The sequence below is a fragment of the Pseudorca crassidens genome, chromosome X (genome assembly GCF_039906515.1).
Source record: "Pseudorca crassidens isolate mPseCra1 chromosome X, mPseCra1.hap1, whole genome shotgun sequence".
In the NCBI taxonomy this organism is placed as follows: domain Eukaryota; kingdom Metazoa; phylum Chordata; class Mammalia; order Artiodactyla; family Delphinidae; genus Pseudorca; species Pseudorca crassidens.
Window position 1 is genome coordinate 34,802,158 of NC_090317.1, and position 247,096 is coordinate 35,049,253.

Genomic DNA, 247,096 nt, shown 5'->3' on the forward strand with positions numbered 1-247,096 from the left:
TCAGACATTTTGCCTATGGTCTTGTTTAGACTCTGGGTCCTGGGACTTGTGGTCTTTTGGAGAATGTTGATGCTTTTGTTTTACCAGGTAATCATTCTGTGAGGTTCAGACCATAAATTCTGTCTTGCCTTAAATGGGTGGCAGTTCAAATTTTAGTTTAGAATGTGAAATAGCCATACAATGGAACACTTTTCATCCTTAAAAAAGAACAAAATACTCGTATATAATACGATATGGACAGACTTCAAAAACATTATGCTAAGTGAAATAAACCAGATGCAAAGACCGCATATTGTATGATTCCATTCATGTGAAATGTCCAGAAAACACAAATCTATAGAGACAAGAAGTTGATTAGTGGTTTCCAGGGGTGAGAACAAAGGTTAACTGTAAACAGAAACAAGTGATCTTATTGAGCTGATGGAAATGATCAAAACAGAAGTGTAGTGATGTTTGTACAACTCAGTAAATTTCCCCCAAATCATTGAATTATAAAATTAAAGTGGATGAATTTTACAGTATGTAAAGTATACCTCAGTAAAGTTGCTAAAATATTAAATCTTATTTTATTTCTCAAAGAATTTGCTCTGCTTATTCCAAAATTATTTGGACCTGTCTCATGCAGGTTTTATTCAGGGTTAATCTGAAACTTGCACATAGAAGATTCTAACCTCACTTCAGTTCTAAAAGCCTTTGTTCTTTTCATTAGGGTCTATCCTATGCAGGAATAGCTGAGGGGTTCAGCAGAGACTTGTACAGAATTAGAGGACCCCTTCTCCAGCTTTCTCCCCTCTGTGATCCCTCCCACACTATCCAGTATTGTGGCACTTCTTTTCCTTGTTCTTCTGGCCAGAAAGTTGATGAATTTTCTATCCAAGTTTTAGCCTCCAACATCACCACACCACTGTGTGACTGGGACCCACTCTAGACACAAAGCCGCACAGGAACAAAAATGGGAAACTCACCCCCATGCTGGTCCCTTCTCCAAGGTTTGACTTCTCTCCATAATATTACTGCTTTTGTTAACTTTTTAGAGTCCTCAAGTAGCATTTTTTATATTTTTCAGTTTTAATCAGCCAGAAAGATGGGCTGTAGTCACCTTACATAGCCATAATGGAACTACAACTATGACAGACCTGGTTTTGAAGCCTAGCTCTGCCACTCACTAGCTGTATGACATTGAATAAATTACCTAACTTTTCTGAATCTATTTTATTTTTGTCTGTAAACTGAAAGCCATTTTTTTACTCAAAAAATGATAGAAAAATGGGCAAGAGCAGGCCTCCTAAAAATAATACCATTATCATTAGCTACCAGAGAGGACAGACACTCTCTGTCTAAGTCTATTACTTTATTATAACTATTTGTTTAGCTGTCTATCTTCTCTACTAGAACAGAAGTTCTATGAAGCCAGGAACTGTGTCTTCCTTATTTATGGCTGTCTCTCTACAATACTTTCCACAGAATAGGCACTCCCTATTCATTCAATAAGTAAAGATCCTTATGGATCTTTGAGTTGGTCCACTCAGTGCCCTACATTTTTAGTTCCTAAACCTTTAACTCCTGTGACATTCACCTTCACTTCATTCTACCCACTCACTGCCATTGAAGCCTTCCAGACCTTGCCATCTCCTAGGACTGCTCTACATCAGAAAGCCTTAACTGCAGTATCCCACTCTCTGGCCTCAATTCCTTATGCTTTCAGCAATCCCTTACCTTTCCCCTCAGTCTCAATATACATACTCCTGACTCATAGCGACTTGTTCTTTCTCTCCCAGTCTTTTGGTAAAAGGCTTGTAGCACCTTTGAGGCTATAAAACATTCTCGGAGAAATTTCTCAGGTTGTTTCTATTTCCTCTGGGCTCCATTTGATGAACGATGTGTGTTCAGTAACACATCTTTATAGTAATTTTATGTAATATTAAAGATACAAAATGTAACTAGAGATATATAAATGTAATCCATTTTAGATACTTAATCTCTTAGCTTGAAGTCCTATATACTCAATGTGCTGCACAATGTGCCAAGCTCTAAAAAAACCACGTTAGGTTACCGTTACATGACAAAACTACATTTCTTCAAAAACTGATTCTCATTATGGAAGATCTCTAATACTATATATTTTATCTTTATATTGATTTGTGCCTTGAAATGATTTCTATTGTCACGAAAAGCACAACTGAGGAATAATATAAACTTGTTGCTTTTTTAAAAAAAATGCAGAGCCTCTCAGCAGGGGAGTAAGGGTGACCCACTCCACTCAATCTTGATTCCTCCTTTCCCCTCCCAAGGAGGAGTGCTCAGCTTCCTCTCTAGGACTGTTATACCCTGAGGGTTGTGAGGAAAATACGAAAAATGCAGGTTCTTTGCCTGTTCACCCTTATCCATGTGTTGACCTAAGGAATTCAGGATATCTCCCAAACATGTCACTGTCTGACCATTCCCATGAGGCTGTTTAAATATGGTGTTACTTTAGGACCCAAATTTCCCTAGATGTGGATGTCTTAATGAGGGGCTGCTGGGAGGAAGCAAGGGGATCATGTACCCGTTCTGCAGATAGAAAACCTCATGATCTTCTCCAAACTTCTCAGAGCCCATGAACTCACATAAGTTGTCAGGAGTCTACCAAGAAGAGGTCTCTGGCCTCCACGTGTCCCCTCTCCTCCAGCTAAATGAATATTCTCTTTTTGTTCTTATGGTGGAGGCAACATCTCCATGGGACTGCTCTACTTTGAATGAGTTTCTAGAAGCAAGAGAGAGTTGAGCCTTCTCAATGTTTCACAAGATCTGGAGCAGAGTCAAGAATGGATTGTGAACTGATACATGAAGGTTCATAGCAGCATTATTCACAATAGCCCTAAAGTGGAAACAACCCGAATGCCCATCAACGGATGAATGGATAAATAAAATAAAAGCAGAAAAAGGAATGAAGTACTGACACATGCTACAACATGGAGGAACCTTGAGGACATTATGCTAAGTGAAAGAAACTAACACAAAAGACCACACATTATATGATTCCGCTTATATGAAATGTCCAGAGAAGGTCAATTTGTAGAGACAGAAGTAGATTAATGGTTGCTTAGGGCTGGGGGAGGGGAGTGGGAGCAGTGGTGAGTGATTGCTAATGGGTAGGGGGTTTCTTTTTGGGGTGATGAGAATATTCTAATATTGATTGTGATGATGGTTATACAACTCTGTGAATATATTAAAAACCATTGAATTGTACACTTTAAATATGTGAATTGTATCTCAATAAAGAGATTCCTCAATACAATTCCTTTTCTGTTCAAAGGAAAAAAATGCATGGTGGGGAGGTGCTTTTGAAGAAGTAATCTTCATTCATTCATTAGAAATGAATGTTTTTATAAAATTAGACAAATCAATATAGTCTGTCTTTTAATTCTGGTTTGGTGATCAGGGAATAAATTCCTCATCAGTGTCTTATGGTTCCTTAATATCATTAACCTAGGGCACTGGCAGATTTGCAAGTAATTTATATTACTTGGTATACATTTACATGTCTTTCTACTTTCATGTGTTAATAAAATTTTTCCTTGTTTTTTTTTAAATAGCCAAGTCTCTATGCTTAAGAGTAGCAATTTTTTATGATGACTTTGAATCATGAATTGTAATTGGTGATAAATTCCTTTTTTGGGAGGGTGTTTCCCTGGCATTTAGGGAAGTATACGGGAGAGAAAGAATGAGGAAAGATACCTACTTCTGCTTATTGATAAATGCTGGTCCTGTTTTACCTAAGTCTTAATTTATTCCTGAACTAAAAATTCTTTCTTTAGTTTCTCTTTCCCTCATCATCCTTAGCCTGCTAGAATATACTGAATCTTGTTTATCCTAACCTAGAAACTTTTGGTTTCTCAAGGCAAAGATCACAAACGTCGAATACCCGAGACGGAAGCTACATATATTTAATATGTCTAGCCACCCTCAAAAGGAACCAGTTATGACTACTAAGATATCATATATTTAAAAGTCACATCATATACACACAGCCACACTACCAACTTAGGCTGAAGTATGTGATCTAAAAACCATAAAATAACAGAACTGAGAGCAGACAGAGATAATATAATCCAACCCCTCGTTTATTTTATAGATGGGGAAACTTAGCTCCTGAGAGGTTAAGTGACATGACCAGGGTCACACCCAAGCTATATCATTCTTTTAAATTGTACACTCACTCTCTAACAGTAGAATATTTCATAATGCTATACATGCTACACTATCGCCATTGTAGTCACACAATGATGCATTTTCCTCCTCCATCCTCATTTCATAAAATATAAAAATAATCACAGGGACTTCCCTGGTGGTGCAGTGGTTAAGAATCCTGCCAATGCAGGGGACACGGGTTCGATCCCTGGTCCAGAAAGATCCCACATGCTGCGGAGCAACTAAGCCCATGCACCACAACTACTGAGCCTGCGCTCTAGAGCCCACAAGCTACAACTACTGAAGCCCGTGCGCCTAGAGCCCGTGCTCTGCAGCAAGAGAAGCCACCACAGTGAGAAGTCTGTGCATCACAACGAAGAGTAGCCCCAGCTCGCCGCACCCAGAGAAAGTCCGCGCGCAGCAATGAGGACCCAGAGCAGCCATAAATAAATAAATAAATAAATAAATAATCACAAATACCAGTTCATTGTCAGAACACCTGGTCTGCTGTTTTAGATCACAAGCATGAAATTGCCTCCATTTAATGTTTTGCTTTTCATTGCTGCAAAATGCAATTTCATTAAATATCATTAATTCATTTTTTTCAGCAAGCATTTGAAACCATGTTCTTGAGGCTAGATGCCAAAGGTGATATGGGAAGGGTGTTAACAAAGTAAGAGATGCATGTCTCAGTGCCACTGAAGAGCTTTGCAACTAGCTGGAGGAGGGAGATAAATATACATAAAATGACTTAAGCACCATGCAAAGCTAGATATCTGCAGGTGCAGAGGATTACGCAAACAATTATGTGTATGCTGAGAAGATGAACCAGAATAATGGTGAGACCTAAGTCAAATGGGGTTAATTAAGCAATTTCCTGGAAAATGTGAGTTTTGTGCAAGATTATGAAACAAATTGAAATATTGTGGCATTGAAGAGTAAATAGCACTCTGTGGGGTAAGGACAACAGTGACAACATGGGACTTAGAAGCTGAATAGTGCTTAGGGGCAAAAAGGAAATTAGTTTGGCTGTAACAAAGGGACAAATCCTAACTAGACTATAACAAACTAACAGTATTGGTGCCTGGGTTAAATACAGGAGCCAATTCCTGAATGATAGGATAAAGGATTTACATGGTACCTTCCAAACACTAGATATCCATCCATTCATTAAATCAATATTTATTGAGTGCCTATGCACTCTGTACTCTGTACTATGTACATACTAAGGCTTACCTCATGCCAGGCACTATGCTAAGAGCTTTAAACATTGTCTCATTTATCCCTCACAACAATACTATCAGTACTGTTGTACACATTCCCCTGCTTTGTTTATAAGGAAACTGAGCCTCAGAGGAAATAAATGACATTCCCAAAGTCACACAGCTAGCAAAAGGTAGAGACTCAGACCCAGAACTTCTGTCCCTAGAGCTCCCACTTGTACCCACTAAAGCTATAGGCATTCTTTTTTCTTTTCTTTTCTTTTCTTTTTTTTTGTGGTACACGGGCGTCTCACTGTTGCAGCCCCTCCCGTTGCGGAGCACAGGCTCCGGACGCGCAGGCCCAGCGGCCACGGCTCACAGGCCCAGCCGCTCCGCGGCACGTGGGATCCTCCCAGACCAGGGCACGAACCCGCGCCCCCTGCATCGGCAGGCGGACTCCCAACCACTGCGCCACCAGGGAAGCCCTAGAGGCATTCTTAATAGTATTTTGAGCAAGAGAAGAATGTAATGAAAATACTATTCATAAGAGATTATACCAACAGGTATGTGAAGGATGAACATAAAAGCAAAGTTCATAATTTTTAAATGGCTCATATGAAATATTAACCATTCGTTTAGTCACAATTAATATTAAAGTGTGTACAATTTCCCCACTGAATTTTTAAAAATCATATATATGAAGATTCTGATGTGAAAAGAGAAAGATTAAAATTTAATACCACCTGTTTCCTATTCCCAGCTGTCCTGAACAATGAGAACAATACACACAAATTTCATTCTCTTCCCTGCAGGCTAGCATGCAAGGAGGTTTGATTTATGTACTTTTATGTATTTATTTAATCTTGTAGGACATAAAATCCCAGGCAAAGAATTATTTTTTCTTTTCATATATCTACCAAAATTATCTAGAAGTCAAATATCCCTTGTGCAGCAGTTTTATGATAAAAATAAAAACTACCAAAATGAATTGTTCAATTAGTTTCTGTCTCAAGGAAGAGTTATAGGCTTGGGTCAAAGACATCTAGATTAGAAACATGAAAAAATAAATAAAAATCTATTTAATCTAAAAAATTTTAAAAATCAACATGTATGTGTTGAGTGCCTGCAATGAGCCAGGCACTGAGCTAGGTGCTTTTGTTTAATTGGTTTGCTTCTTTCCACATTAGATACCCAAGATATATTAGAATTTGTTTAAGATTAAAGAAAAACATATGCTAGAAAATGTTATTTCTAGAATCTCAAGTACTAGATCAATTCTGTCCCCTTTATTTGAAATGCCACAAAAATTGTTGCCAATTTTTCATTATCTGAACTCATTTTGGTATTTTAATAGTCAACTCCCTTTTCCCTGAGAGACTGAGCCACAGTAAATACAAACTTTGACCCTAGGCCTCAGCTGCCTCATTTGACAAATGAGCTATGATGGGTCTTGGAGATAACTAGTCTAACTCCCTAAGAGTGCAGGACAACAGCTAAGGAACTGCTAAAGTCCCTTCAAGCTCCAACATTCTCTAGCCTACAGAATGTCAGTTGGACTGTATTCTTTTCTCTTCCTGTGGTCATTCTTCTGGCTAATATATAACCATCTCTATTTACTTTGAGCTAAAAATGCAGCCTGGAAGAAACTCCAAAAGAAGGAAGTTTGAAGTTATTTCCTCTTAAGAAAACACTCTTACCCCCGAAGAAGTTGTAACATAGAGCATCAACAAAGTTAGAAAGAAAATGAGCATCTCTTAGATTAATGTCTAGCCTATTCATAAAGCCAATCCAGGAAGGAAATTCCTAAATTCTCCTGAGTAATCTTCTTGAGAAGCTAACAAATAGTGCCAAATATTTACATTCTTGCTTGAGACTGACTAAACCTTGGTTCCTTGAAAATGTTACCTGTCTTCAATATCCCTACAGTACTTCATGCTGTGCCATATCCATGGTGAGAGCTCTTTACACCTATTTTTAGATGTTGATCGAGACTGTTGTTCAGTATAAGGCTCTGGTGACCTGGAAAACCAAAGCTCTTGAATAGAACTTGAAAAGTTTATCGTTTGCATGTGCTGGAGGTGACTGATCTAGTTCATTTTCATTCTTGTCAACATGTAGCTTCTCAAAAATATTCTTAGCTTACAGGATATGACTGAAAGAGTTTAAACAGTCATTTCAAATTCTATCACAGGCAGAAACATTTTTAAGCTGCTCATTTTCCAAGGTCTGGCTAGTTTAGGGAATTAGATTATCAAAGCAATAAGATCACTGTCCAGTTTTCAAACTTTTTAAGCTAAAATTGAATCTGACCTTTTAATTTTTCAAAATTCTCTAACATAAATTTACATATTCTATAAATTCAAATGCAAATTTGTGTAAATGTGAAATATAGTGTAAATCTGTAAATTCTGGATATAAAGTAAATATACACATATTCAATGATATATATATGCAAATTACATATACATCTATGCTTATAAATATACACACAGATAATTATAGAACAGGGGTCTTAGATTATTTATTTTAAATATGTTTGTCCTTCCAGAATAGTAGTAAAACCTTGGTGGCTTGATATTTCTTCTCCCTCTTTCTTCCCATTCTCAGTCATTATAGAAGATACTACTGATAATAGCAGTGATTTCTAGAACAAATTTGATAAGAATTAGAATATTCATTTGTATACAATCATTATTCTGCATAACAAGAGCTTAAAGGAAGAGTAAAAAGAAAATCTACAAGTCATTGGTCCAGATCTAGTCCACATAGGTCTAGTCTGTGTTTTAATTGATCCAACATTTAAAAAGCAAGGGATACCACTTTTTTAAAAATCCAGATTTCTGACTTCTCTTGAAAAATCAAAAGCTCTGGCAATACCAGGCATAACACTCCAGTGTGACTACAATCGGTAGGAACCAAGTAGCTGCGGCTCTCTTCAGATAGGACTATATTCTTCAGTACATCACAGCCAAACAGGCTATCTCAATTATTTGTTACATGCTTGGTCCCTATACTCATTGAAGCTTTCAACCACTGACTGGTCCGACCTTCTCACATAATAGAGGTTGACTAATTCAGAAGTTAGGTGACTATCCTAAAGTTATTCAAGGGAAGAACACAATGAATAGATATAGTCTTTGCCCTCAAAGAGTTTATAATCTGCTGCAGGAGAATAGACATATTCATAATAAAGTACAGAATATGATCATCATCATAATAGAAGCATAAACAAAATGCAGAGAAAGCTACAAAAAGAGATCACATCTTGCTGGCCTACCAAGAAAGTCTTCACGAAAGAAGGAGCATCTCACAAAGCAGAAGATATCATCAGAAACCAGTTTTTCAGTTTTCTCAGCACAAATTCTAGTTCTGACACTTAGCATTGTGACTGATGCTGTTACTTAACTTAAGAGGGCCTCAGTTTTCTCATCTATAAAATGGAGATAATAACAGAATGTACCGAACAGGATTGTGAGAATTAAACGGGAAAATAGAGGTAACAAACATTACACATAGTAAGCAACTACCAAAATATTCTTCTTATTATTATTCTTATGGATAAAGTAGACTATTTACATATGAAAAAGGAAGAGATGATTCTACTCTGCAGAGTGAACATCTAGTTGGAAAAATATAGGGTATAGTCAAGGAATAGCAAGTACAAATTGGCTTGAATTATAAATAAAGGTGAAAGCTAGGCACCTCCCCAAAGTGAGGGTAACGTCCTCCCAGAGACAGTGTGAGGACATGAAGGGAGAGCAAAAGCTGGTCAATCCATCCAGCTGACACAGCACCTTTCATCCTGTCACCTCTCTGGCTGACTGGGAGCTCCCACCCTCCCCAGCCACACACCCATGTGATAAGCATAATAAAGAGATGTACAATGGAATATGAGAATGTTAGGGACAGTGGATCAAGTCGAGGAAGTTATAAATGTCTTTCCTGAAGGAAAATAAGCTAAGATTTGAACGATGAATGTGAGTTGACCAGAGAAAGTGGGGTAAGTGCATTCTTAGCTAAGAAAAGAGCATGTTCAAAGGCGCTGTGGCAAGGAGCAGAGAGAATAGGAATCAAAGGAAGGCCAGTGCAGCTGGAGCACAAAGAGTAAGGTAAATGCAGGGTGAGATAACACTGGAGAGGGTGAGGAGGGTTCAAATCATTCAAAACTTTGTAGGTCTTGTTAAGACATAAACTTTCCTCAAGATCAGTGGCAAGGAGAATTATGTGTTCATATCTATGTCTTGAAATGGCAGCACTGTGGAAACGGAATTGAACATGACTTAGAAGATTTCTGAAGTAGTCTTGGTGATAAAGAATAAACTGCACTAGACTAATGGTGGTGGAACTAGAGAAAAAAAACTGAGAGATATTTAGGAGAAGAAATGGAGAAAGCTAGTGAGGATTGAATGTAGCAAAGAAAGGAGAAGAAAGCAGCATAAGAGATGACTTTGGCTTGCATACCAGAATGCATGGTGGCATTTTTGGTAGAGACCATTATATGGAGAGATAAATTATAATTTTTATTTTTGAGCATGGTGAGTTTGAGTGCCTTTAGGATAAAAAGATATATTATGTAGGCAAGTTCTAAGAGGCTGGAAGTAGACGAATAACCTATGCTAGAGATAAAATGTTGAGTCACCTGAACAAGGTGCTAATTCAAATGGTGGACATGAATGCGATCTCTTAAGGAAAGAGTACAGATTGAAAAAATAAGTGGTCCTAACACTGGCTAGGTAGTTTAAGATGAACCTGTACACAAGAGAGAAAGAAGGAAACCAAAGATATAGATGGAAAACCTCAAGAGTCTTAGGAAAATTAAGACAATAGAGCATTTCAAGGAGTCAAAGTTTTAAACTACAGAATGCTGGCAACCAGAGTCAAAAAAACAAAACAAAACAAAAAAAGACGGCATAGTTTTTCTTTTGGCTTTTAAATCATGCAAGCCCATTTCTAATTGTTGCATGAAGTTCTCTTCTTGTGTCTTGTTTTACAACAGTGAAAGTGTCTTGTTGGTTTACAATGGTGAAAGTTTTAGTATGGAAACTCTTCCATTGCTCCTTCTTTATATAAAGAAGAGAATTCTGAAGTACAGGGGGGAAAAGTAGGAACCAAGAGGATAAACAAAAAGTACTGCAAGTTCCCCCATGTACACTTGAACATGGTTTCTATATCCAAGTTTGCTATGAAAACAGCAACAACAACAACCTTAAGAAGCTGTATTCTTATGCAACTTGTTGGGAGCATTTTCACTTCTCCCATTTCTGTCATTGTGATTGCCTGTCCTCCAAATGGAGCCAACTAATCAAATGGCTGCATCTTAGAAAAAGTAAAAGCTGCTGTGCACATTACAATAATCACCAATTAATGCTAATGCAAGCTTTGTGACTGGTTGATGTTCTCCCTTCTCCTTTTGTGACGTAGATTGAGATAAAGATATTAGTTAAAATCACCATCTATTTACAAATCAGTCTGATTTCTAGTTATGCCATTACATTCCAAAAAAAGAAAAGAAGAATACAAAGAAACAACTGCTATCAGATGGCTTCAGATTTTGCACTTGTTGTTAAATAAATTAAAAGTAACAATAATTTTTTAAAATAACTTCATGTTCTGCCAGCAATCCACACTTCACTCCTTTTGTTTTGTAGGCTATCAGTTTTAGCAAATGTAACCATTGGTTCCCCAGACAATACCAGTCACAGGAAGCAATTAAGGGCCCAGATTATACTTAGGGCAATAGTGGTCTCAAATCTTCCATTCAATTTCATTCTACTTTCATCTATTATTAATTGAGCATCTACTATGTGCCAGGTATTCTTCTGGGTGGTAACAATAAAGCAATGAAACAGACATAAATCCTCACCATAATGGGGCTTATCTTTTCCTTTATTTTGATTTTGTGAGGCTTTCACTAATACCCCTTGCTAACTAGTTTACCTCTTTGCTTATATGAGATTTGGAAGAAAAACATTCCTGAAAGACCCTTCCCTTTCCCTTTTCCTTTATTGATCCTGCTGCCAGGAAATATATCTTGAGTCCTTTAGGAATTGTGGCAGAAAATTATTTGTGTGGCTTGGCATTCTACATTTCTGCACTTTTATCCTCTTCCTCTATCCTTACTCTGTATACTCAGTATACTTGTCTTGTAATTCCCCAACATGACAAGGTGAGTGCCTTGACTGCCCCAAAGGGTTTTGGTTTTTTTAGCATTTTTAGTTTTTTAGTTTTTTTTGTTTTTGGTTTCATGGAGGAAAAGCAGACTTCAGCTCCCTTTCTTTATTTGAAAGTCGTCAACCTCTCCAGCCCACAATTCTCTTCAGTCTTTTCTAAGCCTGTGGTGGCGTGTCCTCCAGCAGATGAGACTCCTGATAACCTGGCTTGACATTCCAGCACTCCCAAAATTAACTCTTTACTCCACTATAAAAAAACAAAATAGGGCTTCCCTGGTGGCACAGTGGTTAAGAATCCACCTGCCAATGCAGGGGACATGGGTTCGAGCCCTGGTCCGGGAGGATCCCACATGCCGTGGAGCAACTAAGCCTGTGCACCACAACTACTGAACCTGCGCTCTAGAGCCCGTGAGCCACAACTACTGAGCCCGCATTCCACAACTACTGAAGCCCACACACCTAGAGCCCGTGCTCCACAACAAGAGAAGCCACCACAATGAGAAGGCCACGCACCACAACGAAGAGTAGCCCCCGCTCGCCGCAACTAGAGAAAGTCCACACACAGCAAGGAAGAGCCAGTGCAGATTAAAAAAAAAAACAGATTATTAAAAAAAATGAAATAAATAACAGCAATAACAACAACAAAAATGTAGAACAAGAAAAATTTCCCCCTTTGGCACTCTTCTTGGTATTCTCAACTCCAAACAGCTATTATGTGGTGATAGTAGAGAACACAAAAACAAAAAGACATAATGAGGAACATGTTTTCCCCTCTCTGCCAAGGAGGAAATAGAATTGTAATATTAAAGGTATGCACATTTTAAAAACTTTCTGATATTGCCTAATTGCCTTCAAAAATTATGTAAAGTGACACACCAATAGTTTGTGAACGGCAATGTATTAATTTTGTCTTTGCAAAATTGCCTAACTAAAAATAGGTATTTTATTTTGTATTTCTTTATTACTAATGAGATAGAACATCTTTGTTTCTTGACCCTTTGTTATTTCTTGTTTTGTAAATTGTGTGTTAATGTTCTTTTGCTTGATTCCTGTTATCATTTCACTTTCTACCCACTGGCAGACACCTTAGATGTCTCATCCAACACTCCATTCAAATTGCTCTCCACAAGGTCACTGTCAACCACCTTTTACTAAATCTAATAGATGCTCTTCAGTGCTATCTTACACGGCCTCTCAGCAACATTTGATACAGTAAACCATTTCCTTTTTCTTGAACAGTATCTACCCTTAGTTTCTACGGCACAAAACTACCCTGGCTTTCCTCTTACCTACCTCCAGGCCCTTCCTTCTCATCTTGAGGACTTTTCTTCCTTGGTACATGGCAGAGTTCTACCTCAGAGTTCCATCCTAATCTTCTCTTCTCTTCATACAGTACTCACTGTCTCTAGATGACCTCATGACATAGATTATCATGTATATACTGATGATTCCCAAATCTCTATCTCCACAAGTTCTTTCTCCTGAGTTCCAGACTCATACAACTAATTGCCTTCCAGAAATTTCCATTTTTATGTCCTTTAGACCCCTACAACTCAACATGTCCAGAAAAGCATTCATCATCTTTCTCTTCAAAGCTGTTCTTACCTCTTTAAGCCACCACTACTGGTATATCCTAATAGTCACCAAGGTCTGCCAATTCTACTTCCTAATTAAATTTCAAATCCATACACTTTTCTCTTACTCCCACTGATGCCCACCATCTTTCTTCTAGGTAACATAAAAATCCTCTTAAATAGACTTCTTGCCCACTCCAATCTATTCTCTACACTACAGTCATATTAGCTAAAGCTCAAATCTAATCATAGTTTTTCTTCCCTGCTTAGAACATCTTAATGGCTTCCTTAAGAAAATCCAATCTTCTTAACATAGTTTCCAAGGCTTACATGATCTGACTTCTCCCCTTGTACCCTGTGCTTCAGACACACTTAAATGTCTTCCTTTCCCACAAATTCCAGGCCTTCACATACATTATTCACTATGACTAGACTACTCACCAACCCCTTCATCCTCTTCTATCCTCATCCTCTCACCAACCTACTCCTAGCTGTGTCTGTCTACATTCTACCCATTTTTCACCTTTAACATTAGAAGCTGCTTTCTCAGGCAGATTTCTCTCACTCCCTAACTATTATTTAAGTGCTTCTCCCATATGTTCTGAGCATGGCTTCATCACACTAAATTGTGATTAGTCTAGTTACTTATCTGCAACTCCCACTAGCTTGCAAGTTCCATGAGGACAGGGAGTATATTGTTGTTGTTTTCATTGTTTCTATTTTGTAAATATAATAAGTGTTCAATAAATATTTATATTAATATTTTCCCATTTTTCTACTGAGGTGTTCATCTTTTCTCATTGAATTATAAAAGCTCTTTATATATGAAGGGTTTCAATCCTGTGTCATTTTGTTGTAAATATCTTCCTACCAAAGAAACTACTTTTATGTTTCCTGAGCAAATTATTCCCTTTACTAACACCTTTCCTCTATATGTGCTATTCTCTCTGTTAGGAATGTACTCACTCCCTATGTATCATTTAATACCCACTCAAATGGCATTTCATCTGTGAAGGCTTTTCTGATTCCCTAATAATTCACTCCTTCCTCTGTATTCCCATAGGAACTTGTACATGTGTCAACTTCAAGAAATTAATGTTTTTATTTCTAGTGTAATTGTATTTTTGCATGACTTTATCCTCCATTAGACTGTCAATTTAAAACCAAGGATTTTCTTATTCATGTTTGTATTTCCTATGTCTATCATAATGCCTGAAATATAGTAGTATCTTTAAAATATTTTGCTAAAAGAATTAATTTGGGCTCACAAGTGAACAATGTTTAATAATAAAATATAAAGACAAAATATTTTCTGCCAATAATCATAAATTCAGAACTTCAGGAAAGTCCTGCCTGACTACTAACATCTCAGTTAATAGAAGCCTTAACAATTGTAAACTGGAAAGTCAGTTGGCAGCTAATGATAAGTCAAGGAAAGACCCTAATTATATACACTGTTTGCACTTGTGTATGAAACATTCAGAAAAAACCGTAAATCCGGGTTGCAGGTTAAGCAAAGATAATCCATATGTCCAATAGCTTTACCTGTAGCCCTCTAATACTTCTAGAATTTACTGCTTTTAACTTCTGTGGTTTTGAATGAAAGGAGAAAAATAATTGACAGAGATTTATCCTTGGCTACTAAATTGTACAAGGCAAAAACTTGAGATTTAAATTGTTTTGCTAATTACGTTTAAAAGCACTTTCTAATTGCCCCTTTTTAAGAAATTGTTTTTGCATTTGTTTTGGGTTCTTTTTAGAATCACTTCTAGTTTCTTACATTTCTAATTAGGCTTTACTGTTCAAAACCTGCCACTTCTAATTGACTTTAGAAACTTTTTAGCTATGTAACTCTTAAGAAGAAGAGTTTATTTTACTTTTCACTCTAAGGACGTTTTTCTGCTTAAAGCCAAAGAGCATTTGAACTTGGCATTTTAGAACCAGAATGCAGAGCTAGATAAGACCAGTCACAGTTAAGGTTGTCCAACTGCCTTATTTCATAAGAGAAAAATAGATTAGGAAGGATGCTAAGTATCTTGATCAAGGTCAAACACCAAATAGCACAACCAGGGCTAGAACCAGGTTTCCTGCCTTGAATTTTCCATTAAATAATAAGTGTCTTTTTAAAAGTTTGATCAACCATGTAACCAATGATTCAGTAATCAGTAAAGACTGATTCATGATTCAACAAATATATAATGAAGGCTTACAATGTGCCAGGTACTATGCAAAGAGCATGCATTAATTTTTAAAACTTTGCAATAGCTCTTGTTGTATGCCTGGACAACACAATGGGGAAATAAGACAGACAAGATTCCTGGCCTAAAACTCTGATGGAGGTGGAGATATATCTTTTTCCTCCCCCTACCCCACCCCTAGCTCTCACTTTCAGTAACCTCTCTTTCCACTAACACATTCCATTCTCCCCACTGGAGGAGGAATGAATAATCTGATTGGTCAGATTCAATCACTCACTGAATGATGTTACCCTATTGGCTGAGGTCCCTTTGCCTCCAAAAGCAGGAAAGAGACTCCACTTTGGCTCTGCCACAGTTTCCCTCACCCACAGGTAAGAAAGGCAGCACCAACACCACTTCTGGACTTCACAGTGTCAACAGACTCTGCTCTCTTTTCCTGCTTCTCACCAGGGTGGGTAGATTGGCCTGAATGGTACTAGAGCCTAGGAACCTTCAATCCAAGAGGCAAGGGAAAAGAAGGCCCATTTTAGCCTCAGGCCTAATGTGTGTCCTCTAACAATTGTCCCTGTACTTCAGAGTTATTGGCCCCTACTCTTCATCCTTTGTGTGCATATTCAATTGGTTAGAACCCAGGAGGGAAGGTAGTGAATGATGAGCATATCTCACAAGCCAGTTTAGTAGGAAAGACAGAATCAAACTAATAACTCAAAAATAATTAACCACAATTATACTAAGTGCTACAAAGACAAGTTTGGAATGCTACATGGACATATATATCAGAGAAGACTTCCTGAGGTAGTGACATTTAACTAGGACCTAAAAGATAATTAGGAGTTAAGATAAGCAAAGAGAAGGGGGAGGAGAAGAAAGAAGAACTACAGTCCCGAAGCCTGTGGAACAAAAACCACATTCACAGAATGATGGACAAGATGAAAGGGCAGAGGGCTATGTACCAGATGAAGGAAAAAGATAAAATACCAGAAAAACAACTAAATGAAGTTGAGATAAGAAACTGTCCAGAAAAAGAATTAAGAATAATGACAGTGAAGATGATCCAGGACCACAGAAAAAGAATGGAGGCAAATATCGAGAAGATACAAGAAATGTTTAACAAAGACTTAGAAGAATTAAAGAACAAACAGCTAGAAGAATTAAAGAACAAACAAATATACATGAACAATACAATAGCTGCAATGAAAAATACACTAGAAGGAATGAATAGCAGAATAACTGAGGCAGAAGAATGGATAAGTGACCAGGAAGACAGAATGGTGGAATTCACTGCCGTGGAACAGAATAAAGAAAAAAGAATGAAAAGAAATGAAGACAGCCTAAGAGACCTCTGGGACAACACTAAATGCAACAACATTCGAATTGTAGGGGTCCCAGAAGGAGAAGAGAGACAGAAAAGACCCGAGAAAATATTTGAAGAGATTATAGTCGAAAACTTCCCTAACATGGGAAAGGAAATAGCCACCCAAGTACAGGAAGCGCAGAGAGTCCCAGACAGGATAAACCCAAGGAGAAACACACCAAGACACATAGTAATCAAATTGACAAAAATTAAAGACAAAGAAAAATTATTGAAAGCAACAAGGGAAAAACAACAAATAACATACAAGGGAACTCCCATAAGGTTAACAGCTGATTACTCAGCAGAAACACTACAAGTCAGAAGAGAGGGGCATGATATACTTAAAGTGATGAAAGGGAAGAACCTGCAACCAACATTACTCTACCTGGCAAGGATCTCATTCAGATTCGATGGAGAAATCAAAAGCTTTACAGACAAGCAAAAGTTAAGAGAATTCAGCACCACCAAACCAGCTTTACAACAAATGCTAAAGGATCTTCTGTAGGCAAGAAACACAAGATAGGGAGAAGATCTAAATAATATTTAGGTCTTTAATCCATTTTGATACTAGCAATCAGAATCCAACAGCACATAAAAAGGATCATACACCATGATCAAGTGGGGTTTATTCCAGGAATGCAAGGATTCTTCAATATACGCAAATCAATCAATGTGATAAACCATATTAACAAATTGAAGGAGAAAAACAATATGATCATCTCAATAGATGCAGAGAAAGCTTTCAACAAAATTCAACACCCATTTATGATAAAAACCCTGCAGAAAGTAGGCATAGAGGGAACTTTTCTCAACATAATAAAGGCCATATATGACAAACCCACAGCCAGCATCATCCTCAGTGGTGAAAAACTGAAAGCATTTCCACTAAGATCAGGAACAAGACAAGGTTGCCCATGCTCACCACTCTTATTCAACATAGTTTTGGAATTTTTAGCCACAGCAATCAGAGAAGAAAAGGAAATAAAAGGAATCCAAATAGGAAAAGAAGTAAAGCTGTCACTGTTTGGAGATGACATGATACTATACATAGAGAATCCTAAAGATGCTACCAGAAAACTACTAGAGCTAATCAATGAATCTGGTAAAGTAGCAGGATAAAAAATTAATGCACAGAAATCTCTTGCATTCCTATACACTAATGATGAAAAATCTGAAAGTGAAATTAAGAAAACACAATACCTAGGAATAAACCTACCTAAGGAGACAAAAGACCTGTAGGCAGAATATTATAAGACATTGATGAAAGAAATGAAAGATGATATAAAAAGATGGAGAGATATACCATGTTCTTGGATTGGAAGAATCAACATTGTGAAAATGACTATACTACACAAAGCAATCTACAGATTCAATGCAATCGCTATCAAACTATCACTGGAATTTTTCACAGAACTAGAACAAAAAATTTCATAATTTGTATGGAAACACAAAAGACCCCGAATAGCCAAATCAATCTTGAGAAAGAAAAGCAGAGCTGGAGGAATCAGGCTCCCTGACTTCAGACTACACTACAAAGCTACAGTCATCAAGACAGTATGGTACTGGCACAAAAACAGAAATATAGATCAATGGAACAGGATACAAAGCCCAGAGATAAACCCAGGCACATATGGTCACCTTATCTTTGATAAAGGAGGCAAGAATGTACAGTGGAGAAAAGGCAGCCTCTTCAGTAAGTGGTGCTGGGAAAACTGGACAGCTCCATGGAAAAGAATGAAATTAGAACACTTCCTATCACCACACACAAAAATAAACTCAAAATGGATTAAAGACCTAAATGTAAGGCCAGACACTATCAAACTCTTGGAGGAAAACGTAGGCAGAACACTCTATGACATACATCACAGCAAGATCCTTTTTGACCCACCTCCTAGAGAAATGGAAATTAAACCAAAAATAAACAAATGGGACCTAATGAAACTTAAAAGTTTTTGCACATCAAAGGAAACCATAAACAAGACCAAAAGACAACCCTCAGAATGGGAGAAAATATTTGCAAATGAAGCAACTGACAAAGGATTAATCTCCAAAATTTACAAGCAGCTCATGCCGCTCAATATCAAAACAACAAACAACCCAATCCAAAAATGGGCAGAAGACCTAAATAAACATTTCTCCAAAGCAGACATACAGATGACCAAGAAGCACATGAAAAGCTGCTCAACATCACTAATTATTACAGAAATGCAAATCAAAACTACTATGAGGTATCACCTCACACCAGTTAGAATGGCCATCATCAGAAAATCTACAAACAACAAATGCTGGAGAGGGTGTGGAGAAAAGGGAACACTCTTGCACTGTTCGTAGGAAGTAAATTGATACGGCCACTATGGAGAACAGTATGGAGGTTCCTTCAAAAACTAAAAATAGAATTACCATATGACCCAGCAATCCCAGTACTGGGCATATACCCTGAGAAAATCATATTCCAAAAAGAGACATGTACCACAATGTTCACTGCAGCTTTATTTACAATAGCCAGGACATGGAAGCAGACTAAATGCCCATCAACAGACGAATGGATAAAGAAGATGTGGTACATATATACAATGGAATATTACTCAGCCATGAAAGAATGAGATTGCGTCATTTGTAGAGACGTGGATGGATCTAGAGACTGTCATACAGAGTGAAGTAAGTCAGGAAGAGAAAAACAAATATCATATATTAACATATACATGTGGAACCTAGAAAAATGGTACAGATGAACCGGTTTGCAGGGAAGAAATAGAGACATAGATGTTGAGAACAAATGTATGAACACCAAGGGGGGAAAGTGGCGGGGTGGTGGTGGTGGTGGTGTGATGAACTGGGAGATTGGGATTGACATATATGCACCAATATGTATAAAATGGATAAGTAATAAGAACCTGCTGTATAAAAAAATAAATAAAATAAAATAAAAGAGAAGGAGGAAGAGGCAGAGCATCCAAGAAGAAGGACCAGCGTGTCTGAAGTCTTTGTGGCATAAAAGAGGAAGATACATTCCAAGAACTGAAAGGAGACCAATGGGTCTGGAGCAGAGAGTGTAGAAAAGTCCTGTATCATTCACTATTTTAAAAATAACACTTTATTATTACTGCTTCTTAACGATACATAATCTTGAGTTGCACTAATACACTTACACACACATCAGTGAAAATGGAGAACTACTCTGCTTGTAGTGGTGTCCATATGTCAGGAGGCTTTGCTGCATAGATGAGTTAATAACACTCAATTAAAACAACAGTAACAAATCCAGGTAACCAAAATGCCCTAATCTCCAAACAAGCCAGCCAAGTGAGGTATGGGTGTAAGGTATCTGTAAAATACCCATAGAAAACATATTGATTTCATTATCACACAGCTAGAGTTACTAAAAGTTCTTTCCCAGCCCCATGTTTAACCAGCCCCATCTTCAAACATGAGCATCAGTGTTCAATTTATTAACTTCTTAAGATTTGTTTTGACAGCCATTGGTTTTTCTTTCTTCAGCAAGACAAACCAAAATATCAAAAATAATATACCCTTTTTCTCACTTACTAACCCTTGGAAACAGTGTCACCATGCAATTCTTTTTGCCTAGCAATATGCTCTTCTCAGAGGCCTAGTAACAGCCTATCCGTTTGACTGCACTGGCCAGCCCTCATCCCTGAAGTGCTTGCTGAATTTCCATTTTTATTAGTAGCTTCTGTTTCTTTAGAAGCTCTATCATCATTCAGCTTTCGTTTATCTGAAACAACCTGTATTATGGTAGAATTTTAAATTAAGCCATTGCTCAGTCATCTACTTGTTTATCTGCACTGTTTGTCCCACATACCGTTTTCTTTCTTTTAGAAGTTTAAATTTTCACTCAAGACTCTCTTAATTTATTCTCCAGATAGTTGAGAAAGCTGGGGAAAGGGAAAATACACTTTTTGTTTCATTCCCCACAGCAACAAAGCACAGATTCATAGAATTTTTTGCTGAATGGTACCTTGGTGACTAGACTTTCTCTTTCCTCTAAACCCCAATTCCCCCTCCTACCCCTACATTCTTGCTCTCAGGAAATGATCTATCTTCTTAAAGTGAAATCCCCCTAAAACGTTCTGCCTGATCTACTCTTAACATCTCATGTTTATTGCTATAGTTATTCTTTCTCTCTTCCTATAAATCTCAAAGGAATAGGCACTACTTTACTTTTTCTACTGCTAAAACATCTCTGATTCTAAATTTTATATATTTCCATCTTCCTGTGGTTGTTAATTAAGATGATGATGATAGTGATGAGGAGGATTAAAACTAAAATTTATTAAACACTTTCTCTGTACCCAGCATCACCTTATTTTATCCTCACACCAGCCATATGATATAAGCACTATTATAATCCCCATTTTACAAATGCACAGACCATAATCCTCATAAATACCTGGACTTTAGGTGATTCATACTTTCTTCTTTGTATTTTCTGTACTGTTTGGGTTGCTTACAGTGAACTACATACAACTTTTAATATAAAACACAACAGATAAAATAGAGCTTTTTTTTTAATAGAAGGGAGTAAATAGAGTCATCAGGGCAGTTTACCTCCACTCTTTGATTCTTTTTCCACTACAATCACAAATGTGCCATTCCATCCATCAAAAAGTATTCCAGTGATTAAGAGGAACAAATTCCTATGTGTAAAATATGCTACAGGGATATATTGTACATCAGGGAATATAGCTAATATTTTATAACTTTAAATGGAATATAATCTATAAAAATATTGAATCACTATATTGTATACCTGAAACTAATATAATATGTTAAATCAACTATACTTGAATTTAAAAAGAAATATTTGAGTGCCTACCATATGCAAAGCAGTGTGAGGGAAACAAAGCAACATAAGCAGCAGTCGAAGACAGTTTGTTTCAAAATGAGTGGTGTTCATTTGTACCCTTTTATTAGATTCCACATATAAGTGATACGATATGATGTAGAAAACAAACTTATGGTTACCAGGGGGTAAGGGGGGGGGAAATTGGGGGTTGGGATTGACATATACACACTACTATATATAAAATAGATAACTAATAAGGACCTACTGTATAGCACAGGGAACTCTACTCAGTATTCTATAATAACCTATATGGGAAAAGAATCTAAAAAAGAATGGATATATGTATATGTATAACTGATTCACTTTGCTGTACACCTGAAACTAACACAACATTGTAAATCAAATATACTCCAATAAAATTTTTTTGAAAAAAAGAGTGGTGTTCATGCTGCCAAGAGTTTAGAGGAAAAGGAATTCACTGTGATCAGAATGTGAGTAGAACTATAGTCCTAGTCTAAGCTAGTCCTAAGATAGGCCTTAAATGTGAAAGGTGCTCAGACATCAGGAAAGAGAAAGCAATTTTCAGAAAGAAAGGAAGGCATGTCCCTATCCTGAGTCCCATTACCCTCTCTAGCCTTTCTCCTGCCATGATACTTTAATCTCCTGAAAAAGCTAGTACTGAGGTATGAACATAATCAGGAGGAAGTCTGAGCCCTGGCTTGATTATTCTTCCCATCTCTGGCTTTCCTCAAAGTTTCTAAGTCATGAAACTAAACCTTGTGATATTTCACAGTAAGCAAATGTCTAGCTCACTTTCAGACATGCCTTTATTCACCTGCTTTAGGTTCAACTAAGAGCAAAATCTTTGAAGACACCTATACAATAATGTATAACAGGAGATATAAAGTGACATCTCCCTCAATCTTGTCTCCTCCAAATAAATTGCAAACTACATTTAGTACAACTGAAAGTACAGTGCTGGGCACATTAAAGACACTTAATCACTTATAAGGTGATTGATAGCTAACTTCTGTACTTTAATTACCTTTGCTCCAACATTTCACAATAAATTACCAACTCCCACAAGAGTAGGGTTTCACAAAACTAAGGCAATTTATCTCCATTAAGATTTAGAGATTAAAAAAATAACATTTAAGCCCTTTTCAGTACCAAAATAAATTTCAAACCATAAATAAAGCCCATCAAGAAGCTGAGAACCTCACTGTACTGATCCCTTGATATATATCTCTACAAAATCTAGATCAATTTACTAGATCAGAACATAAAAGTTTATTCTCTTTTTTCATCAACTATATAAACTCTACAGTGTTAGTTGCCATAGCAAAAGACATCTCAGAAATCCTTAGTTAGACTCTATGACATAAATCACAGCAAGATCCTTTTTGACCCACCTCCTAGAGAAATGGAAATAAACCCAAAAATAAACAAATGGGACCTAATGAAACTTAAAAGCTTTTACACAGCAAAGGAAACCATAAACAAGACAACCCTCAGAATGGGAGAAAATATTTGCAAATGAAGCAATTGACAAAGGATTAATCTCCAAAATTTACAAGCAGCTCATGCAGCTCAATATCAAAAAAAAGAAACAACCCAATCCAAAAATGGGCAGAAGACCTAAATAGACATTTCTCCAAAGAAGATATACAGATTGCCAACAAACACATGAAAGGATGATCAACATCATTAATCATTAGAGAAATGCAAATCAAAACTACAATGAGATAACATCTCACACCGGTCAGAATGGCCATCACCAAAAAATCTACAAACAATAAATGCTGGAGAGGGTGTGGAGAAAAGGGAACACTCTTGCACTGTTGGTGGGAATGTAAATTGATACAGCCACTATGGAGAACAGTATGGAGGTTCCTTAAAAAACTACAAATAGAACTATCCTATGACCCAGCAATCCCACTACTGGGCATATACCCTGAGAAAACCATAGTTCAAAAAGAGTCATGTACCAAAATGTTCATTGCAGCTCTATTTACAATAGCCAGGACATGGAAGCAACCTAAGTATCCATCAACAGATGAATGGATAAAGAAGATGTGGCATATATATACAATGGAATATTACGCAGCCATAAAAGGAACGAAACTGAGTTATTTGTAGTGAGGTGGATGGAGCTAGAGTCTGTCATACAGAGTGAAGTAAGTCAGAAAGAGAAAAGCAAATATCGTATGCTAACACATATATATGGAATCTAAAAAAATGGTTCTGATGAACCTAGGGGCAGGACAGGAATAAAGACGCAGATGGAGAGAATGGACTTGAGGATACGGGGAGGGGGAAGGGTAAGCTGGGACGAAGTGAGAGAGTGGCATGGACATATATACACTACCAAATGTAAAACAGATGGCTGGTGGGAAGCAGTCGCATAGCACAGGGAGATCAGCTCGGTGTTTTGTGACCACCTAGGGGGGTGCGATAGAGATGGTGGAAGGGAGATGCAAGAGGGAGGAAATATGGGGATATATGTATACATATAGCTGATTCACTTTGTTATAAAGCAGAAACTAACACACCATTGTAAAGCAATTATACTCCAATAAAGATGTTAAAAAAAAGAAAGAAAGAAAGAAAGAAATCCTTAGAGTTAGAAGTTACTTCAATTCCATCATATCCAAAGACCAAAAGATGGCTTCAGTCTTTCTTCAGTATTGATCTTCTGTCTCATTTTTCCTTCAAAACCGGCACTCTCTTCTATTTTGGAGCACTGATATCTGAAGTGAACTTGCCTGGAATGTCAACATCTAACTGTATCTTTTGCATTAGGTAAGTTAATTTTCTTCACAAAGACCATAATTTACAGGAGAGAACAGTAAAGTTTGTTCTTATAAGAAGATCTTTCTAAAAATAAAAAGGCATACAATTACTTATTACACCAGCCGTAGGATTTGCTTTTATTTTTAAGCCCCCCCACCCCACACCAGATAGATGCAAGTCTAAAAGGAAAGTGGCTCTAGTTTTAACATATCAATTTATTTATTGAAAAATTTGGAAGGAAAGATGCATGATGTATAGGATTAGGATCCTGATATTACAAAATTATTATTAATTTGAGCAAAGTCATTTTTTCACATTGGCAAATAAAGAGTGCCATATGATGCTTTTCCAGATTGTATTGTACAGTTAATAAGTAGAGAAATGTATAGTGAAGTTTAAAAGACTCAAGGAAGAGCCTTAGCCAAAGAAGATTCATCCACACAGACTGAAATTATCCTTTTCTTATTCACTGTGGGTTAGGCATAAAGCCTGATGGGATCATATCAGCACAGGCGCAAGAGGAGTGTGAGGAATAAACACCAGGACAGGGTGTGGATACCTCATACTCATTCCAACTGGCCTCATTAGCCAGGAGAGTAAATCTTCTGTGTGAAGCATACCAGCAGGAAGTTCCAATCAGGTGACACTTGAAACCAGAAAGGTAGAAACACCATAGTCTAGGGTGAGTGATTTACTCAGAACAGACCTCTTGAGCCAGTAAATGGTGAGTCTAAGGACTAGGGAAGAGACTATCAGGGAACATCCACAGCCAAGCAGAGCATCAAAGCCTCAGGATAATATAGTTTGGATGTAGAACAGAGACCCAGGACTAGTAGGAATTGGGGTGCCTAGAGACAGAGGCTCAGCTTTGCTGATCAGGGGAGGTTACAATTCAGCAGGTATATCAAATGATGTTAGATATGCCTCTCTGAGCTTCAGTTTTCCTCATCTGTAAAAGAGATATATAAATGTTCCTGTTTAATTGGGGTAAGGGGACTTACCCCACCCAAGGGCAGAGGCAAATAGCTATGTCTCTAATGGAGTCCATGCAGTTATGGAGACAGTTATATACCAGGGAAGCAAGGTGTTGAGGGGAGAGAACATAAGAGCAATAAATTTTCAATGATAATCAAAAGGAATGGGGATCCCTAGTATAACCAGTAAGCAGCATCACTGAGAATTGAAGTCAAGTCCATATCCATATGATTCAGATGTTCATAATTATGTATTCCTATATATCAATGTCTATATAGCTGCCATTTAGTGAGTGCTTACCATGAGTCAGGCACTGTGCTAAACACTGTCCCTGAATTTCTTATTTAATTTCACCAATACCCTGTGACTTAGGTACAGTCATCATTCTCATTTTACCAATGGGGAAACCAAGGCGAATGTAGAGCAAACTAAAGGGAAAAATGGATCAAACTAACAGTATTAGATTAATTACTATTGAATAGCATTTGCATTGAATATGTATTTGTTCCCTGAAAACTAAATTGATTATGACATAAATTATAAATTGAATCTAGGGACTTCCCTGGTGGTGCAGTGGCTAAGAATCTGCCTGCCAATGCAGGGGACACGAGTTCGAGCCCTGGTCCAGGAAGATTCCATATGCCTCGGAGCAACTAAGCCCGTGCGCCACAACTACTGAGCCTGTGCTCCAGAGCCTGCAAGCCACAAGTACTGAAGCCTGCATGCCTAGAGCCCGTGCTCCGCAACAAGAGAAGCCACCACAATGAGAAGCCAGCGCACTGCAAGAAGTGTAGCCCCCGCTCACCGCAACTAGAGAAAGCCCGCGCGCAACAAAGACCCAACGCAGCCAAAAATAAATTATAAATAAATAAATAAATAAATAGAATCTAGATCAAGGTGGCACTACAATGGGAATGCCAAATATCAAGTAATTCAGCATAACTAGTGGCCATTCAAAGGCAACAAATTGCCAAGAACTACTAAAGAATGGATATAAGGTTGGTGACTTGAGAGGGGCAGCTCAGCTGGCCAGAAGGCCAGGCTGGAGGAGAGAGCCTGTTTTGAGCATCATACTCCAAGAAGAATCCTCATTTTCCTTACAGATAACACAACCAGGTTGGGGTAGCACGAAAACACTGATAAAGGAAGATTTGAATTTATTGAGCCTTTACTATATGTCATGCTCTTTGTTAGCTGTACATATACTTTCCCAGTCAATCTACCCAACAGTGAAAGACAATAAGTGAAAACAATTATTCCTGTTTTACTAAAAAGGACACTGAGATTGGAGAAAGTGACCCCTATTCCAACGTTACAGAGCTAGTAAATGTCAGAGTTAAGACTTAAACTCAGGTCTGCACAACCTCCTTCCAAGAGTTGCCACAGGAATTGATGCAAAAGAAGTAAATAGAATAAAAAGCAGTTAAGAAACTCTAACACTGAATCTGAGAATAGACATTGCAAGGCTGTCATACTGAAGTGGTACAAAGGAGGTATAGAACCTGAAGCTCATGCCCAAAATATAATATAATAGTAATAATAGTAGCTAACATTTATTGAACACTTTCTATGTGACAGGCATTGTTCAAAGCATTTTATATGTTTAACTCATTAAATCCTCACAACCACTCTGAGATAGATATTATTGTCTCCATTATATAGTTGAGTAAATGGACACAGAGAGGTTAAAATCTTTATCCAAGGTAGTAAATGGCTGAGCTAGTATGGGATACTGGAATTCAAGATATGGTTCAAGAAAACCCTCAAAAAGACAATTTGAACTATACAATTGTAAATTATACTGATGTAACAGAAAAAAATAGAAGTGAGTACCTAAATAAACCAGAGAGCTGTCCAGGGTGATGGATAACGTAAGGAAAGTAGACGCCTTTAAATCCTATTTTGTTTCTATCTCCTGTGTCAAAGAGAATTATTTTCAGGCTGAAAAGTGTAAAAAACAACCATTGCTAAGAAATAACTTAAGCCTAAAATGGTTGAAAAGATTGTAAAATGCACACACACACACACACACACATACACACACACACACACACGCAAAAACCTACTGTTCTAGTGTTTTAAATGCCTTTCAGTTTCCTGGGATGTATGAATTAAATCCAAGAATGTATACAATTGGTCAAGCTATATTCATTATCTTTGAGGAATCACAGAGAAGAGATGAAATCATGGATGAGTGCTGGAGATGCATTCCTTATTTTTTTTAAGACGAGAAGGACGGTAGATTCCAAAATTAAATATAGGCAAATTGTCTCCATTCTCTCCTTGCTCCCTTAAAATTCATTCTCTGCACACAGCAGTTAGACTCTTTGAATAATGTAAATCAGACCATGAAACACTGCTCCTTCCTACAATCCTCCTTGCGCTTAGAACAAAGTCTACACTCTACCATTACTCTTACCATGTTGTCTCCTCCTTAAACTCCATTACTTATTATTGCTCCATTGTTAACTCTGCTTCAGCCACTTTGATCTTCTGTCCCTTGAACACTCCAAGATTGTTCTTGCCCCAGGGCTTTTGCATTGCTGTTATCTTTGCCTCAAGGATTCTCCCCCTACATATTTGCAAACTAAATCCTTGTCAACCAGATCTCAGCTAAAATACCATTCTCTAATAGATGCCTTCCCTAACCTATCTAGTGTTACTGCCCTGCCCCTACTCCAGTCACTTTCTATCCCATTTCCTTATTTTATTTTCCTCGCAGTATTCACCAGTACCTGAAATGATCTTATTTGTGTGTTTGTTTATTGCCTGACTCCCTCACTAGTATGCAATCTCCATGGGAGACAAGATCTTGTCCGTCCTGCTCTCTGTTTTAGCCCCAGTGCTTAGAATAGTTCCTGACACAGAGCAGGAGCTGAACAACTACTTGTTGAATGAATGATTGACTACTTGAGTCATGGGAAAGATTCTAGAGCAGATTGTTAAAATAATTGTTCATGAGCAAATAAGAATGCAAGTGATGGTCAGCTTAGACTAAGTTCATTTCATTCTATGACATGGCCAATAGCCTTGTAAATCAGAGATGTATGGTATGCAGAATATCCATATACAAAGATATTTAACAGTGTCTTTCATGACACCCATGCATTGAAGATGGATAACCATTGCCTGGAAACCATTTCAAATTTTTTTTTTTTTTTTAAAGATTGAATGACTTCAGCCAGAGTGTTTTGATGCCATTCCAGAACATGAGTTCCTAATTTCTTTGGACTGTGAATAGCTTTAAGAATATGATGAAAGCTATGGAGTTTTGTTGCAGAAAATAATACATATATGCACACATTTTGCATAAAATTCATCAAGCTCCTATTGATTCATGGATCCCAAGTTAAGAAGTGCTCTACTAGAATATTTCCAATGGAAAACTTCCTGGGTTTTTCTTTCATTTTTCCTTCTTTCTTTCCTTCATCTATCTATCTTTCTTTCTTTCTCAGAGAAGGTTGATCTGTCATGTTTGGAGATGGCAGAAGATGGTAGATATATAAGATACATTAGAAAACATGACCAAAATTTTTAAAAGAGTATGAAGGACTGGTTACGATGGATGGCATATAACAGGAAATTTACATTAGAGTTTTAATCAATTGTAAGTTTGATACAGAATAATATTGATGTGGCCACCAAAAGCAGCTAATCTGATTTTATGTTGCATTAATAGAACAAGATAGGTGATAACTTAGACTATTCTGCATGCGTTGCAGCATACTGTGAGTATACACAGCATTCTGGGTGCTAACCTTTAAGAAGTATATGGACAGGTATATACAAATGCACTTGATAGGGATTGTAAAGAAACATGAAATCAGTTCTTATAGGCAACCACTGATTGAATGGAAATGTGCTGAGAGTAAAGAAGATTCTGGTGGGGGAGGGAATTTGTCAAATGTTAGTTGGTTCCAAACATTTGAGAGGTCTAGAGGTGAAAAAAGTGATAGGACTTATTCAATATGACTATAAGTCATAAATCTGGAACCAAAGGTTATAAAAAGATATTTTAGTTTAATATCAAGAATCATCTTCTAAATAGTAGAAGCAGTCCAAAGATGGAACGTGCTGCCTTAAGCAAGAAAGGATGTCCATCACATCACTGAATCTGGTAAAGCAGAAGTTCCATAATTAATTGGCAACAATGCTATAGAGGGGACTCAAGCGTAAAACAGAAGGTTGGAAACTAGATAACTGATCTACTTTCTTCTTACTCTAGGAACCAAGCAAGTTAGTTGATTGTGAAGAATAATGCCCCAGAGTCATCTATGTGAACGCCACACCCAACCTATCGAGGAGCAGTGAGAATCTAATAACTCTAGTTCAGAATATTATGGAAACTCATTCTCTTTAAGCCTTTTAAGCTCCTTAGCTTCTTGAGGGTTTTTTTTAACCCAAACACAGTATATTGGAAATGACCTTTTCTTTTAAACATATGAAATTGTTCAGATATCTTCATAGCACAAGCAGAAGAACTGCATATGGTAACACTGGGGAAAAACATACAGCAAAACAATGTCTAGTTTTTTCCAAAAGGCAGGCTGCTGACAGTTTGATAGGTTTGGGGAGAGAGGGAGTGTAAGAATGAATTCAATCCTACCACAGCTGCAACAGTTTTGTTAGGTAAAGTTCTGATTACAAATTGAGAAACTGCTTTATGTTTCATGTCTATGACAGGATTATTTAAATATGTCACCCAGCAACAGCAAGCAGATCCAATCAATGGTGGACATTGCAGTGGTCTGGTACATTTACTACTATGAGAACAAAGCTTGCACAAAATTGTTTTCTAAATGTCATCCACTTAATGAACAAGGATGTGAAGCCACACAAGACACCCACCATTTCTGTAAACCCAGCAAATCTCCAGATGGAGAGAAGGAAGGAAGGATTAGTCAGGATGCAAATGGAAGAAGGTAAAGAAGAAATGGAGGGAGAATAAAAGATGAACATCCACTGATTATCTGCTAGTTCTATGCTTGGCAATTTCACATATACTATTAACTCTTCTCCACAAACGAAGCAGAAATAATCATCCTCACTTTTAAAGGTAAAGCAGCATGCTTAAAGCAGTTAAGTAATTTGCCCAAGGTTCACACTTTATAAATGATTGCATATAGATCTGTCTGACTCCAAAGACCATGATTTTTTCACTCAGCACACTGCCCACTACAATGTGTTGAGTTTAAGAATATTTTGAAGGTATAATATTTAGTAGCCTTCACTGATTTTCAACCATCTTCAGCATACAAAGCCCTTGCCCCTGCTTACTTCTCCAGATTCTTCTTTCACTACCCCACCCTTCAAACCCTACAGGCCAGACAGACTGAATACCTTGTGGGAACCCAGAATTTGTCAGGCTATCTCAGCTTACTTCTCTCTGTACATTCTGTTCTCTCTGATTTCTTCCTTCACCTACTGCCCAGCTCCTACTTTTCTTTCAAGATTAACTCAAGCCTAACCTTTCCAGAAAGCCTTTCTTGTCCATCTCAGACAGATAATTGCCATTCCATAGTACCTTGAGTATATTTATACCACATCCTTTTTCAGACTCTATTTATTGTTTTTACTTATCTCTCTCCACACTAGACTGAAGCCTCTCCAAAGCAAGAAATTGGACTTGTTTTCACATTGTATCTTTGACATCTGGAATAGTGCTTAGGATGTAGTAAGCACTTATAAATACTGAAAGAAAGGAAGAAAGAAAGAAAGAAAGAAAGAAAGAAAGAAAGAAAGAAAGAAAGAAAGAAAGAAAGAAAGAAAGAAAGAAAGAAAGAAAGAAAGAAAGAAAGAAAGAAAGAAAGAAAGAAAGAAAGAAAGAAAGAAAGAAAGAAAGAAAGAAAGAAAGAAAGAAAGAAAGAAAGAAAGAAAGAAAGAAAGAAAGAAAGAAAGAAAGAAAGAAAGAAAGAAAGAAAGAAAGAAAGAAAGAAAGAAAGAAAGAAAGAAAGAAAGAAAGAAAGAAAGAAAGAAAGAAAGAAAGAAAGAAAGAAAGAAAGAGAACAACAGCAAAATGAAAAAAATGAGGTTGGCCGGTCCAATTTAGTAATAGGCAGACTGATTGCATGTGATCCCAAGCAAAAGATCTCAGATGAACAATTTCGCAACAAATCAGGGAACATTCCATTAAACCATGAATTAGCATTTTCCCTTTGTTAAAAGAAGAGCTGTATCCTCCAACTAGACTTGGATGTCTTCCAAGTTGTCCTTCTTTCTTAGTACCTAGGTTGGTTCACTTAATAAGGAGTGGTTCACTCCCTTTAGAGTCAGCAACCATATCTTCTAGAAATTTAGAAGCAGAGATCCTGAGAGCTACAATGTTGGTTCATCTCTCTACTGAGACAGGTAGATGTGATTGTCTGTTTTCACTCCAACGATGAGCAGATGTTTGTTTGCTTTCCCTAGTGTATGTGCCCTCTGCTCCATGGAAGCATTTGGATTACCTTGTCTTGCTTCCAACTGTTCTCCTAGCTTCCTTTGCCTCTTGATCCAGAGACAAAAACAGGAAGGAACAAAGAAATAAGTCACATATATCATTTTTCAATTTTCTTGTGTAAAAACCTGTGACTGCCTCATTTCAATCAGAAGGAAATTAGTTCTATGCCCTTTGAAGTGAGCTGAGTCACTCATAATTTGAAAACAATGCAACTGTGGAGAGACAGAGTAGTGCCTAAAAAGGAATGCATGTAAGATGACCTGGGTTCTTTCTAGTCCTAGCTGTACCACTAGCCAATTATGTGACCTTGGACAAGCCACTTAACCTCTCCAGGCTTTGGTTTCTTCATCTGTAAAATTAGGAGATTGGGCTATATGATCCCTAAAGTCCCTTTTTGCTCTTAAATTATGTCTTGAACACACAAGCATGGATGTAAAGTGGTTTCACCATAGCACAGAACCCTACATTTTAAGGAATTACTGACTCACTCTAAATACAAACCTATAAGCCTACTTCCACTATTCCATCTGTGTTTTTCTGGTTGAATGCATGTTTGATACATGTGATTCATGTTCAAATATGATATTTTTAGCCTGCCAAAAGGACATTGCTGGAGACTACAGCCTTGCTACTCTGGTCTAAATGCCTCAGACTGGCTTCTGAAGACCCTGATTTCTTCGGTAGATGCCATCATGTTGACTCTAAGGGACAGGCCACGTCCATCATTCACCTGACCCCATACCCACCTCCTAATTCACCTGACTGGGGTTTTTGTCAACATTGGGCAACTGTGCGTTACGGAGAGAGGGTGGGGAACTGGAACTAAGGGTTTTCACAAGATGTGAAAATCACAGTCTATAACAACTAATGGGTTAAAGGCTGCATGAGGCAATGAGTCATAAGTGAGGAATTTATAGTTATCAGTAGAGAGCAGTGGGCCAGAAACTAAGTAGATATAGAAGTAAAAACCTGGAGAGCATATATATCAATGCTTAAGGAAAGAAAATGGAGAGCAAAGGCTGAATACGTAACAAGAATTTGACGTGGTCAAATTCCAAAAGACAGGGCAGCTGGTAAAGCTTTGGTCCAGTGGTTCGGGCCTAAGAGATCCACCAGAATCAAAAGTATAGGACAAGGTGGACAGGAAACAGATACGAGTCTTTGGCCACCAAAGAGATCAATTCCGATCTAAGCAGATGCTTGCTGCTAGGAAAAGAATCATTCCAAAGCGCATTCAAAGCAAGTAAATGAGTGAGGACATCTGACTAATCTGGGGAGTTAATTTTTTTTTTTTTTTTTGCGGTACGCGGGCCTCTCACTGCTGTGGCCTCTCCTACTGCGGAGCACAGGCTCCGGACGCGCAAGCTCAGCGGCCATGGCACACAGGCCCAGCCGGTCAGCGGCACGTGGGATCCTCCCGGACCGGGGCACAAACCTGCGTCCCCTGCATCGGCAGGCGGACTCTCAACCACTGCGCCACCAGGGAAGCCCTGGGGAGTTAAATTTAACTGACAGTTAAAGATAGAGACTGACTATCCACCTGGCTCATAGAAGGTTGTGGCACCCTGGTGTCAGAAGCTAGTCTCACAATACAGTGAACCTCAGAAAAAAAGGACAATGTGACCACATTCCCATATAACTTTCAAGGGGTGACCCCATCATCAAGCAGAAAAGCAGGTACACCAGTTTCAAAGGCCAGATTCCCCTCAAAGTCTTCATAAATTTGATGGGAAAAAATGACCCTGGTCATAGCTTACTAAGGTGAGGGAACTTTGTTAAACATCGGTGAGGAACTGGCTAGGCAAGATAGGACTGAGCCTAAGAGACAGCAGCAACTCCCAGTCCAGGAATGGCAATCACTTGGCAAATATGCACCCACTTCTTCCTCTCAGGTTTACGGCACACGTTGCTACCTGATCTCAACACTCCTTCCACATAAGCCTGGGAATCCTTCTCAACACAAAGCTCTTGATAGCCATTATTAATTGACAGATCAACGTTTGGCACATTAGATTTAAGTGTATTTTTCATCTATTTTGCAATTAATTGTAAGAGCAACTATAGTCCCAGACTTCGTGAGGCCTGAGAGAACTTTTTCTGTGTTGACTTTACAACCTCAATCCTCAATGTCAATCTATAGTCCACCGATGCTACCCAGAGCCCTGAGATTAATGACAAAAATCATCTTACTCCTGTTAAGACTGCTACATAGATTCACAGTGATTGACAGAGCCTACCCAACCATGCTTCTGCCTTGCATTTTGTGGTTAACCCCTCATGACCCGTAACAATGACCTTAAGGTAATGTCACACAGAGCCAGCACCACTGCCCTGCTGACCCAGGCACAGTGGATAGAGTCTTAGGTTTTAATTTTGCAGAACCAGTCCACATGCCATTCATAATATTTTCCATTTTTCTAAAGTGATCCAATTTCCTGGAGAAATCATTCTTGAAAAAGTTATTACCTTCTTAGTAATTCTTCAGATAAAATAATTCCAGAGGCTGGTTGCAATGGCACCTTTCCAATTGAATGTATAAATCAGGATTGCCTTACTTTAAAAGATTTCCTCCTGTGGAGGAAAGCGAAGGGGGGCAGTGCGTGGTGGGATGAATTGGGAGGTTGGGATTGACATATATACACTAATTTGTATAAAAGAGATAACTAATAAGAACCTGCTGTATAAAAAATAAAATAAAATAAAAGTTTTAAAAAAAAGATTTTCTCCTATCAAATAAAACTCTTCCTTCGGAGAAGATTTGTTTCTGATCACCTGGCCTGATTTGCAAGCAATGTAAATGGACTGGAATATACCCCCTTTCTCATTTGAGGATCCTTGAACAAATGAAAACAGCTTGTTAAATAGAGCAGTGATTGGGCCATTTCGCATGATTGTTCTGATGAAAATCCATTAGTGATAAAGCAGTCTTATATTTTCTAATAAATTTTAAAGCACAAAAAGAACCTACTTTTTCCCACCTTTAACTTAGATGGACCTCGATAATGTTTCTCAGGTCCTCAGAAAGATATCATATATATTTCTTTTTAATCTAAGAAAAAAAGATTATGAATTTTAGTATTTGAAAGCAAGTTTTAAAGGGGAATAATTTTATTAAGAACTATTTTCATCTATAAATGTAAGCAGTTTTACTTTAGGGAAAGAAACTTCTGTTTCAAAGAATCAGAGTTAGTGTTTCATTTTGTTATTTTGCTTTTAAACAAAGTCCTACTACTTCTCAAATAGATCCTGAGTGCTACAAGACTCTCTTCAAAAGTTAATGGTCCTTTTACAATGATGTGTTAGTTTCAGGTAAATCAACTCCAATAAAAAAGTTTGTTAAAAAAGTTAATGGGGCTTCCCTGGTGGCGCAGAGGTTGAGAATCTGCCTGCTAATGCAGGGGACACAGGTTCGAGCCCTGGTCTGGGAAAATCCCATATGCCGCGGAGCAACTAGGCCTGTGAGCCAAAACTACTGAGCCTGTGCTCCGTAACAAGAGAGGCCACGACAGTGAGAGGCCCATGCACCGCGATGAAGAGTGGCCCCCACTTGCCACAACTAGAGAAAGCCCTTGCACAGAAACGAAGACCTGACACAGCCAAAAATAAAAAAATAAATTAATTAAAAAAGAAGGCTCAACATTTTAAAAAAAAAAGTTAATGGTCCTTACAGATTTACCTCTGTATTAGCTTGAGAATGATTCAAAAATTTTCTAAAGAAGTATATCAAGCATTAACTGAAGCCCATTAAATTATTTTTTAAAAATGCTGTTTTAAATTTCTAGAGTGACTGTAACAACAATTTAAAAAATAATATCATCTGACAATCAAGGACTTACATAATTTTTATTAAGACTTTATGTGGGAGTTTACTTCTGGGCTCTCTATTCTGTTCCATTGGTGTATGTGTCTATTTTTATACCAGTGTTATACTGTTTTAATTACTATAGCTTTGAGTATAGTTTGAAATCAGGAAGTGTGATGCCTCTAGCTTTGTTCTTCTTTTTCAGGATTGCTTTGGCTATTCTGGATCCTTTGTGGTTCCATATGCATTTTAGAATTGCTTTTTCTTTTTGTGAAAAATGCCATCAGAATTTTGATAAAAATTGCATTGAATCTATAGATGCAGTCAACTAATATCTGACAAGGGAGACAAGAATACTCAATGTAAAAAGGATAATCTCTTCAATAATAATGTTGGGAAAACTATCTTACTGCATGTAAGATAATTAAATTGGACCTGTATCTTATACCTCACACAAAAATTAACTCAAAGCAGATCAAAAATGTAAACATACAACATGAAACCATGAAACTCCTAGAAGAAAACATTAAGAAAAAGAACCTTGACATTGGTCTTGGCAACGTTTTTTTTTTTATATATATGACACCAAAAGCACAATCAACAAAAGCAAAACAAATAAGTGGGAAAACATCGAACTAAAAATCTTCTGCACAGCAAATAAACAATCAATAAAATGAAAAAGTAACCTACAGAATGGGAGAAAATATTTGTAAACCATATATCTGAAAAGGAGTTAATATAAAAAATAGTTATAAAACTCATACAATTCAATAATAAAAAATCCAATTAAGAAATGGGCAGAGGGGGCTTCCCTGGTGGCACAGTGGTTGGGAGTCCGCCTGCTGATGCAGGGGACACGGGTTCGTGCCCTGGTCCGGGAGGATCCCACATGCCGCAGAGCGGCTGGGCCCGTGAGCCATGGCCGCTGAGCCTGCGCGTCCGGAGCCTGTGCTCTGCAACGGGAGAGGCCACAACAGTGAGAGGCCCGCGTACCACAAAAAACAAAACAAACAAACAAAAGAAATGGGCAGAGGAACTTAATAGACATTTCTCCAAAGAAGACCTACGAATGCCTAACACGTACATGAAAACATGTACAATGTCACTAATCATCAGGAAAATGTAAATCAAAACCACATGGCTGAATGGATAAAAGAAGATGTGATCTGTAGATACAATGGAATATTATTCAGCCATCAGAAAGAAGGAAATCTCGCCATTTGTGATAACATGGATGGACCCTGAGGGCATTATGCTAAGTGAGATAAGTGAGAAAGAAAAAGAGATATACTGTATGATCTCACTTGTATGTAGAATCTAAAATAGCCAAACTCATAGAAACAGAGTAGAATGAAGGCTACCAGGGGCTGAAGGTGGGGGAATCGAGGCGATGTTGGTCAAAGGGTACAGACTCGCAGTTAGATGATGAATAAGTTCTGGAGATCTAATGCACAATGTTGTGATTGTGGTCAGCAATACTGTATTATGAACTTCAAAGTTTTTAAATGACTAGATATTAAATGTTCTAACCACAAAAGGAAATAATAATTACGTGACATGATGGAGGTATTGGCTAACACTAAGATGGTAATCATATTGCAGTATATAAATGTGTCAAATCAACACATTGTACACCTTAAACTTACAGTATGTTATATGTCAATTATATCTCAATTAAAAAAAAATACTTCGTTTTAAAGTGATTTTAGGTTCACAGCGAAACTGAGGGGAAGACACACACACACACACACACACACACACACACAAAGATTCTGCATATACTCTCTGACCCCACACATGCATAGCCTCCCCCAATATCAACACCACCTCACCAGAGTACTACATTTGTTACAATTGATGAACCTATATCAACACATTCTTATCATTCAAAGTACATACTTTACATTAGGGCTCAGACCTGGTGTTATATAATCTATGGGTTTGGACAAATGTATAATGACATGTACCCATCATTATGGTATCATACCTAGTATTTTCACTGCCCTAAAAATCACCTTTGCTCCACCTACTGGAGGAGCTCCAACTACTGATCTCCATAGTTTTGCCTTTTCCAGAATGTCACATAGTTGGAATTGTACAGTATGCAGCCTTTTCAGATTGGCTTCTTTCACTTAGTAATATGCATTTAAAGTTCCTCCATGTCTTTTCATGGCTTGATAGGTCATTTCTTTCTCACACTGAATGATATTGTCAGTGTCTGGATGTACCACAGTTTATTTACCCAGTCATCTACTGAAGGCTATCTTGGTTGCTTTTAAGTTTTAGCAATTATGAATAAAGCTGATATAAACATCCATGTGCAGATTTTTTTTTTGGGGGGGGGGATAGAAATTTTCAGAACTTACATATTTTTAAAATGGAAAATAGTTGAAAGACTAGATTATTTAACATATAAACATTTGGTATGTTAGGTTGCTATTATATGTCTATTGCAATAATTAAGTTTAAAAGTATCACAACTTAGACTTTTCAAAGTTAAATGCCTGAATTAAGCTTTCTATTCTAGAAATAAAATAGAGCTGAGGTTTTCCAGATTTAGATATCTAGTAATCTCAGCTATTCAAAGCAAATAAGAATCCCCAAATAAGAGAAATTATGAAAATAGCTAAGAAGTAAAAGTGCATAGTTTATAGGTCTTGTCGTTAATATTTTCACTGGCCAGAGAAAAGGAGTAAAATTTTACACAAGGCCCCCTCTCCTCCACCTTGCCCAGGGAAAAGGAATAGTTGATGGATTAGCCTAGATAGCAAAATCCCGTCCCATTACAGCAAAACAGAGAAGAATAGGAAGGGAGGAGAGAGATCATTGAAAAACAATGGAAAGAAAGAAAATCAGAGGGGAAAGAGGATCTATGTTATAAAAAACAAGAAGAGCAGCAAGCAAGAGACCTCTGACATCTGTGATCAGAGACAGCAGATCACAAGGAAGGAGACAAGAAGCACGTACTAATGGTCTGGGGGCTTAAGGACAAAGGAGAAGCTAAGCCCTCACTAACAATTGAGAGAATCACTGAGTTGGGGAGTGAGGAAGAAAGAAAGAGAAAGAAAGAAAGAAAGAAAGAAAGAAAGAAAGAAAGAAAGAAAGAAAGAAAGAAAGAAAGAAAGAAAGAAAGAAAGAAAGAAAGAAAGGGAAAGAAAGAAGTGAGGGAGGGAGGGAGGGAAGGAGGGAAGAAAGAAAGAAAGAAAGAGAAAGAAAGGGAAAGAGAAAGAGAGAAAGAAAGGGAAAGAGAAAGAGAGAAAGAAAGGGAGAAGAGAAGAAAGTGAAAGAGAAAGGAAGAAAGAAAGAAATCACTATAGGTTCATATTGTACTCCAAATCTTAATAGTTTCTGAAGGTCTAGTTTCCAAAGTAAAAGAATTGACATTTATAAAATCCCTGAATCGATCATATTCAAGAAAACTCTTTACAAAAGCAGTGAAGCTTACAGTATATTTTAGTAAGTTTCCACTATAAATGATCTTTTTAAACAAATGCTTGAGGGATAGATCTTCAGTTCTCTGAAAAATAAATCACAAATTCAAGACATTTAATACCCAAATCATGTAAGACAACTGAATGATTATCCTACATAGAAAATCCCCAAATTGTCAAATATTCTTTGAAGTGATGCTAATGGGTGAATATGGATGGCACTTTGAGGAGTTGTTGACTGACATTAGAGACAGTACACTACAGTATTTAAGCATGAGGGTTCTGGAGTCAGACAGTCTGGGCCAAATCCTGGCTCTGCCACTTACTCAGCTCTTCGTTGGTGAGCTCATACTAAGTAACGGCTTAAGTAAATTTTTAAATTGCTCTGTGCCTCAATTTCTTCATCTGTAAAATGTAGACAACAAATATTACCTACTTCATAGAGTGGCTGAAGGAATTAAATGAGATGAGACAAAAAAAGGATTAGCACAGTGCCCAGCATATAGAAAACACTCAATAAATGTTAGCAATTTTTATCATAACACATCATTTGGGCAGGTCAAATAATCTGCCCACATTTAGTTTCTCCTGCTACCCGCTACCATCATACCAATTTTCTTTAAACTAACCTGCTAAAAAAGTCTGATGGAGCCCTGTTGTATAACAAATAAAGCCTACATTTCTTTTCTTGAAATTGAAGACAATTAAGGTCCTCCCACAACTTGATATCTTTCTCCAATAATTAATACTAATTATGTATTAGTATTATCATCCCCATTTCATAGACCAAGAAACTGAGGCTTATTCAGTTAAGAAAAAATATTGCCCTGTGAAAAAGTTTTACAGCTTTACTTCTGGCTCAGCAACCTGTAATAAACCTTAAAGTTAAATGTAGACAGTAACTTTATTTTTGTCCCCAGATACTACTGCTTCTTTTCAGTCTGCAGTAACTTCAAGTCATGGAGATGAATGTGAAAAAAGTCTAAAGACCCAAGTAATTCTATATTTTCCATTATCTCTGTTTTCTTGGTGGGAAGTGGGAAAGACTTTTCAAATCTTTCATAACCAATTTCACACTTCTATATATTTATTAAGATAGAGGAGGAGAACGATTTGAGGTAGAGAAGGGAGAGTGCGTGGAGAGGAAATGAAAAGGGACACCAAATTAAAACAAAAAGGAAAAGGAAGAAGGAGAAAGGGATGGGCCAAAGATGCTTCAATCACTGTCTGATCTATGTTTTCTCTTGTTTTTCTGAGAAGAAACAGGCGAAATGGATACAAGTGTGGACCCATAACAGTATCTTTCACAAGAGGGCACTGGTACACAGGATGACAAGATGAATATTAGTGAATGTACCTCAGAGCAAAAGAAAAAAGGTAATCTCACTGTTTGGTGCTTGCTATGGAGTGATTCTCTTTATGCTGCAGGGCACTTGGAGAGTAAAAAGCCTTATTTGTCACTATATCGAGATGAAGATCAGGTCTTTTTAGCCCCAAATAGAAAATAAAACAAAAAACATAAATATTGCATCATCCAAAAAGCTGGGCACCCTAAACTATTGGTGAAATGAGTGATGTTTTAGACCAATTTTACAAAACCCTTTCTTTTCTTTCTATGTTTTATGTTAGGCAAGAGCTTCACAGATACCTAACCAAACCCCCGTGAAAATTATACTCATTGCTAGATCTAACTGAGGTCCTTTCTGAGCATTTTTAACATAAATCAATTCAATAGGCCTATAAAAAATATTAGTGGTTGTTTTCTTAAGTCTGTTCCTTCCTTAGGCTTGAAGGTCGCTGGACAGACCATCAGCCAGATTTGAGTGAGATTCTAAAATGGTAATCAACTCTGATGGCAAACAAACACCACACCTAAATTGGGAAACTCTCAAAAACATAATTCTGCACGTGAAACTGCAAATGATCCTAACAGAAAGGAGGGAGGTTGTGGTGTCTAAATGAACTAATGCGTTCCACAAACAGCTTTCTGATGAATTATTTTAGAAGGACATTTTTTAAATAGGGAGAAAGAGAGGCTACTATAGAATACTTACATATTTGAAGCATCAATAACATTCTACAAACTATAGTTTTCCCTGCTGAGTACTGTCTGATTGCAGATTTCTAGTTAGTAATATGTATCCAGGGATTAACTAAGCAAAGCAAAGCGTAACGTTTGTCTCATCAGAAATAGAAATAATAAACAGTGTAGATAGTATTTAACAATTTGCATAGTACTTTCCTTTCTTTAAAAAAATTTATTTATTTATTTATTTATTTATTTATTTATTTATTTATTTTTGGCTGCATTGGGTTTTCATTTCTGTGCTGGGGCTTTTCTCTAGTTGCGGTGAGCCGGGGCTACACTTCGTTGCGGTGCACGGGCTTCTCATAGCAGTGGCTTCTCTTGTTGCGGAGCACAGGCTCTAGGCACACGGGCTTCAGTAGTTGTGGCACGTGGGCTCAGTAGTTGTGGCTCGTGGGCTCTAGAGCGCAGGCTCAGTAGTTGTGGTGTGCAGGCTTAGTTGCTCCACAGCATGTGGGATCTTCCCAGACCAGGGCTCAAATCCGTGTCCCCTGCATTGGCAGGCAGATTCTTAACCACTGTGCCACCAGGGAAGTCCCTGCATAGTACTTTCATTCGTACTATTTAATTTGATCCACATGAGAAGCCTTAAAGAAAAAATTATTAATTTTTCTATTTTATAAGAGAAAGTGAGTGGTCAGAAAAAAAAAAATTGACCTGAGTCACAGTGCTCATATGTGGTGGCCCAGGGACTAGAAGCCATGGCTTCTTGCTCCAAAGTTCATGTTTATTGCTCTTTGCTGCCTCCTTTTAGAATGAATGTATGGTCATATAGTTGAGAAAAGTGAGGCTGATTGTATTCGTTTGTATTTCACAGAAATTGATGTATTTAAAATATATAACTATTAGAACTCTATTCATTCTAAGACATAACAGGTTATGACTACAATTGTGTATCATTTCTACTTTAACAACAATGTCAAGGAATTCTGTTTGATTATTTTCCATTAGTATGAAAAGTATAATTTTCTGAATAATTGAATTATTGGAGGCTTTAATTATACAGAAGCCTTCATCATTTTTAACCTAAATTAGAATTCTTTTTAAAACAGGGTTTTTAAAAATTTTTGAATAGTTTTTTTCTATTTATAGAAGTCATACATTATTATCATATAAAATTTGGATAAGACAGAATTTTAGTGTTTTAAGAAATATATTTCAGTCATGCCTAAGTAATTATATTCACATATTGGTTTTACAAAATTGTGATCATGTTTTATTATATGATATTATAACAATTTTTGTTAACAATATATAATGATCATTACCCACATTGTATAAAATATTCTTTGAAAATATGGCTTTTTGTGGTTGCAAATTATTCATCAAAAAATGTTTCCTAATTTATTTAACCAAATCCTGCTTTTTGGAAGTGGATTTTTCCAGTGTTTCGTATGTTAAATTGTGGTATTCTAAACATACCTGTGTATAAATATTTATGCAGAAAGGGAACTTTACTTGGAGCAGTTGGAACCACTGAATCTCCTCAAAGAGAACAATGCCATTGCTCTTTGCAAGTTGAGTAAACAAAAATACATTATTTTAGATTGTCTACCTACTACTAACAAAATCTACTTGGGGGTGATTTTTTTTAATTAGACTTTTTATTTTGAGATAATTGTAGATTCACATATAGTTGCAAGAAATAGTACAGAAAGATCCCATGTACCATTCACCCAGTTTCTCCCAATGATAGCATCTAGCAAGCTATAGCATAATATCACAACCAAGATATTGTCAGTGATACAGTCAAGATGCAGAACAGTTCCATCACCACAAGGATCCTCCATGTTGCCATTTTATATAGCCAAACCCACTTCCCTCTCCACCAACTCCCTTCTTAAATACTGGCAACCACTACTCTCTTCTCCATTTCCACAATTTTGCCATTTCAGAAATATTACATAAATGGAATCACATAGTATATAAGCTTTTGGAGTTGGCTTTTTTCATTCAGCATAATCTTCTGGAGATTCATGCAGATTGTTGCATGTATCAGTAGTTAATTCATTTTTATTGCTAAGTAATATTCCATGGTGTGGATGTACCACTGTTTGTTTAACTATTTGCCTATTAAAGGACTGTTGTTTCAAGTTTTTGGCTATTACACATGAAGTTGCTGGAGACATTCATGCATGTGTTTCTGAATCAGCATAAGTTTTCATTTCCCTGGGATAAATGCCAGGAGTGCAATTGCTGGGTCATGTTGTAGTTTTTATTTGGTTTTATAAGAAACTGCTAAACTATTTTCCAGAGTAACTATACCATTTTACATTCCCATCAGCAATGCAAGTGTGATCCAGTTTCTTTGTCCTTACTAGCATTTGGTGTTGTCACTTTTTTAAAATACATTGTGATAGGTGTTTCATAATAGCTCATTGTGGTTTTATTTGCATTCTCTAATGGCTAATGATGTTGAATATTTTTTTGTGTGCTTATTTGTCATCTGTATATCCTCTTTGGTGAAATGTCTTTTCATGTCTTTTGCTCATTTTCTAGTTGGATTTTTTTACCATTGAGTTTTGAGGGTTCTTTATATATATAGTAGATATTAGTTTTTTGCAAATATGTGGTCTACAAATATTTCTTCAGTGTCTATAGTTTTCCTTTTTATACTCTTAACAGGGTCTTTTCCAAAACAAAAGTTTTAAATTTTGATGAAGTCCAATTTATCAATATTTCCTTTTATGGATTGTGGCTTTGGTATCAATTCTAAGAAGTCTGTCTATCCCTAGATACCTAAGATTTTCTTCTTTATTTTTTTCTGAAACTTTTAAAGTTTATATTTTACACTTAAGTCCATGATCCTTTTTTTTTTTTTTTTTTTTTGCTGTATGCGGGCCTCTCACTGTTGTGGCCTCTCCCGTTGCAGAGCACAGGCTCCGGACACACAGGCTCAGCGGCCATGGCTCACGGTCCCAGCTGCTCCACGGCATGTGGGATCTTCCTGGACCGGGGCACGAACCCGTGTCCCCTGCATCGGCAGGTGGACTCTCAACCACTGCGCCACCAGGGAAGCCCCCATGATCTATTTTGATTTAACTTTTTAATAAGGTGTTAGAGTTAGGTTAAGGCTTTTGTCCTGGTTTTGTTTTGTTTTGTTTTGTTTTGTTTTGCCTATGGATGTTCAAGGGCCCCTGCACCATTTGTTGAAAAGGCTACCTTTTCTCATTTTAATTGTTTCAGGATCTTTGTCAGACATCAGTTGGGCATTTATGTGGGTCTATTTCTTGGTTCTCTATTCTGTTCCATTGGTCTATGCATCTCTCTACCAATACAACACAGCTTTAACTGTGATAGCTATATAATGTCTTAAAATTGGGTAGACTGATTTTTCTCACTATTTTCTTTTCAAAATTGTTTTAGTTATTCTAGTTCCTTTCCTTTTCCATGTACATGTTTAAATAATCTGGTCTATATCTATAAAAAAACTTACTGGAATTTTGATGAGAATCAAGTTCAAACTGAATATTAATTTGGAAAGAATCGACACCTTTATATATTGCCTTTCAGTCCATGAAAAAGGTTATGTCTCTCTATTTATTTAGATCACCTTTGATTTCTTTCAATGTTTTGTAGTTTTCAGCATATAAGTACTATATGTGTTGTGTTAGATTTCCACCTAAGTATTTCACTTTTTTGAGCAATGGTAAATGTTAGATTTTTAATTTTGGTTTCTATGTGTTTGTTGCTAGTATATAGGAATATAATTAATTTTTGTATGTTTATCTTGTATCCTGAGACTTTGCTGACCTCACTTATTGATTCTAGGGTTATTTTGTGGATTTCCTGAGATTTTCAACATAGACAAACATGTCATCTTCAACTAGGGAAAGTTGCATTTCTTCCTTTGTGGTCCGTATGACTTTTATTTCCTTGCCTTGACTTATTGCACTGGCTACAATTTCCAGAACAATGTTGAATAAGCATGGTGAGAGTGACCGTCCTAGTTTTGTTTCTGATCTTAGAATACAAGCATTCAGTCTTTCACCATTAAGTATAATGTTAGCTGTAGGACTTTTGTAGATTCTCTTCATAAAGTTGAGGAAGTGCCCCTTCTGTTCCTATTTTTCTGAGAGTTTTTATCCTGAATAGGTGTTGAATTTTATCAAATGCTTTTTTGGTGTCTATTTCGATGATCATGTTGTTTTTGTCCTTTATTCTAATAATGCAGTTTATTATATTGATTATTTTTGTATATTGAACCAACTTGCATTCCTGGAATGAAACTTATTTGGTCATGGTGTATAGTCCTTTTTAAATGTTGCTGGATTTGGTTACTAGTATTTTGCTGAGGATTTTTGCATCTATATTCATTGGGATATTGGTCTCTGGTTTTCTTTTCCTATAATGTCTTTGTCAAGTTTGGTATCAGGGAAATACTAACTTCATAACATGAATAGGGAAGTGTTCTGTCCTCTGTTTTCTGGAAAGGATAGTGTAGAATTGGCCTTAATTCTTTAAATATTTAATAAAATTCTCCAGTCAAACCATCTAGAACTGGAGCTTTCCTTTTGGAGAGGTGTTTTTTTCTGTTTTTTTTTTTTTCATGAATGTAGTACCTTTAAAGGTTGTAGGACAATTTAAATTATCTGTTTTGTCTTGGTTGAGATTTGTAGCTTGTGGTTTTCAAGGAATGGGTCTATTTTCTAATTTGTCAAATTTATGAGTGAGCACAAAGTTGTTCATAACACTCTCTTATTATCCTTTGAATGGCTGAAGAATCTTTAGTGATATCCCCAGCTCATTTCTGATATTGATGATTTGTGTATTTTCTCTTTTTATTTTTGTCAGTCTTGCTAGACAGTTATCAATTGTTTTGATTTTTTTCAAGAACCAGCTTTTCATTTCATTGCTTTTTCTCTATTGCTTTTCTCTTTTCAATTTCATTGATTTCTGCTCTTATATTTACCAGTTTCTTCCTTCTTCTTGCTGTAGGATAGTTTGCTCTTCTAGTTTCTTGAGGTAGGAACTTAGATTATTAATTTTAAATCTTGCCTCTTTTTGTTTAGTTCTATACCTTTTTTTTAAAATAAATTTATTTATTTATTTTTGGCTGCATTGGGTCTTGGTTGCTGTGCGCAGGCTTTCTCTAGTTGCGGTGAGCAGTGGCTACTCTTTGTTGCGGTGTGCGGGCTTCTCATTGCGGTGGCTTCTCTTGTTGTGGAGCATGGGCTCTAGGCGTGTGGGCTTCAGTAGTTGTGGAACTCAGGCTCAGTAGTTGTGGCTCGTGGGCTCTAGAGCACAGGCTCAGTAGTGGTGCATGGGCTTAGTTGCTCTGCAGCATGTGGGATCTTCCAGGACCAGGGATCGAAACCATGTCTTCTGCATTGGCAGGTGGATTCTTAACCACTGTGCCACCAGGGAAGCCCCAGTTTTATACCTTTAAAAAAAATTCCATTTGAGATTTCCTCTATGGTCCATGGATTATTTATATTTGTGCTGCTTAATTTCTAAGTGTTTAATGATTTTATTTTGTTTTTCTGTTATTGATTTTTTATTTAAATTTCTTGTGGTCAGAGAACATACTCTGTATAATTACAATTCTTTTACATTTCTTGAGATGGGTTTTATGACCCAGGATATCATGCATCTTGATGAATGTTCCATGGGTGCTTGAAAAGAATGCATTTTCTGATGTTTTGAGGTAGAGTACTCTATATATATCAATTAGATTCTCTTGGTTGATTGTCTTGTTTAGTTCTTCTATATCCTTGCTGATTTTCTGTTTAGTATTTCTATTAGTTGCTGAGACTTGGGTTTTGAATTTCACAACTACAATTGTGGATCGGTCCATGTTTTCTTTCAGCTCTATCAGCTATTGTGTCATGTACTTTGAGGTGCTGTTGTTTGGTTCATACACATTTAGGATCATTATATCTTCCTGGCATATTGATCTTTTTGTTATTATGCAATGCCCCTTTTTGTTTTATATATAATTTTAGCTGTTCTTAGCAGGAGGTATAGGGAAAATTATGTCTAACAATTGTCCTTGGAGCAAAAATTCTCAGAACTTACTTTTAAACATGAATAGGTTAAATTAACTTAAATTATAGTTTATCTAAAAAAAATCAGGAACTGTTTAATTTCCATTAGTTGCTTTCAAGATAATGGGTGAAGGAAATCTACTACTACAAAAAGCAGTGCTACAGGAATATTCCCAAAGGTGCAGAAAGAGGTATGTCCAAGGTTGTCATGCACACATTGTTGTAAAGTTCTACAAAAATGAGAAATAATCTAAATGTCCATCAATAAAGGATTGATTAAATAGTTTATGGCACATTCATGGTTGATATTTAGCCAGCACGCACAAATGAAGATAAAATGCTTGGTGAGATATTAAAATATATCCAGAACAGCTTGTTAATAGTTTCTACCTTGACTCCCACACAAGTATACCCCTCCAGCACTTTGGCCATCTTGGTCCTTTCCCCAGGACACCTCGAAGCTCTACACAATCTAACAACTAAAGGGTTAACACTTGCATAGCAGGGAGCTTCAGTGCTATGCTTTAATGCTATGATTGGTGCCTATTCTGACTGATTTTGTCTCATGTCCTACCAGATATTAAATATTTTTTCCCTTACTCTTTGGCCCATACATATCACAGAATACCATACAGCTATTAAAAATGAACAAGGGGAGCTCCAGATAAGCATGGAAGATTTAGTGAATACACTTATCTTCACTCACTTTTGAAAACTCAGTAAAATGACAGCAAAGAATTCCAAAAGGACAAAGAGAACATGAGAGGATATGACAGCAGAAGAGAAATGTCAATGCAAGTTTTGTATGCTGGAAAGCAGATGGACAGGTGGTAACTGACTTAGCAGAGTAGATAATACTGAAACCTAAGCCTGAAACTGGGGAGAAGCCAAAAAACAAAACAAAACAGGGCAATCCATGCTCATAAAATCTTAGAATTTGGAGGCACCAAGGACCTCTAGAGGCAGGGGTGTGGGTAGGACTGAAAACAGAAAGATAATTTGGCAGTTGGTATAAAGAGCATAAAAAAAATGAGTATACAGCCCCTCCTCCTAAGTTCACTCATGCACTCCATGGAGTAATTTCCCTTTGACAATGCATGCAGAAGACTTGAGGTATTTTTCTTGCTGGAAAAGTTTACATGGCTATGAACTGGAGTGAGCTGCCACACTGAAAGCAACGATGTAAAGTCTACACATTAAATAATGCAACCTTCAGTCTCTACCCACTCCTTTCATATATCCCAGAACATCAACAGCCAGGCTTATAACACCTTATAGGAAATTGGAATATTCCTCTCTGTGGAAACTAAATCGTCCAATACAAAACACCTAAAACTACTGAAATTTTGGAGAACCCTAGTGGAAAAGCTGAATTGCGGCCTTCTCAACTTAAAGGGAAATGTACCACATAACAGTGGCCATTCATATACAAAGAACTTCTAATCAGCTTCTTAGTCTCTTGTTATTGTATGTAAATGAGCCATCAAAAACAAGACTTTAAGGAAAGAGAGATAGAAACAACAAAACAGAAAATGTGACCATGTAGGAAACAGATACAACGCAGGGAACAGGGAATGGAAGAAAACTTTAAAAATATTTATCTTTCAGAGAGATGAGAATATACAGCATTCAGAACATTCAGAGAACAATGAAAATGTTTGGGGGATTAAAAATAAGATAAAATATGTAAGTGTTGGAATATAAATTGGAGGAAATCTCCTGGAAACTAGAAAAAAGAAAATAGGGAGAAGAGATGATTTGGGGATCAATCTAGGATGTCCAACATATGGATAATAATATTTACAGAAAGGATAGAAAAATAAAAAATGGAAATTACCAAGAAATCATGCAAGAAGATTTATGAAAACTGAAGGATATGAGTTTCCCCATCTGAAAGGACCTATTAAGTACCTCATATAACAAATACAAATAGATCACACAAGGGCACATCATAGTGAAATTTCAGAACACCATGGAATGAAAGTGGCAATGTTAACTCAACAGCAGCACTGGAATCTGTAAAGCAATGAACCAATGTTTTCAAAAGTTGGCAGGAAAATTATTTGCAACCTAGAACTCTATACCCTGCCAAACTTAATGGTAGAATAAAGGGATTTTCAGATATGAAAGTTCTTAATGAACAATTTCTCTCTCAAATAGTCTTGTACAGAAAGCTCTCGGAGGTTGTATTCAATCAAAATAAAGGAGTAAACCAAACAAGAGGATGAATGTGTAGAAAATAGTATTGAGAAGGGTTCTCAGGGCTTTCCCCAAGAAACTGTAGAACCTGTACAAGGCTCCCTCCCACCAGTGGTTCAACAGGTAAATGCTATTTTAAAGAGAACATTTGGTGGGAAATGTTGAATAGGGTTGCCTTGATTAAGGGGTAAAGCACCAAGAATGCTAGGCAACAATAAGTTTTTCAAGGAAAGCTTTTCCAAAAATAGCCAGAAGACACCTAAGGAAGTTGTAAAAGGAGGAAGATGCTACAGAATTGTATTTTTGCCACCTGCATAGGGAATATCCCATCCAAGGTAGTCTTGAAAGTTACACTGGTAGATAGATGGTAGAGTGGCAACCAAGCAGTCTAACCTTATCTAGAAGTCACAGGTAAAGGCTGACTTTCAGGAAAATGGAGAATCAGGTAAAGTTGGTGTAAGCATTCTGCTATTTCTTTTTCCTGCCTGCCCTCAGATGCCTTATGCCAACATGCTTCCCTTACCTAGCTAAAACTTACCATTACTTTAAGCAGACTTGCCCCCCACTTAAACCAATATCAAATCTGGCAGACCTGCCATTGACTTTTACCAATGTCAAATCTTGGTCTTGCTAGTCCCTTTCAGCTAATTATCAAAGGTCTGCTAAATAAATCTGTACTAAGTTGCTAATGACAGGTAATAGATTCATATGCTACCCATCCAGAGGTATTTAAATTTCAACAGACTACTCATAGAGTCCAAAAACCTTCTAATTTCAAATGATATCTTGAGGGGAATAATTTTTAAATGTAGGAGCCCTCAAATCTCACAACATACACAACTACCTAATTAACCTATGGGCAAAACTAGCTGGAAATCTGTGTCTGAGATGATGTCAATGTATTTTCTGGTACCTGGTTATTCACATAGTCATGATGAGCCATAAATTGTCCCCCTAAAATAATAAGTAGATTTAAAAAAATAGAATTGATTTTCAGATTATCACATGGTTGTTCTGGCTTGGGGTAAGCCTTGAAATAATTGTAAACATGATCCAAGAGATGTTAGAGGTTAATGAATTTGCCACTAAAACATGCTTCAAATTTAAAATCCGATATGTTTAGGATGAAAGCACTGACAGATGATCAAGTCCACTTAAAATTGCCTTATATCAAGATGCTATATTGTAGTCTAGGACAATAAAATGTCTGAAAAGACACATAATGTTATTACAATAGAAGATACAAAGGAATTGTATGCAATCAACTCATTTATATTAGTAACCCAAATCACATAAACATGTAGACCAAGGTAATTGGCCACAGAATCATGCCCAGAATAACACTTGAGTCATATCAGGTCATTCTGAGCAAACATACTGGACAATTCCATAACTTTGAAATCTAAGGAAAGTGATAGGGGACTGAGGGCTTTCAGTAAACGCAGCAAGTACATATCTCATGTTTAGAGCTATCAAATTTGCATTGTGAACTTTAGCACAAATCTCACTGCAACTCAGGGGGCATGTTCTAATTCTGGTAGTAGCATTTACCAAAGTGTTCTACGGACTTCAACTAAATCATATCTAAGTCAAAGTATAAAATCTAAGTTAGGGCATAAGGAAGAACATGAAAATCAATACATTTGGATATATAAGGTAGGGATATTATTTAAATATTTTGCAATGTATGATGAGGCCAGGAACTCACTTTGGTATGCTGGGTACAGTGGCAAGAGCCCAATAGTCAATGCCACATTCTCTAAGGGGCAGGAGGCAACGATGCCATAACATTCCACAAATGTCCTTTCACACAGTAAAAATATTTCTGACAGTCACTCTGCCCAAACCTTCCTATTCATAACACTGTCAGCTGGCATGTCACTCAGAGTGACAGGAAAGGAGAGGGAAAGATGATTATGGCGAAGATGGTAGGAGTTAAAGCACTGCATGATGAACAAGCAAGATGCACCTTAACTGCTCTCTGTCACACAGATAGCTGACACGATCCTGATCGAAAGAGATAAGGGTGAAAATATTTCACTTGCCTCATGATTGCAGTTCAAATGAAAGGCATGAAAACCAGTTGAGTTAGTGTCAAAAAAATGGTAAATCCTGAAGGGATCTTGCTGAAGGGGTACTTCATCCAGTGATTTTTTTTTTTTTTTGGCCATGATAGCCTAGCTTCAAATTGAATCTTACACAGAAGTTCGATATGTTGTTAAACAAGTCAAAAAGACCTATTTCGATGGCAGCGGTGGTCTAGAACTCTCCTCTCATTTCCCATAACCACTACAGTCATCATCCCTAAGGAATTCCAGGACTCTTCACCCTACCTTTGGATAATGACATTTCCAAGCCCCAAATTATACTGCCCAAGATCTCCTGTGGTAAGTTAGTGTTAATCCAGATTTTTCCCAATTATCCTGACTTCCAAGCCTATACAAAATTCCCAGCAATACATCACCTGCCTCATGTCATGTGGCCCTGTTAGTTTCCTCAAATGAGCACTTGGCATTGCTTTCTCTAATTTACTGAGCAGATTTAGCAAATCAGAAAAGTTTTACTCTAATAGAATATAGATTATACATAAATGTAAGTGATGTTTATTTCTTCTTTTATTGAAGTAGAGTTAATTTACAATGTTGTGTTAGTTTCAAGTATACAGCAAAGTGATTCAGTTATACAAACGTATATATATGTATATGTGTGTATGTATATATGTGTGTGTATATATATTCTTTTTAAGATACTTTTTCATTATAAGTTATTACAAGATATTGAGTATAGTGATATTGATTTCAAAGAAGTGTTCACAGTGATAGAAACCAACTATAGTCAGTGTTAAGTATAAGACATTTGCTACAGTATTTGTTTTTATGTCCTGGCTAAATTGGTTACCTGATCCAATGCAAGCTCTCAGAAAAAAATATTCTTGCTTTTTTTGATTAGCATACAAGCTGACATTCTGTGGCATTTTCAGAAAGTATCTATGATGTGCAAACTGAAACATTGCCTTTGTTGGGTATGCATAAAATAGATGCTTTTTAGGAACTTAATTGTCTTCGTAGAAAAATATATTACCAAAATATTTGTTGTGTATTTGGTGATACTAAGCTCTGAACCATGTAAAACTATAAGTGTGACTAGCTGTGAAGTTTATAGTTTTTATTTACAGCAAACCCCAGAGTCTTGCATTAAGTACCTTTGTTTCAAGAGAAAAAAAATGAATAGGTTTGCCTTAGGGCATCTTAAGACCAAAACAAGCTCATTGCTTCATTTCAAACTCTGTTCATAAAACGTGGCAATAGATCAAATCCAGAGAGATTTTTTTCCCTTGCCATGACCATATAATAGTGGTCTCTTAAGACACAGAATCGATTTGACAGATTTTGCCTTTGCTGCTACTCTCATGTCTTCCTTCTGAATGACACTTGCTTGGCCTGTGGTCTGGAGTATCACAACGACAGGAATTACTTTTCTCTGGAAGCTGAACTATCTTTTCTTGAGATTTGTTTTTAAGCAGCCCAAGAGAAGTTTGTGGCCCTTCTGCTCTGGGTTCTTTTCTTTCATTTTTTAAAGCAGCCTTGATTTTCTGCTTTAAGTCTGTTTGGTTTTGAAGCAAGATGACAAAGGACCCAGGAGGATATTCACATCCACAGTTGTCGGAGAGTTTTTGTTAATTCTATGATCTCCATCTATCCCAGCTCCACTACTTCATTCTGGATGGTTTCTGCTACTTGTACGTGTCATGCAGGGTGCTTAGTTCTCTTCCCATCTATACTCCTGATGTCTGGAAAATCCTTTTACTTTGATTCAGTCCAGATAAGATTGACTCATTGTAATCAAAGCCTTTATAAGGAAAACTGAAGGAAAATAGAGCAAAATCAGAAATAGAGCAAGAAATAATATCTCAGAGCAAACATGTTATTTTTAATTAAAGTCCACTTCAGCATAGTTTGGCTAGCGCAATTTTTTAAAAAAATCTCACTTTCTTTCACCTCACTCTAGGAAAAAACGAGTATGCTGGAATAAATTATTCAGACTTTTAATCTGGAGTAGATTTGAGTTGACACCACTGTCAGATGAGCAGGATCCTTGGCTTCTCTTAGGACTTATGTCCCATTCCTTTCTGGACAGCAGTCCCCTCATCAACTCTGACCCTTACTCATGCTAGACTTCCACTTGGCAGATGTCCGAACTCTCTTGAGACTTACCTCACTCAGGCTTTACCTAGTTCTTGGTGCTCTTCAAAGGAAAGTGAATTCATATTAGGTCGCAAAGATTTCTTCTTCAGCTGCATGTTGTCAATCATTGACCTTACAGTGACCTCTTCCACAGATCTCCTTAGAGATCTCTCTGTCTATAGTCTTCTGACTCATTTCTCTTCATTTAAGATGGACTCATCAACCACTTGACTTCTTCACTTAATGGTCTAGTTGTGGTACCACCTTCAAATTATCAGATACTATTTACCTCCCTTTTTTTTTTGGATGGAGCTCTGTGCTCTTTTCAGGAATACCCACCAAGTTCCATTTGTCCTCAACTCATTTGCAGAGTAGAGATCACTACCGTGCCCTTGGCCCAGTAGATGGTCAGGACATTCCAGGTTAACTGGTTTCTCCATGTCCCTGGGGGCAATTTTCCAGAAACTATGACCACAATTTTATAATGCCATGTATTCTTCCCGCACTCATTAAATATAACAATTTCTAACAAAGCGAATGTTTCTTCATGACTATATTTTTCATTCTACTGAAATAAGAAGTCATCTAAGCATTTGTTCATTCAAACTGTTTTGATAACACATAAATAGCTGGATTGCAAAAAGAAGCTGGTGGAGAAAATCCACCAAGAGAGAGTTGGTTACTGTGGTTGGGGAATCACAGAAATTCCTTCTAAACTCTTTGATCCATCCTTTCCTTAAATAAGCGCTACAGAACTGAATCCAGAATGAATTGGTTAAAAAAAAAAGTACTTATTTACAAATATGCCTAACCAAAATATTAATAATATGTGAACTTAGCCTTCAAAATAGAAGCTAGATAGTTAAGAAATACAACTTTCAGTAGAGTATTATGTTTAACATGTTTCATAGGCAAAAATAAGAAGCATGTTGTCACCGTTTATTAACTCGTGTAATACTATAAAAACATGTACACAAAGTCTTCAAAGAGAATGACTATGAGTGTAGTGTACGTAAAATACAACAAAACATGGTAGTTTGAGAACAATTTTTTGTTTTTTGCCTTTCAAGGATGAATTTAGTTATTTGGGCATACTTCTCACAAGCCAGAAATTATTAGCCAACTTCTCCCAATATCCATTCTTCCCCAACTCCATCCACTGTTCACACTAAAGTCAAAATGATCATTTAAAAAATGTAAATCTGATCATATTACTCCTCTAAAAACCTTTAATGGCTTTCCTTTGAATTTACAATAAAATGCGAGTTCTACAATACAGCCCTACACACTCTGGTCCCTGCCTACCTTTCTCACCTCACCTCGTGCTACTGTCCTGCTCTCTCTCCAAGCTTCAGCCACACCGACCTTTCAGTTACTTCAGCATGCTTTACACCTTCAAAGAGATGTTCTTTATTCATAGAACACTCTTCCACCCACCTTCTCCATGTCTGGGTACTTCTCATTCTTCAGATCTCAGTTTAAATATTGCCTCCTCAGAGAGAGCTTCCTTTATGCTCAAACTAAATAACAAAATTAAAGTATGTAACTCCAGCTATTTTCTCTCTTTGTGTACTCTGTTTGTTTCTGTCATAGAATTTATTAACATTTGTAATTATATATCTATCTGGCCATTTAAATGCCGATTGTCTGTCTTCCCTAGACTGAAAACTTCATGAGGGCAGAGAATGTGTCTATTTTGTTCTAACAATGTAATATCTTGTATAAAACCTAGAAAATTCAATCAATAAATATTTCTCCATTAAATAAATAATAAGCAGATAATTTGTTGCCAAATTATAGTTTTCTTTACATAGGAAAAAATCAGACAAAATTATCCAGCATAAAGTAAGGACCTGATTCATCCATAGTTATAAACTTGAGTGCAACTGTAGAATGTTTTTGAAAAAATATATATAATTTTAGATAGCATCAACATCAAATATTTCTTGATACATTTCACTTACAAAAAGAAATATAACGTAAGGCTTTTTAAAATGCTTTCTCTTCAATTTAGTGCTTATTGTTCGGGAATAATTGCCTTTTCTTATACAGACATAATTTCATATATTGTTAATCAATTTTTTTCAAAGGCACATATTTGGTTCTATACACATTGTAGATTAAAGCAAAGGATCTGGAATTGGGATCCATTTGTGTACTTTACTTCTAAAATGAAGCCTGCCAAAAGATGACTATGATGCTACGTTGTGCTGATTGGGGTGACTAATCCAAGGAAATAGAATCTTAAAATTACACTTTAAAAGATTACTTAGATCAGAGGGTAGGAATGTGAAATACTTCTGTTTTAACCTGAAACCTACAAAAAAATCAAGAGGTAGTGCTAACCTTCTAAATATTTAAGGCTGTCTGCCAAAATAAGCAATTCAACCCTTGTTGCATATACATTCACTAAAGAAGGAGAAGGAAGCATTAGAAGAAATCCTTGACCATGAAAACTATGCCCACTAACTTCCCCTAAGAGCTTACAGACTGTCAAGGACTCTGCCTTTCTGGCAGTGTTCCTTTCAAAATAATCCAGGAGCCCAACATGAAAGCAACAGCTGCCACAACACAAATCCTTTCATCACTGTGTTAAAACAGGTCCAAAATAACACATACCTGAACTTGTGGTGAAACATACTAAGCTTTATTTCACTCTTTTGGGGCTCTACAGTCTGTTACATTTATTTGTTGTTTTTTAAAAAATATCTGTGTACCAGTACCATACTGTTTTATTTATTGTAGTTTTTGAACCAGTTTCTATTATTTGTTAGAGCAAGTCCTCCTCATTAGTCTTCTTTTTCAGAATATACAATTGACCCTTGAACAAAGAGGGTATTAGGGACCCCCATTCTCCCCACAGTCAAATATTCATGTATAATTTATAGTTGGCCCTCTGTATCCAGTGTTCCTCTGTATCCACTGTTTGGCCTTCTCATATTCAACCAACCATAGATCATGTAGCACTGTAGTGTGTACTACTGAAAAACATCCACTTGTAAGTTATTCAAACCTGTGTTGTTCAAGGGTCAACTGTACTTATTATTCTTGACTGTATATTCTTTAGGATGGAACTAGAGTCACTTCATCAAGACATGAAAATAGGGACTTCTCTGGTGGTCCAGTGGTTGGGACTTCACCTTCTAATGCAGGGGGTGTGGGTTCAATCCCTGGTTGGGGAGCTAAGATCCACATGCCTCACGGCCAAGAAACCAAAACATAGAACAGAAGCAATATTGTAACAAATTCAATAAAGACTTTAAAAAGTCTCGGAAATTAAAAATTTAAATCATAATGGTGATAGCAGTTATTTTTATCTTGTTTCTGATTTTAATAGGAATATATCTGTGGTTTTACCGTTGCATATGATGTTAGTTGTCGATTTAAGATAGATATTTACTATCCCAGTAAGGAAAATATATGATAGCCTTTGTAAATTGACGTCATCCTTCCTCTTCTAATCTTCTCCAGATTTTTTCCAAATTTAGCACATGTGTGGCATAAGAGAGAACTGTTTTACTCTTTAAATAAATCTGGCTTGTCATATTTAAATATCTTTTAAAACATTTTGAGGGGAAAGGTCAAAGCATGGTTTTTAAAAGCAGTCTTCATTAAACATAGGGCTAGTGAGGGTCTATAGCAGATTGGGAAATAGTAAACCTGAAGCATTATGATAATGAGCCCTCTTCTTATGGACATGAGCCATTCATCTAGAAGAAGGGGAAGTCAATCCAATGAGTTGGTAACTTGGTTTCCACAGGGAGCTTTACTCTGATTAGAGGCAAGACATTTAGGAGGAAAATAAACACAAATGGGAGAGGACCAAAAAAAACTTCTTGCCATGAATATTAGAGAAAAGAAGGCAAAGAACTGCCATTGCACTCCAAATCTAATTAGCAGCACTAAAAAAGTGAATTGTTTCCAGAAAGGATAGAAAAGATAGTTGCCAGCTTTTGACACCTGTAGGACAGAGAGTGGGGCAGAGCTTGGAGATTTGACCATTGTTAGTTTGAGGATTGTTAGAATACTAGCTTAAGAAAACTGCCAGCCCTTGTCAGGATGCTGTGAAAATAGAGTGCCGGAACTTTTCAATGCCTGGAAGCACTGTAGCTGAGAATAGTGAAAGGTTTCCTTGAACGTGGACAGAAACACCAAGCTTTATTTAACAGCAGTTGAGGCTGGTGAAAAAAGAAGCTAGCCTAAGTAGTGGTAGCATTTCTTTTTGGTTTTTTTTTCTTTTTAAGTAAATAAATTTATTTATTTATTTTTGGCTGTATCGGGTCTTTGTTGCTGTGCGGGGGGTCTCACTGTGGTGGCTTCTCTTGTTGCAGAACACAGGCTCTAGGTGCACAGGTTTCAGTAGTTGTGGCACGTGGGCTCAGTAGTTGTGGCGCACAGGCTTAGTTGCTCCGCAGCACGTGGGGTCTTCCTGGACCAGGGCTCAAACCTGTGTCCCCTGCATTGGCAGGTGGATTCTTAACCACTGCACCACCAGGGAAGCCCCAGGATTTCTTTTTATTTCATACTTATTATATATCTCGGTTTATACCTACTTGTTACAATGAGTGTTAAATGTTTACCCTGCTTTTTTTTCCCCTTCTTGTGTACAAGATCTTTATTCATTCTAACTTAAGATATATTTCCATAAAACATAGTGGTATTTAGAAGCATCCTCTCACTCTGTATATGAACTATTGTCACTTGTAAAAGAAATAGGCATTTAAAAATATTTAACTTTAAAAGTTTAAGAACATTTATTAACATTGCCTACACTTGTATACTATTTGAATTATCACATGGGTATTATTTTTCAATTTAAAAAATGGGTCCGGGGCTTCCCTGGTGGGGCAGTGGTTGAGAGTCCACCTGTCGATGCAGGGGACATGGGTTCGTGCCCTGGTCCGGGAAGATCCCACATGCTGCGGAGCGGCTAGGCCTGTGAGCCATGACCGCTGAGCCTGCGCGTCCGGAGCCTGTGCTCCACAACGGGAGAGGCCAGAACAGTGAGAGGCCCGCGAACCAAAAAAAAAAAAAGGGTCCATGGGAGGGAGATGCAAGAGGGAGGAGATATGGGGATATATGTATATGTATAGCTGATTAACTTCGTTATAAAGCAGAAACTAACACACCATTGTAAAGCAATTATACTCCAATAAAGATGTTAAAAAAATTTTATTAAAAAACGGGTCCATTTTAAAATATATTTTAGAAATAATTTATATTCATTGTGACAAATTTAAAAGTAGAAATGTGTATAAAATGAAATTTAAAAGTAGCTACTATACCCTACCCAACTATCCCCAGGTAGCCACTGTTAAGGGTTTGCTGTGAATTCTTTTTCCTATACATATGCAAACATACATACACAAGAATTTTTTTTATTTTTAATGTAGCCATATGATACAGATTTTCTGCAATTTGCTTTTTTTCCCCACGTAATTGGTATCTTTCCATACTACACATTAATTTTAAAAACATTCATGGTTTTGTAGAGTAAGCAAAGGAACCTAAATTCCTACTTTTTTTTCTGTTTTAAGTTAGTTCTGTCTGGGTAAACTTCACAATTGTACCAAACCTATAAACCTAATCTACTACCATCACAGCTACTGGAATAGTTAGCTAAAGTGTTACAGTAGTGATTCTCAAATTTTAGCATATATCAGGGTTATACCACATAACTGTCTTCTCATTCAGTCCTGGAAGGAAGATTTATAAGTTTCTTGAGAGCAGGATTGTGAAATTGAGAGAATAGACTCTTTCTCTTCTGAGGACTGCTGTATCTCCCAATTACACACTACAAATTGTCTATTGACAATTCACTAACACAATACAGCTGTCCTTATAAGCAGACTAGGGAGAGAACACATAAACCCTTGTCCCAAGGATAGCTCTACCAGTGGCTCTCAAACTGTAGTGTACATCAAAAGTCACCTGGAGGGCTTGTTAAAACAGACTGCTGGGCTCCACATCCAGAGTCTTTGATTCTCAGACCGAAGCCCAAGAATTTGCATATCTAACAAGTTCTCAGATGCTGCTGCTCTTCCTGGTTCCAAGATCACATTTTGAGAACCACTGTCTCAAAGGAAATAATCAACTTCTGTAGTGAGCATCCATTTCCCAACATATTTAACTTAAGACAGACTTCACAGACCAGAATTCACCCAAAATCAGAAAAGTAGATCCAAACTAGAATTTCCCTATTAAGTGCTCCTTACTCTCCAGCTGTTAAAACCTAACTGCAGTAAGAGATGCTGAAGCCCTCATCTCTATTCACTGGGTTGAAAATACAGTCTTTTTTTTCAGATCTTCTTACCTCCAACTTAGCTAGGTTCCCCAGTTAAGGTTGAACATATTCCATCTGAGATCCATCACGTTTTTGAAACCTATTGTAACCCCAGAGTGAACAATTTGAGCCTAAGAATGGTTAATAGAATATTTTTGTTCAGACAAAGTAGAAGATCCTGGTAAGAAATTGAGTCTTTCAAAGGAAGCCCTGCTTCACTCCCAACATTAACCCAGGCTCTGCTTCTACCCTACTGTCCAACATTCACCTGAGGAAGTGTAATGAAGGGATAAAGAGTACTGGGCCCCAGTCTTAGCATCATATTTCTTTCCTGTGTTATCTGACCTCTCTATCTCCAGTTTTCTCATCTACAAAATGGATATAATAACACCTACTTGAAAGGTTGTAAGGATTCAATGAGACAATATATGTAAATCACTTAGCCTAGTATCCGGCACATAACAAATGGTCAGTAAATAGATGTTACTACTAATACTCTACTTCATAGTAAATAATTGGAATAGAGAATTGGATTCCTGGCTATATTTCTTTCTTTCAACACAAACATAACTAACAATGTGCCATTAAAATTCTTTTAGCTTCACAGCACTATTTACAATAGCCAAGACATGGAAACAACCTAAATGTCCATCGACAGGTGAATGGATAAAGAAGATGTGGCATACACACACACACACACACACACACACAGTGGAATATTACTCAGCCATAAAACAGAATGAAATAATGCCATTGGCAGCAACACGGATGGACCTAGAGATTGTCACATTAAACAAAGTAAGTTAGAAAGAGAAAAATACCATATGATATCACCTATATGTGGAATCTAAAACATGACACAAATTAACATATCTACTAAACAGAAACAGACTCACAGACATAGAGAACAGATTTGTGGTTGCCAAGGGGGAGGGGGCGTGGGGGAGGGAAGTCTTGGGAGTTTGGGATTAGCAGATGCAAACTATAATATATAGGATAGATAAACAACACGGTCTTTTTTTTTTTTTTTTTTTTTTGCGGTATGCGGGCCTCTCCCACTGCGGAGCACAGGCTCCGGACGCGCAGGCTCAGTGGCCATGGCTCACGGGCCCAGCCGCTCCGCGGCATGTGGGATCTTCCCAGACCGGGGCACGAACCAGTGTCCCCTGCATCGGCAGGCGGACTCTCAACCACTGCACCACCAGGGAAGCCCCAAGGTCCTATTGTATAGCATAGGGAACTATACTCAGTGTCCTGTGATAAACCATAATGGAAAAGAATATGAAAAAAGAATATATATATGTATAACTGAATCACTTTGCTATACAGCAGAAATTGATACATTTTAAATCAATTATACTTTAATAAAACTTTTTAAAAAAGAAAAAATATTCTTTTATCTTCAGTGTTACATGATCAGATTTGCTTGTTAAATGATCTAATACCATTGTACTGGGAACTAAGTTTCAACATTTGAATGTTGGGGGATAAAATATCCAGTCTATAGCACCAGACATTCTGAATTTTTCATCACACTTATAAATAGGCCTTAAAATAAATGATATTCCAATTTATAGAGCACGCTACTCTTTCCTCACACTATTACTGAGAGATCGATAGTTTGGCAAAGGATGTGTCCACACATGACATCAACATCCACAAGAAAACAATGTCATCAGTAGTTCCAGCATTCAAGAAAGACAAAATGAAACATCACTTACAAGTAAATATCCTACAATTCCGTGACAAACTCAACATTCATCATGTGTAGGTTCCCCAACACTTTCTGAAGCAGAGATACTTTTTTGGTTGTTGTTTTCTTTTGTTTTGTTATTTTCTTAATAGGCAACATTGCCTAAGTTTTTCCACTGCTAGGTAGGTCATGTGTGAAACGTCTCAAACTCAGAGGCAGAGGGCCAGATCTTAGGGGCTTTTCCCCACTTTTGAGCAGTGGAATGGCAGTATCCCTTTGCAAATTGAAAAAGACTACTTCTGAATGTCCCATTTGGACTGGTAAAAGACTCAACAACTTTTTATGTCTGAGCACTTACAGAAACTGTTTTACTTTAGATTCTTTCAATTGCTTAGTTTCCATTAAACTTGCCATGCCAAATGAGGTGATTGCTTTCAGAGGCAGCCCCAGAAGATAAGTAACCCTCCATGTCATTCTACCTTTATCCCCAGAATTGCTTCAGGTGCATCACAGCAGACATGTTTTTTTTTTTTTTTCCCAGCTAACTCATGGGAGCACTTCCTTTTGAGCCAGATGCTGTATTATTAATTTGTTGGAAGACATACTATTATTAGCAAGATTGGCCTTACACAGAGATGGGGTAGGCAGCCTCTCAGTGCTATTTCAGGGACAACAGGGAGGTGTCCTTTGCCAAAAATATCTCTCCAGTCTGTTCTCTGAGGTTTAAAATCATTTAATGAGGACTATGCTTTCTGTTTCAAAATTGGAGATAAAGATGATAAATCAGATACCCTTGGGAAAGAGAACTGGGCTCCCGCAGCATTTGGCTCATATCTTGGTAATAGCACTTAACTATGTTACTTTATAATTCATCCGTTTGCATGTCTGTCTATGCCCACGAGGTTGTGAATTCCTTGAAGGCAGTGAATATGCCTCACTCATCTCTGACCCCTCAGGATTTTTACCAGTGTCTGACAGAAAGCAAACACACAGTAAACAAAATGATAAAGGAATGAATTAATGAATGAGCAATTTTATATTTACCATTATGTCTAAAGGACTGAAAAGAAATCATTTCCTGGAAATAGGCATAGAGGAGAAAACAAAAACACTATCAGGGCCCCAAAAGAGGTGTAGGGAGAGAATAATGAGTCATGACTATAGAATGTCCATTGTTAAAGAGACTGTTATCTTTTCCTAATTCAGTGTTGCTTCATCCATTTATTTTTCAAGGAACTACATCTGTGCTGTTTGATTTTTTTTTAAGTTAAACCATTGTGTAACTGTTTCATTTCTCAAGAAGCCAGAAAGAGCTAGCTGAGTTTGCCCGCAAGGCTTGAGCCTTGCTGCTCCTTTAGAAAATTAGCTCTCACTGCAGGAAGTGATTTGTGAGCAGTTTGAGAGAAGACTAACATTAAAGTCAAATCCTGTATGAAATGAAAGCTTGTCTGAAGTCCAGGTCTGTGTTGGGAAAATTAAAAACCCCAGCCTGGCTGGTTCATTTTTATGTTCTGTCTTTAGAACAAGATGTGTACTGCTCAAAATGATCCAACTGTAAAAATCAGGTAGGTTCATGATACTAAAAATAAAAGAAAGAAAAAACCCTAACCATTAAATTGTCACCTCTTAAACATTACCAAACAACTCATGCATTTTGCAAGTATTTATTGAGCCCCTACCATGTGACAGGTTTTGTTCTAAGTGCTGGATGGACATATAATAGTGAACAAGACCAATAAGGTTGTGTCTGGACCCAGACCATATTGCCACACTTCTGACTCCCAGTCCATGAGCCTGGGTGGCAAGGTTGAGGTGGTGGATGGAATAAGTGCCAGGTGTGTCTGCATCATACATTGCTTGTTGATAAAAAACAGTGTTTTTAACCCTGTTCCTTTAATAAATAGCTGCCACAAATTAGCTGTGTCATTAGGAATCAGCCTTGGTTGGGAAGAGCATAGAGGTCTTTGAGAGACTCTTTAATCCAGGCAGAAGAACCTCTGGCTCTGTGCTGGAGGCCTAGATTCTAGTACTGGCTCTACCATTACCTTCCTGGGAGATGTAAGACAAATCGATTAAACTCTATGTACCTATTTCTTCAAAGGCAAAGTAAGAATCATCTTCATGGCTATTTCTATACCATAAGATGATTTTGATGATAATATTTATCTCAATAAATAACAATAATAATAGTGAACGTTTGGGCAAACTTAGCATGTGCCAGACAAGTGCTAAACCCTTTGATATAGTCTCATTTAATGTTTTCAATTCTATGAGATTATTGTTACTATTTTCAATTAGTTTACAGGTGGATAACCTGCCCAGAGAGGCTACATAATTTGGTAACAATCACACACTAAGTGAGAGATGGGATTCAAGCTCAAATCTGTCTGATTCCACAGTCTGCCTAGATGTGAAAGTCTACATATGACTAGGCTATGTAACACATTAGATTGGAGTTAGATATTAACACCTTAGTATGAACTAAATTATTATATCATGAGCTCTGGAACCTGAAAGAAGAAAATGAGTCAATTATATTCTATTTGGTGCTCTAGACCTATACCTTATCCTTCAACTTACTCTAAGTTATCATTGGAAAAGCTCTGATCATATAATTCACACCAAGACACTACTGCCTAATAGTTTGTAAGGGTCATTGAAATATAACAGGAGAAATGAGCAACAGGAATTGTGAAGAGAGTATTTTTAAACTTGGGAGCCTGTTTCCACACTCCATGTATACAGTCATAGGCAATCACTTATTCAGCTCATACATATAACCCACATTGAAAAGCTCCACTATAAGTATTTGTATAAGCTGGGACAAAGACTACAGATCAGAATCCAGAAACATGGTTACAGGTCTCCTGTTCTAGAGCCATGCCTAATCTGTTTATACAGGAAACATTTCTTAAGCACCTACTATGTGATTAAGAAATGTGTGAGGCATTTTTACAAGCAGCATTTCATTTGATGCCCATAGCCACCCTGTGAGATAGGTATTACTATGCCCAATTTTGCAGATGCATTAACTGAGCATTAGAAAGGCTAGCTAATTTGTCCAAGGTAACACAGCTAATAAATGTACAAATCAAAATTATAAAAACTCTGGTATATGAGGTTGGTTTCCTAGCCAACAGCAATTTCTCACTCTTTCTCTCCTAACAGATTCCCAGTATTGTTCTGGCAGCAATGTGTCCAGACCTAGGGGCTGAATCCTAAATAATTTAAGCCAGCAATGGAAATCCTGTTGCCCTTTGCCAGTGACAAAAAATTGTCTGGGTCTCCTGAAAAAGGCACAGAAGGAGGAAGCTTTTTCAGTGCCACTGTTGCCCTCTTGCCTCCTGCTTTGGACACTGTAATGCAATGATGTAATACTTGGAGTTACAGCAGCCATTTTTAAACCATGAGGGAAAATATCACTGACTCACTGAGGAAAGCAGAGTGGAAGGATCAAAGCAGCTTGGCTCCTGAATGACATTGTTATAAGATGCCAGATCAACTCTAGGGCCACCTTCTTCCTGACTGCCTTGTGGTTCAGCTTCTGTTAATTAGGTATTCTATTATTTGCAGCCCAAAGCACTTTAAACAATTGCTATAGAGTATATGATAAGAGTCAAATGAATGATGTACCAATTAAATGCTAGTTGAGAACAAGAAGAGCTCCTGTAGGCTGAGTTTATCAGGGAGAGGTACATATAATAGGATGACTTGAGGTGGGTCTTGAAGGATGGTGGATATTTTTAAAGATAAAGAGGAAGAAAAATGTATTTCAAGCCAGAATCACATTTGTTTTATTCACCACTGTAATTCTAATTCCTAGCACAGTTCAAAGCACACAGCAGGTGTTCAATAAACGTTTGTGAAATGACTTAATTAATAAGCAAGACACAGGGGTAAGAAATCATGAAGCATTTTACACAGACATGGGACAAGGAAAAGCGTATAAGATATGGGAATGGTAAAAGCTAATGTAGGTTCCAGGCTGAGGATGGAGGATTGAGGCTGTGTGTCTTGGGAGATTTGCCTCTTCTCTTAACCATCCCTTACCTCCCCAATCGTACAATCATAACAAAATCAAACAGGAGATTTGACACTGTGACCTACAGTATATCAAGTGTACACCTGATTGACAAAACAAACAAATTAAAAGTCATGAGTCAGAAGCATTGCTGGGTGGCCTGAGAAACCCAAATATCACAGACAGTATTAAAATAATACATTCAGCACCTGGAAAGTGACTAATTCTGCCTCTCAGCCTATATACCCAAGCCTCCACCTGAGCAACTTTTCCAAGAGACAAGAAATATGCCAGCCTTGAGAAAGGCTCTCTTTCTGCTAAGTGATTGCTTCTCTTCTGATAGCAATTTCTTGGAAAATGGAGCTCTGACACCCTTAACAGTATTCTTTTGCAGCTGCCATATCAAGTGCGCTGTTCTAAAAGACAAAATAATTTACTAGGAGCCATCACTTGCATAAATATTATAATTAACATATTAAGAATATTTTCCTCTCCAGTGCAGCCAAGAGAGCTAATTTTATAGTGTAACATGACATATAGATGTAGTATAATAAACATCGTCTGGAATGAGATTTGTCCAAACTGCGGAAAAGAAAAAGTTAAGATTGAATTGGAATGCCATGAGACAGATCTAATCCTCAGAAAGTAAATTTTGTCCCTCACCATTTTCTGACCCCCAACTCTACCACACACCCTACACTGTCCTACACTATCCCTAGAATCCTAGCTCAGGAAACAGTCTGAAACTTGCCTATGGCAAGAAATCAGTGACTGATAATAATAACATTTATTGAGTGATTTTCATGGGTCAGGTACTATTCTGAGTGCTTCGTACACATTATCTTATTTAATACCCTATGAGATAGATGTAATTATAATCTCACATTTTACAGTTGAGAAAGAGAAGCTGAGAGAGGCAAAACAACTTAGCCAGTGTCACTCAGTAAGTGGCAGGGCTTATATTTGAACACAGGCACTCCAACTGGAGACCTATTAGCTCACCTACCATCATATGCTACCTCACTCCTACATTCGTTTTGTTTTGCTTTGTTTTGCTTTTTAATGTCAGAGATGAAACCTTAGAATAAAGAAATAAAATCCCTTAGGGTGAGTTTCCAGTATCAGGTGTTGGGGAGGGTATAATTGACTTGGCATCCTAGCACCTTTCAGCTCACGTTGAGGATGCATTAACTAAAAATCCCCAGACTGAGCCCACTATTTCAGTTTTTGTTGAGTTATTTTTTTCAGAAAGATCATTTAGCTCTTTAAGTCAACCACATAATTTGATTGGTATTGCTGTGATCCATCTTCTCACACAACCTATCAAATCGCTTACGTGTTAATTGGGTTTGAGTTTATGCTGATTTAACATGTGGTCTTCATTATCTGAGTCTCCATTATCCATGTCCCCAAAGTTAGGAGGATATGAATGAAAGCAAAATGCAAATTATTCACTATGGAACTGACTCCCTATAAAATTATTCTCTACTCAAACATCTCTTCCTGCTTAGTATGAGCCTATGTTGATCAGTATGTGGCAGATTTTCTGATATTGTCAGACAATACAATGCAAACCAGTTTCATAGTGAAATTGCAAATCTTGCAAAATGTTCAGGATTGGATGCAGTTGATGAAAGTGATGCTGAAGAAGTACTCTGATCACACACAATGCCATTGACAACTGAAGATCTGGTAGAGTAAAACCAGTGAACAAATAAAGAAAAGAAAAATAACGAGGATAATACCAAGGTAGACACAGCAAGAGAAAATGATTTGAATATCAAAGGTTTAAGAGAAGTCCTTGGAAAATTGGTCCTTGACTATTTCAGCCTTTTAAGCATTTTGTTCTAAATACAGTGAGAAACTACAAGTTTTGCCCAAGTTTTGGTACAGTTTGGTGAAAATAAACTTTATTTTTATATTTTTGTTTCCATTTCATGAAAATTGTAATACGTTGTCACTATCAAGGTTTGACTTGCACAGCCATCATTACTAGTCAAACAGAACAGTCCTTTATTCTGCTTGGAAAATTAGCCAAACACATTGCATCTTCTAAGCCATTTTGGGAAAGAATGGTTGCATTTTGGAGGCTTCTTTGTTTATTTCAGTTTGCAAATGTTCTGGCCATTTGCAGGTGCTAAATATCTGAGCTCTAAATAAGTAGGGCTGCATTCTACTTCATTTATCTCCCTCTCCAGATGCAGTACCTGGTATAATTAACTGAACATTTAGTCGGTGCTCAAAAAAAAAAAAAGATCAACTTAATTTGAGCCCTTTCCCTGAAGATTTGCAATCGAGAAAGTGTAGCCACTTTGATTTCCCAAGCTTGAAAAATATGTCCCAATGCACTTACAACTGGATACTTGTTCAACAAAGGATAGCTAGGCTCTCTCTCAAGATGCAGTCATTCTGAAGACTTTGTGGAGGCTACAACCTGTAAGGATGGTAAGGATGGAATGAGTGATTCCTGAACAAGATAACAGTTTGAGTATGTAAATGGGGATACTCTTTAGTTTCCTCAGAGAGATTCATCAAGGACCAAAGCATGTAATTTGTTAATTAAGGTCAACATTATGTAGACATGGGGACTTCCCTGGTGGTGCAGTGATTAAGAATACGCCTGCCAACGCAGGAGACACAGGTTGGATCCCTGGTCTGGGAAGATCCCACATGCCACGGAGCAACTAAGCCCATGCGCCACAACTACTGAGCCTGTGCCCTAGGGCCCACGAGCCACAACTACTGAGCCCACGTGCCACAACTACTGAAACCCATGCACCTACAGCCCGTGCTCCACAACAAGAGAAGCCACTGCGATGAGAAGCCCGCGCACCACAATGAAGAGTAGCCCCTGCTCAACACAACTAGAGAAAGCCCGCACACAGCAATGAAGACCCAACGCAGCCAAAAATAAATAAATAAATTTATTTATTTTTAAAAGACAGAATGAACGTCCTTATACATTAAAAAAAAAACATTATGTAGACATGATCTGAATTGAAAAGAACTGAAGTGTTATAACTTCCTTTCTATCTTTCCAGGACAGTCACGTTTTTACAAATACATTGTATTTATGTTTTGTTTTGTTTTTTGTTTGCGGTACGCAGGCCTCTCACTGTTGTGGCCTCTCCCGTTGCGGAGCACAGGCTCCGGACGCGCAGGCTCAGCGGCCTTCTCCTGTCTTCTTGATGATAGCCATTCTAACAGGTGTGAGGTGATATCTCACTGTGGTTTTGAGTTGCATTTCCCTGATAATTAGTGGTATTGAGCATCTTTTCAAGAACGTGTTGGATATTTTGATGTCCTTTTTGGAAAAGCAACTACTTAGTTCTTCTTCCCATTTTTTAATCGGATTATTGTATGTCCATCAACAGATGAGTGCATGAAAAAGATGTAAATATATGCAGTAGAATATTATTAAGCCATGATAAAGGATATGCTGCCATCTGTGACAACACTGATGGACCTTGAGCACATTACGCTAAGTGAGATAAGTCATACAGAGAGAGACAAGTACCGTATAATATCACTTACATGTGAAATCTAAAAATTTAAACCCCTAAAAAACAGAGTATAATGGTGGTTACCAGGGGATGGGGGGTGGTGGGGGATAAGATTGATGTTGTTTAAGAATACATACTTGCAATGAGTAGTGAATAAGCCATAGAGATCTAATGCACAGCATAATGAATACAGACAACAATACTGAACTATAATTATGTAATGTAATAAATATTGCTACAATGGCAATCATATTACAATATATAAATGTATCAAAGTAACCTGTTGTATGCTTTCAATTTACACAGTTATATGTCAAATTTATTCAATCAAAAAAGAACAAGGGAGGTCAGAAGTACAGGCTAAACCTGTCCCCAGTAGAAAGTTCAGCTTTCTACTGTCCCCAGTAGAAAGTTCAGCTTTCTACTGTCCCCAGTAGAAAGTTCAACTTGATGTATTGCCCCATCAGCCTACTTCTCTTCTTGAGCCTTACATCTCAAATCTAGACTGCCAGATAAATAGAAAGTTTCAGCTTGTACCCTTCAGAGGCTACTAAATTTCCTCTTCCAGGAAGCAAGTTGATGTTTCCTATGAGGTGTGTGTGTTGGGGGGGAAGGGAAGGCACTCTGGTTAGTATTGTCTCTTTGCACACTCAGTGAAGTCACGTGTGCCAAGATATTCTATTTTACCATGAAATAGAGCTTTAAAATGCTAGGCAGACTCATGCAGTGTCCTTGACCATTGGTAGATCGCAAACATATGCCATTTTAATACCTTTCATCTTACTAACTTCACCTGAGATCAGTATATTGTGTAAAATTCTCAAAGTACTAAGGAATCATATTTCCACCCTGAGTTCAGAAATGTACATATCAAAATCCTAATAAACAGCTCTCAGTGCTTACAACCCCAGTTGCACCATCTGATTCAATATTGCTTGATGATTTCTTAAATAATATTCTGTGGAATGACCTTGTATATGGAGGACATAGTGAAACTTTGGACTAGATTCAATTTGACATTTGTAATGGCCCAGAAAAAGCATCTAGACAGTGAAACAGCATTGCTAAATGTCTCCTAAATCAAAAAGGCAGTTACCAATATTAATCCTGCTCAAAATATGCAAACAGAGAGTTCTGACCAACTGAGTCAACATAACACAGGTGGCAGCTGTCCCCCACAATCTACAAGTCATTTCAGATATACTAACCTTCATTCTGGCTCTGGAGAATTATATTAACACTGTGCTTACTGACTCAAGGTTATAGAGTGCAGATTCTCAAAGAGGATGGACCATTCCTGGAGTTTGCCATTCAAAATCCATTTTTAAAATGTCTTAGCAGTATCACATAATCTCACATTCCCTTACTCCAGGTAAGCATTTATGCTTCAAGATGACAAAAGACAGAAGTTGGAGCATATTCAGAGAGTTCACAGCAAGACACCTCTGATTACTGCAATGCTTGCAGCGGACATGAGTGTAAGATGGCGTGCCTCTAACTTGTTAAGATACTTTCCACAGCTAGGTTTCAAATAACCAGCCTCCAAGGCTATTGACCCTTCAGGAGTAAAATAATAATAGAGTCAACGTGGCTGGAAGCTTCCCCAGATATATGTAGTGTGGCTCTTCCAGAGAGATGCTTGCACCTGTAACAGTAAGGGGGTGGTACAGAAACCTCTAGGAAGTGAGTAGGAAAACACTCATATCCTGAGAAGTGCTGGTTATAGGAGGTGATAACAAATTTCCTAAAGTGTCCTCCAGAAAACTGGGAGATTAAAGGAAGTCCATGCTATGGACACCGTTTGTATATATTTACTTATCACCCACCTCCTTCTGCCAAGGATGTGAAGTCATAAGCATGTATAAGAGAAGGAGAAAAAACACAAATAGTGTAAAGAAACAGGGAAAATGGAAAAATAATAAAAACCAAGGGGAAGATCAGCCACCAGAAAAGTATACCTACAGTCATATGTAGTTACTGAAAGTGAGCTTCAAATTTGGTTTTTAGCTACCTACTGGCTAAAGTGAAGAAGGAAACTTGGTCAGTTATAAAACTCACAGGATATAACTATCTGATTGCAGCCTTTGCATCTATGAGCTTGAAGGTTAAAATCGTATCTTTACACGAATAAAATGTGGTAGCATCTGAGCTTCAGGAATTCATACCCAAAGGGTTAAAATAATAATGTCCATCCTAAATGTACTGAACACAAAGGACAAATACATTAAAAAGAAATTCAAAATCCATGAAAAATAAGCTTGATAGTTGATGAATGAATTCTTAAAAATCAAAGCATCTTGCCTTAAAAAAGCAAAACACCTTGAAACTCTCAGCAATCGAAGTTCAGATTTTAAACCACACATTGAAGTTTTCAAAGAATTCCACTGCTGCCAAAGAACAGAAGGTAAGGGAAAGATCACGAGGAGCTGCAAGGGGAAAAAATTAGCTTTTGTTATAAACTGACCAATACAAAAGCTACACACCAACCCAGAATGGAAAGAGGAACCAACTATTAAATTTGATCCAGACCGAAAATGGCAGGATTCACAAAAATCGCTCCAAAGGAAAGAGAAGTAAAAGGAAAGAGGTCCTGAGGATGAACTATAGATGTTAAAAGCCATTGAACTCTCTATTACACTTCCTGAAAACCCTCCGAAGCCACAAAGAAAAGAAAGTCATATTTCTCATGTGGCTGCTACAGCTGCAGAAGTAGAAACAACTAGGAATTCTTGTAACAACCTCTTGTAATAAACATCCTCCTCCACCCTTGTACTCCTCCTCCCCATTCCACACACATACCCCCTTGCTGTTGTCGGATTGCATATTTTAGAAGCCTAGTATAATTTATTTGCATGATAGAGGAGATGGGGAATACATGATTGAGCGGTTCTTAGCTGTAGTAGGGTTCAATTACTGAAATCAGCTTAGCTATTATAAAAATCCCAAAACTCTAAGGAAAATGGACCAAATCAAGTTGAAATATCTGGCTCAGATTCAGTCCTGTTGCTCCTATGCAGGCATAGAGTAAACCCTTTTCTTCTGAAACAAACAAACAAAATGATGAGGCAAAAAAGTGAAAGCACAAAAACAAAGCAAAACAAAAGTTACCAAAAAACTGTTTAACAAAAGGCTGATTACACTCAAACCCTGGAATCCGTAGGGCTACAAATGTGATATGACATTTGCAAGGTGTGTGGCTATGAAACAGTAATTTACACATTTGAATTATTTTCATGAAAACACTAAACCATCTCTCTGCTAGATTTAAAATGCTATCGTCTTCGTGTTTAGAAAGTACATGAAATAAAATTAATTACGCTCTGCCAAGGTGGCTATTGACAATAACAAAATTCTTAGAACCCGACATGATGGTACGCCATTTTTTTTTTAAGTGCTGCTTGGTTCTTAAAAGACTTATCTAAATTTCTTCAAGCTTTAGCATTAGTGACTTAAACGAAATTATTACGAGTGTACAAAATTTTTTAGGAAATAATGTCAGAACCCAAGGAATACATGAAACCCTTAACCAAAGGCTAAGGCCAATTGGCCTACTCCTTCACCCCATAGATGAGAGATGGAATGTTCTGTAGAGTTGTTTTCAATCTTTCCTGTTCAAATCCCTAGGCCCACCCATCTTCTCCAACACCAAGGATACTTAAACCATCTGAAGTGATATCTCTTATGTCCCCTCTTTTCTATCTTCACATCTCACCTTTGCCACATTTTCCTAAATCACAGTATTTGTATATGGCAACCCATCCTCTCTTCCTCCCACTAGAGGATGAGGTGCCTCAATTGTACTCTCTTCTTTCATCTTATTTCTCCATCCATCCTTATTCCATCATTCACACCTTCTCCTGGGGCCGATTCAATCTCTTTCTCTTTCATCTCTCCACCTAAAAACATGCCCCGTTCCCCCATCACCTCCACATTTTTTTAAAAGGCCCTTTGTTTACCCTGTGACTTCTTTCAGTTACCATCCTAATCTCCAACCTGTGTTATAACCATTTTCTCAATTGGCACCTCTCATCTTCTCATCATCCAATTTACTCTTTACCTTTTGCAACCTGATTTCTGTCATGAAAACTCCATGGCAATTCCTCCTTTGGATGTCCCTTTCACTGACTCATTTAACAAGTATACATTGACCACCTACCATGAGCCAGGCAGTATGCTGGGGAAATGAATGTAAACATCAATAAAACTCAGTACTTGCTATCAAAAAGCAATCTAACAAAAATGAATAGAATTCTCAACCTAATCATCCTTGATTTCTCTGCAGAAGTATTTGAAACTCTTGACTATCCTTCTAAAAAATATCTCCTCCCTTGAGTTTTGTGGAGGTATTCCAGCTGTACTTCTATTGGCTTTGCTAGCTCCTTCTCTGATTCCATAAATGTGAGTTTCCTCCAAGGTTGAGGCCTGAGGTCCTTTTCTCTTTCTACACTTTCCCCCAAGGTATTCTCTTTCCTCTTTTAGGTTCAGCTCTCACCTCTGTACAGCTTTTTCCTTAGTCTATTTCTCAACAATTCAATTACTACCCTAAGACACCATTGTATATTTAAAACAAATTGCTGGATGGCACTACAGAATATTTGACCAGCACATTAAACTCAGTCTGCCAAAAACAGACCCACATCTTTCCTGAAAAACCAGCAGGTCTTCTTTGAGACTTCCATCTATCTGCTGATAAAATCTTTAAGATAATAATAACGGAAAAATAATAACAGAAAACATTTATTGAGTGCTTTCTGTGTGCCAAGCACTATTACAAAATGATTTACATTTAACATCATAATACCTCATAATAACCCTACAGAATAGATACTGTTATCATAATTTTACAGAGAAGGAAACTGAGAGATTAGAGATTAAATAACTTGCACTAAGTTAATAGCAAATAACAGAGGTAGGCAGACTACAAGCTCAAACACAGGCTAAACTATTAAGGACCAGTAATCCAAGCAGCAGGAATTTGGATTTTTTAAAAAATTAATGCTCTGAAATAATTAATTTTCAAACAGTCCATTTTGTTGAATGCCAAGGACATCATGACCTAGCAGCTGGGGTTATAAGAAGTTGACTGGAGAAAGGAAGGTTATGATACTGTTTTCTTTCTTTAATGGGTACCAGTGAGGCATTCAAACATCTCCTTTATTGTACTATATAATTGCCTCTGAGTTCATCTGTTCATTCATTTATTTACTACACATTTGTTAAGTAGCTTCGTTGAGCCTAAATTAAACTAGAATTTGAAGTCAATTTGCAATTTTCCATGAAAACATGGAGAAACAAACAAGTGAGGAGGTGGGAGACTCTTTTATGAACAGGGTGCTTTTGAATTTTCATGACCAATAAATACTTTGGCATGGTAACTCAGTGACTCTGCTTGTACTCTTTGATCATAAGGGCATTAAAGACTCCCTTTTTATGTCAATACAAGTAGTGACATACGAGCCTAACAAGAAATGTCTTCATATTTAGCCCTTTTCATACAAGGAGGAGAAGAAATACATTGAGATTTATCAAATCTATGTATATATCCCACACCCATTCTGTACTCACAAAAGCCCCAAGGGAATGGATCAGAAAGAACAAACATATCTTGACTCAGCTAAGGTGCACAATGATGATAATAATTTATATTTACATTGACACTGCAAACTTCAAAGTATGCTCACAAAGGGACATCATCTCATTTTATATAAAAGGAAATCCAAAGTCTGCCTTCAGCAAAATAATAATCTCTAGTAAGTCTATCTTTTAGGCATCTGTCCAGGCCCCCCAAGTTACACCTTCAAACTCTACCCTCACACCCTTCAGTTATGTTCTTCTCATTCGACGTATGCTTTGGATTTTTTTTTCTGTCCCTATGGACATTCACCCAATTCAGAAGAATAGGTCTTTAAGAGAGAACCTGTTTCAATAATTCATTCATTCAACAAACATTTATCAAATTCCTACTTTGTGCCAGGCACTATGCTAGATGTTGGAAATAAAATTGTTTGCAGAAACATACAGTACTTTCCTTACTTGGGGCTTGCTCTACCACCAACACAGAACACTACAAATTGGCCAGTGAACTGGCTCCACTTTATTGGTTCTTATCAGATCTGTCCCTTCCAACTCTGGTTTCTGTTTGTTTTTGCTCAGACTTGGAGACAGTTTCTTGACTTGGGTATCAGAGTTTGGCTCATCAGCAGCTCTACTTTTACACTACATCCAGTCTTGATATCCTGTATCCTGTCTATAATATTCATAGAACCTGCCAATCTGGCTTTGCTATTTCTACCTCAGCAGTAAAAGTTCAACCGCCCTGCAAACCCATTATTGAAACTAAGATAGGATCCCTGCCTCCTTTCTTTGAATTCCTCCTCTTACATCTCTCTTTTGCTTTATTATTCTCTCATCCATAGCGGTCTCGTTTTCCCCTTCCATCCTTCTTGCCTCACCCTCTTTGTCCTCTGGCCTGAACCCTTAAAAACCCTGGTAATCTCCCAAGTCACGCTATAGAAAGGCCTGAAAACCCATAACACATTTCTTAATGGACTGTGTATATTTTTCAGACTTCCTGGAACCCAAGGCTAACATAGCTATGATGGAATCCAGCTTGCCCAACCAAAGAAACCTAATTCAGTGAAGTCATCAGTCTCTCAAAGCCAACTGGTCTTCTCTGGAATGTAGGAATCTTCTTCTGTAATCAGCTTTCCTAAAAACATCATCATTTGGATCATTTGCTCTTCATGGTCACCATTGTAGTTGGGCAAATATCCAAGCTTCCTGAATTTGTAGAAGTAAGGCTTTGGATTCTGGCCCTCTCCAAGAGGTTTTGAAAACCTTCAAAATTTCATGGCATAAGAAGATGCCCTTATTGCCTCTCTGAAATGTTGGGGACCCTAGTGCTCACACATCTCTTGGAAACAGTGTAATGTAGTAGAATGAATACAGATTGGATGGCAGAAAATCTGGGTTCTCCTCCTAGCTATGCCACTGATTTACTTAGAGACTTTGGACAAGTCCTTTGCTTCAGGCTTCTGGTAACTCACATGCAGAATGTAGAGGCCATTCGAGGTCATACTATGGTTGTTTTCAGCTCATCATGTCCACAAATCTATTTCTGCAGCAGCTGTAATCAATAAGAATTTCTGTAACCATTTTATTCCATTTGAAAAGCCACATGATGGTTATGTTTCCTAGACCGTTGCGGCTGTGCTGGGTAGAGATACATAAAAACAAACAGACAAAACAAAACAGGATAAAATGCTGGCTGCAGGTGCTTCTGTTTTTCACTCAGACACAACTGAATTCCAGAATAGCAGAGTTCCCAGTGGTCAGTGTCATGGAAACGGCCGCTTGGGAGTGTTAAAAGAATACCAGTAAACTGAAAGCACCGTTGCTGGTTGACGAGCTAGAAGTGGAAAGGCCTCTGCACAGATGAGTTTCTTCTTTTAACTGATCCACCCCTGTAGCAGGAACCAAACTGCAACTCCCTTAGACATTTAAATGATGTTCATATTTTAGCGCTTGAACATTAGCTCTGTGAATACCTAAAATGAGGCTAAGTGAAAACTGGATAAACATTTGCCCGACATTGTCATTGGCCTTTCTCTAATGTCAAAGATGGATTTGCATAATTATGCGGAAAGCTAAGAAACTGTACACATCAGGAGGTTTCCTGGCTAGTGTTAGGTTTTAGTCATGCTCCAGTGTGACGCTCAAGAGGAAGAAAATCTCCTTTCAGGAATGAATAGACAGGGACTTCCCTGGTGGTCCAGTGGTCAAGACTCTGTGCTCCCAATGCAGGAGGCCCAGGTTCAATCCCTGGTCAGGGAACTAGATCCCACGTGCCGCAACTAAGATCGAGTGCAGCCAAATAAATAAATAAATATTTTTTAAAAAAGATAAATTTACTTAAAAAAAGAAATGAACAGAGTGCACACTTTCTAAGACAGCGTAGTAACAGCTTAACAATTTAACTTGCATACTGATTTCCAAGGTATAATTAAGATAGGCCCGATAAGCAACTGATCGACCGAACAACCTTTTGCTTGGTATCAAAGGGGCTTCAGAGGGGAGAGTACAAGCAATGTTACATCGTAAACCTCTTCTCGATTAAAATTCTTTCAAGCTGGCCAGATGCCTGATACAAGCAAACTTCTGAAGACTTCCATTGTAACAGGTGTGTGTAATTGTGCAATCCTGTCTTTCCAAGGTCACGGCAACCATAAAATGTCTCTTTTGCAAGTGTCTACAAGGGGAAAATGCTGAAGTAGGTGAGGCCTCTTTAGTTCCCAAATTTCACCCCTTCCCTGGGTGAAGTAACCTCAGGCTCTCTTTCGCCAAATGCTTTTTCATGATCCAACCCCCGCTCTCACAAAAGGATTTACAGCCTCGTAGTCTAGAGGATCACTCCTTTTATACTGTCAGGAGATCATTTTTTTTTTAACTTTCAATTGTAAATAACAGTTCCGTTTTTTATAATCTTGAATAAGACACAAGTACTTGAAATACATTAATAAGGAAAATTTATTAGAAGAGTAAAATTCTTAAGGTCCTGGAATGAAGTGCCAACTAAAAGGGAACAGGCAGATTTTGGGTCAACTAGTGGACAGACACATTTCTAAGGGCAGCAGACTCACTTGGCACCTGGGAAATCATAGCATCTGGGTAAGCAGTAAGATCGGCTTTCCAAAGGAATATTTTCATGCAGACCTAACAATATGTTGCACATTGAGATTTCACAGGTTACAAAGTCTTATGTGCTCTTTATATAACACAATCTATATTTTTCATTATCCCATTGACTAACAGGATTTCTATGATACGTGGGTTTCACTATGGAATCGATAAATATCTAGGATTATTTCATGGGGAAAAGCAAAGGTGACAAGTAACCCTTTTTCATTCACTCGCACTACTTATTAGGTTCAAAATGTGATTGTTTCTTTGTTTGGTTTTCCTGCTTATATGGCATATTGAGCAGAATCTTTATATGCAGTTCTGCCCTGACCACATTATCCCATCCTGTGCACAAAAAACTTTTACTAGACTTCAAATGCCGCAGAGCACACCTTCTAGCTTATTTCTGGTTTGAACTGGAGGTTGCAGCTTGTGCAATTTGCTAAACGGCAATTCACCTTGGAACAACTTCATAAACAGAGTAGGCAGATAGATTGATTCAGAATTTCTGATTTTTTAAAGGGCAAGAAGGCACATGTCTAGCTTCTCGAAGGCACAAAGGTAGCAGCAGAAACAAAAGCCACATCCATTTTTTAGCAGATTATTATTATTAAAACATTGCACTTTCACAACACTTTATGATTTACAGAGCCCTTTTATGACCATTCTCTCTTTTGATATTCACGCCAACCCTGTGGAACAGGTGTTCATTAATATAGGCTTTTGAAAGATGAAGAAATTCAGGCACAAAAGGGTTCAGTGACTTACCCAAGGTTGCACTGTGAGTTGGTATGCATAAGAATGAGTTGCCTTTTGTGCAAGGTAAATGAGGAATGGAGGTATCTGAAGAACTCATAATTCTATCTCCTAAGAGTCCTGATTGTGAAGAAAATCTCACAGCAGTGTGTGCCATGCTCATCTTTATTTCGACTCGTGTTTTCAGTATGTTAAACATTGTGCAGAAGCAGCAGACAGGCAGGTCGCTCAGTGAAACTGGCATGATGCAGATGTGACAGCTCATGTTCAATAATGAGCTAGTGCTCAACATTATGTGTGAAATAATCCATGTGCAGTGTGACCTAAACACCACGAAACATCCTGATTAAGGTGTGACTTCGTTTGGACTTCATGATTGTTTATTTACTGATAAACTTGGTAAATTAAAATCTACCCCTCAAGCATGTCAGGAAGTAATTTTCTTATGGCTTGATTTTTATTAACCATCAGCCAACCCACCTAACAAATGTCAAAAATTAGCCTGTTGTTGAATACTCACTCTGAGAGACACATGTCAAAACCGAGATACTCTGTGAGATCTTTGGGGACTAATTTCCAACACCTAAAATAGCCATGTTCCCCAAGCTCTCTGGAGTCTCACAACAAATGCCAGTTAACGAAAATACAGGGATACCTCTTGCTCCTCTTCCTGATGAATTTTTTTCTAAAAAGGAAAAAAAAATGAAATGGAGGTTCTAGCATATTCTACAAATGCAAGCTTTTAAAAATAAGAAATGGGAAGTTTGCAGCACTTGTAGCAAACTCCTCTTTCCTTAGAGATGTTTTGAAGGTAACGTGATATTCTGTATTTTAAAGGCTATTTCTACAAGAGAAAATGAGGTTTATTTACCAAATTTTATTGTTGAAAGTTACTAAACCTGCCAGCTGAAATGCGTTTATGTGAAAAGCTGCACTTTGAGGAAGGTAATTACTACTTGTATATGTTTCCATTGCCACTGCTCATTCTCATTTTCATAGATTAAAAAGAACGGATTTAGGGCTTCCCTGGTGGCGCAGTGGTTGAGAATCTGCCTGCCAATGAAGGGGACACGGGTTCGAGACCTGGTCTGCGAGGATCCCACATGCCACGGCGCAACTGGGGCCGTGAGCCACAATTACTGAGCCTGCGCGTCTGGAGCCTGTGCTCCGCAACAACAGAGGCCGCGACAGTGAGAGGCCCGTGCACCACGATGAAGAGTGGCCCCTGCTCGCCGCAACTAGAGAAAGCCCTCGCACAGAAACGAAGACCCAACACAGCCAAAAATAAATAAATTTATAAAAAAAAAAAAGAACGGGTTTAAATAATGCAATGCTTATTAGCGTATGAATATGGACCTAAGTGCTCCTTTTTGACTCTCAGAAGTAATTGGTAATGTCTTCTATGCAAGTGGGTTAAGGAATGTGCTACATATGCAATTATAACTAAAAACTTTCATTTGGAAAACTGCAACCTTATCTTCATTGTCTTTTAGTAGCACAATAGCTGCCTGTCACTCTGCACTTTCCTTAGAAGATCTGTTATAAGAATATGTTCAGAACTGTAAAAACAAGTATACCCAGTATACTGAATTATAGCCGAGTCAAACAGTGCCCTATAGCCCTGTAATCCCTCACATACTCAGGTTGCATCGAACAAAGCCAAAAGGATAGTTGAAACATAAAAGCAAAATGGTTATTTGGCATGAAGTAGACCTTGAGATAACCCCCAGTTTTGTTTCTTTTGGGTTCAGTTTCCTTTTCAACTGGACATACCGATTCAGGAAGTGGCATAGCCTGAATGTTCTAGAAGTTTCTCAGAAATCTTTTCAGTGACTTTTTCTAAGACTCAACGAAAAACGTTTCCGCCTAACACTGCAAATTTCTCTTTCCTACCAGCTTAGAAAATGCCTGTCACATTTCAAAACATGTGCTAGAAATTGATGAGATTTTAGTTAAATTTGCTTGAAGACTATAAACACTCATTTTAAAAACACTAAGCTCATTTTCTATATATGATTGCTCAACTTGTAAAAGTGAAAAAGTCTCAAATAAGCAGATTTCTTTTTGGTTGCATGTTGCCAAATATTAGTTAGGCTAATTGTGCTTGTTTGTTTGGTTGGTTGGATTTTTATCCAGAATGACTAATCACAAGTGCAATTTCATAGACCCCCATATACATGAATTTCAAAATAGCTTTGCTACGTACGCTTTATACTCCATGAAGCCAGTTTTCAGTATATTTGTTTTATGTTATACTGACATCTATGGACTCCATAAAAGAAATTCAGCTATTTAGAAAAATTATGTTGGCTACTTACAAGCAACTTAAAACGTGACTCAGCTATGTAGAATAAGGGTCTCCAAGTCCACTGTGAGTAAGCAACTGGTTGATCTTTGAACCTCATCACTTAGATCGAAATCTTTACAAATCTCTTCTACCTACCTGCACTACCTACCTACAATCAAAACTTAAGGGAGGGGCTTCCCTGGTGGCGCAGTGGTTGAGAATCTGCCTGCTAATGCAGGGGACAGGGGTTCGAGCCCTGGTCTGGGAAGATCCCACATGCCACGGAGCAACTAGGCCCTTGAGCCACAACTACTGAGCCTGCGCGTCTCGAGCCTGTGCTCCACAACAAGAAAGGCCGTGATAGTGAGAGGCCCACGCACCGTGATGCAACTAGAGAAAGCCCTTGCACAGAAATGAAGACCCAACACAGCAAAAATAAATAAATTAATTAATAAACTCCTACCCCCAACATCTTAAAAAAATAAATAAATAAAAAATGAAAACAGCACTAAATTAAACAAAAAACAACTTAAAGGAGAAGCACTGAGTCTCCATTAGTAAAGAATTAGCATCTCCTCTTTAATTAAGAGTGATCCTTATTAGTGAGACAATAAGGGGGATGCTGTCAGTGCATATAAATTTGTTTATTATATCCTTACAATAATATCCATTGCTGTACTTATTAACACTGCACTAAATACTAGGGATAAAATAATGACTAAATAGACACTGGCCCTGACATCAAGGAACTCACAGTCTTAATGGAGGAGACAGAGAAACAAAACAGGCAATTTATAATAGAATATGATAAGTACTATGATAGGATGAATTTGTCAGCATAGGCTAAATACTGTAACAAACCTCAAGGTATCAGTGGCTTAACTCAGTAAAGTACTTTTGTTCATTCAAGTCAAAGTCCAATGTGATCAGGAAGAAGCAGAGGGGCCTCTACTCCAACCAGTCATTCAGGGACCTAGATTCCTTCAATCTTATAACACCGTCATCTTCAACACATGGTCTCTAAGATCATCACGGAGGGAAAAGAGAGTGTGGAGAAAACACATCCACTCTTACCACTTCTGCCCAGAAAAAACATCACTTCTGCCCACACTGCATGGGGGAGAACCAGTCAGGTGTCTCCATTTAGACAAAGGAAGACTGGGAAAGATAGTTCAGCTGTGTCCCTAAGAAAAGTAAACAAGCTTGGTGAACAAATATTGATAAGTAAATGTAACTAGTGGCAACTTGGTAATGTTAGCTAGAGGTAACTAGAGATAACTAGATGAAAACAAGAAACTAAGAAAAAAAAGCCCTCTCAAATCTAATGTCTTATTTCTTACTAGAATAAGTGAGAACTATAGAAAACTAGAAAAAATAGAGGAGAAAATTAGCCAATAACTAGATAACCAGAATAACTGGAGTAAGCCAAGAGGCTCAGAATGATACATTTCTTGCTGGAATAACTATTGGTAACTAGAAGTAACTAGTGTTGATTAGCAATAACTAGAGTAACTAGAGTAAGCCAAGAGGCTCAAAAACTCATTCCTCTCCAATCTACCTTTTTATTTCTTGTTAGAACAGTGAGTGAGAACTTTAGAAAACTAGAGCCAAATAGAAACATTATATAATTAGTTAACTAGTAACAAGCTAACTAATAGCTACATACTACAGACAACCAGAATAACTAGAGTGAGCCAAAGGGATCAGAAATACACATTCCACTCAATTCTAATTTCTCATTTGAATAACTATGGGTTACTAGATACAACCAGAGTAATTAGGTAAATAGTTAACTAGAGATAGCTAGAATAACTAGAGGACACAAAAAAAACTGAAAATCACATTTCTCTCAACTTTAACTTCTTATCTTCGTGTTCTGAGTATTGCCCATGTCTGAATTTCCTCATTATCGTAATATGTTCTCTATTAGGATGCATCACTGTTTCATTGTAAACACTATTTGCTCCTACTTCACACTGCCCTGATGTTGAAGAGCAATTTCTTGACTAGATGGCTACTTCCAAAATGTCTGCTCGATTACCAGTGGAGTCTAATACTGCTGGATTGGTACTCAGTGGTAAAGTCAGGTATGGAGTGGGGTCCTGTTTACACAAAAGGAGAAGGAGTTGCGGGAACACAAAATATATCTGAGGTATGGAGAGAGCCAGGCAACCAGATAGACGATGGAAGTTATGAGAAAGTACATTTGCAAACGACATAAACCCAAATCAAAGTCACTTGAAGAGAAAAAGAAAATTATTGGCTCATATAACTGGGGAATCTTAGATAGATCTAGACTATCTGGACCAGACACTCAAATGATGCCATCAGGGATATCTCTGTCCATCTTTTGTCTTTGTTTCCATTTGTTTGTTGGCCTCATTCTCCTCTAATGAGGTAGGTTTTTCCTTATGGCAGGGATGATAACTGCTTGTAGCTCCTTTCTTCTTCTAGATTTATGACTTAAAAAGCGAGACCAGGGCTTCCCTGGTGGCGCAGTGGTTGAGAGTCCGCCTGCCGATGCAGGGGACACGGGTTTGTGCCCCGGTCCAGGAGGATCCCACATGCCGCGGAGCGGCTGGGCCCGTGAGCCATGGCCGCTGAACCTGCGTGTCCGGAGCCTGTGCTCCGCAACCGGAGAGGCCACAACAGTGAGAGGCCCACGTACAGCAAAAAAAAAAAAAAAAAAAAAAAAGCGAGACCATTTTTCTCTAGCTCAAAATTGAAAACCTCGAGGAAGGATTCGAAATGACTAAGCGTGGTCACATGCTCAACCCAGAACAATCGGTATGGTTAGAGGAATTGAGTTTTGTTTGGAAGGGCCTGGATCAGAAGCTAACCTTGGGGCCAGTGAGATAGGGCACTACGCTTAGCAGCTCCCTCACAAAAGTCACATGATTGGAGAGGAGGAGGAACAGTTCCTCAAAGGGACAGAAAAACCCAGATAAAACCACTACAGCGTCCAATCACTTAAAATCTAATTTTCTGAGCAAAAGAGTCCAGATTCAGACCTCTGTTCAGATGCTCTCCAGGAATTTGATACAGATTGGGACTGTTTGTCCTAGGATGTTGCTTGCTGAAGAATATTTGTGCTGTTACAATCTTTGTCAGTTAGTCATGTCTAATGAAGACAGCAGTGGGCATGGTTTGGAAGATACAAAGGTGAAAACCACATCTGGTATAGAATAGAGTATTCTTGATAGATACATAATCTATGAAATATGTAATCTTTCGAGAAGTCCAGTGAAGGTAGTAAGGCAACCTTACTACCTAGTATATTTTGCTATGACAGGTATAGAAATGGAGTCATTGCTCAAAGATCTGGGGATAATGTACAGGAGAGAAGTGTAATGTAATCAGTAAGGTGTCAAAGATGAACCCTCCAGATCCAGAAGATGAATTCAGGTTGTAGTTGGAGTTTTAATAGTCAAGGAAAGACAGGGAGCAGGATATTTGCCTAAGGGTGCATGTATTTGTGGATATTTTTGAGAGAATCCAGTTTCAAAACAATGAATGGCATCACAGCTCCAAAGTTGTGATACATCCATGTTCAAACCCAGAATTATGAAGGACCATGAACAAAATGGTATTGGATATATTAATTTATACAACGCATATAAAGCGCTTAGTACAATGAGCCCATATTAAGTATTCAGTCAATGGTTCTATTATTATTATTACTATGTGCACTATTATTATTATTACTATGTGCATGGCATTATGCCAGGTATTTTATATACATTATGTGGCAATAGCCCTATTGAGATAGGTATTGTTATTCTATTTTAAACAATTGGTTAAGATAACAGAAGTGTTCATTTTCAGAGTTGGTATTTAAATCTAGTTTATCCAACTCCAAGGTTTGTGTTCTTACCATTATGCCATAGATTTCCCATGGAATGCTGGTGATCTACCATGAAACCTGAAAAGAATAGGCAATTTATGGTATATTTTTGATACTTAGAGAATGATGTGGACCTTGGTAGGTAGTATCTTCATTCCTTATAGGATGAGAAACCTGATGCTTAGAGGGTTGAATTGACATTTCTGGAGTTTTTTAAGTAGAATTCATGCTGTCATTAAGTCTGTCCTGAATGAGGTATTCTAGTCACTCAAGCAAGGACATTAGGGTAGATCACATTTTTGCTAAAGTAGACTGATAATCCCACGCTGTTCTAGTCCATGATGAAATACAATGTTCATAAATTTCTGGGAGACTTCAGAACCGTTACACAGAGGAAAGTGAGCTGGTAGTCACATTGACTGTATTCAGTTGGAAGGTGGTTTTCTCTTCATCCTCCTTCCAAATTTGTATCAATTTGTATGCCTTTCAGAGACCTAGGTAAGAGAAAATGTAGCCTAGGAAGTCATGGATTATTGACAGTTACAGTTATGGAATTGGAGCGGGAAGTAGGAAGTGGTAGGCTGCCTCTGTGTAAGAGGTTTAAAGAACTTGAACTTATGGATTTGAAATTTAGTTAAACCTTTTGGAAGAAATCATCACCCTAGGCATTTTGGAGGTAGTCTAATCAAATTTGAAGTTGAGGACATCTCCTTGACATTTTGCTTATTGAGCTCAGTTCTGAATCCTGTATATCTAGGATGCTGCCTCAGGGCAGCCTTTGTCAATTCCTGAATGGTTGATATAGCCTAGCTGAGATGCTACCTAATTACTGTGCTTCTGGGCTCCATAGAATACTAGTGTCACACCAAATGTATATTCATGTCGCTAAGGAGAAAAGAAAAAAAAAGTATGGTGGTCAAAATGTTTGGAAAATAGTGGTTTAAAAGTTTAACAGATCTATTATTTATTACAGGACTTCCCAGAGGTCTTAATAAGCTCATTATGTGCTATCACTCTTTAGGAGAAGCATCTAGTATGAACTGTTTTCCAAATGTATTTGACTAGGGTTTTTTTTGTTTGTTTCTTTTTGATAACTATATATTAACATCTTAGAAAAACCAGTATGTTTCCATGAAATACACTTAAAAGAATGCTAGTCTAGGCTAGTGTAGCAATAGGTATGACATATATTAATTGATATCTATACTGGAGGACCAAGACACTGTCAGAAGCTTCTGGCAGCCAAGCTAAAAGTTCTTAAGTCAACCCAGAGAAAGCTTGATAATAACATCAACCCCACCAGGGAGCATGTCTGACAAGTCTTTCAAGCTCAGGAACCAGTGAGTCTGAGAAGGGTCCTGTGAACTCCAGGCCCACCTGGGCAAATAACCTCCTCCTGCCTTGCTCTGCCCCGTTCAGTGTTGAAGGCTGGGCTTCCTTGGTTCCCAGAGTATATTCTAGTGCTCTTACTGGCACAGAAGTTCTTCTCTACATTCTAGTCTTTATGGCACTAACACTGACTGCTTGTCTAGTTCCTGTCAGACCCCTCTCCCTAGGGACTGAAGATGATGAAATGATAACGTACGATGAGTAAATGAAATCACATATGGTTTAAGAGGCAACTTAAATTACATACATAAAGCATTCAACATAGTGTCACATGGCATACATTCGGCAAATGTTAGTTCCCAAATGGGCATGGAAAATCTCCTTAACAAAATCTACCAGCCATTCCATGCTTTTCCTTTTCATTTTACACATTATGGTGTTATTTGGAATTTTTTTAAACACAAACATGCATTTCCCTTATTTTAAAATAACTAAATAAGCCAGTTATGAAAGGACCAAGATTTTATGATTCCACTTATATGAGGTCCCTAGAGTAGTCAAATTCACAGACAGAAAGTAAAATGGTGGTTTCCAGGGGCTGGGGGGAGAAGGGGAATGGGGAGTTAGTGTTTAATGGGTAAGGAGTTTCAGTTTGAGAAGATAAAAGATTTCTGGAGATCAATGGTGTTGACAGTTGCACCACCACATAAATGTACTTAATGTCACTGAACTGTATACTTAAAAATGGTTAAGATTTTGTATTACATGTATTTTACCACAATTTAAAAATTTTTTCATTAAAATTAAATAAAATAGCTAAATGAAAATGTTTCTCTCCCCTCCTCTTGTCCTTCTTAAAAGGCCTGTCTCCCTTTATCTCCCATTCAATCTATTTTCCATATTGTCACTAGAATGGTGAATCTGACCACAACACTCCCCATTAACCACTATAGGATAAAATGCAGTTTTCAGCCTGACATGTAAGGCTCTTCACCTGAAGCCCCTGCCTAGTCCCATCTCCTAACGCTGCCCTATTTTGTATCTCTGGTCAAACCATACCAGGTTGCTCTTACTTTCCCAAACATGGGGAAAAGTCACAAGACTTCTTGTCTCTGCTTAAAATGCCTTCTCAGAGTCCCTTATCTGCCTGATGAACACCTCATCCTTCAAGACTAGCCTTAGTGTTTGCCCTGTAGAGTTTTCTTTGACAACCTTCCCCACTCCTCAGGCCAAGCAGAACACTGCCTCTTTTGTCCCACCACCCTACCTAGTATAGCCCTCTATCACTGCAGGTAGCACGCTGCATGGCAATGGTTTGTTTATTGGTCTGTGTCCCTTACTAGACTGGGGGAACCTCAAGGGCTCATTCATGTTTGTATCCCCAGGGTTTAGATTGAAGTGGAAAGCTACCTAGGAATTGATTAATGCATTGTTGAGTGAGTGAATGAATATAGAGAAGGGGAAGCACAGATCTGTTCATTTTTATCCCTGTTTCCACCACTACTATCAATAAAAGTCCTATATGTACATGTATAACTGATTCACTTTGTTACACATAAAAAAAGTTTAATTAAAAAAATTAAAGTCCTAAAAAAAATTCTTAAACAGACTGTGTTGTCAGGGCAGCAGGCAGTCCAATACCTGATGATGGAAAAGAAAGGGGGTAGTGAGCCTCAATTGCCTAAAAGTCTCTGCCTTCCTTTTTCTTTCCTGCCACTAAGGAAATCATATCAGTCTTGGAGCCAAGGATGTTTCCCCTTCACTTGGCCTGACTGATAAAGGATTCAGAGTTGGGGTCGGAGGCAGCACTAGATGGGGGGGCGGTCACTGAAGAAAAGGTAAATTTATTCTGGTCTTCTCATGTTGGAACTGAACTTTTTTTTTCATAGAAATGTTATTATATATGATATACACACTACTTTACTTCAAGCACATTATGGGTTAAGTAGCTTCGGGTAGACTGGTTTGGGAATATGGCCCTAATTTATAACGTTGTTCATATGGGAAAATTGTTTCTGAGTTCAAAAAAACAAACCTTTGGAACTTAACTTTGGGACTTCCTGAATTCTTTTTGGAAGTACAGTGAGTGTATCAATGGGAGTCTAGAGATATATGAAAATGAAGAGTCTTAATCAGGGAGAAAATGATCATGGCCAAATTAAACTGTAACATTATAGGTATTGTGATTAGATTATACCAATCCTATTCTGTAGTTCTCAAATTACCCATTATTGCAACTAGTATTATATTCAATAACAAAGTAATTGAAATAAAGTTGAAAAATGCAAGTTTCCATTTTAACCCAGTCTCATAAAGGTCCTCCATCCAACATAACCTATGTGTGTCATGCACAATGCCTACGACTTTGCTTCAGGACACAAGCAAGCCTGTAAAAGTGATGTACCCTCTCTCAAGCACTTTTACAACAAAATGTCAGACCATGAGAATGACTCACTGACTTAAAGTTTGTCATCAGGTTAAATTATTCCCTGAAATAAAAGTCTTCTGTAGGGACCCTCTGTGTGTAAACAGATGCATTTGAAAGCCCATATGACCTAAATGGTTATTTCTGGCCATTCCCCTGCCCACATCCAAATGTTTGTGATATATTACTACGCAGTTGAAGGCTGCAAGGCAACATGCGTGATTTGAGAGGAAACTGTTCATTTACTGACACTACACAGAAAAGTTGAGGCTTTCTTCTTTATACAAAAATAGAAGCAGGAATCTAAAACTGCTTTTAAAAATCACCATTTTCCTGTTAGAAAAAACAATCATGGATATCTGTCAAATACTAATGACAGTCTGTCAATCACACCCTAACCCTGCCCCTCCCTGTTTTCAAGAGCTTGTCTTCTTATTGTAAAACTAGCTTTTAACTCTTTCCAAAGCAACAGAATTATATTGCTGCTTATGTGTGACTGAAATGTGTGACAGGTTGTTTGGATTGTAATTCCAAGGCCCCAATTTTGACCCTACCAATGAGCACACTCTCCTCATTCAATAGAGCCTTGTGTCTACATAATGTCAAACAACTGGTAGGGCACTGAACAAATAATAAGCTGATTCAGTAACCTGGGGAGCATCTCAGGTCATGCCTACACTGTAGGTTGGCAACTTGAAATTATTCTGAGAGGCACAGTCAAGCCTGCCCCACGGCAACACTGTGAAGTTGGGGAATTGTCTGGGCCACCCTCCCACGTTTCGTCTTGATAAACCATCCTGAACACGTAGAACACATTCATTCACTAAATACTTAAAATGAATGAACCTTAAGGAAAAACTCATGTCGTTCTGAAATGGACTAAAGTCACCCATGCAGTATTTTCTTAAATGTTCCCCCCGGGGACATCTTAGGCTAAGGCAAATTAAGGGGATTGCTCCAGTTGTCTAGTGACTCAGGGCACAGCTCGATTGAGAGGCAGTGATACATTAAGGGTGGGGTCTGTGGAGGGTAGAAGATGTAGGCAATGGGCTGAAGTGTTCAGGGAAGGCGACAGAGAAGATATGGGCCATGGACCCTGCTATTTAAGAGGTAAACTTCTCCTGTCTACCTCTACTTTAATTTATGAATTCATCTTTTCATCCTGCCTGCCAATCTCAAAACCACAGTGCACCAATCACTGTTCAAGCTCAGTCTTCCTGCCTTTCATGTGATCATTTCAAGCACTTATTGTCACATTTGGTATGGACAGCTCTACTGACTTATACAGCCAGCACTGTGGCTTGTCTATACAACTGGATTATAATCTACCCGAAGAGAGGGACCTTGACTTCTACTTCTCAGGATAGCTATAGAATGCTGGGCATCTCTTCGCTCTCTGCTCCAGCTAGATGTTTTAACTTGCTCTTCTTCGCTTACTTACATGCACAGGACCTTCTGACTGTTAAAAACAACAATAGAGACATGATTCTGCCTTCCCTCAACTTTTATCACCAAACTGTTTTTCTTCTTACTCTATTATTTTCCCTAGGTGATACCATCACTCTCAGGATTTCAACGATCAACTATGAAGATGGTTTCTAAGTGGCGGTCTCCAGCTGTGATTTTGCCTCAGAATCCCAGTTCTACCTCTCAAAAGTGACTGATGACTTTGATAACTTACTGCCATCTCATACTTGGCCGAGGAACAAAATCCCCCCCTTCCTCCCAAGCTGACTTTTTCCTCCCTGATTTCTGCTAATGGAGCATGAGTCTCCGGACTACTCTATAAGTTCATTTCAACAAATATTAATTGGATGCTTACCACGAAGAAGACACTGAGCCCAGAAATCGTGCTGGCACCTTTAAATCTTCCTTCTTTTTCTCTGTCTTCAGTCTATCCCGAAGCTAAGTAAGCTTTTCCTTTGAAATGTCGCCCATATCCAAACCTTCTTCTCTTTTCTCTTTGTCACGCACTTTAGCAGCCCAGAACTCATGATCTTAAGCTTGCCTTATAATAGCCTTCTATCTGGTCTCCTTGCTCGTATCTCTCCTTCCTCCATGACAGTGTTCCCAAACTTTGCTGCATATTAGGAATACCTGGAGATCTATTTAAAAATCCTAAGGCCCAGGCTACATCCCATACCATTAAATCAGAATTTCGGGGTTAGGATTGAGGCATCAGTATTTTGTAAAGCCCCCAGTTAATTTTACTGTACATCCAAGGTTGCGAACCAATGCTTATTCCATGCTACTCACTACTGCCAGGACTTATATAATGCAAGCACTGCTCTCATTATATAATTTACTGGCTCAAAACCTTTAATAAGCCTCCAATGACCAACTTCAAGGCTCCTTAAAATCTGACCCAATTCTATCCCATGAAACCTAGGCCCTCCCACCTCCATGACCATATGCTGAAATGCCTTTCTTCTGCCTATCCAAATCTTACTCGTCCTTCAAGCTCCAGTTCATCCAAGAAGCTTTCCCTAAGGAATTCAGACCATAGTGATTATCTACCCTTGGGGCACCTGTAGCACTTTTGGCCTATGTAGTCATTACCTAAGCATTGCCTTGTATTATAATAATTTCTGTTTCCATGTCTCACTTTCCTAATTAGTTTCTAAGTCCTGGGGACATAGTCTATATCTACCATACATTCCCCACTGTACTTAGTTCAGTGCTATGAATATTGTAGGCATTCAATAAATATGTTGATTGGTTTATGTCCATCCCATCATAAAGGATGTTTCAATCAACCTGTAACTAACTTTATATGTTTGTGCCATGTTGTAATATTAGAAAATTAATCAGTATGTTTAACCTCTATTCTTGTCAGTAGACTGACAGAAAACAGGACAGCATTACTTTCAGGTGGCAGCACTTGTCTTGAATACCTCCTGGGTATAGCTAAGGCATGTAGTTATAGATATACTATATATATAATAAACCCAAGGGAGGCTATTAACAATTCAACATTTCCTGTTCGTGTGGGAAGGCTAATTCCATTTATCAAACAAGGACAGAAACATTGTTCCTTTAGACTGATCCTCCCTTTCTGGCTCCTCAGGGCTCAAGGCTATAATCACTTGCAGCCAGAGAAGGGAGAAAACCCTCCCAATGACATTCTGACCACTGGGTCAGAAAGTCAGGCTGAAAATAGTTAAAGATGTCTATATTCAGAAATGTTGAAATCGGCCGTTTGTAATTGGAGGTAGTTGTAGCATAGTGTAAAAAGCACTAGACCTGGGGTCAGAGAAGCTGACTTCAAATCCCAGCTCTGTCACATAATTGTCCTGAACTTTAAGCAAATCACTGGGACTCTATTGATCTTAGTTTCTTCATCAGTAAAATGGGATTAGAAATAAATAGCATAGTGTTTGGGGGAATCATTAAATAAGATAATATATGTAACTGTTCCTAGCACATAGTAGGCACTCAATAATGTTAGCATCTTTGAATTATAAACCTAAAATATGTTATTTGTTTATTTAGCATAAAATGCAAATATTTTAACATAGGGGAGCCATCCAGTTCCCCATACATTATGTTCTATACATAAATGTTCCATACATTAAAAAATAGCTTTTTATTTAGAAATAATTTCAAACTTAGAAAAGTTGCAAGAATAAAATGGCACAGGGAATTCCCTGGCGGTCCAGTTGTTAGGACACTGAACTTTCTCTGATGTGGCCGGGGTTTGATCCTTGGTCAGGGAACTAAGATCCTGCAAGCCACGCCGCACAGTCAAAAAAAAAAAAAAAAAGGCACAAAGAATATCCACATACCCTTCATCCAGATGCACCTATTGTTAGCATTTTACCGCATTTTATTTTATCTACCTATCTATCTAATGTAACTATATTCCTGAAACATTTGAGAGTAAGTTGCATGCATCATGACCCTTTGCCCCTAAATGCTTTGGTGTATATTTCCTAGGTATAAGGATATTCTCTTACACACCATGGTACAGTTAACAACTTCAGTGATATTAACATTGGTACAATATTTTATCCAATCTACCATCTGTTTTCTAGTTTTGTCAATTGGCCCAATAATGTCCTCTGTAGCATACTGTCCCCCTCACATACAGGACCCAGTCTAGGTGCAGTATTTAAATTAGCTGTCATGTCTTTCTGGCCTCATTTAATCTGGAATATTTCCACAGCTGTTCTTTATCTTTTATGACACCGGATGCTCCATAAATCTTAAAATGCAAACAGGGTTCTTTCACAAAACATAGTAGTTAAAAACATAGGCTCTGAAGCCAGACTGGCTAAAATAGAGTCTGAGGTCTGCCAACAATTAACTGTGCAACCTTAAGCAAGTACTTAATGTCTCTGTGTCTCAGCTTCCTCATATGAAAAATAGGGTTGAGTATGGTACTTCATAAGGTTTTTGTGAGGATTAAATGAGTTGATACACATATAACACTTAGAATAGCACCTAATACATGGCACCTAGTACATGGTAAGTGCTCGATAATGTCAGGTACATCAATATTTCTATAACTCCAATGTCAAATCAAATGTACAAAAATTTACTGAGCATCTCTTACAAGTAAGGTCTTTTTCTAAGGCCAGGTAACATTTATCTCATCAGTTACAGAACAGCAGAATGTTGGGCTTCAAAAGGCTTTAAAGAGAATTGGTTCTTTTGTTTTAAATAAATTTCTTTATTTTATTTATTTATTTTTGGCTGCGTTGGGTCTTTGTCGCTGCGTGTGGGCGCGGGCTTTCTCTAGTTGCGGCGAGCGGGAGGTACTCTTGGCTACAGTGCGTGGGCTTCTCATTGCGATGGTTTCTCTTGTTGCAGAGCATGGGCTCTAGGCCCCTGGGCTTCAGTAGTTATGGCACATGGGCTCAGTAGTTGTGGCGCACGGACTTAGTTGCTCTGCAGCATGTGGGATCTTCCCAGACCAGGGCTCGAACACATGTCCCCTGCATTGGCAGGCAGGTTCTTAACCACTGCGCCACCAGGGAAGCCCAAAGTTCACTGGTTCTTAAGGTTTCTCTGTATCACAGACACTTGAGAATCTGGTAAATTTTGTGGAACTGCCCCCCCAAACAACAACAACAACGCTGTAGTGGGTTGAATGGTGGCTCCCTAAAAGATATATTCATGTCCTAATCTCCAGAACCTGTGACTGTGACTTGATTTTGAAAAAGAGTCTTTGTAGATACAATTAAATTAAGGATTTTGAGATGAGGAATTTATCCTGGATTATACACGTGGGCCCTAAATCCATTGACAAGTATCCTTATAAGAAATGCACAGAGGAGACAGAAGAGGAGGAAGCAGTGTGAAGATGGAGAAAGAGATGTGGCCAGAATGGAAGCGGCAAGGAACAGAATCTCCCCTAGAGCCTTTGGAGGGAGCACGGCCCTGTTGACACCTTGATTTTGGATTTCTGGCCTCCAGAACTGTGAGAGAATAAACTTCTGTTATTTTAAGTCACCAAGTTTGTGGTAATTTGTTACATCAGCCACAGGAGACTAGTAGAAACGCATATATTCACTCACAGTCTTGTAGATTTTAGTTAGTCCGTGAACCCCCGATTGAGAAACCCTGCTCTTATCCTCCTTTCTCATTTACTGATCGGGAACCAGGGACTCAGGTAAGCCCCAAGCTAGGTATTCAACTAGGAGGAGGGAGGGCTGATTACAGCAACCCGGAGGCCCTGATATGAGATAGGATATGGAAGAATATATGGGACAGCCATGCTAACCAGGCCTGGCAAATCAAAGGGTAGGACAGGAACTTTTTCTGTGTATTTCATCAGCATCTCGATACTTCCTGCTTCCTCAAGAGCCCTCCTTTCCCCACCCCAATATTTGCAAACCAGAGAAAATAAACACATTGTCACACTGAAAGAATTTGAACAAAGAGCACTTAAAAAAAAAAGTAAGCAAACCTAACACAATGGGGATGGACGTACCATTTGTCCAAGTGAATTAAGATATTAAAAATGTGGCCATTCAAAAAAGATTGTACCTATATTTTTCCCCTTAAAAAAATCTTTGGGAGAGGAAGTGAGAGCTTCACTGTAGTAGAGATCAAACCTGAAGCTAGATTCAGAGAAAGATTGTGCTCTCCAAACTTAATAACCAGGAAATGCAATCAGGGACCTGGGTTCATTTGGGCCCTGTTGTGACATGAATTATGTTCCCAAAAAGATATGTTGAAATCCTGACCCCAAGTACTTGTGAATATGACCTTAGAAATAGGGTCTTTGCAGATATAATCAAGTTAAGATGAGGTCATTAGGGTGGGTCCTAATCCAACATGACTGGTATTTTTATAAGGAGAGGAGAAGAGACAGAGAGGAAAATACTGTGTAGAGACACAGTGATACACAGAAGGAAGATGGCCATGTGAACACAAAGGCAGAGATTGGAGTTGTGCTGCCAGACGTGAAAGAATGCCAGAAGCTAGAAGAGGCAAGAAAAGATCCTCCCCTAGAAGCTTCAGAGGGAGTGTGGCCCTGTCAACACCTTGATTTTGGACTTCTGGTCTCCAGAACTGTGAGAAAATAAATTTCTGTTCTTTTAAGCCATTTAATTTGTGGCACTTTGCTGCAGTAGCCTTAGGAAACTAAAGCACACCCTTATTTGGGTATCCATGAGACATTTACTGAATTTACTCTGTGCCAGGCACTATGCTAGGAACCGGGGAAAGACAAAGATAAGACAGGTTCTATTCTTGCTTTAAAGCAGACTTGTCTTCTGTGATGGATTAGGACATTTCCAGGGCCCCACAGGTGACCTGGCAAACACATATTTTTTTGTCTTATTTGCTCATATATAGAGGGTATATAGTTGCTCTAAAGACTAGATTTCTCCTGGCATTTCTGACGATTCCATTTATCCAATGACACATTCACATAGCTCTCTGTCCCTCTGAAGTGGCCATGGGAAGAAAGTAGGGAAGTGGAAAGGGGGAAGGTTCTAGGATAGCTTTACATTTGGTTTTCTGCCCATATCTTTCCCAATGAATCCATATTCCCAATGATCTATCTCCTGCTCTAAAATGAGGAACTTCTCACACATTTTATGAAACACTATGCAGGGACCACACTGTGGCACTGTTTCATTCCCAAAATTTAATAAAATACACAGTTCATTTAGTGCACACTATGAGGCCTTCACCTCAGGGTTTATGGTGCAAATCTAAGGCCAATTAAATGTCATCCTCAGTAATAGAGCCCAAGCCAGACCTTGCTGCCTCCATGGCAAGCCTTTGACAAACTGATGAAATAGGCAGTATTTGTCTTTATTTCACTCCCATATACATAGTTAGGGACCCCCATTTTTTTATCATGCTCCACCTTCTCCCCTCTGCCTACCCCCAGGAAGGTGCCCTTACTTGTGTCCCTGTCATGTTCTTGCTCTGCCTGGCTTTGGTAATTTTGCCCACTAAGGTACTAACTGATAACAAGTGTCAGGTTGAGTTATGACCCCCTCAGAGAAGTATTTTATTTTTAAACAGGGCTATCTTAGAGATCAAAACGCACTCAAAACCAAAAGGAATATAGCTCTAATGATGCATTGACATGCGGTGGATGAATCCTTTGGGGCAGGGGTTCTGTAACCTCTCATATTCATGTATTCAGTTCCAACTGACATGAATTGAGCATGTGTTCTTTGCCTAATCGGACCAGGTATTTTCTTTCACTCACTCAGCTCACTGTATTCTTCACAACAACCTTGTGAAGTAGATACTGACATCTTAATTTTAAGGAAGAGGAAACTGCAGGACAGAGGATTGAAGTGACTTCTCACGGTCAGAATGTATAAAAGTTAGAACTAGTTCCCAATGTCTCTCTGACTCCCAGTCCAATACTCTTTCTTCTATACCCCACTGCCTCATTAAACATGTTATAAATTGAAAGAATACCTCCTTATGTTCAAGACTCTGCCTTGAGCCTTATGGGATGAGGCAGAAACGAGTAGAGCATGTCTATGCCCTTCAAATCATATCATGTAGTCAGTGCCTCAAGGCCAGTCCTGGCATCCCTTTAATATCTCATGGATTGTCTTACACAGGTCTAAGGAACTCTCATTCTAGAGAATCACTCAGGGGTGGGGGAGAAGGAGGAGGTCGTTGATGATGCATTCATTCAGATGCTTTCTTGTGACCAGAATCTGAAAGTCTTCTTCCTTCTATAGCCTCCTGCTAAATCTCCCAGGAAGTCAGCTGGCTCTCCTAATGAGGCTGCACTCTTTCTCTGTTGTAACAGAAATTCCTAGATTGCCAAGCCTTGCCCTCTCCAGTGATGGGCAGTTTCTATGGACCGTTGAGTATGATTTTTTTCTCTGCTCATAGCATCCCCTAATACTCCACATACCAACATTCCCCCCATATTTTCAATCCTCTGTCACCATCATGATTTCCCGCTCTACCTATCAAAACTGCTCTCCAGAGGGATCAGGTATTGAACCTTTACATATCACTGTGAATATGGTCAAATTCATTTATTCATCCATTCCAATAATAAATACTTTGAAGGATGTACTATGTGAAGACATCATTGATAGAAAAAATTCATGGACATTTTCCTTCAAGAAACTCATTTTCTAGAGGGAAAGACAAACAGACCATTACAATAGAGTTGAATGTCATTATTTTATATTCAAACTGTAACCAGAATACTGCAGAGGCCACAGAGGAACATCTAACACACACTAGGAGAATTGAGGGAGTGTTTCCCAGGGAGGCAATAATTTCTGGAGAGAGAGAGAACGAAAGAGAGAGAGAGAGAGAGAGAGAGAGAGAGAGAGAGATTTTTGTAGGTCTCCTGTGATTCTGTCTTGGGTAATTAGGCAATAAGGTAGATGGTGGTGTCATTCAAGGAGATGGGTAATATAGGAAGAAGCAAATGAGAATTACGTGTAGGGATGGAGGCAGATGATATGTTTGGATTTACACATGTTAATTTTGAGATGCCTAGGAGACATTCAGGGGATTTCAGCATGCAGTTTGATACCTGGATCTTATAAGAGATATGACAGACGGTATTGATTTTGGAATCAGTCAACATGTCCCCTTGTTGTCTGTGAGATCATAAAAAGTCTGACTTCTGAAGGCTCAGTAGCAGGTGGAAGAGACATTGTTAAGGGGGGAAAAACTTGCAGGTATCTTTGAAATACTTTTATGATCTTGGCCACCGGTTGGCCTTGTGCACCCTGCCCCACCGCCGGCCCAACTGAATCTGCTCTTGTCCCAGGATAGGTGGATAGGTGTGTGGACTTTGGTTGTGAAATGTGATGTACGCAGTAATTAATGTATTCTTCAAAGGGTGGTAAATGATCCAAGAAAATCAAACTTGGTACCTGTCAGTCTTGGTCCCTCACTAAATAGCATTTATGCATCAAGGAGAACTTGACAGAATGAATAAGAGGTTGTATACTCCTGCTTTTGGCCTTCATTGTTCTTAATGCTCTGTAAAGTCTTCCTGACCCCAGTTTACAGACCTTCTAAACCATTCTGTACCATAACCAGGTTACTCTTCATAAAATACCATTTTTATTAGTCTCCCAAACCTCCAAAAGAACAAGTTCCAATTGTTCTAGTTGTCATTCAAGTTCCTGAAAAATCTGGTCCAAGCTTACACATCTGAACTGAAGTATTCCTAGCCTCTACACAAACTGACAACTCACTTGTACTGAAAACAAACCAGAGTTTTTCAAATTGTAAACTCTTCTAATGCAAGAGTTAAATAGTTATTCCATGAGCTTGAAATGCCCTCTACTAACTTCTCTACGTAGCTACAGTCATTCAAGGAATCTTCATTGAACACATACAATATACCTTCTTTGCCATTCAAAGTTCATACAGCTCTCTCCCTTCTCTTCCTTGCTATATTATATAGCAAGCATGGTTACAGCAACCACATATTCAAGATAAAATGACAGTTTGACAAATAAATTTGTGTTATGAGACAATCAGGAGAGATTATCTAAAATTGAGGATATTCATTCATCTGAATTATATCAGAGAACTCTTTACATATTTATCTTAGCATTTTATCTTTCTAGCTACACTGGAGTTTCTGGAGGCTGAGTCCAAGTTTAGACTTCTTTGTACGCCACATGGCACCAATCACATGCTAGGTATCTAATAGTTGTTCATTGTTCGGTAAGTATTTGTGTTTGGACTAAGTACTGATGTTCTTTGTTTGAGTCTGGCAACATTCTTTAGGTGTGGCCCACCCTCAATAACTAGGAAGGTAGTGCACAAGGAAAACCAATGAAAGGAAGATTAAATTCGGCAGAAAAATACATTTTAACAGAGGAGATTAGCCCTTCTGCTGAGTAAGCTGAGCCTTGGTAAACTGATCCTGTCTTCTTCCAAAGAGCAATGGAAATAAATCACCTTGTGGGTGAAACAGAGTTAGTCTCCATAGCAGGGGGATTTTAAGTGTCTCCATGGTTTAGTCCTCCACAGAAATCTCCCCATATTAACATCTGCTCCGTCTTCAAATTACCTTGGGCATTTTTCTAAGATTCTGTGCAAATGAGCAAAGAGCTCTCACTTTCCAAAATGTCCACCAAAGTCAAAGGAATATTAATTAGAGGCAGAAGAGGAGGGAGCAGGGAGCTGGCCTCACCAAAGGAAGTTCATTTATTCCCTGGGAAAGAAATGAAATGTGAGTTCAGGAGGTAGAAGAGAAACCTTTTCAACTCTTCATGGCCAGTCTAGAAATTGAATGGAAGAGAGAGATGAGATGGTTAAATGTGGCAATAAATAAGTCAGAAATTTCCTGTAGCCTTGGAAGAGAAGGTGATAGGGTCAAAACTGCTTCAAACTCTGTTTTTGGATATTGAGGAAAAGTCTAAGAGTCAGCAAACTTTTTTGTAAAGGGCCAGCTAGTAAATATTTTAGGCTTTGCAAGCTATAGACCTATAGTCTTGGTTGCAGTGCATTCTCCTTTGTTTCTTTTAACAACTCTTTAAAAATGCTTTTAGAAGAATTCTTAGCAGCAGTTTGTCCACTCTTGCTCTAGAAGGTGGTGTGTGTGTAAATTTCAATTCCATTTTAGCTTGAAGAATGCTTATGGTGAAGAGGATTCTGAATGAGGGAAAGACTAAACTCAAAGCTAACTACCCAGTGATCCTCAGACCCTAAATAGGGCAACACTCCCAGCACGAAGAACTAGCTGGAGGAGGGAACCAGATTTGAGTGAATCTAACGGTCTGTGCAAAAGCTGTTCAAAGTGGAAAAAAAATCGGTGAGTGTGATTTGAGCAGGACACTGAGCATCTGGCCAAATTAAAGCTGGGGAACTCCCCCAGGAGCTTTCAGAGCAGGCCCAAACGTAGTCTGGAAGCTGGGGTCAAGGAGAGGCAAACGCTCAGGGTGTTTTTTGACCACAAAGCAGGGGAAGTCCTGGGCTTTGTAATTACCAAGCAGCTGAGACTGCACTTTGGGAATAAGTAAAATCTCTGCAAAATGTAACTCACCTGCCTGGGATCAGTCTAAAATACCTTATGGGGTAGACCCTGATGGACATAAAGAAATTATGCCTGAAAAATTGGAGTCTGGGGACCCTGGGAGTTCTGGTGCCGGAGAGGAAGAGGTTAGAAATGTTCCCTTCCCATTCCCCCACAGGAACCACTTTTCACTAGGGAGGACAAAGCAGGCCTGAAGGTAGAAAGTACAGAGTATCTAAGGAACACCTGACAAATATGCTTCTGAGAAACCAAGGGAGGGGCTCCCCCCAGATGCTGACTGAGAAGACCTGAGGGCAACAAGTCTTAAGCTGAGATCAACTTGTCAAGAAGATAGGAAGAACAATGCTTCCCCCACCCAGCTATAGCCTGGGGCTAGAGCATTTAAGACTAAATAAATGTTCGGTGCCTAATTGCCAGGAGGAAGGGTTAGTGTGGGTGGTAACCACAGTAACCACAGGTGTCCTGAAAATAACCATATATTTCAGTTTCCAAGGTGTTTTCCCCACCGTTTGATCTGAAGTTCACAACAAGTCAGTGTGGTCCTAAAACATGACAGAGATTATTCTCCCAAGTTTTACAGATGAGGAAATTGAGGCTCAAAAGGGTTGAGCTACTTGCCCCAGTTCTCACAGCTTGTAAACAGCAGTGCCACACTCAAATCTCTCAAGAGTTCATATCCAGTGCTACTTACACTACTGCCAGTGTTCTTAGTGACAAAACACCGAGGTGGGAAATGGCCGGCAAAGAAGTACATCCACGGGGAGAGGTGACCCACTTGGGAGCTGGAGAGGCTGGGGACAGAAATGAAGTTAGAAGGTCAGGATGGTAGGGATTTCCCTGGTGGTGCAGTGGCTAAGAATCCGCCTACCAATGCACGGTTCGAGCCCTGGTCTAGGAAGATCCCACATGCCGCGGAGCAACTAAGCCCAGGTGCCACGACTACGGAGCCCGCATGCCACAACTACTGAAGCCCATGTGCCTAGAACCTGTGCTCCGCAACAAGAGAAGCCACCGCAGTAAGAAGCCCGCACACCGCAACAAAGAGTAGCCCCCACTCGCCACAACTAGAGAAAGCCCACGTGCAGCAACGAAGACCTAACGCAGCCAAAAGTAAATAATTTATATATATATAAAAAAAGGTCAGGATGGTAGAGCTGTGAAAAAACTTCAGGCTTTCAGAAGGCTGGGAATTGAAAAAGTTTTTACTTTGAAATAGTTCTGAATCCAGATTCTGCATTCCAAGGAAACAGGGAGATGAGTTTTTAAAATATTGAGGGTATTCTGGGAAAGCCACCAAGATAGGGTTGGAATGGCTTCAGGGTTTTTTTTACCTGGGGCAGAGGGGTACACCGAAGCAATGACTTTGCCTGCTCGGTTCATCACAGATGCTGAGAAAAATAGCTTTGATTTTGGTTTTAAACACAAAGTGAGATGGGGAATTGGAAAGGATTATAAATGACTCATTTACACAAAAAACCTGTGTCATGAAATATGTTTCCTTGACCCGACAAATATTTCCTAGGTACCCACTATGGGCCAGATACAGCATGTGCTAGGTGTTGTGGATACAGCAGTGATTAAGACACTGTCCATGACCTTGGGGGAACCTAAAGTCTAGTTGGGAATCGAGAGAATGAATAGCTACAAGACAGTATGAAAAGTAATCTGATAGAGAGAGGAGCTAGGAAGGGAACTGGAGCCTACGGAAAGAGGGAGGGAGCTAGGGACGAGGTGCCGTTAGCCCACAGCACACCCTGACTCAATGCCTGTCCCACTCCCGAGGGAGGGGAGTGGTAATTGAAACGTTGGAAACCCTATAGTATATGAAACATGACACCTTGTGAAATGAACTACATAAACTGTGAAACAAAAGTTGTGGTTCTATTGTTCTGCAATGAGGTAAAAATTGAAAAAAAAATTTTTTTATCCAACTAGAAACCATGAACCATGAAAAAGTAGGAGCAGCCTTCCCTTCTTTCCCACCCCTCTGACACTATGCTTCGAGAAAGGGGGCTATGGGAGTAGAGGCATGGGACATCAAACTTCTGTAAAATGTTTGGTTGGTTAATGTCGCCTGGGGAGGAGCATGCCAGGAGTGGGTGGAGGGGGAGTATCATGATCCCAGATTTATGCTCTTTGATCTGGAGATAACGAAGAGGAAAGTTTATCCAAATGGAGGTTAAACCTATGGCTTAGGGTCACCCTGGGTTAAATTTTGCCACAGAGGGAACTGCTACTAAATAGTAGGAAAAAATATTGCCACTTAGGATGGAAAAACTCATACAAGCCACCTGTTATTACTAATTACATGAATCTCAAGTACTTTGTTCAAGCCATCTATTATCTCTTACGTAGAAATTACCTGGATTCACCTGAGTTTATTTCCTTGTTTCTTTTTAACAACCCTTTGTATAGACATTTGAGTTTGTATAGAAATTACCTGGCTTCACAGATGTTGATTGCTTTACTAAAAATATAATAATAATAACTACTATTACAACTATTATTATTTATTGAGTACCTACCATGTTCCGGGACTGTGTGGACAACACTCTGAATCCTCACAGATCTTTAAATATCTACTCACCGTTCCCACATCCCTCCAAAATGTAAGCTCTTTAAGGGCAGGGATTTTGCCTGTTTTGTTCACCAATGCATTCCAAGTGGTTAGAACAGTGTTGAGCACATAGTGGATACTCAATACATATTTGTCCAACCAACAAATTATAATTCAGACTTGAGAGGTCAAGTGATTTATCCAAGGTCATATAGCCACTTGAATGTGGGGATCTTAACCCAGTTTGGCCTGAATGAAAAACTGCTTTGTTTCTCCCACTACACTAGGCCGCCTTTTGGTAAAACTATTCCTGGTTTACGGTTCTGATGGGAATACAGGAAGCGACACCATCCATAAAGTCATCTGGAACAATCTTCTTGCCATCAAAGGCCTTCAGCCAGCCAGTCACACTCAAATGAATCTACTCCCTAGCGCTCATACTTACACTGTCTTCCCTCTGATCTCACAGCACTCATTTGCTAGCCACCAAATAAATATACCACCTTGTGCTTAAACAGTTCACACCCACATTTCCTTGCCATACTTCAAAACTCCCCGTTATACACCAAGATCAAGGAACTGGGAGGCAGGAGGATACGGATGACACTTCTGACATAGCTTCCCACTCCAGCATTCGGCAAACTTGTCAGCATCTGACAACTGTCAGCAGTCAAGAGTTGCAAGGAACCCTAAAGATCATCTAGTTCAATGTGCCCACCTAGTACAGGAAGAACTCTAACAAATGACCAACTCAGGCCAGCCCATGTGTATCCCTAAGGAAGTAAGCAAGAGGGTGCCAGGCCATACACAAAGCTATAGGATATGCCTGAAGCTTCTTCCTGGACCAATGATTTTCCAGACTGGAAGACAAAATTAAATAATTTACCTATTGAATAATTTAAGTATTATTTGTATACTAAAACCACTTCTGATATAGTTTATCACATAGAATATGCAATTCACATGAATGTTTAAACAGGAGACTAGGGTAGAGGTTACTGCTTAGGGAATATTTCCCTGAAGAAGTGACATTTAAGTTGAGGCCTGAGAAATAAGATTGAGTCAGCGAGGTGAAGAATGGAGTGGAGAGAGGTATGTGTAGGGTCCTTGTCAGAAAGAATAGTATGGGCAAGTGTTCTAAGGCAGGGAAAAGTGTGAGATTCAAAGAGCTGGAGGCCTGAGTGTTTCAGGCCCACACTCCACAACAAGAATACTCTATTATCCCAGAATCTCCTGCAACACCTCCTAGGAATCCCTGTTTCGTTCATATCCTTCCAAAACACTGTGAAAATCTTGGGAGAGGGGAGAAGCTCCAATTGCCTGGAACTGAGATGTCTGTAGCTGCTCCAGCGGCACCCCAAATTCCTTAGCCAAAACCAGGAAACCAGGAACACATCGCTGTTAATGCTTAAGGATTTTCAACACTCTTGCTAAAACCATTCACTAGTAACTGCTTGGTATAAAAGTAAACTCTAGTCAGCCATTGCACAAAATATTAGCTAATATTTGCATATGGCTGTCATTTTATCCTCATCGCTCCCCCAGTGAAATAGGTGCTGTTATTACTCTTTTACAAATGAGGAAACAGGCTCCAAATGGGCCCAAAGTCACATAGCTAGTGAGTGACAGAACAAAGACTGTGACACTAGGTCCATTTGGTGCTAAAACCCATATGCTTAGTACGACGCTGCCCCACTGAGCAGGGTTAGTAGGGAAGAGTGATTACCAGAGCCTTAATCCCTGTAGGCCACTAAGCGAACCCATTGTCCTAACTCCTGGAATTCCCTAAGAAGATTGAACAGAGGGGCATAAAGAAACGGTGTTAAGTGACTACTAAAAGCCAGGAATCATGGTAAGGCCCCTAAATATGTTATTTCATTTAATCCTTACAGCAACCCCATCACGGTGGAGAAATTATTATCCCTACTTTACAGATGAGGGAGCCGCAGCCCAGCATGGTTAAGTAATTTACCTCATTGGTGAGTATTTGAGCTGTGACCGAAATCCAGGCTTGAGTGACTCCAAAAGCCTACACCTTTTCCATCAGAGCACACCAAAGATGGCTTAATATTTAACCCTTCCCAGGTTACATATTTGCACTTTAACAGGGGTCTTTCCTGTGCGAATCTCACGGGACCGTGGCGAACGTGAATAGAAGGCTAATTGGGGGCTGCAAGGTGAGCCTGCCTTAAATCACACCGGAATGGCATTGACCTACCCTCTCCGCGTAGTTACTGAAGTGGGGCAGCATGCCAGAGAAGATAAATCTCTACTCCAGTCACAGCCTTCTTCTCCAACTGGGATAACAACTCTCAGACGCTCTGGCAACTACAGGAACAGAGAAAGCGCCGAATCAATCAAGAGTTTATTTGCAAAGTGTAATGTCAGAGGATGAACTTCCTTTAAATCCTGCTAACTCTGTACAGTTAAACAGCTTACTGGCTCAGGAATGTGATTTGCCTCTGACTTGCTTTCAGTGATTTATTCTTTATCATTGACTAAATCGTCTTCTTCCTCTCATCCCACCACCTTTTAGAGCGCAGACTTTGATGTGTGTTCCTCGGTCTCCCTACCTCCCTCTTGCACCAGCTAACCTAGGACTTTGCAAACAAACCCTACTGAGAAGTATGGACAGTCTGGGCCTTTCCAGAAACTCAAGCTGCTGAAGGAGATATGATATTTAGTTAAGCTGAAGTGAAGCCCTGCATAAATCATAAAGAGGCGAACCCAGGTTACTCAAACAGGACCCTAGGAGGTGCTTGGGGAATAGACTTGCAGGCAGCTTTATTTTTCTACAGCCGATTTACTTCCAAAATGCTGGGGCCCACAAGTACCCCAGGAGTAACTTGGCTCCCAAATGCTGGAGCAGGTCTTGGCCTTGGAGCACAGTTCTGGTGTTGTTTCCTGAATTCCCACATTGCTGTTTTCCACGCATGGATCAGGCTTCAAACTTCCTGTGTCTGGACTGTGTGTGTGCGCACGTTTGTGTGTGTGTTTATATGCTTGGGAAGGGTGGAAGGGGGGAGGAGGGGAACCCAAAAGGAAGAGAATTTAACTCAATGCTTGTATTGCATATGTATCCCTTTGATCCTTTCCTGTTCAGATAAAGCTGCTATTTTCTAATCAGCTGGCTTCTGTATGTGCAACGGCTGGTATCCTTGTGAATAAATAAGAGACTGACTTTAAGAGGTGTCCCGGAGAAGGCTGCTTTTCAGTGTTTGTCGAATATATTTGAAGGGTATTTTTTTTTCTGGAGTTGGGGGGAAGAGGGAGAGTTATGTGGACCCATAAATCCTTAGGATTTATTTTCCCTGGTGTATGTGCTTGCCTCTGCTTTTGTTTCTAAATACATTTAAATGATTGAGTTGTTCACCAGGCAATTAGAGGAAGATGTGCTCATTTCACACTCCCAGTTGACTTGGTGGGTGGGGAAGAATGTCATTCAATACAAAGCACTATGGTTTTGTGGTCTTTCCTTCTAGAAGAATCTAGCCAAGGATCAAGGAATCAACTATAAACCATGTTCTCCTTTGTACTTTTCCTGTACATTGGGGAAAATATTGCATGCAAAGGGCAGATTTTTTAATTAAAATATTTATTAGTTGCCGAAATAAAAAACCAGGAGGTTTTACACTAAAACATTTGACTTCTGGTTTCTCTTGAAAAATCAGAAGTCCTGGCTACATTGGGCCTGCATTTCCTGTGGTGTTGACCAAGCTGCCCCTTTAGAGGGGTCCTGCCTTCTTAGCAGCCTCCATAATTGGCCTTGTCTCTTGACACTGAGCCTGAGGGTTGGTATCTTAAACTTTTTTTTATTTTGGTAAAATATACATAACAGAAAATTTACCATGTTAACCATTTGTAAGTATACAATTCAGTGGCATTAAATACATTCAAAATGTTGTACAACCGTCATCACTATCTTGTTCCAGAATTTTTTCATCATCACAAACAGAAACTGTGCTCATTATACAATAACTCCCCATTTGTCCCTCCCCTCAGGCCCTGATAACCACTGTGCTACTTTCTGTGTCTGTGAACGTGCCCATTCTAAGTAACTCAGATAAGTGGAATCACACAATATTTGTTCTTTTGTGTCTGGCTTCTTTCACTTAGCATAATATTTTTAAGGAAGACCTTGATTTTTTAATTGCCTTTTTTTAGCGCATAGACATTGAATTTTATTGCATTTTTGGCCACACCCCTCGGCTTGAGGGATCTTACTTCCCCAACCAGGGATTGAACCCAGGCCACGGCAGTGAAAGCACTGAGTCCTAACCACTCCTGCTTTTTATTGCATTTTAAAGGAGGAGTTGCATTTCACTGAAAAAAGAAAAAAGTCAAATAGGACAGATAGTTTGGGATGAAGATTCTTGACTTCTTTAAATGATCATTACATCCATTATCGATATGTGGAGGTTCTTAATGTACTTAGGTAACCCTGCATCTTTACACAGGTGTTTTACAGTTAGTGGTTAATTCTCCTGGTATCCCCCAGAGGCTTCTCTATATTTTACAGTCAGGATATGAAGACACAGGGATGCTCTGGGGATTAGTTAAATGTGTGTGGCATACTTCGCTGTATAAACTCACTCTCTGGAACTAGTTTTCGCTCCCTGCTCTCAACTTCCACAGCTTTTACTGTCAATCCCATTCATTTAGCACTTAGCATATGCTTGTTAGTTGTCTTTTTCTGTATATACCCTTGAAGGCAGGAGCCAAGTCTCATCCCTCTTTGTTTTTTCAGTCTTGTCCATAATAGCAGCTCCATCAATGTTTGCTGATGTTGGCCCCCCTCCCCCTTCCTTTTAAGTAGAGCTGGCAAAGCATAGCTTTACATTCAGACTCAGTTTAAACAAACTGAAGGGTTTTCAGGGTAAAAACAGAAGGAAGTCTTGCGTGGCAGGGGAGAAGGAACACCTAAGACGCTTAGAAGACCTGGGCAAAGACGAGGTATTAAAAAACCTGTTATTAGCCACAGGCTAAGAAAGTGACTCACACGGGGCCTGATCCACCATGAAATTCAGTGCTGTGCTCTGCTCTACCCCAACAAAATTCAAAATTGGAGGAGATCAATAATGCCCAAGGCAGGATTTGAGGAGGGGGGTATTAAAAGAATTAAGTGTTTTAGGGGTTTCCATTGTATGAAGGCCCCACTAGCTGTGGGGAAGGCAGGTCTTGGGAGGGCAACTTCAAGGCTGGGGACAGGCATTCTGCAAACAGAGCCACCAGACCTTTGCTACCAGGGTTTGTTTCCCAGCATCTTCTGTAATGGCCTGAATCACCTCTCAATAGGGGAATGAGTAAAAGAATTTTGGCATATGTATGCATTGGAACACAGAACTATCATGAAAAAGAATGAGGCAAAGGAAGTTATCCTGAGATGGAAGGATATTTAAGAGACATTGCTGAGTAAAGAAATGCAAAGTGTGTGCGTGTATGCAAATAATATATCTTGAAGATTATACACATGTATGGAGAGAAAGGGACTATGAGAACAGAGTGGTGGAGAGGAACTCTTTATGGTCCTAAACTGTTTTCAGTTTACCATGTGCATATTTTTAGTTTTTAAATATTTATTTCTTTATATATTTTTGGCTGTGTTGGGTCTTTGCTGTGCGTGGACTTTCTCTAGTTGCGGCAAGCGGGGGCTAGTCTTCATTGCGGTGTGCGGGCTGCTCATTGCGTGGCTTCTCTTGTTGAAGAGCACGGGCTCTAGGTGCGCGGGCTTCAGTAGTTGTGGCACGTGGGCTCAGTAGTTGTGGTTCACGGGCTCTAGAGTGCAGGCTCAGTAGTTACGGCGCACGGGCTTAGTTGCTCTGCGGCATGTGGGATCTTCCTGGACCAGGGCTCAAACCCGTGTCCCCTGCATTGGCAGGCAGAGTCTTATCCACTGCACCACCAGGGAAGCCCACGTATTTTATTTTTCCCACTTTAATAGCAGTGTTAATTTTAGCAAGTATCCTATTGCCATTCTGATCAGTAGTCGTCTGCAGCATATACCCATCCTATCCAGCTCTGCTGTCCATCCCTCCAAACAAAGCTGGAATAATCTTCCTTTGTTTCACAGACTAGGTGTCTCCATGTCTTTAACACTCAAAATCTCACTTTCTCCAGGAAAAATCACCCAAATAACTTCATCTCACACATAAACTGAATCATATCAAGAATCCATTGTTGCCCATGCTCTGGCTTCTGAATTCTTGCAGCAGCTCTAGCAGAGCTCTCTGCACATTGAGGCTACCCCACTACTTTTCCTGTACCTGGTTTTATTCTGGGACCCTGTTCACAGTGAGATGGTATTTCCTCTGAGCACATTTCCTCTTGCATGCTTTGGTCCACAGCCCCTCAGAAGCTCCCGGTAGGCAGGCTTGAATTGGGTGTCATTTTCTCATTGGCATGAGTTCCTTATAATAGTTCTGCATTGTCAAGGCCTTACATACAGACTCGCTTCCTCCTTATAGTGTTTTCTAGGAAATACGGATCTGTAGAGAATGGTGGTTTCCATGGTAAATGTTCCCTCATATTTGTTTTCTTAAGTTCTCTTCAGAGATACACAGTATGATTTCCTCTTTCAGTACCAGCACCACAATAGACTTAGGTCGTGGCACCACTGCAGAACAGTTTAAAGAAGAAATCTCACCTATCCTGGATAGAAAAGGAGTAATTTATCATTCTAACTTCAGGGAGCCACAAAGTGTAGGAAAAGAGTTGACTTTTAAAAATAAAGCCACAAAACCTACACACCTTGGCTATAAATGCTTAAAACAGATGAGCAGAATATTTGATTCCCAAACACATGTGAGAATCTCCACCATGTGACAGACACAAGTAGGAACACATACACGTGTGGAGTGCTTTGTGGTTTACAGAGTTTTCACACACAATTCATTTTATTTTCATATACCAGTGCCAGTAAGTTAATAGGATATGTTTTATAGCCTTTATTTACAGATAGGAAAATGAAGCCTCAGAGAAGTTAAGGGACTTAACGAAAATCGCACAACTAGCTGGTAAGTGCTTGAGTCTGAAACGAGTTCTTCCTTTAGTTCCAAATTCCATCTTATCCTGCTATTTCTTTGTGCTTTCGTTTCCCGGTTGTAAAATGGTTGATTTTCAGTGTCCCAGGAGGCTGTTCTCAACCCTCTGTGTTCTTCAAGCAATATCAATTTTTTCGCAGCCGGGAAATGTGAACACCACATTGACACTTCTCATACTTTCCCCCCCTCTTGGCCTAATGAATTAAGGGGGGAGAAAAGTTACCTGTTCCCAGAGGGCCGGGCAGTGCCATAAAGGTGTACTAGAGCCGGCCGACACACTGCCGCATTCTCTTAGGAGACTGAGAAACCAAGCGTCTCGTCTTTCTTTTCTCAGCAGTAGCTGGGGGAGAACCGAGAGCTAGACAATGGCCTCTTGTTTAGTTTTATTAATTTTGAGGGCGGGTGGAACAAAAGAATCGGATCGACGACGCAAGTAACCAATCGCACAGGAACCCTAGGCCAGGATTCGCCAACCGATAGCTGCCAAAGAATGGTGGGCGGGATTTACTCCTTGGGCCGGCTCCGCCCAGGCCGGCCCTCAGTCCGCCCCAGAGGCGGAGGCTTGGCAGAGCTCCGCCCACGCCACCCCTGCCGCCAGCGCGGCCTGCCAACTGGAGGGGGGCCGGGACGCAGGGTGGCGCGGGGGAGGAAGGGGGTGGCTAGAGGGAGTGGAGGAAGAAAGGAGGGTGTCTCGCCGAGTTGCGACCTGGGTGGGGGCCTGCTGGTCATAGGAAGCAAGAGGGGAAGGAAAACCAAGGATCGCTGCTCCTTCCTGAATTATTTTAAGCAACCTTTGCAAGAAGCTGCTTTTCAGCATTTCTATTATTTGTTTTTCTTCCTCCCGCTGTGGGGCGGGGAGCTGCACTAGCTCTCCCACGCGACTCCGCTCCGCTGTTGCCGTACACTATTATTGGAGTCTTTGCAAAACCCTTTCGTTCCTCCCAGCCAGTCCTTGCTTAGACTCTCAGGGCTACTGTAACCGAGTCATGCCACTTTAGTGGGAGGACCAGAGTGAGGGCCCCCCACCCCAACTTTCGCCGGAGTGGCCGGACCCCGCCGATCAATTGTTTGAACTTCCCCGCCCCCTAGCCCCGCCTCTCTTCCGCCCCCCACCCCCCCACCCCGCCCCGAGGGTACAGGCCGACTCCCTCCCTTCTTTCCCCGCCCTCTACTCCGCCCCACTCCCTAATCCACCGCCCCCCGGCTCCTGGGCGGTCCTAGCCGCTCACCGCAAGAAGAAAAGCCACCCGTTCGTCCCCCTTCCCCTACCTCCAATCCTTTGCCCAGGAGCTGCCTTCATCGCAGTCACGCCCCTTCCTTCCGAGGAGCTTTCTGGCTGCCTAAGCTGGTAGACCCCCTGATTTATTCCTCCATCTCCGCTCCCTTTCGCCTCATCTTCTCTTAGTTCTCACAGCCCCCTCCACCCCCACCTCCAGTCTGTCTCGCCTCGGACCATCCGCTGCTCCACCCTCCGGCCCGGTATCCTGCCTGTGCACTGCCACCAAGGAGAGCCCGGACGGAGCAGCGAGGAGGGAAGCAGCCGGGAGTTGGGGCTTCCCTCCTGCCTATCCCTGGCCTCTGGCCCGGGACCGAAGCCACTTGAGCGAGCAGAGTCGTCACCTTGTCTTCGTTGCCTTCAGGGGTAGGAGACGCGTGGTTACTTTTCGCGGGGAACTGGGGCAGGAATCCATGGTGGCATGAACTTGATCGTAACCTCCGCGTGAGTGAGTCAATCTAGATGCGTGTGGGGATGCCTGTGTTCTACTTTGCTGGCCGAGAGTTTTCCGGGATGTGCAGCAAGTTAAATAGGTTAAAGAGTCTGCGCACTTTCCGCGTCCTACAGAGATGCTAATGGGTACCACTACTAGATGGTACTTTTACTTTCTTGCCTCCTGGGGTCCTTGTAGGTCTCTAGGTCATTAAGCACAAAAGGAATTAAAGACCAAAGGAAACTTGAGCTACGTTTAGCTCATCTGGAATGTACGCGCTTATCTCAGATTGTTAGATGCGTTACTCCTAATGCTTGGGGTTGGGGTGGGGGCTCACACTCCCCTCCGCCAGGGGCTGTGAATTCTTGAAGCCTTAGCCTGGAGTGATCTGCAGTGCGACACTCTTTTAGGTATATGTGTGTGTGTGGTCGTGAGGAGAGGGTTGCCCCTTATTTGCTTTATGGATGTTAGTAACTAGTTTTGCCTGATCATGCAGGTGTGTTGAGGGTCCCAAGCCTGGGTCACTGTACGTAGGTACTTCAACAGCAAGATGGACTTATCAGTATATGCAAATGAAGAGAAGGAAAAGTGAGAGGGAAAGTACAGTCTCTGTAGACTGAGCAATCCCTGGTAAATTGCCACTAATAATAATATAATATCAATAGTAATTTGCAGCAAGGGACTAAATACAATTAAATGAGAGAGGAAAGGGCAGTTTGTGAAAAACGGCATTTCCAATCTCTAGCATGTATTTTAGAATTTTCTGACACCTTGTGTATCAAGTATCTAATTTAGTTTTCCTTCATCCTCCCTGTCCTCCCCCATCCCCATGAAGAGTGGAAGTCGGGAGGCAGATTAAATCTTTTAAAAATGTAACCCTCTTCTCCCATTCAGAGAGGAAGATAATTAGTCACCATAATCTTCAACAATGGAGGGCTAAGTGTGTGTAAGTCTTCTTGAACTAGGCTTTGTGAAAAGTCCTTTCTTAGGACAGTCTTTGTGAAGCTTTCCCAGTTAGACCTTTCAGCACCCTCATTTACTAGCTAAGAACAGTTTGAAATACCATTTTGGCTGTGGGATAAATCTTCACCCATCTCCCACCTACCTCCAATTGAGCAAGTGTGGCAAACTTATAAGAATGGTGGTGTTCAAAAACCAGTTACAAAGATGTCCCCAACACATTGCTTATTTGGGAACAAATTATTTACTTATATTTTTACCTAAGTTCATTAGTTGGTTTTAATGGGGGAAGAGAAAGCAGGAAGGAGAGAAGGAACGCTACAGGGTGACAATTTTAAAGGCTATCATATTTCAGATCAGCTGGAAAGGAAAAGTTGGCCTGACCAAACTATATTTTATAACTGGCCTGGGACATTTTAATAGCCAGGTGGTTGTAGAGTAGTTGCATCTATTTACAGATGATAACTCAGGTTCCAGCTATTCTGTATGGGTTTATCCGGTGTCATTTACAGACACTTTCTGGCACTACATCATACTTCATTTTAAGATACTTCTTTCTTTGGAAAAGTCTATGGCTCCGTAAAATTGAAAGTGCTTTTTCTTACTTCATAGTCTAGATATGAAGTAAACCTCTGACCATGCTTATATGTAGAGTAACTTTTACGTGAAAGTTGTGGATCTGTTTACCTATTTAAAAGATTTTAGAAGGGAATTTAAAAATTCACATTCAATACTGTTTTGGATTTGGAAATTGAAATCTCATTTCTGGTTTATGAAGTAGGATTTATTAGACTAATGCATTAGTAAGGCGTTTTGTGGAGTTGCTTTTTCTGAAGTTTTGTAAAGAACGAATCAGTCTCTTTCTAGAATGCCTTAAGAACAGTTTATTCAAAAAGCAGAGGGATGGATGCTATGACCTTGAGGTCCCACTGAGTGCCAGAATTCTAAGTGGGTACATCTGCTTCTGTGCCTCTCCTAAGAGCCCTCTCCCAGGGCCTGTGCCTTCTTTAAAAGGGTGTCTTTGTAATTAAGCAGCCCTTCTCCCCCATCCCCCTTTCTTCCTCTGATCCAACTTTTTAAGGGCTTTTCTCCATTTGGAGACAAGAGGAGTTTCTCACATTCTTCTACTTTCCTCTTAAGGTTTCTTTTCCTTTCTCCCCCCAAAAGCGCCCCAAAGTTCTCAGGATGGTTAGAAATTTTGTTTTGTTGGGGTGAGGGGGTGTTACCAATGAGGAAGTGTTGAGGATATATTCCTTCTTGAGAAATGTTTGTGACCAGGTAGCCTCCTCCATGGAGACTGAGCATTTGGAATGCATGAGAACAGTCTATTCTTAGGGACTGTCTGGAAGAAATTGTCCTTTGCACCCATTAAGCCCAGCTTAAACCCACTGAAAGGAGTGGAGAGAGGTGTGTGTGGTCGTGGCTGAGCCTTTTAGGATGGTAAATGGGTAAATGTTCCCAAATCTCCTATTACATCACCTCTTTCCCCCATGGATTGAGTGGGTTTGGAGATCTGCTTGACAAGTTAATTAGCTTGGGACTAAACCAATTTGTTTAGAATTGTGCTCCATTGATTTCCTGTCCCCAGGAATTTTCGTTGGTGGTTTACTATGATGTGTTGTCTTTAGTCTTGCTTACTTCTTCGTTTCTTGCTGCCTTTTGTGGACTTTGGTCCAAAATCTAGGGTCCCACCCCCAAGTCAAAGGTTAGAATTTGGTCTCAGGAACTAAGGGGGCATTAAACAAGCTGCCCATACTGCTTTACTCTCCTCCGTGGTGGGCTTCTGACCCCTTTTAAAACAGAGAAAGGAGGGATGTCTCCCCTTCCACACACAACACACAAAATCTGAACTAGAAAAAAGGAAAAAGCAGGAAAATAGGAGGTCATTTGCTTTATAAAAGAATCCACTACAGTTTTCTTTGAAAGAAATAGCTTTCCTAGTTAGTGCCTTTGAACTAGTGCCTTGATATATAAAAATTCACTATAACTGAGACTGCTCAGAAACATATTTATTGCATAAAGGAAGGCATTAGAATTTTGTTGTAATGATTATTTCTTGAATTAAGTGAGGCCGTTATTTGGCCTTTGAAATCTTTTAGTTACATGGCATGGAGTTAATTGTCTAAATCATTCTGGCTTGTAATAATGCTGGCCACGTTTAGCCCCAGCCTACATCTACTTGTAGAAGAGAGCTAGTATGATTTTCTGGAAATATATCAGACTTCATGGATTTTGGTACGTCTAAGGATGGGACTCTATCCCATATAGGTAAAAGATTTAAATTCTAGTTGTTGTATTTGAATAACCCAAGGATCCAGAAAATTTTTTCTGGGATTCTGTTCATGTATCTAGCAAGGCTGTCGAAAATAATAGCAACGGATGCCATTTTTAATCAAAGAATCCACAATAAGCTTTCCTAGTGAGCCTATTGGTGAGAGGGGCTTGGCTCTGGGCCCAACTCTAAATCAGTTTACCACCCTTAGCAAGTTTCCTCCTCTGTAAATTGTGGGAGGTTGGACAGGGTGATTTTGAGAACCAGTTATCAAAAGCTTATGGTTCTCTTCTTAGGCCTCCATTTCTGGTGTGAATGTGAATGATTCCTACTAGAATGAGGTGTAACGGTTGTTAGAAGTGCAATCATGTAGTCACCTGGATGTAAAAAAAAACCCACAAAAAACAAAAAAAAAACTCTAAGGAGATATCAATAATCAATATATCAATATAAATGCATTGTATTTTGTATTTTAACAACATATCAAATTAAAAAGCTAAGACCCTGCCCAAAACTTCATCAAGAATCCCATCATCCTAACAGATTACCTGTGTTCATTTTATCTAGTTCCTTTCAAGTCTTTGTTTCTGTACTTGTATGAATTTTACAGAGTGAAGGTCATAGAAATGTACAATGCTGCTTTTAAATTTTAAAAAGAGCTCACCTAAGACTTAGCTTTGTAAACCTATGTAGAGGAATGAAGTCAGAACCTGACTGAGTACATATGAGGAATCACACACGCTTGTTCCTCCAATGCCAGAAGAAACTAACAGATTTAGTAAGTAATCCCTAAACCATTTCTGTAATTTAGGGTGTTCATGTATGTAGCAAGGCTTTTAATGCTACTCCCTTGACCTCATTACCCTTCCTCCACTCTTTTTAAGCAGAAAGAGAACTAGGATTCACTGTTTACTTTGTCTAAATCATTAGCAATGATTCTTAAATCACTGTATCATGATATCCCATCAAGAGAGTACAAATTTGGGTAGACTATGAAATCTCCCGAATGAGAAAGGAAAAGCGGGAAAGCACAAAAATTTTTAATAGCTTTGAAAATAATATGTTTAAATTAGAATAAATAATAGTAAGGAAACTAAGGGCTTTAGATAATTAAATAAAAGACATGTAGGTGTAGCAGGATGACCCACACATAAGAGGTTCTTCGTTTGAGGCTTTACCATATAATGAAAGTTCAGTTACACGGTCCTTTAATTTTCCTTTGATAATGAAGGTATAGTATACATATGATCTCCAATTTTGGATGGACTCACTCCTGGAAACCAATGGCTCTTCATAAATTAGATTAAATTTCATTAGCCAGAATAGGAAAGTAAAGTATGGGTTTCAGTACTTAGAAAGTATCAAGTTAAGCACAGGAACATTTTTTATGATATGTGTACATGGGGAAAATGCAGATGGATATATTTGCTAACATCTCCTAAGGTGTTTTTTGAAAATCTACTTTTTTTAAACTGTATAGGCTGCCCTTGACATTTGTTAAGTCACTTTCACTATTGTCCTAACTCCATGAAATATCATTAGACTGCATGACTTGAAGCCAGGCTCTGGGTTTCTCTGCCCAACCCTTTCTGACTTGCCACGTGACCAAGGGTAAATGAATTAGATGCTCTGAGCTTCAGTTACCCTTCTGGGAAGCAAGGATATTAATATTTCACAGAGGTGTTTAGGCATGCTTCATATTAGGCACATGCTTTGAGGTCATTGGATGAAAGGTGTCTGCACGATGGCGGAGCAGGCTTATTATAGGGTTCTGAGCAGGTGTTCACTTTAATGAGCTTTGCTCTCTTATACAGTGCCCTTTGGTGCCTCAAATCCCTTACTGACTATAATTGATTGTCCCAACATTTGTATTATTGACCCTCTTGGCTTTTATAAAAAATTAAGCATTGTCATTCTGTGTGGTAAGTTGAAGTTCTAATAAGAGGACTCTAGCATCTGCTGGGGTGATGAAAAATAGCTTCAAAAAGAGACATTAGTTGGTATGTGCCATAGAGATCAGTGAGTTCTTCAAAGCTCTTCCAAAAGATTAAAAAGAGTAAAAAAAAAAAATTCTGCATGTATCTGTGTGTGTGTGTGTGTGTGTGTGTGTGCGTTTTAAGGGGGAAAGTTTTGAGTAACATTTGCTTGTGACACATACTGATGATAGCCAGTAACTGAAACCCAGCCATTGTAGTGTTTTATACACAGCTGGTTTTTATTAATGATGGAATATTTATGCTTGCTGTACAATTCGTGGCTCATTTCCATGTGTATGTTAGAACTTAAATACCCCCCAAAGCAACATTAAGATAACATTAAGTATAAATGTGGCCAAGCTAGAAAGGGTGGATTGGGGGAGTCCTCTTTATTCTTTTTGGTGTTGCTTCAGATCACAATAACTGCCCCCCAACTTTAGGCATTGATGCTGATCTTCTTTTTTTTCCTTTATATATCCCATAGCAAACTTCACATTTTGATCCTTTTGATATGGACAAATGATCCCCCCCCCCTTTCATAATGCAGATGAAACTGATGTATGTGTTTTTTAAGAGCATATTTTCCCTGCACATGCTTCTCATTATCCGAGAGGCCTGGACTCAATCAGTAAAGGAGCAGAGAAACCACATAATTGAAAGGAGAATGACGGTGGTGCATACTTGGAATATTTGTGGGAAGGAGATTGCTGACATCAGAAAATGTAGTGGCCTGAGTGTTAACAGCATTGAAGAGAAATAAGCTTTCCGTGTTTCTGTGCATTGAGAATTATTTTTAAGGGGATAAAAATATGGGCCAGGTTTGACATCCTTTTATGAAGTTGCCCTGGAAATTTTGATGAAGGTTGTTATAGAATGGTTCAATTAAAACCTTCCCCATTAGGAAGCTAATTAGTACATCACTTACTCATTTTGGTTGTTTTCAAGGGGCATGGATTTGCATTGAATTAACGACATTCTTTTCCATGTGATAGCAAACTAAGATAAAAATCACAGATGGGGAAAATTATTTAGATTGCCTATTTTGAAGAAATCTAATCTCCTCTTTATTACATTTAGGTTTTCAGTTCAGATTTTTCTTTCACTCTGTTTATATACAGTGATCACATTTTAGTTTAGTAGCTAGTTTTACTTTCTGGATCATGGGCTGTAAACCAAAGCTTGTTAATTTGAGTTTCCCATATGAATTGAAGAAATATGACAAATGACAATAAACCATTCTATTAAAATAACATTTGGGCTTTTTTTCCTCCTACAATTAGTTTCTCTTTGGGGTGTGTGTGTGTGTGTGTGTGTGTGTGTGTGTGTGTGTGTGTTTGGTGGAGGCAAATTGCTTTTCTAAAAAATAAATTTATTTATTATTAATTAATTAATTAATTAATTTTGGCTGCGTTGGGTCTTTGTTGCTGCTGGTGGGCTTCCTCTAGTTGCAGCGAGTGGGGGCTACTCTTCGTTGTGGTGCACAGGCTTCTCATTGCGGTGGCTTCTCTTGCTGCAGAGCATGGGCTCTAGGTGTGCGGGCTTCAGTAGTTGTGGCTCACGGGCTTTGTTGCTCCGTGGCATGTGGGATCTTCCGGGACCAGGGATCGAACCCTTGTCCCCTGCATGGGCAGGGGGATTCTTAACCACTGAGCCACCAGGGAAGCCCCTGCTTTCTTTTTAAAACAAAAATTTTTGGAGCTAAGAAAAATTTGATGACCACCCCCCCCCTTTACCCCCTAGAACATTCTGTCTGCCTCGGGCTCTCAGTTAGGCTTCCATTAGGACAACGTGATGACTTTTCTGTCCTGGTACTTTTTGTGACTACACTGAGTAGTTCTCCCTTGGCAGCCTGAAGGAGAGTGGTTATGATGGGAACTGGAGTGCAGGATTTCTAGCATGTTCTTTCTACTGTACTCCATCTCATTTAGGGAAATGAATACTTGCTCCTGAGGGTTCAAGGCCATTTGCAATAGAATAAGTGCTCTGTAGCTAAATATGTAATATGGGTCTGCTGTAGTCTTCCTTTCTCCCATAACTAGTAAGGGACAGTCATTCTGTACATATATTCCCTAATGTTATGCCTGCGGCATATGTCTGCACTAGGTCTGGAGAGTAAGTGGGGGTGTTGGCTGAGTTATCTAATTTGTAGTTTAACTGATTTCACCCTACCCCTTCCTGAGAAGTCAGGGTCTAGATTTAGTTTTGCAGTGGCAACTCAGTCAAGACAGGCTCCTGGGGCTTGCAAGTCAGAGGGAGGAGGGGCAGCTGCCTTTGGGGAGTGACTCAGGCCCTTTGGTATGAAGATATGAAATTCTGGCTTCTGTCCATGCACCTGCTGGATGCCACACCTGCAATCAGCACCTGAGCCCCACGCAGACACAAAAACCAGACTGAAGGCAGATGGAGCTCCCTTCAAAAGGGGTACAACAAAACGGGGAGCTCCCAATTATGTTAGTGGAGCACGACTGTGAACGATTACATCCAGCCGTTCTAGTGTTGGTATGGGGAAATGTCTTAGATATTTTCTTACAGGTGCAGTGCACTGGCTTGCTCGAGAGAGAGAGAGAGAGAGAGAGAGAGAGAGAGAGAGAGAGAGAGAGAGAGAGAGAGAGAGAGGAGAGAGAGAGAGAGAGAGAGAGAGAGAGAGAGAGAGAGAGAGAGAGAGAGAGAGAGAGAGAGAGAGACTGTTGGAGTCCCTAGGGAATTTGCTTTCCTAATTAATTTCTCCTGTGAACTGTCCTCTTAATAATTGGAGAGTCAGCTCTGTAGAAGTTTGTGTCTAGTAACCCAGCACAGGGCAGCAAGTCACAAGACCTGGGTTCTGATCCTGGCCTCACCAGTAAGCCACAGTGAAACCTTGGTCAAATTAATTATCATGAGCTATCTGTCCTGGACTTAAGCTTCTCCGGTTGTAAAATGGAATTAATCACATCGGCCTTTATTTCCTCACAGAGCTGCAGAGAAGGACAAATAAGATAACAGAAGTGAAAGAGCTCTTGTCTCCTTAGAAGAAAGGCTGAGAAACTTAAGGTAAGAGTATTATTGTTATTGCTATTCTGTGTCTTTCATTCCTTTTCTTCTCTTTCTGTTGCCTCTAGCAAAGTCTTTGGAAAGTTATAGGCAATTATTAAACATGCTTTATGTACCAGTTGATATTTTAGGTGTTGGGAATGATACAGAGGAAAATCATGCACCCAGTCCATGCCCTCTAAGATTGCAACTTCCATTTCTGGCTCAGCCTATTATAATGATTTCTACCTGGGTACTTAGAAGCATAAAAGACAAGAATTAACTTCATTTTTTCTCTCTGCATTGTAACTGGGGACTTCTGTCCCTGGAGCGGTGTACTACAAGGTCTAGATTGAAGGTATGTGGGGGAAAAACCGTGCAGTGTAAATAAAGGAATTTCTCTCTCACTCCCACATTAGCAAAGTACCTGACCCTTGAATGATCACTGTTTTTTCAGGCGTCTATCCTGAGCTTCATCCTTGGTTCTGTTCTGCTCCTATTCTATATGATCCAGCCCACTCTTTGACCTTAGCTGTTATCCATATGCTAATAACTCCCAAAGATGTATATCAACCTATCTTTGACTCCTCCCTTTTCAGCTTCCCCAACATTGGTTATCAGATTCTATGTCTCCTACTCAGTTCATGAGTTTTTTCCTCTAGGAAGTTTTGTTCAGGTGGCCCAGAGTTTTTTTGCAGGGTCCTCTGCATTGCCTGAGCTATCTGCTCGTACCTCTGGTTTCCCATTGGATTGTGACCCCTCTGCTTGACTGGGAGCTCCTTGAGGACAGGACCCTGTTTTATTTCTCTTTTTTATCCATCCTAGGGCCTATACAGTACTTGGCTATAGTAAGTGCTCAATAAAGTTTGTGGAAAATATGGTGATAAATGTTGTGATAGAGATGTGTGTCCAAAGTCCAGTAGGAAGACTGAGAAGAGAGAATTAAATTTCCATATTGAGCAGAGCTGGGGGCAGGGGGAAGATGGAGAAGGACTAGGGAAAAGTCTTCAAGGAGAAGGTGGAGAGCGGAACTGCCCTCTTCTGAGAGTTCTGACAAAGCAGCCCAGGAAAGAAATGCTTGTTGTGTCTGCTCTTGCTAAGCCAGGGGCATCCCTGGCCAGTTGCCTCCCCTGCCTTAGGACTGGATGACTTTTATGGTCGGATCTGCAAATAAACCTCTGTCTATAACACATTGACCATGTAAGACAGGTGCCACTTAGTCATATAATATTAAACAAGGCTGACCTTAAATGTGCCTCTTTAACCGTGGTTGAAAATAGAGGTACACACACAGGCTCATGGGTCATGTATGCTTAGTTCTATACAGCAAAATACCCTTTAAAATATATTGAAGATTGGTTCTGAAAATTAACAGATTGAAGTCTCAGAATGTAGCACATTGGGTCACTAGAACTGAATGTCTTTGAGCTGACTGTCAGATCTTTCCAAGGGCAAAAATGAAACATGATATCAGCCATTACAGGCCATGAACCTGTTCTCACCCACCTGATGCTTTTACTAATTAGCTTCTTGGCTGGGTGGCAATTTGGGGCAAGTGCATGCAAGCTGGATTCACAGGGGAGCCCACATTCCACTCTGCCATTTCGCAAGCCACTGGGATACTACACTGCTCCTCTTGGCTTCTTTCCCTCCCAGGAGTCCTGCTCTGCCCTGGTGGAAAAATGGGAGCAGGAGAACTTTTCATTAAGTGGAGAGATTTCATGGGGCTCTGGCGTTTTGTTAGTTTTATTTATTTATTTTTTTAGTGGGTTGTCTGAAAACATTCATGTTACTTGACCCATTAATTTCACTTCCGGGATACTATCATTAGGAAACAATCCAAAATATTGAAAAAAAGGCTAAATCACAAAGATGTTTTTGTAACATGATTTAGACTAGCAGAAAATGAAAAGCAATTTAAATCTCTTAATAATTGGAGAATGGGTCGGTGAATCTTGATACACTGGTTTAATGGACTGTTACACACAATGTCTGTTAAGAAGTCTATGCCACAGCATGGAGAAAGTGCTGATGACTAAGTGAAATGTAGGACCCAAAATGATATGTACATTAATATTCCACTGCTTTGTAAAAATACAAAAACACATAGGAAAAAACTAAAGGAAATATTCTACAATGCTTGGGTTGAGGTGCTGGGATTATGAGTGGGTTTTTTTCTCTTTGTTCTCAATATTTGCATGTTGTGCTTATATTACTTGTAGAATAAAGTAAAAATAAAAGTGGGTAGTATGCCAGTGAAGACAGGAGATTGGTAAAGCAGGCAGCTCGTAGGTATATTCTTAAACTTTTCTGGGTTTATGCTCAATCTGATTTCATGGACTGTTTATACTTTTTCTGAGGCAAGAAGAAATAGGATATTATGGTGTGATCTGTTCCTCCCTTGGAATGGGTGTGCGTGGAGGGAGGTGGAGGGGTGGTGGCAACAGGATTCTCCTTGTTACTCAGTGTTTCACTGCTCGTGTACACTTTAGGGTTAATCACCTTTGTTGCCTATTACCATGTTCAAGCTAATTGTTTTAGAGTTCAGAAGAGTAAAACTACCAAATTGACCACGCCTTGAGTTATCATCTGTGAAACAGATAACTGACACTGGTCCAAGATTTGGAAATGCCAAGGACTTACTGTGGTTCTTAAAATAATTTTCCAACCTAATCTAGACAGAAGTAGAGATAGGAGCAAAGAGGTGGGGCCAACTCAAAGCCTGTTCTTAAGCTAGCGCTGAACTTAAATAACAACAAGTGCCAAGTTGGTATGATGTTGACAAGACCTAGAACAGGGTCCTGGAAACATTGATCAGTGGAGATTCCTTTTGCTTTCCAACCTACCTGCATATCGTAGCCTAGAGAGGAGAGATTTTGCAGGGTCCTTCTGCCATACTTCTGGCTAAACGCCTTCCTCTTACATTTTTGAATTTTCCCTCCTGCCTTTAACATTTTACTTACAACGGAATTGGAAAATTGAAGGTAGCATTAAGCCAGGTTTATAATCTGTTAAAACCAGAGTCAATTCAATTTAATTAATATTTATTAAGCATCTTCTATGTACGAGCTAATATGCTAGATAATATATTGTAGTGGAAGTGCTATTACCCTAGAAGTAATAAAACCTGCACTCTGGTCCTGGCTCTGACCACTTTTAAGCTCTAGCAGCTTCATCTATAGAAAGAGAGGGTTGAAGCACTAGATGGTCTCCCGAGAGTCTTTCTACTTCTAGCCTTCACTTATCTAAGGACACCTGCACAAAAGACTGAGCTGCAAATAAAGGGTTTAAAAGAAAAAACCCTTACTTCATAAAATTGCTGTACCCTTCTAGAAAAAGACCCCTTTGAAAAAATAATATTCATAGATAATATTTATTGAGCCTTTACTATGTACCAGGCTCTGAGCTTAGCACTTTACATAGATTACTTCCCTTAATCTTTATAACAACCCTTTGAGGTATGAGCACCGTTAGCCCTATTTTGCAGATGATGAAATTGAGACTTTAGGGAGATCAAGAGACATGTATGAAGTCAGTTAGTAAGTCATAGATACAGGATTCGGTCTTGGGCAGTGTGACTCTAGACCCAGGCTTTTAACCATGGTATTTATACTGCCTGCCCATTACCCAGTGAAAGTTTAGGGATAACCTGCAAAGGGACCATTGTTTCTTACCTCCCAAAGGAAGCAATTAGTATCTTGCATTGCAAGACTCTTGGGAAAGCAGTTCTCTAGGACACTTCAGGCCACAATATGGACCAACATGAGAGGACATGAGAGAATTCAGTGGGCTGTTTTGCATCTTTGTGTGTGAGTTGGGTGTGTGTTGTGTGTGAGTGTGGGTGTGTGTGGGTGTGTGTGGGTGGGTAGAGGCTGTGTGTGTGTTTTATGCACAAATACGTGCACGTAGGTATAGGGAAAACTTTGAACTGGCTTCTTTCCATTTAGCTGGAAGTAAAATGGTATGAAACAAGTTGACCAAGATTTAGCAGAGAAACAGGTTTCCTAGACTTAGATTCTTTATCCTGGTTGGTGGAGTGAGGGGTGGGGGCAGAATAGGAGGAGGAGGTAGAAGGGATAGAAAGAAGATCTTATAGGCAGATTTCAAAATTAATTGAAGGGTAGGAATTCGGTCTGCCCTGCCCACCTTGTAATGTTGATTTTCTGGGTCTTGGCTTGGGAAATATCTGGGCTCTCGCTAATGTGTTTCATTTTGGCTCGGCCCCTCAGGTATACTGGGAGTGGCCGATGACTGCAAATGGAGTAAGAATTTAGCTTGGCCTCGCTGCCCTGTTGTTGTTACAAAAGAGTTGAATATATAGATTCCAATTGCATTTTTAAAGAGAGAACCATGGATATCCTTTCTTCCCCTATCAAGTATCCTCAGGGACAGTCTGTTTGTCCAGGGGAAACAAGGTTATTTTATTGATTGAAGATGATGTCAGACCCCTGGCAGTGGCATGATTAAAGCTGTGGGCAGATTAAAGGTTGCAGAGTTCATAACTATTTTAATTCTTGCGCATGAGACAAGGAATCTTTTCCTTTCCTTTCTCTAATAAATAAATGGAGTAGTGTTCCCCTTCTTATGTGACTCTTATCATGTAGATGAACATAAGTTCTTTAAGGAAAAAAAATCAGTAAACTGGGGAGGAATCAGAAAAGCTTTTTTCTTAGACGGATTTCTTTTCCTCTTTTAAACAGAAACAAAAAAGGCCAGGGGGCGGGGTGGTGGGGAGGGACAATCTGTGTCCGGTTGACATAAAGTGGTTTGGGTTTTGAAAAGGATATGGAGGAGAGGGGACAAAATTAAAGGAAGAGAGTAAGATTTTGGATATGTAAAGTTTTCTTGGTGAGGAGCTGGGTGCCAGGAGCAAGCCAGTCAAAATCAGCATGAAGAATCTAAATAGTACTGGAAAAGAATTGTAGTGGTTTCTCACCAGGGGCTCAAGTTTAAAAGCCTTGGGCTGTTTTCTGCGTGTTTCAGTTGAAGAAAAAAAAAAGACAACTGTTTTGTTCAAAATTGGACAATAGAAGCACAGCGGTTATTTACCATAGCTCTGTTAATAGCCCAGCTTTGATTCCAATTAAAAGTTGTTCCTCTGTTTTGAAATTGGGGGAGACACCCAAAAATAATTACCTTGCATATTGGAGGTGATTTTGCTTTTGCTTGTGATTATACGTTGGACCGAAACAAGATGGAAAGACAAATTTCCATGTTTGTTCACTGTATATCTGTTCATTTTATTTTTGGCAACATTGCAAGGAAATAATGTTAAATTAATCACTGTGTGGTTTTGTGGATTTTTTTTTTAAACTTGGATGTTTTGGACATGCTCCCAAAATACAGGGATGCTTGTGTGCTTCCTTTGCATTGCTTTGCTCCTCAAATGGTGTCCCTGGTGTGGATTAAAGGCTTTCCTTTAAGTGATATGAGTGAGTCATGGCTAGGCCAGGGAAGAAAATAGGAATGTAGAACATGTGCCTCTCACCTAAACACAAACCCTTCAGTTTCATAACCATTTTGGTTGGACCTGCAGGGCTTTTCTGAGGGTCAAAGGAGTAATTCGAAATGAGGACTATGTCAGATCCATATCTGGTGGGCGTTTGCATCTAGTCTCTGTAATGTGAGTCCAGTAGTTTCCTTTTGTGGAGATACTGGGGCAGTGGAAGTGCTGAGAAAGCAAGTTGAGGCATCTTCTTGGAGAAGAGTTGCTGCTATGTGTGGAGAAGGGCAATCACTTTTGCTACTCCAGTAAGAATGGATGGGCCATTGATCAGATTGTAAGCTCTGTGAGGGCAGGAACTATGTGTTGTGCGTCCTTTGTAACCCTCATTGTGTTTAGCACAAGGCTGGAAAATGTGTGGAATAGCCAGGATGCAAGAAGTACTTAATGACTTGGTTGAAAAGAAGCTTGGGTTTTCTTCTGCCCCCCTGAGGCTGTAGCAGTTAAATCAGGAGCTTCACCGAGTGTTCTTTTTTTGTCTAAAATCTACCTTTTGATGACTGCCTTCCCGTCTGGGATGTGGGCCAGTGAGTCTCGCTTACCTTTCCTGCTACTGATAGCAGTTTAAATGTTGCACCCAAAAGGTGACAGTGGTTATAGCTTTTGTCGTCACCTACCATTCCAAGTCAGAATGGAAGCAGCTGCGCCTGGGGGCTGTGAGGCTAGAGCAGAGCAATCCTGAACATTTCCATCCCCTGGAGACTGGACGAACCCCTGAACACAGCCGCTGGAGAGTGAGGTTTCTTTTTGTCCTTGTGGAAATGGACTCTGCCACTCACATAAAAGGCAAGCACACGGCGGGTAAAGTCATCCCCTTGGAAGGACTGGTTTGGTTAACTGTTGGCCATTGGTGGCAAAATAGAAACGACGTTTTTATTTCTCCCTCCCTCCCCTTCCTGACCATTTCAGAGTGACCAGTGGTTGGACTCTTGGCGGCGCTTACCCTGAACCTGAGTGTTAGGGGAGAGGGAATCTGCCGTTGCGGTTTCTGGAGCTGCTCATAAGCAAGAATTCCCTATCCTGAGCAAGGCTTTAAGCCTAAAAGAAAGCAGAAATAGGTATGGACCATCGGTGTGAGTGGGTGCCGGTGTGTGAGTGCGAGCCCGGGTGTGTGCAGGGCGGGGCGGGTGTGGGGTGGGAGGGGGTGGTGCGCTCTTCAGAGTCTGCATTTCCCTGCCTTTCAGGAAGGGTTTCTAAGTGATTTTGTTTGAACCATACATGCTCCCATTTCTATTTTTTGGAGAGAAGAGAAGTAGTTTTCTAGTCATCTTTCCAGTTTCAGGCACCAGCAGAAATTTATATGTTATACCTGTCAGCCTAATAGAAAATCGCAATCTGACAGTTTAAGTACAGGAGTCCCAGAGGGTCACTGCGAGAGAGGGAAAGTGGACTTAAGGGCAGGTTGCTCAGCCCCTTGGTGCGGACTTCCCCCCAAAATATGATGAATGGGATTTAAAAGGGGCCTTTGGAAGGTTAACTGTGGGGTGAAACTGCTCAATAGAACAATTAGAAACCAGGTAGCAGTAATCATGCAAGAAGTGCAAAAGGAGGGGGGATGACCTTTTTCCATCTACCACACGCATCTTCTGGGTCACTCCCTGCAAGACTAAAGGAAAAGGGGTCATGTTTCCAGAGAGACTGGAGACTATTTCAAATCATAGAAGTCAGAGCCTGGGAGCCAGGACTCCAAAGTTCTCATCTAGGAACCCGAGGCTGGTTAGGTTGACCTCATTGTGACTTTTTGTGTGACATCATGTCCATTCTCCAACACTACTTAAGATCCTTGAAGTGAAAGTTTCACTACTGAATATTAGTATTGAATTGCAGGACTTAACATGACAGATTCTGTCCAAAGATTTTATGAGCCTGTAATGAATTTGCATAGACTGTGCCGTGCAGAGAGAGAGAGAAGAGAGAGGTCACCTACTACCACTTTTCAGGTGGGAAAACAGAAGCCAAGAAAAGAGGAATCAATTGCTTAGGTTAACCTGTAAACCCATAGCATGATTAGCATTTGAGTTTTAAGTTGTCTTTACTACTGATATCCATTTCACTCAACCCATATTATCTCCCTAAGAAGAATTGGGGTGGGGGAAGGGATATGGTAATCATATCCTTTCCAGAAGGATGACCTTTTAGTTTTTCAATTTCTAAATGCTGTCAGTGGCACACTTCAAATAAAGAGGGCTTCCCCTTTAAGCTCCTCCTACCCAACAACAACAACAAATTCTCAATGACTATTTCTGGATGGCTGAAAGAGAAACTTTGTCAATAACAATTCTCCCAAGCCCTTCTCTTACTAAGCTAAGGAGTATCCAAAATGGACAATACAAAAAGGATATTTTTAAAAAAGATATGTTTCAGAGTTTTATGAGATCAGAGAAAAAGATTTGCATCAAGCAGAGATCATTTCTATCTGGTGCAAGCCAAGCTCTCTTCACTTTGTATCTATTTGAGTTATTATTTGGCATTTTGTAGCTCCCTCCACATGCTGAATAGCTTTACAGATCCTGCCTATGGGGTAATTTCCCTCATGGTCCTTCCCCCGCTGCCACAACCATAAGAGTTGGATTTTTCATTTCAGTAGAATACAGAGAGATGAACTTTGTAAGGACCTAGGAAAATTGCCCTCTCTGATCACCCTACTTGGCTGCTTCACGTTTCCCCAGTGCTTTTAGGAGTTAAGTCAAGATTGAATACTTAACCCAGGCTAAAAGTAAAAGAGGAAACAGAGGGCTCTTATGCCTCCAAGTTCCTCATCATGTCAATGTTAGAGCCAGAAGCCACCAACGATTAACTGATTAATTCTAGATTCAGTTCTCTACTTTGTCTCTGCAGTGGAATCCTCACCCCCAAATACCCATTTTCTTCCCCTTTAGAGGACTGATTTATCCATCACCTGGATGTTAAGCTTCCTGTTTCCCCTTCCCAGGTCAAGGGCAGCCCAGGTGCCCAATTTCTCTCTCTCTTCACAAGGCACCACCAGCAATAGAGATGAGAAATTCTGAAGAACAGCCAAGTGGAGGAACCACAGTATTGCAGCGTCTGCTACAAGAGCAGCTCCGCTATGGCAATCCTAATGAGAATCGCAACCTGCTTGCCATACACCAGCAAGCCACAGGGAACGGCCCTCCTTTCCCCAGTGGCAGTGGGAACCCAGGCCCTCAGAATGATGTGTTGAGTCCCCAAGACCACCACCAACAGCTTGTGGCTCATGCTGCTCGACAAGAACCCCAGGGGCAGGAAATCCAGTCAGAAAACATCATCATGGAGAAGCAGCTTTCCCCTCGAATGCAGAATAATGAAGAACTCCCGACCTATGAGGAAGCCAAGGTCCAGTCCCAGTACTTTCGGGGCCAACAGCATGCCAGTGTCGGAGCTGCCTTCTATGTCACTGGAGTGACCAACCAGAAGATGAGGACTGAGGGACGCCCGTCAGTTCAGCGGCTCAATCCTGGAAAGATGCATCAGGATGAAGGACTCAGAGACCTTAAGCAAGGACATGTTCGCTCCTTGAGTGAACGACTAATGCAGATGTCACTGGCCACCAGTGGAGTTAAGGCTCATCCGCCTGTTACCAGCGCTCCCCTCTCCCCACCACAACCCAATGACCTCTACAAGAATCCCACAAGTTCCAGTGAATTCTACAAGGCCCAAGGGCCACCTCCCAGCCAGCATAGCCTGAAGGGCATGGAACACCGAGGCCCCCCACCAGAGTATCCCTTCAAGGGCATGCCACCCCAATCTGTAGTGTGCAAGCCCCAAGAGCCAGGGCACTTCTATAGTGAGCATCGTCTGAACCAGCCAGGGAGAACAGAGGGGCAACTGATGAGGTATCAGCATCCCCCTGAGTATGGAGCAGCCAGGTAAGAGAGTTCCCTTTCTGTCATTCCCTGACCTCATCCCCAACCAGCTTCTGCTGTGTGTTGGGAATCTTAAGGGAAGGAATGGGCAGGTGTTTGGTATAACGAACTCTGCAGTGCATGGCTGGCCCCTGGCTTAGCAAATTTCCTGCCAACCTGAATTTCTAGCCTCTTCAGCAGTCACTAGCCCTGTATTAACATACCCTTGACTTTATAGGTTGAGCATGGCCCCAGCTGCCTAGTGGCTGAACAGGAGCACAAGTCTTGATTTCAGCAGCTTTTCGCTGTCCGGTCTCCTCAGATATTGAAGGAAGAGTCAGTGTTCCTCTTCTTGTGAGTTATTAAGCCCTTCTTTGAGGGGAAGTAAATTATCTTGCGCTTGAGTCTGGAATATCCTATCACTTTCATTTATTCTCCTCCACAAAGCTCTCTTCACTAATTTTTGCAAACAGATCTTTCTGCAGAATTTGTATGATTTTCTCAGACACTAAACAAACATCCAGATATTGTTGGGAGAACTATATATGTGCAGGTTCAGAATGTGACTTGCCGTGTACTTCCTTGCAGTTCCTGAAGTCTGGACTGCTTCATCTTTCTTCTGTAGAGAGTTTGTTAGCTGCCGGTGACGTTTTTAAACATCTAAGTCAAATTCACCTCATATCATATAGATGCTAAAATGCAGAAGGAAAAATATTCCCATGGCTTTTGTACAACTTGCCATTAGTTCAGGAGGACTGTTTTGTATATTCATTAATTCCTAAATGTACTTCTGAATTATTCAGGGACCGATTGACTCATTGCTGTATCAACCAGACCTTAGGATTCTATGATTCTGTTCATTGTTCCTGTTGGGGCCATGTCTCCAGTCAGGAGTATTTCAGCATATGGGACAGAGGGAAGGTTTCAACCTTGGGCAAAAATGATGGCAGTTATGTGTGGTATTCCTGCCGTGTTACCATGGGTAGTTATGGGTGGCTTTTTTCCATAGGCAGCCCCTAGACGAGGCCTGTGATCTCTTTGATGCCTAACTTTTTGCCTCCTGTCCCCTCGTACTCATTTGGGAAAGAGTCTCTTGGCTTGAAGTATAGTGGGTGACTCAAGAAAGAAGGCAGTCAGTGGGTGGAGTAGGGTGAAGGTAAGAGAATGCACCTGGCATTTCCTGGTATTTCATTTTTTTTCACCTCTAGGCCCTGTTTTTTAGCCAGAGGCAATTCACTTTGGGCTCCACCCCTAACTTTGCCAGTTTAGGATTTTTTTAATTCCTTAACCCAGGCTGATTTCCTAACCTTTTTCAACCTCCTCTGTGCAGCATTCAAAGGGCAGGAGCCTAATGTCTGATAAGTGGCTTGAAACAGGAAATGGGGTAATGGACGGGGCCCTTCCGGTTTAAATGAGCAAGAACCCAATTCCCATCTGCCCAACGAAATGGAAGACCCAGGGAGGGGTTGGTCCATTGGACTGCTTAGCTTAATGGAAACCCATCCAAACCAGCAACATGGCAGTGAAGCTGGGGGGTTTTATTTTGCTCTCGTCAGCAGCATGGAAGAGTGTGTGGGACTCCCTCCTGTATGTGAGTGGGCTGTAAGTGTATTGCCTTGTGGGAGGGGAGTGTGTTGGCTGGGGTGTGGAGCAGAATCCAAGCCCCGCTCAACACATGGCCCGCCTTCCCAGGAAAGCTATTTTCAGAACTCATTCACTAGCATTGTTTGTGATCTGAAATGACTCCCACAGTGTTTGAAGCTAGATAGAAAAGCCCTTTGATCTGCCTAAAAAAATATTAAGGAGCCCAAAGAGAGATTTTTTTTCCTCCCCATACTGATTAAACCACCAGAGAAACTTAGCTGCATATATTTAACTGGAAGGTATTTGTATTTTCTCCTCCCTCCTATGTTATCTGTGGCTCTCTCGCTCTGTTCCCCAAAGCAGTAGATTCCACGCTGATTACCCTCTCTTGAGCGGTATTTTAATACACAGGGTTGCTGGAACAGTTTTTTTTTTCCCTCTATGGGAGAGGAATAGGGTGCTTGATAGGCTCAAAGAATAATCAAGCCTAAGACAATCCTAACCAGAAGATGCTCTTTGTGAGCTTTGGGTCTGCAGCAGACAAACTCTGGCAATAAAATTTTTGCAGAGCCTGGGGTGAGGGTGTGGCACCTGTTGACAAATTACTGGCAATGGGAGGTCCTTGAATTGCTTTCCGTAAGTAATACCACTTTTAGGTGGTGGTACATTTTTCCTCCTTTATTTCCTTGAACCAACTAGCAGGACAGTTTGTGAGTACCTTTCCAAGTAACTGCCGCTAGCACCAAACGATTAGAAGACAAAATCCTTAGTTCTTAATCCACAAATTACAGATCAAGATTCAGAGTAAGCTCTTTGAACAAATTGTTCAAAAAACCTTTGTTGGCCTTTAGAGGTGCGGTGAAATGCTAGAGATTTACTGTTAAAATGAACAAAACGTTATAAACAGTCTTTTTTATTACTTCATCTTCCCTATGCCCTCCTCCCCACTTAAAAAATAAATATCCTGAATGCCCAGAACTCCAGATGGGAAACAAGGCCAAGCCATCTGAAGAATTAAAACTTTTCTGAATCTTTGTCTTTCTAAGTGCTGAGCCTTTTCTGCATCCGGGGTTTATACATTTATCAACTGTTTTTAAAAATTAAATCCTTTCTGTTTGTAAAGCAGCCACCTCCTTTCAATTGTTGAAATCATGCCCAGATCTGAGGTTTCTTGAAATCCTTTTTTAGTGGAATCTAAGGGTGACCTAACTCTGTAGTTCAGAGCGGAGCTGGTTGTGCAAGAGAAACAATCAGGAATTTGCAGCCCTCTCCAGGATTCAGAGAGTAACCATCACAGAGCCTGGGAAAGGCACAGTTTCTGTGGGGAGAATAAATTGGGTTCCAGGCTGTTGGCACCTGCTCTGGTGAGAGTGTGCATGTGCGGGCTTGCACACGTGTAGGCCAGGAGTGTATAGTGTGCTTTGGGGGTGTGTGTGGGGGGCTGTGTGTCTGGGAAGGGCAGGGGCTCCAGTCAGAGAGGTGGCAGGGTGGAAGTTGCTGTGTCAGCTCACTGGATCTGCTTTTGCTTTCCCTTTGTGTCCTCACAAGCTGTCTCTGGGAGGGATTTCCCCCGGCTTTGAGGAGATGCTGATTTTGGTCACTGGCCTCTGTCCTGCGTATATGTCAGGTCTCCTTTTCCGCAGAGCACCTGGGGCCCAGGTTGTCTTAGGAAGGAGGAGGATGAAGGGAGGGAAGGGGCAGGGAGGCAGGTCAGGGCGTCCATGGGATCATGTGATTGTGTGGTCTACAAGCGGCTTGTTGTTCCTGGTTAATGTGTCAGTGGGGAGAGATTCCTGCTGCTGTGCAGTGGAAGGACCTGGGGAGTGTGCCGCTCACCCAGCTGCCACCTTTATTATTACTATTACTCTGATTATTTTTTAATCTTGAGTGTAGTTTTGCTTCCTCTGACATTCCCCCAGCTCGCTCCCACTCCCATCATTCCTCAGTCCCCTTCTCTCAGGGGGAAATTCACAGGAGTGTTAATACTGTCCTACTTTTTCATGGTGGGCGGATGCCGGAGTCCAGATGGAGTTCGTTGGCTGGAGGGCTTTCTCTCCTTTTGCGACTGCCCAAACCTTGCTTCGTGTTTGCAAACCTGCCAGGGACGGACTGCATTGGTTTTCCCAACATCACGGTGCACTGAAATCTGCTCCCTTTTCCAGCCTGGGGAACCCAAGGGGCAGCTGCCTTTTCTCCACTTATCTTTAGGCAGAGCCCAGAGTCGTGGCTGGGGCCACTGCCATCCTGGGCTTATCCTACCCTGGAGACCTCCTCCCAGAGACCTTGTGGTCTCTCCTTTCCCGAGGCCCCTGGGAGGCCATGTTCTGTCCAGGGCATGGAGGGGCCTTTCAGGAGGGAGGCCAGGGCAGGAGGGAGGCCAGTGGCTGGTCTGTTTGAGAGAGAGGTCTGGGTTGCTGATGGGACCCAGGGGAGCTGTGGGAAGGAGGCCCAGTTCACAACTGGGCATTCAGTCTTTAAAAGAGAACACCTCCCGGGCCTTGGGTTTCCAAACCGTGGCACTGAGGATGAAGGTTAATATGGTCATTTACCCCTTAAAATTTGAAATCTGGATTGAAGAACATGAAATTTAAGCCCCTCTTTTCTGCGCAAGATATACAAAAGCCCCAGCAAATCCCAGGACATCATGCTTTAACTCTAGGGATATATATAAATTATAATAGCTCTTACTAGAAGTGGAAGGAGAGCACATAGTCCATTTTACCTCTGAGGAAACTGAAGATCCACAGCATGAAAAATGCAGAAAGACTCTCCCCCAAATAAGTTTATAAACAGCTCCCAGGCTTTTGATTGAATGAGTGCTTTGAGCTCTTCGACATAACGGTTATGTATGGTAGCAACTTTCCAGTTGTAATCATAAAAACCATGTAAATTCTTCTGTCTACAAAAACTTTTCCCTCTTCAATATTCAACAATTATTTATAGTGACAGATGTGTGAAATTGGAAGAATGTGGGTACACCAGACACATTGATGGGGCTGAGAGACAACCTTCGGCTTGAGCAGGTTCGAGGGCTCTGGCGAACATCTGGGTTATTGGGTATCTGTGAGCAAGTGTTTGGAATGGTTTTGTAGCTGTAAAAATCCCTCATAGTGAGGATCTCTTGTAGAGAGAGATAAATGAACAGTAATGACAACTGGAGTGTGTGTGGGAGGGGTGTGCTTTAGCATCTGGAATGCCTGTTAAAAGTTAATTGCTCCTGGTGATGCGTCCCAGTTTCACCACAAATTTTATGCAATTTAGTGCAAAGATTAAGTGGATATCCCATAAGTAAAATCACTAACAGGGTCAACCATTCTCATTGGGAGGTAGATATGAGACTCTTTGTAATTCCTATGGAGCTCAAAACTGAGAAGAGTCCAGTATTTTTGTAATTCATTTGTGACCTCGGGAACAAAATAGGTTCATGCAGATGAAGTAACTTGAGCAAGGTTACACAGCTAGTAAGCAGTAGGAAAGGTCTCCAAACTCTGTTGGGATCCAAATCCTGTGCTCTTAGCCATCTGTCTTCCCCGGATTGAGAAATATCAACTGTAGGACAGGCATCCACAGGATGTGGGAGTATATGAGGGTAGCTGGGCATGGGCTAGGGGGTGAACAAGTTTTTTTGTTTTCAGTGTATACCGACATATTCTTCCTGGTCGTGGTGATGGTAGAAGCGATCCATCTGCATACTCTGATTGTTTCCCTTAATGGCTGATAGTCCAGTATTAGGTACAAAAATGGAAGAGTCACATTAAACCACGTACCAAAGTTCTCTTTCTAGAACTTTCTATAAGCAATAGGCTGGGAATCTGAACATCAGTGGAAATCATTGCATTATAGTAGTGGAAAGAACCAGAAAATGGGACTTAGGTTCTACCCTGGAACTGCCACTAACTCACCCTGTAATATTTGGCAGATCACTTCCCCTCTCTGTACCTCAGTTTCCCCCTCTGTCCAATAACAGAGTTGAACTAAAGGATTTCTTTAAGGCCTTTCCAGTCCTTACATTTTGTGATTCAGTTAAGTCAAAAATAGTACGGTAGCGTTGCCTGTAACCCCCTCCAAATCTTGGGATTATTGCTGCTAAAGGCATCATTCAATTATTAACTGTAATCAACAATAATTATTTGGTGTCTCTAATGTAATAAGTACCTATATATCCTCAAGTAATTTTTTGTGACTATATGAATTATCCGAGAAAGTTGCAGATAACACGATGAAGGGTTGTTTTGATGACGGTTTGCCGTTTCCTTCTGCGCAAGTGGGACGAACTTTCTAACTGTGACTCTTTCTGTGTGCTGGGCCACATATAGAATGCCAGCAAAGGGTTAGTTTAAAATCCTGAGGTGACAGTTACCTAGTTGAAGACGAATTTGAAATGCTTCCCCTTGAATAACCAGTGTACAAGGATGCATCGCTTAGATTTTCATAAAGCAACCTTGGAGATCTTCTGGTTCCATCCTGCATGGGATCACACCTCTGTCGGTCAGGTATTCACAGGACCCCGTAGTCTAACCCTTCCTGCTCCTCATTTCTCAGCTGCCTGGGGGCCCTGGGAGCCTCGTCTTCTCCCTTTCTTGTGCCCCTCTCCCCAGTGCCTTTAGAGGGAGCTTAACCTGAGCACACCCTCCATGTTTTCCAGGCCAGCGCAGGACATCTCATTGCCGTTGTCAGCCCGGAACTCTCAGCCTCACAGCCCTACTTCTTCCCTCACATCTGGGGGTTCCTTACCCTTGCTGCAGTCTCCACCGTCCACTAGATTATCTCCTGCCCAACACCCCTTGGTCCCAAACCAAGGAGACCACTCAGCTCACCTGCCTAGGCCGCAGCAGCATTTCCTTGCTAACCAGGCTCACCAGGGGGATCATTACCGTCTCCCCCAGCCTGGCCTGAGTCAGCAGCAGCCGCAGCCACCGCCGCCGCCACACCATCACCACCATCACCAGCAGCAGCAGCAGCAGCAGCCAGGAGAAGCCTATTCAGCTATGCCTCGGGCTCAGCAGTCGTCTGCTTCGTATCAGCCAATGCCAGCCGACCCTTTTGCCATTGTTTCCAGAGCCCAGCAGATGGTTGAGATTCTCTCAGATGAGAACCGGAACTTGAGGCAGGAGTTGGAAGGATGCTATGAGAAGGTGGCGAGACTGCAGAAGGTGAGGCCCCCCTATGGGGATATTTGAGTCTTTTTGAAATCTTACTGGTTTAATATCGATGTAAAAGTCTCCACTTGTGGGTCCCTGCATGACTTATGGGCGCATCTTCAGGATTCTTATATTTCAAGGTTATAGGTGGAGCAAACTTTGGAAAAGCCTTCTGCCTGTCTTTCTAGCAGAAGTAACATTTCGCAGACACCACAGCCTTCAAGAAAGCTTAATTGAGTGTTTGAGAAATACGAAAGGCAGAGAAACTGCTTCAGAAAGTCAAGAACACTGGAGAGGTCTGTGTAGGTGAAGGACCTGCCAGCATAAAGACTTTTCCTTTTGATTATATTTTCCCAAATACTGATTTTGAATGTTAAATATAAACCCATAGTTCCCAGAAAAATCTCACCACTGAAGTTAGATCCTGCCCTGCCTTGTTCTGGAAAGGGCTTAGAGTACTTTTCCGAGTGGCAGTTCTCACAGTAACCCTTTTTCAACACCCTTTCCTTTTCCCTCTTCTTGCTTTGGTCCTTCCCTGCAGATCAAATTCAACATCTGCTCTCTTTCTCTGGTGTGTGTGGGGGGCAGGAGGGGCTTAGCACCACAGCTGGGTGACAGGTGACAGCCCTAGGCTGAGGAAGTAGCAAAAGGAGTGTATGTCCCAAGTTCACATTCTTTCCTGGGCCCCTCCTGAGTCTACTGCGGCTGGGACTTTAGCTCTTGAGTGCCCTAAGCTAGGAACCTTACCTCTTGGCTTCCAGTGGCTGTTGGTGAATGGGGTTATGCCTTTGGCAGCCTCTTTACAGCTTTTGTCATTGTGGAGCTCCTGTGGTTTGATCTCCTGACAATGCAGACTGTTCAGGGAGGTGAGGGTGAAGGTGGAGGAGGGAAGGAATGTTGCCTGGTATTGTTCAGCGACTCTGTCCTTAGAAGACACCCAGGAGTGGAAATTTCAGGGGCCTGAATGAAACTGACAATACGTAAACACCAGATCTGGGTCCTAATGAAGAGGAGGGCTTACTATCAGCTAAGTATTTTTATGTAGCAAAAAATGCTTACCACCTACCCAGTGTTCCCAAGTCTGGATGGGGGTTGTTGGGTAAGAAATGTTTCTTCCCAGCTTTGCCCATAATTTAACATTTTCTCCCTCCTCTCATACCTGCCCCCCCATCACATTGGTACAATAAATTAATCATACTCACACACTAGAAGCAGACTGGCCTATTGGCTGATTAGGTTTAACAGTTGATACTGCTCCCTAAACTCTCTATTCATGGTGGCCCTGACTCCATCTTTGATGCAGTAAACAGATGATGGACCCAGATCTTCTGCAGGCTCTCTTTGCCAGAGGATGGTGAATTTTTTTTTGAGGGGGAGGGTGGGTGGCAGGAAAGCGGAGCAGAATAGGATTTGGGTTGTTGTTTTGTTCCCCAGTATGGGGAAAAATGCCTCAACCAAGCGTAATCGGGACAGCTTGAGTGTTGGGAGAAGTGAAGGCCGACCCAGTGCTGCAGTGCATTAGAGGCACAGGTTGGGGAGAAGAGGACAAAGAAAGTGGGGAGAATAAGGTAGATATCAGCTGGTGCTAGAAAAAAGAAGGCCCGAGGCTCATGAGGGGAATAAGTAGACAGAATAAGTCTAGAAACCCACCACCATCCTCCCTCTCCCCTGCCCGCAGACCAAACCAATGGATACGCCCTTCTGTGACTTCTTTTCCTGGAAGGTCCTGTTGACAGATGTACAACTTGCCCTTTTGGAGGGAACAGTATCTACAAAGAGGGTAGGGAAAGGATCGGTACAACATCTTGAAAGAGTCCTCTGAACAGCTTGAGTAAAGGGACAGCCTTCCACGAGGATGAGGAGAAAAGGGAACCCTTGTACACTATTGGTGGGAATGTAAATTAGTGTCGCTACTGTGGAAAACAGTATGGAGGTTTCTCAAAAAACTAAAACTAGAACTACCATGTGACCCAGCAACTTCGCTCCTGGGTATATATCCGCAAGAAACAAAAACACGAATTCAAAAAGATACATGCATCCCAATGTTCATAGCAAAATTGTTTACAATGGCCAAGATATGGAGGCCACCTAACTGTCCATCAACAGATGAATGGATAAAGAAGATGTGGTATGTATACACACACACACACACACACACACACACACACACACACACACACATACACACATACACACACACACACTGGAATACTACTCAGCCATAAAAAAGAATGAAACTTTGCCATTTGCAGCAACATGGATGGACTTGGAGGGCATTATGCTTAGTGAAATCAGTCAGACAGAGAAAGACAAATACTGTACATTATCACTTATATGTGGAATCTAAAAAACAAAACAAACTAGTGAATATAACAAAAAAGAAGCAGACTCAAAGATATAGAGAACAAACTAGGGTTAAGAGTGGGGAGAGGGGAAGGGGGAGCAGAGAGATAGAGATAGGGGATTAGGAAGTACAAACTATTGTGTGTAAAATAAGGTACAGGGCTTCCCTGGTGGCGCAGCGGTTAAGAATCGCCTGCCACCGCAGGGGACACGGGTTTGAGCCCTGATCCGGGAAGATCCCACATGCCACGGAGCAACTAAGCCCACACACCACAACTACTGAGCCTGTGCTCTAGAGCCCACAAGCCACAGCTACTGAACCTGCGTGCCTAGAGCCCATGCTCTGCAACAAGAGAAGCCACCGCAGTGAGAAGCCCACACACTGCAAAGAAGAGTAGCCCCTGCTTGCCACAACTAGAGAAGGCCGCGCATAGCAACGAAGACCCAAAGCAGCCAAAAATAAATAATATTTTTTAAAAGCTACAAGGATATATTGTACACCACAGGGAATATAGCCAATATTTTATAGTAACTATAAATGGAGTATAACCTTTAAAAATTGGGAATCACTATATTGTACACCTGTAACATAATATTGTACATCAAATATAATTCAATAAAAAACCATAAACAAACAAACAAAAAATGGGGACTGCCTTCCAGGTGTGGCATTCTGTGGGGCACTGGAAACCCTTGTACCCTAAAGGCTGCCCAGAGCAGACCAATACCAAGCCTGCTCTTTCAAATGGAAATGTGTATTTTCTCTACTGAGCACTTGAATTTCATGCAAAAGCTTTATCAGGCTCAGGCCTTGCAGATCTTGTCTCTAAATGCCATTCACCAGTTTTCACCTTCTGTGCTGCTATCTTGGTGCCATCTGCAAGGAGAAAAACACTCTCAAGTCTGCTCTTTTCTGTGGTGTAATCCTCATTCGTTTGCAGGCAGTCCTGCCTCAGGCATCATTTTGGAGCTGGGACAGGTGGAATCTAAGTTGTTTGGTAACCCCACCTTTCTCCGAGTCTCCCACGGGGGGCCTGATATTTCTCCCCATAAAGTAGCCTGAGCTTTGTTAAGGATAGTGGAAAGCTGAGAAGGAATGCAGAATGGTTGCAGGAGTCAAATTTTATTTGAAAATTGCTTAATAGGCCATGAGGTTTACTTATCTTATACAAATCATATGCAAATATCTCTGTGGTTGTGATATGTGCAATGAAACTCTACTGGTTCCAGAAAGACTCTGGAGTCTAATTTCTTATTTTCTTCCAGATTTGGGCTGATTCAGGGCAGGACCCTTTCTCTTTGAGGTTGTGTGTGTGTGTGTGTGTGTGTGTTTCCCTTTTACAAGATTTGCTGGGGTGTCATAAAACACAACTCTGATCATGAGTTTCTGTTAACAACTCTGATCGTGAGTTTCTGTTAAAAAATCTGTTCTGGTTTCCCACTGACTACGGGATAAAGTCCAAAAGCCTGGCATTAAAGCCCTTTTATGATCTGACTCCAATCTGTCTTTGCAGCCAGATCTCACCAGCTTCCCCCTGTGTACCCCACAGTGTCCAGCCAAACGAGACTACTGGTCATTCTGGGAATGCACTCGCTCACTCAGAATAGAATACCCTTCCCCTCACCTCTGCTCATTGAAATCTGACCCAGCTTTCAGGATCCGACTCTAAATGCCACCTCCTCCCTGAAATTCTTCTCCTCTCACTTCACCCCCAAGCAGGAATAACCTCTTCCTCCCCTACACTTTATAACTTTACTCCTACTTTTCTTAATAATGTATCTTTCCCTATATTCTTTTACTTGATTAGACTGAAAGCTTCTTGAGGGCAGTTATAATGTCCTCATTCATATCTACACACCCTACAGTGCTTTAAAGAGTTCTTGTAATACTTGGCCCCTGGTAAATGTTTGTTAAATTGAACTGAACTAACTACATGAGGCTGAGGCTTCGGGGTTTTAGGGTTCACCTCTGCCACTGACTTGCTCTAGAAAAGGCCGTTGAAGTCTTCTCTCTGCTAAAATGGGGAGAGGTACCCTTGTGTAGGCCAATATCATCCCGGATTGAAATAAACACATGAAAGCCCTTTGAACGCTCTGCAATAACTATATACATTATTATTAATATTTTCAAAATTAAGAAATTCTTATTTGGAAAGGAAAATCATTTATAACTATACTTATGAAATTTATCCTCTCCTACCACCTTCTCTGAAGGCAGAAACATGTATTTGTTTTTAACCTGAGGAAATCTCGTGACCTGGTGAGTTAATTACTGAGCTCAAAGTTGAACTTAGAAATTCTTCCAGGAAACTTTTCTCATCTGACTGTGTTATGCTTGCCTCCTGGCCATCTGTAAAGCCCTGGGAGAAGTTGTCATTAAGGATTTACATATATGTTTTCAGATCGTCTTCCCCATCAACTTCCTGTCATCATCACTATCTTTCATTTTGTTGTTGTTCAGGTGGAGACAGAAATCCAGCGTGTCTCAGAGGCATATGAGAACCTTGTGAAGTCATCCTCCAAAAGAGAGGCCCTGGAGAAAGCCATGAGAAACAAGCTTGAGGGCGAGATTCGAAGGATGCATGACTTCAACAGGGATCTGAGAGGTGAGGGAATCACTTCTGAAGCATCAGTCAAGATGGTGAAGGGAACAATAAGGTCCTACTGTAAACAACGAGGTCCTACTGTATAGCATAGAGAAGTATATTCAGTATCCTGTGATAAACCATAATGGAAAAGAATATTAAAAAAGAATGTATATATAAATATGTATAACTGAATCACTTTGCTGTGCAGCAGAAATTAACACAACATTGTAAATCAACTATACTTCAATTTAAAAAAAAGGATGGTGAAGGGAAGGGCTAAGCTAAGGAGCACATGGCGAGGCTTCTAGGTCTTGTCCAGCCCACTAGGATAGTCAGCAAATTGCAGAGCATAGACCAGGCTAGGTTTTTGTGACTACAATAGTGTCTGGTCCTAAGCTTTCTTAATCAAAGTGGGATGCACTGATGTGTGAATCAGACAGTATCCCTCCTGGGTCTCCTGGACCCACTTGGCCTGTGCCCATAGTCTGTGTTACCTCTCTTCCTTTCCAGGTTTAAAGATTTTGTAATAACTTTGATGATTTTTTTTCCTGGTGAATGAAATCTATCATATATTCAGGGATGGATTCCTTGGTTGGAATTTAGAAATCTGCACTAAGGTTTTGTCAGTGAGGAGTGAAAGTATTAAAGTACTCACCTCCTCCTTCCCCGTCATGGTCTAGTATGGTTTTTGGGATCCACATTTGCAAACCTATATCTGTGTCACCCCTTCTTGTGTAACAAGAAGAGACAGGCTTGTTTTGCCCAAGATCACTGTTTAGAGGGCAAATAGCATGTGCTTGGAAGTTTGTCCTTAGGGCCCTGTTGATTGTCTCCAAATTCCACAGAGCGTCTAGAGACGGCCAACAAGCAGCTTGCAGAGAAGGAATATGAGGGGTCAGAAGATACCAGAAAAACCATCTCTCAGCTCTTTGCAAAAAGTAAGTCTGAAAGCTTCAGCTGCAGGTATTAATATGTGGGTGGGAGTGAGGTGTATGAAAAGGTTACACAGTTCTATTTAGCCTTCTAGAACAGCCAGGGCAGAGTGAATGTCATCTAAGGATTCTTTTTCCTGTTCAAGCATGAAGTTGGGAGATTGTGTTCTTTTCCTTCCGGCCAAGAAGGCTGCTTGCTGCAACATCTAGTCACATCAACATAACTCCTTCTGTATTGAAACAGAGAAGCCCCTTGGAATCCCTGCTTTTTGTCATGCTAGCTGAAAAGGACCTTGATAAACTTGGGGTCCCTTAATATTGAAGGGATTTATCATTGAAGGCTGCATGTGTTGGCTCTGGAAGAGATGGGATTAACATGCAGGATTAATGATTAGTGCTTAGAATACCCAACTTGTACCTGGGGCTCCCTTAAACACCCTGTATTGTATCATATCATTCCATGTTGGGGGATTGCAAGGGTAGCTGGAGGGAGACCACTGCTAAGGCCTCAACTAGTGACTCTGGTGTGGAGTTGGAGGGTGTGGGGGAGGGCAGAGCTATGTCTTCCTCCTAATAGTGTTTCCTTTGTCTGGAAATACTCCTAGGACCCTGACAATGAATTAATCTTCTTCTTTATCGGGTCCCTAATGGACTCCACCCAGCTAGACAATGCCTCATTCTTTCCAATTGCCACAGTAAAACCAGCAATAAAAACTACACAGTGGATTGAGTCCATAGGGAGAGTGAATTTCGGGGAAAACAGATGATCTACCCTGACTCCGGCAAGATGCCCATAGTTGGTATCCCCTACCCCTAGCCTCCACCAGTGTGGTTCCCAGCTGGAGGGCGCTTGGTGGGGACTTGTCAGGCCCCATCTTTGCTGGGCCTCCACATGACCCTTTCAAGTCATTCCATGCGGCTTCCAGTCAGCTTTTACAAGTTGTTTGATCTTCACTTAACAATATCTCCCTCCCTTCCTGGGTTGTTCTCTTGTGCTTTGGCTTTAGAACTAGGGCTTTTTTTTTTCTTCCTCATTTCTCTGAGCCTCCTGTTCCTCTGTCAGTATGTCTTAGAGAAAGGAATGTAGTTTTTCTGGTGTCATCAGTGTTTAGTGTAAATTGTTGTGAAGTTGCTTTTGCAGTGTCACAGTTACCTTGGAAGCTACTTCACTGGTGGAGAGGGTGGCAGCCTCCCAGCATAAAACAAGACAGAAAATGTATGGATTCTTGGCCCTGGATCTGCTACTTCACACTTCTCCCTGCATGGAGATGGTATTTCAGGTGTCCTAGGAGTTCTGCTGCTGGTTTATAAAATGTGGTAATTTAGTAGGTCAAATTGTATTCACAGCAGGGTGAAAGACTGTCAAATGGTTCTAGAAGGGAAAAGTGGACTCTACCTAGTAGGCAGGGAAGAGGACATGACTTTAATTTCTTTTGCCTTTGGGCGTCAACAGGGCGCCACAGGGTTGGAAGTATGTCAGGAGCCAAGAAAGCCCTCTTGAAAAGGCCCCCTAAAGAGGCCAGACCAATGCAATCCTAAGAGAAGGCCGTGTGGTACAGTACAAAAAGCTTAGAACAACCTGGCCTTAAGTGTGGGCTCCACTACTTTCTCTCCAACTGTGGGACCTGGTACAAGTTACTCAAGCCCTCAGAGGCTCTGTTTTCTCATATGCACGATGGAGAAGAGAATAATACAACACCTGCCGTGTATGGTTGTTCTGAGGATTAATTTATTACAATACTCGGTATGCAATAAGTATTCAACAAATGTTTATTTCTTCCCAAGGTACATCTGAATAGATATGTAAAGTCAGAGTGGGAAGGAAGGTGAGGCTGTCCTATTAAAGTCTTTCCTACAAACTTATATATCAGTGTCTTGAGAGGAAGGGCACTCTACCTCCCAATGAGAATCAAAACCTCTCATTTGAGTTTCTGGTATGAGATCTGTCCTAGTTAAAAGGGGAGGGACCTAGAAAGGCATGAGGCATAACTACATGTGTCATGGTCATCTGTAGCTACAATGTGATCATGGATTGACCTCAGTTAGAAAATCATGTTAGTGAGTAAAGGGTGGGATTTGCGGTTTTATGCATTTTATGAAATACCATTTTTATATCAATTTAATACACTGTCATGAGGAAACAATGGGGAAAATTTATGGAGGCTCAATTGCTCATTGGCCAAGACAAGACTGAGAAATAAAATTGAGGAGACAAGCCTACCTGTTCTTCTGACATATGTGTGTGTGTATGTGTATGTGTGTATATTCTTCTTTGTATAATACCTTCCACAACACGTTTTACATCTACTTTCTCACTGCTTCTGCACAACCACCATTGTTAAGTGACTTCTGAATTTATACAGTAAGTTAGTGGTAGAGCCAGTGATAAGAGTCCAGATCTTGGTGTCCTGCTTCTTGTGGCTGTGTGTGAGAACACTAGAGCGTCTAGTAATGGGGATTATTGTCAGTTTTGCTCAGGTAAGGTTTTGAGCTAGCTCTGGAATGGCAGTATTGATATTTCATGTCCTGATAGATAAGGAGAGCCAACGGGAGAAGGAGAAACTGGAAGCGGAGCTGGCCACTGCCCGTTCTACCAACGAGGACCAAAGGCGACACATTGAAATCCGAGACCAGGCCCTGAGCAACGCCCAGGCCAAGGTGGTAAAGCTGGAGGAAGAGGTATGTGTAGTTTCCTCGGGTAGCATATGAGCCTGAGGGTAGAAGAGCTGGGGAGCCAAGGGCACTGGGGGCCCCCCACTTTGGCAAACTGGCAGCTGCATCATCCCCCAACAGGAAGGTACCATCTGCTACTTCTAGTTATAACTGTGCTGATGTGAGTAGACCTTGATTTGTTTTTTCTTCTCTTCAAGTTCCTTCTTTTTGCTCCAGATTAGAAAGTCACCAAGGTCAAGGATAAATTTTCATTTGCTCATTCATATAATAAGCTAACCACCCGCCTTCCCTAAGTTCTGACTGTGTACCTAGCCCTGCCTTAAATTAAGCCTATGACAGATTATATATATATATATATATATATATTATATATATATACACTTACATATGTATATGTACACGTGTGTGTATGTATACACACACACACACACACACACACACACACACACACACACACACATATATATATTCCAGATATTTTAAGGTACTCCAAGGATGTTGAAATCAGAATGGTCCTTGTCTCCCCATGCTCAGTGGGAAGTTGGTCCTCTCAGGCAAAAAAATGAATCTTGAGGGCTATGCCTCTTGTTGGATTTATTTTTCAGATTGATTTTTGAATAGAAGCAATCTTGGGGTGCCTGGCACAGGATGGGATCCAAGGACCATTTACAGTTTATGGTAGGCCAAGAGCTCTGCCCTGGCTCTTACTGGCTAGGTTCTGGAATGTAGGTATGTGGTAGGGTGAAGTTCTCAGTTATTTGTGTGCAAGGATAGAGCCTTTCCTTGACAAATGCAAGGGCCCCCAAACTACTAAGCATCTGATTAATATGTATCTGATTACTCTCAACGTAGATGTTACTCAATTGCAACACTAAGCTGTGTTTATATGAAATAGAGGGAACTTTGCTGCTGGCCTGTTATTCATTAATCTTGGATGTCAGTTGTCATTGTATTGGAGTACTACTAGGTCTTAGATGTTTTGCACTTCAGGGAATGGGTATATTCCAGCAAAAAAAATGATGCTAAAATGTAACTTGGTAAAGAAAATTTCACATCTCACTGACTTGTCTATTCTAAAATTGGAATTGTTTTAAAAGAAAAAAATAGCCTCCATTATAAGAAGCTGAACTCTTTATAAACTTGAGATTACAAAAAAGTGTTTAGTGACCAAACCTTGAGCATTCTGGCTATTGCAGGTGAGGTATCTTTCCTACTTTCATTCATTGCCTGCTTCCTCTCCCTTAGTAAGAATGTCTAGTTCTTAAAGATCTCCCGACTTACAGATATCCTTTGATTTCTTTTGTGGGTGTTAACACACTTGTTGGAGCTATATTGTGGGCTCATGCTTTTCTAGTAGGTGATGCCATCTAACCTATGATGTCCTTTAACCTGAATTGCTTAATTGTTAAACTTCAGGTTGTATAAAGTCAGGCTGATGTCTGCTTCATCAGTTGTCTAGATCAGAAATACTGCCAAGTTGCTTTATTGAAAATGAGGGATACTTGTACACGCTTGGTGTCCAGGTCTTAAGAGCTTAGCACACCCTTTAGCCAGCCCTTCACCATACCTCATATATTCCCTTCTTTTCCCTTTTTGCAAGGAAATGACAGAGTAAATTACAGGACAGGGATAAGACTGTATTCTTTTAGAGAAGGGAAAACTGAGAGACCCGCTGAGTAGTTTGCTGGTGGTCACATGGCAAGTCTTGGGCAGAGCCAGGAATAAAACTGGAATCTCATGACTCTTCATTCCCTAGACCCTGCTGCCTGTCTCCCCGTCTGAATCATCCTTTGGTTCCACTCCCAAAAAGAAAATGTGGGCGCCTGTTCAGATTTAGTAACCTCTGCATCTTTTAATTTGAAAAGAAATTGCTTTACCCATTGGACCCCTGTTTTTCAACAGACTATGAGAAGCTTGTCTGGACTGCTTTGAGATTGGGGTATATAAACAGCCCCACTGCCCCTCCTGGAAGGGTGCCCCTCCAGTTGGAGATAAATGGAAACAAAGATTCTGCAACCATCTTGGTTTGCAGTGTCTGAGGGCTCAGTGGTAACTGGTTGTTAATCATGGAAATAGTATACTTGTATGGAGAGGATCTTAATCTGTAGTTCCCACCGGGCAGCCCTCACTGAAACAGTTGCCTGACATATATTTCTGACTTCAGACTTCTGAGGCTTTTCTGGGAATTTGTTCCAGAGATTTTTAGTTATTTTCCAAGGCCCTGCTCCAAAATATGTAGATTTACAATTTAAGGAAGAAGCTCTAAATATTGGGCTAGGATTGAATGATGGCATCTAGTGGTCAGAGATATCTCACATGAACTCATCAATTATTGTTAATTTTTTAGTCCTCATCCAACCTGTTCTTTTGCGTGGAGTCTAGTCGTTGGGAAATTCTGAGTTGCTGTTGCTAAAGGAGGCGGAACCTTTGATGGGGAGAGCAAGCTTCTACCCAGTGGAATCAGAGGCAGAGGCCATGTAATGCCTTCCAGACTCTCAAGACAGATCACCTCTAGCACATATAGGGGCTTTAAACCACATCTCAGGGAAAATCCACAGATTCCTATTTTCCTTTTCATTTTAGTAGCCTATCAGAGCTGAGTCTGCTCCTGGGTGGTATTTGTCCTATCTCCTCCATAATATTCAAAGGAAAACATTCCTTTCCCTTATCTTCAAAGACAGGAATTGATAACTGAAGTTTTGCTTTTTTGCTGTGACTCAACCCCCACTAGGTCTCATTTTCCCTGGGGTAAAATTTTTAAGTACAGAACGTTTAGGAGGTATTTAAGGTGAGTAGGTAGCCCTGGAACTAATCTAGTAAGGTTTCTTCATTGTGACTCCGTCACAAAATTAGTGAGCATTTCTAAATCAATAAGAGTATTCACAAATAGAAAATATATCCCTCTATCTGTTGGAGATGGCTCAAGTCAGGTCATGTTGGAAGGCAGAGGGATATGTCAGATGCCTATGTCTCATAGAAACAGATAATTTAGTTATGGCTTACAAATGGCACCATGCATTTTCCTTAGAAGTTCTTCTAGGGAAAACCTCTCTAGTCTACTTAGCAAATGAGAATTAGGGGAACTTTTCCAAATTAAGCCTTTATTCTAGGGAGTATTTTCTTAGCCTACTAAGTGCAAGGCCACTCAGGTTTAACTATTTTGCGTTGCATCGAGATGGTCAGGTTGACACATATATTGACTCATTATGTTATACACCCGAAACTCATGTAACGTTACAAGTCATTTATATCTCAATAAACAAAAAAAAGATGGTTAGGGAACGGTTATGACTACTTTAATGGTCTGAAGACTCTTGCATGTATTTATGTCTTTCTCTTTACAAGGTCCTCATTTAGATACTTTTCCTAAAATCCATTCCATCTTTCTAATCCTATTAAGTCTTTTGCCCATGACACTCAACATTCACTGTGCTCTAAGCTCTATACAGAAATGGTGCCTCAGGCTTACAGAGAACTTTCTCCTGCAATCACAACTTCCTTCCTCTTCCAAGTTCAGCACAGATTCTCTCACAGACCCTGCTCTGCTGACCTCGAGGGATACGGTATCTTGCTGAGAAGGGGATAGCACTCTAAAGAGCAGATCTGTTTTTTGGTGATTCACTATAATCCAGGTCTTGCCACCAATCTACAGCTTATGCAGCAGGAAGCTGGCTGGCGTAAATGGTGCCTTTCCATCCCTGCCCTTATCTTTCGGGACACGTAGGTCCTGTTGAAGTGGAGGTTCATTAAACTCCAAGTCAAAAGAATTCTGTGTCCTACAGCAACCATGGTATTCTCCCATTCAAAGAGACCTCCCTCTGCCCCCCACTAATTTGACCTCACTGGAGAGTTTTGACAGATGCCTGGCATATCCACTCACAAGGCTCAAGGCAGCCCAGGCTTCTGGCTGGCTGCTGTCTTATGATGATCCAGAGCCGAGCCACTGCTTGGGTAATTGTTTCAGGGATGGTGGGAAAAAGGCCCTGGCAAGATCAAAGAGGGAAGATGCTGCGGGTGGGCTGCTTACTGAGCAGAGTGCATAGGAAGGGATAGAGCGGAATGTGGGAGGGCTGGCAGAAAGAGCCAGTGAGCCTTGTTCTTTGGCTTTAGGCTAGATTGACAGCCACAGAGATTCAGGGGAAAAAAGGACCCAAGTGTTAACCTTTTCTCAACTGCAATGTCTGGTGCAGACATTTAGACATTGCAGTGAAATCTCTTAGTGGCGGTGCATTTTCCAGAGTCATTTTGCCACTCCTCTCAATTCTCCAAAACTAAATTCATATTGTTTCACCTCATTTCCACCATTATTCTTCATGGTTCATATTTTCTCTTATTTCTAGATCTCTTGCCATTTATTTGATTTGTCTCTTTGGTTTTAGAGATACATCATTTTCTGTTATCACACCTATCCACACAGCACCATAACTAGTCTCCTTCTTTGCCAATATTAGAGGAAGATGTCCTAGGCATAGACATTTATATGTCTAATCCAAAATAATCCTCAAACAGTAGGATTTTGTTGGTATAGGTAAAACTCATACAATTGTTATAATGGATTATAAATGTGACAGAAGATCTGAGGGTATGAATTATGTGTGCATTGAGAGTATTGATAGGAATTCAGATAAAATACATATCTACCCAGGAATCTTCCAGAGTGTTCTGTTGACTTATTTGAAGGGCATTTCATCTAAGGATGACTTTTCCCATATTTATGGCAGCATATTTTCTTTGAAGTAGGTATTGCTCCACTCAGTATAAGAAATTATGTTCCCCACCCCCAATAGAGGTGGAGCTACTTCTCAAAGCTTGATTTTCTCAGTTTTTCCTATGATTTTGGCTTTTGAAATTCCCAAATTGAAAGTCTCGTGTATTTTTCTTTAGCCTCCTTAAGAGAATGAACTCCATTCCCTTGGTAGCAAGTTTCTAGGCGTGGTTTTTTTTTTTACTCTTCAATTCTTTTAATATCTACCAGTGGACCACAGCTTCTTGGCAGTGGACACAGGCAACTTGCTAATACCAGGGTAGTGTTACCAAATTGCTTCAGAGGGAACTCTTACTTGGAGCCGTGGGCTCCTGGGCAAGGCTAAATAAGATCAAATGGAAATCACTGAAGGCTCATGGAGTAACATATAACTTAGTTGTATGAAGGAGAGGAGCAAAGAAAGTACACTTCAGTTGTGACATTTGTGACACCATAAGTGTTTGGAGTTCTGGGTGATAGAAGGGAAGATGAAAATCAGACATAATGAAGGATGGCCTCTGTGACACTGGACTTAGTTCTGTATTATTCGTCTCAATGTCCTTTAGTCATCAGAGTGTGTGTATATGTTGGTGTTCATCTACCTAATAATAGTAGCCCACCCCCTCTATCCATATTATATATTTTTATTATTTATTAAGACTTTACTTTTTTAGGGCAGTTTTATGTTCACAGCAAAATTGAGGGACAGGTACAGAGACTTCCCCATATACTCATTGCTGCCACATATGCACAGCCTCCCCTGTTATCACCTTCCCCCACCAGAGGGGTACATTTGTTACAGCTGATGAACCTACATTGACACATAATCACCCGAAGTCCATAGTGTACATTAGGGTTCACTCTTGGTAGTATACATTCTGTGGGTTTGGTAAATGTATGTAATTATATGTATACATCATTATGGTATCATACAGAATATTTTCACTGTGCTAAAAATCCTCTGTGTTCTGCCTATTCATTCCTACCATGTATTTTTAACCTTTCAAAAATATTTCCAAATACTTACTACATCCCCACTATGAAGCTTGGAAGTTTCAGTAGAGTAGGAAATTAAAGTGCAGACAGTTTATACAGTTAGTAATACATCTAGAAGAAAACCCAGATCTCTTAATTCCAAAATATCCCATACTATGCTTTGTCCACCAGTGAATAAATGGAGAAGGTTGATGATTAAATCACTTCCTTACAAATGGCTGAGACAAATGGGTAGCTTTAGGGGCCCTAGAGGTAATTTTGTGTATAGCCATCCTTGAAAAAATAAATTTGAAAGACATCTGCAGTTGTTGGAAGGAGGGAAGAGATGCCATCACGTGGTATTCATTTGCAGGGATCAGATTTTCCTGAGTCAGAAGGGGGTTAAGAGATCTGCCAAATGCTTGGGAATGGGTTCAAATTATTGCAGAAGTGCAATGGAAAAACATGATTGATTGAGCTCAAGAGTATTTGCTCTATTCTTCAATAGGTTGCCTTCCTGCTGTTCTTCCTCCCAATTTTATGACTCCCCTTTAAAAACTTATCTCTTAATAGGAATGATCTGAAACCCTTATCTTGACTTTCCAAGCAAAGTGAATACATTTATGAATGTGTGTGTTTATTATTTTTATATTTTCACTGTTATAGCTAAGCTATGCTCATTCTTGTTTTTGTATTTGACAGTTATTTAATATTAACTGGTCACCAAGAGTGTAGTGAAAAATGAACTAGATCTATAACCTAAGAGAGATATGAAGGAAAATAGAGGGCCCTATCCTTAAGTGGCTTATGGGATACTGCCCTTCAATGGGGCACAGACTTTGTCTTGCCTCCCATTGCATCACTACTGCTCTCAGATGTAGAATAGGGCCTGATGTGTGATAAACATTTAGTAAATATCTGTTGAATGAATGAATCCACACTTGAACAAAATCTTATAAAATGACTGCTAATAGAGTGCACGTTATAAGAGGCTCTAGGGAAAAGCAGCAATCAGGGTCAGGTAAGATTATTCAGGAAGAACTCCTTGAGAGTTTACTGATATGGTGAGGAAGGATGAAGAAATGATCAGACTAATACAAAGGTTGATCATTTGCATAGTAGGCCTGGTAGAATTGTAAGGCAGTAGGAGCCTAGAACATTGACAAAGGCATTTCTAAGAGGCATATCTAGGATGGACAGGGGACAATGAGACAGTAGATCGGGGGGTGAATTGAAAAATACCAAGTGGTTTAAAATATGGATGAGAAAGAATAGCTGTGGTCTAAAGAAGTGAGAGAGGAGGTGTAAAGTTGCCTTCGATATATAGTAGGTACCTAATCAATAGTAGTTCAGTGGATGTGCTAGCAGTAGATTGCTTTTGTTCTTAAATAAGGCAGTGCCATAATGTTCTACTCGAGCAAGTCTGTTATAGCAATTGTATGTCAGATGGACTGATTGTGCGTGTGTGTATGTGTGTGTATTCATCTGTGCATAGGTGCTTGTGTGTAGATGGGAGAGGGCAACAAAGTAAGAAGATCTATTAGGTTATTATTCTAATCATTTAGTTGTGAAATAAGGACTTAAACTATGTAGGCTATGAAAATGTAAGGAAATGAAAGAATATGAGAGATGTTATTTAAAATTAAGATATAGTGACAGATTGGATATGGTGGTCAAAGGAAAGAGGGAAGAAAGGACAATAATTCCAAGATTTGGAGACTGGAAAAACAGGATAAATGATTATAATGGCTGAACTATTGAAGGGATAGCAGTTTGGATAAAGATGAAAGCACATTGGGGCACATTGTTTCAGAGTGAGAAATCTTGCCCTCAGCTAGGGGTCTGTGACTAAAGAGAGTAATAATAACATTAAAATATGAATATAAGCAGTTGTGAGAATTGTGGCATGAAGGAAGTCTCCAGTAGTGCTGAAGTGGAGAGCAGGGTTTCTCAACCTCAGCATTATTGACATTTGGGGCCAGATAATTCTTTGGTGATAGTGATGGAGGAGGCTGTCCTGTGCATGGTGGGGTGTTGAGCAGTATCCTTGGCTTCCAGTCACAAGATACCAATAGCAACCTACCCCCAGATGTAACAACCAAAAATGTCTCCACACATTGCTAAATGTTCCCTGGGGATAAAATCACCCCCAGTTAAGAACCATCAGTATAGAGGTAAAAGAGTAAACTACCATAGATTGGACCTTTGGGCTATAGCAGGAGATGGGGATGAAATTGGAAGGGAAGGTGGGTCTAAAAGATCAAGACAGAAAGTAAGAATGATTTAAGGAACCATGTTAGGAGAACACAGGTTTAGGGAAGCTAGGGAAGGGGGGTTTTGACAGGTTTTTGAAAATTGGCATTTGGTAAGAAAATTTAAATGGATGGAATGAGTTCCCCCATTCACTGAGTATCTAGAGGGAACTCGGTTCTGGCTTCTTCTAGAGAGATCTGTGGGTACTTGTCTCTACACTAGAACCACTACCTTGGCTTTAGAAACTTTTCAAGTGAACTTTCACTTCCTTGAACACTAAAGGCATAGAAAAATAAATCATCTAGGATCCTATAGAGAGTACACACCTTATGTGATCTGTCTCTTACATGTACATACACACAAACGAAGGCAGGACTTTTATGGGTTTTTTTTTACCTCCAAGAATATACCTATATAGATTTCTAGGATCCCATTTTGTCCAGTCCCCTTAGTTACTGGTCAGTGTTGAAGATGAAAAGGGGACGCTTAGATTCATAAAATATTTGTGAATTGAAAGACTATTAGATAGACATCTGTCTATCCTACTGTTGCTGGTTTTTTGTTGCTTTTTTTAAACTTCTTAAAACCTAGTGGGCAAGGCGTTCCTAAGAGAGAGAATGCCATATCCAAAGGCAATGAGGGCTAAAATACGAGGGGGTCCTCGGGAACCTAAAGTTATTTAACCATGCTGAAGTGTCAAGTGTGAAAAGATGATGGAGTGAGGTAAGATGGGAAGCCCATTCTTTAGGGAAAAAAGACAAAGCACAAGAACATATATACAGTAGACCCTTGAACAACACTGGTTTGAACTGTGTGAATCCACTTAAATGCAGACATTTTCAGTAGTAAATACTATGGTACTACACGATCTGCCACTGGTTGAATCCCTGGATATGGAACTGTGGATATGGAGGAACCACATATATGGAGGGCTGACTATAAAGTTATACATGGATTTTCGACTGCAGGGAGGGTCAGCACCCCTAACCCCCATGCTGTTCAAGGGTCAACTGGATATTCACATGTATCTTCAAAGATGTAACAGTCTTTTTCTTGAAATTTTTATGTAGAACCCTCATTGTAAAACACATAAAAGTGGAGCCACTTGCTACAACTCACCCATTGTAGTGGCTTCTGAAGCACTCCTTAGAACAGTAGGACTGTGGAACACAGTTTGAAAATCACTCCAAGGGCTGGCACCTTATCTATAAAGGAGCAGATAGTACATATTTTCAGTTTTGTGGACCATAGAGTTTCTTTTGCAACTGCAACTCTCAACTCTGCCATTATGGCAGGGAGGCAGCCCTAACCAATAGGTAAATGAATGGGCATGGCTGGATTTGGCCCACTGCTGACCATTTTGGTTTGCTGACCCCCCAAAACCCCCGTCATTTTTTTTTAACAAATGGGGACTCTGAGGCTGAGAACAGGGAAGCAAATTGCTATTAAAAAGAGCTAAGACAAGAACCCAAGTCTCCTGATTGCCACCTTGTTCCTTTACCTTTCAATTTGCTGTCAAATAGAAATTCCTGGGGTGTGCGTGTGTGTGTGTGTGTGTGTGTGTGTGTGTGTGTGTGTGTGTGTGCGCGCGCGCGCATGCGTGTGTGGCAGGGAATGAGCTCTGCCTAAGTGTCTTTAGTTAAACAGTACCTTTGACTATAGGTAAAGTATCTCTCACAAAGTGGAGGTGCTCTCTAAATCGTGTCATTTTGAGAGAATATGGTGTCCTTGCAGCTACTCAGTACTCTCTTCTAATTGTATCTCCAGTGAAAGGCCTTGCCCTATAAAGATATCTGAAGCTCTGTTGCTTGAAGGGTTTGAGGCCTAGTGTTATATGTCTTCCTGGGGAAAAATAGCTGTGTTTTTAATGTCTTAATTGATGTGTTAATTAGAGTTATTGAGATAATGAGAACCATGTCAAGGCTATCTGGAATGAATGTTCAATGTTGAGAGGACTAGAGTATGTGTGACTGGGGATTAACTTTTTCTTTAAAAAAGAAAACTCTGTGCACGTTTTGTGCCGGACACTCTACTAAGCACTTCATTTGTTATCTCATTTGCTCCTTTTAGAGGTATGTCAAATTATCATCATCTCTATGTTATGTATGAATGAGTAAAGGGAAGTTCAGGGAGATTAAGTAGCTTTCCTCAGGTTGCATACCTAGTAAGTGGGGAGCCAACATTTGGACTGGGGTAGCCTGAGGCCAGAGCTCATGACCTTAACGATTTTACTGTATGGCCTCTCTCTTTACCTAGAAGGAACCATTGACATTTCTGATGGCATTGAAAGGTGAAGTTGGGGATCTAGGATGTCTTAATTACTGAGCTAACATTTGAGGAACTTAGCACAGGAGATAAGTTTATAGAAGAGAGGCAGAAAAGGGGATTTACCATAATGAAGGAAAAAGTGAAGCATATAAAGTTCAGGATAGTACAGGTGTTAATAAGCCGCATAGACCTTTGTTCCTTTGTATGTATAGATGAGATCTAGAAAACATAGAATATGTAACTTAGAAGATAGCCTGCTTTGTGGATTGCATCTTTATAGGGTCTTGCACTGGTAGCTTCCAACAGTTGTCCTTTTGTACCCTAAATTACCTAGGTATTAAGCATTTACTAGGTGATCTTGGTGTTTATGGCTGAGCTGCACTTTTTCTTCGTCCTGTATATGGGTAATTGTGATTCATAATTGGACATAAAGTTAAGAGATTCGTTAGGGAAGATGTAAAAGTTTCCCTCAGAGAAAACTATGATAGGCAAAGCGTTTGGTGAATTTTTAAATTATCTGGAAAAATTCCTGGGGATTTGGATATTATGTTGTAAAATCTTCTCTTTTATTAAAAGTTATTTTGGGGACTTTAATTTCCATGACTCTTGGTTTTAATATCTGCAAATGTCCTTGATTTTCCATACTACTAGATGGTTATTTGGATCTGCTGACATAATAGATTGGCATTTTGCACAATAAAAAAAAAAAGATATGCAAAAAAAAAGGAAGTAGAAGAATTATGCCAACAATAGAGGTCCTGGTACCTTGTGGAAAATCATCCCAGTGGCAAAGCACGATGGGATTTTCCTTGGCCTGGTTTGTGGAAGTTGTCTGACTTGTGTGACTATCTTCAGCCAACTCAGAAAACTCTCTGGGCCTTTATTGCTTTTCCCTTCCAGACAGTTGGCTCAGTGACTTCCACTGCTGGGGATTCCTTAGCTAAGACATTGAGGATTCCTTTCTCAAGAAAGGCAGGGCATAGAGAAATACACCTAGTCCTGAATGCTTATTTTTCAGTTCTCTGAGCTTACGTTGCAGTACTTTACCATCAAGGCAAGAACTGCATACTATCTAACTTTAATTGCCTTTAACTATAACTCCCGTAAGCTTCAGTAATTATAGTTAACACTGTCTGCATTAACATTGCACTGCTCCCCTAGGGTTTTCAGAGCGATTCACAAATAAGTGCATTCAACTTTAAATAGCTCATCAGGATTATAGAACCCAAAAGGCAAAGGATGGAGGATATTTCCTGCTCTCCAATTATTCAAAGCTTAGCAAATAGGAAGGCAGAGGCATTCATGGCCTAAAGGTCTTGATTGCCCTAGTCAGTGTTATTACAAATAGTCGCATATCCCAGGAAAGAAAGGTTTAAGCTTATTGAGAGGATGAGAATGGCAATTTTTGTTTCTTTTATTAACTAGGGAAAGGTCTAATGGATAAAAACATTTAGACTTATAACTCACCTCAACTGGTTTACAAGGCTAGATTGAACTAGGCCTTGGAATGAAAGGAAATGTCAAGAAGTGTAGCACGAATTTTTAAAGTTTTCCCAGTCACCTAGGCAAGGCATAATGCAAGTCTGGTAGGAAAATATAAGTTTTCTTCCACCTAGAGAAAGTTCAGCAATTCTAATTTGGAGAGAGATCAGTTATAAGACAAGGAGAGTTTCCGCATTAGCACATGCCATTGCTGTCTGAGTGGACATTCTAGAGAGCAGTGACTTGGACACATTACCACGAAGGTCTTACCTGGTTTCTGCAATGAGGGTGTCAGGTTGGTTCTGCTGGTCTGGCCCCAGCTAAATGGATGTGGGCAGTGCTGGTAAAGTGGGTAACCTCTTACATTGCAACTGTCTATCTAGGTATCTCAAGGGCTTGAGAATTTGTTGGAAAGTTAGAGTTGAGCTGAATTCTTGAATTTCCTTTGGACCATGTTATCAATAATATTTTCACATTTAAATCTTAATAATGAGAGTATCCCTAACCGCAGGTTTCACGAAAATAATAATAACAGATGTGACCAGCTTGGAAGAATTTCTACTTTAGAAAGAGTCCATGCATTGATTTTATTAGCAAGAGAGGCACCCGCACAAGTATTATAGGTATGAAGAAGCACCATCTGCTCATTCCTAACAATTTGGGAAGGCTGCACTTTCCCCTATCTTCTTAGGTGTTGAGGGTATGTATGCCTTCTTTAAAAAGCTCTGAAATTCTCTTCATTCCTTCATTTCAACGGAGTCGGGGATTTACCATGATGGGATTTGCCTTGGAAGTTACAAGGGTACAAAGAACTCAAACTCTTAGTCCCAACCTGCTTCTACCTTTGTTTTTGGTTATGGTTCATAAGCTTGCAAAGAGGCAGAATCATATTTGATCTCATTTAGTCTTAGATTTGATTCATTACTTTGCATCTTTAGATATCTTTAAAGGTCCCAGAGTGATAGTTGAGAGATTACGGTCCAATGTTATCAACTCAGGCTCATGAGTGAGGCAGAAATCGCAAGTGACCTGTGTTCTTTTAATAAGAACTGGGGGAGGGGGCAGTGCTGGTCAATAAAGAGACTAAAGATGAACCATTGCATGGCAGCTTCACTTTTTTTTTTTTTTTTTTTGGCTACACCGCGTCTTAGTTGCAGCATGCGGGATCTTCATTGCGGCACGCGGGATCATTAGTTGCGGCGTGAGGGATCTAGTTCCCTGACTGGGTATCGAACCCGTGCCCCCCGCATTGGGAGCGCAGAGTCTTAATCACTGGACAACCAGGGAAGTCCCAGCAGCTTCACTTTTGAGGAGCAGAAACATTCCAGGAGAGCAGTGATGATTACATCGAGTAATTACCAGGACTGTAGAGTTCAGAAAGACAATTCTGGCCTCCCTCTACGTGCAGCAGTTGACCACCCTTTTTCTCTCACTTGGAGAGGAGACAGCTATATAAAGTGGGTAGGCTTCCTTTCCATTCCGAATTAAACTCTTCTCCCTGGAGAGCCCCCCTTTTATTTTTTTAGCATTCCCCTACTATAATGACCAAAGTAAGATATACCCTCTCCCAGAATATTACAGTTTATAGAGTGAAGAAGAGCAGAGGTGAGGACATCCATAAATGGGAATCTTAAGAGCTTGCCATCTAAGACAGACTCTACTGATAGAAATAGACTTGGGGAAAACACAGAGATGGGGAAGGAGGGAGAGATGAAAAAGGAGCTCGTAATTCCTATCCCTTGAGACATTATCTGTATGGTAAATACAAGGCAGCCCGATACTCATGAAGGACCTTCTTGCCATTCATGCTTTTCTGGAGCTGGACAGGAAGAGATCTAAACACAAGGCTGGATTTGGAGGCTGTATAACTGACCCTGTTGTTCTCTTTCCTTCTATCTTGTAATTCTCCCAACCTGGATTTTCAGCTGAAAAAGAAGCAAGTGTACGTAGATAAGGTGGAAAAGATGCAGCAAGCTCTCGTACAGCTCCAGGCAGCGTGTGAAAAACGAGAGCAGCTGGAGCACCGTCTCCGGACACGACTGGAGAGAGAACTGGAATCCCTCCGAATCCAGCAGGTATAGAGAACGTCAAGAAAATGAGATTGCTCCTCATTGCTTATTTGTCAGATAGTGTCTGACATGAGAATCCAAAAACACACTCTTACTCATCTTCAGGTTTTTTGCCCCAACTGATCTTACTCCAGGGCGCCTCCCAGTTGTAAAGATGAAGTTGGCTTCCTTAGCTTCCTATCGCAGCAAAATCCTTAATGCCTATTATCTTGCACTTTTTGTTTTCATATGAACCCCAGAAACGGTAGGCCCTATAAGAAGTGAAGATACTATACAGATAGACTCCTGGACATTTTAGGATTGGAAATGGTCTTTAGAATCATTTGGCCATATATCTCCTCATTTTTAGATGAGAGAAAATCAAGACCCAGGAAAGGTGGCATGACTCCTTTAAGGTCATACAACAAGTTTAGGGGCAAGGCAGAGACCAAATCCTAGATTTTTAATTTCCGTTTCTATGGAGAACCATGCTGGCCGGCAGGGCTAGTGATTTTTAAACCATTGATCCACTTTCTGAGCAGCACGACCATTTGACACGGCAGGCTCCTTTCGTGATCGAGAGTCTCGTACTCAAGCCCGAGGTAGAAAGTCCTATGAATTCCCCTTGCTTCTGAATCGGAATCCAAACTGAAGTGGCTTGGGCAGTAATCCTTTCCAAAAATGAGGGCTCTTCAAATGGGACTCAGCCACTGTGGTCCTAACTCATTAACATCTGGGGTCTCGGCATCTCCTCCCACAGCGCCAGGGCAACTCTCAGCCCACCAATGTTTCAGAATACAATGCCGCTGCACTGATGGAGCTCCTTCGTGAGAAGGAGGAGAGGATCCTGGCCCTGGAAGCTGACATGACTAAGTGGGAGCAGAAGTATTTAGAGGAGAATGTGATGAGACATTTTGCTCTGGACGCTGCGGCCACCGTAGCTGCCCAGAGGTAAGTAGCTGGCTGGTAGAGCCCCTGAATGAAGGGCAGGGGTGGTGTGGAGAACAGAAAAGTGACTGATGAATAGACTTTCCAGTGTTTTTTTGCCCATAATGTTGTTTCTTTTTTCTCAGTTTCTGTTTAAGTGTATGGTTTTTGTTTTTTTTCAATCTGGTTATGCAGAGACTGAACAACTGTGGGGCAGAGGGTCCAGGATTTGTAAATTAAAGTTACTGACGAACTTACTGGAATCATAGTTCAGCTTTCTTCAGGAGCCAGAACACTTGCAGATGGGATCAACTGAACGTCCACACACCTCCTTCCCCAAAGCCTCAGGTTCTTTCAGCCACATGTGTAGGTTTCTTTGTTTAGCCCCAGGACTGGAATGAAAGCTTCTCCAGAGAAATGCCACTCAGAAACTAAATGTCACTCAGGAGTGGCTACTGCCATTTGATAGCTCTGGCTTGTCCAAGGTATGCCAAAGACTGTGCTGAACATGAATCCATCCCTGCCCTTTGAGAAGGTCTATATTTGAAGCCCACATTCTCTGTGCCTCCAAGTTCATCACATGTAAGCAGTCACATTCCATTTGGTAAGGGAGAGAAAGTGGCAGGAGGCGTTTTCATTTTTTGCCCTTTATGTGTTCCCCTTTTCTCATTATAAACATTTATTATTGCTCTTTGGAGGACACAGTGCTCTTATCCAGTTTGTCTCGCTGCTGTTTGTAATCATCAGTTGGGAAAGAAACAAAAGCTAAATTCAAATCAGGAGATGATGTGGATTGTTGGAGATACAGACAGGGCCATGGTCTGGAGTTGGGTCTCTAAAGCAGGCTATAGCATATTGCACCCAGATAGGTCTCTATCCAGAAAGTTATTAAAAACCATGGCGTTGTTTTTAGCATTCTCCTAAATGTGGTGAGCCGGCAGAGCCTGGCAGCACTTGCCAGACTTTGGGTTGGAATATGTGTGTGGAGGAGGCAGTGGATACATTTATTTTCGAGTCCTTCTCATCCCAAATCAGAGGAAGGTCAATGCTTAAAAGCTGGACTGGTGGTTTGTAAACCTATTCCCAATTCTTCAGGAAGACATCTTACGTTTCTCTAACATGCTCTGTCTGTCTCCAGATACCCCCTATAAACCTTAAACAGATTGAAATTGCCTGTGCCTTGATTTTGAGGTCCTCATGGGCTTAAGCTTACCTGTCTTTTTTTTTTTTTTTTCTGAGAACGGTGTGCTCAGTCCATGCCAGTGTAGTAATAGAGTGCAGAGAAGCCCCAGCTGGGCTGGAAGATGGTTGATAAGTTTGTAGGCAGCTTAGAAGCAGAATGAAGTGTAATTTTAGCTGTTGGTTCCCAAGAAAACACCTGTGCCCAGTGCTTGTTCAGAGGTTATTCAGGAAACCCTAACACTGACAAAGAGGTGCAGGGCATTTTTGTCATCTTTGAGCAGAAACTTAGAAAGATACAGCTCATGAAAGTGTGCGGTGTAAGAAAATGTTGGAAAGCCAGGGTTCTTGGTGCTGGGAAGTTCACTGTTGAAACTGACTTCAGAATAGACTCCAAGTCAAAATGCAGGAAAGCTAGGAGGTTGTCATTTGGGGGCCTTGTATAAAGAAACTACCCCTTTCCTTCCTCCCTGGAAAGTTTTGAATATTGGGAGAATCCCCTTTCAGATGGATTTCTTTCCAGAATCTGTTGGCTCCCATAAAATAGATTTAATTTAAATTGAATTCCTTTAAATCACCAGGTAGAAAGTTTCCATGCAATCACTGTTTTCAGTAAATGCTTATCATTTAATATGGTAAAAAGCAGTCAGTTCCCACCTAATAGGAACACTTTGTAATAGTTTCCCGGACAAACATTCCATATCTGGACTGTGTACCTTTTGATGCCTATTAATACAACCCACAGAAGAGACTGAGAGATTGTATTTGAATTCCTGTAAAATGAGAGAATTGGACTAGGTGATTGTTCCAGACCCTTCTATTGCTAAGATTATACTATTTTTCCAAAGATTTGCTTCTTATGCTCTGCCACGGAGATTAGTTTCCTTCTCCTCCTTTCTTTCTTTCTTTATGAGATTTCAAATTTGGAAAGTAACATTCAGAAAACTTTGTTTCAGAACCTGTGGGCTCTTCTGCCTTCCCTTCCAACATCTCTTCTTGCCATTTCTTTTCTGTCCAGTGATTTCACTTTCCCTCCTCCCAACCCTAAATGTACTGACCAAGGTTCTGTTCCTCACCCCTTTCTGTAGTAAAGGCTTTATATTCTATTTTCTTCCAAAATAATTTTTAAGTGCCTAGGATATTGGCTGCAGATGGAAAGTGCTCAACATATGTTTGAGTAATGAAGGAAGGAAAAAAAGGAGAAAAAAGAAAGAGGGCAAAAGGAAGAAGTAAAAGAAGAAAGGAAATGCTTTCTAACTCTATACAACTTAAATCCTTAAATCTAGTGCCACATTGTACCAGCCTGCTCAGTTTCTGTGTATTCTGCTTATTATTCTGAGATATTAAGTATCTCAAACTTAATATATTTGTAAAATAATAGCTCATACATAAATAATAAGTTGTGCAATTAGGAAATGTTGCTGGGGTCATACAATGGTAGTTGTAGAAATTTTTCAATTGAAGTACTATTCACATATTTAAAAACCACTTATTTTAAGTGTCTGGTTTGGTGAATGTTGGTAATTATATATAATAATGTAGCCACCACTACCGTCAAGATAGAGGACACATTCTAAAGTGCCCTTATGCCCCTTTAACTTGATCCCCTCCTCCCATGCCTGACCCCAGACAACATCTGTTGTCATTGTAATTTTGCCTTTTCTAGAACGTCATATAAAAAGAGCCATATAATATGTACTTTTTCTGTTTGATTTCTTTCACTCAGCATGATTACTTTGAGCTTGCTCTAAGTTAATGCATATATCAATAGGTTATTCCTTTTTATTGCTGAGTAGTGCTCCATAGCATGGATGTACCACAGTTTATGCATTCACTTGATGATGGACATTCGGATTGTTTCCAGTGTTTGGCCACTGTGAATAATAAAATATAGATTTTTAATATAGGAATAGACATCTGTCTTTTCTCAGGTGAGAAGACATATTGGGTTATCTGTTTTATACCCATTCCGGCATTTTGATTCTGTGAAGCATCTCTTGTCAAAGGGAAAGCTGTCAATGCAAGAAATCACACGTAGTGTTTACTATATAAGATACGCTTCTAAGCGCTTTACAGTTATTGCTTATCTTCACAATAATTCTTTGAGAGAAGTACTGGTATCCATTCTACAGATGAGGAAACTGAGGCACAGACAAATTAAGGAATTCCCCTAAGATCACACAGCTACTAAGAGGCAGAAGAACCAGGACTTAAATCTACATTTTTGACACCTTGAGTGCTATATATACTCTGCTGCCTCCCAGATAGGATGATTTCAAAGATGGTGAAATAGGGAGTATTACCTGTTCAAGAGTTACTATTTGAGGCTTATTATTTAGTTTCTTAGACTATTATAAATAATCACAAAACATGGCCTATATTATAACTTCATATTATTGTGTTCCTAGAGTATTCCTCTCCAGATGCTTAATGTAGATGAGGGAAATTACTACCAAGTAGGAGTTCATCTCAGAAGAACTGATTTGGCAGTGCAGATCTTTAGTTTCAGCTCACAAATGGTGATTTATTTCCGAATAGCAGCAAAAAGATAAAAAGATAACACACCCGATCAACCAGTAATTTATTTCTTTGCATTTACTGAATCAGGTTGTTACCTTTCTCTGAATGTGCAGTGTTTCACATTCAGAGAAGAAAGGAAGAAGAAGGAAGTAAAGAAAGGGAAAGCAGAAGGTAGAAACTGGTCACACACGTGACGCATGTCTACCTAGTCTTGCGTTGTGGAGGCCTTTCTCAGGTTCCGTCCCCTGCTTTCTTCTCATTCTACCTTCTGTCTTAGTTATCTTGTTCTCTACTATAGCTTCAAATAGTAACTCTGACATCTCTAAGATTAAAGTTAGAATTTTCAACAACTTGTTGGATGGATATTGTCATATGGCTATCCATAAGACACTTTAAGTCCACTGTAACTAAAATCAAAACCCATTATAGGGCTTCCCTGGTGGCGCAGTGGTTGAGAGTCCGCCTGCCGATGCAGGGGACACAGGTTCGTGCCCCGGTCCGGGAAGATCCCACATGCCGTAGAGCGGCTGGGCCCGTGAGCCATGGCCGCTGAGCCTGCGTGTCCGGAGCCTGTGCTCCACAGTGGGAGAGGCCACAACAGTGAGAGGCCCGCGTACCGCAAAAAAAACAAAAAAAAACAAAAAAAAAACAACCATTATAGGCATTTTCCAAAAAGAAAGAAAGTTCTCCTTGGTTTCCTATCACAGAAAACGAGCAGTATGCCATCTTTTCTAGTCATTTGAATTAGAAACAACAAAGTCCTCATTCATTCTTCCCTCTCCCTAACACCCACATTTAAATAGTCTCCAAGTTCTAGCAGTTCTGCGTCCTGTAGCCTGTTTCCATTTCCCTTGCCACTTCGCCGGGTCCTGTTTTCAATATCTCTTGCTGGGATTATAACCTTTCTGACTGGTCTGCCCGATTCCAGTATTATGGCCCCTCTAATCCCTCCATTACATTTCAGCAGAGATAATGCTGTCTTCCTGAACCACAGCTTGGATCATTTCATTCCCTTTGAAAAGCTCTAATAAGCTTCACTGCCTATTGGAATAAAGTCCAAACTCATTTCTGTAATAGTTGATTATTTACTTTTTTCCCCTCCCCTTGCAAGTTCCCTACAGTCGGGGACTAGTCTTATCCATGTCCATCCACTCTCCAGCCTCCCAGGAACTTCAAACACACTGCTCCACTCATGGTTGAGTTCCCATTTTAAATAAACAAAAGGGTGCTACCGATAGGAAAAAGATGGACTTGAAGTTTAAAAGGCCGCTAGATGTTTTAATTAGGAGGTCATGGGTGACATTCTAGAAAGCAGTGTAAGTAATGTGACGGGGATAACTTCATCAGAGGAAGGAGAGAGAAGATGACTGGAGGAATAGTTGCCAGAAACCATTTACTTAAGAATTTGAGGTGCAGGATAGTAATTCAGGGATAATGCGGTTTGGGGTCTGTAGGTTGTCATTTCAAGCCCAGCATCTCTCTACTGATGTGCTTAAGGGTAGGCTCAGAGTACTGGAAGTTAGCAGGCCAAGTTGCTCCCTCAAATGCTGTGCCTGCTTGCTTTTGCTTAAGCCATTGCTCAGTAGCCCCAGTCTTCTAGAAGGAAGATTGATGTTGAAGGCCGTCCTGGCAGCTCTGTAGGAATTCACTAAGTGCCCCACATTTTCAGGCTCCATTCCTGAGGAGTTCACAGTGTCCATATCAATTAGCTGGCAGGCCTCTGTGTCCCCAGAATGGTCTTTTATGCAATGAAAGTGGCTCCCCCAGGGACAAACCGTACGCTCAAGTCCCCAGTGTCCGTAGACACTATGCACTTTTAAAAGAGGCCTGCCTCTGAAGCCTCTGCCATCACATTGGAACTCTGCACTGCGGGGATCGCCTCCAGGATCATACCAAGAGCTGGAATTCATTCAACTCATACTCTCTTGTATGTTATTCTCTTTCTACCTACACTTTTCTCCCTTAATAATAACTTGTTGAAGTGTTTTTACTGTGCCTGGCACTGCATGTTTTACATGCACACTTTCATTTCATCCCCCCCAAAATCCCATGAGATATAAGTATAATTATTATCTCAATTTTGCAAACAAGGAGCCTGAGGCTTAGAGCAGTTAACCCAATTCCTGAGCTCATAGAGTTTGTTAGTGGCAGAGGACTAGGGAAAGTGGGACTTGACCCTGGCATGGCCTATAGTCAGGGCCTGTGCTCTCAACACTACACAATGCTGCTTCCTCTTGGGTACTTTGGAACACAGGGGCCATTCCCAGTAGGACTACAAGCCAGTGAACTGCACTAGAGCAAGTGTAGAATTCCGAGATACTAAAATATTTTGAATTTAGCAAATGATAAAAGCCACTGGGGTCCTTTCCCTTCTTGTTCTCCAGTTATTTCACCATTCAAATGAATTGTTTCCACCTTGCATATAAGGTGAAGCATTTTGGGGAACAGTAGTTTTGCAGAAGCTCACCAAAATTCCCCAACTTTAATACCAACTTTCTGCCTCTTCATTTCCCTGCTCCTTCACAGCCATCTGCACTGGTCACAATCTCTATGCTAACAGGACATAACCAGCTGCCAGCAGAAGAGATGCCTGGAGTTCTCCCACAGATCCTCATTCTCAGAGGAAGTATAATGCAGCAGTGCCAGTTCATTGTTTCCTCAGCCTATAGTCTGGTTTTCTTTAAGACCAATATAATTACATCAACATTCTTCCTAAACTCGTTTTCTTTCCCTCCAAGTTACTCAAATGCGATCCAGTTTTCTTTCTTCCCTTCCCTCTTTACTCTACCACTAGTTCTAAATGAACTAAAGAAAGATGCATGACGTCACTTATCAGGAGGGTATAGGATTCCCATTATGTGTTTGACTTGTGCTGTTTAAACATCAGCCTTGCCCATGGGTTACATCCTTTCCCCTCCTCTCCTCTCCTCTCCTTTCCTCACTTCTCTTCTCTTCTCTTCTCTCTCTCTCTCTCTCTCTCTCTCTCTCTCTCTCTCACACACACACACACACACACACACACACACTCTTCTCCTTATTAATTACCCCTTGAGTTAATGGCCTGAGACACTTTCAGATGGAACATGATGGTCCCTCATGCAGTTGGGACTCTGGCAAGAGATTAGTCACTTAGTTGGGGGAGACTCATTGATTTGGCACTTGAATGTTTCAGATATAGCTTAGATAGGAATCAAGGGGCACGGACTCAAAGGCCCTGCTTCTCACTCAGCTCCCATGCCCTACCTGAACTTGGCTATTGACATGTCTAGAGTTCATTTCTAGCAAACACTCAGGTGGAGTTACTGCTGTTGAATGTAGCAATAGCTCTTTGGTACTTTCTCTGACTTCCTTCAAAGTCTAGCCTTTTCCCCTTCATGACTGTCATGAGAATAAAGTGGGCATATCTCATATGTAATATAAATAATCATATAAAGTGGAAATATGAATATCTTCCTATTGCCTGGTCATGATCTACAAACTTGAAGGGACTTTCTGCCAGAGGTTTTGGGAGGGTGTCTCTCTAGTTCTGAAGGCAAGCCTGTGCACTTCTCATAGAATTCATCACTGACTTTTGCACTTATGTCTGTCAATAACCTCTTCTAGCTCTGAAAGCTGAACCTTCCCATCTTGGAGATTCTTATCAGTAAGTCACCCGGAAACCGACCTTTCCTAATAAGTTTGATTTCAGTGTAGGGCCTTCCAGCCTAAGGCTTTTGACTTAGGACAGGGATTTTGTTGCCCTCCCGTCATTATCACTGCCATTTTCCTTCCCAGGGACACAACAGTCATCAGCCACTCTCCTAACACCAGCTATGACACAGCTCTAGAAGCTCGCATCCAGAAGGAGGAAGAAGAAATCTTGATGGCCAACAAGCGTTGCCTTGACATGGAGGGCAGGTAAAATGTTGATCTGGACTCTGGTGGATCTGAGAAGTTGATATGGAGACCAGATAGGTCAGTAGGGAAGGGCAAGCATCTTCATTCACAACAGGGGGACCTGATAATGCAGCCTCCCCCAACCCCTGCACCCCTGCCAGCCTGTTATTTAGGATTTGAGATGCAATGACCTTTACCTTGATCATTCCCACTAACTCTGGAATTCCAAGTAACACTGCTTTTCCCATTGTCCTTGGTAAATTGCTTCCATATGCCCTCTGCCAGAACTGAATTGTTGGTATTTGCACTCTGAGGTATTCTTTCTAGCATTGCACCTCAACTCTGTGGTACAGCAGAGTGCTCGGTAAAAGAACATCCACTCAGGGCTTCCCTGGTGGCGCAGTGGATGGGAGACCGCCTGCCGATGCAGGGGACACGGGTTCGTGCCCCGGGTCCGGGAAGATCCCACATGCCGCGGAGCGGCTGGGCCCGTGAGCCATGGCCGCTGAGCCTGTGCGTCCGGAGCCTATGCTCCGCAACGGGAGAGGCCACAGCGGTGAGGGGCCTGTGTACCACCAAAAAAAAAAAAAAAAAAGAACATCCACTCAAACTCGGAGATAGGGCATCTGATGTCTCTTACAAGCGCGTGATCATTTACTTATTAGCCGAAGTAGCCCATTCTTAGAAGTTCTCATCTTCTCACTGACTGACTCATCATTTCCATTGACTCAGATTCTTCACTAAGGTACCCACTACATCAGTTTACTCTCTCATATACAGCCCTTCTTTTCACAGATACTTTTCTTTGGCTTCCTAAGGTTTAACTGACAACTCCTGGATGTTCCTCTGTGCCCATATGGGTGTGCATTAAAAATTGTTGCACACTGTCTCTTGTCTTACAACTCAGAAATAAGTAGACCACCCCCTAGTCAAAAATATAACGGAAGCTCAAGTCCATGCAGGAAGTGAGACCAGAACCTGGAGGTGGCAACAGTGTTTTATATGTTCTTTGTCTTTGGCTCCTAGGATTAAGACCCTCCATGCCCAGATTATTGAGAAGGATGCCATGATCAAGGTACTCCAGCAGCGTTCCCGGAAGGAGCCAAGTAAGACAGAGCAGCTGTCATCCATGCGGCCAGCAAAGTCTCTGATGTCCATTTCCAATGCTGGATCAGGCTTGCTCTCCCATTCTTCCACCCTGACTGGCACCCCCATCATGGAAGAGAAGCGGGATGACAAGAGCTGGAAGGGGAGCCTAGGTAATGACAGTAAATAAGGAAGATTAAAGTGACACGTTTAAAGAGAGCCCTGACTTGGATATGTGCCCACGTGGCAATGAGAAGGAGTAATAGTCCCACTTCTAGAGAGGAAGATATACCTGGTTGGGTTTTGTCCTCCTGAGAGGCTGACTGCATATTTAGCAGACACCATGAAGTCTCACTGAGAGAACACTGGTTGAAGCCACAGCCCTAGACGATAAGAATCCTGAGTTCTGTTTGGGTGGGAAAGAAGATAACTTCAATTTCCTCTTAAAACTTCTCAGCTTTGGCCTTGGCCATGCGGAACCTTTTGTCTTTGTCCAAAGCCCATGTGGCTTTCGTGTCATTGAAAATTTCAAAATTCCAGCTTTTTCTGTGTTCTTTCCTCCCATATAATAGGAGGACGCAGAGTTCTAGTTAAGCTAAATGGAGCTGGGTGGCAGGTTTTTGTTACCAGAATATTCTGAGATGAGAACAGAATGTACTTTTTCATTCCATTCCTGTCCATTCCTTCCCCTCTAATCAAAACCCCAGAAGTATTGTGGATACCACGAGGCACATTTTTGGAGGCTGAGGAAACAAGCTATGTATATTTTAATTTGAGCTCTCTTTGTTGCTTCTAATACCTTTCTTGGTCCTCTGACACTTGCAGTGTCCTTTGCTTAGAGTAGGTATTTGGGGGACCATGGTCATGGTTAGAACCTTAGATCACACAATTACTATCACACTCCTCTGCGACCACAGACTGCTTTCCCTGATCCTTTCCAGCTGTTTGGTAATGGCTGGTGTTGGTTATAAGTGGAACCAAGTAGAAGCATTCTGACAGCTCGTTGGAAATCAATCACCATTGGAAAAATAAATCAGAACAGATACCCAGGACACTTAAAGGTTTAATACGTTTCGCTGGGGGATTAAAGAATGAGAACCAGAAGGGATCTGCCAAGTCTGAAAGAAGCTTTTAGCCACGGTGGGAGGTGCCTGACAAACTGATTCCTGGGTTCACTGGAGGCAAAAGTAGAGAATTTGGGACCATTCCTATTCCTCCTGAACCTCCTGCAAGGAAGAAGAGGTAATCGGATGTCTATATTGGAATAGCCTGTAGTTTTCTAAGCTCTTTCCCTCTTTCCTTTGTAGGTATCCTCCTGGGTGGAGACTACCGTGCCGAGTCTGTCCCTTCCACCCCCTCGCCTGTGCCGCCCTCGACTCCCCTACTGTCAGCTCACTCCAAGACAGGCAGCCGGGACTGCAGCACGCAAACAGAACGGGGAACGGAACCCAACAAAACCGCAGCTGTCGCTCCCATCTCTGTTCCTGCTCCAGTTGCTGCTGCCGCCACTGCTGCCGCCATCACTGCCACCGCTGCCACCAACACCACCACCATGGTAGCTGCTGCTCCAGTGGCTGTCGCTGCTGCCGCTCCAGCCGCCGCCACCGCCGCCGCCCCGTCTCCAGCAACTGCTGCTGCTGCTCTCGCTGCTGCTGTTTCTCCAGCTGCTGCTGCTGCTCAGATTCCAGCTGCTGCCTCTGCTGTTGCTGCTGCTGTTGTTGCTCCTGCTGCTGCTGCTGCTGTTCAGCTTGCTCCAGCTGCTCCGGCTCCGGTTCCAGCTCCGGCTCCAACTCCAGTTCCGGCTTCAGCAGCGGCTCAGGCTTCTGCTCCAGCTCAGACTCAGGCACCAACTCCAGCTCCGGCTGCAGCTGCTCCTCCAGCTCCAGCTCCAGCTCCAGCTTTGGCTCAGGCTGAGGCTCCTGCAAGTCCAGCTGCCGGTTCTGGACCACGTCGTTTGTCTATACCAAGTTTGAGCTGCAATCCAGATAAGACAGGTAGTAATTCTCTGGATCAGGTAGCCCTGGGTTCCGCCCTCAGTGACAGATCGGGTGGTTGGCCCGCTGTTTAGGCACAGCCGGTCATATGGGCAGGGCTTTTCAAGTTCTAAAGCGGATTAATCAGAGGAGATAGGGGCAGAGAGTCTGTAAATGACTTCTCCAGGATAGAACGGGGATGAGTCAAGGTCATTTTCCCAGTAAAAGTAAATGCTCAGGTGAACAACAGGGGGAGTGTAGTGGGCCAATGTCACTTTGCCTGAGGCTTAATGGGGGCTCTAAAGCCACTTCTAAAATTTGAGTTTTCACCTTGTCCCTAAGTGTTTTCTAACCCCTTATTTCCATTTAGATGGCCCTGTTTTCCACTCCAATACTCTGGAAAGAAAAGCTCCCATTCAGATCCTGGGACAAGAGCCTGATGCAGAGATGGTGGAATATCTCATCTAAATGGCCTAATCAAGAGCTGCAGTTTATCAGCAAGAATGCTTTTAATCATTTTTCCCTTTTGTTTGTTCTTATTTTGAGGGTGAGGACAAGGGTTGGGTGGGGGGATGTTTTTTAAAGGGACTTTTTATTGAAACAACATAGTACTTAGGTAATACCATATGAACTCCAGTCTGTTCTGGTACACTTAGAGAGTACCTCTAAAGACAGATCAATGAGAATGTGCTCTAAAGTTTATTGTTGGGATTTATACAAATTCTGGGACTGTTAATAGCTGGATATACATCAGTGTTTTCAATGTGCTGAAATTTGTTTAGCATTTCCATATTCTGGATCATTCTTTAATCGAAGAGCACAGTATGTTTGGAAGACAGTGTGTAACATGTAGTTCAGAAGTCGAAGCCAGAGAGGATTTGGGTGTGTGCTGTTTTGTATAGTTTCCATCTAGGCAGCATCCAGAAAGAGCTCTCGCCTCGGGCACATGAAAGGGAATAGTTTTAAGAGCTATGTAAACTGGAGAAAAGGTAGGGAGTATTGGGGTGTGGAAGGGTGCTGGAGCTAATTTTCCCTCCCAATTTCCCAGCTACCCTGGGCCAGGAGATTGTGTTTATCTTTATTTCAGTGGTGCTTTGGAAGTGGATTCTTTTGGTTCCCTCGTGGAGGTTCATACATTCATATATATACTGTGGAGTAATTTATGCATTTGGATAATTAATATATTGCTTTCAGATGCTAGGAGAGTAAATTAGCTGAGTGATGTACAACTTCTTCTCTCTTAGGGAGTTAGACCATCCGAGGCCTTGATGGAGAGTTAGTTGCATGAGGCGCTGTATGCAGACTTGTGTGGTCTGTGTGTAGCCAGGAACATAGCTCGCTTGCCTTTCCCGAGACCAACCTGCTTAGTGTTTATTTCTTCTCCAGCACAAATTCACTGGCTGTGTCACCAGTCTCAAATTGCCAATCATTTGCAAAATGAGGAAGCGTTTTCGTTGACAGGTTGAATGCTTTGAATTTCTGGTGACTACTTTGAAATAACTCGTGTTGTTTTCCCAAATTCTTAGCATACGTCTTAAAAGGCATATATGACTATCACCTCCAAGGGAATAGCATCAGAAGCCCAAAGTACTATGCTGCAGTCAGGGGAGAGGGAGGCTGCAGCAGTATCCTCAGCTACCTCTTCTCACTGCCAGTGACTCCATCTTGGAATACCTTTGGAGAGCAGCAGGAAACGCACATGTGGGCAGGGACCAAAGAGGCCGTGGCTCCAAGCTTTGCCTTAGGTCTGCCTCCAGGGACACAGAAGGGCTGCCTGTTGCCACAGGTCTCTGCCCTGTGTCGCCTCTCTGCCCTTCATTAAGGTGATAAATCCATAGAGAATGTCATTAAGATCAGTTTTCAGGGGTATTGGGGGGGTGAGGGGAGTGGGGGTATTAGGTAAGGGTGGGGGGGTAGAGGTTTGGGGATATGTTAGTTAGAAACCAAATTCATAGAAGAGTAGGCCTGATATATTACATTGTGAGGCATAGTGGCTGGAAGGAACTTTAGCAATATAGCCATACCCCCTCATTTTAGTAATGAGGAATCTGAGACCTGGAGAGGTTAAGTGACTTTTTCAAGATCACACAACACAGCTTTCTACTCTGCCGATTACCATGCTTAATTTGGGAAACGCTTATATACAAAAAGCCCCACTTTAAGAAAAGACACTGACACGGTCCAGGGCACATGCATTTTGGAAAATGTCCCTGGCTTGAGTAATTTGTCCAAGGTTTTGAATTCCTATCTTGCCTCTCCTGCAGTGCCTTTTGCAAGGTTTTCCCTTTCCTGATCCTTATTTCAACACTGAGCCACATGAAACATCCCCCTAAGAAATCAACCTCACTTTTCTTGCTATGGGATTGGCTATCTCGGATCATCTTACAGGGTTCCTCTGCGAGTATAGGAATGGTATATTTAACAATGTTTTTCTGGTCATTCCTAAAGGGAATTATTTTGTATGTGGTGAGGGAGAGACAGGAGGGAAGGTGATGTGATTTTTCAGCCAGTCTTGACATTTTCAAAGATGAAGTGATCATCCTACACGAGTCCTCAGTCATCAAGTGAATCCCAAATAGAAATTAAAAGTGCAGTTGTGTTAATACTCATACTACCCTATAGTCACAGGGGGAAAAAATCCTTCAAATAGTAGAAGCAACAAGTAGCAAACTTCAGGACTGCTACTTTCTATTCAAATAAATAAAAAATAAATAAAAAGAAACCTTTCATCTACTCCTTTCATGGTTATGACACATTGCCAGAATTTTTGCTAGCTCTGGGAGCCGTCATTTTAATCACATTCTGTAAGGTGACAAATGTCATACATTCCACACTGTGGGGCAGCCATCTCTTTAGACTCATATATTTTGGGGAAAGGAGGAACTTCTTGGCCAACTACTATTTTGAACTTTCCACAAATTCTCTGCCCCCTCACACCAGAGGCAGTTCCTTTTGGCTCAATTTTTTATCACAGGTAATTTGCTAAAATAATATGGAACATCTAAGAGGTGGAAGAAGTCCATGTCAGTGTATTATGTTTACGAGGAAGATAGATCCAGCCTTTTCAGAAAATCTCTAATAGGTGTCATTTAAAAACTTCAGGTTTATGGGAGAAATCTCAAGTTAGCCACCTTTTCATGATTGTGTGGATGTAATAACATTTGGGGGATCTTTCTGGACTCCCATCTATCTATGCATTTTACTGGCACCTCAGGACAGGAGGGTGACCTTGTTGTCTTAACTTGTACTGCCTGGTGGTCTCTGGGGACCTTCTAAGTCAGTTGTACACCAATGTCCCATGTACAGAAAAACTTCATTAGAACAAACTTTACTTGATATAAAATTCCTATTAACAATTTTTTTATTAAATAAAACTAGCTTGAGCTGTCTTTTAAGATCATGTATCTTGATTGCTGTTTTAATGAAGGATTTATTCTCAGTGCTGCTTTTGAGCTTCAGGATGACAGGATAGCAGGAACCTGAAATATCTACCGTCATCTGCCATAGGAAACACACCGAGAGCCCCGTCGTGCATTCTTTTTCTTGTCACACAGTTGGGTTGGGGACACCAATGGGAAAATGGAACAAACTGATTGTGCAGACTACTTTTTTCTTTTTTTTTTTTTTTTTTTTTTTGCGGTACGCGGGCCTCTCACTGTTACGGCCTCTCCCGTTGCGGAGCACAGGCTCCGGACGCGCAGGCTCAGCGGCCATGGCTCACGGGCCCAGCCGCTCCGCGGCATGTGGGATCTTCCCAGACCGGGGCACGAACCCGCGTCCCCTGCATTCGCAGGCGGACTGTCAACCACTGCGCCACCAGGGAAGCCCCAGACTACTTTTTATGAAGAGCCTAAACATAATGCGGCAGCTTCAAGTGTATACATATGCACTAACCTTTATGAATGATATTCTCATGTCTGTTAGCCATACCATCTCCTGTTATCTCAATTGCTCATTCACATATGGAATGTGTTACTTAAAATGTGTGCATTCTTACTGAACATGTTTTCAAAGGAAGGCATCAGCTATGGGCTAATTGCCACCAATTTTAGCCCGCCATGATCCTTGGAAATATAGCGTCCAAGTACCATCCATCATCAGTTGGACAAGTGTTGGGAGTTTGTTTATTTTTTTCCGGTAGCAACGATGGAGCCATCAAACCTCCTTCTGGCCTCCCTTGTGATTGATGGCATGTGTTTGTAAAATGGATAGCTGGGGTTGGCAGATGGCTAGACAGGGATCACCTTTGGTTTAAAATGTATGTGGCCCCATAATGATTGAGACCCCATTCTGTAATTGACTGAGCTAGTTCCAATAAAGTGAAGCAGGTTTGAATCCACTTTGTGCCTATCTTTTCACTGACAATAAACTTAGCTATTTTAAAATGCAATACTGTGTGGAAAATGCTTTGGTGTTTACCCAACAGAGGCTTTATTTACGCTGTGTCAGTGATTACTTTCAATTCAGTATGCAGTGAAATGGCCTTTCAAGGGCAGCATGTGGCAGAATTTGCATTTGCTTAAAGTATGGAATGTGATTATAAAGTATTAAGACAACACCACCACGGGCCACATGGTCTAATCAGTTCCTTTATATACTCGCGAAGCATATATTAAAAGCTTTGCATCTTTTTATCTCCTGGTTCCAAGGGATAAAATGATGGCCACCCAAAGCAGAGAATTCATCCTTTGGTTAGCATTTTGGAAGGCCCCTTGATGTTCCTTTTGTACCCTTGTTCTTATGCCAATTCATCAGTTTTGGTTGAGGGAGCTTGTTATTAAAAGCAAATCAAAACCACAAACAAGTTGGCTCTTTTCACTGAAAATGTTAAAGCTGCCTTTACACTGCCCTCTCTGTGCCTCCTGTTTACCACTGAGTCCCAGCCTGACCCGGGAAGATAAGATCCCCACAGGCTTTGAAATGACACTTTTCACAGTGAAATTGGGCTTGATGGGTGTTGCAGAATGGATAGGGAGAGGGTATAGAATTCATTCCATTTTAAATTTGATTTTTTTTACTAAATTGGGCTAAATTCCCTCCATATTTATGATGAGTGCTTTGAAAACTGTACGTGTGAAAGCCCACTCCTGTTTTTCAGGACAAAGAAGACAGCATTAAGTTAACCACACCTCTTACAAAGCTTTGTGAAGCATTTCTTTCAGAAATATATTGTACCTAGTTCTTAATGAGCAGTCACTTGTGGAGAGAAAAAGCAAGTATTCCTTCAAAAGTGACAAAGATCACATTGTAGGAACATTTCTATATATTATCCAGTGTTATAACCAATCTTCTTATCTCTGTGGTACTGCACCTCCCATCCTGTGGGCCTCCCCTGCCATAAGTGATCTGCTCAGTGTTAAGTCATTTGGTCTTAGAATAGTTTCCACATTGATTGGCAATCACTGTGGTATTTGAGTGAAGACACCTGAATGACAGGACTTCGTTTCCAAAAAGAGAAATGGGGCTTCCCTGGTGGCGCAGTGGTTGAGAGTCCACCTGCTGATGCAGGGGAGAGACATGGGTTTGTGCCCCGGTCTGGGAGGATCCCACATGCCGCGGAGTGGCTGGGCCCGTGAGCCATGGCCGCTGAGCCTGCGCGTCTGGAGCCTGTGCTCCGCAATTGGAGAGGCCACAACAGTGAGAGGCCCGTGTACCAAAAAAAAAAAAAAAGAGAGAGAAATGTTCTCCACAGCACCAAAATTTCATACCACATCCAAGTACTCATTCCTCAGATACACAAACTGGCCAAGTCCAGGGTATTTATTTTGTCTCCCATGTTTTTTCATTAGCCTATTGCCTCTATCAATGGTTTTAGTTGGTGGGAGTTGTTGAATAACTCCATATTAGATGTTGCCATTATGTACGAGGCAAAGGAGGGAATGATTGTTGGAATGAAACAGAGACTGTATGTGTGTGGGAAAAACGAAACTGAGCTTTGAAAGATGCACAGGTGTTAACCTGGTGAACTAGGGGGTGGGAACAAACATTCCATGCAAAAGAAAGAGCATGTGCAAAGGCAATCTCACTTTGTCAGACCCGCAACCAAATGAAGACTGTTTCCAAGATCAAAGTCCCTAGATAACTACTCTAAATTTTAACGACCTCTTAATGGAAACTTAAAAACTCACTCAAGTAGGTGGTAGAACATACTGGTCCAGAAGTCAAAAGAACATGGAGTTCTGGTCCTAAATCTGCCGCTTAGCAGATGTTTACCTTTGGACAAATCCCTTAACAGGATCTGAGAAGTTTATCAGTAAAATGGGGATAAATAGTTATCCCTGTGAACCTCATAGAGAGGGGATAAGAGAGCTTCACAAAGTGAGAATATAAAAAATGCAAGTCAAAATGATAGGCTGGATCTATAAAGATGAAGTGGTTTATTTAACGTTTATCAAAGAAAAATTCAAACTTGCACAAAACAGAACAGTGCAAGGCACTTCCATGTCACCATTACTGGGCTTCAGCAATTCTCAACACATGCCAAATCTTGCTTCATTTTTAGCTCCCACCCATCCATCCTATATTACATTGAAGCACATCCCAGACATCATAGCATTTCCTCCAAAAATATTTTTGTATGCGTAAAGATGAAATTTTTAATAGTGAAAAATTTAAAGTGCTACACCTGGAACCAAAACGTACAACTCACCAACCAAACAGAATGATATCACATTTGGGCTTCGTTTTGCTTGCAAAACTTGTTTGTTTGATACCACAACTCCTGCCTTAAACTGCAACTTCAAGTCTCAAAACTGGAGGAGTTCATTTTCCCACAATTCACATATCAAAGGGGGAGATATTTTCTTTAAAGGCTCCCCAGTGCAGGTTCTAAGCTGTTATTTCTCTGCCACTCGTATAAAAAGCTCCGGCTCCTTTAAAGTCCCTGTCATCCAGCTAGTCTTTGTTTACTCTCATCTAACAATTTGGTCACTATCCTAAGTGCGATGATGATTTTGGCCCCCAATCACAGTTGTCCTCTCCAGGCTCAAAGGCCCAGTTAGCATCCTGGCCTGTTAGCTCGTTGCCCTCTCCAGCTCCACAGACCCCCACATCCATTCCACTTGAGTCCTCTGTGCCCATGGCGGACACAGACCTTGGCATCACACAGAACCGCTCCACCGTAGAAATCACATACACCAGGACCCCACTCTCTGGCCACAGTCTCCCATCCTCCCAGTTCTCCTACTTCTACTCTATCTGCCCTTTGACTTCTGAGAGACTTCAAAGTCATCTGACGTCCCCATTTCCTCGTAGGCTTTTAGCCTTGACCTACCTGATCTGAACCTCATGCTCAATCACCTGAACCCTCAAATCATTCATACCCCTTAAAATGTCAATCATTCATCACAAGCCAGGAACTCATGAGTCATCCTTGACACCTCCCTCTCCTTCATAGCTGACATACGATCCATCACTGATCCTAACAAAACAAATAACAAAACCCATTCACTACTCTCCAACTCTACTGTCAGCAACATATTTTAAGCTATCATTATCTTTCCCTAGACTATTTCAATAGCATATTAACTGATCTGCCATGCCTGCTCTTGTTCTACTCTCTTATCTGTTTAGCACAAATATTTATATTTTTTCAGCAACAAATATAATTCATGTCACTCCCCTGCTTAAAATCTTTCAAAAGCTTCCATTGCAAAGTGAATAAAATGAGACCGTAAGAGTCAAACAACTAACCCCAAATTTTACAGTTGATGGTTGTGAAACTAAAATGCAGATATCTTGGACTCTTATTCCAGTAGAATGATTATCATGCTTTATTCTGAGTACCTTCTTTTTCTTACGCTTATAGGACACTACTGCTATGGCATCCTTATTTTCTCTGATACTAATCTAGAAGAGTACTTCTTGAAGTCCTCTCCAAACAATCTGTATCAGAATCACCTCAGGCAGGCGTTTATTCAATGCACACTCCCTGGCTTTTCCCCCAGAGAACTTACCCTGTAGTTCTAGCATAAGACCCAGGAATTTGCAATTTAACAAGCTTCCCAGGAGACTTTGATGTAGTTTGTCCTGAGACTACAGAACTTTGAGAAACATTGGCTGAAGATTTCCTGGCATTTATCTTACTTCCCTTCCCCTCTTCAGTTCCTCAAAGTCCAGTTTGAACATTAGCTATCACACACACCCTTACTTCAGTAGGCAGCCATTTTATTTTCTTCATTCACCCTTAGTACCTATGGTGATATAGCTGCCTATTCTCCCCAGATATAACTCTTAAGTGGTTGGATTCACTGCTCTGATCAAACAAGACATGTTGGTTGCTTTTGTTATTGGTTTACATGGTTTATAGTCCTTGAGACAACCACCAACATATTTATGATCTTGGTTAGCTCATTTATCTCCAATGACTGTTCTATAATATGAAGTCACTGGATTACGATCTCTAATGTCCCTTTTGCTTCTTCTGTTCCTTGATTCCGTAAGACTAAATACTACCTCCCAGGTTATAAATTCTTTCACATGTATCCAAAATTGGCTATGTGGCACAGATAAAAGACTTTAAATTCTAAATATATTGAAAATATTCTACAGGCCTAAAATCTATTAATCAAACTTCAATTTTTTTTCCCACTGGTTCTGCCCACACTTGACATTTTATTCCCCCATCTTGGCTATACCTACTTCATTCTCCTACTATACATGTCATTTTCCAAAGAAGACACATCCACAAAAATAAATTTCCCAGAAAAATCTGAGAAGATCAAAACAGAGGGAAGGAAGGATAGTTTACATTTCTTTCAAGCCATGAGTCTATGGTAATTCACATTTATCCAGTTGTAGGGGGCTGAGTCACACAAACAAAAGAGGGTAAAAGGGGAAGTAATCAAGGCGTGTGTCATGTTGCAGTAGATGGCCAAGAGAAGGATGGCATTTGCTGAGCCACCATGATACCCATGGAACTAACTAGAGCTAGGAAAAGGGGAAAGGGAAATAAAATTTTTGTAAACTGCTAGGTGTTAAAAACTAATTCTGTGACAAAAAATGTAACATATGTATTCTTCCCAACAAGCAAAGTTAAAAGATCCAAAAAGCAAAAACAAATGTATCTTTTAAAACTCTTTTCTTTCTCTCACACCCAGGGGCTAATCCACATCTTGTGAATTGTGAAACTTAGACAGCTTGGAGGCCCTCTTTATGAAAGAGAATTTTTTTAAATTATAAATACACAACCAGATATTAAAGTACTTATTTAGAATGAGAAATCACAACTAACTACAAAATTTTAAAAGCTGACAAATACCACATACATAACAATAAAAAAGAAAACCGACGCGGTATTTTTTTTTTTATGAATTAACTGCCCGACACACCTCTATAATACATTTTTCCTACACTCTTGGCTTTATACTTTTGTTGGCTTCTTCATATAACAGTGGTTTTGTAATATCGTTTCCTATCTAGAGAATAGGAAGATAATTTACTCTTTCCACTAGCATAGTTGATCAAAATGTATTGTTATTATTGATAGCTGGAAAGCTGAAGAATGCAACTTCACACACTTGAAGTAGAACGGATACTTGTAGAACTGATTCAGGTTTGTGCTCTATACACAGAAGAATTCTGATAAATTATATTTTATGCAGCTCCCATCGCAGAATAAATAAAAGTACTGTGCCTAGTTGTATACATTGTATTATCGAGTACATTTCTGACAGAAGAAAACTTCCTCTGTTTTCAGGCATTAGTGAGAACCAAATACTCTGCATACCATCTTGCACACCAGGGGATTGAAGAAATTTTCCTCAGATTAGCTTCTGAATCCATACATTTCAAACCTTATTTCAGTACCCACACACTTTCAGTGCCAAGGACCGTAAGATGCATTCATACAGTGGTAAGACCTCTGGCTTTGCACCTTTGTACTACCATGCTGGATAAGTCAGCAGAGTGAGCAGTGGAGGTATTTCTGGAAGCCATTCCTTTACCAGGATAGTTTAGCAATGATTTATCTATACACAGGACTGACTGCAAACCACATAAATATGTCACTGAACACAAACTAAATATATCTTCCACTGAACTTCCCCTTTGCTGGATCTCAAACATGAGAGAAAGTGTAAGGGAGGGAAATGAGAGTGGAATGAGATAGCAGTTATATGAGTCAGGGTTCTCCAAAAAAGCAAAATATAAGGGAGGGGAGAGGAGGGAGGGAGGGAGACAGAGAGAGAGAGAAAGAGAAAGAGAAAGAGAAAGACTGAGAAGTTATCAAGTCTGAAATATTGAGGCAGAGCTGCTTTTACTCTGGGAAACGTCAGTCTTTGGTCTTAAGGCCTTCAACTGATCGGTGGGAACTACCCATATAATGAAGGGTAATCTGCTTTACACAGTCTACTGATTTCAGTGTTAATAACATCTAAAAAAATATCTTCATAGCAACATCTAGACTGGTGTTTGACCAAACAACTGGCCACCATAGCCAAGTTAGCACATAAAATTGACAATCAGAGCAGTCTTAACCAATTTTAACCAAAAGGTTAAGCTCTCCTATGTTTGTAAATATTATAGAAACACACTACCATGTGAACCCATTGCTAGGAACTCTCCTAGGGCATTGGAATTCATATCCCACATCCAAGCCATCAGTAAATCCCATCAGTTCCATCTTCAAAATACACCCAGAATCTGATCACTTCCCTTGAGTTCTGCTAGTTTCACCTTCTGTTACATCACTATCTCTTCCAGAATTTGTTCATCTCTGTTTTGTGTTCTTCATTCAGAGTTGGTTACCTCATTGTTTTTTAAATATATGGAGGAATTTTTGGAAACAATTTTCATCTACTCAGTGGCAAAATTGTTTATGGTGTTTTGTTTTTGTTACACATTTCCACCTTTTAAAAGATAATATACTTTTTAAAAAAATAAATTTATTTATTTTTGGCTGCATTGGGTCTTCATCGCTGCACGCAGGCTTTAGTTGAGTCAAGTGGGGGATACTCTTCATTGCGGTGCGTGGCCTTCTCATTGTGGTGGCTTCTCTTGTTGTGGAGCATGGTCTCTAGGCATGCAGGTTTCAGTAGTTGTGGCACGCGGGCTCAGTAGTTGTGGCACGCGGGCTCAGTAGTTGTGACACACAGGCTTAGTCGCTCTGCGGCATGTGGGATCTTCCCAGACCAGGGCTTGAACCCATGTCCCCTGCATTGGCAGGCGGATTCTTAACCACTGTGCCACCAGGGAAGCCCAGATAATATACTTTTATCAATACTATGTCAGTTCCCTTTTTATTATCCATCCTTGAATGATTTGGATTATCCTGTCTCAGCTATTTGCAGGACATTCCAGGGATGGAAAATGGGCCAGAGTAGCCTTCCACGTTTCACTACCCCAAAGCTCTATCCCCTGCAGGCAAAGATATCTTACAGCAAATATGGCTCCTCTGTGAGGTTCTTTCTCTAGTCTCATTTGTCAGCTTCTCTGAGTCAAACCTAGTCTAGGAGGATATCTGCCCCTGCTGTACTCATCCTAGTCCTTGGACCTGTTGTTGCCAACTAGAGAATTAGCTTTCATACCTCAGGATGTACTGGCCACCTTCAGGAAGTATACTTTTGTTGAAGCTTCCTAAGATCTTCTGTGTTCTTTCTACACTCTCAGTGCTTCTTCACTTCCCATGCCTTCTTCCCATTCCTCCCCTATCTCAAATACTTTCTCGGCAGCTGCAGTTTGGAGTCTGGAGATTATATCTGTCTTGGTAGATAAGTGGAGCTTGGAGAGTTTTTTTTCCCATTCTCCTTGTTGTTCTTGCATAGTTTTCAGGAAGTGAAAGGGAAAATGCTGACCTATGCAGACATATTGATACTGTAAATGACCCTATTTTTGTTCATTATTATACCCTCAGAGCCTAGAATACTGCCTGACATAAAGTAGGTGCTCACTAAATTATTTTTTGATAAATGAATGAATGAATTAAACTGCATTCTCCATTCCTGTATCTGAGCTGTTGTGGTTGCTGAAGAAGGATAATGAAATTGGTGCCACTACACAGCCAGAGGCTCGAATTCCAGCTGAGAACTTCTGTTTTTGCCCTCGGCCAGTTTCCTGTTCCCCTCAGGAAGTATTCCACACATAGCACTCTTCTCCCTGAAGCCTGCAATTACACGCCTGCCTCCCTCCCTCACTGATAGCCTCAACTCCCACTTCAGTGTGAAAGTAGAGTTTTCATTTGGGAACCCAAGGTTATTATTAAAAATATATAACAATAGGTATAGGGATGTATTGTGCAACATGATAAAGATAATGAACACTGCTGTGTGTTATATATGAAAGTTGTTAGGAGAGGAAATCCAAAGAGTTCTCATCACAAGGAAAACAATTTTTTCTATTTCTTTAATGTTGTATCTATATGAAAAGATGGATGTTCACTAAACCTATTGCGGTAATCGTTTCATGATGTATGTAAGTGAAATCATTACGTTGTATGCCTTAAACTTACACAGTGCTGTATGTCAATTATATCTCACTGAATCTGGAAGAAAATATTTAACAATAGGTAAAGGACTATCCCTGCCCATTCAGAAAGCACTTCAGCTTTAACAGGTGATGTCACCATGTTGGTGTTAACCAGGTCGAAATCAGCCTCAGGAACAATTTCAACTCCCAGCCCTCTCCAACAGCAAACTTATCGACAGCTCCCGCTCAGCTCACTATTTTCCTTCAGTCTCTGTGGATAAGGCATCCTTCTTCCCGATCAAGATCAATCCCATCATCTCCACCTTTGCTCTGGACTTCATCCTTATCTCCTCAAGCACTTTGGTCCACCCACGAAATTCCCTTTCCCTTATCAGTTCCTCCTCCTCTTTAATTAAAGTGCTCAAGCTGCAGGTTCATCTCTTGCTTTACAAACTAGGGCACAGGTGGGGAAGAAGCTGGGATTCAGAAACTAACAGAACAAGGAGAGTGCCCTAATGCAGAGCCTCAGTGATTGGAATTTGCAATGGAGGAGGCTCAGGCTGGCCACTTGAGTGCTTCTGACCTCAAGCATCTGTTGCTCTGGAAACTGGGGAAGGGCTGAACTGAGTCCTTGGGGGTAAAACAGTGGGCCCAGCTGTCGGAGAGCCAGGGCAGGCAGAGCCAGAGACAGGGAAGCTTAGGACGGGGTGACTGATGATACCAGTTGCCTTCAAATATTTGGAAGTTTGTCAAGTGAAAAGGAAAATTTATATTGTGTGGCCCCAGGACTAAGTCTAAGAGCAAAGGGGTGGAAGCAAAGGAGATACAAGGTAAGGAAGAGCTTTGTACCAGAACTATCTGGAAAATAAAATAAGCTACTTAGAAGATAATTAGATCCTCATCATTAGAGCAGTACAGTTCAGAAGCCAAATGATCACTACCAGGCATTCATCAAACGGCATTATTTATTTATTCAGGAAACTCCTTCAGGGTGGGGACACATGATTTATTTTTGTATTCTCAGCATTAGGCCCAGTGCCTGGTTCAACGCCTGTTACACAGTAAGTGCTCAATCAGTGTTAGTTATTCATGATAAAAATAACGGTAAGTTCTCAGTGAATATTTCATAAAATGAATGCATTAAAATAAGCATCATGAGAATGAGAAGACAAAATGACTTTTCCTAAAGTGATATTCTGGAGGTTGTCATAAAGACGAAATAAACTAGTATATGTGAGAGCACTTTGCAAACTGTAAAGTGCTATACCAACAGTTAAGTATTTTCAATGATTTCATTCTCTTGGCCCAGCCCTATGCTAAGCCTTATGGGCAATTCGATAATATACAAACCTAGGTCTCTGATTTTGAGAAACTCACAATTCAAGGAGACCAAGTAAATGTATATGAAAGAATAGGAAAGAAATTCAGTGCTAAATTGTGTGGTGCTGTCCTCATAACAGCACTTCTGGTGTCCAGGGGGTCAGTGTGGCCCTGTTAACTTATCAACGACTGCTTACATTCTTTAAGAGTGCAGTATTGGTTTCAACACTAACTTGGTCTATGACCTTGGGCACTGTCATAGGTCATTTGTACTTGTTTCCTCATCTGTCAAATGGGACTAATAACTCCTGACTTACTTTGATCAAATAGGTAATGTACCAGAATGTACTTAGTCAAAGTAAACCACACTCTACAAATGCAATTATGATTATCATTATGCAAGGCTTTCATGTCTCTGCTCTTGTGAAACCTAGTTAGTATTCATTTTTCTTACTTATCATGCTGGTAATTGGTACCCAATATATCCAACTTCCCCTTCTCCTTAGAGGGAGAATAATTGAGCCTTAGAGAGTATAAATGCTCTGGCCGGGGTCCCTGTTGAAATGGGGGTTAAAGCCATACGCCTTGCCTTGGCAGTGTGTACACATCTGGCCGTCGGGGATGGCCACAGGTGTGGGCGGGGGAGGGTGGGAGTTGGGGAGCGCAGACTGACTGGCTCAGTGTCAGTTGAGTTTGGGCTCCTTCCCTCATCTGATATGTGCTTTTCTTTCTCGGTTGAGCCTTTCCAGAAGGTGCTTGCAGGCCAGTCTAGGTGTCTCTTTGCAGTTTTCCTACACTGCCTTCTTGCTATGGACTGAATTGTGTCCCCTGCCATCCGCAAATTCATATGTTAAAACCCTAACCCCGGGCTTCCCTGGTGGCGCAGTGGTTGAGTCCGCCTGCCGATGCAGGGGACACGGGTTCGTGCCCCGGTCCGGGAAGATCCCACATGCCGCGGAGCGGCTGGGCCCATGAGCCATGGCCACTGAGCCTGTGCATCTGGAGCCTGTGCTCCGCAACGGGAGAGGCCACAACAGTGAGAGGCCCGCGTACCGGAAACAACAAACAAACAAACAAAAAAAACCCTAACCCCCAATATTTGACTATAGGACTTTTAGGAAGCAATTCAAGTTGAATGAGGTCATAAGAATGGGATTCTAATCTGATAAAATTTGTGGCTTTACAAAAAGAGGAAGAGAGAGAAATGTCTCTTCCCATGGGCGAACACTGAGGAGAGGCCATGTGAGCACACAGTGAGAAGGGGGCTGTCCACAAGCTAGGAAGAGAGCTCTCACCAGAAACTAAACCCTGCTGAACCTTGCTCTTGGACTCCCCAGGCTCCAGAACTGTGAGAAAATAAATGTCTGCTGTTGAAGCCACCCAGTCTATGGTATTTGTTATGGTATTTGGTAGTCCGTGCTGACTAAGATACTTGCCAACACACTTCAGGCACATGCAGACGTGCACACAGCGGCCATGGAGGAAAGGGCTACAAATCAAGAGGAAACTCCACCCTGATCTGAGGCCCCTAAACATGGGAAGCAGTGGTGTGTGGTGTGTGAATGAGTGGTGCCTGCCTTCCCAGACAAGGAGCATCACAACTGTTTTCCAGCAGGGGGTCGTTTGTGTTTTAAACTAAAGCCACATTTCTGAGCAAATCCCTGAATCCTTTTGTGGTACGATTGTCTCGATTGAACCATGAGAGGCTGAGTTGTTGAAGCAAGGAACAGTCTGTTTCTTTTTTTAGTGGTCAAGTTCTGTAGAGGCCTTCTGTAGCAGATGGGATTATTTCTGCACCTCCTTTTGCTGTGCTTCCCCCCCCCCCCCGCCTTGTTTCTTTAGAACTAGAAATATTAAAAATTGAAGTCGATTTACAAATTAAACTTTTTCTTTTTCTTTCATTTTTAAAGAAAACAAAATTGCTGCTTCTGATTCTGTGCTCCATTTAACAGATCTATTTATTTCCAGGCACCCAAAGGAACAGTGGCTCCTTCAGACTATATCACTTTAGCAGTCAATGCATCAAGATGGAATGAAAAACCACAGGCTTGGGGACTGCTTCCTGCACAGGCTTCACCAAGCTTGCTCTACCAAGCTGCCCAGGAAAACATTTGGTTTCCAGATGCTATGTATGACAGGGCTCTTGTTCTCTCTCATGGTCCATGTGACCTGAGCTATGGATGCCTCTGGGATATGGTCAGAGCTACTTGCTGTAGACAGTATTCCAAGTAAGTATGGAAAGGTTAAGACAACAGGACAGGTAGGTGATAGAGCCTAGGAAGGATTCAGTGACAGCTACTGGTCAATCTTGACTACCCTTAAGGCACTGCTTTAGAGTAAGGGCAGATTTTTAAAAGTCAAGGCCCTGGACCTGTGTTCCCGGAGGATATGATTGAGTAGTTCTGTTAGAGGACCTGGGTATCTGCATATTTAATAAACTCCCAAGTTACTCTGATGCACAGTCAGGATTGAAAACCCTTGCCTTAGAGGGCCTCCAAAATTAACAGGTGGACATATCCACAAAAGCCAACCTCAGCTTTCCTTAGCTAGATCAGTTGCAGACCCTCAGGCTGCCATGATTCGAAAAAAGGAAGCTTTTTCGTTCTGATGCTTTATATGTAAGGCAAAATGAATGATCTGTCATGTTTTCTTTCAAATGAAGGACTATGAGGCAGCATACTGAGCTAAATGAAATGGAATATGCCATTTGCATATTGCTATTTAAGTGCCATTTATTAAATATTTATTAAGTCCCCAGAGTGGGCAGGAAGGAATTTTCCATTCTACTGTTTGGTCAGAAAAATTGGTCCAACCTGCTGATATTATATCAGCCCCAGAACTTCAACCCAATTTTTCATTCTTCTGTTTGTTTATTTATTCATGTTTTTCTTCAGACCCATTCATTCATTTATTCATTGACTCATCAGACCATGCTCCAGAGAGCTATGCTGGCTTTGGGGATATGCTGGCTTTCGGGATATACTGAAAAAGTAAATTCTCTGCCTTTAAGGACACTAATGATTTTTTAACATCTTTATTGGAGTATAATTGCTTTACATTGCTGTGTTAGTTGCTGCTGTATAACAAAGTGAATCAGCTATATGTATACATATATCCCCATATCCCCCCCCCTTGCATCTCCCTCCCACTCCCCCCCCACCCCTCTAGGTGGTCACAAAGCACGAGCTGGTCTCCCTGTGCTATGCGGCTGCTTCCCACTAGCTATCTATTTTACATCTGGTAGTGTATATAGGTCCATGCCACTCTCTCACTTCGTCCCAGCTTACCCTTCCCCCTCCCCGTGTCCTCAAGTCCATTCTCTATGAAGGACACTAGTGATTTAAAAAAAAAACAGTAGCCATCTGGCACAAATGTTACCAAAGCAAAGATGCATATAGGGTGGTCCATACACAGAGGCAGAAGAGGCAAGGGCCTCAAGGGAATATATTTGTTATCATAACCCAACAGTTATGTAGGCACTGTTCTAAAAGTTTTACATCTATTAACTCATTTCATCCTCAAAATAATTTTAAGAAATAGATACTATTATTATCCCATTTAATAGATGAAGAAACTGAGACACAGAAAGATTACATAATTTGCCTAAGATCACTCAGTTATCAAGAGGCAGAGCTAGAAGTCAGTCCTTTTCTTAACCACTTTTCTATATTCCCTTCCCTTTGATATCTGAAATCACCATTAGAGTCATTGTGTTTATTCACTATAACAATCAACAAGTTCTGTTCTACGCATTCGCAAATACTGCTTATCTCATTTAACGTTTACAATAGCTATCCTTATTTTACAGAGAGGAAGCTGAGAATCAGAGAGATTAATTCACTTGTTCAAGGTCAAATGGCTAGTAAGTGGCAGAGCTTCGATTTGAAACAAGTTCTGGCTGAAGAGCCCATACTGCCTTCCCCAAAGTGGTGACAGAATTATGGAAATGTGACACCAAGAGAGCTGTGGTCAAGAGCACACACTCTGGAGCCAGAATGCCTGAGTTTGAATCTCTACCACCCACGAGCTGTTGTGACTGTGATTTAGACCCATGGTATTTTCATCTAGAACATGAAGATTATTGTAGTACCTATCTCACAGAGCCGTCATGAAGATTACCTGTGTTACTATAAGAAAACACTTAGAAGAATGCCTGTCACATGGTAAGCACTATATAAGTATTGTCTATTACTAGTATTATTTTTTGACAAGAAGTAGCCACCAGCCATCTCAGTATGAATGTCTATCAGATGTTAGCTAGCTTGTCACCTAGCAAAGCTCTGACAAGCTGTGCTACAAGATTTGTTGTGGGCAGGGTAGTATGGGGAAGGGCATTCTAGGCAAAGGCACGAAGGTCAGAAATAGCTTGATGTGTTTGGAGTTGAGCAATGCAACGTGCTCAAGACAACTAGGGCAGGATGTATTTGAAGAAGAGTGTGCAAACAGAAGTTACATCATACGGAGTCTTACATGCCACACACAGGGATTTAGACTTGACTTTCTGCAGTTATAGGTTTTAAAGCAGGAAAGGGACACAACCTGCTCTGCAATTTAGAAAAATCACTCTGGCAGTCTGGTGGATGGATTGAAAGGGGTAGACTTGAAGCAGATTGTTCCCATAGTTGCTTTTTTTCTTTTTCGATGAGTAATAATGAGTGCCTAAACCAGGGCAAATAGTAGAAATAAGAATGGAGAGGAGGGGTGGATTTCAGAGATAATTAGGAAGTGACATTCATAGGACAGAGTGAGTGATTGAATGTGGTGAGGGAGGTATAGTGGGAGGAATCTAAGATGACTCCCAGGTTTCTGACCTGGGTGTCTTGGGGAATAGAAGTGCCATGCAGTAAGAGTACATAGGGAGAGAAGAAGGTTTGAAGGGAGGGAGTAGGGATAATTGATTTATTTTGGGACCTGTTGATTTGAGGTGCCTTTGGGGTAGCCAAGCTAAGATGGTAAGCAGGCAGATGAATATATGGGTCTGAAGCTCAGGAGAGAAATCTAGACTAGAGATAAAGATTTTTTGATTCACCAAGAAGAGTGTGTACAGTGTGAAGAGAAAAGGAACAAAGAAAAAATCTGGGGTCACAGCAGCATGTAAAGGGTTGACACAAGAAGAAGGGTTAGTAATGGAGCCTGGGATAGAACAGACTGAGAGGAAAAAAGAGAACCAAGAGAAAAGGTTTCTGTTGGGAATTGGGGTGAAATTTTGCTTGCATTTAGGTGATATTTGTCTATAGTACATGGAAATGTTGAAATTTTTTGCTGCCAATCAGCCCTTTCCCCTCATGAGATTCCCAAGGGAAAGATTTGCAAAGAACAGTAGCCAAATGGAGGACAAAACATCACTTTAATAGAAAAGCTGAAAATTCAATACATGGTTCTCTAGGAAAGTTGGGTTGGAGTACATAGCTTAGGTCAGAGGCTTAAGTAGGGCTTCCAACTCCTTCTAGAACCTATCCCTCTCTGGGTAGAATCTGAAGGATGCTGCGAGAACAACAGAGCCAAGGGTAAATTCAGTGACCCCTTTATCTACCCAGGCGCCTGAAAGAGTGGCAACAGGAGAGAGAACCCTGGGTTAATGGGAGAGAGCTAATGCACGAGAGCACAAGAGGAGCCACAGAAAGAAATAGTAAAACAGGCCAGAGATGGAGGAGAAAGTGTGGAGAGCTCCAAGAATAGAGTGGTCACCGGTGTGTAAGGCCACAAGAGAAGTCACATAGATAAGGCAGCAGATGGACATTCTAGACTTCTCTCCTCATTTTCATTTCCAGTCCTCACCCCCAAACCCTGCAGCATCTGTGGTGGAGCCAGATATCTTTTTTTTTTTTTTTTTTTTTTTTTTTGGCCATGGGGTGGCACATGGGATATTAGTTTCCCAACCAGGGATCAAACCAGTGCCCCCTGCAGTGGAAGCACAGAGTCAACCGCTGGACCACCAGGGAAGTCCCAAGAATCAGTGTGTTTCACATGGTAGGTGGCATGTAGATGAGAGGCCTCCTTTCCCCAGTTAGAACATGTAATCATGCATATCAGCTGGAAAAATATGGTCATGGCTATAAGAAAGGCAAGGATGGCTTGGGAACATAATTTTGGATGGATAGAGGTGGGATACTACTCAGACCTGGCTTTATAAACAGCCACCACTCTCTATGAAGTCCCAAAGGTAAGGCAAGAATAAAGAACCCAGAAAAAGATATCCATCTGAAACCAATCGGGCAGAAGAAAGGTGGTGCCAGACAATGACCCAAATCAAGCAGACTCTCTTGTTAACTTCTTTGGCTTTCCTCCTTCTGATAAATGGCATGGCTCTTCCCCAGATCTCAGGGGACTTCAAGTGGGCCAACATCCGAGAGAGTGAGAGTGAGAGAGAGAGACCAGACAACTCTTATGAAAAACATACCAAGAATGGAAAGCTGTTAAAATGATTAAGTAGTCAACCTAACTAATTTGAACTAGAATGAGCCCAAAGGGTATGTATGTGTGGAGCCAGGGATGGGGAGAAGAAGACTTTCTGAGGAAGGCATGATTCAACCTGGGCTGGAGTTTATAAAATGGGTACATGACAGAACATACCTTATGGCTAGCAATGCATCCTAGCGACCCTGTGAGAATTCACTAGGGTACCAGGTGGAGGAAAATATGAGCAAGTACCAAAAGATGTCCCCTCACTTCCATGTGGAGATGAAAATGAGAATCCTTCCTGATTTAGAGTGAATGTGTGTGTCCCCCCAAAATTCATATGTTGAAATCCTAACCCCCCAATGTGATGGTATTAGGAAGTGAAGCCCTTGGGAAGTGATAAGGTCATGAGGGTGGAGCACTCATGAATAAGATTAGTGCCTTATAAAAGTGGCCTCATCCCTTCCACCATGTGGAGGACGACACAGAGAGAAGGCACTGTCTATTGAACTTGAAAGTAGACCCTCACCAGACACTGAATCTGCCAGCCCCTTAATCTTGTACTACCCAGCCCCCAGAACTGTGAGAAATACATTTCTGTTGTTTAAAAGCTACCCAGTCTATGGTATTTTGTTATAGCAGCCCAAATAGACTAAGATAGTTTCCTTCTAGCTAACTTAAAAAAAATCTTGGTTCTAATTATCAAAACAATACAAGCTAACTGTAGAAATATAACAAGCATGGTACAGAAAAGTGTTATAAAACAGATGAAAAACATTCCTGATTATTCCTCCGCCTAGATGCAGCCACTGCTCATGCTTTAGTCAAGTTTTATTACAGTGCCTTTAAAACACCTCTAGATAATTGAGAATTGTATATATAATTTCTACCTTGCTTTTTTTCCCCACTTGATCTTAAAATTTTCTCTATATCATTTTGCAAACAAGCATTTTGCAAACCAGCAGGGTTGAGCATTTATACATTCTCAAAGGTTTTACTATCATGAATACTATTCCAACTGATATTTTTATTCATAAATATATACATTTAAAATTCTTTCCTTAGGAAAAATATAACCAGGAGGTGCACTACAGGGTCGAATAGTTATGCTGTTTTTAAGGTCTTGCTACATATTTTTGTCTGATTTTTAAGATCTATATGAGGACCTTCATAAGGGTTTTCATTATCTTATTTTTTTCATTATGTTTATTGTTTTTACTCATTTAACAAACATTTACTAGCACTATATGTCAAAGCTCTGAGGTGGATGACAAAGAACTTAAAGAGACAAACTCTGTTCTTTGGAGCTTGCAACTTATCTAAAAAGACACGATCCAAACACATAAAAGTTTACCAAATTCTATTGGTAAGGATATCACCTACAGCAGATAGAATGCAAAAGTTCACCAAAAAGTATAAAGAAGGATTTTCCCTGCAACTTTGTAATAGCAAAAAAAATTAAAATAAATAAACCTGAAATACCCACACAAAACTAATCAAAACCAAAACCCAAAACCTGGATATTACCAAAATGTCAACCAGTAGGGGACTTGATAAGTAAATATTAATGCAACCATACGTTGGAATATTGGGGGATGGCGAAAAGAAAAAGTTAGATCTGTATCGGCTGACGTTAAAAATTCCCTAATATAAGTTATTCAGGAGAAAGGGAAGCAAGAGCAGAACAGTATGTATATAGTACCCTCCGTGTGTGTGTGTGTGTGTGTGTGTGTGTGTGTGTGTGTGAGAGAGAGAGAGAGAGAGAGAGAGAGAGAGAGAGAGAGAGAATATGAATACAAAGACAATCCCTTATCTGCTCTTCCTTAAGCCTAAAACCTCTGAAAACAGAACACTTTTTTTTCCCCAAAACTTGGCACAAATTCGTTTGGAGAAAAACCTGATATTAGCTGACATGTGGCTATTTGTAATCTTCATTTATCTCGAAATAGTGTGACAAATTTTAATGTGTTTGATTAATATTGAACATGTCTAATCTGTCTTTGCTCTCCCAAACCCCACTGTGGGAGTGACATGCTAAGTGTCACAAGCACTATCTCACCATGTTAAAATGTTAAAAATTTTGAATTCCAACATACTTCTGGCCTCAAGGGTTTAGGATAAAGGATTATGCTCTGTAATATAGATATACATATGTATGCTGGTATATGTTGCTTTCTTTCTTTTATGGACAATGCCATATGTAATATTTTATAGTTAACTTGGGGAAAGAGACTAGGGATGGTTGGGAAAGAATTTTGCTTTTCATTTGGTACCTTTCCATAGTTTGAATTTTCTAACTTTTATATGGGTATTACTTTTACAAAAAAACGTCAACAGTGTTAGAAAGGGGAAGATTATGGTTCATTCTTGTTTTCTTCTTTGCATCTCTCCATACTTAAAATCAATATGAAAGTAATGAAATTTTAAAAAGGAAGCATATTTAAAACTATAAAAATAAGGGTAGCTAAAATGAGAGAGCAGTCTATGATAAGATTTAGGAGGTGACATCCCAAGAGCCATACACATTCCGAAGCGTGAGTGATCTCTATAGCCTAAGAGACCTATGGAGGGCCTTCATGGAGGTGATGGAGCTTAAGTTAAACTTTGCATATAGGTAGGATTTGGTTGGCAGAGATTATATGGAGTTCAGATGGGGAAAGCGGACCACATAAAGACAAGAAAGTGAGACTGAGTTCCTGTAATCTAGAAATTTGGGATATTGAGTAAAGTGAGGGACACCACCTACCCAGAAGGTACAAAGGACAGAGGAGTGAAAGGGTGACTCCATTTCCCACTTGTATTTGACTCTGAGTGTTCTCCCACCAAACTGGGAGGTAGAAAGTTACAATCTGTCTCCTACTCTCAGCCATCTCCAACCCACCATTTACTTCCTTTCTCCCACTCCTTTCACAGGCCTCTCATTAAATAGCCTCTTTAAAAAATTCTCAGGATGCCAGCTGATGCTCTATAAACAGTTACCACTGACATTTCTGTGCATATTAAAGATATGCACGGAATCATTTTGGGAAGAGAAAAGCCTCTGGAAATCAGCTAGCCCATGCCCCCCTATACTAGGAAGGGACTATGCGGTCATGAGAGGTGAAGCATCTTGCTAAGTTACATAGCCCAGTAATGCAGTTTCACATAAAACCCAGTCTTCCACCTTACAGACCAGTTTTAGCCTACTCTTTTTCCCTTTGTGTTTATTGGTGGTACAATTGTTGCTCAGACTAGCCTGTGATCTGCTAAGGCTCCAGCATGTTATGTATGTCCAGAAAAGGTGAAACAAACATAAAAGCTAGGGAACCGGTGGTCACTAAAGAAGCATCATGCTTGTGTAGATGGGAGTCTGAGTACTAGCGAGTTACCATAGCAACATCTGGGCATGCATTTCAGGCTCAAGGGAGAAGATAGAATTCTCACATACTGCCTGGTCTCTCATTCTTGTCAAGATGGGATTCGACACTCCAAGAGAATGGGCCTCCAACTGTCAAGTGTTAGGGGTGGGGGAGGGCAGGGTGGGGTGATAAGAAGGTGGACACTCTCTTTTCTTCCTGTTTGCAATGTCCTCATTTTTGAAGGTGAAGGAAGGGAAGGAAGGAAGAAAAGAAGGAAGAAAGGGAGGGAGGAGAAAAGAAGGAAGAAAGGGAGGGAGGGAGGCAGGGAGAGAGGGAGAGGAGAAGCTTTTCTTTTCATTGGTATTTTGCTTGCAATATAAAATACTGTGCTGCATTAACCCTTCCTGGCCTGGAAAAAACCTGTTCTGGCTGTAGCTGCTTCCTTAGAAATCCAACCCTCCTTACTCCTTTCTCCTGATTCCACCAACAGTCTGACATGGCTGAGAGAGTCACAAGTTTTTGTGGCAAAAATAAATATTAATTTTCTTAAGGGCTCTCCCCACCTAGGGCAAAACCCAAGAGTCATGGTCAGCAGAGAAGTAAGAAATTTAAATGAGGGCAGGAATGGGGGTGGGGTAAGGTTCTGGCATGGATTTGAATTGCTTTTGGATCCTAAGGTAGGGGATAGCCCTACTTTAAGGTAGGGAATAGATCCACTTTGGCTCAGACTTCACAAGGCTTACTCTCCTGACCTAGCCTATACACCTTGCTATATCTCAGTGGGGGTGAGATTTTGGCCTTGGAAACTGAGGGTCTATCATGTGGCCATGGAGCCCATGGTGGGGGGAGCCCGGAGGGATGATTTAGAAAGCAAGATCATCTAAAGTGGATAGACTAGGGCGGAAAAGCAAAAAATTGCTGCTTTTGGATTTTGGTGGCTGTTCCAGGACCAAGGCTCAATTGCTCAATCTGTGAGGTGGGAAGGATAATGCTATCAGCCTGAGTTCCTACATTGGCCTCTGGACTGATCAGGACACACGCCAGGCTCATTTCCACCTTCCATTTCCTTGATTTCCTCTACTTGGATTTCTCCCTCCTCTTCCCCTTTGCTTATCTGAATGATCTATGGATCTATGTGATCCAAAATCAGCATTCTGTCTCCTCCACAGAGCATTCCTTTATTGCCCCAACCCATGACAATTACCCCTTGCACAAAGCTCACTTATATTTTACATTACCTAGTTATTTAATCTCTCTGTGCCTTGATGGGGTAGGTGAGGAAAACAACAGCATCCACCTCTTAGGTTTCTAGTGAGCATTAAAAGAAATAATGTATGTGAAGTGTTTAGGGCAGGGCCTGAAACTTAGTAAGTGCTCAATAAGTCATGTCTGTTATTATTAATGTGGCGGGGCAATGCATAGCTCCAAGTTGAGGCCATCACACATTGCTCTATATGATACATAGCAATGGCCTTGAAAGCAGCAGGTAAGGTATCTAGTTGTGCTATGGATATACAAGAGGATTCTTTGCCTCCCAGAATAGGTAAAGAGTAATAGTTAACATTTCGATGAGTGCTAACTATGAGCCAGGCAATGGTCTAAGTGCTTTACTTATATTAACTCGTTGAATCCTCATAACACCAAGAGTTCAGGGCTATAGTTACTATCTTCATAGTAACTATACTATACTTTCTACTGAGGAGGAAAGGGGCCCAGAGATGTTGGGTAACTGGCAGCAGGCCACACCGTTCAGCTAGCAAACAGTAGCAGAACTGGATATGAATCTAGACAGCGTGACTCCAGAGCCTGAATTCTTAACCACTATGCTCTCCCCTCGCAAATTGGAAGCTGAAACCCTAAGGAAGGCTATGGGGAGCAAGCAGGCCATTTAGAAAAGTGAAGGGGATTTAGCTGGAAAACGTCCAGACTCTTAAGAGGACACAGGTTTTGGGGTGGCCCCCCTCTGTGGAGAATGAGCAAGCTTTGCATGTGAACTGCGTGTACCGATGCTCTCCTTGCTGCCCTCCCCAGAGTAGTTTCAGTTGCCCTTGGGAAGCCCAGCCTGAGAGTCTGGGGTCATCATGACTCATTGTGAGGAAGGAGATGAGAGGTAGGGAAAGGGAGAGTGGCATTCCAAGGTTGTGGGCACCAGAAGAGCCCTGGCAAACCCTAGGACGGTGGCAGCGAAGCTGGAAAAGAGAAGTCTGCCAGCTGCTGCCGGCCACTGAGGGATACAAGCAGTTTTCAGAAACTCGACTTCATCAATCAAACCTCACGGTCTTATCTCTCACTTCTTTCTGGGCTCCTTCTTGGGCACAATCCTGTTGTTTATCTGGAAGGAATTTCAAGTGTTACACAAAGCTGAGAGGGAACACAAATACTTGGTTTTGATGAAACAGTCCTCAGAGGGGGACTGGAAACTCCTCGGAGCCAGGGCTGGGCGGGGGCTTTTGGAGAAAGGGAAACTGTCACAGCTCCCAGACCTTGAACCACAGGAGCTGGGTGGTTAGGAATCCTGGCCTCCCTCAAAACTCACAGCTCTGTGGTGAGCTTTCTTACTCGCTTTGCTTCAGGCTGTTCTCAAATCTCTGGTGACTTCACAAATACTTGGAATATTAGGTTCCACCAGAGAAACTGCTACAGGCCTATAGGTCTTACCAGGGGGACACATGGTTTTTAGTCATAGAGGATGTTAGAGCCTCATCCCTAAAATCCTAGCCACCACCATACCTGTCACCTTACTGTTGGCATGTAACGTCTTTGAGTCATAAAGGCTTTTCCCTAGCTTCAGGAATACCCATCTAAAACCTAGAAGGGCATCTGAAGCTCGTCTGATCAAAGCCAGCTAACTTCTATTAAAATGTGACTACCCTTTGATGCAGGTAGCATATAAATTAACCTGAGGTTTATGACATCTCTGAATTCCCTGACATTGTATGCAAAGTTGCATGTGCATATGTGTATTTTTTTCTTTTTCCCCTTGCAAAGGTCTTATCAGGCCTCCCACAGACAGAAAGGGTATTCCAGGCCAAGAGAACAGCATGCACAAGTGCAGTGAGATGGACTCCAGCTTGGCATATTTGAGGAACTAAGAAACATGTGTAGCTGGAATATTGTGAGCAAGGAGGACAGTGGGGCAAGATGAGGATGGACAGGCAGGCAGGGGCCAGCTTACAGGGCCTGTGGGACCATGGTCAGGAGGCTTTATTTTAGTCTAAGGGCAATGAGAAGCCATTAAAAAAGTTAAAGCTGAGAAATGACATGATCTTGTTGACATATTAGAAAGATCATTCTCGCTACATCGTGGAGAATGAATTGGAAGGGAACAAGCATGAAAGGGAGAAAATCATCATGCAGAATAAAGATAATGATCTCAATCCCTAATTCTAGAGCCTCTAAACCTGTTTAAGTGACATAGCACTGAAAATCACAGAGCTCGTGGAATATCATAAAATATTCATATCTAAATCATAAAATATCTACCAATATGATTCCATGCTAACTCAAGTGCTATCTTTTATATTCTAGTATAGGCACCAAGGATGTCAGCAAAATTTACGGGACCAGAACACATTCTATCCATTAGCTTATTGCTCTTCCTTGAAAAATTTGGGGAAAAGACTATCATGTCGTTTCATCTTCAGTGGCAGAATACTCTGGTTTTGTCCATAATTTGAAAGACACTGTTAAGAGAAGAGCAATTTATTGGGGGCTTAGACACTGATGCAGGTTAGACTCAAAACCAGGAATGTTCCAGGTTCAAAGGTTACACATAGCAAAAGCCTAGGTTCACAGTCCATCTTAACTCATCAGTGGAAAGCCAGATCCTTTCAGCCCGATTCCTAGGTGAGTGCTTTGGTCCCAGGTTGAAACTGTTCAGAATCTACCTGGCAGCCTGAGCGGACAGGTTCCCATGGCCTCCTGTCCTGGAGTTCTTTGAGCACAAAGCCCCCAGCTTCCAGCAGTTTCCCACCCGTCTCCTCTCCTGCTCTCTGGCTTTCAAGAATTCTCTGAACTGTCCTCCCTGCAGGCACTCAGACTTCTTTCCCCGACTTTCTCATGCTGTCTGTCCATTGACACACCTCTCACTGAGTCCTTCAAATGTCCCATTTTTCTAAATAGCCCCTATGTTTCCTTTCACCGTTTCTCGGTCCCCTCCTCCCAACATCACACATCTGGGGCTCTGATGGCAATTGTCCATTCCTGCCCCTCACACTGACTTTGTTCAGCTCATCCCTGCTTTGAACATACATTTGCATGTCTAAAGTCCCATTAACATTATGATTATGCCTTCCCCATTCATCCTGTAGTTTTCTCAACACCACATACATTGAGAAGAGGGAAAGAGTTTCTATAGGAGCCAGGATGCAGGTGTCAGAATTGTGAGTGAGGCCTTAAAGGTGGCACTGTTGGATTCCTGAGAGCCCAGGCTGAAGTAGCTAGGAGTGGGCTGAAGAGGCGCTGGAATGTCCACTTAAGGATTTGTGGGAGATTTTAGGATCTGAGAAACAAAAGCAATATTGTCATCCGTTTTGGACAAGTCTACCCAGCTTCAAATGAAGCCAGGCCTGTGTACTGTCACATCTTTATATCTCTTTGGAGAGCTGAGGGCTTCTTTGGTGGTAGCAGGGGAGGCGGGGTGGGGAGAGCACAAGAGAGCGTGAGAGAGCCAAAGAGGGTACTAGGGCAGGAGAAAGAGATGGATAAAAGAAAAACCTTTTCACTATTTTGAGAAAACGTTTGAAAAAGTATGGAGGGTACGGGCTAGTCTGGTTCTGGCGATCACTCTGCATGAGATAAGACATTTTTGCGAAATATATGGCCCAGGTGGCAGCTCTTTTTTTTTTTTTTTTTTTTTTTTGCTGTACGTGGGCCTCTCACTGTTGTGGCCTCTCCCGTTGCAGAGCACAGGCTCCGGACGCGCAGGCTCAGCAGCCATGGCTCACGGGCCCAGCCGCTCTGCGGTATGTGGGATCTTCCCGGACCAGGGCGTGAACCCGTGTCCCCTGCATCAGCAGGCGGACTCTCAACCACTGCGCCACCAGGGAAGCCCGGCAGCTCTTTCTTGTTCTGAATTATGAGAGTCATGCTGAACATTTATTAAGCGCCTACGACTATGTGCTAGGCCCTGCACCAGGCCTTTGACGTGTACTTACCCATTTAATCCTCACAATAACGTTAGGAGACAGAAGTGATTATTATGTTTACATGACGTGGGAGAAAACTGAGGCACAGAGACAGGAAGCAACAAGTTCAAGGACACATATCTGATAAGTGGCAGAAGCAAAATTCAAGCCCGTGTCTGGGCAACTTCAGTGCCCATACTCGTCATGACCATACTACAATGGCATCATTGGCCAGTCAGGGGACCATTGTAGAGGACAGGATGTCCCTTCTCATCCAAGTCACCTCAGTTCTGAATCTCTCTCCCCTCCTCTGCTGCCATCCCCAACATTTCCAATACCTTTTGAGAGCCCCAAAGTGCAGGGAATGGGAAAGATTGGGAGAAAAGTCGAGTCAGTTCACAGCAGAGAAACATCCTTTGGTGTCTACACTCAGGCAAACACTGATTGACAAAAGAAATCGCAAGCTATCTTCATGTGAATCGAATGCTTATTTTGTATTTTTCACAGAGGAAATTAAAAATCTGTACACCCTTCCACGTCTGCTCCAGGTCAAGCCTCTGCTGGATGTGTTAAAGCCCAAGACTCCATCTGGATTTCTTCAACTCCTTGTCCTTCACCCTGCCTTCCTCCCTTTGCCTCCGCTCTGCCTTCTGCCTCTCTGTTCCTTTATCTGTTTCCATCTCCCACTTCTCTCACTCCCTTTTCATATTTACTTGCTAAGCCATGGCCAGAAAAGAGAGTTGTATTTTTACTCTCCAGGGTGATTTCCTGGCTGGTCACATTTTCCTCTTCTAAGCCTCTGATCATCATATTCTCTCAACAGCCACCCAGACATATGTTTAAAATTTAGGAAGTGAAGGGGGGGCCGTTTCTGTTCAGTAGGGACAAAGCTGAAAATTAGTCTCTTCATTGACAAATGGTGTGACGTGTCAGTTAAAAATAAGGGTGTCACCAACAAACAATGGCCTCATCCTACCTCCCCAGGGTACCTCCAGTAATTCCCTATAGTAGTGTTTTCCAGAATGGGGGCACGACTATCACTGGGGGCTCTAGGGATAATTTTAGTGGCATATAACCAAATATTTTTCAAAGATTAACATATTTATTTCAATGGGGATTCAAAAATAAAACTTGCATTCTAAACCCATGAAAAAAAATAAGGGTGTCACTATGTTAAAATATTACTTTCAATTTCTCAGAATAGTTTTTCAGTCTTTAATATTACAAGGCAGAGTCAAGAATGCGCCCTGTGGAACCAACTCTAGAACTTTCTGTTGTACTACTCTCTCTCTTTTGGGCTATGAGTCCGTGAGCTGACTAGGCAAGTATGATTAACCCCATAAACCTACAGGCAAGTGACTTGCCCACGGTCATACTGCTAGAGAAAGGGAAAGATAGCACTCAAGGGATCTCATCCTTAACTCCAGAGATCTTTCCACTGTTCCATACCCAGTGGGCATGTTCCTTCCCCCATGTGCTCTGGATTTTAGGAGGGTGCAGTTGGACGCAGCCCATGGATGGTACTCTTGAGTGACAGGAGACAAATAATAAAAGCACTAACATTGGCTGGAAGTTTCCTGTGCTTTACATGCATTTTTTCATTTAATTCCCACAAAACCGGATGTAATAAGTAGTATTATTGTTCCATTTTATAGATGAGAAAACTGGATTACAGAGAGGTTGAGGACAGTGGTACTTAGGCAAAGTACTCCTTGACTAGCTCAGGCTGACATTCCTGAGTCCAGAATGCCTGATGGGAGGTGTCATTTGCTCCAGTCATAACTTGGGAATTTGCATCATGGCATCAAATGTTCCTCTCTCTCAATTCCCACTTTACAGGCTGAAGCACCCCAGTCTTCATCTCTCAAAATCAGATAAGAAAATTGTACTCAGATTTAACATTTCCTCCAGACAAACTGTGGAAACCACGAAGTGTACCATTTAGTTAATACCAACAATCTTACCTTATATAATCTAGGAGTTAAAAGCTCCTGAGTCCGTACAACTGAATTCAAGTCCCTCCAATTATTGGTTGTTTGACCTTGGCAAGTCAACTTCTTTATTATCTGTTTTTCTCATCTATAAAATGGAACAATAATAATAATAATCACTTCAAGTTTTGCAGGGATTAAATGAGAAAATGCAGGTAAAGCACAGGAAAGCTTCTAGAAAATGTTAGGGCTAGGGTTATTATACCTTTCAGCATACACTCTCCTGGCAGGGCTCAGGCTCCCAGCTGCCTGTGTATGTTTTAAAGGACTCCATTGAAAACATACGTGCTGTGTTCACCAGCCCCACCCCCTTTTTCTTTTCTTTTCTTTTTTTTCCTTCAGGGAGGAGAAATGAAACCAGATGCTCTAAGACCAAGGGAAAAATCCCAGGAAAGTCTTGTTTTCAGTTAATTTTGTATATCTTATTGGCACAGTTTATGTCTTTCTCTTCATCCCCTTTGCGCCTCCATTGCCTTCATCTGCAAACAGTGCATTCTAAAGGCAGTGGGAGCTGGGAGGTCTCCTCTGGGTTTCCAGGTCCGGACTGGGGTAGATTCCGTGTCCATGGAGAGCGGCTTCCTTTTCTGTGAGGCTTGGAAATATCTCAGTCTCTTGGGCTTCACACAGTCTCAGGTTCCTTCCTTCAGATTCTCTGAGCCTCCTTTGGGGGCAGGGAACCGGCCGCCCCCCTGCCCCGGTCCCATCTTCCCCTCCCCCAAACACCCACTTCCTTTATAGCAGCTGCAGCTGCTGGGTCAGCCTGGGAGCTCCAGCCCCTCCCCACACCGCTTTCCCCCAGGTAAAAATAAATAAAATGTCAGCGAGCTGATTGCTTTTTGGATTGCACCTCACCTCTTTCTTCCTGTTTTGAGCTTTCTGGTTTCTTAGTGGGAACTACAAACCTTGCCTGGACTGTGGTGTGGGTGTGATTTCCTTCTTCCTGGCTCCTGTCCCATTCTTCCCCTACTCCCTCCTTTCCTGGCTTAACTCTCTTATCTTTCTAATTGGGATTTCTCACCAGCAAAGGGTTTCCATCTTCTCCAAAATTAGTGTCTGGAAAGGATGGTGGAACTAAGTTTTCTGTAACCCAGCAGTTGGAGCTAAGAAGTGGAGACTTCTAATTTATCTTTTCTCAAGACTCACTATGTGACCATGAGCCGTTCTCAGTGACAATGCCATTTGGCTTGTGGAAGGGGATATTAGCCACCCTCAAGTTACCCCAAATCAGCTTACAGAAAGTGTGCTTGCTTGCTCTACAAATACACCTTCAAGACAAATCCCTTAATCTTTACCAACCCCACCAAGCCCCTTCACATAAATAGAGAATGTGAACAAAAACAGTAAAATATATATATATATATATATATATATATATATATATATATATATAGGGATGAGGGGGCAGCTTCCCCATATAGAAATTCTAGAGCTACCACTGTCCATCCACTTTAGATGCTACTCTCTTTCTCAAGACTGCAAAACCATACCAACATTTAACATCATCTTTGGAATGGACTGCAATGTTTGTAGAATTTACCTGGTATATAGGTCCCAGGTTGTGGCCTGGACTCATCAATCAGGATAACAGCCTCTGTGGTGCCCTTGCAGTTCTGTTTGTAATCATTATAAAACTGTACTCCATAAAACAGTTAACGAGCATTGATTGAAATCCTTATGCAGTGTAGAACCTCATTCTATTCACCTGAAGTGCTCTGGGCCTCCTCAGGTGGATCTGGAATGCATTAAAGGCACTGAGGCAGTGTGAAGGGGCAAAAGGGCAGCTGGAGACAGGCTTAGAAATGTAAAGCAAGTTGTTTTAGGGCAACGTGGCTGAATAGCTGGGGGCCACTGAGGGAGGAGAGGTAAAGTGCTACTTGTCTAAGCAGAGCTGAGGGCCTGAAACCTGTGTCCCTCTCTCCTCTTGGGAGCAGAACTGAGAAAGTCAGAGATTGTGAGTCTAATTTTTAGTTCCTGTCTTAAAGGAATTTATGTTTAGGGAAGAGAAAAGTGTACACAGATGTATAATGGTTAAGAACATGGCCCTGGTACCAGGCCACATGAATTCAACCAGATCTTCCACTAACCAGCCAGGTGACCTTGGGCCAGTCGTTTCCTCCTCTGACTCATTGTATCCTCATTTAGAATAGGGAGGCAATAGTTTACCTCATGCGGACAGTGAAACAAGCTTATACCTGTAAAGTACCTGGCACATAGTGAGTGCTCAACTGATGTCAACTTCTGTTTATTCAGTGCTTACTAATTGCCACGCTCTGTGCTACATGGTTTCCATGCATTGTGTCCTTTACTTCTTACAACTATCCTATAATGCAGAAACAATTATTATCCCCCATTTCCCAGATGAGGAAACTGAGGCTAAGAGCAGTTAAGAGGATGATTATAATTGAGTGTAGAAGGTGCTATAATAGACAGGTGCAATAGGAATACAAAGATGGACGTATCTAACCCCTCCTGGGGAAACCTGGGGAAGGCATCACAGAAGAGAGCTCATATAGGGTTGGCTTTGAAGGATAAACAAGGATTCACCAAGAGGGGCAGACAGTATGCAAAGGTGAATGCATGGTAGTTGAGCATAGCTGAAGTGCAGATGTGGGCAAGGTGGGTATCAGCAGGAAATAGGCCTGAAGGTTGACTGAGACCCGTTTGTGTCTGCCTCACTGAGGAGTTTGGACTTTACACTCGAGAGAATCATCAAAGACGTGGAAAGGCTGCATACAGGGAGGGAATTTAAGCTAGTGATAATGAGGGTCTGTACTAACATAGTAGCAGTGTGAATACAGAGATAAGTTCAATTGCAATGTAGCCTCTACTCTCACCTCAAGGGCCTCACAATATAGTGCAGAAGACAGTTCCCAAATCAAAGGCAAACCAACTGTTCCAATACAATGTGGTATGCTCAGTGGGAGAGCCCCACACACAGAGCTCTGGAGAAGTACAGAGAAAGAACATTGTTCAGGGGTGAGGGGAGGTCAGAAAAGTCTACTCATAAAAGGAACTTCTGGAACTAAGTCTTGAAGGGTGGAAAGAATTATCCAAGCAAAGAAAAGATAGGAGTAGTGTTGTCATTCCAGTCGTAGGAGTAACACAGCAAGGGCGCAGATAGGCAACAGCATGGAATGTGGGAGGACCAACCAGTATTTCAGTATAGATGGAGCAGAAAGTGCATCAGGGGTAGGGTATGGGGTTAGGGAAAAATGCGGAGGCCAAGTTGAGGAAACTTTATGTGCCATGCCAAGGAGTTTGAACTCAATCTAGTAGGTGAAGGGGAGTCATTGAAGTAATTTATTTTATTTCTTTTAAAATTTATTTTATTAAGGTATAGTTGATTGACAATGTTGTGTTAAGTTCTGCTGTATACCAAAGTGACTCAGTTATATATATATATATATATTCTTTTTCATATTCTTTTCCATTATAGTTTATTACAGGATATTGAATATAGTTCCCTGTGCTATACAGTAGGACCTTGTTGTTTATCCATTCTATAATAGTCTGCATCTGCTAACCCTAAACTCCCACTCCATCCCTCTCCCTACCCCCACCCCTTGGCAACCACAAGTCTGTTCTATATGTCTGTGAATCTGTTTCTGTTTCATAGATAAGTTCATTTGTGTCATATTTTAGATTCCACATATAAGTGATATCAGATGGTATTTATCTTTCTCTTTCTGATTTATTTCACTTAGTATGATCATTTCTAGGTCCATCCATGTTGCTGCAAGTGGCATTATTTCATTCTTTTTTATGGCTGAGTACTATTCCATTGTATATATGTACCACATCTTCTTTATCCATTCATCTGTCGATGGACACTTAGGTCACTTCCATATCTTGGCTATTGTAAATAGTGCTGCTATGAACATCGGGGTGCATGTATCTTTTCGAATTATAGTTTTCTCTGGGTATACACCCAGGAGTGGTATTGCTGGATCATATGGTAGTCCTATTTTTAGTTTTTTAAGGAACATTCACACTGTTTTCCACAGTGGCTGTACCAATTTACATTCCCACCAACAGTGTAGGAGGGTTCCCTTTCATTGAAGTAACTTAATTAAGGGCCTACCAGAGGTACTGATGCACCTATTAGACTAGTGGTAGTGTGGAGGCTGGGATTGGAGGGGGTGAGATTAGAAGAGGCAAGACCAGAAGCAGGAAAACCTGGTAGGAAATTATTGTAACAATTCACACTAGAGATGATGACTGACTCAACCAAAGTGAGGCAGGTATGATAGAGAGGAGGGGAGTGATCGGGGGGATTAAAAGTGGCAGCACTTGGTGGCTGATTTGATATGGTGGTTGATGGAAAAGGAGTTAAGCAGGATTCTCAGGTTTGTGACCTTAATGATGAGTGAATTTTGGTTTCACCAACCAAGAGTGGAGAGCAGAATCTGGAAGAAAAATGATGAGATTAATTTTGGACATCTTGAATTCCAGATGGTTGTGGGGTATCCAAGTGGAAATGTCCACTGGAAATTTTTTGATATATGAGTCTAGAGCTCCAGGGAGATATCAAGGCAGGAGATTTAGGTTTGGAAAGCATCAGAATATGGATGATGGTAAAAGTCATCAGAGGGGATGAGATCACCAGAGAGAGGATGTATAGTGAAAATAGAGGAGGGCCAAAGATAAAAACTTTTTGGACTATCAGTATTCAATGGGCAGACAGAGCAGAGCGTTCAGGAAAGTTTGGTGCTTACCCTGGACTATATGTTTTAGGAACCGTGGGGTTGAATGAGAAACCCCAACACGGTAGCCCCAATCTTTCCTTCTTGGAACTTTCTAAAACCTTTTTTGTGGCCTATATGATTGAGGATCTTAACAACTTTTAGGACTGCATATTTTTCAACTTCTAATGTAGTAACTTCTGAATATTGTTGCAAATTGCTTTGCAAAAATGTTCATTACAAAGTTTTCCGAGTTCCTTAACTAAAAACCTCTGTAAGCAGAAACATTCTATTTATTTTCTTTGTCTCATTTACCTAAATGCTCTGAAGTACCACATCCCTTTGACTAAGAAAGAGTTGCTTCCTCTTAGTTTTAACCTAGGTAAAGCACCAAACACAGTGCTTAGCAACATAGCAGGTGGCAAAAACAATCCAAGTGGCATTACCTGAATTCATTGTTTTTACCTAAATATGCACACACCATCCTGTAACTACACACACACGCACACACCATGAAAGTAAGTCAGGTCTTTCTGAAATAGTGATGGTTCACATTCAATCTTGCCCTTCAGGTTTTTGTTTTAATTTTTTCATACTGAAAGGCAAATTAGAAAAAGGAAAAAAAAAGGCAGTATGTAGATTCCAGGGGCTGTTTCCCTTTAGATTATTACAGCATGTTAAAAACTGATCACAGTTGATATACAGCAGCTTGCCTGAGTCTCTGCAACATGCCTCAAATGCAAAAATCCTTGGTGATGGACGATTGTGGGTAAAAACATACATGCATCAGATTTCTTCTCTGATAGCTTCCAGACCCCATTTTAGTGGGTTTGGCTCTCAAGGCAAACTCCAACACAGGAGTAGCACTCAGTCATTTCCCCCCCCACCACTTGGCCTCCATTCAGCGGGCGGGCCTGACTAGCTGCTTACATCCTCTCCCTCTTAAGGGAGAAGGGAAGTTAGAGATCTCCCTGGTGAGTACTGAGCTGCCATCTGTGCATAGGGTTTTACAGGGGAGAACCAAGCGACTCTGCTTTCTCTCAATGTAATTGTAATAAATCTCTGCAAAGACTCTCTGTTTGGATTACCTCAGAGAGAGAGAGAGAGAGAGAGAGAGAAGAGAAGAGAAGAGTGAAGAGTGGAGAAGTGAAGAGAAGAGTGAAGAGTGGAGAGATACAGAGAGAGAGAAGAAACAGAAAAAAAGAGGAAAAAGAGGAGGGAGGAGGAGAGAGTAAGAGGAAGGGAAGAGAGGATGCATTGCCATTGCCATGCACTACTTTCCTGTGTGTGCTTTGTACTTTTAATGGTTAATACCCACATGTGTCCTAAATCCCACGAAGATATTTTCTTCCCAATGACTAGTGGTAACAATCTAATCCAAACGTGATCCCTGATTTGTTCATGAGGAGAAGATAGAGTCTTTTGTTTCCTACATACCTGTTTTTTTTTAAGTACAGTGTTGAGTTTAAAAATAGAAATCAAAAAACAAAAACTCTAGCCCATGTTACAATAACCCACTCCTCCTTACAGCCCCCTACAAAACTGCTGCCCTTTGCTGCTCCACAGGTGAGCTGTGCTCTCATCCAAGGTGGAGCCTTCATCAATCAGCTGAGGGTTGTTTTCCCCTGGCCAGGCTATAGCTACCACACAAACATCAGCCTTCATCACCACCAAGTGTCCGCTGCTGTTGCCACTTTCTTAACCTCTGTCTCCAGGAGATGAAGGAAAGGGAAATTAATTTTCAGGCTTTGGCACAAAAAGAAAAGAAAGAAAAAGAAAGGTAAGATAAAGGAAAAAAGGAACAGGAAAAGAGAAAAGGAGAGAAAGAAAAAAAAAAAGAAAACCTCTGTAACAATTGTCCCCAGGCTCCACGCCTAGCTCATGTGGCTTTCCCTGCTTCTCGCCTCAGAAATTCATTAAACAAATGATGGGTGTTTTTGAGCCACAGCCTTTCCATTCTCTACTCTGGGGTCAGGAGAGTATATGATATGATGGAGAGAGGACAGGAAGTAGAACAGGATCACCCCGGGTTCTCATTCCAGGACCTAGCACAGTTTCTGGCCCACAGTGCCAAATCAACTCCCTTTCTTGTATTTGAGTACCTGTAGCAATGCCAACATTCCTGGGCTGTATATTTTTCTATCGTTATGTGGTGCCAGTAACATCTCACTGGGAATCTACTTTTCTCAAAGGTGTTTAGCTATAAGGGAAACAGATTCCAACTGACAAAGTATTGCTTCACACACACATATGGACACACACTTGTACACATACAATGGGGTAAACAACCCAAACCTAACAAAAGGTATACTACTCCCTATTCTACAAAAACCCTCAGTTCCTCATCCAAATGTAACTGTGGAACCACTGTTAAGCATTCCTTATGTCACAGGTAAGATTTACTGTGGAGAGCAGGTTGGTCCAAGTTGCTCCTGGTTTGCACAGGGTGCTGAGATAGAGGGTCCTTGGTAGTTTAGGGTTGGTGGCATCAGGCCTTGAGCTCTCAGGGGATAATAGCCTTGAAAACAGGTAAGATGAGAGGATGGGAAAGATCACCAGCTTTATAGTCTTGCCTCCTTTGGGGTGTAACTCAGATCATGGAATGGAATTGTCCGATCAAAGGAAAATCTGAGGTCCAGAAAAGGAAGGACTTTGTCCAAGGTCACACACACACACACACACACACGCAGAGCTGGAATGCTAGCCCCTAGGCCGCCAGCTTACCAGGACAGTGCTCTTAATTCCCCAGCACCTCCACCAGTCGAACAAACCAGGCTAGGACCTCTGCTTCTGGCACCTTCCACTGCTACTCTATTCCCTGTGTCTGGACTGTGAGCCTTACAGATGTCTTGGGTCCCTAAAAGAGAGGTTTTTTGTTTTTATTTTCTCCTTGTAGTGGAGACACGATAGATAGAGTTTGGGGGTCTAGAGAGATAGTTTCAAACTCTAAACTGATCTGAAACACCTGAGATGATTGTTAAACACGTCAGTCTTTCCTAGCTGTTACTGAATCTCAGTGAACTCTCTCCACCCTTGAGAAAGGTATACCACTTAACGGAATTTTTTGTGTTTTTACATGATGACTTTCCTTCCAGTGCAGCCCTAAATCTGAAGGGAAAGCACTGTCTTGTTTTTTTTTTCTTATTATAATGTTTCTGTTTGATTATAACATTCATAAACATTTCTTGGCCAGAGTGAGTATTATGGAAGAATATTAGGAAAAATATAAATCAACAGATGTTCTTAAAGTAGATATATATGTATGTATAACTGAATCACTTTGCTGTACACCTGAAGCTAACACAATATTGTAAATCAACTATACTCTCATTAGAAAGAAAAAAGAAGAAACAAAAACCACAAAACCTTTTGCCAACTGTCAAAGAAATTCCCTTTCTAGACACAAGAGGGAGCTTTTAGCTAAAATGAAAATAAAGGCAGTTTAATTCAGGCTCTACTGTATTTTCTTTTCACTAAAAAATTTAAATTTGTGATCTTTGAAAACACATTAGTTAACTGATCATGGATTTGTATAATGATAGAGCTGACAGGCTCCTGAACCACTGTGACCGGTCTTCAGCAGTTGATATCGTTGTCTATTCCTTTCTTTAAAGGTTCTCCTTCCTTGGCTCCTGAGACACAACTCTGTCCCTGGCTCTGCTCATAAGTTTTTGACCATTTCTCTCTCTTTGTTCTCCCCTTTGGTGTGGAAGCTTTCCTGATCCCCCCAGCCCTCCTGTCTTCTCATTCTGCACCATATACACGCACACTTTCCTTGACTGACCTCATCCATCCCCGTGGTTTCAATTCCCCACATGTGCTGATGAATAAGTCACCGTGCATATCTCCCACTATTAAGTCTATGCTGAAGTCCAGATATGCATATTCGCTTACCTACTGTACAAGCCCAAGAGCACAAAAGGTGCCAGAGGAAGATCAGTTGACCTGACCCAAGACTACAGAACAACTTGGTTAGGGAGTCTCTGAGTTTTCAGGGTCCACAGGGCATCACCTGATATTTTTGAAACAGAAAAAACAACAACAACAAAATCCCTCTAAATACTACATCACAGCAAAAAAGATGGTAAACAACAGAAAGGATGACGTTTCCCATCTTCTTTTTGCAGTGGTACAAAAAGTATCACTTAGAGGCTGAGTTGTCCAATGTAGTAGTCGTTAGTCACAGGTGGCCATTGAGCCCTGGAAATGTGGCTGGTTTGAATTGAGATGTAGAGTATATGTAAAATACATATCAGATTTAAAAGAAAGTATGTCATTAATCTTTTTTATATTGATTTTAGAACATCTCCTGGCTCATGTGAAGTGCTCAATAAATGTTAGCTGTTACTATTACTAGACACTCAATTCTAGTCATTCCAAATTCCTTGATGTCACCAAAACCAGCCAGGAACTTTGATGCTTCTCTGCCTTTGTGAATGCTGTTTATCCTGCCTGGAATGCTCTATCTTAAGTAAGTTCTTCACCTATTAAACTCTTATCTATCTTTCGAGACCTAGCTTAAATGTCACCCACTGTTTGAAGCCTTCCTCATTACCAGGGGCCATTTTCTCCTCTGTGGCGTCGTGTACATATTGCTATTATTGCACAAGTTGTAGTAGTTACATTTGTAGTGTAACCGATGTGTCTGTTTCCTCCATTAGACTCTTAATAGGGATAGGGACTTGTCTGCTTTCTCCTGGTATCACCAGAGTCTAACACATTTGCCACATACTAGGTACTCAATAAATGTTTTCCAAACTGAAAATTAAAATAGCTAATCAAACCATCTGTCTTTACAGATGAAGAAACTGAAGCTCAAGGAGGTGATGGGACTTTTTAGATGAGATTACATTTTGGATCCCAGTGGGCCAGGGGGCCTTTCTTCTTGTCCCTGGAAAGGATAGGCAAAAAATGACCTCAGAATACAAGTGCAGCAGTAGAACTTAGATTAAATCAGATCCTTCAGTTTCTCTACCTTGTAACAAAATATCATGAGAGAGAATCCAAAACCCTGGTACTGAATTAAGCGTGTAACATGTATCAAAACTCCCACTAGTTTCTGATCTTAGGATGTTGGTTAAGAATTTCATTTTCATTTATTATCCCACTTTAGCTACCTAGTCAGCAGGATCTGCAAGTGACTGAAGAGTGTAGGGTCCAATATTGATGTGCCCTTGATGGCAAGAATACTGTAAGTCAAATGGACTGGATGCTAATCCTTGCCTTGCTAATAACTTCTTAGTTAAGTTACCTGAACTTTCAGCAACTATTTTCACATCCATACAAGAGGGTGTGGATCAGATGATCTCTAAAACCTAACACACTCCCCATGATTGTGACTATGACTGTGACTATGACACGATCCTTCATAGACAGTGACACTCTTATTTTTAGAGCTTCCTAGAGAAAGGATATATTTCCCTCGGGAACGCCTTTAGTTTTCTTACTTCTCTAGGTTAATCAATGATTATGGAAATACCTGATTGGACTAGCATTTGTAGATTACAAATTACTTTCACATGCAGCATTTCAGTTTGTGAAACCCCTGTGAGGAAAATAGGCTGGTTGTTATACCAATTCTGCAGATAATAGTGATGATGATGATAAGAGCTAATATTTTAGTGACTGTGCTATATGTTGTTCTTAGAACTCTGCATGTACTACCATCTTAAGTTATGCTAGATGAGGATTCTAAAGCTCCATAAGATTAAGTGACCAAAGTTGTTAATGACAGAACCAGGACTTGAATCCAAATTGGCTGTAATTTCTATATTCTATACCAATTGCTCATCTTCCTGCAATATACAGTTTCACGTATTTTTTTGCACCATTGAAATAAATGAATAATCATCATTTTTTATGATAGCCCTTCACAACTGGAAGCTACTTCTCTTTATCCTTTTAACTTTCTCTTCTCTTCTGAATGACTTACATTTCTGGTCACAGAGCCGGAACTGACTCACATCATCTCGTGAGAGCTAATTCTGTGCACCTCTTCCTGACTCCCCATTCAGTGATATCACTTTGATGGCTTGAAATAGCCCACAGCAAGAGATTTTTATACCATTGGAATATGTAGATGCTACAATAGAGACCACTTTCCCTGCTGGAGAGCCAGTTGTTAAAATTTAGCAACACATGTCTGGTTCTGGAAGAAAAAGAGAAATGCCTCAACCTTGTTTTGGGTTCCATTGAGTAGCGTGGTCATTTGTATTTGAACAAAGATAGCAGTGTAGACCACAGCATCTTTCTCAGTCTGGAGAAAGAGAGGAGTTATTCTTCCTTTGAGATGCCTTAGCTATATTTCCAGATATACCTAGACTTGAAGAGAGCCTATAGAGCCAAGAAACAATTTACTGCTCCAAACTGTTACTATTTTCCTTCCTGTTGAATCCTGAAAACTGTCAAGGTGGAGGCTCTGATCCATTGTGGAACTGGCAAAGATTTTTAGATAACCTGCTTTAAGCAACTTATATTGGTTAAGGTGACATAGCAAGTGAATGGTAATGCCTGGGTTTCTTGATGGCCAGTTCATAACTCTTGTCATCCATCACTGTACTTGTACAAGGCATGATTTGGAAATGTTTACAATATGTATTGATAGTCAGTGGTATATGAACAAAACCTACATTGTATAAATAATCACTCTGAGGATGTTTACTTAGCGTTCAGACTATTCAGTCATCAGAGTCCCTGCATATCCAACTATTATACGTACTCACATTTAAGGAGAAATTTGTGCTCTTTATAATATTTTGGAGATGGAACAATCTCTGTCATTCTCTTGAGGACAAGGATGATGAAAGTTCTGATTTGACAGTGCACAGTGCTGACCGCAGAAGTACCTCATAAAGTCCAGCTGAATGAATTATGTTCATTTTAGTGAACTGGACTTCAGATTCCTCCCCCAAACTAGTCTAGACAACTCCCTGGAAACCAAAAGGTCTGAATCCCCCAAGGTAGACTCAATTCCAAAATCTCTGTCTGGCTCTAAGTCCTTACAACAGAAAATGTGCCCTACTTTTTGGTTCATGAAAATACCATCAATGCATACACTGAGAGTGGGACTGTTTTGCTGGAAGAGGAGAAGACAATTCATCATTATTTATAAATTTCATTAGGGTATTATTTGGGGGAGCTGCTGTATGGTCTGGATGAGTGAGGCAAAGCTCCTGGACTGGACTGATGGAGACGTGAGGGAAACCAGAAAAAGTCGCTCAAGCTCAGGCCTCAGGCAGGCCCCTTTTCAGAAGTTCCCCCTGAGGAGCTGTGTCTGTGGCCCACTCCCCAGGACCTGCATGTCTAGCCATGTGTGTGTCCTGAGGGTAGGGCCACCTGTTGCACACAGCACAGACAGTATCCATGAGGCCCCTCGCTCTAAACCCAGCTCTCTATTGCCATTGCCACAGTTCCTGAGCAGGTTTCCCTCAGGGCCTTGTCTGGGCCCAAGGCTCTGGAGAGGCCAGACAACTTAGCCTCTGGAAGCAGAAGAAGCCTAATCAGGAGCGCTTGTGAAAATTAGTTGAGGAAAATATCAGGGGCAGGCTCAGAACGTGATTGATGGAAGGAAAATTGAGTAGAATTCCCCTCTCTGGGAATTTCTGCAAGGGCAGGGGCATGAAAACAGAACATTCAGGAAGAATCAAAGAGTGAGGTGGAAGGTCAGATGTGTTTGGTTGAAGAATAGCTGAACTAAACCCCCTCCCCTGAGTGTTTCTCTGAAAGTGGAGGAATGAGGACAGAACTTTCTGGAAAAGAGCTATGTGATAAAAGGCAGAGCTTATCAGAGGCTATTTCTGGATAGGGAGACTGATTATCAATTATGAGCATGACTCTCAAGGTTCTAAATAGACAGTGGACCAACTTCTCTTTTATGTGGGTTTTCTTTCCTACATCAAAGCTGGCATTCTTCAGCTCTTTCTGATTATAAGCCACATTATGTGACCGGCTTCTTTGTAGTATCTTGCTCTCCTTCCGCTTGTCCTTTCTCTCTCTTCATATTTTACAATATGGACTCTTTACATCCAATCCCAAGGCTAGAGTGTGTCAGCCTCAGACAATCTTTAAACCAGACAGTCAAGTAATTTATAGATGCCAAGTTGAAGAATCTTGTATTTTTATGAAGTGGAGAGGTGAAATAGAGTGCTAACTAGAGTGGAAAGAACAAGAATGGTACAAGAAAAGGGCAAGGCTTGAGGTTGTGACTGGGCAAAGAAACAGACAAAACCCCGAAGCCCAGGGGAAAGCTTAGGCTCTAGGTGAACGCTGAAATTAATTCCAGTGATATTGAGGATGGATGAGGTAGCTGTGGGGTCTGGCTAATATACTTAAATGCTTATCTGAAGGAAGAGAGGATTAAGAAGTTATTGCCAAAATTACATCCAGCAATGTTAGTTTCCCCACTAGTTGTCTGGGTTGTCCGATTCATCGAAGTAAATGCTTATTTGAGGGAGGAGGGGGAAATCCATCAGCACCAAAATTAATCCAAATGCTATTGGATTCTGTATGAATGACAGGCTTCATTTTATTGCACTTTGCAGATATTGCGCTTTTCGCAAATTGAAGATCTGTGGCAACCCTGCATCAAACAAGTCTATAGGCACCATTTTTCCAATAGCATTTGCTCATTTTGTGTCTCTGTATCATATTTTGGTAATGTTCACATTTTATCTCAAACTTTTTCATTATTATTATACTTGTTATGCTGATCTGTGATCAGTAATCTTTCATTTCACTATTGTCATCGCCTTGGGGCACCACGAATCGTGCTCATATAAAACAGCAAACTTAATATGTGTTGTGTGTGTTCTGACTGCCCCATTAACCGGTCACTGCCCCATCTCTCTCCCTCTCCTTGGGCCTCCCTATTACCTGAGATTCTAGGTGTGTCTGAGACACAACAATATTGAAATTAGGCCAATTAATGACCCTACAATGGCTCCTAAGTGTTCAAGTGAAAGGAACAGTCGCCCGTCTCTCACTTTAAATCAAAAGCTAGAAATTTTGATTAAGCTTAGTGAAGAAGGCACGTCAAAAGCCAACTAGGCCAAAATCTAGACCTCTTGTGCCAAACAGTTAGCCAAGTTGTGAATGTAAAGAAAAAGTTCTTGAAGGAAATTAAAAGTGCTGCTCCAGTGAACACACAAACGATAAGAAAGTGAAACAGCCTTATTGTTGATATGGAGAAAGCTTTAGTGGTATAGATGGAAGATCAAACCAGCCACAACATTCCCTTAAGCCAAAGCTTAATCCAGAGCAAGGCCCCAACTCTCTTCGATTCTATGAAGGCTGAGAGACGTGGGGAAACTGTAGAAGAAAAGTTTGAAGGTAGCAGAGGTTGGTTCATGAAGTTTAGGGAGAGAAGCTGTCTCCATAATATAAAAGTTCAGGGTAAATCAGCAAGTGCTGGTGTAGAAGCTGCAGCAAGTTATCCAGAAGACCTAGCTAAGATAATTCATGAAGGTGGCTATACTAAACAACAGATTTTCAATGTAGATGAAACAGCCTTCTATTGGAAGAAGATGCCATCTAGGACTTTTCAGAGCTAGAGAGGAGAAGTCAACGCCTGGCTTCAAAGCTTCAAAGGACAGACTGACTCTTATTAGGGGCTAATGCAACTGGGGACTTTTAGTTGAAGCCAATGCTCATTTACCATTCTGAAAATCCTAGGGCCCTTCAGAATTATGCTAAATTGACTCTGCCTGTGCTCTATAAATGGAACAATAAAGCCCTGATGACAGCACATCTGTTTAGAGCATGGTTTACTGAATATCTTAAGCCCATTATTGAGGCCTATTGCTCAGAAAAGAAGATGCCTTTCAAAATATTACTGCTTATTGACGATACACCTGGTCACCCAAGAGCTCTGATAGAGATGTACAATGAGATCAATGTTGTTTGCATGCCTACTAACACATGATTTTTCAACCTATAGATCAAGGAGTCATTTCAACTTTCAAGTTTTATTGTTTAAAAAATATATTTTGTAAGGCTATAGCTGCCATAGACAGTGATTTCTCTGATGGATCTGGGCAAAGTAAATTGAAAATCTGGAAAGTGTTCACCAGTCTAGATGCCATGAAGAACATTCATGATTCAAGGTAAGAGGTCAAAATATAAAAATAAACAGGAGTTTGGAAGAAGTTGATTCTGACACTCATGGATGACTTAGAGGGGTTCAAGACTTAGTGGATGAAGTAACCACAGATGTCGTGGAAATAGCAAGAGAACTAGAATTAAGGTTGCAGCCTTAAGATGTGACTGAATTGCTGCAATCTCATGATAAAACTTCAATGGATGAGGAGTTGCTTCTTATGGATGAGCAATGCAAGTGGTTCCTTGGGATGAAATCTACTCCTGGTGAAGATGCTCTGAAGATTTTGAAATGATAACAAAGGATTTATAATATTACATAAACTTAGTTGATAAAGCAGCAGCAGGGTTAGAGAGGATTGACTCTAAATTTGAAAGAAGTTCTACTCTGGGTAAAATACCATCAAACAGCGTTGCATGCTACAGAGAAATCATTCATGAAAGGAAGAATCAGTCAATGTGGCAAACTTCATTGTTGTCTTCCTTCCTTCCCTCCTTCCTTCCTATAGATTAAAATGCTTTATTCACTTTTATCAGAATTTTATTGATTTTTTATTGAAGTATAGTTGATTTATTATATTAGTTTCAGGTCTATAACATAGTTATTCATTATTTTTACATATTATACTCCATTAAAAGTTATTATAAGATAATGGCTATAATTCCCTGTGCTATACAATATATCTTTGTTGCTTATCTATTTTATTTATATATATATATATATATATATATATACAGTAGTTTGTATTTCTTAATTCCATACCCCTGGTTTGGGATTAACCACTGGTAACCACTAGCTTGTCCTCTATATCTGTGAGTCTGTTTCTGTTTTGTTATATACATCCATTTGTTTCATTTTTTAGATTCCACATATAAGTGATATCATACAGTATTTGTCTTTCTCTGTCTGACATTTTGTTAAGCAGAATACTTTCTAGGTCTATCCATGTTGTTGGAAATGACAGAATTTCATGCTTTTTATGGCTGAGTAATATTCCACTGTATATGTATACCACATTTTTTTAACATCTTTATTGGGGTATAATTGCTTTACAATGGTGTGTTAGTTTCTGCTTTATAACAAAGTGAATCAGTTATACATATACATATGTTCCCATATCTCTTCCCTTTTTAATTCATTCATTTGTTGATGGATGCTTAGGTTGCTTCCATTTGTCTATTGTAAATAATACTGTTGTGAAGATTGGAGTGTATGTATCTTTTTGAATTAGTATTTTTGTCTTTTTTCTGGATATATACATAGGACTGGAATTGCTGGATCATATGGTAGTTCTATTTTTAATTTTTTGTGGAACCTCCATACCATTTTCCATAATGGCTGCATCAATTTACATTCCCACCAGTAGTGTACTAGGGTTCCCTTTTCACCACATCCTCACCAACATTTGTAAACTGTAGACTTTTTGATGACCATCATTCTTACAGGTATGAGGTGATATCTCATTGTGGTTTTGGTTTAAATTTCTCTAATAATTAGTGATGTTGAACATCTTTTCATGTGACTGTTAGCCATCTATCTGTATGTCTTCTTTGGAAAAATGTCACTTAGGTCTTCTGCCCATTTTTTAATTGGTTTGTTTAGTTTTTTTGATATTGAGCTGTATGAGTTTTTTATGTATTTTGGATATCAACCCCTTTTTGGTCATATTGTTTGCAAATATTTTTCCCATTCTGTAGGTTGTCTTTTCATTTTGTTGATGGTTTCCTTTGCTGTGCAAAAGGTTTCAAGTTTGATTAGGTCTCATTTGTTTATTTTTGTTTTTATTTCTTTTGCCTTAGGATGCAGATCAAAAAATTGCTACAATTTATGTTAAAAAGTGTTCTGCCTTTGTTTCAGGTTTTATATTTAGGTCTTTAATCCACTTTGAGTTTATTTTTGTATATGATGTGAGGAAATGTTCTAATCACATTCTTTTACATGTAGCTGTTGAGATTTTCCCAGCACCACTTATTGAAGACACTGTATTTTCTCCATTGTATATTCTTGCCTCTTTGTCATAGATTAATTGACCATAGCTGTGGGGGTTTATTTCTGGGCTCTCTGTTCTTTTCCATTGATCTATGTGTCTGTTTTTGTGCTAGTACCACACTGTTTTGATTACTATAACTTTGTAGTATAGTCTGAAGTCAGAAGCATGATAACCTCCAGTTTTGTTCTTTTTTCTCAAGATTACTTTGGCTACTTGGGGTCTTTTGAAGTTCCATATAAATTTTAGGATGATTTATTCTAGTTCTGTGAAAAATGTAATGGGTATTTTGATAGGGGCTGCTTTATTTATTTTTTTAATTTATTTTTTATTGAAGTATAGTCGATTTAAAATGTGTTGGTTTCTGTTATACAGAAAAGTGATTCCTTTATATATATATATATATATATATATATATATATTCTTTTTCATATTCTTTTCCATTATGGTTTGTTACAGGATATTGAATACAGTTCCCTGTGCTATACAGTTGTTTATCCATTCTATATATAATAGTTTGCATCTGCCAGTCCCAAACTCCCAATCCATCCCTTCCCCACCCACCTCCCCCTTGGCAACTACAAGTCTTTTCTCTATGTCTGTGAATCTATTTCTGTTTTGTAAATAAGTTTATTTGTGTCATATTTTAGATTACACATATAAGTGATATCATATTGTATTTGTCTTTCTCTTTCTGACTTACTTCACTTAGTATGATAATCTCTAGGTCCATCCATGTTGCTGCAAATGGCATTATTTCATTCTTTTTTATGGCTGAGTAGTATTCCATTGTGTGTGTGTGTGTGTGTGTGTGTGTGTGTGTGCGTGTACCACATCTTTGTCCATTCATCTGTCAATAGGAACTGCTTTAAATTTGTAGATTGCTTTGGGTAGTATGGCCATTTTAACAATATCAATTCTTCTAACCCAAGAACATGGAATATCTTTCCATTTCTTTGTATCATTTTCAAATTCCTTCATTAATCTTCTATAGTTTTCAGAATATAGGTCGTTCACCTCTTTGGGTAAGTTTATTCCTAGGTATTTTATTCTTTTTGATGTGATTTTAGTATTGTTTTTTTATTTTTTTTGAGGTATGTGGGCCTCTCTCTGTTGTGGCCTCTTGAGGAGCACAGGCTCTGGACCCTGCCACCAGGGAAGCCCCAGTGTTGTTTTACTTTAAGAAATAGCCACAGCCACCCCAAACTTTAGCAGCTACCACCCTTATCAGTCAGCAGCCATCAACATCCAGGCAAGGGCTTCCCTGGTGGCGCAGTGGTTGAGAGTCTGCCTGCCGATGCAGGGGACACGGGTTCGTGCCCCGGTCCGGGAAGATCCCACATGCCATGGAGCGGCTAGGCCTGTGAGCCATGGCCGCTGAGCCTGCGCGTCTGGAGCCTGTGCTCCGCAACGGGAGAGGCCACAGCAGTGAGAGGCCCGCGTACCGCAAAAAACAAAACAAAACAAAACAAACGAAACATCCAGGCAAGACCCTCCATCAGCAAAAAGATTTTGACTCACTGAAGTCTCAGATGATGGTTAGTATTTCTTATCAGTAAAGTATTTTTAATTAAGTTATGCATATTTTTTAGATATAATGCTATTACATACTTAATAAACTGCAGTATAGTGTAAACATAGCTTTTATATGCACTGGGAAACCAAACAATTTGTGTGGTTCACTTTATTGCAATATTTGCTTTGTTGTGGTCGTCTGGAACCAAACCCATAATATCTCCAAGATATGCCTGTATTCATGGGGTCCAATTCATATAAGTAATCCCTTCTCTGAAGAGGGAGAAGAAAAAGTCACTTCTCAAATTATATGAGGTTATGTTTGTTTCTAGGCTAGTATTTGTGTTGTTTAAGTAAATTCTAATCTGAGAGAGGAGGGGAACAAATTCTAATACCAAAATTAATTCTGGTGATATAGGATCCCGGGCAAGTTAGTTATGGGGCTTGATCAATTGTAAGTAAGTGCTGATTTGAAGGAAGAGAGGAAAAAGTATCATCCCAAATGAATTGCAGTGGCATTTGTTTCTAGACTAGTTATTAATGTTGTCTGATCCATATGAGTAAATGCTTATCTGAAGAAAGGGGGGGAATACATGGCCAGCTAAGCTGTATTATATACAACTAGCTTATCAAGGAAAACTTTGTGGATGTGACTGGCATTGGTTTTTGTCCCCAAGTGCAAATTTGGTGAAGAAAAATAATTAAGGACATGAGAGAGTCTCCTAGTATGAAGAAAATACTGGAGTGTGGTAGAAGCAAACTATAATAGAAGTAGTGGAAGTCTTGCCTCAGAGTCAGCAGGAAACTCTAGAATCCTGACAATAGGTTATCCTGGGTCATGCTGGAAAAGAAAATGGACAGCTATAGTGGGCCAGAAACTCCAGCTACAGCGGTAGTAGACAAGAAATCTGTCAGTGGATAGGAAATTCCAACTATAATAGCAATCAAATCTGGTTTCTTAGTGGAAAGGAAAGTGTGCAACTGCATACCCAGGGCATCCTGATTATGGATGAGCAGCCAGAAATCTTACTGTGGAAAGGAATGTGGGCAACTAGTAGAGGGCAAAGAATTCCAGGTAGTCTGGAATCATTGATCTTCAAATGAGTAGGTCTTCAAGTGAGTAGAAATGTGTGCAGAGAGTGGCCAGCCAACCACAATCCACAAGGTCAGCAACATAGAGGGAGAGATCTTGACTACTGGACCACTGGACTTTTGAGAGAAGTGTCAGTGAGTGGCAGAACCCTCCATCTCCATTCCCAGTTAAGAGCAGCAACAGAAGGATCAGAATCTGAACTGCAATCTGAAGGCTTCCTTCAGATGGGTAAGACATCGAAAAGGAAGTTGAATTTATTATATTAATTTTAGTGAGCGTTTGGAGGGAATTAGGAATTGTGTTTTTTTGTTTTGAGTGATATACTCCCATGATATGGCAGTTGCCATTCACTAAAGGAGGGTATTCAGAGTGTGGCCCATCATGCCACGCTCTGGACTTCTCTCATGGTGGTAGGTGGATGGGTTTGGAACGCTATTAATGCCAATTAGTGGTTAATAAGCATTTTCAATCCAGAGATTTTTTCTTATTAGGAGCAGTTTTACATCCCATACTTTTCTAGAAATGACAATGTTAAGCGTAATTTGAATGTAAACATTATTATTACAGGAGGTTAAGATGAGGGTAAAAATCTGGCCCTGAAATTTATCTGAAACAGAATTCTGGTTTAACATGTTTTTCCCTCTCCACTCCTACTTCTTAGGTGAGTATTTCAGTATATAGCAAATCAACGCTTTTCCAACTCTTTAGAGAACAATATATCTCCAGAACTGTGCTAGAAAAACAATCTTAGAAATAGCAGCTCCTTGGAACACCTGTAATTGTATATTTAGCTAAAACTTGTATTGAAAGTGTTTCTTAAAGTGCTTATATATATATTTTTTTTAATTTATTTTTATTTATTTATTTTTTTTGCGGTACACGGGCCTCTCACTGCTATGGCCTCTCCTGCTGCGGAGCACAGGCTCCGGACGTGCAGGCTCAGCGGCTATGGCTCACGGGCCCAGCCGCTCTGCGGCATGTGGGATCCTCCCGGACAAGAGCACTAACCCGCGTCCCCTGCATCGGCAGGCGGACTCTCAACCACTGCTCCACCATGGAAGCCCAGTGCTAATATATTATTTCTTATTTCTCTTAAAGCGTTTTTCAACTACAGTTAACTCGTTGTGAAGAGATTTTAAGCTTTATCGTCTAACTCCATAGAAAGATAATACTACTCAAAATCAATTTATTAAAAACTTAGAGATATAGAGCTTCAAGAAAATTTTGGTATCACTCATCTTCTGAAGAGACAGGCTCAAAGTTTTAAGTGATGTAATTTAACGTGTAGCTGGGGCTACCCCAAATCTTGCTTCCAGGTAAATACTCCTTCCTTTATCCATATGGTTGAACTTTAAAGTACAGCTATAACACTGCAAACTTAAAATTTCGTAAGATATTATAAAACTTCCAGACACAGTTGTTGATTTTGTTAGCTTTGGTCTTCTGCAAGCAATTGTGTTAATTGGCAGTATTTGGCTGAGTCCCTGTGCACACTGTTTTCTTAAACAGTTCTCTGTTGCTCGTTTGTTGCAAACATGGGGGAACTCCACTTACAACAGAAATAATGGAAGTGATGAGACTTCTTATAGACAAGAGAAGGAGAATGTGTTTTATGGTGTTCTCCTTTTCCCTATCCCTCCCGCTCTCCTTTCCTTTTCCCTTCTTCTCTCCTTTCCTCCCTCCCTTTCCCTCCTCCTCCTCCTCTTCCTCTTCCTCTTCCTCTTTCTCCTTTTTTTTTTTTTTTGCTGCAAGAGTCTGCATAAACCTTAAGTTTTTCTTTATCTCCTAAGCAACTAGACCATTCTAGACCTGCCCTGCTGTGTAAAATTCTTTGTATTTGGACTGGCTGTTAATGCTTTAATGCTGTAACATAAAATCTATATGAAGCAATATATAGTATATTTTTAAAAATAGTTTTTTAGTATAAAATCTAACAGATATAAGAAACTCCATAAAATAAATGTATAGGTCAACCAGTTTTTATGAGGCAAACAACATTATAACCACCACCACTAGGTTAAAAAATAGAATTTTGCCATCTACCTACCCTACCCACAACCCCTTTCCTCTTCTCAAAGTTAATCACAGTCCTGACCTTTATAGTAATCATTTCTTTATTTTCTTTATAAGTTTATCAGACAAGTGTTCATTCCTAAGCACTAGTTTAGTTCTGTTTCCCACTCTCCCATAAGTCTCTTTTAATCTAGAGACTGTCCTCTTTTTTCTTTGTAATTTGTTTGTTGAAGAAATGGTGTTCTTTTTCTCCAGAGTTTCCCACAGTCTTGATTTCACTTGATGACATTCTCTGTTGCAGTTTAATATGTTTCTCAGTCCTGAATTTCCTGTAGATTAGTGGTTGGTTCTACAGGATGGATCAGATTTGGGTTTATTTATTTTTTTCTTTTGACTTCTTAGGTGGTGGTGTGTTCTGTTTGGAGGTACACAATGTTGGTTTCCTCTCTTTCCTGTCATTTTAGCTGCCACTAATGATCAATGCCATCAGGCTTTAGGTTGATGATATTTCTAGATGTTTTGGTTGTCAGAAGCTCATCCTCTAAAATAAGGAGAGAATTGTGGGGACAATATTCCCTGAATTCTCACATGTGGAAACATTTGTTTGTAGCCTTTCCATTTGAAAATCAGACTGGGTATAAAACCTTTGGCTCATCTTTTCTTTTCTTGAGTTTATTAACTATGCTATTCCATTTCCTGCTGGCATAATGATTTGTTGTCAAAGTCTGACAACAATCTGGCTTTCTCTCCTTTATGAGCAATTTTGTCCTTTTACTGACATTTTTCTCCTTAGAGTCTAGTAACTTTACTTGAATATGTCTCATTGCTTTGACTGGGTCAATTTCCTTTTTTACTATGCAGTTTCAAATCCTATTTCAGATACATTTTCATGAATTATACTTTTTTGAAATTGTTCTGTTTCCTTCCTTTGATTTTCTTCTTTGAGGATTGAGAGCCTGTGAAAAGTGAAACAATTTTGAACAGCTGTTTGAGGGGCATCAACACAGGGATGAGCAGAATAAGAAATGCCAATCAGTATTTAGGGCTGAACTGAGATTAAATGGCATTCATTTGTAGTGGGGCCAACTTTGTATTGCAGAGCTCAGCAGATACAAACAAAACAGATGTTTGGGTATGGTGACAAGGCAGTTAGCATGGAAGGGTAAGGGACTGAGGGATTCTAGGATGCTACTTAAAGTATAGCTGAAATAGTTATCAACAAATTCATTGCACAAATAAGTAAAAAAAATGCAGGTATTTCCAGAAGAGTTTCAATTTGTTACTATTTTATTTTAAATAAAGGGAAAGTAAATGTATAACTAAGTGCGGGTTAATTCTTACTTACTTGTAAGAATGTTCATAATACATTAGCAAATCAGAAAAAGAAATCTTGATAAACCATCTGTCTTGATTTCTGGTTTGAAAAAAAATAGTCCATATCTATATGTTACCAGCCAGGCCACAAAAATAGTCACACATGGATTTTTGTATCACAGTAATAATGTCAATGAAAACAGTGCCTGGAAGTGAGGACTTTTTAGTTGGAAATTCCTTCTCAGTCACATTGGCAGATGTCTCAAAAACACTATTTCTATTAAATTTTAGGTCTGTGGCACTGAAAGTATCACTCACTTAGAAAATGAGCAAAGTTGATCTTTGTTCATAGACTACATTTCTGAAGTGGGGATCCTTCAGTTTCTGGGTATTTTCTACACTTACACTCAGCTTGAGGTAATACTAGACAAAGTTGTAATGTTACAAAAGTGTATTGGTTTTTGGCCTCTCTTTTCCTCATAGAAGTGGTAAAAGGGCCCCTTGGTCAAATACCTTTTTACTCTCCTTTAAGATTCCCAGTGTTCCTCTTGTCACATCTGACACCATTAATGCCTATTGATTGATTGGCTTTCTTCGTCACTTTCCACTAGGCGCCTGTTAAATAAGAGCAATGTAAGGAGTTAAGATGCTGATGTCATCTCAGATAAAAATGTTTATGTCCACATGGTCTTGCTCTGAATGTCAGAGGAGGGAGGAGGAAGCTAGATATACATCAAATCTCATCCATATATCCAAAGGAATGCTGCAGTCAACTTTAGAATCTCACATGAAGTTTTATTACTTCCAGCCACCCACTCTTGTGCTTTCTGTTACTACAAAGTCCATTCTTTCTTGAGCCTCTCCCTTGCAATTGTCCAGGCAGTAGCCATTTCTTGCTTACCTTGACAAGGATGGTGAAATGGATTTGGGATGCTCTGCGGTGAGCCAAGTAGGATGGTAAAGTGAGCTTCTTGACTAATTTGCCCAGCTTGCAACAATCTCCTTCTAAAGGATATCAACCCATTTCTTTCCCTATCTATTTTTAAGATGTATTTTGCTGCTACTCTCCACAGATGGCTCCAGGATAAGGATGCTTTCACCAGGAACACCAATGTCTATACTCTTTGTTGGACCAAGGTAACATTGCAGATGCTGCATCCCTCATTGTGACAATGCTGCAGATGCCTGCACTTAGACTACTGACACTGTATCAGAGGTCATGGCTCACATTGCTGCCAAAGCTGTTGGCACCCATGCTGCTGATTCTTTGGTTTTCAATATCCTATGGATTTACTCTGTTTACTGCAGCCTCCTTGCTAAAGGATTTGGACTTAAGTCTCTGAGGCCTGACCTAAAATACAATCTGATATACACCATGCTATAATTAAAGCCTACCTCCCCTCATCCTCAGTTACTAATTTATTTCCATTGAATCAAATTTGCTCATTTGCCCATATAACTCTTTCCCAGAAGAAACCTTAGGTCCTACAGTAATATCCTTTCCAGCCTCACCAATTATCCTGACAATGCCTAAATTGTACCTGGAGCCCCTGCTACATTCTTCACTTTCCCATTAACCCCAGTAAAAAGTGTGCTGTCTTTATTAAGAGTCTAACCCCACTCAATAATCAGCCTGAGTAATTGACACTTCTTTCAGTGAGCGCTTACACAATACTAAGGCACTGAGAAGAGAGAAAAGTGGAGCCATCTGGTCTTGTCTATTAGTTCACACAAGTTGCCACAGCCCTGTTGCTACTCTCCCTGTTCTGATGACTCATGGGGCCCAGCAGGAAGCTGCTGTTCAGTGCCTGCTTGGGACATGGCAATCTTTCTGTTGGGACACTGGTATATTTTATGAGATTTCTTATGGTCCTATCTTAGACACACATCCCATAGCCATTTCCTTTCTGGAGTCATGAGACCTCACTATTCACACTGCCAAGAATCAGGACACAGGCCTTTGTTTTTGATATCCACATACTTCTTGCTTTCCATTTTCCGTGTCTCTTAGCTCAGGGAACTATCCAAACTGTGGGGGGAAAGCCCCATCGTCCCATCATTCACAACACTTACGAATTCATTTAATTCAACATACTTCTCCCATCTAGCTCAGCTGGGGTGGGGGTAGGGTAAGGTTTACAGGAACATTTGAAATAGCTGTTAGAAAGCCTTGGAGTGGGTTTCTAGCAGCTTCTTGTTGCTTTTTTTGGAATTTGTATATGTGGAGAGGTAGTTCACTCTTACTATCTTCAGCTTTGGGATTTTTAACTGAAATTGTGACAGAAAAAGTCCCATTTGTAAGTCTGTAAATCTTCACCAGTAAATGTCAATCTTCCCCCTAGGTATAGCAAAAGTGCACGTACTTCCCTAACTCTTACCTGTTCTCTTAGGAACAGTCCTCTTCCAAGGCTGGAGAGGTTCCTCTCTAGCATCCTGAAATACAGGCAACGCATAGTGTAATCTGGGATGGATGGCACTGTGGGACTACCCCAAGGAGAGTGCTGGTCAGAGATAATGAGAAAAATAAAATAAGGAAGCATGTTAGTCATTGTATAGTAGGACAAACCAAGGCTGTGTGATTAAATTGCTCTCATTGATGTAGTCACTAATTAGTGTAAATAAGTCAGTTGTTAACACAGAATTCCAGGGGAGATAGCAAGCTGCTATGGCCCAGGGATAAGAACACCTTGATGTCTCGCTAGGGATAGGTAAAGAAGGGCAGGAGATTGGCACTGTGGAGAATACAGGCAATAGAGTGCTTTGTAAATAGCAGGTTACTGCAGTAGGCTAACATGCTCCTTAGGGGACTATGTTACTAGATAGAGACCATGCTCAGTTCAACTTTGGGATGCTATGAAGCACAAAGTTCATAGAAAACATGGGAATTAAAAGATTTGAAATGTGTGCAACAGACCTTATGAGTAAGCTCCAATGACTGGAGTGTACATGTGTATGTGGCAATACTGCAAATTTTTGAAATTTTGCAAGAAGACAGGGATGTCTGAAAAACCACTCAGAGAGAAGATAGTGTCAAATGTAAGGTGACCATCCTATCGATCAGTTGATGGATTGATCGATTGGTAGACTTTCCTCTTCTCTAGCATCGCCTGGCATTGTGTGGTGACCCACGGTGGCGACTCCCTGACCAATGTCTACCTGTGCTGCAATCTTTTAATGACAGTGCCCTGCAGCCCTTGGGCTCAGTTGACTGACTCTCCTTTGGACAGTCTCCACAGTTTTTGGAGTGATGCCAGAGGAAGCAAACCCCAGGGTTTCAAGGGAACCCTTTGGGTACCATTCAACTGGGAAACCCCACACCAGGACAGCCTCCAGGTGTCACATTTGTGATAATGGTCACAGCACTCAGCACAAGACTAAGCACACATTTAACCAGAAGGACAAGTGGGGCAAGGGTTCAGTGAAAGGAGTAAGCCAAGCACTGGAATAAGGATGCAGAGTACGCATCCATCAGTGAGTAAACATTTAAACGTTCTTCTTCTTCTTTTTTTTTTTAACTCTATTTTATATTGGAGTATAGCCGATTAGCAATGTTGTGATAGTTTCAGGTGCACAGCAAAGCGATTCAGCCATACATATACATGTATGTAAACCTTCTAATGATGCATGATGGTTGTTTGGTCTAATTAACTAAAAGACATTATCCTCTGTTAAACAATAGGAATTCTTTCCACTTATCACAAAAAAGAGGAAAATAAAAAGAAGCTTCCACATGGATCACTCCCAGCTGCATATGGTGCCTTGTCAATGACTAGTTAAGATAGTCCCCTGAGGATCCATGGGTTTTGGGGTTTTTTTTAAGATTTTTTTAAAATTAATTTATTTATGTATTTATTTTTGGCTGCATTGGATCTTTGTTGCTGTGCGCAGGCTTTCTCTAGTTGCGGCGAGCGGGGGCTACTCTTCATTGTGGTGCACGGGCCTCTCCCTGCGGTGGCTTCTCTTGTTGCGGAGCCCGGGCTCCAGGTGCGCGGGCTTCAGTAGTCGTGGCACACGGGCTTAGCCGCTCCACGGCATGTGGGATCTTCCTGGACCAGGGCCCGAACCTGTGTCCCCTGCCCTGGCAGGCGAATTCTCAACCACTGTGCCACCAGGGAAGCCCCATGGGTTTTTTTTTTTTCCATTTGAGGTGAGATCTTCTTAATTAGGCAGCCCAAGAGTGTGAAGGCTGCCAGGAGAAGAGTCAGTTGTCTTGACCAAGGGCGTAATAGGACAGATGGTGGAAAATAAGTTTCTGACTTTTCAGGATCCACAGGGGATGGATCACCTTGGCTGATCCCATGACATGTGCTGCTGTCCAAATTGAAGAAACAAACAAGCAAAAAATAACTGTGAAAGCTAAATAACAGGCTAATGTTGGCAAAAATGGCAAAGGACATTTCAAAATTCTCTCCTCCATAAAAGCAATGAGAAAACAGATAAAATGTATCAGAATCAATGTTTTCAGAGCTCTGGAAATTAACAAAAAGCTTATGACAATTTTGGAAATGTTTATTCAAGAAAAACATCTGTATCTTGATTAGAATAGTGAGCTGTGGTGTTTTAACATCTCTTATTTACACTACATTCTTTCCAGCTCTGTGGTAGTCATAATCACAATAAAAACCAACATAATGGGAGCACTAGAGGGAGTAGGACAGTTCTGGAGTTCCTTCAAAGCCTCACTCCCAGAGAACTGCTATTATTTGACTGATCCTGGAATGTCCCTACTTGCAAGAATGTACTCAGAGCTCACATAGTCCTAAAAACCCTTTTCTTGGGGGTATTTGTCAAAAATATTTACAAGCATTGTTTAACCTCAGGATTGCCTTAAATAGTGGACAATAGTTGGAGCAAAAAAAAAGAAAAAACAACAGGCTAACCAAAAACTTAAAATGAAAAGCTGGAGAATGAGATGTCCAAATGAACTTTTAAAGGCTCTTATGTATTCCTGGGAGTCTAGATGACCACACACATGCCCAGGCTGTGTGCAGCTCATCAAAAATTTGAGAAAGCCCTAAGTACTGAGTAAGGTAACTGTGTAGGTAAATATAACATATAGTTAAATGTATTTTTGTTTATAAATTTTTTCTATTTAAAAGAAAAGTTTTTTTCTATTTAAAAAACTAAAATAAAGAATTTGGACCCCTGCCTCACCTCACACCATATACAAAAATTAACTAGAAAAATTAACTCAAAATAGATCAAAGACCTAAGTGTCATAGGTAAAACTATAAAAACAGACTCACAGACATAGAAAACAAACCTATGGTCACCCTAGGGAAGGGAGGAGGGACATTAGGGGTATTGGCTTAACGGATAAAAGCTACTATACACAAGATAGATAAGCAAAAAGGATTTACTATATAGCATGGAGAATTATACCCAGTATCTTGTAATAACCTATAATGTAGTATAATCTGCAAGAATACTGAATCACTATGCTATACCCACCCTTGAAACTAACAAAATATTTTAAATCAACTATATTTCGATTTTTAAAAATGAAAAAAAACTCTTACAAGAAAATTAGATGTCAATCATCATGACCTTGAATTAGACAATGATTTCTTGGATATGACACCAAAAGTACAAGTGACAAAAGAAAAAAAAAACAGATGAGTGGCACTTCATCAAAGTTGAAAACAGTTTGCTTCAAAAGATGTCATCAAGAAAATGAAAAGACAATGTACAGGATAGGGGAAAATATTTGCAAATCATGTATTTAAGGGTATAGTACCCAGAATATAAAGAACACACAGCTTATTAACAAAAAGCAAATAACCCAACTAAAAAACAGACAAAATACACGAATATACATTTATCCACAAAAGATCTAGGACTGGCCAATAAGTGTATAAAAAATACTCACCATCACTAGCTATTAGGGAAATGCAAAGCAAAACCACCATGTTATATCACTTTACACCCACTAGGATGGCTATGATTTAAAAAATATGGAAAGTTACAAGTATTAGTAAGGATGTAGAGGAACTAGAATATACATTACTGTTGGAATGTAAAATAGATTAGCTGCTGTGGAAAATATTTTGGCGGTTCCTCAAAATGTTAAACATAGAGTTACCATATGACCCAGTGATTTCACTCCTAGGTATATAGCCAAGACAAGTGAAAACATATGTCCGTACAAAACCTTGTGCATGAATGTTCATGGCAGCATTACTCATAACAGCCAAAGAGTGGACCCAACCCAAATGTCTATCAACCAGTATATGGATACAACCAAATGTGGTATATCCGTACAATGGAATATTATTCAGCCAGAAAAAGGAATGAGTTTCTGAGACAAGCTACAATATGGATAAACCTAGAAAACATTATGCTAAATGACGGAAGCCAGACATAAAAGTCCACATATTACATTTCATTTACATGAAATGTCCAGAATACGAATCCACAGAGAGAGAAAGTAGATTAGTGGTAGCCAGGGCTTGGACAGGACAGGGAGGAATACATGCTAATGGTAAAAGGTTTCTTTTTGCATAGATGAAAATGCTCTGAAGTTAAATAGTGGTGATTTTTGTACAGCCTCGTGACTATACTAAAACGCGTTGAATTATACATTTTAAAAGGATGAACTTGACAGTATGTAAATTATATCTCAAAAAAATTTAGACAGCAACAAAAGGTATCCCATAGAGCTGAGGTATCCAATACAGAAGCCACTAGTGACATGTAACTAATTACCACTTGAAATATGGCTGGCCTGAATTGTGATATGCTGTAAGTGCAGAATACATACCAAATTTTAAATTAGGTAAACTATCTCATTAATAAATTTTAATATTTGATTAAATATTGAAATAATATTTGTATGTATGGCTGTAAATAAAATACACTGTTAAAAATAAGTTCTTTTTTTAAACGTGGGGTGCTGGAAATTTTTAACTTATATCTGTGGCTTACATTTTTTTATTCACATTGTATTTTTATAGGAGAGTGCTTCATTAGAAGGATAGTACATGAAACCCACCACGGTTTTCTTTGGTACCTGGATAGTTAACACTGGACCTTACGTTTCAAGTGGTTCCTGGAAGGAGGCCTGTGGGGTGAGTAGGGAATATTGATTGCTGTGGTGGTGGGTGGGTGCAAGAAAAGGAGAGACTGGAAACAATGCTGATTTCTAATGATAAAAAATGAAAAGAGCCTGGGAATGCAAGATTGTTATTCATTGGTTTATTGGTTAGAATCAAATTTGGGGAGTCAAGATTACTAGGACTAAAACATTTATGGCTGAATAATATGTAGCAATCAGTGAGGAAATCTTGAAGATTCATGTATGCATGCTTTGTTAAAAGAAACCAATTCCCTCCTCTCACTGAAATAAACAGGAAAATAAATGGAAACACAGGCTACCACATTGAATCCTTTCAGCCGTTTATACCTCCATGCAATTGACTTCTTTGAAAGTTTGCTAAGGAAATGTTTTTATTTCCACTATGGTCAGTGCCTCATAAATAGGAAGCCTAGGGGTGAAAAGGCTACCCAGAGGAGGGTCATGTGGCCTGACCCAGCACTAAGGTGCAGTGTTATTTAAAGAGGACAAAAGAGGCAGACGTTGGTCAGTGCACCCTCAAGCTTTCAGAACCCAGAGCACATCAATTGACAGACTGCATGATTTAATGGGCTATTGATGAAATAGAAGAAGAAAACAAAAATACATTGAAAATCTAAATTTAAAGAAAGCAGTTATTTGGATACTACATAACAGGTAGATGTCAGTGATGGCATCTCTAACTTTCAAGACTCATGTGGGTTAATCTTGGTTGATTACAAAACCTGGGGGCTATTGTTTACATAAAAGAAGGAAACAAAAGTAAATTCCAAAGACTTAAGAAAATGGGAAATATGTTTAAAAAGGTGGAAAAAAAGAACAAGGAAAAGTTTCTCTTAGATGGATAATGAATAACTCAGGAAGGCTATTAGTCGTATGTGTGGTTCTAGGTTATACAACAAAAGATTTACAGTTCAAGTGGCTTCACAAAGCTACTGGTGGGTTGGGGTGGAAAAAAGGGGGTAAGGCAGAAAACTCACTTATCGTGAATAGAAAGCTGACATGCCAACAGCTTTTTGCAAAGGCAAGCTTTCAGTTTAGAGGCTCCATTTGTTTAAAAGATTAAAACATTTAAGGCTGCAAAATTTGAAGCCACCGGAAAAATGGATGCTTCATTTTCTCTAGTTAACAGTAAAGCTATTTTCTTTTTTTTACAAGATAGGAATTTCTTCCTTTTACCATTAAAGGAAGAAAATAAGAAAAAAAAAAAAGGCAAGTGGCTGCCATAGGGCACCATCCCAGTCACTTATACCTCCTAAGGGAAGGTCACCTCTGCTTGACCCAGAGGGCTAACATAACTTTCTGTTGGAGAAATCTCTAAAGAGACATGCTAGGGGGGAAAAAAATCTTGTATTTAAAAAGAAAACAAACAAACAAAAAAACATAAAAATGGGGGGATGGTGGGGAATTATGACATTCAAACTTTCTAGTCATTTATACCTGCATCTTAATGAATTTGTGTTTTGTGGAGACAAGTTTTTACTTTTTAAATGTTTTGGGGAAGAACTTGAAATAAAAGCCTGGTATTGAGAAGAGAAAGAATAAGATGGTCTCAATGCAGAGGAAGGTCAGCTTTGTCAGACCAAAGAGGACAGCATGTGCTGCTGTTTTAAGATGACAGAAAATGGAGACATTCATGGGGACATTTCTAAAGAGGCAATAAGGAAAAAAATGAACTTACAATGAAAAAAGCAATGAACTCTCCCACACACAACACACACATATCCTACACACAGGAAAAAACCACCCCAAAGAGCTCTCATATACACGACTTTCAGTCTTGTATACCTACATACCTGTGAGAGACTTACAAATTTCTTAAGTGTGTGTGTGTGTGTGTGTGTGTGTGCGTGCGCACGCGCTCGCCCGTGCGCATGTGTTTCTTTGGGGACAAGGCTGGGAGTAGGATCCAAGCTGACAGCAAGAGAAAGAGGCAGGAAGAATGACAAAAGGCTGTTGGCTAGAGGGTCACTCTGGGGACACTCTGGGAATAGCAAATCATTGTTAATCAATTATAGAACTTTGAGACATTGGACAGGGAGTCTCCAAGCTTACATGATGACCTACCAAGCTTTTACCTTGGCTGACTAAAGACTTAGTGGCTCTTTTCTAAATAGGAAAAAACAAACACAAATTTCCCAAAGTGAAGACAACTAAGAAGTATCCCTTTCATGGATAATTATTGAGAACCACCACATTTTTAAGGAGTCGTCAGGGACCACTGATTTCTGAGGCGGTGGTGGAGTGCAAGAACGAACAAACTAGTGGTTACCAGTGGGGAGAGGCAAGATAGGGGTAGGGGATTAAGAGGTACAAACTACTATGCATAAAATAAATAAGCTACAAGGATATATTGTACAGCACAGGGAATATAGCCACTATTTTATAACTATAAATTGAGTATAACTTTTAAAAATTGTGAATCACTGTGCTGTACTCTCTAACTTACATAATATTGTACATCAACTTTATCTCAATTTAAAAAATTTTTTAAAATAAAGAAAATAGGTAGACATTGACGAAGGAGAGCATTTTAGGACAAATGATTTCACCTCGACAAACCACATGACTGAGGTTCTGATGTTGAAACAGAAATTTTAAAAAATATAACATTCGAAAAATGTAGTAACTATTAGTATCCCTTTATGGGCTAATACCTGAAGGTCATCATTCCTTTGTGAGGTGCCAGGACACTTAGAATAAGACTTTATGGCTTAAGTGGATAATGGAATGAGGATACTGAATTTTGTGGGGGTACAAAGAAGAGGTTTACCAAAATTCTGGCTTCCAGTCAATAAAATAACTAAAATGAAAAGAGCCTCCTGGAAAGGCAAACTCCTTGTTTACTGGCACCATTAGCTAGACCTGAAGTTAGAGTCCAAGAGGGAACATAATGCTCAGATTAAAACATTTGGAACTCCAGAGTGTATAATCATATGAGGAAATCTCTAGGTCTTCATGAGAAAATATCTCCAAAGCATACCGCACACTAGCTGTAGCCAACTACATGGTACTATTCTCTGTTTTAAAGATAAGAAAATCCATCCCTTTGCCAAAAAGAGAAAGAATGAAGACAGGGAGTCTACCACATTGAGCCCCCCAGTTGTTCGTAATTTAAATTTGCAAAGCCCAAGTGCCAAGTCTTCTCTAAGGGGAGCCCCTTGGCCTGACCCAGGGGGTACAGTGTGCTATTACTTAAAGATTAAAGAATAGGTAGATACTGGTGAGAAAGTCTTTTAAGTTTTTAGGTCCCACAGGGGTTCACCTTGGCTGATGAAACAAAGGAGATATTTTTTAAATAAAAGAAAATAAACATTTTCAAAACTAAAAAATAGCAACAAAAAGTATTGATTTCAGGGAACAAACAAGAAGGTCACCACTCCTTTGTGTAATGCCAGGATTTCTAAGAGAAAACTTTATGGCTTGAATGTCTTACATGATGAGGCCTGAGGAGTATTGATTCCTGTGCGTATATGGGAAGGAAGGGGGTTGATGAAATAAAAATTAGCCAAGAAGCCGGCAAACTTCAAGACACAGAAGGCCTCCCAGGAAGGCCAACTCCCCATTAGAGGGTCCATTGGCTAGACCCAAGGACAAGGTGAACAGAGAGCCCAGGGTCTTAACCTTTCTGATCTGTCCTGAATGTTTGCTTTAGCAAAGCTGAAGTGGTCATCTTTTATTAAAAGATAATAAGAGCTTCCTCTCACTAAAAAAGGAAAATGATAAAAATGATTGAGAAAAAACAACACACACATACGCACACACACAAACATTGCACACTAGGAAAAACTCGCTAAACTGGGGGCTTCCACATTGAAACCTACCAAAGGTGTTTTTATTTCCTGATGATGTGGTTTGTTTATTTGTTTGTTTTTCTCTTGTGGCAAGCCTACCAAAAGTTTGTTTTCAGTGATACAATGTTTTTATTGAGGGCTTCCTTTATTCCCAAAGGGAGACATTGGAAAGCATTCCCTACCCCCACCTAAAGGAAGAAAACAAAATAAATGACAGTAAGAAAAGCTAGCGGGGGAAGCCAGTGGTTCAATAAACTCTATAATTTGTATATACTCTACACTTTTTATACTTTGATGTATATATTGAAAGCTCAATTTTTATAGAAATTACATAGAGTAAGAAAAAGAGCACCTGGAGACTGGATATGTGGGAATTTCACAAAGGGAAGATCAGGTCACATGCATCATGTATCAGTTGCCTTCTTAGGAATCATGAAGAAAAGCTGATGCAAGCTTCAGTTAAAGGTACAGTCCATCTGTGAGTCAAAAATTTGATTGTCATCTCTTATTCTGGGCTAAAATGGAAGCTCTGAAGAGGCAGCTGTTGCTTTGTGTAACAACCCACATTTTAATGATTTCTAGCCAAGCTCGGACCAGATGACCTTCAGGACAATTGGCCCATTAATCAGCAGGATGCCTCATGATTATTTGATGTCATTCAGCTCTTTATTTTCACACAAAACTCTATTATTAGCCTTGTTTCTATCAAAGAGCCACAGGCACAAAGCCAGCTATGGTCAACCTGAATATTTGCATTTATAGGAAGATGTTGTTCTGCAAAGGATGGAAGTCAGTGAGAACTAAAGCTGGCTGTGGTATGAGGGATAAAATTGGAAGTGCATGTCATTGGTAGACTGATAGCTTCAGCAGCTAGTTTTCCTGCCACTGCCTTGGCTTGTAAGTGGTCTTCCCTATAGGCAGTGCTCTCAGAGATTGCTTTGAAGGGCTCAGGAAGTAGCCTTGGAAGCTAAGTACTCAGATGTGGGTAACGAGGTTCATTCTGAAAGCAAAGTCTTATGTCAGTTCAGAGGACTTGAGTTTCAGAAAAGTTGATTACAGATCTAGCAAGAATTCTCATTTTATACTTTTCATTCTTCCTCACAGGAAAAACTTAAAAGACCTCCACAAGCCTTGACCACAGCCAACTCTGGATTTTAAGGTCACAGAGCACTCTTGGCAAAAGATGAGATGAAGGAGGTTCGAAGGGTTGAGAGTCCTTTATGCTCCATTCTATTTCAGTGGTAAGAAATATCAGAGACCCTTACAAAAGGACTTGAGTTGTTGAAGCACCATCTCATTGGTCAGAACAGAGGAGCAGTGGGAGGTTTTAGAGAAATGGCCTTATGAATGTACAGGCAAGACACTCTGATAATCTACCAACCTCCTTCTCTGAGGGGGGCTAACCAGACCCCTGGACAACTATATAGAACTTGCTCTTCAGTTCACTAATTTATGGGAAAAAATTAAAAAAATGTCTTAGTAGCACACACCTAACTTCTAGAAGGAACTCAAGTCACCCATTCTCACTCCACAGGAGGATGCCTGAAGGGAGATAGTGCAATGTGGGTGGCTAAAAGTAAGGGCTATGATGTAAATGGTAGGCAAAAGAGAACAAGGATGACCATAAAAATATCAGACAAAATAGACTTTAAGTCAAAAGCTGTTCCAAGAGACAAAGAAGGACATTGTATAATGATAAATGGGTCAATTCAGCAAGAAAATATAGTAATTATAAATATTTATGCACCAACTTCAGAGCTTCAAAATAAATTTTGACAGAATTGAAGATAGAAATAGATAATAGTACAATATTAGTAGATTTGAATACCCACTTTCAATAATGTATAGAAAAATCAGAAGATGAATAAGGAAACAGAGAACTTGAACAACACCATAGACCAGTTAGATCTAATAAACATATGCAGAACATTTCATCCAACAATAGCAGAATATACATTCCCCTCAGGTACACGTGGAACATACTCCAGGATAGACATAAGTTGGGCCACAAAACAAGTCTTAATCAAAAAGATTGAAATCATACAATGTATCTTTTCTGATCACAATGGAATGAAAGTAGAAATCAAGAGCAGAAGGAAAACTGGAAAATCCACAAATATGTGGAAATTAAACAATACATTCTTAAACAACCAATAGGTCAAAAAAGAAGTCACAGGAGAAATTAGAAAATACCTTGAGACAAATGAAATGAAAACACAACATACCAAAATTTATATGATGCAACAAAAGCAATGATTAGAGGGAAGTTTATAGCTGTAAATGTGTACATAAAAAAGATCTCAAATCAACAATCTAACTTTGCATATCAAGAAATTGGGATAGATTGGGAGTTTGGTATTGACATATACACACTGCTATATTTAAAATAGATAACCAACAATGAACTACTGTAAAAAAATAAATAAATGAAAACATGTTGACCCTAAAGGGATATAAAAAATAAATTGAGAAAAAACAAACAAGCAAAAAAAAAATTATAAGAAGGAAAACAAAATAAATCCAAAGCTAGGAGAAGGAAGAAAATAATAAAGATTAGCACGGAGACAAATAAAATAGAGAACAGAAAAATAATAGAACAAGTCAATTAAATGAAGAGTTTGCTTTTTCAAAAGAGCAACAAAATTGACTAAACTTTAGCTAGCTTAACTTAGAAACAAAGAAGATTTAACTAACTAAAATCAGAAATAAGAGAGGAGAGATTACAAGTGATAGCAGAGAAAAAAAGCTTATAAAATAATACTCTGAACAATTATGTACCAAAAAATTGGATAACCTAGAAAAAAAGATAAATTCCTAGAAACACACAGCCTACCAAGACTGAATAATGAAAAAATAACAAATCTGAACTTACTGATAACAAGTTAGAAATTACAATCAGTAATTAAAAACTTCCTAACCAACAAAAGCCCAAGACCAGATGGCTTCACTGCAAATTTCTACCAAATATTTAAAGAAGAATTAATACCAATCTTCCTGAAACTCTTCTGAAAAACAGAAATAGAAGGAACACTTCTAAGGTCATTCTATGAGGTCAGTATTACCTTGATATCAAAGCCAAACAAAGACATTACAAGAAAAAAAAATAGACCAACATCTCTGATGAATATTGATGCAAGAATTCTCAACAAAATAGTAGCAAACCAAATTCCACAGCACATTAAAAGGATTATACATCATGATCAAGTGGAATTTATTCCTTGAATGCAAAGATGGTTCAACATACACAAACCAATAAATGTAATACAACACATTAGCGTTATGAGTGACAACACATACATGATTATTTCAATGCAGAAAAAGCATTTGACAAGAACCAATATCCTCTTATGATAAAAGCACTCAATAAACCAGGAATAGAAGTAAACTACCTCAACATAATAAAGACTATATATGAAAAGCTCACAGCTAACATCATACTTAATGGTGAAAACTGAAAGCTTTTCCTCTAAGATCAGCAATAAGGCACGGATGCCCACTCTCACCACTTCTATCCGACATAGTACTGGAAGTTCTAGTCAGAGCAGTTAAGCAATAAGAATAAGTAAAAGGCATCCAAATCAGAAGGGTGAAGTAAAATAATCCGTTTGTAGATGACATGATTTTAAATGTAGAAAACCCTAAAGATTCCACACAAAAAACTGTTAGAAATAATAAACTATTTCAGCAAAGTTGTTGGATACAAAATCAACATGCAAAAATATGTTGCATTTTTATACACTAACAAACAATCCATAAATGCAACTAAGAAAACAATTCCATTTACAATAGCATCAAAAATAATAAAATACTAGGGCTTCCCTGGTGTCTCAGTGGTTGAGAGTCTGCCTGCCGATGCAGGGGACGTGGGTTCGTGCCCCAGTCTGGGAAGATCCCACATGCTGTGGAGCAGCTGAGCCCGTGAGCCATGACCACTGAGCCTGCACATCGGGAGCCTGTGCTCTGCAACGGGAGAGGCCACAACAGTGAGAGGCCCGCATACCACAAAAAAAATAAAAATAAAAATAAAATAAAATACTTAAGAATAAACCTAACCATGGAGTTGAAAGACTTACACACTGAAAACAACAAAACAGTGGTGAAAAAAATTTTTAAAGGCAAAAATAAATGGAAAGACAGCCATGTTCATGGATTGTAAGACTTAATATTGTTAAGATGTCCACATTATCCACAGCAATCTACAGATTCAATGCAATTTTTATCAAAATCCCCATAGCAATTTTGCAGAAAAGGAGTCAAAGAAGTTCATTATATATTGTAGTTATTAACCTTTTAGCAGATGTATGATGTGCAAATATTTTCCCCTTCCATAGGTAGCATTTTCACCCTGTTGTTAGTGTCCTTTGATGTACAAAAGTTGCTAAGTTTGATGTAGTCCCATTTGTCTAAAAATAGACAAATTTTTTTTCTATTTTTTTCTATTTTTCTGCAAAAATACAGAAAAAATTATCCTAAAATTCATACGGAATTTCAAGGGATCCCAAATAGCAAAACAATTTTGGAAAAGTACAAAGTTGGAGGCCTCACACTTCCTGATTTTAAAACATAATACAAAGCCACAGCAATCAAAACAGTGTGTTACTGACATAAAGACAGGCATATAGACAGATGGAATAGAATATAGAGCCTAGAAATAAAACCTCATGTGTATGGTGAAATGATCTTTGACAAGGGTCCCAACACCACTCAATGGGAACAGGATAGTCTCTTCAACAACTGTATTTGGAAAACTGAGTATCCACATGAAAAAGAATGAAGTTATACACTTATCTTACACTATATACAAAAATTAATTAAAAACGGATTAAAGACCTAAGCATAAGACCCCAAACTATAAAACTGCTAGAATAAAACATAGGGGAAATCTTCATGCCATTGGATTTGGTGATGATTTATTATATATGACACTAAGAGCAAAAGAGTCAAATGGGACTACATCAAACTTAACAACTTTTGTACATTGAAGGACACAATCAAAACAGAGTGAAAAATCAAACTTTAGAGTGGGAGAAAATATTTGCAAATCATATGTCTGCTAAGGGGTTAATGTCAATAATATATAATTAACTCCTAAAACTCAAAAATATCAAATAACCCAATTTAAAAAATGAGCAAATACACTTACATAAGCTATCTAAACTAATCAAATTTATAGAAATAGAAAGTAGAGTGATGATTAATAGGGGCTTTGGGGAGGAGAAAGGGAAGTTTTTGTTTAACTGGTATAGAGCTTCAGTTTTGCAAAATGAAAAAGTTCTGGAGATCTTTTGCACAGCAATGTGAAAATACTTAACACTGTTAAACTGTACACTTGAAAATGGTTAAGATGGAAATTGTTACTTATGTGTTTTTACCATAACTCTTTTAAAAAACCCTTAAAAAGTCAAGGGCTCTGAGATCTGACTGACTGAAAGTGGATATTGGCTTCAGTATTTTCATGAGCTGAGAGATCTAGGACAAGTTTGTTCTAGCTATGTTTCAGTACTTCCAATTATAAAAAAGAGGATAACACAGTATCTCCTACACAAGGTTGCTGTCAGGATCTAATGAGATAAACTATGTAAAAGCACTTACCACAGTGCTTACAGGATAGTAAGTGCTTAGTATTTTTAGCAATGATTGCTATCTAAGGACACCTTTAAGCTACAGTTCTAGAGTAAAGTTGTTTATGTGATGAAGGAAACCATGCCTGAACTCTGATGACCAACATACACTTCTCTTTTCTCACAGACCTTAAAGGGTCAGAGAAGCAGCACCATGAATGTGTACAGACAGGTTGTTTCTAATAACTCTGCCTATCTCCTTTAAAGCAGCCAGCTACACCTCTGGTTGACCAAAATGTTGTCTATTTAGCCCACTAAATTTACCAGAGAAAGAATAAAAGGTGTTAGGAGCATACCCCTAACTTCTAGAAGGATCTCAATGCCCCCTCTTCTAACACCACAAAGAGGAGCACTCCTGGGGGTCAGAGGAGGCAGGGTAGTATGATGTGGAGCTTAAGAGCAAGTTTAGATTGACAGAACTTTGGTACTCTTTCTTATCTATGAAATCTTAGGCAAGGATTTCACCCAGCTATGCCTCAGTTTCCTCAGTTGTCAAATTGGGGATACAAACGTGTAAAATCCTCACTGGATTGTTGTGTGGATCAAATGAGATAACCTATATGAATTTATCTAACATAATGCCTGGCACAGAGTAAGCATTTAATAAAATGTAGCTGTTAACGTTAGCAAAGGGATCCTTGAGCCACAGTTCCGGACAGTAGAGCTTTTGATGTTATGCAGTTGGAACCATTAAACTTCCATGTCCTTGGAACAAGCATACTGTATCCTCTCTCCATTACTTTCAATTGGGGAAAGCATTCTCTTTCCCCGAGTTAGAGGGTTCTCTGATCTTTGATTTTAGAGACCTTGGGTCTAGCACAGAGGGGCCAAAGAAGCTGCTCAGCCTACATTTATCATTATAAGCTTTAGATCTGCATGAAACCTTAGGACGATGGTATCCTCAGGTAATTTACATCTCTGCCCCTTCTATCACTTTCCCTCACTATTGTCCTATAACAGCCTGCTTTTTTGTGATTACAGCTTTTTGGTATATAATTCACATACCATTCAATTCACTCATTTAAAATGATTTTCAGTATAAACACAGAGCTGTGACACTGACACCTTCACCATTATCTAGTTTTGGAATATTTCATCATTCCTAAAAGAAACAATGCATATTGAGTAATCACTCCTCCATCCCCTCCCCCCAGCCCCTAGCAAACAATAATCTTCTTTCTGTCTCTATAAATTTGCCTATTCTGGACATTTCATATAAATGAAATCATATTATATATGATCTTTTGTGTCTGGCTTATTTCATTTAGCATAATGACATCCATGTGTCAGAATTTCATTCCTTTTATAGATGTTTAATATTCCATTGATGGCTATACCACAATTTGCTTATCTATTCATCAATTGATGGATAGCTGGGTTATTTAAACCTTTTGGCAACTATGAAAAGTGCTGCTGTGAATATTCATGCACAATTTTTTAATACTTGTTTTTATTTTTGGGGGGGAGTCATATAGGTAGGAGTAGAATTGCTGGATTATATGATGACTACGTGCTTAACTTTTTTGAGGAATTGCTAAGCTCTTTTCCGTGGCAGCTGCATGATTTTACATTCACACCAGTTTATTGACGATTTACATATTTTCTTTGGAGAAATATTTACTCAAGTCCTTTGCCCATTTTAAAATTAGGTTGTTTGTCTTTTTGTTGTTGAGTTGTAAGTGTTCTTTATATATTCTGGACACTAGGCCCTTACCAGATATATGATTTGTAAACATTTCCCTCCATTCCATGGGTTGTCTTCTCACTTTCTTTTTCTTTCTTTCTTTTTTTTTTTTTTTTTTTTTTTGGCAGCACTGCATGGCTTGTGGAATCTTAGTTCCCTGACCAGATATCGAACCCAGGCCCCCTGCAGTGGAAGCACAGAGTCCTAACCACTGGACAGCCAGGGAAGTCCCTCTTCTCACTAACTTGATAGTATCCTTTGATGCACAAAAGTTTTTAATTCTGATGAAGTCCAGTTTATTTTTTCCTTTGTTGCTTGTGTTTTTGGTGTCATATCTAAGACACAGTGCATAATCCAAGGTCAAGAAGGTTTATGTTTAAATATTGTTCTATGAATTTTATGTTCTTTGCTCTTATATTTAGATATTTAATCCATTTTGGGTTCATTTTTGTTTATGGTATGATGTGAAGTAGGGGTTCAACTTCTGTCTTTTGCATATGGGCATCCAGTTGTCCTTAACCTGCTTTCAATTCCTTAAATACTCCGAGCATTTTTATGACTTAAAGCCTCTTAATTTTCTGTGTCCTCTGCCTCTACTTTCCCTCTGGGGAAGATTTTTACCTTGGCTCTTTGCATGCCCGGCTCCTTCTGATCTTTCATGTCTTGACAAATACCAGCTCGGAGCCTCTCCCAACTACTTCATCTAAACTAAAGTTGCCCTTATTCCCACCCCAACACCCTTTCTTATGATCAAATTTTATTTTTGCTTTAGACCTTATCATTCTACTTCATTAATTGTTCACTTTTTAAAAAATATCTTCCTCACTAGAATGTGAGCTTGGTGAGAGCAAGGGCCTTCTCTGTCTGATACAATTTATCACTGTATTTCCAGTGCCTTATACATAACAAATGGTCAACAATTCATTGTAGAATGAACAGAATGGTTCCATCAGTAGTATAATACTGACAACAATGTCCTCCAAGTCATTTTGGAACTTAATAAATGATCTGTTTCCACTGTGGATGAGGCTGGTTTTTAATTTTCTAAAATATTTCCCTAGATAGGAAAATTAAGTTCTGGGAAGGATATAAGTGACTCCCCAAGATCAAACAGAGAGTCTTTTATTTGTGGAGTGATTCCCGCAGCATTAATTTAGCTTGTGGTATCCCACAAGAGTAAAGGAAAAAGGCACAGGAGACTGTTCAAGGTCAAATCCAAGGTGCTTGAACCTGCTTTCAGCCTCCCTGCCATTCCTCGAAATTTCTCTAAACTCAAAAAAGAAAACCAGGTGGTACCAGAGTTGATGGCTCTTTGCCAAGCACAGCAAGCATCAGCTACTGAGTGGCCCCTTAAAACTCATTAAAAATGAAAGAGACTTGTTAAACAAGCTGGAAATACTGTCGCATTTGAGTGAGATTGGCTTCTCACAGCTCATCCCTGGTTACCTCCAGACAATGGTTGGTCGATAAAGCACTTAACACTGAAGGATTTTTAACCGCTGTCTGCCTCAACCTCCATATCCCCACATCCTTCCTGAGCCAGTTCTTCCTGAGCCAGCTCCTGTTCTTGAGAGGTTGTGGTGTGTGGGAAACAGGATGGTAAGGGAAGGACTGAGCAATTTGTGTCTCCTTCATAGGTCCTTGTCTCTTTACCCATCCTTTAAATGTGGGGATAACCTTTATCAGGGTTATTCATGTCCTTGGCCATAATGTTTGACAAACATCTTGGTCTTGTAATCCACTCTTAGGGCTTGTGTCTTCCACACTTGAACTCTCAGTCCAGAACTTCCCTCTGAGCACCAGACTCATATAACTATTTACTATGTACTAGGATGTTCCAGAGATGCTTCTAACCTAATAGCCAAGCTGAACTCAATTATTCCCTGCTCTTCACTGTCCATCACCAAAGAGAAGGGGTGTAGGGAGGTCACACTGCAGTTTGCCTTTATTCTTATTTTAATAAAGGCTATCTGCATGTACCTGGTTTCTCAAAGTAGAAATGTAGGGTTCATGCCATATTTCTTCCTTTCCCTCGTACCCGTTTTGGCCCCTCCCCTCTTTTCCCATGCAACCTGTCTTCTGTCTCCAAGTGTTTTCCTGAATATGTCATCTTAGAGTTCTGTGGCTTTGGGAAAATCGTTTAACATTTCTAAGCCCCAGTTTTCTGCCCTGAAAATGGAGATAATGTCTACTTCATAAGGCTGTTGTGAGGGTCAACTTTACTATTCAAATTTAAGGGTCAGTTACTAAGTAAAAGGCAAGTCCTGCTTGCAAAGATTAGGCAATGTTTGCTCCAAATGCCCAGCAAATATCCATGACGACAGCCTTGTGGGCAGTTCTAGATAGAAGTCATTTTAGAATCACAGATGTGCCTATGATGTCCCCAGAAAGCAGAATTACATCCCAGGAAGAGAATGAACAAAGTTTTTTTGGCTGCCAATTGTATTTTACCCACAGCTAACAAGAAAACATGGTATATACTGCAGGTCACTAGGCAAATGCTCAGATATGCCCTGGGGTGATTTTACCCCAGTACCCAAATACTTACCCAGAGAACAAAGCCAAGGTTCATAGAGAAGGGCCTTTCTTATTGTGTGGTCCTTCCTTCCTGCAGCTGTTGCTTCATGGGATTTTGTGGGCAAGTAGTCTGGCCCGTAGCACTGTCTCCACTGGCCAGCCACTAGCCCTATCAGATTACCCCTGTGGAAAAGGCTGTTGTGTATTTCCTGAGCTCTACATCTCATTTCCTGAGCATTTTTTGGTTATCCTGTAACCCTCAGTTTTCCTTCAGCCTCTAAGCCAGCACTGAACTGGCAGGAGGTACACTTATCCTTTCGGCTCTTTTAATGTCCTTCTGTAGTGTGATTGCTCAGGTGTTTTGGGGCAGCCTGGCTGGCTACACCATTCAGCAAGGCCAGGAAAGGGTAGTAATGCTGTGATAACCAATTAAATGCCCAGAAACAAATCTTTGTGAGTGAGGTCCCCAAACTGACAAAACTCTGTGACTTGCTTCAGGAATCAGAGGCAAGGATAGCAAGGATTTCTTGGTTCTGGAATGCTGCTTCTTGTTTCACTGAAACTCATAACCCAGTTAGAGTATCCTTTGGGAAATGAATCAGGGTGGTTTAGAAAATCAGTTATGCTACCAGAGGCCACTCTCCCACATGGTTTGGCCAACTGTGAAGATAGGGGTCTTAGTGCTCGGAAGGCTTCAAAAGACACTGATGGCTTTGTGGTAAGAGAGGTGAGGTGGAGAAGGACAGAGGAAATACTGTTGAGAGACTTGGGAGGAGACCGTTTGTTCTTTCAGCTGTGTGGACCATCATTTAGGACATTGCCCTAGGAATAGAATTCTAGTCAAACTTTGATTAACTGGAGCATGAGAAAGTGGACCTTCTGTTCCTAGGCAAATCAATCTCATAATTAGTCAGCAGTGGGGTACCTTGAATGCAGGGGCCAAAAGGGAATGAAAAGTGAATTTGGCTGTTGTAAATGCAAGATGATCTCCGAGAGAAGATGAAAGCTTTTGAGGAAGACCTGGGGCCTGGAAATGCTAATATTACAAATTTTTATACTTTAAAAGAAGACAGTTTCCAAATATAAATCAGATAATCCTTTAAACCACACAGTGTCTTCCCATTGCTCTGAGCTGGGCAGATCAGAAAGGCGGGTCAAGGGTCAAAGACTGGTGAGGATAATGACTTAGACTAGGTCAAGGCAGATTAAGTGATAAAGTAGTAAATCTCAGGCCTAAGTAATAAACCTCAGTTTACTACTAACAAATCTGTGAACAATAGTACATCAGAAACCCTGAGATAAAAATAGGAGATGATGGTCACTGTTTCCTTGTAGCTGCTCCTGTTTTCATAGAAGTACGTATGAAGTTGTGTGGTCTTAGCCATGGTACTTAAAAAGAAATCCTATAAATCCCTGCATGATCTGCCCTCTGCTTACCTCTCCAGCCTTACCTGGTACCACTCTTTCTTGGTTCACCATGTTCCAGCCCCATTGGCCTTTCTGTTCCTTAACATGCCAAGATCCTCCCCTCCTCAGAGCCTTTGAATTTACAGTTTTCACCCAACTTCTTCCAGCTCTTCTCTTGCTTCTCATCCTTCAACTTTTAAGCTCCAAGCCTCACCAGAGAAGCTTTCCCTAATTCCTCTATTTAAGGTAGGTCTCCCTCAACCTCATTACTCTATCAATATCACTATTTTTTTAATTACTCAATATTCATCACTGTCCATTATTATCATGTTTGTTTGTTCGTTTAATCTTTTGCATCTCTTTGAGTAGAATGTAAAAATCATAAAGGATCCTGTCTATCTTCTTAACTCTTGTGTTTCCAGCACCTAACACAGAGCCTGGCACATGTTAGAAATTAATAAGTAATTGTTGGCAGGTTGCCCTTCTCCAAGAGGGAAACAATCAGCATGGGTGATGGATCCTCCTCACCTAATATATAGGACTTTTGAAAATAAAAGTAAGACTCAAAAGAATTTCATTTAATATGTTGACAAATTTTCTCCTTTTTTTTTTTTTTTTTTGCGGTACGCGGGTCTCTCACTGTTGCGGCCTCTCCCGCTGCGGAGCACAGGCTCCGGACGCGCAGGCTCAGCGGCCATGGCTCACAGGTCTAGCTGCTCCGCAGCATGTGGGATCTTCCCGGACCGGGGCACGAACCCGTGTCCCCTGCATCGGCAGGCGTACTCTCAACCACTGCGCCACCAGGGAAGCCCCATATTTTTTCTTTTTGAAAGTTAATTTCAATATAAATATGCTTACAGAAAGATGCTCATAGTGGTTAATATAGTGTAATTTAGTTTAATTTACACTGCACAATTTGGACTAAAAATATGTTATATTTTAAAGTTTTTCTTTAAAAAGGGATTGCGATCTTTTTTTTTAATCTATTATAAATATAATAAAGATACTATCTCAAAAGTTGTTAAAGCAGGCAACAAGATCTATGAACAATTTATCTTTGCTTTACTTCTTAATAATACACACATTGCACTCTAAAGGCTTTAAGTTGGGGCAGCAAAATATTTTTGAAATGTTTCAGTGCCAGCTAACATAGTGTATAGAGAGTGGGGAGAAGTCTGTGTGCAACACATAAACAACTATAATAGCTATAGTATTTTGGTTAGTACTGTTTATAGCTTATAAATCTACACAAACCAAGACTGAAGTAATTCCTTGAATCTGAGTTCCAGTAGCGTGCTGGAATTGGATTGTACCAGCTCACGAGAGTAGACTGTGTGTATGTCTTCCCAACTCCACTTTCATTGACTTCAAGTTGGTAGCTTGAAATTGGCCATGGTGGGAGTATTTACAACACAGCGATCAGCAAATGCCACTAATCAGGGCTCTCTTGCTCCCCTGCCATGTGAAGCCAGTTATTAAATATTTACCTGCACACCATATCACACTAATAAGGTCATCCTCTGAGCTGAATAAGGACATTCACCAAAAGAGTTGTCAGTTCTAAGTTTTATACAAAAAAGAAATATATAAGTTTCATCTCTAGGTGTTCAGTCTAGAACTGAAACTATAGTATAAGCAAGGTGTACATTCCATATTCAACCTGCATGGGTGACAGGTCATGGAGTCTATGTGGTTTTAAATCTGTAAGCACATAGTGCAAATTCTCCAAAGTTCAAGGGCAATGGGACTCTGGAAATAAATGGTCCCTTCCTGTAAGACTAGAACAAAACATAGAGCCATATTAATAAGAAAGTTTAAAAAAAAAACAAGTAGCCCCCAAAGAAGAAGCAGCTCTGACAAAAGAGGAATAAATAAGTTAAGTTATACGCTAATAAGTATGAGGTTTGTTTTTGGGGTGATGAGAATGTTCTGGAATTAGCGGTGATGGAGTGTACAACTTTGTGAATATACTAAGAAAACCATATTCTATACTTTAAAAGGGTGAACCTCATGGTATGTGACTTATATCTCAATAAAATGGTCAGTTAAAAAAACTTAAGGCATATTGGAGAAACACATAAACACAGGTTCAAAGGATAGTCAGTTAACAGAGAAATACATTTTCACAAGCTTACCGAATATTTGGTTTATACTGATCTCTAGTGCATTGTTAACTTCACAGATTCTAAAGGACTGGCAAGGGTTGACTGGCACCTTAACAAAGCTGAAAGCAAACAGCACTTTTCTTTATCTCACTTTCCCTTCCTCCTTTTTCAATGCCTTTCTCATAACAATTAACTTAATGTCTCTACTATAATCTAACGGTGTGGGTCTAAACCAGTGGTCAGCATTTTTTTGTGTGTGTGTAAATAGCTAAAGAGTAAATATTTTAGGCTTTGTGGAGCATAAGATCTTTGTCACAACTCTTCAACTTTGCAGTTGTAGCATGAAAACAGCCATAGATGATACATAAATGAATAAGTTGTGGCTCTATGCCAATAAAACTATAAAAACAGGCAGCCTATTGGATTTGGTGCATAGCACAGGCTCTGGCTTGCTGACCCCTTGTCTAGACTGCAAAATGTCGTGGGAGTGTTGATTTTGCTTGGGAAATTCTACTGTATAGAG

General features: G+C 40.1%; 1 protein-coding gene and 2 long non-coding RNA genes across 5 annotated transcripts; 2 read left to right on the top strand and 1 right to left on the bottom strand.

Moving 5' to 3' along the window:
- Window positions 1-67,688: 67,688 nt before the first annotated feature.
- LOC137217420 (uncharacterized) lies at window positions 67,689-200,387 on the bottom strand. The gene is made up of 4 exons (XR_010940093.1): window positions 199,882-200,387; window positions 199,650-199,764; window positions 152,861-152,946; window positions 67,689-67,802 (listed from the first exon to the last, which is right to left on the bottom strand). It is a non-coding gene; the product is annotated as an uncharacterized lncRNA (long non-coding RNA).
- Window positions 110,427-173,490, top strand: AMOT (angiomotin). 3 transcript variants are annotated; one of them, XM_067724213.1, is made up of 14 exons: window positions 110,427-110,879; window positions 119,107-119,184; window positions 125,576-125,724; window positions 127,599-128,532; window positions 134,738-135,245; window positions 140,038-140,182; window positions 141,010-141,102; window positions 143,630-143,775; window positions 157,417-157,566; window positions 158,300-158,490; window positions 165,940-166,062; window positions 167,068-167,300; window positions 168,435-169,121; window positions 169,471-173,490. In XM_067724213.1, the coding sequence occupies exons 4-14, from the start codon at window positions 127,661-127,663 to the stop codon at window positions 169,566-169,568; spliced, it is 3,246 nt and encodes a 1,081-aa protein (XP_067580314.1). In that variant the 5' UTR covers window positions 110,427-110,879; window positions 119,107-119,184; window positions 125,576-125,724; window positions 127,599-127,660; the 3' UTR covers window positions 169,569-173,490. The 3 variants fall into 3 exon arrangements, with proteins under 3 accessions (XP_067580314.1, XP_067580316.1, XP_067580317.1); XM_067724215.1 differs by lacking the exon at window positions 125,576-125,724; XM_067724216.1 differs by lacking the exons at window positions 110,427-110,879; window positions 119,107-119,184; window positions 125,576-125,724; window positions 127,599-128,532 and adding an exon at window positions 131,309-131,456.
- A 13,925-nt stretch (window positions 200,388-214,312) lies between the features above and the next one.
- Window positions 214,313-241,298, top strand: LOC137217301 (uncharacterized). Its single transcript, XR_010940069.1, has 4 exons — window positions 214,313-214,458; window positions 229,327-229,440; window positions 234,344-234,480; window positions 240,673-241,298. It is a non-coding gene; the product is annotated as an uncharacterized lncRNA (long non-coding RNA).
- Window positions 241,299-247,096: the final 5,798 nt, after the last annotated feature.

Bases quoted from the DNA above. Each gene is read 5' to 3' on its own strand.
- AMOT (XM_067724213.1), top strand. From the start codon at position 127,661: ATGAGAAATTCTGAAGAACAGCCAAGTGGAGGAACCACAGTATTGCAG. The intron at 128,533-134,737 runs GTAAGAGAGTTC...CATGTTTTCCAG, and splicing joins CCTGAGTATGGAGCAGCCAG to GCCAGCGCAGGACATCTCAT. The intron at 141,103-143,629 runs GTAAGTCTGAAA...ATGTCCTGATAG, and splicing joins CTCTCAGCTCTTTGCAAAAA to ATAAGGAGAGCCAACGGGAG.